A 205,017-nucleotide genomic window follows, 5' to 3' on the forward strand; every position below is an offset into this window, starting at 1 on the left:
AACTCAGACACAGACTCTCATATATTTGGCAACAGAACTCATGACATCGTGAATCAACAAGAAAAGCACGGTCTAGTCAATAAATAACCTGAGTAACTAAGCAATTTCACTCCTAGGCATGCACACAAATCTAGTTAGTAAATGTGACACAGAGTTTTATATGAATGTATTCATTGCAGCATTGTTTATAGTGCCCCAAAAATCTATCCCCAGGAGAATGAGTATGTGGGTGGTTGTAATGAGCTGATTCGTGCCCCTCAAAGTTCATGTGTTAACATCTTCACCTAGCACCCCAGAATGTGCCTGTATTTGGAGATAGTCCGTAAAGAAGTAATTAATTTAAAATGAGATCATGAGAGTGGCCCTAGTCCAGTGTGACTGGTGTCCTTATAAGAAAGGAAAGTTTGGACCAATAAAGGGACACCAGGCGTGTGCATAAGCAGAAAAAAAGAGGACACAGGGAGGGGACAGCCATCCACAAACCAAGGAGAGGAGCCTCGGAAGAAACTGACCCTGTCAACATCTTGACCTTGGACTCAGCCTCCAGAACTGTGAGAGAAAAAGTGTCTGTGGTCTGAGCTGCCCAGTCTGCAGTGCTTTGTTATGGAAGCCCCAGCAAGCTCATACAGTGGTATAAGTATTAAAACATGACTAGTAGTGATGAACACCAAATTCACGATGGTGGTTGCCCCTGTGAGAAGGGAAGCAGGATGTGAGAGGGAGGGGTACTCAGGAAGCTTGGACTATCTCTAACCATTTTACAAACTGAATAATTCACTTACAGTGTTGTGTTAGCTTCAGGTCCATATTTTATGTATAATATTAAACATGTTACTATATTAACATGTTTATTAATATTAACATGTTACTATATTAACATGTTTATAATATTAAACATGTTACTATATTAACATGTTTATCTTTCATATTCTTTTCCATTACGGTTAACACAATATATTGACTGTAGTTCCCTGTGGTATACAACAGGTCCGTGCTGTTTATCTATTTTACATATAGTAGTGTGTATCAGTTAATCCCAAACTTCTAGTTTATTCCCTCCCCCGAATCCCTTTCGGTAACCATAAGTTTATTTTCTATGTCCGTGAGCCTATTTCTGTTTTGTAAATAAGTGCATTTGTATCATTTTTAAGATTCTGCACTCAAGTTATATCATATGATGTGCATCTTTCTTTGTCTGATTTCCTTCACTTGGTATGACAATCCCTAGATCCATCTATGTTGCTGCAGATGGCACTTTTTCATTGTTTTTTATGGCTGAGCAATACTCCATTGTATATATATATCTTTATCCACTCATCTGTTGATGGACATCTAGGTTGTTCCCATGTCCTGACTATCGTAAATAGTGCTGCTATGAACATTGGGATGCATGTATCTGTTAGAATTAGAGTTTTCTCTGGATAAATGCCCAGAAGTGGAATTGCAGGATTATTTGGTAGTTCTATGTTTACCTTGTTGAGGAACCTCCATACTGTTCTCACCATAGTGGCTACACCAGTTTACATTCCCACCAACAGTGTTGAAGGATTCCTTTTTCTCCTATCTCCAGCACTTATTATTTGTAGACTTTTTAAAGATGGCCATTCTGATTGGTGTGAGGTGACTGCAATATTTTATTCTTTAAGCTGCATGGTGGGTGCCTGGATGTTGTTATAGCATTCTAATTTAATTTATTTAATTTAGTGTTATATTATTTTAATTTAAATCCACAAGAATAGCAAGTGTGACAGTTGGCTGAGTACTCCCTCATTTCAGAGCAGCCTAGCACACAAAGGACTCAGTGTGTGGCCCCAGGGGAGCCTCTTTTCTCTGACCTCAGTTTCTCTACCTGTAAAATTAGAAGAATGAATTCATACAGTGCTTTCCAAAGTGTGTTCCACAAGATCCTAATTCCATGAGGTTTTAAATATATATTCTATATCACATAAGGGTTACCTGGTCAAATAATTTTAGGAAGGGTTACCAAAGTGTCTACCTACTTCAGTATTCTTGCCTGGAGAATTCCTGGACAGAGAACCCTGGTGGGCTACAGTCCATGGGGTCACAAAGAATCGGACATGACTGAGTAACGTTTTTCAACCAAGTGTATAATCACATTATTTTATTGCAGAAATTTCAATGCTTTTTAATCATGAATAGCCAACATGTGCTATGCATACCACAAAGTACCACACTCTTTTCAAAGACTAATGATCAACTGCTTTTCTGTTCATTCACCCAAGAACTGATGTCCCCAATGGGTTCTGAAGGAACATCAGTCATTTTTTTCATGAGTTATTTTGTGTAAATAAACACATTTGAGAAGTTTAAATGATACAGTGACAGACCCATAGCTGTCTTGTGCATAACAGACCCTGTTGAGTATGGTCTGGGGCCTCCTTATGTACAGAAGAGACTTTCCTGAAAATATGTTTGCTATGATGAGTAGAAAAATATTTATTTTTAAAACACTAAGCTAAAAAATGAATCAAATGCAAACTAAACCATCTCAAATTAACTGTGAGTTTAACTGTACATTTAAAAAGAAGTCCATCAAGGTTTTCTTTTTAAATTTTTACTGTGTTACACACATATAAAAGGGCACAAGATAAATGTATGGGTTGGGCAATATCCATCACTCGGGTCAAGAAATGGGACGTGGCCAGAACCTTGATGGGTCCTTGCAGTAGAGCCATGCTGAGGGCTCTGCTATGGTTCTGGAATGTACAGACAGGGCAACGTTTTCATCTGGTTCTTCCTGTACTTCTAAGACCACAGGTACATCAAAGGCAGAAGTACCTTCCTTGAATTATGATGCTCCCTGTGACCTCTGCCTTCTTGGAAATGGCCTGTGAGCATCATCTGTTTGAACAGCATCCATGAGTCTTGTGTGACCATGGTGGAAGCCATGGTCCAGTCCAAAGCCCAGTGTCTCTTTCACAGGAACACTCAGAGGAAGTTTTAGCAGGAGCTTCATTCCGGGAAAACATTGGGTTCTTGCAAATCAATTTGTATGCATTCTTTTGTCAGAAAAAGAAAACTGTGTAACTCATAACATCCTCCCTTCATTTTAGCTGCCAGGAAATTTAGGCCCAAACTCCAGACCTCCTTATAGTAATCAGCTTTTTTATTATTGTCGTTTAGTTGCTAAGTCTTGTCCGACACCTTTTGACCCCATGGACTGTAGCCCGCCAGACTCCTCTCCCTGGGGGATTTCCCAGGCAAGCATACTGAAGTAGGTTGCCATTTCCTACTTCAAGGGATATTCTTGACCCAGGGATGGAACCCACATCACCTGCATTGGCAGGCAGATTGTTTCCCGCTGAGCCACCAGAGAAGCCCCCATCAGTGTTTAGGACTGCTGATTTTAGGATTGTTGGTGTCAGCGCCAGGAGACTGCTTAGAGAGCATGTGGTATCATGCATACAAATGGGGAGGTCAACGTCCCCACGATGTCACTGAGCTTCTCTCAGGTGACCAGTCCCCCTGCTCCCCTGATAGAGTTTATTCCTAAGTATGTCACTTTGCATCATTAATCCTGGGGAGCTCCTTTGAATCTGACTGGAAGTACAGAGCTTGGGGTTGTCAGAACTGAACCAAACGAGCACAAAGGTGGTCTTCCCCACCCAAAATATGGCTGAGCTTTAAAGCAATTTCAATTTCATGCCTCCCCTGACAATTTGACAATTTATTTTCTAATCCCTGCTTCCCAACTACTAGTCTTAGGAGCAAGGGTCAGGGCATAAATTTTTTTTTCAATCTAAAGCTCAATAAGAACAACAAGGATGATGTAGCGAGTTCTTCAAGAAGCTAAACTCATTCATTTCTTTCTCTTTTTTTATTTTTAAAATATATTTTATTTGGCTTCCCTGGTGGCTCAGTGGTAGAGAAGCCACCTGCCAATGCAGGAGGTACAGGTTCAATCCCTGGTCAGGGAAGATCCCACATGCTGTGGGGAGCTAAGCCCGTGTGCCATAACTATTGAGCCTGTGCTCTAGAGCCCGGGAGCCACAACTGAGCTGCAACAGAGTTTATGCTGCAACTACCGAAGCCCACACACCCTAGAGCCTGTGCTCTGCAACAAGAGAAGCGACTGCAATGAGAAGCCCCTGCTTGCTGCAACGAGAGAAAAGCCTGTGCAGCAACAAAGACCCAGCACAGCCAAAAAAAAATCAAAAATTTAAAAATGCCTTTTATTTTATGAAATGGTGGCTCTGGAAATTGTTTCCTTGCTCTTTTAGGGCAAAATGAAATGTTGTTAACCCCACATCAGTTCCCTCCTCCTCCATTTTTTAAAAATAATTTTTTGTGATGTGTAAAATTCACAAGTCTGTGAGCCCTTGTTCTAACAGCCCCTGACCAGCTGGACTGCCCACACATGTCTGGAGAGAAGCCAAGACCTCAAGGCCCGGTGTGAACGCCTCTTTCCCGTTTCACCACAAGGTCTTCCCACTAAACCCTTCATTGTTACTCTTGCTGCACTGGGTTACTGTCCACTCCTGTGACGCTCGTAGCCGTGGGACACCTCTTGGCCTTCAAGATGGAGTTCCTCCTGCCCAGAATATCCTTTTTCCCTCCACCTCCCAGGCCCAGCTTCACGAGATCCCTTGGCGCTGTTAAAAAAGCTATAAATGTTTGCAACCCGGTGGAGAGTGAGGTGACCCCACAGCCTCTGGGGAGCTTTCCTCCCATGGAACCTTTCCAGAAGCTCCTGCTGGATGTCCAGCCTCTTTGCCCCCAGCACACGGCATTTTGTGCTCACCTTGTGCACAGCTGTGTCAGGGTCACACATGTCCTGTGAAGATCTGTGTACTCGAGGGCAGGGACCCTGTCTTACTCTTCTGTATATTCCCTGTGGGCCAGGTCAGTCTCTCAGGCACAGTACACACCCATTGCATGTTTATGGGACAAAAGGCTGAGTGACTTGATGAGCCCAGCCCTGGAAGGAGGCACAGGGCAGGATGTGGATGGGTGACCTGCCTCTCTGGCCTTTCTGCCCAGGCTCAGCGAGGAGAGACAGTACAACAGGCACCTGTGGGTGAGAGGGAACCGGCAACAAAAGCAGGCAAGAACCACATCCTTCCCTGCCTGGGTAAGGAGCCTAATAAAAATGGATGATCATTTATAGAAGTCTGATCTGAGCCAAGCACCTTTGATATAGTATCTCATTTGTTCCCCATTTCAACCAATTAAAGTTAGAAATCTGGGACTCAGAAAGATAAAATAACTTGTCCAGGGTTGTGCTGTTAATGAGTGGCTTAATTAGGGGGAGTGGAGAAGGAAATGGCAAGCCATTCCAGTATTCTTACCTGGAAAATCCCATGGACTGAGAAGCCTAGTGGGCTACGGTCCATGGGGTCGCAAAGAGTTGGACACGACTGAGCAACTTCACTTTAATTAAGGGGAGGGGGCTATAGACTGAAGTTTGTGTCACCTCCCAGCCCCTCGCCCCCCGAAAAATGCATATGTTAAAAATCCAGCTCCCAGTGTGCTGGTACTTGGAGGTGTAGCCTTTGGGAGGTGATGACGTCATGAGGGTGGAACTCCCAGGAATGGGATTAGTGCCTAATTCAGAGACCCCAGACAGCTCTCTCACCCTTCTGCAATGTCAGGACACAGCAAGATGTTAGCTTTCTGGACTTTCTGGGTGGGGCAGTGAATAAGAATCTGCCCACCAATGCAGGGGACACAGGTTCCATCCTTGGTCCGGGAAGATCCCATGTGCCAGGAAGCAACTTAGCCTGCATGCCACGATGACAGAGCCCACATGCTGCAACTGCCAAAGCCCGAGTGCCTAGAGCCTATGCTCTGCAATAAGAGAAGCCACCACAGTGAGAAGCCCACTCACCACAGTGAAGGGTAGCCCCCAAGTGCCACAGCGAGAGAAAAGCCCTTGCAGCAACGAAGATGCAATGAATAATAAATCGTTGTTATTCAGTTGTTCAGTCGCTTCTGACTCTTTGCAACCCCATGGACCGCAGCATGCCAGGCCTCCCTGTCCCTCACCATGTCCCAGAGCTTGCTCAAACTCGTGTCCACTAAAAAAAGAAAAAGAAAAGGTAGTCTTCTTCTAAAAACCAGGAAGCAAATATGCCAGTGCTTTGATCTCAGACTCCTCAGCTTTCAGAACCATAACAAATAGATGTTTGTTGTTTAAATGTCTCAGCCTATGATATTTTTGTTATTGCAGCCCAGACACACTAAGACACAGAGACTCAATCTGACTGATGTTAAAAGCTGTTCTCATTCCCCCTTTTGCAGGGGAGGAGCTAGCCTGGGATGGTACAGCACCCACGCCTAGGAAACACAGGCCCCACCCGCCTTCTCCCTCCTCAGAACAGGACCACTTGGAGGAAGGGACTTTTTATCACAGCAGACAATGTCGCCGTGTGCTGCTGTAATAAACACAGTTATTTTGGACACCCCAAGTCTTAGAAAAGTAAAGGGAGGAAGAGAAGCTTAGTTAAGCCTGGGTTTATTTTTGTGAATAGGAGAGTGACAGCCGTAGAAATATTACAGAGAGTTCAGAGAGCCTCAGAAAGGGAAATACTTGTGCTTTATCACTCGACCCATAAACTCCAGCAGAGTGCTAATCTTTGATGGATTCTGTCTGCTTAAAAGGCAAACTAAAAGTGTTGTGGGGTGGGGAGCATGTCCACACGTGACACATGAAATGCACCACCGCTGAGCTGAAGCCCAAGCCTGCAGAAGCCCTTTTTGGGTGGCTTCATACATGGAGCGCGGTTAAAGGAGTCACCCACGTCTGTGGCCCAGCAGCAGAGGAGGGGGACGTACTGTTCTCCAGAAAAGTGGGTAGCCCGGATCTTCATAACCGCAAAGTGAGTTTGGCTTTCAGCAGACCCAGGTTCCTACCTTATGAAGCTTTCTCATCTCCTTAAATGTTCCTTTCTTAATAATTCAAAAAGTGAAAAAAGTCACTCAGTCGTGTCTGACTCTTTGCAACCCCATGGACTGTAGGCCTTCAGGCTCCCCTGTCCATAGAATTTTCCAGGCAAGAATACTGGAGTGGGTGGCCATTTCCTTCTCTAAGGGATCTTCCGGACCCAGGGATTGAACCTGTATCTCCTGCACTGCAGGCAGATTCATTGCCTGCTGAGCTATCAGGGAAGTCCCAAAGCATGGGCAATAATCATGCATATTAATATTACTAAGTAAATATTACTGAGCATCTACTGGGGAAGCCTGGGGTAGAAGTCAACCTCGCAGGTCAGAGGGCCCTTTGCTGCTCTCCTCTGACATTGGTTTCGGATGGGTCATGCTAGTCTACCCAGGAGCCCTCCTTTTCATCAAATACCAGGTGGAAAGGGCCCTGCTCCCCACCTCAGTTTCCCGGGTCACTCTTGGAATAGTCTCGCCCCTGTAGGTGCCCTGCAGACTAGCTGGTGGGCTGGCTTTGTCAAGTTAGAGTTCTGCTGCGGTTCACCGTCTAAGCGAGGCCACTCAGGACCTGCCCTGCCCTGCCCTCTTGTCTTTGTCTTTCCAGATAGCAGCTGGGAGGATTTTCCATTAAAAAAAAAATTATTTCGCAGTTCTAATAGGTCATTATGTTACATAAATTTAAGCCCTAATAGAACATTCTGTTACAAGAAGATAGAGGGATATTTCAGAGAACAAAAAGGGTCTCAAGAGCGACTGGAATCAGAAACAAGGAAGCTGTCGGAACTGTCCTTCAGGTGCAGGAGGTGACCGGGGGACAGTTCCATCATGTGCTCTGTGACAAGTATCTTATCATTTTTGCATTCGGCCTCACAGTTGCCTCAGGCCTGATGTTGTCGGGGCTCCCTTTCAAAGGCCCAGCAGAGGCTGGGCAGCATTTCTGAGTCAAGGTTCAAAACTTAGAATATTCTTCTGGCCCAGCTTGGGTCATTGGTCCGTCTCTAATCCAGTTAACTGAAGCTTGTGCGAGGCACGGTTATTCCGTGAGCTTGCTGTGGGGCAGGGTGAGTTCTCAGAGTAAAGGGGCTTTGTTGGCGAGGCTGCTGCTGCTGCTGCTAAGTCACTTCAGTCGTGTCCGACTCTGTGCGACCCCATATTCGGCAGCCCACCAGGCTCCCCGTCCCTGGGATTCTCCAGGCAACAACACTGGAGTGGGTTGCCATTTCCTTCTCCAATGAATGAAAGTGAAAAGTGAAAGTGAAGTCGCTCAGTCGTGTCCGACTCCTAGCGACCCCATGGACGCAGGTACCCCCAAAGGCTGTCCAAACAGCCTGTGACATTATACGGAAAGGATACGTTGCACCTAGTGCTCGGTTTTAAAATATGGAATGTAACACCCCCCTCTCTGAATTTTTGTGAGAACATGAGTCGCACACTCCAGGACTCGGTCAAGTCTAAGGGGCTGATGGAGGCTGGTGAAATCCCATTAGGGAAGTCGCCATGGCCAGCCTGGCGCTGACCCTCCCAGAACCAGCTGTGAGCATCTCAGTGACCCTGAGTGTGGGGGTGAGGAGTGGGGAGTCCCTCGCAGAAGAGCCCCTGTGAGCCCCTCACATGCTCCTGGCTGGGAGGCAGCACCCAGCCCCGCCAGAGTCAAAGGTGGGTGGTGCCAACCTCACCATGTCCACTCCCTTGGAGAGGCTCCAGGCCGTGCCCAGGTCGTCTCTGAAACACTAACCATCAAGCAGTCCCGCACGGAGATGCGCTCCATGCAGAAGCCCAGCCCAGCATAAATAGGCCTCTTTATTCCCCTGCCTTCACTCGAAGAAAAAAAGCCCAGCAGAACTGGGGAAGAAGGACATTCCAGAAATGCCACAGAGAGACCTCTGTGAGTGCTGTGCTGTGTCTGCGGCAGGAAGCACTTCATGGGAGAGGCCGGAGCTGCGGGAGGAGCCCTCTCCCCCAGTCTCCCAGGGGGACCCCAAGAGCAAGGGCAGGGGGCTCCAGGCCTGTCTGCCTCCCCCCAGGTCACGTTTCCTCTCCTGTGAGACAGTGGAGTTTTGCCATTGCGTGTTGTCCTGAGATTGTAGCGGAGGGGGATGGCTGGGATTATTTTTAAACAAACTCGTTCACAGAGTCCTTATCCAAGTATATCAAGAATAAAGTCCTGCAAAACTGAGTCTCGTTGGTGTAAAAACTAGTGATTCGAGATACAGAATAAACTGAATAAAGTTTGTCTTTATTTACTTGTAAAATTTTAATTATTTTCTTAACACCAAAATCATTTTGTATTGGGGTATAGCAGATTAACAATGTTGTGACAGTTTCAGGTGAAGGCTTGTCTTTATTTTTACGTAAAAGAAAGTGTGAATGGATAAAGTCTGCCTTGAACTCTAGACTTACTACTCAACCGGAAAGGAGAAATTTTTTGGTTCCACGGCTACTGAGGCCTGCCCTGGTGAAACCCAGTTGTAAAAAGGAGATCCCTCCAGGCAGGTCCACCCCTGGCTGGGCGGTTGTCAAGTCCTCCTGGCTGACTGGAAGCTCAAGGTCATGACCTCTTTCGGTTTGAGAAAGTAAAGGCGAAACCTCGGCAAATAAAAATTTTCCAGAATACGGACAAACTAAACACACACACACGGCCCTCAGACACTCTCGATCCTAATGAGCTGTATTTCTTCGGTTTGTTTCTCACCTAATAATTGGCGTGTTGATTTGTACCGACTGACATCATTTAGGTGTGAAGTTCAGGCTGGGAACAGCTGCTCCCGGGGCCACTGCTTTGCTTCCTTCCAATCACAGAAAACAGGGTCGGAAGTTCGGGTTTGTTGTTAAGAGGTCGCAGAGGCGGACACACGGTTGTGTGTGCCGGGGCTGCCTATTTCAGGAATGGGATTTCTGAGTCACAGACTGAATTAGACACAGGTGTTCTCAGCATTGCTGGGGGCCCTGTCCCTTCGGGCTCTGCTGTGTGTGGGTCTTAGAGAGGAAGAGAACTCGAGAGGGTCTGGACTGGGAGGGAAGCACACAGGCACTCTTTAAATGCTGCTGCTGCTAAGTCGCCCAGTCGTGTCTGACTCCCAGCGACCCCATGGACTACAGCCTACCAGGCTCCTCCATCCATGGGATTTTCCAGGCAAGAGTACTGGAGTGGGGTGCCATTGCCTTCTCCTACTCTTTAGATGAGGCCCCCACAAAGCGGCATCTTTGTAAGGAATTAGGTCATTCCTTGGCCAGGTCTGGTTTCACAGCTCAGTCCCAGAAGCTTCTACTCTCCAATATATAAGGTAGCTGACTTATTTCAATGTTGTTGCCAATACAATGTCCTAGTTCACAAATTGCAAGGTCATTATAGAAAAATATTTGCTTCTATTTATTATTTGGATGCGCTGGGTCTCAGTTGTGGTACTCAGAGCAGTACGGAGCATCTTTAGTTGCGGCATGTGGACATGTGGGATCTTAGTTCCCTGACCAGGGATTGAACCTGGGTCCCTGCATTGGAACCTTGGAGTCTCAGCCATTAGACCACCAGGGAAGTCCCTGTGTTCATTCTTGAATTACCCTTTGTGTTAGTTCTCTCTTCTATCCCCAGACCCTCAAGTTAAGCTTTTAGAGAGCAAGGATAAATTCATCTTTGAAATCCCCAAGCGGCAGGAAGGAGTATGGGTGGCCATCACCAAACCCTCATGGGTTAACCTCCCAGAGGCTGGGACTCCAGATGCCTCCCGACCCCTACCTGGACACACACGCCCGTGGAATGTACGAATACTTCCAAACACCCTTTTACACATCATGGTGTTGACCGGCAGGGTGAGAGACAGGAAGCCAGCAGTAGAAATCCGGAAATGCACAGCTTTCTTGAACTGAAGTATCAAATGTGTCAAGGAGAGGACAGACTGTAGACAGTAGAATTCCAGGAAAGGTGAAAGCCACAGAGACTCTGAATCTGATTCAGCAGGCAGATTCCCCTCAGCGCAAGGCCAGGGGGCGCTGCGGAGTTCTGGGTGCAAATATGGCTGAGGGTGTAGAAGGTTAAATGAGTCTTCTTCATTCATTAGGTACTGTGACGGCCTGCTATGTGCCCAGCACGGGGCTAGGTACTGCGAATGCAATGGAGAATGAGGCGCAGTCCAAAGGGCTTTTAAACACAGATGAGTTCATTACTAAAGTCTCTAGGGCTCTAGCAGTCAGTGCAAGGTACACATGCAGGTTAGGTCAAGGAGGGGACAGCCCAAGTGGGGTCGAAGCTGGAGGAAGACTGGCCAGAGGAGGAAGGACATTCCAAACATGGAGAACAGCATGCCAAAGGCTGCAAGACCCAGGGCTTGAACATGGGCCTAAAAGTTTACAAAAGTCCGCCGTTACAGGGGCTGGCACTGGGGCCCATCTGCCAGATCGAGCTGTGGGATCCCTGAAACAGTCTCCTGGGTGGGATGCTGGGCATTTTAGGGAGCAGCCTTCATGGGGTGACAGACACTCTGCACCCAGCCAGGAATGGAGGAGGTGAGTAAGAAATAACCTCATGGATGAGAGCAGGTAAACCTGGAGGAAAAGCTTCACCCACAACTGGTCTGAGGACAGACCAGGGACTCTGCCCCTGGTTCTGGAAGTTCAGGCTTATGAAGGAGGAAGGTGAGCCCGCAGTAGGCTTGATCCCTTGGCAGAGGGAGGCCCAGACACCATAGGGCGGCTGCGGATCAGATTCGGTTTCAAAGGTTAACTGCATTACTGCATGGCTGGCACTGCCTTCAGACCAGGAATGACTGGGATGCAGGAACAGCCTCCAGAGTGGGGGGAGATCCCCTCCTTCCTCTGGGACATCCCCCTGCCATCCTGAGCCTTCAAACACCACCGTCGAAGAGGCTGATGCCTCCGTGGGGCCGAGCGCAGGGCCTGGCAGCGGACAACACGCAATAGATGTTTGCACTTGAAAGTGAACAAAGGGCAGAGTACAAGGGCACACCCATCCACCCTGTTCTCTCCTGGAGCCTGCTCTGGGCAGAAACACAGGGGGCCACAGTGGAGGGAGAACCGGACCGGTGGTAGAAGACCCAGGCCCGGGCCACTAGTTATCTGCATGACCCTCAGCATGTCATTTTCCCTCCCAGAGTCTGCTTCGTCTGTGACATAGCATGGTTTGACGTCCCTGGTGGCTCAGACGATAAAGTGTCTGCCTACAAGGCGGGAGACCCAGGTTCAATCCCTGGGTCGGGAAGATCTCCTGGAGAAGGCAATGACAACCCACTCCGGTATTCTTGCCTGGAAAATCCCATGGACAGAGGAGCATGGTAAGCTACAGTTCATGGGGTCGCAAAGAGTCGGACACAACTGAGCAACTTCACTTTCACTTTAGCATGGTTTGGTATCTGCCTGCCTGGCTCAAGTCATATATGATGTCTAGCTGATACACGACAATGCATATGTACACTTTGTAACCGTAAAGAGAGGGTGGACTCTATTGAAGGATTTCCAAATATCCACTGTCTCCAGTTCAGGACTGTGGTCACTGTCATTAGTGGGTGAGAAAGAGCAGGCAGCATTCTTTCCAGGGAGAAGCAGTGCATGCCCTCCCTGCTGCCCGAGGAAGCTGACTCAAGGCACCGACGAACATCACAGGGAAGTCATGGCTGTGGATCCCTAAAAGGTCGTGCTCCCGGCTCTTCCCTACTTGTGCAGGTAACCAGAAACCACATCAAGCCCTAACATCAAGGGCGGGGCTCCCTGGGGTCAAAGTCAGAGAGAAACTCGGAACCCTGGAATGTGAGGACTAGGAGGGACTTTTGGCTCAGATTCAGTCAACATTTGTTCAGTGTCACGGATACACACTCGGCACCAGACCAGGTGACCTATAGGCATTAAATGGTCTCCATGACAACTTGGGATGACACATCCTTGTTATCTCCATTTCAGGAGTTCAGCTGAGCTACATGGCTGGTCCAAGTGCTTCTAGCTGCACCTTCTACCCATCTGGATCCTCTCATCACCTAGGTTTCTTCACAAATGTCAGCTCCTCTGAGATACCTTCCGTGTTTCTTCTCTCCCACAGCACCTGGATCTTATACATCATTATATACCTAATGACTTTGTAATCACATGTTTCTTTGTGTGTTGCTTTTTTTTTTTTTTAACATCTGCCTTTCCAGTTAGACTGTAAACACAGGAACCAGAACTTTACTTTGGACACCATGACTGTCATAGAGCTTCAGAGGCATTCATGAAAACACTTATTGAACAAACTGCCAGAATAAACACAGATATTAACAACTTACACACTGTTTTATTTTTAAAATTCTTTCCTTTGTCATTCTTCACCACTCTTCTTTCTAGATATGAGATGAGAAAAGATATTTTGGGTGGGACTCTTCAATAAGGCCGTAAAAGTTCCCATAATCTTTCTCATACTGAAACCATTGAGCATCCGGCTGCAAAGTAAGGCCAAGGTCTTCCAGCCAATCCCCGGATTCACAACTGTCTCTGCCCATCTCAAAAGGGCTTCCCTGGTGGCACAGGGGTAAAGGATCTGCCTGCCGATGCAGGAGACGCAGGTTCAATCCCTGGGTCAGGAAGATCCCCTGGAGAAAGAAATAGTAACCCACTCCAGTGTTCTTGCCTGGGAAATCCCATGGACAGAGGAGCCTCGAAGGCTACAGTCCCCGGGGTTGCAAAGAATTGGACACAGTTGAGTGACTAAACAACAAAAACAACAATATACCCTCTGAATTTACATATCAACATCTCATAATTTACATGGTCCCCAAAGCCTTGTGGGCACTCAAAGAATTCATCGTGACCGTGGAGTAAGCCAATTAAACTTGCTCCTTATCTATGTAGGATATGTAGATCGTGGCTGTTTCAGCGCTGGCAGAGAAGCTCAATTTGTCTAGACAAATGTCCAACTTGAACAGATTCGGCCAAAGCTCAGACCAGGCTGTCATTAATGTCTTAAATGTGCACTCAGGTTAACTGCACCGTATCCTGGCTGGAAATGCTGTCTTTCCTCTTCTCTTCCAACCCCAGTCCTGCGAATTACCAGAGACAACCACTAAAGCTCTGACACGAACTCTGGCACACTAGGAGGCTTAGTACCTGCTGCCTTCCTTCCTTTCTCCATTTGCCAAGGGAGGCCTTGGTCCTGGTCCTCTCCACCCAGCCTCCCTGTCCCCAGGTACATCCCATCCTCTGAATTCCCATGTCCCTAACTCCTCCCCCTGCAACTGGCTGGAAACTCACAAACTCTGAACTGAGTCATTTCTCCTCTGAGCATGTGGGTCTCTAAATGCAGAGAGTGAGCTTCTTACAAACAGGGATTCAGACTTGTTATCCTGGTCCCGAAAGAACACTGATTTCCGGACTGGCTTTGCAGGGACTAGGTAAGGGCAGGGCCTTAGAGGCTTTTGGAGAAAGGAATGGCAACCCACTCCAGTATTCTTGCCATGGACAGAGGAGCCTGGGGGGCTGCAGTCCATGGGGTCGCAAAGAGTCAGACACGACTGAGCAACTTTCAGTTCAGTTCAGTTAGGGCCTTTTAAAGACTGAGGCCAAATGGATGCAGAACAGGCTAGGGAAGCGTGTACATGTGAATCAGTTTTTCCTTCTTCCAGTTCTGAATCGGGTTTTGTGACCCAATCCTTCTAACTCCCAGGACCCCTTCCAAGGGGACAGCATGGGTCTGTTGGGGATCGGCAGGAAGTGGGGCTAGATGCATAGAACTTTACGACTAGAGTTGAGTCATGGTGAGAAAATATATACGTATAAACGAAAACTAAATTAGGATGCAATGAGAGTTGAAGCAGAGAGCAGAATTCTGTCCAAGGGTTTCCTTTCATGAAACCAAAAATGTTTTCAAAACTCAGAAAGTCAGAAGTCAGTCCCTCACTGAAATGTTAGACAAGATAGGATAAGAAGAGCAGAAACGATGACTGAGAGAGACTTGTGAGCCTGAAGCTCATTTTTATGGATGTGGACTTGGGATCTGGGAGGCTCAGCCCACTTTGATGGCTGGCAATCTGAGGATGCCCACACTAGCCGCCCAGTTTCCCTTGGCTCACTGGTGTCCAGACAAAAAAGGAACAAAGCCATGGACAAACAGAGGTACCTATTTCCTGTTTCATGAAAACTGTACGAGTGCCTTTTCTCTCCCAGAATCTCTCGCAGTCTGTGTCCAGGGCCCAGCCCCTGGCCCTCAGCCAACTTCCAAGATTCCATTTCAGTCTGGAGTTTGAAATTTGTCATGTGTTGACGTTTTTGGCCAAACGGCTTAGAAGCGCTCATGTCCGGAATCTACCAAGTCTGCATTTTGCACAACTGCCCTCTCTTCACAAGGTGCTGCCTCAATTTTCATAGAGAGTAGCTGAACATAGCAAGAAACTTCAAACTAGAAATTACCCGATTTTTCCCTGGGAGCTTCTGCGGGGAGACGGCACGGCCCGGGCTGCAGACACAGGAACTTATTCATTAATCTCACTCCAAGGCTACAAATTGGTTCCTTTTTCACAACAGGGAGCACATTTTAGTGAGCCCTCTTTTGTCTTTCAAATCAGATATACAAATAAGCTGATAGCAATTTTTAAAAATACAAAACAAGAATCTCGAATTATGAGAACTCCGTGGGCTTCTGAGTTCCTGCCTCACTGAGGAAATGGATTTGAAATGCCAGAGAGGAAACAAGGAGGTCAACTTTCATGTCTATTTTAGTTTTCCAGTGAAGTCCCATTTCCTTTTGACTTTGTATAAACAGAGAGAGGACAGTCGTTAGTTTGGTTATTGCAGATAACCCGTGTCTTTAAAGGGAATGTAATTTATCTAAATGGGGATCTAATAAATGACTCAACTTCTCCAAAATACAACTTCTCAGCTAATAATGAGAATAATAGCAGGTATCATTTTATTGAGCAGTAACTACATAACAGACACTTAGCATACATTAGAAATATTGTTGACTGGCTCTGCTATTGCTGTTTCACCCAGACTGAAAATCTACTGCAAAGAAATAAAATTGATTTTGCATCAAGGGTGTGTGTGTGCATGTGTGTGTGTGTGCTGCAGCTGAAACAAAATGAATATCAATAAACATGGGAGCAGATGAATAAAATGTTATTTCCAAATCATGAAAAAATTATGCAGCTATTAAAATGAGACCTTCACCAGATGCCTAGAGTAGATTTCCAGAACATATTGTTGAGTAAGAAAATGATGCATAAAATTGTGTGTAATATGGTCCCCTGGAGTAGGAAATGGCAAATAGTATTCTTGCCTGGGAAATCCCATGGACAGAGGAGCCTGGCAGGCTACAGTCCATGGAGTAGCAGAGTCGGACACGACTGAGAAACTAAACAATGATCTCTTTCTACAAATGACCAAAAATCTTTCACACAAGGACTTATATTCACTCAAGTGTACTTGAAAAGTGAAAGGGAAAGTTGCTAAGTTGTGTCCAACTCTTTGCGACCCCATGGACTGTAGCCCGCCAGGCTACAGAATTCTCCAGGCAAGAATACTAGAGTGGGTAGCCATTCCCTTCTCCAGGAGATCTTTCCAACCCGGCGATTGAACCCAGGTCTCCTGCATTACAAGTGGATTCTTTACTGTTTGAGCCACCAGGGAAGCCCAGTGTACATATCAATATGATTTTATCATTGTATAATCATGAAGAAAAACACAGAGGGCATCTTCCAGGTTGTCAACATAGTTGCGTGTGATGGGCCAATGCCTGGGTTTGAAGAGGAGCTGTGATTTGAGAAGTGCTGAGCCAAGTGGGAAGGACAAGTTAAAACAAAGGAAAAGGAAATAAAGGACTCCACTTTAAGAGAACCCCCCTTTATATTTAATATAATCATGTCTATGTATTTACATAAAATTATTCATGTCAGTTATAAGTAATGAAAATGTTAGAAAAATAGAAATATTAACAGTATTGAATTTTTCTGAACAATCTTCTGAAGTACTGGAGTAGGTAGCCATTCCTTTCTCCAGGGAATCTTCCCAACCCAGGGACTGAACCCAGGTCTTCCCCATTGGAGGCAGATTCTTTACCATCTGAGCCACCAGGGAAGCCCTCTGAAATACTATTTTTCTCATTGTATAGATGAGAAGATGATGATCTGATTTTCCAAATGTGATCTGATACCAAAGCGTAAAATCTTTTCCTGAAAACATGATGCACAGTTACTGTGGAAAAAAAAATTCAAATATGATCCTAAAGTAAAATGAAGATGGTTAACTCACTAAAAGCCAGAGACACTGCTGTTATAATTTAGGGAAATAGCTCTCCAGACATTTCTCTGTGCATATCTACCATTTTAACATATCTCCCCAAATACACCAACATCACTCTCTGTTGAGGTTATGGTGCCAAAGCCCTGAAGGAAATGGACGTTTCCATTGTCAGTCATTCTGGAAAGTGGACCATCCTGGGCAGGAAATAAGGCTGGTCTTGGGCTGAAGGCGGAGGCGACAGGCCCAGGACCTTCTCTGGGAGGCTTGAAGGAAGGGGTCCCTGTGGTGGGACCTACAGGTAGCCAGTCCCCAGCAACATGCATGGTGTTGGGTAGGATGTACCATGGTCTCCACCCTCCAGAAGAGTTGTACCTCCCCACTGCCCCACCCCCCCACAGTAGTGAAAGAAATTAGGAATGACATTTTGGATGGGAGGAGGATGGCGTCCCCACCCTGAGGTCAGGGAGGATGCTGTCCCTGGGCAGAGCAGGCAGCTGGCATTCGAGTCATTCCCAACATGGCCCCACCAGTCCTTGGTCACGCCTCCTGAGAAGTAATCTTCTGCTAACGTGCATAGAAGGGGCTGATCCGAAAGAGCTGGCACAATGGTCGCCTAGTGGCTGTGGGAGGCCTCTTCCGGAAGTGACATGGGCAGGAGAGTGCCCCCACTCCCTTTGCTCCTGGGGAGACACTGAGATGAAAGAGCAGACCACCACAGAGGCAGCGAGTAGGGTCCAGAAGACGTGCAGCTGGCTGCAGAAGGGACCCTGGTGCTTCCCCTGGCTGCCCAGATGGTCACTGATCTAGAAAGACATGGACCCCCTGTGTTGGCCACTGAGGCGAGACCACCCTGGTGGCCGTATGCAGAAGTCAGTCATTCCCCGAGAAGGGGAGCAGCCTCAAAGGACACAGTCAAGTTTATGCTCTTTGGCAGGTGGCAGCAAGGACATGCCTGAGAGGACTGATTCACTGACTAGGGACAGGTCTTGAGAGATATTTGGATCAGTTATACGTGGAATCTAAAAACGCTGAACTCATAGAAACAGAGAGTAGAATGGTGGTTACCAGGGGCTGGTGGTGGGATGACCAGGGGAGATGCTGGTCAAAGGATAGAAACTTGAAGTTAGAAGATGAGTAAGTTCTGAGGACCTGATGCACGTATGGTAATCATTGCTACGCACACTGTATTAGATACTTGAAAGCTACTAAAAGACCAGATCTTAAATGTTCTTATCACAAAAAGAAAGGACAGTTATATGAGGTGATGGAGGTGTCTACTAACTCTAGGGAGGTAATCATATTGCAATAACAAGTATATCAAATCAACACAGTGTACCTTAAATGTACACAGTATTATATACCAGTTTAAAAAAAGGAAATATATTGAGACATGAATCTCAAAGATAGAACCTTCCTTTTAATCTGGGTGGGTGCAGGCTCCTAGCCATTAAGATTTGAATTTTCAGGAAGGGTAACATCTCTGTATACCAAGCTGGTGAAGTGGGAAATGTCAATTGCACGGATATTGATATACACATCCAAAATACAAATCTTATCATGTCACTGCCCTACCTAAAATCCACCAATGAATTACTTCCCTTGGGACAAAGCCCAAACTGTGCAATGCAGACTCTGCTACAGGCTCACTGACGTCTCCTAGCTCCTTCCTTGGGTCTCCAGACCTTCATACATGCTTCTGCTTCAGTTTGAACCACTTCCCACTCCAGCCACCTAAATAGTTTCTATTCACCCTTAGAGATTCAGCTGAAAAATGTCACCTCCCCTGGGAAGCCCTCCTTCAGCCATCCTTCCTGTCAGATTAGATTCAGTCCTCCTGCTCGCGGGTCTTGTGATCAGAGCATTTATCACACTTTGTGGACATGTGCCACTCCAGTAGAGATTCTGTCCTGTTTGTTTTTGCCTCCCTTGGTTTCGTATACTAGTTTTGTTGTTCAGTCGCTAAGTCGTGTCTGACTCTTTGTGACCCCATGGATGGCAGCAGGCTATCTGGTGAATGTTTGAAGGATGAAGGTAAACAATTTTACACAAAAGGATCATGTTCTGTCATTGTCATTCATTCAGTGATGCTTACATTCAGTGATGCTGTAAGTCTGTCCTGAGCATGGCAGTCAAGCCTTTTATTGTACTTACTAACCCTCGTCAGCTTTATCCTATCTGCTTCCCATTCCCTGAATATTCTTCCCTCTACAGTGCTCAGCACACAGTAAGTACACAATCAGTGCTTATTAAACTGCCCAAGTGAGGTGGTTTGGGACCTTTTCACAGTCTTTCCTTTTTTAATGACATGTCTTTCTACAACCCCTGCCTGGCTACCCCTCATCTGTCCTCTGACATTCTCCTGACATACATCTCGGCTTGAAACTGTCTCCATTACTTCCAGAGTAAATCAGGCCTCATTCTGTGGTCCCCCACACCCTGATCCTGTCTCCTCATGGCTCTCAATGTGGACAACAAAGATGTGTTTATGAAACTGGTTCGCCAACTTGGCTTGGATCACTGATGGTGCTGACGCCGTGTCCTCGGCCAACTCCCCTCTCCAGCATCTCACACCATGTCTACCACATAAGTTGAGCAAGGATTTGTTGAAGGAATGAATGAATGAATGAAGAAAATGGATAGTTTTGCATTTAGAAAACTACCAGGTTAGACTGCACGATCGATTGGAACCCATCCCAATTTACTGCTACACACTTGCAGAGCCTGTCAGTTGTAATCAGAATCAGAGAAATCATCCCAGCCTGCTAGAGTTGGGTAGAATCCTTTTTTATGTACATGATGAAATTGAGGCCTGAAATGTGAAGGTCACACAGCAAATTACATAAGAAGGAAGGTGGCCAAGTTATGGAGATTGATACCCGTGCATTTCAAGGGATCTGATGTCACCTCTATTTTTTAGTGACAGGTAACGCACATTTTACTTCTTAATAAACGATTATTTTTTAAAACTGTATGGTGCTTTACGGCTTACCAAGTCCTGTTCAAAAAAAAAAAAAACAAAAAAAACCAAAAAAAACCTCTGAGCGAGGTATTTGTGGTTAAATAACTTGCCAAGATCATTCAGCTCTTCAGCAATGGGTCCAGGGCTTGCACTCAAATTTCCTGGCTCTACATCCAGTACACTTTCCAGGATACAATCAATCTGCCTCCAACATCACAATAAATGGTGGTTAAATATTGATTCTAGACTCACTCATGGGAAACACTAGCATTCCTAATCAATACCATCACTTCCTACTTCTAAGAATTTTCTGAAGGAGGCACAGAACAGACTTGTCAAATCTTTACATGAGAGAGCTGGTAAAATTTAAGGTAGGCTACCAGAAGAACCAGAATGTTGCATGTGTGTGTGTGTGTGTGTGTGTGTGCACATGCTTGTGAGTATATGTACAGGAGCACAGATGTGTCTCACAAGCATGTCAGTGACTCTGCATGTGGAATACTTGGTATTTAGGGCACTGAAAATTGTGAACATGAACAAAATAAGCAAATCCCCAATATATAAGTCTGCATAGAGTATTTCCTTAATAAATATTTGCCAATTAATTAATGTGCCTATGTTGATAAATTCTCATATAATTTTCCTGCATTTAGCCAGTATTTTTATAGAATGACTTTTTAAAATTTAAATGTGTTTTCCAAATAAGTAAGTCTGCTCATTTATGCTTTCATTCAATAAAGAATGAATGCCTACTAGGTGCCAGACACATGGTTCATCCACAACAAGGCAGTGAACAAGACAGACAAACCCTTACCCTCGTGGAGTTTACCTTCTTGTGGGATAGGAGAGAAGGCTCATAACAAAACAGTATTATTATATATAGCAAGTGACAGCTGGTATGAAGAAAACTATGCTAAGAAAAAGAATTAAGGCGTGCCGGGGTGAGTGGGCTGCAATTGAAACCAAGGTTCAGGAAAGTGACAATTGAACAAAGCCCCAAGCACAAGAGGAATAAACTGTGAGGATCTCTTGGGGGAAACTCTTAACTTTTTGAACAAATATTTATAATTTTACAAGGAATTTTTTCCCCCAAATAGCTTACACTTCACTGTCTTCTAAGAGAAGATAGAGCAGATCACCTGTGTATGGGTGTGCGCATGTGTGTGTGTGATAATTCAGCACTTCTGTGACTATCAGTTCCGGACGATCATGTAACAAAGTCCAGAGAGGCTGAGACCTGACATTCAGAGGACTCTTTGCCCCTCCACCCAGTGGCCCTAAGTCTGTTTCTCTTTCACACTGATTCTCTGTCACCCAGTCAGCTTTTGCATTCTGCTGACTCAGGCAGTCTCTCTACATCTCCACCCCCAGCCTTTCATCTGCTGTTTCTAAGCTGTTCGCTTGTGAGGGTTGGTTCCAGAAGAAAAAGGCTTGAGCAGAAGCCTAACATTTAATGCCGGCGCTTTATGACATCTGCTCTGCCTGTTCCCATGGGACCTGTTGTGCCGACTTCTTTTCTCTCAATTTCCTCTCTGACTGTCTCAGTGCCAGGGAATTAAACTCCTCATTTGAGAAATACTGCTCATTAAGGCCTCATTTTCTTTCTGTTTAGAGCTCAGAACAGTTTTCTTTCTGATTTCAACAGATTATCTTAATATGAGGGAAGATGTAGCCAAGACAGACTCAGATGGAGCCATGTCTGCGGGAAAGATTCCCAGGAAATGATCTCAAAGGCGGAGACCCAGAATCACGCAGGACAGGAGCTGTTTTCATTCCTGGTGGCTCAGTGGTAAAGAATCCACCTGCCAATGCAGGAGATGCAGGAGACAGGTTTGATTCCTGGATTGGGAAGACCCCCACTCCAGTACTCTTGCCTGGAAAATCCCGTGGACAGAGGAGCCTGGCAGGCTACAGTCCATGGGGTCACAAAGAGTTGGACACGACTGAGTGACTAAGCATACATTCAAGCCTCTTGTACACAACTGGCGATACTGGTTGAAAAATTAAGTACTGGCACAGAGGGGTGCTAATAGCTTCTTATACACAGCTATCAAGAAAAGTCCTTCCAGAGAAATTCATGAAAAGTCCTGTGAGTAATAAGTTACACAGAGTAATGAGTAATAAATTCTTAGTATGGACCTTGGGGAGTGTCTTTAAAAGAGGTGGCATTTGAATAAAGCTCTGAAAGATGAAAAGATTTTCAAGGTAAATAAAGGGAGAAGGTTTTCCAGATTGAGGGAACAGCATGACAAAGTCATGGGTGGGGGAGGGGGGTGCATAGTTTATGGACCAAAAAAAGAGAGGATAATTAGTCAAATTTATCTTTCCAGGAGCTTTTAAGCTGAAATCTATCCTTCAGAAAATTCCTGCTGAAGATGCTGGGTTTTTTTCCCCTGTTCTTTCTCCAAGTTGATACTTTTGCAACATTCATGCACACAAACATCATCAACTATAAATTAATAATTCACTGGCCCTGGACTTTAGAGTAGACAGAGGAGATGTGGGAAGTGGGGCTGAGAGTTACTGGGGACCAGACGGGGTCTTGAACAGGTCTCTCTCCTTGGGGACATCCTGGAGCCCTGGGACTCTGCATGAGGCAGTGAGACACACCAGGCTGCCTTCTCTAGACTCAGGTGATGCGGCCTGGGTTTCCAAGGAGTGCCTTGTAGGACGGAGGCCTCTTGGGGATACACAACTGCTGCTCAATAAGGAGGTACTACCAATGTCTTTGAGCTGGAGAATAACATCAACCATGGAGGTGCTCCCTGTGAGCCTCATCGTATGGGCAATGGCCAGGGGGCCACCCCAAGGAGCACCTACCAGACTTGATGAGCCCTGCTCCCAGCAGTGGCAGTGAGGCTGGCTCATGACCCATTCACAGAGGCCCAGTCTGACTGCAGGCTGGTGCTGACTCCTCTTGGTCTCCTGCCAAACCCACGCAGGGTTCAGAGTTGGGCAGCTGCCATAGCTTCACAGCTCCAGGGGTCCACACAGGGGTCAGAGGTCAGGTAACCAGAAACCAAAGTGGTACAAATACCCTTGTGCCCTCCCAGGAATGCTGTTCTCAACAGAGGGGAAAGAGAGCTGGGGGTTCAGGCCCTGCCTGGGCAGGAGAGAATTCAAGAACCCACCTTTGCATCTATATGACATGTGGGGAGACTGAGATCATAGAATGAAGAGCCATGCCCAAACTCCCATGGCTGGACACATTTTCAAATAACTCCATTTATTTTATGGTAGTTTTGGATTGTTATTCTTGTTAGTTTTCATAAGCTTTTCCAAGTGTTTTGAGTTCATGTCTAGGATCCCTCAAGGTAATATTCTTGCTCAAGGTCCAATACATTTTTTTTCCTGGATTTTGACACTTCTGCAATAATTTTAAAAAGTCACTGTCTTTTGATTATCTTGACTTCAACTTTCCTAACAGATTTTTAAATGAAAGTAGCAGCCATGGAATTAAAAGACACTTGCTCCTTAGAAGGAAAGCTATGACAAACCTAGACAGCACTTAATAAGAGACATCACTTTGCCAACAAAGGTCTGTATAGTCAAAGCTATGGTTTTTCCAGTAGCCATGTATGGATGTGAGAGTTGGACCATTAAGAAGTCTGAGCACCAAATAATTGATGTTTTCGAACTGTGGTGCTGGAGAAGACTCTTGAGAGTCCCTTGGACAGCAAGGAGATCAAACCAGTCAATCCTAAAGGAAATCAACCCTGAATATTCACTGGAAGGACTAATGCTTAAGTAGAAGCTCCAATACTTGGGCCACCTGATGTAAAGAGCCTACTCATTGGAAAAGACCCTGACACTGAGAAAGATTGAGGGCAAGAGGGGAAGCAGGTGACAGAGGTTGAGAGTATTGGATGGCATCACCCGACTCAATGGACATGAGTTTGAACAAACCCTGGGAGATAGTGAAGGACAAGGAAACCTGGTATGCTGTAGTCAATGGGGTTGCAAAGAGTCGGAACGACTTAGTGACTGAACAACAACAACAACAAGAAGGATAATAACAGGAATGAAAATTTTGCCAAGATTTGAACAGTGCCAGAAATATCCCTTACCAAATGGTTTCCTCATCTAACACATTTTTCCTCAAAGAAAGGAATCACAAAGGGGAGAAGATAGCTGCCATCCGGAGATGAAGACAAGGACGCTGATGGCAGTGGAGAGGCTTGAGAGGAGGAAACTAGGGTCCTAGTTCTCCTCTGGCTTCAGGGGCCTTGAGGAAGTCAGAATCCTTCCTTCTACAGTGTTAGTTCCTCAGCCTGATGTCCAAGGACCCTTATGACCCCAAGAGCAACTTCTGTTCCGGTCCTGTGTTTATTTTGGTCATCAGAATTGACCGACCTCTCTCCTCACAATCCCCTCTAATCTCTGCTCATTTTGCTATGTCCTTCTGCTGCTCTAGTTCTTACTGTATTGTTCAGGTCCCTGCATCTGCCCTGGCTGCTTCCTTAATTTCTTCAATTCAAATTGTTACATGTTTGTCTGGAATGCTTAGTATCCATAGGATGTTCAAGTTGGATGGCCCCTTAGAAGTTATGAACACAACTCTTTTGTTTTATAGGAGAGGAAATAGAGGCATAGCATGGGGAAATAATTTTCCTGTGATCACACAATTAGCAAATGGAAAAATTGATTCAGTTTTTCTGATTCTTGACTTATGTCCATTGTATGATAACACGAGAGTTAATACTATCTATTACATTCATTTGCCCTTTAATGAGAATTATAATCAATATTTTATAGCTAATACATTAGCATCTTGTCATTAATTCTTATAGGTATTCATCTATTCATTCAGCCATCCATCCATCCACCCAGCCATCCATCCATCCATCCATTCATTCAGTTTTTCAAGTAGCCAATATTTATTGGCCCATGTTCAAGCATGGTATTAGATACTGAAAGTGAAAGTGTTAGTCATTCAGTCCTATCCGACTCTTTGTGACCCCATGGACTATATAGCTCACCAGGCTCCTCTGCCATGGAATTCTCCAGGCAAGAATACTGGACTAGGTTTCCATTTCCTTCCCCAGGGGATCTTCCTGACCTAGGGATTGAACCCAGGTCTCCCACATTGCAGGCACTCTTTACCAACTGAGCCAACAGGGAAGTACTAAGTATTATTATTATTTTCATTTCAGAGGGGAAGACTCCGATGCTCTAAGAAGTTCCATGTCATGTTCTAATTTTCTGAACGAGTTGAGTCTCAACAGGAAACAGAATTGTTTCAAGTGGTTTCTAGGAAGGAACTCTCTCCAGAGGCGTAGATAGGATTAAAGGAAGGCAAGGCATACTGCGGCTCCCAGGTATCAGCAACACTGAGAAGCTAGGGCCCCAGGCCAGGGGAAGGACCCAGTGTTTCTGGATCCCAGTGAGAAGGGAATGTAGCGTTTGGGAGATGGGGCTGCAGGTGTCATGTGTGGAGCTGCTGCTAGAGGACATGTCAGTGAGAAGGGGAAGAAACCTTGTCCTTCATTCCAATCTCTTCCCAGTGATGCCTTTGGCCAAACCCAACCTGGAGACAGACAATGGGAGAGCCCGGGGGAGGTGGTCCTTAGAGGTCAGGCCCTGGAGCACAGAGCAGGGTGAACAAGCAGAGGCATCCAGCCTAATAACCATCTGGAAAGTGGGTGGCTGGAATGTCAGCTCTGCCTTCAGATGTCAGATCCTGTGCTTTCTTCTGTACCGTAGGCTTGCTTGCATTTATGCCCTTGTGTGTTCATTCATCAGTCAACCCTTTGTTCAGGTAACAAACACGCTGAGAACTTACTCCTTAATAAACCATATGTGTATGTCCCATTTCCCTCCAAATCACTTTCCGCCAATTTCCCCAGTCATAGTCCACAATGCACGGTAGGCATTCCACCCATTTTGTTGATGAATAAAGAGCTCCACTAAGGACCATTATGAACTGCACTAAAGGATGGTGCCCCAGAGTAAGCCTTAAGCCCACTCTTATTCTCTGAGGCATGGGGCGGGGATGTTGATGCACTCATCATATCATCTTGGAATGAGAAGGTGGATTGTATCTGAGGGCTAATGCTTCTGATGCTCTGAGAATTCGCACCCCTTCTGACAACACAAAGTTACAATACCCGTGTCTTACTGTCAGAGCATCTCCACTCTGCTGAGCTCCTCCCAGCTCTCAGCTCTGGCTGTGAAATCTCAGCACTGCTTCTTCGAGGGTTGTGGTGAAGCAGATGAAAGCAGAGCTTGCCCTGCCTTCAGACTTGTGGTTCACACCTCTCTGTTGGGGTGATCCGGTGATATATGTCAAGGTTTGAACAGCTTCCCCTTACAGGTCCTGCTGGGCTGCAGCGAACAGTGAACATGTGTCAACAGCCCAGCCCTGTTTAAACATTGTCAGTGAGAATGTCAACAAGAGATGGAAAGATTTGAAGACTGTGGTCATTGGCATTCGGCTTCTGGTGGTTGCCATAATATATATATATATATATATATTTTTTTTTTTTCTGGAAAAGTGCAAAAGAATCACAAAGGATGATCCTATCACTCACTTCTGTTTTTTTCAAACTCATCTACCTTTATGTACTTTAAGGTAAATTTAAAGCATTTAGATGCAATAATCAATCTTGGTTACTTCCTTGGGGGAGCCTAGTAAAACCTGGAGGTCATCCTTGATACCTCTCTTTCTCTCCTCGTCCACACCCAGAGTGCAAGCTGGGAATATCTCAGGATATAAGAGAACAGAGTTTGGATGTGTATCAGGATCACATTTGTAGAGTCCCCTCACATACACTGTTTTACACTGGACTCAACTCTGTGGAGTAGCTTTGACAGACGAGGAAGCAGAGTTCAGCAAGTTTGAGTGATTTGTCCAAGGTCACATAACCCATAGATGGTGGTGCTAAGCCCTGAGCTCAGGATTCATGAGTACAACTTCAGCTTCTCCCATGGGCTCTGCTGTTTCAGATAAGGGAGAAAAATTGGCCCCCTTTCCCACGGTGATCAGAACAAGGATCTATCTGACCAGGTGCTTTTAGGTTCACCTGCTTTCAAGAATTACTACCAAAAGTACTTAGAAAAATGGCCACAAAGAACCCTGCAAACACTGAAGGTGTGGACAGGTAGAAGAAAACTCTTGAAACCTGAGTGGGCTAAATTTCAGGGTTCTGCACAAGTAAGTGCTTCCTCTCTACCCACTGTGGGCCTGTGACCTTCCTGGTGTCACTTTCAATGAACCACAAGGCTGGCGGCTTAACTATGGGCCTGGCTGTCGTGAAATGCTTTTATTTGTTAAATAGAAAGAGACTTTTCTCCTTGACCCTCTTCTCCTCAGCCCAGTTTTTCCCAGCTCTAATTCCTTTTAGACTTCATCAGAATTATTTCTTTCTCATGAACCTTCTCTGATCCCCATCTGGACTAGGCTCTCCTGCCTGTTTTAATTCTCTTCACACTTTACAGTTTTTCTTTGTAGCACTTATCACATTTGCAATTACTTGTTCATTTCCATTGCCATTTGTATCCTATCCATCCCTTCCATTAGATCATAAACCTAATAAAGGCCCACAGGGATTATTTCTCTGCTGATTACTATTGTGTAACCAGCACATAAATGTCTTCATTGAATGAATAAATTAATCAATGAAAGAAATAATGCCTGACATCCAGTCAGTTCTGATGGGTGGGAAAGAATCAGTCTTTCAGGATGCTGAATGCTGTGGGAGCCTTATTTGTTCCCCATAGGAGAGAAACTGAAGTTCAGAGAGGTAAGTTAATTTGTCTGAGGTCACACAACTAGAAAGGGACAGAGCTTGGCCTGGGATGAGGTTTCTCCAACTCTACTGCAAGTCCCAACTATTCATTGCCTGTCTGAAGATGTAGCTTTGAGCTGTTTGCGCTTCCAGCCACACAGTTCTGACTCCTTGTGGGCCCATTTCCTCTGGGTTCACTTTACAAAGGCCCCAAATTCATTTGGAGGCCAAAGCAGCAAATGGAATATTTCAAGGGCAGCTTAGACATCAAAGTGCCACTCTAAAGGCCAGGAAGTTTAAAGTGGTTCCTTATTTCACAGTAAGACTGGTTTTTATGAAAACTGTTATCTCTGTATTCTAAAAACTGATCACTTTAACTATAGTTTTCTCCTTTGTATACTTTGTAAGTTTTTAATTACTCATGATCATAAACCACTTAATTACAAATGGTGGCCTGTGGATTATGAAACAGCTCCCAGACTGGCCTCCTTCCACTTTGCTTAATCATATTGTTGCTGAGTCCCAAGTCTCTCCCCCATGACACCCATAATTGGTGAGAAGACCCCTAATGCCCACCACAGAGGGCCACAGATCCAGGGGATGGCACCTTGTGCCAGCATCTTCAATGACAGCAAGTCCTGGAGGACAGTAGTGGTGTATGTGGCATTGCACAGCATGTGAGTACAGACTCCAGGCCTTCAGGGAAGCCAAGGAAAAAGAGACCTCTGCTCTCTTTCTCACCACTCACACCTCCGCTCTCTGTCATTACTTGCTTTCTCATTTATTGATCTCACACTTAATCACACAAGTTCCTGTTTTGTTTGGAGGACTGTCCTCTTTTTCCATTTACAAACCCTAATGAACCTTAAGGACCCACGTCACAAGCAACCTACATGTCTTGACCCCCTTGCTAGAAGAAATCTCTTGCTCCAAGATCCTCTGTATTCTCTTAGCATATTATCGGTGAATATTTTCGGTCACTAATCTTTCTTGAATTACAATTATTTGTGTGTATGTGTTTTTTTTTTTATGGATACATTCATTCAGTCATTCACCAGTTCTTTATTTCTTTGGCTGTACTGGGTCTTACCTGCAGCATGCAGGATCTTCCATCTTTGTTGCAGCACATAAGATCTTTAGCTGTGGCATGTGGGATCCAGTTCCCTGACCAGGGATTGAACCCAGGCCCTCTGCATTGGGAGCGTAGAGTCTTAGCCACTGAATCACCAGAGAAGTCCTTCAGTGACCGATTCTCAAATGCAAACTCTACATAGGAAGAATCCATACACAGTTCCTTTTTGTATCTGACAAAGAACCAGCACAAAACTCCAGTTACATTTAGGAGAAAACAGGACATAGGAAGCTGGACTGGGAGGAAAGGGAAAGGAAGCTGCCATCCAGGGTGGCAGTGATGGGACAAAAAAGAAAAACAAGACTGGGAGGTAGAGGATAGGGCAGGTGGAACAGCAAGAGCAAAACTCAGAAGTGGGGATGCAATGGTGCCTTCTGTGAACAACACATCCCATATGGTTTATAGTTTGCTGGATCAAAGTGTCTGGAGAATGAAATGGTAGGAGAGCAGTCTTCATATGGTGGATGGTAAATGATGGGAAATCACCAATATACTCTGGACACATAAAAGACCCATTTGCTGGGGTGGGTGGGGTGTTAAAAACACTGAAAAAGAAATAGACATATTGTTCTTTTCATGTATGTGAAATAAGCACTTTGCTAAATATTTTGTTAAAAGCCACAGGGGACCCAGAGCTCAGGAAGAGTCAAGCTCTTCATTCAAGGAACAGAAGGGCTTAGTGGAGGATGGTTGGAAGCTTGGTGGGTGGAGAAAGGAAGGAAAAATGACATTCCGCCTGGGTGGAAACTGCCTTAACCAAAGAGCGAAGAGAGGAGTCAGAATGTTCAACCTGAGAAGAAGAGAAACCATAGAAGAAAAGTCTGAAAGGGAACATTGTGGACAACTTGCAGAAAGACCCGGGTTCCAGACTGAGGATTTCATGCATAATCATGGAGGATCCAATGAAGGTTTGAGAAAGGAAATCACATAAAACATCCTAGAGATGCAGAGAATGGGGTGGCCAAATGTGACATCAAAATCTCCTGCCAAACTGGAATCCAAGCTGAGCTTTCCAGGATCTCAGATATTTCTTGAAACCACTCTTTTCAGACATATATATTTATGTCTATGTGACTTATGTCTATGTGACTCAAATATACCTTTGAGCTGTGACCAGCTTGTTCTCCTCTGAGAATTTTTCATAGTTTACTGGTGAATAACCTGTCCCGGACGCATCTAATATCTTTCATCTGGAGATCTTAAGGAGACTTAATGACAACCAAGCTTCATTATTTCTGTTTCGCTTATGAGGAGACTGACTCACAGAGGGGTACTGCAATTTTCTCATTCACACTGGGAGTTACGACCAGAACCAGGAATGAAACTTAGGATGAAACTCTGTTTTATAAACCATTAAACCCTGCATCCTTTATAGGAATGGAGTTTGCAAAAATAATGATACCTTTGTATCAAGAGTTCATCCCTTTATTTTGTTATTAAATCTTGGCTTATGTGAGGCGGAAGCATCTAGGTACAATGCCAGCTTGTGTACACTGTACCTGCTGTTGTTCTGACATGAAGCAGGACAGGAAAGGGATGTGTTTTGGTGATGCCTAGACCATTGAGAGCTCATTGTTTTCATTTATCTATTCATTTATAACTTCATTTATTCATTCCATTATCATATATCTGAGTTCCTATTACATCACCTGGAAAACGAGCGTAGTAATACAATCATTAGCGAAAGGCTGTTTTGAGAAGTAAGATAATTTCTACAAAGCACATTGCGTAGCACATAGTAAGCCCTTATACATAATGATAATTACTCTCATTAAACAAGTATTGCAAGTGCCACATGGAAAGACAAAAAAAAAAAAAAAAAACAACAACGTCCTTTTACAATCCTATTTATCTGTGGAGAGAGGAAGGTTGCATCTAAAGGGTGGCTTAATTCCTGGGGAAGAGGTGGCCTCAAATTAAAAACAGAGCAGATGGGTCTCAGATCGACCCAAGGAGACATGTTCACTCAGTCTGGAATGTGAAGTATCAGAAGAGCTAGGAAGTCATTGCTGGGTAGTGGAGGTTAAATTCTACTGTTAACCCAACCACTTAAGAGATGGGCTAGGAATGAAGAGACAGAGAGAGAAACACAGACAAAATACATATGAAAGAGAGGGGAGCAAGGCCTACAGATCAAGCTAGCTGTGGCAGCTTATTCAAATAGCCTTATACCATAAGGCTTATACCAAAGCCTTATTCACAAAGAGGTCAGCCCTAGAGTCTCTGTGTTTACCCTCCTATTATCCTTCCTTCTCCTTCTTCTAAGTCACTTCAGTTGTGTCCGACTTTGTGTGACCCCATAGATGGCAGCCCACCAGGCTCCCCCGTCCCTGGGATTCTCCAGGCAAGAACACTGGAGTGGGTTGCCATTTCCTTCTCCAATACATGAAAGTGGAAAGTGAAAGTGAAGTCGCTCAGTCGTGTCTGACTCCTAGAACCCCATGGACTGCAGCCTACCAGGCTCCTCCATCCACGGGATTTTCCAGGCAAGAGTACTGGAGTAGGGTGCCATTGCCTTCTCTGATTATCCTTCCTTAGTACTGCATTGAAGTTTTTGTCCTACCTGTGTTCAGGGCACATCCAAGAGAGTGTTAAAAAGGAAGCAGTCAAGGTGGGACAGAGTCACAGAGCAGCAAAAATCCCTCCGAGAAGAGCAAGCCCAAGGAGACCCTCTTTCTGTGGATCATTTGGAACGTGATGAGTTTGACATTATTAGGAAACTGCCATTTCCTTATAGTTATTGCAATTTCAGGCCTCTGTGTGCCCTAAAAGTTGGATTTAAAAATCTTTCCCAATCCAGACACAAAGCCCAGGAGCTGTAGAGGAAAATATTGGTAGATGTGACTTCATAAAAGGTAAACATTTAATGAGACAAAAGACACCAACATCAAAACTGAATAACAGGCAATAGACTGGAAGAAAATAATTGCAAACTGTAATTTTAACATATTTTAACATAATAACAGGAGGAATATCTATAAAGCATAAAAGCTCCTATAAATCAGTAAGAAAAAGACAAATCCAAAGGACAAAAGATACAAATAGGTAATTTCAGAAGAACTAGAAACACAAAATGCTCATCTTCAGCAGTAATTCTATGCCATCCATGTTCCTGCTCAGTCATGTCGGACTTTTTTTGACCCCGTGGACTGTAGCCCACCAGGCTCCTCTGTCCATGGGATTGTCCACGAAAGAATACTGAAGTAGATTGCCGTTTCCTTCTCCAGGGGATCTTCCCAACCCAGGGATCGAAACTGGGTCAGTAGTAATTCAGTTCAGTCAGTTCAGTTGCTCAGTCGTGTCCAACTCTTTGCAACCCCAAGGACTGCAGCATGCCAGGGTTCCCAGTCCATCACCAACTCCCAGAGCTTGCTCAAACTCATGTCCATTGAGTCAGTGATGCCATCCAACCATCTCATCCTCTGTCGCCCCCTTCTCCTCCTGCCCTCAATCTTTCCCAGCATCAGGGTCTTTTCAAATGAGTCAGCTCTTTGCATCAGGTGGCCAAAGTTGTGGAGTTTCAGCTTCAACATTAGTCCTTCCAATGAACACACAGGACTGATCTCCCTTAGGATGGATTAGTTGGATCTCCTCACAGTCCAAGGGACTCTGAAGAGTCTTCTCCAACACCACAATTCAAAGTATCAATTCTTCGGTGCTCAGCTTTTTTTATAGTCCAACTCTCACATCCATACATGACCACTGGAAAAACCATAGCCTTGACTAGACGGACCTTTGTTGACAAAGTAAAGTCTCTGCTTTTTAATATGCTGTCTAGGTTGGTCATAACTTTACTTCAAAGGAGTAAGCCTCTTTTAATTTCACGGCTGCAGTCACCATCTGCAGTGATTTTGGAGCCCAGAAAAATAAAGTCAGCCACTGTTTCCACTGTTTTCCCATCTATTTGTCATGAAGTGATGGGACCAGATGCCATGATCTTAGTTTTCTGAATGTTGAGCTTTAAGCCAACGTTTTCACTCTCCTCTTTCACTTTCATCAAGAGGCTCCTTAGTTCCTCTTCACTTTCTGCCGTAAGGGTGGTGTCATCTGCGTATCTGAGGTTATTGACATTTCTCCTGGCAATTTTGATTCCAGCTTGTGCTTCCTCCAGCTCAGTGTTTCTCATGATGTACTCTGCATATAAGTTAAATAAGTAGGGTGACAATATACAGCCTTGACGTACTCCTTTTCCTATTTGGAACCAGTCTGTTGTTCCATGTCCAGTTCTAACTGTTGCTTTCTGACCTGCATACAGATTTCTCAGGAGGCAGGTCAAGTGGTCTGGTATTCCCATCTCTTTCAGAATTTTCCACAGTTTATTGTGATCCACACAGTCAAAGGCTTTGGCATAGTTAACAAAGCAGAAATAGATGTTTTTCTGGAACTCTCTTGCTTTTTTGACAATCCAGTGGATGTTGGCACTATTTAAAGTATGCCTACCTCTTCATACAACAATTTCACTTTCAGGAATCTATGCTATTTAAATATGTCCACATCAAGGCAAAAATAGAAGGATGTTCACTGCAACAAAGTTTGTGACACTGAGAAAACACTAATAAAATCTCACATTTATTGGGGGCCAGCATTATTCTAAGTGTTTCATAGCAAACATAATGAGGAAACTGAGACACACATGGCTAGTGTGTGGTAGTGGCAGCGCCCAGGCAATCTGTTTCTAGAGTCTGTTCTTAATCATATGCCCTCTTGTTGTTGTTTAGTCACTAAGTCATGTCTGACTCTTTGTGACTGCATGGACTGCAGCACACCAGGCTTCCCTGTCCTTCACTGACTCCTGGAGTTTGCTCAAACTCACATCCATTGAGTTGGTGATGCTATACAACCATCTCATCTTCTGTCACCCCTCTCTCTTGTCCTCAATCTTTTCCAGCATCAGAGTCTTTTCCAATGAGTCGGCTCTTTGCATCAGGTGGCCGAAATGTTGGAGAGTGTTGGAACTTCAGCTTCAACATCAGTCCTTCCAATGAGTTTTCAGGGTAGATTTCCTCTAGGATTGACTAATTTGATCTTGCAGTCCAAGGGACTCTCAAGAGTCTTCTCCAGCACAATTTGAAAGCATCAATTCTTTGGCGATCAGCCTTCTTTACGGTTCAACTCTCACATCCATACATGACTCCAGGAAAAATCATAACTTTGAGGACATGGACTTTTGTCGGCAAAGTGACGTCTCTGCTTCTTAGGTTTGTCATAGTTTTCCTTCCAAGGAGCAGGTGTCTTTTAATTTCATGGCTGCAGTCACCATCCACAGTGATTCTGGAGCCTAAGAAATGAAAATCTTTCACTACTTTCACATTTTCCCCTTCTATTTGCCATGAAGTGATGGGACCTGATGCCATGATCTTAGTTTTTTGAATGTTGAGTTTTAAGTCAGCTTTTTCACTCTCCTCTTTCACCCTTATCAACAGACTCTTTAGTTCCTCTTCACTTTCTGCCATTAGAGTGGTATCATCTATATATCTGAGATGGTTGATTTTTCTCCTGGCAATCTTGATTCCAGCTTGTGATTCATCCAGCTTGGCATTTCTCATGATGTACTCTGCATAATAAGTTAAATAAGCTGGGTGACAATATACAGTCTTGATGTACTTCTTTTCCAATTTTGAACTAATATGTTGTTCCAGTCTGGTTTTAACTGTTGCTTCTTGACCTGCATATAGGTTTTTCAGGAGATAGGTAAGATGGTCTAGTATTCCCTTCTCTTTAAGAATTTTCCAGTTTGTTGTGATCTACAGAGTCAAAGGCTTTAGCGAAGTCAATGAAGCAGAAGTAGACGTCTTTCTGGAATTCCCTTGCTTATGCCTTCTCATCCACACTATGGAACACAGAATAGCAGTTAAACAGAACGGGGTCAATCTCCGTGACAGATCTGAAGATGTCTCTAGGACATATGACTAGAGGGAAAATATCAATGGCAAAACACTGTGATACAGTGTAACACTGTATACATGGGTAAGAGATACACATAGGCGTATACAAATACATATGTATGAGAATGGATTAAGGCCTGGAATGATAAGAGAATGTGTGTAGAGAGATTTGGGAGTGTCATTTCTCAAGGTATGTTCCATCTAGTTGTGGTTTGTGTGAACTTTTACAAGAACGTATTTGTGCTCTCTTGGTAAAATAATTATTGTACTGATCAAAAGAAATAAAAAAGGTTTAATTCATATCAAGAGATTAGTCTTTTCTTCCACATAGACAATGGTATCGGTAGTGGATAAAATTCTTCTACACCGTGGCTTTTTCTAGTCTATGTAAATGACCCTATGTAAAAGCTGCCCCTTCTCTATATCTTGTTGATCATTGTGTTTTTCTTTTTAAGTAAGGTTTTCATGCCTAGTATTTGGGATCATGGCTTTCTGTTAGTCCACCAAGCTTCATAAAAATATATGGCCAGTTATTGAAAAATTAATTTGAAAATTGAGAACCATATGGTGTTCCTTCTGCTTTGCCTGTTCTATTGTGATCAGGTAAAGGGATTGGTAATCAAGGATTATCTCATTATTTTGCTTCAGTGCAGAAGCAGGTGGAATCTCCAGCTCACTCTGACCTCTTGGTGTGGTCTGTGGAGGTATAAATGAGTCACTTAGCATACACAGTGAAAGGACTGACCTTTGACCAGAAGTCAGTGTTATTATCTGACAGGAAAAAGCTGTATTGGATCCTCCAGGATCTCTTCCTGCCTCATCCAGGTGAAGGTGGCTTTAACACAGAAGGAAAAGATGACGCTCCTGGAAACCAACTCACTGACTTAAAATGCTTTTACAAGGTTAGGCCTTTAGAATTAGGTTGCTCTTCTATGGGCTTCTGACATGCCAATGAGAGAGGTTCTTAAAATTCTTACTTCTTATCGGATATCAGAGTGCAGATTTTTGGAGTGGCCCCTGTATCTTAGTATAAGTTTTTCAATATTTGAAATTTAAGTGTTCTCTTAAGCATCTTTTAGGAAGGAAAAAAGATCCCATTTACTTAAAAACAACTGTATTCACATCCTCTTCATAAGGCTGCTCATTTTAGTTTTGAGTGGTGTGTACAAATTATTTTTTTGTCTTCGTTGTTTTATTTAACCTTATTTCCAATACATCTTTTCATGTACTTGCCAAAATTTGACGTGCTTGACTTGAATCCTGTATACCTGCCAGGATTCCTTCTGTTAATGTGACAGAGCTTGTTTGGATTATCCCCCAAGCGTTGGACAACTGGGTCCCTTCCCAGGTTTTGGTCATTATAGACATTCTGAACAGCCCTGCTGTAAACATCTTTATGCAAGTTCTCCCCCCACCCCCCTTGGGATCATTTCCTTAGAAATGGACTTCCTTAAATGGGTTTACTGGGTCAAAGGGGCTCAATGAACAGCTTTACAGCTCTTGGCACATATTTTTCAGATTGCGCCCTGGGTGGATCTGACCAATGGCGCAGGCCGGAGAAGGCAGGAATGTGGACAAGCGGCGGCCCCTCTGACCGCCCCTCTTCCGCCACCCCCCCCCCCCAAAAAAAAAGCCCAAGAGCTCGAGGTCTGCGGAGGGAAAGCAGTTTTTCTATGGCCCCTCTCGTTCTTTTCATGGTCGGGTGTTGAAGCCCAGCTGGGGAGAACGACAATTAAGGGAGGCGCAGCGAGGTATTGGGCAGTCCCGGGACGCCTGCCCTGGGGCGGGGGGGGAACAAGCAGCACTTCCAGGCCCTCCTGCCGCAGGACTCGCATTCCACCCGCCCGTTCCTCGTCCCGTTTTCGAGTCCTAGGCACGCCCTCCCAGCCCTTCCACTACCATCCCCGTGGCCCAGGCGGGCCCCTCGCGAGCGCGGAGCTCCGCACGCGAGGGCAGCCACGGAGCTGCCGCTATTATTCCGGCGCGGGTGATGCAAGGCAGCGCATAGCTGCGCGCTGAGTCAGCTGAGCCGGGCGGGGGCGGGGGGCGCCGAGCCGCCCATCTCCCCACCCCCCACCCCGGCCTCCGGGCCCCGCGCCGGGCGCAGCCGGGTGGCCTCGAGGCGCCGCGGGGGTGGGTGCGGTAGGCCTCCAAGTCCGTGCGGTCGGTCACCCGGGCAGGGGCCGGCGGGAGCTGAGGGAGCCGGCGGCGGTAGGGAGGGCCCGACCCCCGAGCTCCCAGGTGCACCCTCCCCTCCCCTCAGCTGCAGCTCGCGGGTCCAGCAAGGCGGTGACCGCGCGCCGCCCGACCGTTTACCCTGTGAGAATCAACAAGGGGAAGGGGACACAGAGAAGGAAGGAGGCTGAAAAAGGAGAAATGCGAAGCCAAGCAGACAGGAGGAAACGATAAAAAAAAAAAAAAACACGAGGAAACGGGCGTGAGGAGGCGGAGGCCGGCGGGCGGCGGCGGCGCGCGGCGGGCGGGGCCGGGAGCGCGCGGGGCGGGGCGAGCGCGGGGGCGCGCCGCCAGCCGCGGCCCGAGGGGCTTGTGGGTAGCGGCTGCGCGCGGCCGGAGACGGGCGCAGCGCGGGAGTGTGTGAGGGGCGCGGGCGTGTGGGGCGCGGGCGGCCGCCAGCGGTCATGGGAGCCGGCTGGCCGCGGCCGTAGTTGTCTGGAATCCGGGCTTCAGCTTCCCGGAGCCCCCAGAGGGCGGGACTGCCCCCGGGGGGCCCGGCGGTGGCGGCGCCACTTCCCCGCTCCCGCCCTCGGAGTCCTGAGGGAGCTCGCGGCGGAGGAGTGGACCGGGCGGCGCGAATCTGACTGAGGGGCGGGGACGCCGTCTGCTCCGCGCTGCTCCCGGGGCCGGGCGGGCCTCCAACAGCCCCAAGGCCCCGGGGCGCTGAGCTCGAGGCGCGCGGTGGGCCCGGGCGGAGTCCCGGCCGGAGCCGGTGGTTCGAGGGCGGCGGTAGGCCCCGAGGCCGGCCGGGCCGGAGCGCGGGGAGCCGAGTGCGGGCCTGGCGGCGGCATGAGCCGGCCCCCGCCGACGGGGAAGATGCCCGGCGCCCCCGAGGCCGTGTCGGGGGACGGCGCGGGCGCGAGCCGCCAGAGGAAGCTGGAAGCGCTGATCCGAGACCCTCGTTCGCCCATCAACGTGGAGAGCTTGCTGGTATGTGGCCGCGGGCTCAGGAGCCCTCCCTGATGACCGCTCGAACCGTAGATTGCCCCTACTGCCCACTCCTCTGTGCCCACCCAGCGGTGGGGGCGGGCGGCGAGGGGGAGGTCTCGCCCCACCCTGCCCAGCTTCCCGGCAGCCGGGCCCCGGGTCGGGGAGACCAGACAGTTCTGCGACCGAGTTCCGGGAGTAGAGAGACCCACCTTGGATTCTTTCCTTCTGCCTCCTGGAGCTGGTGTCACCCGTGGTTGCCCTGGTCTTGGGGCGCAGGGAGGAAGCACCCCTCTTTTTCTTCCCTCTTGCCCTTTGGGTCTGGGAGCGGGGGTCCGGTGGGGAGATCTGCAGTCCATCAGACCCCAGGCTAGCCCATCTGAAAGAGCGTCATGCTGCCTGGGGACGCGGGTCGGAGCAAGAGAGAAACCCGGTGGCTGTCCCTACGGGGTGTCCCTACCTGGGGTACATGACAAAGAGTTCAGTCTGAAATCTGGTAACACACAGCCTGAAGTTTCCATGTTTTCGGTTGTCTGTGAGCATTAATCGTTACAATTCAGTGCATTTCAATTTCTGTAAATTTAATTTCCGCGATTATTGCCCAGGAGCTATAGAATTCACTTGAATTGTAGTGTACTATCAGCCTCTGCTTTTCATTGTTTCTCTTTCCTGAGATGGCCTTGGAGATCCCAATTAATAGCCATGTAAAGTCTGATAGTTGGCTTTGTTTGAGAAAGGAACAAGATTGATCAGAAATGCACTGTAGAATGCTTATTTATTTCTTGCTTTTGTTAGGATAGACTGTTGTATTTTACAGACTCTGATTAGTATGCAATAGAGATGCATTTATGGGAATAGGTAGGGGGTGTAGGTTTTTACCCTGGGGAGGAGAAGAAAGTGAAAAAGATGTGCTGGATGTTAAATTAGCTCTGGACAACTAGAATTCGGGTAGGGGATCCTTGGATCCTTTAGGTATTTCCTTCCAGAATGCCTGTTCTACTCCCTGACAGAAATCTATTGACTGTATGATGAGAAAAACTGTCTCTTCCCTTTCCAGTGACTGACTGACTTTCCTTCAGAAGCTGTTGGTTATCCTTTGAGGTTTCTGGAATCATTTGCGGAGTGACTCAGTCCCGTTTGGCCAAAGTGCAGGAACTGACTAAAGAGTGTCTTTCTGTACAGTGCACCGAATGTAGTGATGTAGTGTGTCAGACGTGTTTGACATTTCCTTTTACTGATTTTCATGTCAGTGTGTTGTTCATATGTTTTCATGGGAGCATGACACTCGGATAGTGTTTCAAAGTCTTCGATTGGGGATAGGGTTGGTTGCATGAAGGGCATAGCTTTTCCTAGACCAGAGCAGAGACTCTGGGCTTCACTCCCAGCATTTTCACTTTGGTATTTTGCTAGCAAAACTCTGACCTAAGGCCAGAAAGTTCAGTTAAAAATAGTACAGCAAATCTCAAGTATTCATCAGGTTCATATTCAACCTCAGATAGAAATTTTTTGCACTTTCATCTCTTAGGCTTTACTGATGTTAATTATTAGGGTCATTATGAGCTTGAGCCTAAGCTATTTATGATCATACATTATTTAAGTGTTTTCTAAATTATTAAAATGAAGGCTGCTTTTTAAAAAATGAAGCATTATACATGCTCAGTAAACTGCCTGGTCCATTCATTTATTGAGTGCCTAGATCAGCCAAGACACTTTACACCTTTATTAAGGTAACATACTGCTAGTAGGACATCACATGCTGCTGACTGGACAGGTTTCATCTTTGCTGTTTTTAGCTGATTAACTGTTATGGTTCTGGGTTGCAGTAAATCTTATCAGGCCCCAAAGTGTCCTTTACTCTTTGAGGTTGCTGGTGTTTCTCCTGTAGAATGACAAGCTGAAGATTTTTTTTTTTTAAACCATGTTATTTACAGTGTTAGCTTTAAACCTGTATATTTAATTATATCAAATAGTAGAATGAATTGATTTTTAAAAATGTGGTAATGCAGGAGACATAGGTTTGAAGATTCCCTGAAGTAGGAAATGGCAACCTACTTCAGTATGCGTGCCTGGAAAATTCCATGGATGGAGGAACTTGGTGGACTACAGTCCATGGGTTGAAAAGAGTCGAACACAATTGAGTGCCTGATCGCGCACACAGCCTGTCCATAACATAATTTACTGTTTTAACCATTTTAAATGTACACTTCAGTGGCGTTACATTCACATTTTTGTGCAAATATCACCACTGTCCATCTCCAGGACTTTTTCTTCCTTCCAAACAGAAATTCCATGAGTTAATTTTTTAAAAGTGTTATAAAAACATATTTCCAAAAATGATGGTGAGGGTCACTTTAAAGATTTAAAACCTTACTGTTTAACCTTCATTGTCATAATTGATCATTGTTTTACTGTAAATGGCATTTCTTTTGATTTTATTATAGAAAATATTAATATTTTTTCTTTAACAGAGACAATTTAAAGTAATATGATAAAAACACAGCCACAAATCTTAGTTACTTATTTTGGAGCTTAGAAAGTACCATTTAAAATTATATACTGCCTAAGGTGACAAAACTAAGAGGTGAAGTATACCAGAAGTTACTATTATAATAGTTACTATTATAGGTACTGTAGGCTAGGCCTTGAGGTTAAAACTGTTTGTTGGAAAAAGTATTCTATGAGATAACATGTAAAAGTGCTTAGTTCAGTGCTTGGTACATAGTAGTGCTTATTAAATTTAGCTCACTTCTCTGTGCATTTAGCATATTTTTAGGTAAGTGCTTTTAATTTCCTTTGAAAAGGAAAATGGTTCTATTGGCAGCTGTTTCTTGCTATAAAATTTTGAATGAATGAATGAATAACATTATGTTTTGAATTTGCCATCAGAAAAGTGCTAGCAGTCACCAAGCATAGATATATCTGAATTTTAAGACGGTCAGTACAGAGACCAAAGTGTCTTTTCCTCTGCTGTGGCTCGTTTTAAAGAGGCTTTATGTGGATCCTTCAGATTAATCTGAAGAGCATATATCCCTTTTGTGGCTGCAGATTGTAAGTTGCTAGCTATTACTTAAAAACAGAGTTTTGAGATAAATTTGCTTCTGTAGTATCTGCGTGCCCCCCCCCCCCCCCACCGGAGGGAAGGATCTTCAGTAGTATGCTTTTTCGTTGTTTGAAACTTTTGCGTATATACCCATGTTTTGTTGTCAAGACTAAGCTTCCCATACTGCTTACCCAAATATTACGGTAAAAAGAATTGTCCTTTAGTGTTGTGCTAACACTAAAGAGATGTCTTTAGTGTCTTTAGAGAGATGTCTTTCTAACGGTTTGTGTGTTTGTGCTTTGATTTATTATTTTAAAGAGTAAATGATTATTGTAACCCCTGGGATTCAGGCTTGAGTAAAGTGTTCCATTAGGCTTGTGTTGATGGGAAAAGGTGATTAAAAACTTAGGATTTACAGTAACTTAGAATACAAAACACTTCATTTGATTCATTTTTATTAAACCTGTAAACTATGTGAAAATATTTTTTTATCACAGTGGTTTTTGCTAAAGCTTATTTGATGTAACATCTGTCCTGATCTGATGTTACAGTATTTTAGGCGGTTTATTTCTCTTGGTGTAAATAATAATAGCTTCCTCTGGAGAAACATTGGGGTTTCCCAGGTGGCTCAGTGGTAAAGAATCCGGCTGCCAATGCACGAGGCAGGGACTCAATCCTTGGGTCGGCAAGAGCCCCTGGAGGAGGAAATGGCAATGCACTCCAGTAATCTTGCCTGGTGAATCCCATGGACAGAGGAGCCTGGTGGGCTACAATCCATGAGATCACAAAGAGTCGGACACGACTGAGCTACTGAGCACTAGAGAAATAATAGCGTTTGATTTCAGGATGCTACCCCAGACTCCCCAGAGTTTTGGGGACTATACTGTACATAGTATACATAGTAATAAAGTATATAAAGTATATACTTTAGTATATACTTTATATTACATGGTATACATATATACTTTAGTATATAGAGTATATACTTTACATATATAGTATACATAGTAATAAAGTATATATACTTTATTACTATTTTAAAATCCAAATATTCTGAATTTGGAAACATCTTGCTCCAAGGTAAGGCCAGCACAGACTAAGTAAGAAAGTACTGACTTAACACACACCTTAAAAAGCTGTAAAGAAATAGTGGATAATTATCTTGAAGCCTAAGTTGTTGTCCGTTGTTTTGGTTGAGTCCTGATCAGATAGTTCTCTTTTGCAATTTCAAATTCTGAAGTATTCTAAGCATACTAAGAGAATATAGCATGCAGAATGGTGCTAAAGATTACTTTTGCCTTTTCTAGAACTTTGTATAAATGGAATCCATCGTGTGTATTCTTATATCTGGCTTCTTTAGTTCAGGATAGATTTTGAGATTCATCCATGTTATTTTGTGTATCAGCAGTTTGTTCCTTTTTTTATTGCTAACTAACATTCTATTGTATGTATAATGCACAATTTGTTAGGCATCTTCTGTTGATGGATGCCTGGGTTGTTTTCAGTTTTTGACTATTTTGTATAATATACTTCAGCTTTTAATAAAGCTTACTGTAAGCAATCTAGCAGTAAGTTTGTGAGAACACATTTTCATTTCTCTTGAGTTAAATACCTAGCAGTGGCATTACTAGGTCATAGGGTAAGTGTATCTTTAGGTTTTTCTTTTTTTTTTTTTAATATAACTAACTGTCAGATCTTTTCCTAAAGTGGTCATACCATTTTACATTCACACAGCGACCTGGGAGAGTTCCAGTTCCTTCCCAACACTGAAGCTTAAAGGTTAGCCATTCTGTGGGTGGGTAGTGGTATCTGATTGTGACTTTCGTTTGCATTTTTCTGATGACTAATGATGTACTTTTTTATGCACATAACTGGACATTTGTATATCTTCTGTGAAGCATTTGTTCAAATCTTTCATCCATTTGAAAAATTAATATTCTTTATTTTTGAGTTACACAAGCTGTTTATATATCTTATGTATCAGTTTTTTTGTCAAATATATGGCAAGGTGGTTAATCACATTTTTTTAAATTGTTATTGCTTTTTCTGCTTGAAAGACTATTGTCTATTCCCATGTTTCAAGAAATTTTCCTTTACTTTCTTTTAGAAGCTTTATTGTTTTACTTTTAGGTCTAGAATAATATGTTAAGCCAGTTTTAGTGTGCAATGTGAATGTTTTTCCTCATATTCCCCAAATCCAGTTACTTAGCTTATTCAGCAACATTTTTTCCACAGCTCTATTGAGATATTATTGATATGTAACATTGTATATGTATAAGATGTACACGTGATACACAATACTACCTAATGTTTACCACAGTAAAGTTAGCTAAAACATCCTTTACCTCACATAATTACTGTGTTGGTGTTGTCATCTTGAGAGTATTTAAGATTTACTCTCAGTAACTTTCAGGTCATCTGTACAGTTTTGTTACTGGACAGTATAGTCACCAGCAGCAGTTTGTAAAAAAATGTTTTTCTTTTCTCATTGGATTCCCTTGCTTGGCACCTTTGTTGAAAATCAGTTTACTGATAGGTGCTTTTTTTTTTTTTTTTATCAACTTAGTAACTACATCAAGTCGTTAGTCGTGGTTCTATTCTTTAACCCATGCTCTATTCAAAATTCTTTAATTTTTAATTTGTATCATTTTACTTGAAGGAAATGAGCAGACAGCAATGGTTGAGACAGGGAAGCATGGATTTTATTTTTTGAAGTGAAGTAAGATTTGTTATTTTTTAAATTATAAAAATAATATGTTCTTATTGTAGAAAATTTAGAGACTAAAGAAAGGTATAAATGCAAGTGACACTTCTACATAGTTTCCTCACATAGAGAGCACATTTTGGTATAAATACCTGTCCGAAAAAATTAAATGTAAAAGAAGTAAAATTACACTGTACCTATGCTTTGTCATTTTTTAAAATACTTAATGAATAATAAGAAGCTTTTATGTAATCACGTTTATTAGTCTTCTCACTGTAGAGTGTTTTCTGGCTTAGGACATTCTCCATTATCAAGATTATGATATAGACATGAATTTTCTTTTAGTACTCTAATGGTTTTATTTTTAATGTCACTTCATTTGGAATTCTGATAGAAAATATGAAGTAGGGGTACAAAAATTTTATCAGGAGGTTTGTCTAACTACTATTTGTCTAACTATTTGTGAACAAATAGTTCACAAAATATTAATTGGGAACCTCTGTTATATCTTTGTATTGTCATATAACTTTATTTGGAGAGTGGTGCTTGGGAGAAAAGAGAGAGTAATGATTATGAATTTGGTCTTCATTTGAGCTTGAGTTTCTTCATGGAAATTACATCTCTACAACCATATTTAAAATTCTATCCTGTGCTTACATTCCAAAAATATGAGCTGTTAGTGATAAGGGTTACTGATGAGAAGACTATGGAGACTCGGAGCAGCATATTATAATATAGCTTTTGGGGAAAAAACACAAAACATTTTCTGTTGGTAGCTTAGCTTATTTTATAGAGGTTGATATTTTAATTGATATGAAATTATGGTGGCATTTGGGACTCTACTAAAACTGTCACTTTTATCCTTGATTGGAGTCATTCTCCTTTCCTCTCATCTGTATCATTTGTACCTTTTTTTCCCCTGTGAAGTATGATTAAATTATAGAGATATATTTGTGAGTTCTGCATTTGAGTGTCCCAGATGACCCTCACTTATCTTTTTAGAAAGCATTTGGATCGTGATAGTTAGCAGTTCTGTGTGTGTGTGTGTGTGTGTGTGTGAGTGTGTGTGTGAGAGAGAGAGAGAGAGAGAGGCAGACAGACATAGACAAAAAAGGAAGTATTGAGATTCATTTTTGGTTCATTATTGGTAAACTTTTGGGGAGTGTTTCTGACTAAGTCCAAGAATGTTTATATGGTTTATTGTTTCATTCTGCTAAGGTATGGGTTGTTTAGGTCTGCCATCTAGAGTGCTCTGTAGGTGTTTTGTTTTGTTTTGTTTGGTTTGGTTTGGTTATAAACTGATCACTTAGTACTCAACATCTAATTTCCTTTATTCTCTAAAAGAGTTTCAGATTTTTTTTAAGTTATAAAGCAGTTGATAGAGATTTTCAAAAGATGATAGACTTGGAACTAAATTTTAACACTTCATTGTTGGGGTTATTTTTTAAGCCAGGGAAATGAGTAGCAGAACCAGCTAATACTTTAGATAGAAATGGAGCAGATCTTGTTTGCCATTACCTTAATTACTTGGATGTTTGTGATGAGGAATGACCAAGTATTGTCATATGTACTTCTTAGTTTTTGGCTTTATTTGATGGATAGAATACAAGCTGTTTTAGGATATGGGTCATTTTTTTTCTTCCTCTTGCTGTGTCTTGTAATATTTGTTGAATAACAAATAATGCTTATTTAAGTAATGGAAGTGATAACCTATAGAAATAGATCCCTGCTTGAAGAGATGTTAAAGTATTCCCCAAGTAAAAGTTTTGGTATTAATATATGTTCTTGTCACTTATTTCTTATCTATCTATAGGAAGGAAGATAAGTGAACACGTATATATGCAGAGGGGTTGTGTTTGGGTGGTAGAATTAGTTGAAAGTCAGGCAGGAGAAGTGAATTGTGATTTGAATATTTTCGGAATTGTGCTTAGGCAGTTTGTCTTGGAGAGTATTTAAGGTGATTTTATTCAGTGTTTTAAGTAAGATAAAAACAGCTTCTGAGGGCTGAACGGCCTTCATCATGCTCTCCTACTCTTTAACTTTTCTTCTGGTTAAACATATCCAGTTTCTTCTTATGTACCTAGGTGATGCCTGTGTTTGAAACAGCCTTTCATGAGTTAGGACAGATAAAATGCTAGCGATGTGTTCACAGGATGAAATTCCTTAAAGTGACATATTGGCTGTTATTAACAGTAAGGCCACATTTGGTAGCAGAATTAAAAACAAAGCCAAAGGGCATGAGAGATTTTGATCAGGATTTAAGAGTGTTATTACAAGTCACTTTGAATGACTATTTTGAAAAACTTTCAGATAGTATCAAGCATTCTGATTACTAGCCCCAGCCAACCACTGATTCTGTTGTGTTTCTATGAAGTTTTCTTTTCCAGAAATTCCATACAGACAGAGTTACACAGTATGGAGACTTTGTTCTGGATTCTTTCACCTGGTGGTGTTGAAAGTCACTCGGTCATGTCTGACTCTTTGAGACCCCATGGACTATACAGTCCATGGAATTCTCCAGGCCAGAATACTGGAGTGGGTAGCCTTTCCCTTCTCCAGGGGATCTTGCCAACCCAGGGATCAAACTCAGGTCTCCCGCATTGCAGCCGGAGTCTTTACCAGCTGAGCCACAAGGGAAGGCCTTCTTTCACCTAGCATAATGTTGTTGAGCTTCATTTATGTTGTAGCATTTATCAATATCTTGTTCTTTTAAATTGTTGAATAATATTCCATATACCACATTTTACTTAGGAATTCATCTTAATGTTTTTATTTCTCTTGACTAGATTTCAAGAAGTAGGATTGCTGGGTCATGTGGTAAGCTTATGCTTAACTTCTAAGGAGTGAACAAAATGTTTTCCGAATTGGCTGCACGATTTTACTTCCCACCAGCAATATATAAGGGTCCCAGTTTCTCTGCATCCTCAGAGAACACTTGGTGTGGAGTTTGTGTTTATAGCAGCTGTAGTGCGTTTTACTAATGACAAATGATGGCTGAACTGTATTTCATGTGCTTGCTAATTTTGCTTGTTCTTTTGGTATTTTACTAATGTATCGTGAGAATGGTATAGTAAATGAAATTTAACTTTGTTCACCATACATGAATTCTAGTGTTGAAAAATAGAATGCAGATAAATACAGATCAGAGCCCTTTGTAGGTGAAACTATCCTACTGTGTCTCCACCTGAAAGGCCTATTTAATACAAGGCTTGCAGGCGGTAAAGTGTCTGCCTACAATGTGAGAGACCCAGGTTTGATCCTTGTGTCGTCAAGATCCTCTGGAGAAGGAAATGGCAACTCACTCCAGTACTCCTGCCTGGAAAATCCCATGGATGGAGGAACCTGGTAGTCTACAATCCATGGGGTCGCAAAGAGTCAGACAGGACTGAGTGACTAAACTTTCACTTTCTTTTCTTTAAAACAACAAAAACAACAACAACAACGAAACCTTGTTATTATCCTTTTTCTTCCAAGTAATGAATGAGCCTTGTTGAACTGTGTAGGCCCTGTGATGGCCGTAGAGTCTCTCCTAGTTGGGTCATTTCTAAGCTAAAGCTGAAGTACTTCTGACATAACATATGGCTTTTAAATGGTTCTCCTTTCTGCTCTGTGCTCATCTTTTCTTTTTTGATTATTTTGAGCATCTTGAAGTAAGCTTATAAGCATATTTCTCTCTTGTTGGACCCAACGTTCATCTTTATACATTTCTGTTTTACATAAAGATTAGGAAACAATTCTTAGTATCAGTTTAGTAACTTGGTTCCTATGAGGGAAGGATAACTATTGATGTTTAAAACACTGTCTATTATGCTTACCTTTGTTTTTTACTTTGAGTACTCATCTGAATTTAACAACAGATACAAATGTTGCCTTTTCCTGTTTTTAAGTGGCATTGGGTATTCATTTTGGGGATTACATTATGTGCAGAGTTTTGGAACTTAATCAAAATAGTGTTCTTTTAGATATAATAGTAACTGCCTTATTTGTGCATTCTGTATCAGGATATGACCCTGCTGTTTTGCCTTGCTTTTCAGTATGATTCCTTTAGAAGTCATAAAAATATGCTTATTGAAATTAAAGTTTTCCTTTTAGCTTTAGTTTAGATGATTGTGGGGTTTTTTTTTTTTTTTTTTGGTATCAAGGATAACTGCACATAGGACTTTTCTGAGCAGTGAAGGGAAATTTTAGGAAATTATTCTTTTAATCTTTAAGATGCTTTAATATATTAAAGATGAATTAAAAAAATTTTGGTTTAGTTTATTTTTCTAAAAGAAAAGTGCATTAGCACGATTGTCATGAACTTTGAGGCCTGTAAAGTGTAGTGAAATGTGTTTTTGCATGTTGAAACCCTGTAAAAATATTTAAAGTATTGAATGTCTAAACAGTATGATTTTGAAAAATGCTTCACTTTTTGGGGATAACTTATTATAGAGTTACAGTGTGTGGCACTTTATTGTGTTACATAGTGGGTAAAGTGCAGGTTGAAATTGAATAGATAAAAATGGTGTGTTATGGTTGATTAGTTTGCCTTTGTTAAAAGAGTCAAGATTTAAAAATTTTTTTCTTTATGAGCCATTAGATTTCATCAAGTGATGGTAACAGGTTGTATAATATAACCATCATCTATGGGAATTAGTAAAGAATAGAGGGAAATATATCAAAATTATGATTTTCTTTCAGGGAAGTGAGATACCAAGTCAGAAATTGGAAAAAGATAATGCAAAATACAGTGTTTAACGTTAATGACAATATTCCATCTGTTCTAAATTTAGGAAAATTTGCTTGGAGTTAACAGAGTATTTGGAGTGCTTTTAAATATCTAAAGCACACATTTTGAATTTTTGTATTGGCTTTTCCATGATTTCCCAAAATATAATCACTGAAATTAGTATGCAAATGAAATAACAGATTTTTCTCTGAACTTTAAATGCGTGGTATGATCCTATATTAGTTGCATTCAGTGTGAAACAATTTTTTTGTTGTTGTTTTACATTCTCTCAAAATGATACTCTTAAGCTTTAATCCAATGCATTGAAAAAAATTCCTTACTGGATTAAAATAAAAATGAAAATATATACATATATCTGGCAATTTAAAAACTTAATTTAATACTAGCATAGTGTATTTAGTTAAGATTTTAATAATCTGTGTCTGTTAAAGCCAACAGCTAAGGCAGTGGTTTCCAAACCTTGTTACACATAGGACTCTACTAGAGAATTTTACAAATATTGATGTCCAGATTCCACCTCCACCCATTCTAATATAATTGGTATGTGATGTGACCTTCGGATCAGGAGATTTAAAAGTTCCACATCTGGTTTTTAAATACAGGAAAGTGAGCTGAGAGGTGCAATATTCAAAGATTGGCAGAGGGGCCACTGGGTCCAAAATGTATCTCAGAAAAGGAGAATTTTGTTTCTTCTTTTAGATCTGTGACTCAGAGAGGTTTCAGTGAAGCCAGAAAGTCAGAATTACTGATGAAAGTCAGAAGTACAGTGAAGGTGCTTGGTGGAAATGGTGTCAGATCTTCTGATGTAGATGACCTGTAGTGAGGCCCGGAATTTGCATTAAAACAAACATATCAGTTGATTCTAATGCAGGTAATCTGCTGGTCAAAGTTTGAGAAACATTGTAGTGTTGCTTTTTATAATGATTGGGAAAAAGCAAAAACCAATGGTTGAGATCTCTGGCACACAGAATTGTATATGTGGAAAATTCTGGCACATGGAGAGATGCCACGTTTTCTGAAATACGAGTCATTGCATTTTAAGTGTATTTTTTTTTTTAGGGCTCCATAGGAATCAGACCAATGTTTTTCTTTTTCTCATTTTAGAAGAAAATTTAATTTGCTGAGATTTTCTGAAAGGAGAATCAGATAAGATACACCAGATAGAAATGATAAAAAAAAAATAAAAAAAGATTGTGGTAAAATATACACAATACAAATTTCAACGTGGAAATGTTATCATTACATCTTACCCTTCAGTGGGAAATATAGTTTCCAGAGACTTATTGTCCTAGAAATACATAATTCTGATGTTTTACATTTAACAAATGATGATGGGAAAATAGGAACAGTCTTTTTATTCCTTGATTTAATTTAGGAAGAAAAATTTCACTAGAAATGTATGGTCCTTCAGAGAATGGCACCTGAAGCTGAATGGCATATGTCTGTGATTGTATCTATGTTGAAAAAATAGTAAAATCATTCAAAAACTTTGTTTACAAGGAAGCAAAAAAAATTGTAAAATATTCAAGCCTTTATGTTAAACTTTTGAAATTTTGCTTTCAAAGCAGCCTTCAAAGTTATTGGTTACATTAATAGTCATTAACATGTTACTATTTAGATTTTTAAAAATATACTTTATTTGCAATTATTTCTCTTCACTTCATTTAAAACTAGAGAAATCCACATGATTCACAGACAGTGGATAAGATGGCCATACTTTTCATTCACTTAAATATTTGTATATCAGATTTCCTGCTCTTACGCCATTTTAATTTTGGTGGTTAAGGGGTGTATACCTGTTTCAAATTAAAATTTGCATGTGTTAATCCTTGTGATAATAGTAAAGCTATTAGAGGTATAGCAGTTATGATTTTTGAAATCTTTTTTTCATATTTGAAATCCATGGCAACTCACTTTTGTAGATTTTATCTTGTGGCTAAAAAAACTGCATCATTGTGGCCAAAGGTACAATTAATTATTATTTATGAGTCTAGGGTGATACATAAGTATCTTTAAAGCCTTAAATTTTGTAACAGTTTATCTTTTAAGATGTATCCATTCTTTCCAAATGATTACTGAATAAAAAGATAACTATAAACCTGAAACAAATCTGGAATTGGGTGACTCTTCTTTCACTGCCTAAATATATCAGTACTTCTGCAGTTATCATTGGAAGTTTGTTACATATGATTTAGTAACCTTTCATTGGAAGTGTTTTTTGGATTTAGAAACATTTTACAACTAGTGATTAGAATCCCTATTCCATAACACCTCAGTATTGTATTGCTTCCTAGCATTTCTAAGTACTTGCTGCTGCTGCTGCTAAGTCGCTTCAGTTGTGTCCGATTCTGTGAGACCCCAGACGGCAGCCCACCAGGCTCTGCCATCCCTGGGACTCTGCAGGCAAGAACACTGGAGTGGGTTGCCATTTCCTTCTCCAATGCGTGAAAGTGAAAAGTGAAAGGGAAGTCGCTAAGTCGTGTCCAACTCTTAGCAACCCCATGGACTGCAGCCCACCAGACTTCTCCATCCATGGGATTTTCCAGGCAAGAGTACTGGAGTGGGGTGCCATTGCCTTCTCCGTCTAAGTACTTGACAAAATGCAATTTGAGACTTCATGATTCTTTATTCCATATTTACGCCAAAAAATTTCTAGGTTGTTATTTCTGACTGTAGCTTAAATGGAATGTATAATTCATGATTGCAAAATTTAAAATTAGCGGATGAATGTGTTTTGTTAATGTATTCAGGCTAGTGAAAAAATGTCACTAAAGCAAGGTATAAAATAATTAGAAACTGAACTAGAGGATTTTGCTGGTAGTTCTGAAAAACAACTTCTGCTGCAAGCATATATTTTGTATAAAAGAGGAAGCTGTAAAATTACAAATTTTGAAGACATTGCTGAAAACAGGTTTGTTTTCCACATTTAAGACATTTCCATAATAGGAAAACAACGGATGATACAAATAAAACCAAATTTAGAATAAATAAGAAACTAGTAAAAAATTAGCTAAAATTGGCTTATGAAATTTCCTTCAGAGGGAAGTAATAGGAGGGGGGAATTGTAGAGAGGGGATTTTAAATTTTAGGAGAAGGAAGTTTTGTCTTTCAGGATGATATGGAGAATGTAAGTCCCTGGTATAGTGTTTTACTTTACTTCTTGTTCTCACTTATAAACAAGATTTTTCAGTTTGGTTCAAGTTTAATTTGTGAAATAAAAATTTTAAAAATGTAAACAGTGACTTGCTTATTTCAAATTATTTTATGTAAGTAAAATTCCGCTAAAATAAAATGAAACCTGTTTAACCTGTATTCGTAATATGAAAATACAGATGAATTTTTTCCTTAAGAAATTTTTCTGGTCTAAGGTGGTAAAGATGGAAAAAAATGAAACGGCGTGATTATTTTCATGTGTATTTTTAGAAGAGAAGCAGAGTAGTGTAATGGAAAGAACACTGGATTTAGAGTCAGAAGACTGATGTTAATAAATTAGGTGTTTTGTTAATTATCTTTCTGTCCATGAGTGATAAAATTTGTGTCTCCATCCATCTGCCTCAAGGAGATGTGAAGATTAAATCCAGTGAGAAACTATATGTGCTAGTGTTGTGTAAACTGTACAGAACTTTAGCTTCTTTACAGGCAGTTGAAGAACTATGTGTAAAACTGCCTGTTTGTATATGTCTCTGTCTTCAAAAGGGTATGTATGTACATACAGAATCAGTCTCTTGATGTTAGTTAGCCAGCTTTTCCCACAAAGGTAACACATTAATTTACACATACTCAACTCTCTGAAGTATTAAGTCTATGAATGAAAAGCATTTTGATTTTTTAATTTACTGAAGATAATTAGTTTCCTTGGGTGAATATTTGCTTATATTCATTTTTTTGATTACTTTATTGCACTGCAATTGTCACTTTTCCTGACGTTTATTCTTTTTCAGTAGGTATGATATTGAACATCAAAACAGAGTCTGGTGTTCCTATGTAAAATTTCAGAAATCCTGACATAAGTATGTAAGGAAGAGTCATGACAGAATTTTTAAACCATTGCATTATTCACTTGCAAAAATGTTAATTATACTTTATATAAGGTATATAGGAGCATTTGGGTTGTACCAACAGTTCTTAACTATGGCTTGAATTTAGCAACTTTTGGCCTGCATTTCTTAACAGAAGTTAAGTTTAGGAACAGGTGTGAAGTTGCAGATTGCTGATGTTCTGCCGTGTTACCTCTGATACAGATTCTGGTCTTTAGGCATACCAGGGTAATTATTAATTTATCATGTAGAAAAATATACACCAGTAGTGTAAGAGGATATGCTCATTCTGTGTTGATGGCCACTGTAATCAGTAACTGATTTTCTTGGCTCATGTAATTTCAAAGCTGATTTTGGGATTTAGGATCTGGTAACAGAGCTGGGTCTTATTACATAAGTCCATTGTCAACCATTTAACAACCTCATGAAATTGGAATTTGTATTTCTACAGGCTAGCAAAACGGAATTGGTATCCAGGCAAAATTGAAATGAATATGGGGAGAGTTCTGTTGGTAGCCACTGTTACAGTGATAAATTATACATTTTCTCTGTTGTGGCATTTATGAATTAGAAAGTGGATTTTATCTTTTTAAATTTTTAAAAATTTCAGTGTTTTTCTTAGAAGTCTTCAGCATAGACTTTTTTATTTTGTGGTTGGTCTCTGTGCTCAGGTGCTTATCTGTCTGTCTCCATAATAGGCAGGCAAGGTCTTGAGGTTTATGGCTCACGGATGGTGGGCTTCAGGGGATAGAGGCTTATCTGCAGGGATGTGAAAAGGAAGAGAGTGAGCAGGACCAGACAGTCATCCTTTCAACAGTAACTGAATAAGTCATGTTCTTTTATACTCCTAGCTTTTTTTTCTACCTGGAATGAGTGCTCTCCTTCTCTGCTTGTGTCAGTTTACAAAAAAAACAAACTTAATTTTTTAACTTCAAAAGTAATACATGTCTGTGTAAAAAATTAAAAATGATAGAAGTAAATATAAGTTTTTTTCTTAGCCCTGTCTTTTTGACAACCACTTTATAACACATCAGTGTGTTACTTTCCCTTTTTCTGTGCATGTATCATCATATTGATATTTCATTTCCCCCCCTTACATTAAAAATATACAAATATTTACTATTTTTTAAAAACCAAAATGCAGCTATCCTGTGTCTGTTTTCTGTATTTGCTTTCTTTTCATTTGTTTTGGAGGTTGTCCAGTCAGGTAGTTCTTTTCAAAAGGTGTAGAGTATTCCATTATCTGCATTTGATATAATTTATTTTACTATTCCAATATTGATAGACATTTAGGTGGCTTTCTTCCATTATAAAAAATGCTGCAGTGGACATCATTGTAAATATTTTTGTGCATGTGTGTGAATATTTTTGTAGATTTCTAAAACTGGAATTGTTAAGTGTGTGCAGTTCAAAATTCCAAAATAATCTTTATTGCCTAGCAAATTGAATCCTTCCAATAGCGATGAGAATACACATACTCCCATGTCTTTGGTAGGCTGAGTATTGTCAGCCTTTTATGTTATTTGTCAATCTTGTAGGTGAAAAAAGCCATTATCACTCTTTTTAAAATATGTATTTCACTATTTGATTACTAATGAGAGAAAAGAATGAAAGTGTTAGTTGCTCTGTGGTGTCCAATTCTTTGTGACCCTGTGGACTGTAGCCCGCCAGGCTCCTCTGTCCATGGAATTCTCCAGAGAAGAATACTGGAGTGGGTAGCCATGTCCTCCTCCAGGGAATCTTCCCGCAATATCTGTTGTTAATCACTCCTGGGTTTTAATTCTCCTTTAAGATCTACCTTACATTTTTTTTCATCTTAAATTTATTTTTATTTCTCTCATTCCTTACTTGTGCTGTACTAAGTTGGCTTCAGTTGTGTCCGACTCTTTGCAACTCCATGACTAAAGCCTGTCAGGCTTCTCTGTCCATGGGATTTCCCAGGCAAGAATGCTGGAGTAGATTGCCATTTCCTCTTCCAGGGAAGCTTCCTGACTGTCTCCTGGGTTGGCAGGTGGATTCTTTACTGCTGAGCCACCTGGGAAGCCCTAGTTTTGATGGTAATGAGGGCATAAGTGCTTTAAAGATAATTTCATTTTTTCTTTTCATTTTTATTGACATGTGATCAACCTGCAGCACCGTATAAGTTTCAGGTGTGCCACATAATGTCTTGACTTACATACATTGCAAACAGATTACCAGAGTAAGTTTAGTTAACATTCATCACCTTATATAGTTATATAGTATTCATTTTTATGTCTTTCCTTAATATCTAGCACAGAGCCTATAGTACTTAGCATGTGTTTCGGAGGCTTTATCAAATGGTTAGTCTGACTCCCAACTGGTAGTTTATATATGAGGTTTGCTGCCTCCTCTTGCAGGGGAGAGAGAGGGTTGGTGCTTAACTTAATGGTAGTGGTTCTAGTTCAACCCCTTCATTTTACAAATGAGGAATCAAGTATAAAGGAGGGGTGCCTTATTTAGTAATGAGGTGTTTTTATTTCTTTATCACATTCTACTGGGTATTGTGAAACATAGCAAAGCTCCAAGCTGGGTCTTATCTGTAGTCAAGGACAAATGTTGATTTCTAAAATCTGAGATAGACTGTGTGCTTTTCTCAGTTAACAGGCCGAGTTAATGAGGCTTTTGCCTGATAGTCTTAGCCTGTAGCCTTAAGCCAATACAATTCATCCAGATTTCATTTGGCTCTTTTTAGAGAAGTCTTAAGTCTTCACATACTCTAGAAACAGACTTTACTATTAAAAATTGCAGTTGTTCCAGGCACTGGCAGACTCCTGAGAGGTTTGATGTCTTTTCTTCCAGAGCATTCTTGAAGCCTGTCCGCTTAGCTATCTTCTTGTGAAGTGACTCCACCAAATCTCATTTCATTGTTGCCTTTTAAAAACTTTCTTACTCTTCTTCTAATGTTAACATAATCATTTGCATCTTCAGATTCTTCCCTGTTACTTTTTAATTTGCTTAAATAACACTTGTGTTTCTCTGGAGGGAAATCCCTGTTTTCTGGAACTTGTACCTTCTTTGCCTCTCTACGTGACCTTCATGTAGGAAAGGGTAGGAGGGGTTTCCTTCGTTATGCTGCTGTGCCTATAAAACCCTTTCTGGTAAAATTCCTGTTGTTGAGTCTTACATATTTGGGGTAATGCGTCTTTTCTTGCTTGTTGAAGACTTCTGGCTTATATTCTTTTCATTTCTTGTAAGGTTGTGCCACCATTCCAGTGTTATGTGAGCAGAGCACCCAGGATCCTGGCTTCCCTGGCAGCTCAGATGGTAAAGAATCTTCCTGCAAAGCAGAATACCTGGGTCCAATCCCTGGGTTGGGAAGACCCCTTAAGAGAAGGAAATGGCAACCCACTCCAGTATTCTTGCCTGGAGATTTCCATAGACAGAGGAGTCTGGTGGGCCACAGTCCCATGGGGTCACAAAGCTGAGAGACTAACACTTTTGCTTTTCTTTCATGAAGCTATCCCACCATTACTGGAAATTAGCATCACCTTTGAGGTCATTAAACATCCTGCTCCAACCACTAATCCCTTACCCTTTTTACTCTTTGTTGCTTTTGTGATCTGCATTTCCTTGACACCCTTCTCTGTCAAATGCTTCCTATGTAAGCAAGCAGAAATCCATTGTCCATCACTTCAAAATGCTAGCTAGAATTTTCAGTTTCTTTGCTTTGTTCAATTACTATCATATGCATCTGGTAAAACCTAAATTTTGGGTCATTTTGTCTCTGTGGCTTACACAAAAGTTGCTTGTTGAGTACTCATGGAGAAAAATCATGGACTGCCCTGGTGAGTGTACTAGGGCTTCATAGTCTCTGCAGGAGTCCCTGCAGGAGTTGTCAGGTCTGCAGAGCAATTTGTTCATTCCCCATACAGGCTATTTTAAGCATTTTAATTTTCTTTCTTTAAACTTAAGAAACAAAGTATTCTCCACTGATGGTCTTCCTACTTGGTGAAAAAACAGAAGCCATCAAAAGGAGATCCCTTAAATTTCCTGTTACTTGACTCATTAGTTTATCTCTTCTGTATCATTTGTTCTTTCTTTTCCTTCTATTTCAGTGGATGAGATGTCCATCATTATGTCTCAGCTTGATTCTCCAGAGTGCTTTGAATCTCTTTCTCTCCTTCCTGCTGATTAACTCTATTTTGTCTTTGAATCTTTTTTTTTTTTCTTTCTCTTAATTCTGATTCTTTCTTATCTTGCTAAACTTCTACTGTCTCACCTCAGTTCAGTTCAGTTGCTCAGTCTCTCCGACTGTTTGTGACCCTATGGACTGCAGCACGCCAGGCTTCCCTGTCCATCACCAACTCTCGGAGCTTGCTCAAACTCATGCCCAACGAGTTGGTGATGCCATCCAACCATCTCATCCTCTGTCACATCCCCTTCTCCTGCCTTCAGTCTTTCCCAGCATTAGAGTCTTTTCCAATGTGCTTAACATTTCTTGAATACTGTCTTTTCTTGGCTTCTGTGACAGTTATTCAGAGTATCTCTTAACTCTTTCATCTCAAACTCCTTTGCTGTCTCTTCTCCCTCTCTCAATGAGAACCCTTTCCCTCTTTTAATGTATTCTTTTCTTTTTAAGCTTGTATCAGTTTTAGGACTTTCTTTATCATTTGTATGTTGATGACTTTCATTTTTCCACATGAAACTTGTCTCTGGGCTTCAGGCTCACACTTCCACTCAGTTACTAGGCAGCTCCACTTGGATACCATAGACTCTTCAAGATCAACATGTCTGCAGCTGTATTCTTCTCTCTTGCTCTCATATCTTCATTTTCCCTAATCAGGAATCAATGACTGTTTCCTCTCTCCTAGCTTCGATCAAGCCAGAAATTTGGGTGACTGCATCCTTAGTCTGACATCCAGTCAGTCACCAGATCCTGTCAGTGTTATCTCCTACAAAGCAATCATGTCTCTCTCATCCTTGCTACTTTCTTATTGGAAGTGGTCATGGTTTTTCTAGATTGTTATGGTATTTTCTCCCTTGGTGTTCTTTCCTCCCATGTTTCAAAGCCTTCTTTTTCTACTCTCCAGCCAACTATATATTATAAGATGAAAGTCTAATCATGTTATCCCAAATTAATTACTTGGGAAAAGTTCAAAATGCTCATTAGTTCTTATGATCTGATTTCTGCTGACTTCTTCAGCCTTCTTTTCACTTACTTCTCTTCCTCCTAGATTTTACTTCTCTTCCTCCTAGATCTACCATTTCATTTGAAATGGCTTCCTTCCTGTCTCCAGGTTTTTGTTTTTTTTTTAAATATGCAGATCCCTTTGCATAGGAAGGAAAGTTATGACCAACCTAGATAGCATATTCAAAAGCAGAGACATTACTTTGCCAGCAAAGGTCCATCTAGTCAAGGCTATGGTTTTTCCTGTGGTCATGTATGGACGTGAGAGTTGGACTGTGAAGAAGGCTGAGCGCCGAAGAATTGATGCTTTTGAACTGTGGTGTTGGAGAAGACTCTTGGGAGTCCTTTGGACTGCAAGGAGATCCAACCAGTCCATTCTGAAGGAGATCAGCCCCGGGCTTTCTTTGGAAGGAATGATGCTAAAGCTGAAACTCCAGTACTTTGTCCACCTCATGTGAAGAGTTGACTCATTGGAAAAGACTCTGATGCTGGGAGGGATTGGGGGCAGAAGGAGAAGAGGACAACAGAGGATGAGATGGCTGGATGGCATCACTGACTCGATGGACGTGAGTCTGAGTGAACTCCGGGAGTTGGTGATGGACAGGGAGGCCTGGTGTGCTGCGATTCATGGGGTCGCAAAGAGTCGGACACGACTGAGCAACTGAACTGAACTTGTGTAGGAAAAAATGCTGACTCTGGAAATATTACTGATATGCTGCATGTGGAAACACTTCTGCATTAATTTGGTTTGAACTCTGATTCTAAATGGAGAGGACAAGTTTGTATTTACAGCGATATTTTTCAGAAAGTGACCTAGTTGTGTTAATTATAATGTACAGTTGGTTTATAGAACTCAAAAGAGAATTTCCTTAGAGAAGTTTTCCTGGTGGAGGTTGCTAATGTGAACTCATACTACTTATGAGCATTTCTATCATGAGAAGTATATATAAAACACTGTTCATGGAAAGTGATAATATAAATGCTGACATAAATTTCCTTTAGACTATAGAAAATAGATAAGTGAGTTCTTGATGATAAAAACTTGAAACTTAGCATATTGAATAGAGGCTTTTAAAAATCATGTATCATTAAGATTATTGTCAGCAATAATAATGATAATGTTAATTATAATGAACAGTAATAACAGTAATAATAATATTAGCAAGACATATTTTTCCTGTGTGCCAAGCACTGTTCTGAAGTGCTTTTTTAATTTGTTAGCATTCTGTTTCATTTTTTCAGGAGCATCAAAATGACATGTTCTTTAAAAATGTTGTCTTCGCAACATAAACAGATGGAGAGATATTCCATGTTCCTGGGTAGAAAGAATCAATACTCTGAAAATGACTGTATGACCAAATGCAGCCTACAAATTCAGTGCAATCCCTATCAAATTACCAATGGCATTTTTCACAGAACTAGAACAAAAAATTTCACAATTCATATGAGCGCCGAAAAATTGATGCTTTTGAACTGTGGTATTGGAGAAGACTCTTGAGAGTCCCTTGGACTGCATGGAGATCCAACTAGTCCATTCTGAAGGAGATCAGCCCTGGGCTTTCTTTGGAAGGAATGATGCTAAAGCTGAAACTCCAGTACTTTGGCTACCTCATGCGAAGAGTTGACTCATTGGAAAAGACTGATGCTGGGAGGGATTGGGGGCAGGAGGAGAAGAGGACGACAGAGGATGAGATGGCTGGATGGCATCACTGACTGTATGGACGTGAGTCTGAGTGAACTCCAGGAGTTGGTGATGGACAGGGAGGCCTGGTGTGCTGCAATTCATGGGATCACAAAGAGTCGGACACAACTGAGCGACTGATCTGATCTGATGGAAACAGAAAAGACCCCAAACAGCCAAAACAGTCTTGAGAAAGAAGGATTGAGCTGGAAGAATCAACCTTCCTGACTTCAGATTATACTACAAAGCTGCAGTCATCAAGACAGTATGGTACTGGCACAAAAACAAATATAGACCAATGGAACAAGGTAGAAAGCCCAGAAATAAACCCATGCTCCTATGGGTACCTTATTTTTGGCAGAGGAGGCAAGAACATTCAATGGGGCAAAGACAGCCTCTTCAATAAATGGTGCTGGGGAAACTGGACAGCTACATGTAAAAGAATGAAATTGGAACACTTCCTAACACCATACACAAAGGTAAACTCAAAATGCATTAAAGACCTAAATGTAAGACCAGAAACTATAAAACTCTTAAAACATAGGCAGAACACTCGATGACGTAAAGCAAGATCCTCTAGGACCCACCTCCTAGAGTAATGGAAATAAAAAGCATAAGTAAACAAGTGGGACCTGATTAAACTTAAAAGCTTTTGCACAGCAAAGGAAACTATAAGCAGGGTGAAAAGACAACCCTCAGAATGGGAGAAAATAATAGGAAATGAAACGACTGACAAAGGATTAATTTCCAAAATGTACAAGCAGCTCACAGAAGTCAATACCAGAAAAACAAACAACCCAATCAAAAAGTGGGAAAAAGACCTAAACAGACATTTCTCCAAAGAAGACATACAGATGGCTGACAAACACATGAAAAGATTCTCAACATCTCTCATTATTAGAGAAATGCAAATCAAACTACAATGAGATATTACCTCACACTGGTCAGAATGGCTATCATCAAAAAGTCTACAAAGAATAAATGCTGGAGAGGGTGTAGAGAAAAAGACCTAGTCATACCTTTGTGTATGTGTGTGTAAAAATTTATAGGACCACCAAAACAAGTGGCCTTTTATGTAAACAACTAAAAATATTGATGATATGTATTTTAGAGGCATTGTTGCGTAACAGCCAACGTGTAGTGAAATATTTAATATTGTTTGGAATATAAACATGGAAGTGTTCCATTGTGTATATAATCTTAAATTTATAAGTATCATGCTTTGTTGTCAAAGCACATGAACTCTTTTAGCCAGGAGCTCTCCCCTGTATGTTTATTATGAATGTTTCTTTTGAAAACACTTCCTTCATAAATGTGATAGGCATTTAACAAAGGCAGTATAATATAGTATTTAGGGAGTCAGGCTCTGGAGTCCTATTTGGGTCTATTTCTTGTCTTTGCTGTATTGCCTTATGAGTTACTTTTAAACTTAGTTTCCTCTCAGTAAAATGGGAGATAATACTACTACTTCCTGTATAAAGTTGTAAGTTTAAATGAAGGAATCAAAAGCAAATAGTGAAAGACATGTCAGCCTTCAATGAATACCAGGTTTGTTTATTTATTATTGTGGTAAAAAAAAATGGATAGCATACAATCTTAGCATTTTGACCATTTCTAAATACACAGTTCAGTAGTGTTAAGCACATTCACATTGATTTGCAACCAAGATCCATAACTTTTTTCATCTTGCAAAACTGAAACTCCATAGTCTTTAAAAAACAATTCCCTATGTCTTCCCCTTAGCCTCTGGCAACCACCCTTCTACTTTCTGTCTCTATAAATTTGACTATTCTGGGTACCTGATATAAGTAGAATTGTATTTTTTGTGACTGGTTAATTGGACTGTGAAGAAGGCTGAGTGCCGAAGAATTCATGCTTTTGAACTGTGGTATTGGAGAAGACTCTTAAGAGTCCCTTGGACTGCAAGGAGATCCAACCAGTCCATTTTGAAGGAGATCAGCCCTGGGCTTTCTTTGGAAGGAATGATGCTAAAGCTGAAACTCCAGTACTTTGGCCACCTCATGCGAAGAGTTGACTCATTGGAAAAGACTGATGCTGGGAGGGATTGGGGGCAGGAGGAGAAGGGGATGACAGAGGATGAGATGGCCGGATGGCATCACTGACTGTATGGACGTGAGTCTGAGTGAACTCCGGGAGTTGGTGATGGACAGGGAGGCCTTGCGTGCTGCGATTCATGGGGTCACAAAGAGTCGGACACGACTGAGTGACTGAACTGAACTGAATTGCACTTAGCATTATACTCTCAAGGTTTGTTCATACTTTAGCATATGTTAGAATTTCCTTCCTTTTCAAGGCTGAATAATACTCCATTATGTATACACTGCCACCCCACTCCAGTACTCTTGCCTGGAGAATCCCATGGATGGAGGAGCCTGGTGGGCTGTAGTCCATGGGGTCGCTGGGAGTCAGACACGACTGAGCGACTTCCCTTTCACTTTTCACTGTCATTGATTGGAGAAGGAAATGGCAACCCACTCCAGTGTTCTTGCCTGGAGAATCCCAAGGACCGGGGAGCCTGGTGGGCTGCCGTCTCTGGGGTTACACAGAGTCGGACACGACTGAAGCGACTTAGTAGCAGCAGTAGCAGCGTGTATACACTGCATTTTGTTTATCCATTCATTTGTATTGATAGTTGGAAACTTGGGTTGCTTATACTTCTCAGTTATGGTGAATAATGCTACAATGAACAGTGGTGTATAGATACCTCTTGGAGACCCTGCTTTCAGTTCTTTTCAGTAAAACACAGAAGTAAAATTGCTGGATCATATAGTATGATGATTCTATTTTTGATTTTTTTTTGAGAAACCTTCATACTGTTTTCCATAGTGGCCATACCATTTTACATTGCCACCAACAGTGAACAAAGGGTTCCAGTGTCTCCACATCCTGCCAACATTTAATTGTTTTGTGGTTTTTTGATAGTAGCCATCCTGATGAATGTGAGAGTCTTCTCTGCTTTTTATTTTCTTCTGCTTGTAAGCTTAAATTGTTCTTTCTCTAGTTTTCCTAAGGAACCTGAAGTTACTGAATTTAGATCTTTTCTTGACCAAAATTTTCATTTACTGGTATAAATTTCTCTTTACCATTTTTACTGCCAAATGAAGTTTGATAAATTATATTTTAATTTTTATTAAGTGACATCTTAATTTTTGCTGTGTGTCGTATCCTAGGTTGATAGCTTTTTGTTTTGGTAACTTAGAAATGCTGCTCTGCTGTCTTCTGACTTGCACTGTTCTTCTGTTCATAATGTATTAGGGTTCCTCCTGAAAAGATAAAAGAGTTTCAATTAATCTCATTATGATATGTCTAGCGGTAGTTGTTTTTTTGGCTGCAGTGAGGGGCATGTGGGATTTAGCTGCTCGACCAGTGATTGAACTCTCCCTTCCTTCAGTGGAAACACAGATTCTTAACCGCTAGACCACCAGGAAAGTCCCTGTAGTTTTCTTTGTGTTTCTTGCTTTTGTCTTGATCCATTACAGTTTTTGGTTTTCATCAAATATAGAGAATTTCCAGCCTTTCAAGAATTTCTTCACATGTTTTTCCCCCCATCTCTTCTTTTTCCTTCTCTGATGTATAGTAAGTGTAACTTCATGTTGAGCCACAACTTATTGATAGTCTTTTCTTTTTTTTTTTAAATCTCTTTTCCCTTCTGAATCTCATTTTGGTTAATTTCTGTTGCTGTATCTTCAGGTTCCCTTGTCATTTATTCTGTAATTTCAAATCTCCTGTTAGTCCTATTCAATGTATTTTTCATCTCACTCGTGGTATTTTTTACCTCTGGATTTTTGATTTATGTCTTTTTAATATTTTACATGTGCCTGGCTCTAATCTCCTCAAACCAAGGTGGCTGCTAAACTCAGCTTTGGTTCTTTCTCCAGAATTGGGCAACCGGTAACTGTCTTTAGGTGGTAAACTATAACTCTTATTGTTATTGTTCAGTGTGTGAAGCTGTGTTCAACTCTTTACGATCCCATGAACTGTAGCATGCCAGGCTTCCCTGTCTCAAACTCGTGTCCATAGAGTTGGTGATACCATCCAACCATCTCATCTTTTGTCACCGCTTCTCTTCCTGCCCTCAATCTTTCCCAGCATCAGGGTCTTTTCCAGTGAATCGGCTCTTTGTATCAGGTGGCCGAAGTATTGGAGCTTCAGCTTCCGCATCAGTCCTTCCAGTGAATATTCAGGGTTGATCTCCTTGATGTTCAGGGGAGTCTCAAGAGTCTTCTCCAGCACCACAGTTTGAAAGCATCAATTCTTTGGCACTCAGCCTTCTTTATGGTCCACCTCTCACGGTCCACCTCTCACATCCATACATGACTACTGGAAAAATCATAGCTTTGACTGTATCCTGGACATTGTCAGCAAAGTGATGTCTCTACTTTTAATACGCTGTCCAGGTTTGTCATAGCTTTTCTTCTGAGGAGCACATGTCTCTAATATCATGGATGCAGTCACCGTCCACAGTGATTCTGGAGCCCAAGAAAATGATACCTGTCACTGTTTCCACTTTTTTCCTCATCTTTTGCATCCATCTTAGAGCTCACTTGATTTCTTCCCTCTCAGGGATCACTGTCCTTCATTTTTATCCAGTGTCTTGAAAATTGTTATTTCACTATTTTCCCTGGTTCTTTAGGTGAGTGGTAGGGTAGGTGGGTAAATCCAGTCCTTGTTACTCCATCTTGGCTAAAAGTGAAGGTTGTAGATATTTTAACTTAATCTGCTAAATGTTAGATAAAAATCCATTATCAGACTATGGTAAGACCTGTATGATATAAATTTTATGATATGTCATAGTTTATGTAAAGAGTTATCACAGTGCTTACACATGGCAGAACTGTTTCTGTTGTTTTCCTCATTATCTCATCAGAAGTTTAATGTTGCTGTTTTTCTTTAAATGTTAATTATTTAAGATGAGATTTAATCCAATTAATTATAACTGCACCATGAGGGAGTGCTATTGAAGGAACTTGGTGTGGTGGTAAAGAATATTAAAAAAGTAGATAAATTATGGCAGAGACTCTTATTGGCCCAAATATCTATTATATTCTGCTTCTGTATTGGGAAAAACCCCTGAGATTTACTTGGTTTGAACTGAATGGAATAAAGACTATATACGTGTACACATATCTACATACACATATGTATATTTTAACATGTATACATCCTAAAAATATGTATCTCAAAAAATATATATATTTAGCAGTTTTGGTTGTAGTGTGTGATTGGCTGCATAAGTTGAGGCTTACAGAATGTGAGCATAAGGGATTTGTGAGTTGTATTAAGGAAGAATCCTTACAGGGAGCTGCTTATGTATCCTTTTCTTGTCATTTGTTTTTAATGGCTCATGTTGGTGCTTGCTATCCCCCATCGTGATGTGGAAGCCGTGTATTGAGGGTGATGGTAACAAAGCAGAGAAACCTGGGTCCCTGATAATCGTTGACCCGTAACTGCTTTGAGGCAGAAAGGATGGCACTAAGGGGAGTTTTCTATCACTTGCAGCTGAGACCAATTCGAACTAATAAGATACTTAAAACTTCCCATCATTTCCTTAATATTGCCAAGGAAATAAATTTCCTTGCTTCTGAATTGCTTAGAAATGTGTAGGGAAGAGCAGTTTGATTGGTTTTTTAAAAATTAATAGTTACGCCTTGTTAGAGTTCCTTTTATGTGTGTGTCTTATGTTTTACAGACATCGTTTCTTTCATTTCCTTCATGTCTTTTTCACAACATTACTGCAGTGTTCATTACCTGTTTATCTATGCTGTTGAGGTTTAGAGAAGTTATATAAGTTGGTAGTAGTTTTAGAGTTCATATTTCATTTCAAGTCTGTCTGGCTTCAAAATCACACTTTTTTTCAGTGAGCTATGCTTTTTCTAGCACCTTTGTTTTAAATCTTTGTTTTTGAGGCAACTTCTGGCTGGTAAATTAATCTCTTAACTTTGGGGGTATCACTGTTGTTTGTTTATTAATGAAGAATTGGAAATGAAACTCTGCTGAATCTGTAAAGATGAAAACTATCTTAAATCCTTATTGTTGTTTCTATTCTTTGCAAAACCGTGGACTCTAGCCCGCCAGGCTCCTCTGTCCGTGGGATTTCCCAGGCAAGAATACTGGAGTGAGTTGCCATTTCCTTCTCCAGGGGATCTTCCTGACCCAAGGATCAAACTCACATCTCCTACATTGCGGGTGGATTCTTTACCACTGAGACAGTAGTGGTAAATTTAACCTTAAGGCTTGTATCATAGATGATGATTATTCTGAAGATCTCAACCTAGCCGTTGCCTAAATTGTTTGACTATTCTAGTGTTCTTTATCAATTAAAGATTTAGTTTTAGGCAGGGTTAGCCTTAAATTGCCTAAAACTAAATCTTTAACTGATAAAGAACATTGCGGAGAAGGCAATGGCACCCCACTCCAGTACTCTTGCCTGAAAAATCCCACGGACGGGGGAGCCTGGTGGGCTGCAGTCCATGGGGTCGCTGAGAGTCGGACGTGACTGAGCGACTTCACTTTCACTTTTCACTTTCATGCATTGGAGAAGGAAATGGCAACCCACTCCAGTGTTGTTGCCTGGAGAATCCCAGGGACGGGGGAGCCTGGTGGGCTGCCGTCTATGGGGTGGCACAGAGTCGGCCACGACTGAAGCAACTTAGCAGCAGCAGCAGCCTTAAATTGGGCTTCCCTTATGGCTCAGCCATAAGAATCCGCCTGTAATGCGAGAGACCAGCGTTCGATCCCTAGGTTGGGAAGATCCCCTGGAGGAGGGCATGGCAACCCACTCCAGTACTCTTACCTACAGAATTCCATGGACAGAGGAGCCTGGCAGGCTGTAATTCATGGGGTCACACAGAGTTGGGCACAACTGAAGCGACTAAGCCGCAGCAGCCTTAAATTAGTTAGATTGACTCTTCTAGTTTATTCTTAATCTCTTAGCTTGAGAAATTTTTATGCATTTTTGGTTTTCATTGTCTTGTTTTAGCCTAGTCTGTTCAGTGATGAAATGAAAGCAGTCATGGGACAAACATCATATCCTAGGAGTGTAAGAGTGCCAAGAATTACTTAAAATACATGATCATGTACAACATTTACTTCTTACATTTAACTTTTGGTATCTATTATGAAACATATTTTTAAAGCCTGAGTATTCTAGAGCTTGGTTTACTTGTTATCTCTTAAGTGAAATAAAGGTTGATTGTATACCTGAAAAAGAAATTCATTGGTGGAAGAGACAGATGCCAGAACTATTGAGAATAAGTGCTTGTTTGTATAACCTTTTCGTTTGTTGAGTCTTTCCTTTTTTGGAGTACAGGAAATTAAAAAGTATGGAAGAATTTGCCATTCCCAGCTGGTCACATGTTCACCATTCTGTAGAAGTTCTTAATGCTGCTTTTATTATTTTATGAATCTGGCATAATTTTTCTCTTTAGTAGTTGATGAAGTGTGGATATACATTTAATAAGGAAAATTGTTTAAGATTGATAATATTACATATGCAAATGTTGTGTATATTTCATTCCCTCTGCTTTCAGCAACCTCTGATATTGGATATGCATAAGTTGTTTTTTTTTTTTTTTTTTCTTTTTTTCCTTCTCTCTTCTTTTGTAATAAAGTACTTATCTACTTTTCCAGCTTTTCGAGTTTGAGTGCTAACAGATGAAAGTAATTGTATTTTTAAGAGCTCTGCCTTAGAATTGTGTCCAAATATGCCTCTGCCCAATAGAGTAGCCACTAGCCACATGTGACTAAGTTAATTAAATTAATTAAAATAAGTTCATTTCCTCAGTTGCATTAGCCCTATTTCAAGTGCTCAGTGGTCACATGTGGCTAGGGGATACGTATTGGACAGCAAAGAAGTAGAACCTCTGTTGAGCATCTGAAATGCTGATAATCAGATTGTCACCTGAACAAAGTACTTGTGTGATTCTTATTATTATTTTAGATATATGTCATTTAATAATGACATATATCTAAAATCCAAATCCTCTGCTAAAAATCCAAATAATTCATTTGGATTTTTAGCAGAGGTTGTTTAGAAAAGTCAGATCATTCGCCTCTACATATAAGCCTTCCTACATTTTGATGAAAGTTTTCTCACTATATTTTGAGGACATTTTCAGAAGTCATTATATAGCGTTGCCTAGTTCACAGATAGAACTTTATTCCTATGATGATTTTGAAGGTGGTTAAGTTTCTGGATTTTTGTGGATCTGATTTTAAAAAATATTTTTTCTCAGTTTTATGATAGTTTTATCTTCTTGTATAACTCCTAATGCTTGACTGACTGCTGGACATTGTGTATAAACATCTGCTTAGGTAATTAGGTAGTGTTATCTTTCTTCAGAGGGGATTTTGGTTTTTCCTGTTGGTCAGTTAGGACTGAGGCAGATCACTTTAATCTATTTAGTGATTGAACTGAGAAAGATTTTCAGTCTTTTGAGGGTTGCTTTATTTCTGCTTTTTTTTTTTCCTTATTTATTTCTAGGATATTTATTTCCTTATTTATTTCTAGGTTGGGCTTTTTATTCTTTGTGAGTTTAAAAGTTTAATTTCTATGCTTCTAGTCCCATGAGAGTGCTGGAAGCTCTCTTCAGCTTTTTAACTTTAGAGTTACAGCTTTGTAACTCAAATTGAGGCTCACCCCTCCTTGTGGCCTCCTCTTCTCTGCATTGTTAGTCTCAATGGTAGAACTGGCTTAAAATGTTAAGTCTGTAGTTGGTGGAGGTAGAAATATCCCTGTTACATTGTCTACAAATTACATGTTTCTTTAAAGAGTCTCCCTTCAGTGTACCATATATTGAAATTTTAGGGGTTTGATATGTTACAGTTATTCTTCAGAGCCAGTTGAGAAAGGAGTAAGTTATTACAGATAGGGATCTAAATTTATTGTTGGTTAACTCTAAGATACAGTTTCAGATATGGGACAAAATATATTTATTGTCCTGAGTGTATTTGGACTCTTCCAACAGATAGATCTCCTCATAGAGGTAGAATCCTCCTTTCTGTGTTTATGCCAAAAACAAGAGTAGATGAGATTTAGTGTGTATCAATTATGTGGATCAAGATTGTAGAAAACTTAAGTAATTTTGTTGTTGTTCAGTCACTAAGTCATATCTGACTGTTTGCGACCCCATGAACTGCAGCATGCCAGGCTTTCCTGTCCTCCACTGTCTCCCGGAGTTTGCTCAAGCTTATGTGCATTGAGTTGGTAACGCCATCTAACCATCTTATCCTCTGTTGTGCCCTCCTCCTGCCCTCAATCTTTCCCAGCATCAGGGTCTTTTCCAGTGAGTAGTGTAACTTAAAATAATTGTCAGTAGAACATGTGATCATTCTCTCTGTTATATACAACCTATAATTCTTGCTTCAGTAGAACTTATACCCAATTTGGCCATAAAGCATGGATTTATAGTAAGTTGGAAGGTTGAATGTGTTAAGATACAAAACATTGTTTTGTATTGTTAAGAATACAAAATGGAATATTTTACAGTAATCATGCTGGCAGTATGATGACCTTTATACAAAGCTGGTTATGTGCCTTTTGAATTGAGAATTTATCTAGGAATCAGTGACTTGCGTGAGCTCAGAACTCTCTCAGTGTTGCATATACTACAGTAATGTTGGCAGTTACCAAGTCTGAACCATATGACTGAGTACAGTAAGTACAGGACTCTTTATTAAAATGTGCTTGACTTTTGATTCCAAATCCAACTTTAACCTTAAAATTTTTTTATTATAAATAAGACTTTATGGTAATGGCCAAATTCATATTTAATATTTCCTGAAGGTTGCAGTCAGTGAAAACACAAGATAGCACAAATGTAGTAATGCTACATCCCTTAAAACTCCCCAGATTTTGTGATCAGATTACCATAATAGACATGACTGAGCATGCAAGCACACACACACACACACACACACACACACAGACAAAGTTAGAAGAAGTAAAACATACCAATACTTGTTACAGGAAAATATCCTTAAGCCATCTTAGTTTGACTTTTATTTTATTTAGTTCTGGCCATTCATAAAATACTTCAAAAAATATTGACACAGCTTTAATATTAAATGATTGTTTTCATACTTAGGAATGTTAAGCTACTTTTTTTGTGTTTACATTTTATTATTATTGTTTTTTGGCAGTTGGTAAGGAGAAGGATTGAAATAGGTTTCTGGGTAGAGAACCCTAATTTGTAATACTGTTTCTGTTGGAAATTAGAATTGGATTTATATGTTTGGATTTCATCCACTGTTTATAAGGTGAATGAGGGTCATGTGTATAGCTCAGTTAATGATTATCAAACCGTATTTATGAATTCATATTTATGTTACGTGCACATGTTGTTTTATATGTGCATACAGTTCTGTATGTGTTTCATTTTTAGAAGTATTGGCTTAGATTCAGATATGTTTAAGATAATATTGTCTGTCATTTTTTTGACAATTATTCAAGAAAGGAAGTGGCATAGGAGATAAAAGCATTTATAAAATGAGATGTTACTGATTTGACTACTTTGTATATAGAAACCATAAAATCATTTTGTAGATTTTTGGATTGTATTTTTTTCTTAAATACAAATGATTTAGTATGTTTTATAATACTGTAAACTAATTGAGATCATTGTGGTTAGCTTAATTATAGTCTTGATAAGTTTTCAGGGAAATGTGATAATAAAATATCAGAGACCTTTTCTTATATATGTCTCTTACTTCCCACCATTGACTTTCTTTGAATATGAGTTCACTGTCTCTCTTTCTCCCAAGAGAAAACTTGATTTCTCTATGTAGCTGTATTTTCCAGTCGTCTGATAGTTAATTCTTATTTGTCAGCATTTGGATTGTTTATACTGTACATTATGCATGCTATTAGCAGATAATTTCTTGCTGTATTAGCTCACTGCAGTATTACAGCTTTGCTTTCTGATGGAAATAGGTTTGTTCACTAAGCTCCTTAGAGCAGGGACATTATTTCATTCATTTATGCTGTAGACATACTTTTTGAAAGGATATCCCAGAACTATCAAAATTAACAGTGGAGTTCTTTTTGCCTGTTCCAGTATTCCTTTGCTAAGATTGTGAAAGTGAACTTATTTTGTAATTGTATCTTATTAAGTCTTTTGTGTTTCAAGGACTTTGTGTACATTCCGTCATTGACTAAATATTTATTTGCAACTGTTAATACTACATGTCAAGCCCTGGTTTAGGCCTGGAATGTAACAGTGAACAAAATAGATAACAAGTCCCTGCTATCAGTTTATGTGTAAGATAATTGTATGTAAGATACTGATTTATGTTAAGGGGAAAAAGGTAAAACAAGGAGGAAGATATCAATATATAGGGTGTTGATAATTTCAGCGGTGCCTTTTAAGACCTGATGGAAGTAGGAGAGCTGGGCATAGGCAAACGTGGATGTGAGCATTCCAGACATAAGGAAATAGCAGATCCAAAGACAGGAGTCAGGAACATGCCTTGATGTGATTTAAAATCAGCTTTTATTTGGAAACAATATCAAACTACTGCAAAGTTTAAAAACCAAAACAAAACTGTATACGCTTTGCTTAGAGACCTCATTCAAGTTTTGTTAATTCCTCAGATAATGTTCTTGAGAGACAGAGGATCTAATCCAGGCCTGTGTATTGGATCCAGCTCTCATGTCTCTCTAGTCTCCTCAGTTTGGAACAGTTCCTCAGTCTCTCTTGCTTTTCATTCTGTTCACATACTGAAGATTATAAGCTACTCATTTTGTAAACTTTCCTTCAATTTGGGTTGTCTAATGTTTCCTGATGACTTGACCCAGGATACGTATTTTGGCTGCAGTTTCACAGAAGTGATGTTGTTTTCTTGATGAATCCTTTTTCGTGGCATACAGGTAGTTTATCCCATTAGGTAGTGTTAACTTTGACCACTAGATTAATGATGATGTGTATCAAGTTTGTAGTCCGTGTAATTAATAAGTATTTTGCGGGGAGATACTTTGAAACCACATAAAATCATGTTTCATTCCCACTTTAGTCTACTAGTTTTAGCATCACTCATGTTTTTCACCTAAAATAATTTTTGCCATGATGGTTGCCAAAGGGTGATACTCTGATTCAAGTAGTCCTTCTAGAGACTACTAGAGATGGTGGTAGTATAGTAGTTAGCATAACTGTCTTCTACGTATTCCTCCTCCTTTTATTAGTTGGCATTTTACTGTAAGGAAGAGAATTAATTAATATCTGAACTTATACAGTGATATATCTATTAATTAATATCTATTTACACTTTTTTTTTTGGCCATGCTGTATGGCATTTGGGATCTTAGTTTCCCTACCAGAGAGCCCAAGCTCTCTGCAGTGGAAGCATGGAGTTCTACCTGTTGGATTGCCAGAGAATTCCCTTAACTTTTAAAAAAAGTTTTATCTTGAAGTAATTAGAAATTCACAGGAAGTTGCAAAAATAGTACAGAATGGTCCTGTGTACCCTTCACCTAATTTCCTCAAATGTTTATATCTTGGATAACTGTAGTACATTAACAAAATCAGGATATTTGCATCAATACAATGCATAGGTATAGATCTATGCAGTTTTATCACCTGTGCGTCTTCTTACTTTTGGCACAAGGTTCTATAGGCTCATCTAAAAATGTTCCTGCTCTAGTCCTGGGATCAGCTATTCCTCTGAGGAGCCCTAATTTTTTTTTTTTAGTGGAGAAGAGTGTTTCAGGACTCTGGGTGGTAGGTGGGCTCATGGCTTTTGAGATTGCTCATGGCTACTGCACTCAGACCTTTGCAGTGGGCAGGTCAAGCATCAACATATATATTTTCATATGTCTTTATATATTGAAAATCATGAATTTACACTGATGTCTCCAGTTCTCTAAACACCATGTTTTCATTCTAACTCTTCCCCCATCCCATATTTGCACCTCTTCTCCCAAAATTACAAGCTGGTTCCTATTACTATATAGTTATTAATTTGCTCTTTCTTTTGTATGTAGCCAGCTCACCACCTCCACAGAACTGTGATGTTGCTCAGGTGTACCTTCTTGTGAAGCCCCTGGAAGCTACTGAACTGCCTCCCTACTCTGTTTCCACTTCTTCCTTGTGTGGGGCCCCTGTTGTAATTTTAAAAACCTTCAGAAGGCCAGTGTGGCTGGAGTAGAATGAATAAGAATGGAAGTAATAGGAGGTGAGGCTTGAGAGTTAACCAATTAAGTGGGTGAAGTATGATTATAAAGAGCCTCATAGCTTATAGCAGGGAATCTGTGCTTTCCTCTCAATGAGATGGAAGTCCTTGGAGGTTCTAAGTGAGAGTGATGGGATAAGGGTGGGGAGGATGAGAGACAGTGGAAAATGATAGGATCTGGATTGAAGGTCCCTCTTGAGTCAAAAGATTGTTGAAGTATTAGAAAAAGCTGGTAGTCAAATAAGTGCTGCTGCTGCTAAGTTGCTTCAGTCATGAGTAGGATGTTTAAAATTGAAATTATGAGATGTTGCAGTTACTGATGATAATCAGGTTAAGGAGACCACAGGAATCAATAGGTGTTAGGATATCTAGTAGTATAATGACATCACCAAGAATTTTGACAGGATTAGAGAGTGTTAGAAAGTCTGACAGTCAGCAAGGAGCTAAAATCCTTAGAGACTGAGGGTTAGTGATAGTGGGCAGGGATGCTCACAAGAAGGGTGGTGGGTGGCTGATGATGTGGTTCAAAGCTCAGAGTTTGCAGAAAGAGGAAGAGTGATCTAAGATCGACTGCTCGGAGCAAAGAGGACACTTATCTTACCTGCAGGCTTCTACTATTTGGGAAGGTTGTTATGGTAGGTAGTGTCATCAAGGGAACAAATAAGGTTTCAACTAGAGTAGGAAGGTAAAAGAAATTGGTCATAAAAAGAAGTTCAATAATTGAATTGCATATCTATATGCATTCAGTAATTGAGTTGTGTAAATTATATAAATAATACTAACATACATACCTGCTTTCTTGCTTTAGTAAGTGTAACTTATGTAATATTAGGTATTTTGTATATTATGTATCACTAGTCCTCTTGTTTGATATCTGACTTAATGTTTGAGAACATATTCTATCTATGTAAAATTTTATGGTAGAAACATTAGAGGAATCAAATGAATTTGACACATTCTGTACTTAAAGAATTTACAGCTAATAGATGTGATAAGCAGTGTATAGAGAAATATTTTAAGTAAAAAGTCATGTGTTCATTGAAGAACATGTGATGTGTCAAAGTTCAGAAGATGGAAAATTTTTATCCTGGCATATCAAGGAAGAAGGTTTCATGGAAATAAGTACCATTTGAACTGGTCTTGAAGCAGAGATAAGATTTGGCAAATAGAGATGATCATGCAAAACATTTTCTTATGCTTAGCACTCAGTCATGGTACATGGTTGACAAGTTATTAGTAAGTTTTGAATGTTCTATGGTGAAAGACTGATATAAGCAAACCTATGAGGGTAGAAAGATCAGTGTGAAAATTTTGTTGGTCTAGGTGATGTTATCAAATAGAGATAATGTGAACCAAATATAAAATTTAAGTTTTACTGGTGGTGGTTTAGTCACTAAGTTATGTCTGATTCTTGCGACCCCATGGACTATAGCCTGTCAGGCTGCTCTGTCCATGAGATTCTCCAGGCAAGAATACTGGAGTGGGTTGCCATTTCCTTCTCCAGGGGATCTTCCCAACCCAGGAATAGAACCTGGGTCTCCTGCATTGCAGGCAGATTCTTTCCCAACTGAGCTTAAGGGAAGCCCAAATTTTACTGGTAGCCATATTTTAAAAATGGAAAGATTAAATTAATGTTAATAATATATTTATTCCAGTATAACCCAAATATAATTTTAGCATGTAATCAATATTAAAAATTATTAATGAAGATACTTTGCATTCTCTTTTTGGTACTAAGTCTTTGAAATCCAGTTTGTATTTTATATTTACAGCATATCTCAATTTAGGCTATCACATTTCAAGTGCTCAATAGCCATGCATAGCCAGTGACTTCTATATTGGACAGTACAAATCTAGAGCAAATAAGAATGAAAAGTAGTAGAATAATGGGAAATAAGATTGGAGAAGGTTAGTGGGCCCAGGTGACAAAGAATTTTCTATGCTAATTAAAGGTTTAGACTTTTTTTCTAAGCATTTGTAAGCTGTCGAATAATTTTAAGGAGGGTGTGAAAGGTACATACAGATTTAAATTTCAGAAAGATTGACTGCTCCATAGTAGATTGGAGAGGGGCAGGAGCAGTGGGTGATTAAAGGCAAGAAAACTAATTAGTAGGTAATAAATCAGAATCTGAGCAAAACACAGTGGGCAATGGAACGGAGAAGGGCGCACCTGTGAGACCTTAAAGCGTAGTATCAGCCATACAGAGGGAATGACCTCATGTGAGGGAGCACGAAAAGAATTTCTGAATCAGACTAACATAAAAGGGACTGCTTATTAGAAACAGAGTAGACAACTTTTGAGTGAGAAAATATGAATTGTTTTGGATATGTTAAAATGTTTACTTTAAGAATAATAAAAAAATCCTGATGTTTAAGGAATTTGTCTTCTCTAAATTTTAATCTTGTATTCCTTCAGTAGAATAGTTTTGAAATATTTTCAGGTATTCTTTTTTTATAATTTGTGTACATGTTTTAAGAGACTATGTACATAATAAAATACACATAAAACGAGTTCAAAAGTAAAAGCTAAATATATAAGCATATTTGTGAGATAATTTTATGACACTGCAAAAAGTTTTCTAAGTTAAAAGTATTTAATTGCATTAAAAATTTTGGCTTCATGTTGGTACAGTGAATTGATGATTGGGTTTGAAGTTCAATTTATTTTGCTACTGGGTTTTTAAGGACTATTGACAGGATATTTTAAATTTCACAAAGATATATGGATACAAATAGAAGAAGCACGACGCATTAGTGGCTGCAGTTATTAAGTCACAATACTCATTTTCCGGTTTTGCCTACCAGTTACACTACTCATTGATTGTTGGAATTTGGTTAGTAAATTTCTGTTTTCTCTGATAGGAGGCTAGTTGTTGAAAACAAATCGGAAATAATTTATTTTTATATTTAAACACATGGCTGAACATCTTTAACTGGGTCAGAAAATTATGTTTGCAAGTTTTAAAAACATGGATGTGAAAGTTGAAAAAAACAATTTTAATAGACCAAGCATCTTATTATTTGTAAAATTCACATATGGATGGAACCATTTCCAGACATATTCTTTTCAAAAACACTCCTTTCCATAGCAAGAATTTCTTCTAGAGAGAAAGTTTTTCTTCTTTTCTCACTTGCTCTCAAGAAAATAGATTTTAGGGGTTTTTTTATTTTTTTTTACCATATTTTCATACACTTCAGCCATTAAAAAATTCCAGGGTTTCCCAGTGGTGTCTGAATTAAAAAAAAATTTTTTTTTTGATGTGAAAGAAACGAACAAAAAGTTATTTTTTATTTTAGTAAAAAAGTTAATAAAAAACCAATTAAAACTAAAATACAGGAGACTTTCAAACATTTATCATTAAATTTAATGAAAATTGGTTAAGGGCTGGGTAGAACACAGGTAAATATTATGCAAATAATTATAGAGATTTTTTTTCATAGTCCTGTTGTTTAGGTTTTAAATTGGGGTGGCTTTGGCTTTGTTTTGTCATTAACATGAAATATGAATTCTTGAAAAGCTTGTGTCCTGCAGAAACCATGTACCATAACTAACTGGGCTTATGAGAATAATAGAGTAGGAACAGACTGTGTAGAACCTGTACACATTTTAATTAAAATGCTAACAAAAATATTTCAAATAGCAATAATTAACAGTCACAGATATTTGAGTATCTGCAACCTTAAACCCTGAGGCTTAAGCTTTTTTCTTTGAGATTTATGTCTTCTCAGCTTTTTCATCTGCACTTGCAAACTTACTAGATAGCTTAATGTCATGAGTGTAAGAGTTTTTGAAGCTGCTGTTTATTTGTACTTCAGTAAGGCATTTCTCGGAGAAGGCAGTGGCACCCCACTCCAGTACTTTTGCCTGGAAAATCCCAAGGATGGAAGAGCCTGGTAGGCTGCAGTCCATGGGGTTGCTAAGAGTCGGAAACGACTGAGCGACTTCACTTTCACTTTTCACTTTCATGCATTAGAGGAGGAAATGGCAGCCCACTCCAGTGTTCTTGCCTGGAGAATCCCAGGGATGGCGGAGCCTGGTGGGCTGCCGTCTATGGGGTTGCACAGTGTCGGACATGATTGAAATGACTTAGCAGTAGCAGCAGCAAGGCATTTCTACATGATTTTTGGCTTTTTTCTTAATGTCATCCTATATTGCTAAGGCTTTCGGTTTTAATTTGAGAAAGCTTGCCTATCATTTAAAAACGTTACCAACCTGGAAAAAATCACATATTTTACTTAATATTTGAATTATTTCCTTGTTTTCCACTTGCATATAGGATAATTTATGTTACAGAAATTCAGATGATAGCAGTACATATTTATAATGATTATGGATGTAGCACCATATTTCAAATAGCCTTTAGATAATTTTTAACTTTGTGGGTGGTGATATGATTAGCTTGCATTGTTTTTAGCCTCATAATTTGGGCAGTAAGAGCTTATATAAGAAGTAGGTGAGTTATTAAACTGCCTTTTTTTTCCCCCCAGTTTGTACAAATTGCATTTTGGTATTATCTTAAATCTGTAATTATATCCATTATAGTCACTTTAAAAAGTTGTATTGAGGTATAATTGATATACAATAAATTGTATATAATTAAATTGTACAAATTGACTTTGGCATATGTCTGCACTCCAAAGTGGAATGCTTTTTAATCTGCTTGGTAACCTTTCTACTAGTAAATTAAAAAAAAAAAAATCTGGGTACATGTAAGCTGTAGTATGTCACAATTCAATGAAAGCTAACAAGAGTGAGATGTTGCTGAAAACCCCCTTGTTAAACAAAAACATTTTAAGGTTAAATATGCAAAATTGTAATATTTTCTTCTTGCACTTCAGTGGATCATCTTATTCCCATTGAGTACCTTTACTCAACTTGGGCAATTTCTGAGGTCTATTGGATATTTGGTGGGTCCTTGCATATAGATTCTGGGTCTCAGGTAGAAGTAGATAGAGGTATTGGCCATAGAAAATGGTTTTCAGGATAAAGTTCAGATACGTGTTTGTTTCGTTAACTTCTCCCATTGAGTGTGGTGGTGTGGGTTAGTCACTAAGTCATGTCCGACTCTTGTAGTCTCATGGACTGTGGCCTGCCAGGCTCCTCTGTCTATAGGATTCTCCAGGCAAGAATACTGGAGTGGGTTTCCATTTCCTTCTCCAGGGGAATCTTCCTGACCCAGGAATCGAACTCCGGTCTCCTGCATTGCAGGCAGATTCTTTACCAACTGAGCTATGAGGGAAGCAAGCCCCCCACTGAGTGTAGGAGAAATTATGGCTATTTGTGAGTTCCAGCTAAGGATGATTTTATGTTCAGTATTTTTAAGTAATTTTCATTTTCTTTTTAAACCAGTAATATGAGTGTGTCTAAATTGATTGACAAGAGATTCTTATTCCTACTTGGCTGTTGTCCAGTCACTCAGTCATGTGTGACTCTATGACTCCATGGACAGCAGCACACCAGACTAACCCTGTCCTTCATTATCTCCTGGAGTTTGCTCAAACTCATGCCCATTGAATCGGTGATGCCATCCAACCGTCTCATCCTCTGTTGCCTCTTTCTCCTGCCCTCAATCTTTCCCAGCAATAGTGTCTTTACCAGTGAGTCAGCTCTTGGCATCAGGTGGACAAAGTATTGGAGCTTCAGCTTCCTCATCAGTCCTTCCAATGAATATTCAGGGTTGATTTCCTTTAGGATTGATCTCCTTGCTGTCCAGGGGACCCTCGAGTCTTCTCCAGCACCATAGTTTGGAAGCATCAGTTTTGGGGCGCTCTTTACGGTCTTTACGGTCTTTACTTCTTTACGGTCCAGCTCTCATATCTGTACATGACTACTGGAAAAACCACAGCTTGGACTATACAGACCTTTGTCAGTCAAGTGATGTCTCTGCTTTTTAATTATGCTATCTAGGTTTGTCATAGCCTTCCTTCTAAGGAGCAAGCATCTTTTAATTTCATGGCAGCAGTCACTGTCCACAGTGATTTTGGAGCCCAGGAAAATAAAGTCTCTCACTGTAATAAGAAAGATTGAATGTTGACTTGTACCTTTTTATTCAGAAAGATAATAGGATAAATCACTTTTCTCCCTTGCCTTCCTTTGTTGCTAACTTTCTGCATGCAGACAATTTAAGTCAGTACTGGAGCTGATTCCCATATTTTTAGCCAGAGATATTAGAAATATGGGAGATCTGGTAAGTGGGCAAGCTCTGAGGGCTTAGTTTAAGATTTATTTGAAAGCTGTGTCTGATCTTCCTCCTTATGCAGTTTCATATAAAAGTTAGGCAGTAAGATTTTTTTTTTTTTAATGTCTTTTAGGAGTTGGAGCTGGGGTTTTTCGCTCCAGTTACTGTTTTCCCGGTAATCAATCTTGGGGAAACATTTTGTCCGTTAGGTTCTTTTAGTTCTCAGTCTTTGGTCTTACTGCTCTCTGCACTGAAATCCAGTAGATCTTTGCAACTTTAGCTTCTACTCACTGCTTGGTATTTTTCTTTCTCATTCTTGAATATTTTGTGGTGATGGTGTTTTTTTTTCCCCTTTCAGTGGGGCTACAACTTTTAAATCTCTCCTGTCATTTCTGTGCATTTGAAAGTAGGGAAAGAGACAAATAGTGTTAATTTTCTTCATTGCTTTGAAGTTTTGGTTGTAGGCTTTTCCTTAATATGTTTTATTTTTTAAAGTTTCTGTATCTCAGTTTTAGTATCACTTTCTAAGAATCAGTGTTGAAATAAAAAAAAAATTACCTCCTAAGGTTTCTATGAAACTGCTTAATGAGGATGGTCATAGACATAGGGTTTTAATCAAGTCTGGAGCTAATCCAGCAACTTGATATCAATTTCGTATACTGAAAATACTGGTATCTTTTAATAATTCAGTATTTGTTTTCTTAAAAATAGTACTAAATTGAATAAGTTTCAAGCGTAGAAATTTATAAATAGAAGTATAAATGTAAATATATTTACCCCTGCATTATCTTCTGATGTAAATTATTAGCAAATTAACCTATTAGTATTATTCAAAAATAAATGCTACCAAAAAAAAAAAACCTTAATGTGCAAATGAAATAGTATTTGATCTTTAAAAAATGGTTTACAAAAACAAAATAGTATTACCATTGAGTTGAGCCACTGCTCAAGTGTTCCAACTGCTGAAAAAGCTCTGACTCTACACTAGTGGAAGATATTATGGGGAAATATTTATAAACTATATCTAGTTTTTTTTTTTTTTCCTATTTATTTATTCTTTATGGAACTCCATCTCTCTATGATGACTTTTGGGGAGGCTGTAAGGTAAGCAAGGATTCAGTCCTTTTACTGATTCAAGCTGTAATTTTGTTTCAAAGAAAGTTTTCTTTTGTCTTCATTATATGTACATGGAGACGGTATGAAGTGTACAAATGTTGTTTCTTGGGAAAGTCTGAACTAGAGGAGAATATTCTTGTTAATAGAAGCTTCTGCCTGTCAATTTAAATGTTTTCTCCTTTGTGGAGATTAATGGAGGTCCTACAGTAGAGGACCTTTCAAATGAATGTACCCTTTTTGATTTGAAATGTTAACACAGAGTATAAATCTGGATATATCTAAAAATATGTGATTCACATTTTGCATTTTAAACTTACTAAAATATCAAAATTATACCAACAAAGATATATTGATATTTTGGTACTTATAAATAGCCTCATATGCTAAAATGCTAGTATGAAAAGTAGTTCAGCTATCCTTGAGAGGGAATTTGTGGGTTGAGGATGGAGGAAGGGTGTCAAAATGTGAATGTAACAGTCCCAACTTGATTGGAAGTTGTATATTAATTTTTAATGTATTTTTTTCTTTCAGTTGAAGAGAATCACTATCGTTTCAGTGTATGTGCATTAATGATATTAGTGGGGTGTAGATAATGTTCATTGTGATTAAAAATATTTATAGCTTACTGTTAACACCTCTACACCATTCTCTATAGAATATTTTCACAAAGTGTTGACATGTTTCTTAACAGAAATTGAAAATATGAAATATTACTTGTAAATATAATATGTGCAGTTTTTCTAGAATTAGTAAAGTAAAAATTCAAGTTTCCTTTCTAAGTTTTGCATGTGATTGTCCCCACATTTTCTTTCTACTCAGATCCTTAAAATCTCTCTATACTGTTTCGTTTCCTGAAATCCTTTAGTTTCCTTCTTTACCTTTCCAAGCTTCCACTGGTGGTTGAGAAAAGGGAGATGAGTTAAGTATATTGAACTTCTAAAACTTAGGAAGTATTTTGCTACATCATTTTCTAATAGCAAGACCTTGGGAATGCCAAAGTGGCTTAATCTTTCTAAACTTTGTTTCCTTTTTAAATGAGAATATGTCTTTTTCTGCCTTCCTCAGAGTTACTCGGGGATGAAGCAATATATGCACTAGTGTTTTATAAATACTGTTTCCTTCATAAGCATATCCCCTCCATTGAGTAATTTGAGACTTGGTTTGTTTCTTATTAGTTTTTTTCACTCCCACCAAGTTACATATATGTACTTTTTCCTATTTTGCTTATAAATTTAATTCATTATTGTGAAAAGTCTAGAAAATACAGAAAACTTAAAGAAAAAAAATAGAAACCTGACCATGCCTCATCCTGTTTTCATGTTTTTAAGGGAAATTTAGTTTTGAACCTCACTTTCCTGAGGGTAAGGATAGTTAGTGTCTCACTTATTTTTAGATTTTCTGTTCTTTCCATGTACTAGGCATACAATGCTTGTTGAATGAATGGGAACTAAAACTTATTCTAGGTGTATTTCTTAAAGTCAAAAGCTTTGTAAAACTTTACTGGACATTCGAAGAGAGAAAAAACATCTGACTCACAAGAAATAATAGTGGATGCACATTTTAAAATGACCTTTTTCTATTGGCTAAAAGTACAGTGGAAAATATGATAGGATCAACCCTAATATTCTCTGGCAGAAGTTAGGAAACTATTTAAAGCTATTGGACTGGGCAATTTCATATCAAAGTGGATTGACATTTATTTAATAGTGAGAGTAGCACAGTAAAATTTAAAGGCTTTTTGTCTTGAATGCTTGAAAATTGTAATAACTTTTTTTCCCTCTGTTTATTTTTTGTTAAACAGGATGGCTTAAATTCTTTGGTCCTTGATTTGGATTTTCCTGCTTTGAGGAAAAACAAAAATATAGATAATTTCTTAAATAGATGTAAGTATGTGTAAACTTCATATGTGATCACATAACTCTACTTTTGATGAGAGATTTATATTTAATATCATTACAGTCCACAAACTTTTAAATTATTAAACAAATATTTTCAGTTTGCAATTTGATGTATTTAAATACTAATATTCTTTATTTTCAAAGCAAAATTGAAAAACCAATTAAAGTATGTGAAATAGATAAAGTTCAAAATTTTGTATAAATTAAGGCTATTTAAGGGAATACTAGACTACCTGACCTGCCTCCTGAGAAGCCTGTATACAGGTCAGGAAGCAACAGTTAGAACTGGACATGGAACAACAGACTGGTTCCAAATAGGAAAAGGAGTACATCAAGGCTGTATATTGTCACCCTGCTTATTTAACTTATATGCAGAGTACGTCATGAGAAATGCTGGGCTGGATGAAGCACAAGCTGGAATCAAGATTGCCCAGGAGAAATATCAATAACCTCAGATATGCAGATGACACCACTCTTATGGCAGAAAGTGAAGAACTAAAGAGTCTCTTGATGAAAGTGAAAGAGGAGAGCTCAACATTCAGAAAACTAAGATCATGGCATCTGCCATTTCATGGCAAATAGATGGGAAAACAATGGAAAGAGGGACAGACTTTTATTTTCTTGGGCTCCAAAATCTCTGCAGATGGTGACTGCAGCAATAAAATTAAAAAGATGCTTGCTCCTTGGAAGAAAAGCTACGACCAACCTAGATAGCATATTAAAAAGTAGAGACATTACTTTGCGAGAATGGTCCATCTAGTTCAAGCTATGATTTTTCCAGTTGTCATGTATGGATGTGAGAGTTGGGCTATAAAGAAAGCTGAGCACTGAAGAATTGATGCTTTTAAACTATGGTGTTGGAGAAGACCCTTGAGAGTCCCTTGGACTGTAAGGAGATCCAGCCAGTCAATCCCAAAGGAAATCAGTCCTGAATATTCATTGGAAGGACTGATGCTGAAGCTGTAGCTCCAATCCTTTGGCCACCTGATGCGAAGAACTGACTTACTGGAAAAGACACTGATGCTGGGAAAGATTGAAGGCAGGAGGAGAAGGGGATGACAGACGAGGAGATGGTTGATGGCATCACTGACTCAATGGTCATGAGTTTGAGCAAGCTCCAGGAGTTGGTGATGGACAGGGAAGCCTGGTGTGCTGTAATCCATGGGTTCGCAATCAGACATGACTGAGACTGAACTAAACTGAAGACTTAGCTTTACATTGCCCAGAAGACTTAATGAGCTTTATGTTTGTATAAATGTAGACCTTTCAGTCTCGTTAAAGAAGGATAATGTGATAACAATTATTGCCATAAATGTGGTAACTTTTAATAACTTTTAATATTTATCAGTATTGATGTTGCAGTGAAGTTGTGAATGAATTGAATTCTGAGAATTAGAAATTCTCAAAATAATTGTGTACACTTTATGTGAACACAGTAAGCTTTTTAATTTGGAATTATCAGAGTCTGGGCTATTTTCCTAATTAAAAACTTACCTATAGTTATCAAATCTACAGTATGTAATTAATGTTTTTCAAAGAAATACGCTACCAGAATTCATTATGAAGACCAACCTTGTATAACTTTATAGCAGCTTTCTGCCATGATTTAGAGTGTACTCCAGGGTTGATGACCCAAGCATCACAGTTTGGGTCATCACATGCTTGGGTCATCACAGTTTCAGCTGTCACCTAACTTGCTATACAACAGACTCAGAAACAGCATTGCTTAATTACTGCTTTTTTGGTAGTCTTATATGTGTTAAGCCATAGAGTTTTCATTCTTCAACGTAAAGTTTATGTGTCTTAGACTTTTAACAACAGCATTTAAAAACTGATAGATTTAGCTGAAAACTAAACCCAGTCTTTGAAATACAAATTTGTTTAACAGTACGGTAATTATTTTAAAATGTTGTTTATAAATATGGTGATTGATGTTATGGTGATCTTTTTATTGTAGATGAGAAAATTGTGAAAAAGATTAGAGGTTTACAGATGAAGGCAGAAGACTACGATGTTGTAAAAGTTATCGGAAGAGGTGCTTTTGGTGAAGTCCAGTTGGTAAGAATTTGTTTTGTTCTTTTTATTATTTGTTTTGATGACATGATTTTGTGAAACATTTGTCAGTGGCCCTAGAGTGAATCTTATTTTTGTGTCCAACCATGTCAGAAAATTAGCTTTATGAGTTTCATCATTTCATCTCTTAAGTGCATCAGTATCTTCATCCATGAAAGGAGATGCTGCTGCTGCTGCTGCTGCTAAGTCGCTTCAGTCGTGTCCGACTCTATGTGACCCCATGGACTGCAGCCCACCAGGCTTCTCCATCCATGGGATTCTCCAGGCGAGAACACTGGAGTGGGTCGCCATTTCCTTCTCCGTGAAAGGAGATAATTATACTCTAAATACCAGCTATTGTACAGCTCTAAAACACTGGGATTTAGAATAAGGCCAAGTTGGCTTCACACATGATCTGCTTAGCAGTTAATATTCTTTCAAAACTACTGTGTTTTTATTATGTTCAGGTTCATAATATCTCTGCCTAATTAACTGAATTTAATATGAAAAACCCAACAAAGGCATTTTAATATTTGAAAGAAAATGTAAAATTTGCCTTTGCAGGGCAAAATGATAGCACTTAGAAATACTTACAAATGTTTGCAGACATTTCAGACATTTTATTTATATTATTATATGAGGAACAGTAATGTAATATTTTCTTTTTTCATCACCTGAATATGGAACTTCTCTTTTTCTTATAGTTAAACTATAAGAGTCAAATTCTTTTTTTAACTTAACAGTGCTTTATTCTCCTTGATGGAGCACTGAGAAAAACTGTGTGCTAGCATAGGTTTCTCTAGGAATAAGTCATGACAGAGTAACCTGTGTCTTTTTCTTTTATTCCTTGTGTCTTTGAGAGGCTTATTGAATTTGTAGATCAAGATAGTGCAATAGATGTAGTATATATCTGTAAGATATTTGAAAAGTTTGACATACTTGTGAATATGTGGAGAAGTATCAATGAATAAGCATATGGATAGAGAGCTTTAAAACTAAAGTTAATAACTGTTGAAGGCATGAATGGTTCCTTGGACACAGATCCCCAAGGACAGTTTTTAGAATTCTTTCCTGTCCTATTAAACATTTTATTAATGACTTATATTGAGGCAGTAGTGACAGGTTGAATAACTTTGTAGATGAGTTAAAACTGGAGTATGAGAATGATTTTAGAAGATGAGCCAAACCCCAGAAATCATCAACTGGGGAGATAATTAGCCAAATAGAATAAATGAAACTTAACCAGAATAATTACCTGTACTTGGATATGAAGAATTCAAGGAATAGATTGCTAAACAGTATATTGAAGAATGATTATTCTTGAATGTAAACAAGGCAAAAACCATTGGTGATATGGGTACCCAAAATAGTAAAGTTTGGACTTCTTTAATAAATTTCTAAGATAATACAGATAGGTTTTCTCTAATTTGAGGTGATTGGGCCATACCTGAATATTTAATTCACTCTAGGTGGCCTGTTGCCTTGTTTTAAAAGACATGTTGATGGAGAGTATCAAGGAACAAATAATGCTCAGGGACTTGAAATAATGCCACCTAGGGTATTATTGAAGGAATCGAGATGTTGATTTGGAGTAGATTTTAGGAATGGGCTGCCTTGGAAAGTAAAGAGGTTTTGTTTTTGTTCTTAGTAGAAGTGCTGAAGCTTTAGCTAGCAGAATGCTCTAGTGGGTAGGGTGGAAGATTAAGTTACATGACAGTTCATATGAAAGTTTCTAGAAGAGAGGGAAATTATAAAGTAGTTGAATCTTAGCTCTACCATGGCCTAACTCAAAAGACCATGAGTACAGGCAGATTTCTCAATCACTCTGAATTCCAATCTGTAGAATGCTGATAGTAATACCTGTGTCATGGAGGTCATTATAGAAAAACTAAGTGAATTTAAAAAGTAAGCCTGGTTGTAGTAGTCTCTGAGTGTTAACCATTGTCATTATTTGCTATTTGATATAGAAGTCGTACCACATGTATTTGAAATAGGCACATTGTTTCTTCATGCTGTATGATTATGGAAGAGACCCTAGAATTTGACGTTGTATTTTTGGAGAGAAATATGACAGACCTTGACTTGTCATGTTTTTGTGACAGGGTGGTCATTGTTCTGTGTTAGATTAACGTGATCATTAAAATTTAATATGTTAAAGACGTCTTCTATTTTTGTTGTTAATTTCCAGCCTATATTTCATTTGGCCACAAAATATGCAGAAACAAAGTTAAATTTTTTAAAAAATGAAAATTATTTTAATATTCCATTAATCTGATGACCTGACCTGAGAGCTTGTACATGTTTGTTTTGGATTTAGTTCTTGGTTGTTACCTTAAGCAGGGACTCTTCAAAAGAAGGGTGAGAATAAAAAGGAAAAGTCCAGGTGCTTTCCCCATTGCCTTTTGAAGTTGATTTGTATGTTGTAATAAATTAGGCAGATGTGTAGGGATGTTCCATGTTTGGCATATTTTTATGATTATGTTTTTCAGTCATCTGAAGAAAGTTTTACAGTAGTGGGTGCAACTGTATCTTCCCTTGTGAAATGCTTTTTCTGGTCAAGTTAAAAATACATTATCACAGAGGATGTACCATTCAGTTTCTACAAAAATTCTCATTGTAAAAGTAACTCTGGTATGTTACAGCAGCTATTCCATAGTGTAAGAGCTAGAGTCAGGCTGCTTAAAGTTGAATTCTGACTCTTTCACTGACTAGCTGTGACGTCAGACAAATTACTTAATCTCTCTATGCCTTAAATTTCTAATCTGTTAATGAAGATAACAATAGCATCTATGCCACCTGGGATTACATGGAAGTAGTAAATGTGACAGTATAGATAAAGCATTTGGGACAGTTCCTGGATTATAGTAAATACTTAGTAAACATTAGCAGTTAATTATCAGATAAATAATGGCACATTTATCTGTATCTATCAATGAAATATTTAATCAGGATCTGTTATGTTCCAGGAGCTGTGCTAGCCTCTAAAGATGTAATAGAATAACCGCTCAATCATGTCCAACTACTTGCGACCCCATGGATTGGGTCCTCTGTCTATGGAATTTTCCAGGCAAGAATACTGGAGTGGGTAGCCATTCCCTTCTCCAGGGCATCTTCCTGACCCAGGGATCGAACCCATGTCTCTCACACTGCATGCAGATTCTTCATGGTCTGAGCCACCAGGGAAGCCCCCTTGCCATCTGAACCACCAGCGAAGCCCCAAAGATACAGTAAGATAGCCTCTTGCAAAGAGTTGGAAGCGACTGAAGTGACTTAGACGCGCGCACGCGCGCGCGCGCGCACACACACACACACACACACACACACAATCTTGCTGAGAGTGGTAGTTTTGTGCAAGAGATGAAGAATTTTACTTTAAACAGGTAAAATATTTTTAGATTATGATAAATGCTATGAAGGAAAAGATCTGTATGTTACGAAAGAGGGTAATGGCGGAATGTGCCTTATTCACATTGGGAGGTTGGGAATGCCCTTGCTGTGAGAAAGTGACAATTAAGTTAAAGGGGTTGGCCATGTGAAGAAGTGTGGATGGAATAGGAGTCAAAATACAGAGGGAGTACTTGTGAAAGTGGCATAAATCAGGAAAGTGACAAGTCATTTTACTTGTTTGGGTGTAGATTTCCTCATCAGAAGAGGCATTTTTTTGTGGGTTGAAAAGTTCTATAATCCCAGGAAGGCAGAATTTATCTTGTTGTCTTATGGTTTTTTTTCCCCTATCTACCTAGATGTACATTTAACTTCTGTTTTTATATCATGAAAGTTGGTAACAATAAATGATTTTATGTATAAAATCCTTATTGTTTTTGGATTCTATTCTTTTGGAATATTTTATTGCATCTAACTTTTATGGAACATAATATGATTCAGTATAGTATATTGATTAAGAGCATGGACTCTGGAGTGAGACTTCTCAACTACCCACCCTCTTTGTGACTCTGTATTCTCAGTTGTAAAAAGAAGATGATAATAGTTCATTATTTATAGAGTGCTATGAGTGTTAAATGTGCTAATATATGGAAAAGATCTAGAATAGTGTCTGACACATAGTAAATAGGTAATAGATTTGTAGGATAAAATTGGAGCCTTCCTGGAAAGCAGTTAAGTTCCTTTTAAAGACTCCTATATTCATTTCTTTTTAAAAGTTTGTTTATTTTTGGCTGTTCTGGGTCTTTGTTGCTCTGTGGCCTTTTCTCTAGTTGTGGTGAGCAGGAGCTACTTAGTAGGGGCAGTCCTCTGGCTTCTCATTTTGGTGGCTTCTTTTATTGTGGAGCATGGGCTCTAGGGCTTGATTCCCAGGCTCTAGAGAGCACAGGCTCAGTAGTTGGGGTGCACGGGCTTAGGTGCTCTGACATGTGAAATCTTTCCCGGATCAGGGATCGAACTTGTGTCCTCTGCATTGGCAGGCAGATTCTTTACCACTGAACCATCAGGGAAGCCCTACTCATTTCACATATTGGCTTAACAAAGCATGTTTTTATAATTAAGATAGTTTAATGTTCAATTTTAATAGATATTTTTGCAGAAAGTACTCTGGTACTGTGGAAAAAAGAGTCAAGGTCATCCACTTTTGTTTCAATTCTATGGTACATAGGATTCCTGTCATCAGAGCTTTCATTTATCTTTGAGTGGCACTAATAATAGGACTTTTATAAGATTTTTTTGTGAGTACTAAATTATATTATACATATGTGGTACTTATCATGGACCTGGCACATTGTAGATATCCAGTAAATATCAGCTGTTGTCATTATTGTGACTTCTCCATTAGGATGTATCACAGACATCTAAAATGTGAATTAGAATCCTTGATTCCTTGTCTAGCTTTGCTCTTCCTCACCAAATCTGTTCCTTCTCTTACTTTCCCATCTTAATAAATAAATGGCTTTAGCATCAACCCAGCTGGTGCTCATACCCCAAAATTGGGGTCATTATTGATTTCTCTTCCCCTTATTTCTTATATTTAATTTTTCGGTAAGTCCTGCTCATAATATTTCTCTATAGTCTCTCCACTTTTGGGGAATATTCACCTTTCTCCAAGATACTTTGTCAAGTATTAGGGCCTGCTTTGTTCCTGCTTTGTTTTTTACTTCTGCTAATAGTTTCACTGTTGTACTATTGATTTTGGATTGGGAATTGCTGATGGAGAAAATACCAAGACTATGCTTATTAAATCTTCTGCAAATTCATGCCACCTAAGCTCAGCTGACCCCTTGTGACTCTTTGGCAGACTGTTTTCCCCATATTTCATATCGTTGTATTTTCACATACCACTCTCTCCCCCAACTTGGGTATAATAGAATCAACTGTAGGGCTTTTCTAACATACATGTTTTGCTTCATTCTGTTTTCTTTATTTCCCCACTTCTCCATGATGAGATATATGAAAAATAGGGAGTATAGATCTGTCTAATATGAACTGATACTAAATTGATGCTTCTAAAATGTATTCATTGTACATATCTTGGTATTTTATAGCTCCCTTATCTACTGAATGAAGCAGGAAGTGTTCATCCTGGCTATTTAGGCTCTCTTTGAAGGCATCAATTAATCTTTTATACTCTTATTTTCCATTATGCTGTTCACTCTGTACACTCAAGGCTGATATGAGATGAGGATTTTTTTTTTTTTAAATCTCCTACTGACTTGCTTTTAATTTAAATGACTTTAAACTAAACTTTTAATGTGGAACCAACCAGAAAGAAAGAGCATATGGGAAATGATTCTCTAATACTTGACAGATTTTTTAGTCCTCTTTGGGAATAAAACAGTCTCCTCTCTAGTTAGAAGGTTATTTCTGATTTGTTAAAATTATCTCCCTCCTTCCATCTACAATGGAAACCTCAGTGGCACAGAATAACTATTCCAGATCTGTCAAATAGATGCATTGAGTCTTACTGTAAAAAAAATCTAAGTTTTACATTAGAAATAAATTTTAAAGCCTCAAATGGGAAATTTTGGTGAGAATGATTTTCAGAAGTTTTTGTCTATAAGTGTTCTAGGACCTCAAGGTCTATTTTAGGATTTTTCCAAGCATGTCTCTAGCTACACTTAAGAATGCTTCATCTACTTAAAGTTTTTTTAAAAAGTATATATTAGCTATGGAAAACATAAATATAAGAAAATAAAAATCTCTCAGAATTCCATCAGCCGAAATAAAACTGTTAACTGTTTTGACCCTTGTTATCTTATTTTTTAACTTTTTTTTTCTCTATTTATATAGTCATTGCACTTATCCACTTTTAAAATTAGAAACAAGGAATATAGTATTCTTTTCACTAACAAATAGAAATATTGGAAGAAAAGCGACATTTTTGTCCTTTAGGTAACCATAGATTAGTGACATAGGGGAGACATGTAAAGCTTCATAATAGAATGAACTGAGTTCCATTTGGCTATGGTGGAATTAGTTAACATTTTTGTGGACTATGTTCTGTGTGCTGAGTGTTTATATTCATTATCTTATTTTATCTTTGCAACAATTCTGTGAGATTCTTAAGTAGATGAATTCACCAAACTTTAGAGAGGTTAAGTGAGTTGGCCACATCGTTCATAAATAGCTGGGAGTTTTGCCCAGGTTTGTTGACATCTGTGTCCATGCTTTTAAGCAGTACTCTCTGTACAGTGCGATAATGAATCACCAGTGTATCTGACTGTTTATCCATCCATATGGAATAAAGGAGAAAGCTAGAGAACAAAGGGGAATGTACACAGTTGCTAAGGGAGATTATAATAGAATCATTCAAAAGGAGATATCCTCACAAGGAAGGTCAGTGGAAACCAGCTTTCCTAAAATAACAATGCTTTATTGTAGTACTTTGTAATACTAGTACCAATGTATTTTAAGGTATGAGGCAGACATTTGGCATGAATACAACTATAGCTGCTTAATGTTTGTCCTGTAGATCAAGTCAAAGTCTACAAGCCAGTGGTTTCTGTCTCATGTGCTGTGAGCCTGTAAAGTGTCCTAAAGTGTCCTTAGATGAAATTCAGGCCTCATTAACTAGTGTCTAACCAAGTTTTCTTTATTTACTAAAAGTTTTATAGATCTTATATAGCTATACTTTTGTTAAATTTGTTGAATTGGATAATTCCAACATTGTGCTAACCACTTGGAAGCCTCACGAATGACAGTTTGTATTCTGTTCTTAAAGGAACTTATGAAGCAGACATATACATGACTAATTATGATATTAGATTATTAGATATTAGATTATTGGAGTGGGTAGTATTTCCCTTCTCCAGGAGATCTTCCCAACCCAGGGATCGAACCCAGGTCTCTCTCATTGCAGGCAGATTCTTGACCAGCTGAGCCACAAAGGAAGCCCAACAATACTGGAGTGGGTAGCCTATCCCTTCTCCAGGTGATCTTCCCGACCCAGGAATCAAACCAGGGTCTCCTGCATTGCAGATGGATTCTTTCCCAACTGAACTATCACAGAAGCCTCATATAGCTATAATTTTGTTAAATTTGTTGAATTGGATAATTCAACATTGTGCTAACCACTTGGCAGCCTCACAAATGAAAGTCTGTATTCTGTTCTTAAAGGAACTTATGAAACAGACATATATACTACTAATTATGATATTAGATTATCATAAGCATTTTGGAAGCATAGAAAGGGAAACAGTTTTGCATAATCACCAAGAGTGAAGTCAACAAGTATTTTTCACATGTTCAGAAAATCATCTTATGCCTGTGTTCTTGTTTATTTGAATGAATGGCTCCTTCTTCTAGGTTTCTTTTTGTTTGTTTAATTAATTCATATATAAAAGATTAAGCATAAATAAATGTTTAACTATTTCCTAGTAGCTAACAAATATCTTTTAGTTTCTGTTCATTGTTGTTGTTCAGTCACTCAGTTGTGTCCAACTGTTTATGACCCAATGGATTGCAGCACTTCAGATTCCCTGTCCTTCACAATCTCTGCTCAAACTCATACCCATTGAGTCAATGATGCCATCCAACCATCTCATCCTCTGCCCTCTTCTCCTCCTGCCCTCAATCTTTCCCAGCATCAGGTCTTTTCCAGTGAGTCGGCTCTTTGCATCAGGTGGCCAAAGAATTGGAGCTTCAGCTTCCTTATCACTCCTTCCAGTGAATATTCACGGTTGATTTCCTTTAAGATTGACTGGTTTGATCTCCTTGCTGTCCAAGGCACTCTCAAGAGTCTTCTCCAGTACCACAGTTCAAAAGCATCAGTTCTTTGGTGCTCAGCCTTCATCATGGTTCAGTTCTCACATCCGTACATGACTACTGGAGAAACCACAGCTTGGACTAGATGGACCTTTGTTGGCAAGATGATGTCTCTGCTTTATAATATGCTGTCTAGGTTTGTCATAGCTTTTCTTCTAAGGGGCAAGCGTCTTTTAATTTCATGACTGGAGTCACTGTCTGTAGTGATTTTGGAACCCGAGAAAATAAAGTCTGTCCCTATTTCCATTTTTTCCCCATCTATTTGTCATGGAGTGATGGGACTGGATGCCATGATCTTAGTTTTCTGAATGTTGAGCTGTAAGCCAACTTTTTCACTCTCCTCTTTCATCTTCATCGAGAGGCTATTTAGTTCCTCTTTGCTTTCTGACATTAGGGTGGTGTCATCTGCATATCTGAGATTATTGATATTTTTCCCGGCCATCTTGATTCCAGCTTGTGCTTCATCCAGCCCAGCATTTCTCATGATGCACTCTGCATATAATTTAAATAAGCAGGGTGACTGTATATAACCTTGACATACTCCTTTCCCAATTTGGAACCAATCTATTGTTCCATGTCCTGTTGTTGTTGCTTCTTGACCTGCATTGAAGTTTCTCTGGATGCAGGTAAGGTGGTCTGGTATTCTCATCTCTAAGAATTTTCTAGTTTGTTGTGATCCACAAGTCAAAGGTTTTAGTGTAGTCAGTGAAGCAGATGTTTTTCTGGAATTATCTTGCTTTTTTTATGATCCAGTGGATGCTGGCAGTTTTTTTTGTTTTTTTTGTTTTTTTAATTTTTTTTTTTTTTTTATGGCCCTGAAAAGGGCCTTTGGTTGAAATCAAGCTCCTGAGAGCAAACTGGAAAGCTTAACCGCCAAAGCCGTAGAGAGTACGGCCCTGGCGCTTGAGAGCGTAGACCACGTCCATAGCGGTGACTGCCTTCCGCTTGGCATGCTCGGTGTAGGTGACCGCGTCCTGGATCACGTTCTCCAGAAACACTTTCAGGACCCCGCGGGTCTCTTCGTAGATGAGCCCAGAGATGCGCTTCACACCACCACGACGAGCCAGGCGGCGGATAGCAGGTTTAGTGATGCCCTGGATGTTGTCACGCAGAACCTTACGGTGGCGCTTAGCGCCGCCTTTCCCCAGACCTTTGCCGCCTTTGCCGTGTCCAGACATGGTTTCACGAAAAGTAAACCAACAGCAACTGGCAGTTTTATCTTTGGTTCCTCTTCCTTTTCTAAATCCAGCTTGTACATCTGGAAGTTCTTGGTTCATGTGCTGTTGAAGCCTGCTTAAAGGATTTTGAGCATTACCTTGGTAGCTTGTGAAATGAGCGTAATTGTGTAGTAGTCTGAACATTCTTTGGCATTCCTGTTCTTTATAGCATGATTCTTAAAACTCTTGTCATGGTCTGGACCAGGCATAAATAATATTAGGGTATAAATTAATTGGTTATTACTGTTATGTGATTGCTTTCTCTAATGAAGTTAAGCAACATTCAAAATCTAATTTGCTCTTAGAATAAGTGAACGTTTGAAGAATGTCATAAGTACAGAAGAGAGAGTACCTTAGCTGTCTCTTTTTAGTAACATAAACTAAAAAAAAGGAACTTTTATTAAAAGCTTTGCTGGCATGAGCATTTGCTTTGCTATAATTTGCTAAGTAAAAATCTTGTCTGTCTTCTGGGGAAGGGAATGGACTAGGATCGTTCATTCCCTAATCCCACACTCTCGCAGTCATGTTTTCGTATTGCTTTCCCGTGTATTTATTTCCATCATTCTGTAAAAGGCATAGCACCATACAAATAGAAGGAATTGTTATTTCAGGTTAATAGTTTGATATAGAAAACGGATATAATCTATGACCCTCATCATAATTTATTTGGCCCTTTGCATATAGGATTCTTTTCATGTAAACTTAAGTCAAAATACTTTAAGAGTGATATAACCCATTGATATAAAAACCTTTGTAATTATGATTGAGCAGTTTTTATCCTGGGCTGTATTTTCTTTCGATCCATATTGGTTTTATTTATTTGTTGTATGAAGTACTGAAAAGGGATGTTAAAATTTCCAGCTGAAATTAGGATTTGCCTGCTTCTTTCTTTAGTTCTGTCAATTTTTGCTTCATGAAGTTTTAAGCTCATTTATTAGATGCAAGCATATTTAGAATTTTTAATGTCTTCCTGATGAATTATACTTCTTTTTTTCTGAATTATCCTCTTTATCTCTTGACCTTGTTGTCTATTTTGTCTATTATTAATATTGTTCTACTTTCTTATCCTTGCTGTTTGCATGGTTTATCCTTTTCTTTTTCTTTTTAACATGTTTGATGTTATATTTAAAATATATAAGGCTATGTTTTGCTTTTTAATTAATTCTGGAAGCCAACTATGCTCACCAATGTACCCCCAATGCTGCTTTTTAATTAATTGATAATTTCTACCTATGAATTGTATGTTTAGCCCATTTATATTTGCACATACTTTATTTATTTTTTTTTTTTTGCACATACTTTAGACTTTAAAATTGTCTCATAGGCCCCTAAGTCTATATACATTTTCATTTATTCATTTTTCTCTTTATTCTTCAGATTGATTTGTGTTTAGGTTCACTGAATGTTCTTCTTTTTTAAAAAATTTACCTATTTTTAATTGGAAGACAGTTGCTTTACCATATTGTTGGTTCCTGCCATACATCAACATGAATCAGCCAAAGGCTATCCCTTCCCTCTTGAACCTCCCTCACATACTGAATATCCTTTTATCTCCAGTCTCTGTTAAGCCCACCCAAAGAATTTTCCATTTTAGTTATTGTTCAGTTATAGACTTTCCAATTGGTTCTTTTTTTTTTTTTAATAGTTTCCATTTTTCTATTGGTTTTTCCTTCTGTTCTTTCATTGAAACTATTTTTTCCTCTTTTCCTTTAGCATACTTTCTTTTAGGCTTTTGAGCAGATTTGAAAGAGATATTTAATGAGTTTGTTAGATAAATCCAGTGTCTTTTGGGGCTGTTTTCTGTTGACTGCTTTTTTCTTGATGATGAGTCATGTTTTTCTTTTTGCCTTTCAAGTAATTTTTAAATTATGTACTGGTCCTTTTGGATATATGATAGAGACTCGGGATTTTATTTTTCTTTGACAAGTGTTGGTTTTCATTTTAATAAGCTGTCCAGTTACTTGTTGATAACCTTTTAACTTTGGAGCCTTAGTTTTTTACGTTGTAAATGTAGATGTGTTTAAAGACCAAGTTGTTCCCAAGTCCTTTTAAGGACTGTAACTCCAAACTCTACTCCCTTTTTGATCTTTTAGGTTTGGTATTATAAAACTTTGTTAGTTGGTGCTAGACTAGGCCCTGCTTTAGAGCATCGTTCTTTCTCCTAAGATGTCTTGTCTGGATGCCCAGGAAATATCAGGGTTTCTTCGCTGTCTTTTTTTGGCTAGAAATTGAATGGCTCTGTAATACTGTTTAACATCTGGTGTCCCTGTTTTATCAGCTGCATAGCAGTTGCTCTCTGGTATACCATTGGTATTTCCTCTTTGAATAATCCCTACCTTTGTTGAGCTTACATTCTAATATGGGACTCAGACAATACAAGGAAGCAAAAATTGCAAGTTATGATGTCTTCTTAAAAGAAAACAAATTGAGTTCTCGGGTAGAGAACAATGAGGTTATTTCCACCACATCTGCAGCTACTTCCTTCACTGAGTCTTGAACTCCTCAAAGTCAGCAGTGAGGGTTGGAATTAACTTCTTCTGAACTCCTGATAGTGTTGATATTTTGACTTCTTCCCATGAATCACAAATGTTCTTCATGGCATCTAGAGTGGTGAATGCTTTCCAGGTTTTTAGTTGACTTTGCCTGGATCCATTAGTTAAATCACTATCTATGGCAGCTATAGCCTTACAAAATGTTTTTCTTAAATAGTAAAACTTGAAAGTTGAAATAACTCTTTGATCCATGGCTGCAGAATGGATGTTGTGTTATCAGGAATGAAAATAACATTAGTATCATCGTACATCTCCATCAGAGCTCTCAGGTGACCAGGTACATTGTTAATGAACAGTAATAATTTGAAAGGAATCTTTGAGCATAGATTTCACCAGTGGGCTTAAAATATTCAGTAAACCATGTTGTCAACAGATATGCTGACATCTAGATTTTGTTGTTCCATTTTTAGAGCACCATCAGTAGATTTGGCATAATTCTTACAGGCTCTGGAATTTTTGGAATGGTTATCTCAGCTAGATCCTTTGGATAACTTGCAGCAGCTCCTACATTAGCACTTGCTGTGTCACCCTGCTCTTTGATACTATGAGGAAAGTTCATGGGCAGCCAACTTCTGCTATCTTCCGACATCTCTTCTATAGCTTCCTTATCTCTCTCAGCCTTCACAGAACTCAAGACAGTTAGAGCCTTGCTCTGGATTAGGCTTTGGTTTATGGGAATGTTGCTGCTGGTTTGATCTTTTATTCAGACCACCAAAACTTTATCCATATCAACAATAAGGTTGTTTTGCTTTCTTATCATTTATGTGTTCACTGGAGTAGCACTTTTAATTTCCTTCAAGAACTTTTTCTTTGCATTTACAGCTTGGTTCACTGGTGCAGGAGGCCTAGCTTTCAACCTGCCCCAGCTTTCATCATGCCTATCTTACTGAGCCTAATCCTTTCTAGCTTTTGCTTGAAAATGAGAGATGCACAACCCTTCCCTTCATCTGAGCACCCACAGGCCATTGTAGTATTATTAATTGGCTTACTTTCAATATTGTTGTGTCTCAGAGAATAAGGAGGCCCAACGTGAGGGAAAGAGGGGAATAGTAGGTCAGTGGAACAGTCTGAGCACACACAGCATTTAAGTTTACTGTCTTATATGAGCATGGTTTGTGGCACCCCAGAACAACTGCTGATCCCAGATCACTGCAACAAATATAATACAGTGAGAAAGTCTGAAATATTGTGGGAATTACCAAAATATGACACAGAGACATGAACTGAGCAAATGCTATTGGAAAAATGGCACCAGCAGATTTGCTCAACACAGTGTTGCCACAAACCTTCAGTCTGTAAAAAAAAAATGATGTAATACATACAAAGTACAGTAAATCAAAGTGCAGTAAAACAAGGTATTCCTGCAAAAACTGTCAGACCAGAGTGGTATCAGTGGAGATAGTTAGAAATGGTTGGTTTCTGAGACTGAAGGTAGGACTGATGTGATTTGCTGATGAGCTTTATGAGCTGTATGAGAAAAAGAGGAGCCAGAGGTTTTTAGCCAGAGCAGTTAGGAGAATGAATATGCCATTTACTGAAATAGAAACTATGGGAGGAATAAATTGAGGGTTGAAGATGTGGAGTTCGGTTTTGGACATCCTATTAGGTAATTCAAATGTAAATGTTAGTAGTTAACTATTTATTATTGATTATCTAATAGATGTCAACTATTATAAACATTCATTAAATATTTATTGGTTCTGTGGTAGAGTTTGCTATGTTATATTCTAGGATTAAAATGATGGTCAAAAATAGACGTTGTCCTTGCCCTTATGGAATTAGCAGTCTAATGAAAAAGGTAAGAACTGATCAAATAACCATATTATTGGTGGTTCTCCCCCTTTTTTTTAAAAAAAAAAATAACCTTTTAAATAAGATACCTAAAAAGAAGTAAGGATGACTTAAGAAAATCACAAATAACCCTTGGTATCTAAATTTATTAGGTTCTTATGTTCAAATTGTGATGGATACATGTACATATTTTACAATTTTTTCATTTAACAATGTCTTATTCTTTAAATTGATTAGCTTAATATGAAGGAATGAAGCTTCATGAATTCGGTTTTATTTAGATGAAATGAGGTAGTTTTATAGTGAGTTTAGCATTTAAAGGTATAGTATATTTCATGAAAAAATTTAGGCTGTTGGGAATTTTCTCCTCTCATTAAAAATGTTATGTTTTTCCATTTTGTTAGCTAAGGGGCATTTTTTGTTGTTGTTGTTAATTAAATATTGAAGAATAGCATTATAGTATGATCTATTGTTCACCATTTTCTCATAAAATTAAAGTATTATTCTTGTGTTAAAAATCAACAGGTTCGTCATAAGGCATCACAGAAAGTTTATGCTATGAAGCTTCTTAGTAAGTTTGAAATGATAAAAAGATCAGATTCTGCTTTTTTCTGGGAGGAAAGAGATATTATGGCCTTTGCCAACAGTCCCTGGGTGGTTCAGGTAAGCAGATGAACTTTTTATATGTTTATTTTCCTTTTTTATAAGTGCTTATAAGTTAGAATTGATTTTGCATTTTGAAAGTCCTATATCTCATTCACATGACAGTGTAGTTATTTTTAATAAGATCTGATTCATTACACTTGTTTAATCTTCTAAAGCAATGTGTCATTTACACATGATAGATATGACGTAAACTGTATAGAAACAAGTATTACTTGCAACTTTGTCTTTTTAAATTCCTTTTTAAAGAATTGAGTTACCAGTATGCCATTGTCCCCCACTTACTCTTTCTCATGATTTGTATGATTATATGATAGGAACAATAATTAGTTTATCTTGAAAAGGAGAAAAAATTCAACATTAAAATTTTTGAAAATTCTCTTTCAGTCCTTGACTGTGAAGTAAGTTTATTTTGCCTTTTTTCAGTTATATTCCTCACTAGCTTTGGTTTTCTAAATTTTTTTGTGTGTGCTAATAGCTAATTCTGCAGACATTTTTGGTCAGATGTCATGAGTAAACTTAGATATATATCAGAGCATGTTCAGTATGCTTAAATGATCCACAAGTTTGATACCATGTTTGTGGAAGGCTATTTGGAGATAAAAAATTTGCTTCCTTGATGACCATGGATTTAAAAAACTCACTACCATTGCTTTTTTTGTGTGGTGTTGAGTTTCACCCTTTCTCCTCACTTTATTTTTTAAATCTAGCCAGTAGCTAGAAATTCCTGATATGTTTAGTTAATAGTAAATTTTTTGTAGCAAATCATGGTAATCTATTTGATTAAGAAGTGATGGTAGCAAAGTATTAATCCACTTTTAGTTTTAAATTGCTTTCATAGTAACAGATTAATTGCCAGTTCTAGTTTCATTTTGTAAATTTATATCTTTGATCTTTAATTCTGCAGAGTAGACCTATAAAAACTGTCTACTGAGATAGTTAATGAATTTGTGGAAGCATATCAATAGTGAAACATGGCACAGTTGAAAAAGTAATAGATTATAATCCTGGTTATCATTTGTTTATCTCTGGTAAAGCACATTTCATGTACCATCATATTTATATGTATGAAATGTGTGACTTTTGGGAAAACTTGTCAAAATAACTGACTTATTTCTATTTATTTAGTTAGTTTTCAGTAATTTCAGTGTATTTATGGAGTTATACAGTCAGTCATTCAGTTCAGTTCAGTCACTCAGTTGTGTCCGACTCTTTGCAACCCCATGAATTGCAGCACGCCAGGCCTCCCTGTCCATCACCAACTCCTGGAGTTCACCCAGACTGATGTCCATCAAGTTGGGGATGCCATCCAGCCATCTCATCCTCCGTCGTCCCCTTCTCTTCCTGCCCGCAATCCCTCCCAGCATCAGAGTCTTTTCTAATGAGTCAATTCTTCGCACAAGGTGGCCAAAGTATTGGAGTTTCAGCTTTAGCATCATTCCTTCCAAAGAACACCCAGGACTAATCTCCTTTAGAATGGATTGGTTGAATCTCCTTGCAGTCCAAGGGACTCTCAAGAGTCTTCTCCAACACCACAGTTCAAAAGCATCAATTCTTCGGCGCTCAGCCTTCTTCACAGTCCAACTCTCACATCCATACATGACCACAGGAAAAACCATAGCCTTGACTAGACGAACCTTTGTTGGCAAAGTAATGTCCTTGCTTTTGAAAATGCTGCCTAGGTTGGTCATAACTTTCCTTCCAAGGAGTAAGCGTCTTTTAATTTCATGGCTGCAAAAACCATCTGCAGTGATTTTGGAGCCCAGAAAAATAAAGTCTGACACTGTTTCTACTGTTTCCCCGTCTATTTCCCATGATGTGATGGGACCGGATGCCATGATCTTCGTTTTCTGAATGTTGAGCTTTAAGCCAACTTTTTCACTCTCCACTTTCACTTTCATCAAGAGGCTTTTGAGTTCCTCTTCACTTTCTGCCATAAGGGTGGTGTCATCTGCATATCTGAGGTTATTGATATTTCTCCCGGCAATCTGGATTCCAGCTTGTGTTTCTTCCAGCCCCGCGTTTCTCATGATGTACTCTGCATATAAGTTAAATAAACAGGGTGACAATATACAGCCTTGACGTACTCCTTTTCCTATTTGGAACCAGTCTGTTGTTCCATGTCCAGTTCTAACTGTTGCTTCCTGACCTGCATGCAGATTTCTCAAGAGGCACATCAGGTGGTCTGGTATTCCCATCTCTTTCAGAATTTTCCACAGTTTATTGTGTTCCACACAGTTAAAGGCTTTGGCATAGTTAATAAAGCAGAAGTAGATGTTTTTCTAGAACTCTCTTGCTTTTTCCACGATCTAGTGGATGTTGGCAATTTGCTCTCTGGTTCCTCTGCCTTTTCTAAAACCAGCTTGAACATCAGGAAGTTCACAGTTCACATATTGCTGAAGCCTGGCTTGGAGAATTTTGAGCATTACATTACTAGCGTGTGAGATGAGTGCAATTGTGCGGTAGTTTGAGCATTCTTTGGCATTGCCTTTCTTTGGGATTGGAATGAAAACTGACCTTTTCCAGTCCTGTGGCCACTGCTGAGTTTTCCAAATTTGCTGGCATATTGAGTGCAGCACTTTCACAGCATCATCTTTTAGGATTTGGAATAGCTCAACTGGAATTCTATCACCTCTACTAACTTTGTTCATAGTAGGGTTGAACATATTTCAACATATTTTCATGTTACAGCTTGTATGAGCACTTGATTCTTTTTATTGGGTGAATAATATTCTGTTATATAGATAACCACATTTTATTTATTTTTCAATTCATGGATACCTGGGTTGTTTCTGCCTTTTGGCTATTACGAATAAAATGAAAGTGGAAAGATGAAGTCGCTCAGTCGTGTCCAACTCTTTGCAACCCCATGGACAGTAACCTACCAGGGTCCTCAGTCTATGGAATTTTCCAGGCAAGAGTACTGGAGTGGGTTGCCATTTCCTTCTCCAATTATGAATAATGTTGTGCTCAATTTTCTTTGATATGAATTTTTGGCACATATGTTCCCACATTTCTGTTAGGGATCTATCTACCTTGCAGTGAAAATAATGGGTCATAAACAAACCTATAATCAATTTTAGTTGATTATTGCAAGCAGTATTCCAAATATTAGCCCCCCTTTTTTAGCCCCCCCTTTTTTTAATGGTTATTAAATGCTTAATTGTATGAAGGCTCCTATAATTTGTTCCTATACCCTTTTAACTTTTTTTATATGGATTATGGTACAATATAAATCTTTGACCTATCTGTATTTTTTAGAGCTATATTCTTAGTGTACTTTAAATTTAATAGATGAATATTGCACATTAAAAATAACATTTTTGCTGAGAGAACTTTTTCTTTTTTAATCCACCTCTATATCAAGTTTGCTGTGTTCTTTGGGTGCTTTCTAATGTCCTTTCTTTTATAGTAAACACTTACCTGCTTTCCTTTATAGTTTCATACATCCAAGTAAGTATATTCCTAAACACTTTACTTTTAGCTTCTTTTCTCTTGTGCCACTTGGTGAAGAAACCTGGTTTTTGCTGATTTCATCCTGTGGTATAGTTTTAACATACTCCTCTCATTTATGTTTTTGTTAGTTGGTGATTAAATATAAAGGCTTGATCAATGGGGAATGTGGCAGGACAGCTTCATGGGTAATGTTTTCTTCTTTCAGAAGGCTAATGTCTGACTATCTCTTACTCTTGTTATTTTACCAGATGTCTGTGCTGTGTTGAGATCGTTAATTTTGTAAAGATTGCAAAATGGTAATATTCCAACTGAGTTATTTCTTCTTGAGTAGAATACTTCTACAAAGAGAAATAATCCCCCACTTGGTTATCTAGTAGTTCAGGTCACAGGCCACATGCATCACTGAAATCTGATTTTTAGAACAGCTTCATCATCCCCAAATGATCACTTATACCTAAAGTCATTTCCCATTCTCCTCCAGCCCCAGGCAACCACAGGTATGCTTCCTATCTCTGTAGATTTGCCTTGCCTGGACATTTCAGGTAAATTGGATCTGGTCCGTGTCCCTTATAATACTGATTTTGAAGTTCGTAGCATGTCTTGTACTTCATTTCTTTTTAGTACTGAGTAGCATAGCACATTATATGTGGTTTAATCAAGAGTCTTTGTTCCTTGTTCTTAGCACAGAACTTCAAAAACTCTTCAATTTCCTGTGTGTTATGCTAATGAGGCAACTCCTGTTGGCATTTTGATAACTTTTGGATGAGATAGACATGAGTTTGAGTAAGCTCTGGGAGTTGGTGATGGACAGGGAAGCCTGGCATGCTGCAGTCCATGGGGTCGCAAAGAGTTGGACATGACTGAGCGACTGAACTGACTGAACTGGATGAGATGGGGGCTGATCATTAGAAAGAAATGAGCACATGATTAGAGGATTAGAACTCTCAGCCTTTCAAGCTAGGAGTACTAGAAGGAGGTTGGAAATTGAGTTTAATCACATGCCCAATGATATAATTAATTGTACCTATGTAATGAAATCCTAATAAAAGCTGCAGACATTGACACTCAATGGAGCTTCTTGGTTGGTAAAGACATTGATGTACTGGGATGGTGATTCACCCTGATTCCACAAGAAGAAGATGCAGAAGCTCTGTTGCCTCCCAGACCTCACCTTATGTGTATCCTTTACAGTAAAACTGGTCGAAAGTATGGTGCTTTCCTGAATTCTGTGAGTTAACCCAGTGAATTATTGAACCTGAGTCATGGAAACTCCAGAATTTGTAGTTAACCAGAATGCTGGTGGCTTGGGGACTCTCAAGGTACAGAAGTACAGCTGTTGTCTAAAGTGAGGGCGATCATGTGAAAGACTGGGCTCGTAACTTGTGGTGTCTGATGCTAACTCTAAGTACTTGGCATCAGAGTTGTATTGCAGAATACCCAGTTGAGGGGGAAGGAGTTATGTGGATACTCCGTTATCTTTGTTCATTTACCATTTGATGTGCATTTGAATTGCTTCCACTATAAACTTATAAATAGTGAATATGTTGTTGTGAACATTTGCATAAAAGTCTTTTGTGTATATACTTCATTTCTCTTGGATATATACCTAGGAATGGAGTATTGAGTTGTGTGCTAAATTTGTGTTTTACTTTTAAGGAAGTTGTCATACTATTCGGAGAAGGCACTGGCACCCCACTCCAGTGCTCTTGCCTGGAGAATCCCATGGATGGAGGAGCCTGGTGGGCTGCAGTCCATGGGGTCGCTAGGAGTCGGACACGACTGAGCGACTTCACTTTCACTTTTCACTTGCATGCATTGGAGAAGGAAATGGCAACCCACTCCCGTGTTGTTGCCTGGAGAATCCCACGGACGGGGAGCCTGGTGGGCTGCCGTCTATGGGATCACACAGAGTCGGACACGACTGAAGTGACTTAGCAGTAGCAGCAGCAGCCATACTATTACCCAAAGAGGCTGTGCCATTTTACATTCTTATCAGCATATATGAGGTTCCAGTTTCTCCATATTCTTGCCAACACTTGATATTCTTTCTTATTATTATTATTATAGTCATTCTGGTGTGTGTAAAGTGAGATCTCACTGTGGTTTTAACTTGACTAATGACTAATGATAGTGAGCGCCTTTTCATGTGCTTATTGACCACTCTTGTATCTTCTTTGGTGAAATGTCTGTTCAGATTTTTACCCTTTAAAAGATTATGTTGCTTATATTCCTGTTGAGTTGTAGGAGTCCTTTGCATAGTCTAGATACTTTATCATATATATCACTTGTTAGTATTTCTTTTCAGCCTGTGGTTTGTCTTTTCATCTTCTCATATGATTTTCTGAAGCCAGAATATATGTTAATTTTGATCAAATCTTATGCCAGTTTTTCATTTTGCCAATTTTTTTATATTAGAAGAAATTTTTGCCTAATCTAAGGTGATAAATATTTTTCCTTTATTCTTTCATAAGATTTTTATAGTTTCAGCTCATAACTTTAGTCCTGTGATCTATTTTGAGTTAATTTTTGACTATGATGTGAAGTAGGGGCCTAAAAATGTTCAAATTTTTGCCTGTGAATATCCAGTTATTCAGACACCATTCATTAGGAAGACTGTACTTTTCCAACTAAATTGCTCTGACACCTTTGTATGTATGTGTGTGTATATATACATATATATTATATATATATATATATTTGACCTATAAATATAAGGGCTATTTATAGACTGTCACTTGTGTTCCATTGATTTGTATATCTATCCTTATACCATACCAGTACTGTTTTGATACAATAGTTTTGTATTGAGGTTTGAAATTGTGATGCTTCGTTTTGTTATAAGATAGTTTTGGCTCTTCTGGGTTATTTGCATTTCCATGTAAATTTTTTTTATCAGTTTGTTGATTTCTAGGAAATAACTTGCTGGGATATAGAGTTTATATTGATTCTGTTGATCAATTTGAAGAGAATTGTCATCTTTATGATATGACTTTCTCTCCAGGAACATGAGTGTTTCTCCATTTATATCCATCTTTCCTTTTGCCATTTAGCGTTAATAGCATCACACACACACACACACACACACACACACACACACACACACACACACACACACTTATATACGGCTTTCCTTTTGCCATTTAAAGTTCATAGCATTACACACACGCACAGCTTTTCTTTTGCCATTTAGCATTACACACACATACCCCCCCTTCTCAATTTGGTAACTAGCATTATAATGTCTTTTTGTCCCTTTCGTCTCTGCATCTTCCATTTAAAAATTATTCTAAAAAAAAAAAAAATTATTCTAATCTTGACTTTTCTCAAAGTATTTAATTTTGTATCAGTAATTATATTTAATAAACTTTTCTCAATTATTTGTCCCCTTTTCTTATGTCTCACATAATTCTCTTACTTGGATTTATTCATTTTGTCAAACCATTTTCCTTGAGCAGTTCTTTCAGAAGTGGTTTGTTCTCAGATTTCTAAGAATAAACATGATGTAATACATATTTATTTTGCCATTTTATTGGGTTTTCTTTTTAGACTGCCATATTCTAGAATTGAAATTTGTTTCATTCACATTTTTAAAGCTATATCTCTGTTTTTTGTATTCTGTATTGGCTGAAATGTTTGTTAACAATATGATTTGGGTTTTGTACATAAGATACTTTTTGTCTTTGTAAACTTTTAGAATTTTTTTGTTGGGTTTCTGAGAGTTTAGCACTATCTGTTTCTCTTTGTTTCATTTGTAGTCCTTTCAATCTAGATTTTTAACTTTATTCATTTCTGGAAGGTTTTGTTTGCTGTTTATTTTTTCTTTTTCTTCTGGTCTATGTTCTCTCTTCCAGACTGCATTTAGCTAGATGTTGTAACCTTTCTGACTTTGCTCTGTTTTTCATCTCTGAATCCTTCAGTGACTTCAGAGAGAGAAAGTTACTTTGCTCAATTTTCTTGCTTTATAATTTGTTTTTCTCTTATCATTACTTGTATATTTAATGCCAAAGCTTCAGACTTTTTCTCATATCATCCTGTGGTTTACTTGATGTGACTTGTTTCTCTTTTGAGGCTATTGGTTTTCATATTTTTAGAGCTGTTCTTAATTTGTCCTATTTAAGCATTTCCTTGACTGTTAACTTTGTGTTTCTTGAATTGCTTTGCTTCTATTTCATGATACTGGTTTTTCTCAGTTGTTGATTCTTGTTGTTGTTCATTTGCCCAGACCTGTCCAACTCTTTGTGACCCCATGGACGGCAGCACGCCAGATCTCCCTGTCCTTCACGATCTCCTGGAGTTTGCCCAAGTTCATGTTCATTGTATCAGTGATGCCGTCCAGCCATCTCATCCTCTGACGCCCTCTTCTCCTTCTGCCCTCGGTCTTTCCCAGCATCAGGGACTTTTCTAATGAGATATTTGTTCACATCAGATGACCAAAATACTGGTGCTTCAGCATCAGTCCTTCCAGTGAATATTCAGGGTTGATCTCCCTTAAGATTGACTGGTTTGATCTCCTTGATGTCCAAAGGATGTTCGGGAGTCCTCTAGCACCACAGTTCAAAGGCATCAATTCTTTAGTGTTCTGCCTTCTTCACATTCCAGCTTCTCACAACCGTGCCTGACCACAGGAAGACCATAGCCTTGACTACATGGACCTTTTTCGGCAGTGTAATATCTCTGCTTTTCAAAGCACTGTCTAGGTTTGTCATCGCTTTCCTCCCAAGAAACAACCATCTTCTGATTTCATGGCTGCAGTCACCGTCCACAGTGATTTTAGAGCCCAAGAAGAGGAAGTCTGTCACTACTTCCGTCTTTTCCCTGTCTGTCTGTGTGCCATGATCTTAGTTTTTTGAATGTTGAGTTTTAAACCAGCTTTTTCACTCTGTTGTTTCACCCTCATTAAGAGACTCTTTAGTTCCTCTTTACTTTCTGCCATTAGAGTGGTATCATCCACATATCTGAGGTTGATGATGTTTCTCCTGCCTATCTTGATTCCATCTTGCAACTCATCCAGCCTGGCATTTCTCACGATGTGCTCAGCCTGTATGTTAAACAAACAGGGTGACAGCAGACAGCCCTGTCATACTCCTTTCTCAATCCTGAACCAATAAGTTGTTCTGGGTTCTAACTGTTGCTTCATGACCTGCATACAGGTTTCTCAGAAGGCAGGTAAGATGATCTGGTATTCCCATCTCTCTAAGAGCTTCCCACAGTTTGTCATGATCCATACAGTCAACGGCTTTAGTGTAGTTGATGGAAACAGATATTTTCCTGAAATTCCCTTGCTATCTCTATAATACAGCGAATGCTGGCAATTTGATTTCTAGTTCCTCTTCCTTTTCTAAACCCAGTTTGGACATCTGGAAGTTCTTGGTTCACGTAATACTGAAGCCTAGCATGCAAGATTTTAAACATGACCTTACTAGCATGGGAGATGAGTGCAATTGTCTGATATTTAGCACAGTCTTTGGTACTACCCTTCTTGGGAATTGGGATGAAGATTTTCCAGTCCTGTGACCACTGCTGGGTCTTCCAGGTTTGCTGACATAATGAATGAAAAGCCTTGGTAGCATCTTCCTTTAGGGATTTGAATAGTTCTGATGGAATTTCATCACATCCACTAGCTATATTATTAACAGCAATACATCCTAAGGCCCACTTGACTTCGCACTCCGTAATGTCTGGCTCTGGGTGACTAACCACACCATCATAGTAATCCAGTTCATTAATATCTTTTTTATTCTGTATATTCTTCTGTATATTCTTTCCATCTCGTCTTGATCTCTTCAGTGTCTACTAGGTCTCTACCACCTTTATCCTTTATTGTGCCCATCTTTGAGTGGAATGCTCGCTTGATGTTTCCAATTTTCCTGAAGAGATCTCTAGTCTTTCACCTTTTGCTGTTTTTGTCTTATTAAGCATTGTTCATTGAAGAAGACCTTCTTGTCTCTTCTAGCTATTTTTTGGAACTCTTTGTTTAATTGAATGTACCTTTCCCTGTCTCTCTTGCTTTTTGCTTCTCCTCATTCTTCTGCTATTTGTAAAACCTCCTAGATTCTTGTTTTTGTTCTTTTTTCTGTTTGTGGAAATCTTTTCTGTTTATGTTGTGTGCTTTCAGGAAGGGGTGGGACATATTGTTGGATGGAACGTACAGATAACCTTTCCTTCTGAATTTGTGGTTTCTTGTCTCTCCTGGGGGTCAGGACCTATCTTAGGTGCCTTGTTACTAGTTCTGGTGCTAATAATACTAGTCCTAATCTCACCTGATTTATTAGGAGACCCTGATAAGTATGCCCCAGCAAATTCCCTTAGCTTGGTGTCCTTTTTCTCAGGTCCCAGTGCCACTGCTTTAGTCTGAGTGCAGTTAGCACTGTCAGTTGCTATTGATTATGAACAAGATGATGGGGAAAGGAAGGGAGAAGGCCCTGTCCCATATGTGGCTACGAATTACTCTTCCCAGTGGTATGGGACTTACTCCCTCTTCTGGTATCTATTGAATCTGGTATCTTAGGTGTTTCTAAACTGCCTACTCAGCTCTCTGCTTTGTGAGTTATGTGCAGGAATTTATTTGCAGAAAGTTGGGCCATTTTATTATGGATTCTTTAGTCATCACCTTTTATATTCCTCTTTCTTATTCTGTTTCTCTTTTAAAATATGTCTATTTAAATAGATTCCTGTATTCTCCAAGAGGGAAAATGATACATTTATGCATATTTTGTTAGTTAAGCATGAAGAAGATATCCATGTAATAGTTTTATCTGATAACTCATTCTCCATTAAAGATATCCAAATCTAAAGTCAAAGATTTCATAAAGTTTAACTCTGTGTTGGTTTTACCGTAATTTGTCTTTTTCAATAGCAGTATTGATTTGGGGATTTTTTTTTTCTGTTAACAGTTCTAGGGTTTTTTTTGTTGTTTTTTTTTTTTAATATTTTTATTTATTTATTTGGCTGCACTGGGTCTTAGTTGTAGCATGTGGGATCTAGTTCCCTGACCAGAGATCGAACCCAGGCTCTCTTCATTGGGAGTGCAGAGTCTGAGCCACTGGACCACCAGGGAAGTCCCTCTTCTTTTTTTAAACTTTTTTTCCTTCTTGTTTTGTTTTCCAGCTCTTTTGTGCCTTTCAAGATGATAAGTATCTGTACATGGTAATGGAGTACATGCCTGGTGGAGACCTTGTAAACCTTATGAGTAACTATGATGTACCTGAAAAATGGGCCAAATTTTATACTGCTGAAGTTGTTCTTGCTTTGGATGCCATACACTCCATGGGTTTAATTCACAGAGATGTGAAGCCTGACAACATGCTCTTGGATAAACATGGGCATCTAAAATTAGCAGATTTTGGCACATGTATGAAGATGGATGAAGTAAGTAACAAGCGAGTTTTTTTTTTTTTTTTAAAATGCTAGTTTTTTAAGAGACAAAAAGAAAACAACATATCTAGACTTCATAATTAAAAAAATATAGAAATTTAGTTTTACTAATGACTCAAACAAGGTAATAAAATATCTAAATCAAAACATTTTCTTTACTAAATCATTCATCTAGTTGTAGAATACTTTGTAGATTTGGTGAATTCAAGAGAAATAAGAACTCAGATAAGTAATCATCTTCCTCATAGCATTTTGACAAACATTTTCTACCAGTCAGAACTAGTTCATGTTTATAATGATCTCTCTGTAAGTGTGCTATAATTCCTGGCAGCAATGCCTGATTGGGAGAGATCATGTTTTCTTTCTATGTATTCTTATTAATTATCTTGTCAAGACTTTTATTTTGAATTAAGCTGATTTTTCTTTTCTCTTTACTTCTCAGTTTATTTATGCCACCTATTTGATACTCACTTTTATTGATTGTCATCAGTGATCCATATTCTTCAAGTTCAGCTCTGATTTTTTTACCTCATGTGGAAAATTTTCTTTGAGAATGCTAACCTGACTGATCACTCTCTGTCATAATGTCCATAATATTACTCACTTAGAATTCATGCTGTACTTCACAGGCCACTTTTTTCCATCTAGGTTTGTATGCCCTGTCTACCCAGCTAAAATGTAACATCTCTTAGGTTCTCTGGTCTTCTTCATAGAGTATTACTGTGTTTGTGTTCTGCATACATTAATCAGTATTTAGTAGGTTGACCAAAGCTCCCTCTTGTGGTGTTTATCATAATGTAGAATAAAGTGATTACCAGTGAAAATTAATGAAAATGAAATAATTTTCTAATAGAATGCTAAACTTTTTAATGTCTGTTATACATAACAAATGATACTTATGTGTTGCACTTCCACGAGCGTGCTCTAATTTTCATTAAACCAAGAACCTTTGGGAGGGTGCCGAGAAATCACACCATGTGTTTTTAGGATGGATAAAGGTGGTTAAGGAAAGAAAGATGTTGAATATGCAGGTATGGAACAGGTCAGAATATGGTGTTTATGAAATTATTGTACAAGCATGTAAGTAAATATTAAATTCACCTGTTTAAATATCTTAAATTGTCTCTCTATAGGGCAAAATAAAAGATGGTATATATAATTTTGTTTACTATTTTAAATTCAGGTACATGTAGTTACTTATGTTCCTTGGCTCACAACTTATTGTATTAGTTATCCACAAAGACCTCATTTGGTTTTTTTTAAATTATGTTTATTATGTTTCCCCCCTTTCAGTTCTTTTTGTTTTATTCTCTTTCCCTAATACATAGCCATTGTAATGTCTTTACTATAAGCTCTTATAGACTGTTAGTAGAGTAAGAGGTAACAAAAATACACAGAAGAACTATACCAAAAAGATCTTAATGACTAGGATAACCACGATGGTGTGGTCACTCACCTAGAGCCAGGCATCCTGGGGTGTGAAGTCAGGCAGGCCTTAGGAAGTGCCACTACAAACAAAGCTAGTGGAGGTGATGGAATTCCAGCTGAGGTATTTAAAATCCTAAAAGATGTTGCTGTTAAAGTGCTGCACTCAGTATGTCAGCAAATTTGAAAGACTCAGGAGTAGCTGCAGGACTGAAAAAGGTCAGTTTTCATTCCAATCCCAAAGAAGGACAATGCCAAAGAATGTTCAAACTGCCAGAAAATTGCACTCATTTCAAATACTACCAAGGTTATGCTCAAAATCCTGCAAGCTAGCCTTTAGCAGTGTGTGAACCGAGAGCTTCCAGATGTGAAAGTTGCTCAGTTGTGTCTGATTCTTTGCGACCCCATGGAATGTAGCCCACCAGGCTCCTCTGTCCAGGGAATTCTCCAGGCAAGAATACTGAAGTGGGTTGCCATTCTCTTCTCCAGCGGATCTTCCCAACCCATGGATTGAACCAAAGTCTCCTGCATTGCAGGCAGATTCTTTACCATCTGAGCCACCAGGGAAGCCCTCTAGATACATAGGCTGGGTTTAGAAAAGGCAGACGAACCAGAGATCAAATTGCCAACATTCATTAGATCATAGAGAAAGCAAGGGAATTCCAGAAAAACATCTTCTGCTTTATCAACTATGCTAAATCCTCTGACCATTTTTTGTTTTCAGTAAATCTTTCGATTTATGACATTTTTTTGTCAATTATGAAACACTAGATGTATTCAGCAAACACACATTATCTGATACATATAAGACAAAGTATTTCTGAAGAAGCTTTTGAAAATGCATACTGTTTATGTTTCTCTCAAACTTGAAACCCTTTAGTAGATTTCTATCACTTACTAAATAAAGTTGGAACTCCTTACCTAGTTACCTGAAGCCTCCTCTTAAGGTGATATAATCCCTACCTAGTGTTTCACCTTCATTCTCTATCATTTGTTCTCTTGTACCTTGTGTTTCAGAGGTCTTAAATAGCTTCTTTTATACCCATGGTATTTCATGATTCCTGGCTTTTTTATAAGGTTGGTGCAAAAGCAATTGCCATTTTGTTTTGTTGAACTTTGCCAGTTGATACTCGAATACATAAATAAATGTGGTTGTGTTATACATCATTTTAATGCTCATTTCTTGCTTTATGTATTTTTGCTAATGACTTATTACTAGCTGTGTATTTTATATTTATTTTAAACTATGGAAATGAAGTTAGACTAAAAGCAAATTCAAGTGATTTTCTTATTTGAGTTTAAAATGGGTTGTAAAGCAGTGGAGACAACTCGTAACATCAACAACACATTTGGGCCAGGAGCTGCTAACAGACATACAGTGCAGTGATGGATATTTTGCAAAGGAGACAAGTGCCTTGAAGATGAGGAGCACAGTGGCCAGCCATTGGAAGTTGACAGTGACCAATTGAGAGCCATCATTGAAGCTGATCCAGTTTAACAACTACTACACAAGAAGTTGCCTAAGAACTTAATGTCAACTATTCTCCCATCGTTTGGCACTTGAAGCAAATTGGAAAGGTGAAAAGCTCGATAAATGTGTGCCTTGTAAGCTGACCACAAATCAGAAAAAATTGTCATTTTGAAGTGTCATCTCTTATTCTACACAACTGCAACGAACCATTTCTCAATCGGATTATGATGTGCAATGAAAAATGGATTTTGTACGACAATCAGCAATGACCACATCAGTCGTTGGACTGAGAAGAAGCTCCAGTGCACTTCCCAAGGCCAAACTTGCACCAAAAAAAAGGTTGTGCTCACTGTTTGGTGGTCTTCTGCCTGTCTGATCCACTAGAGCTTTCTGAATCCTGGTGAAACCATTGCATCTGAGAAGTATGCTCAGCAGACCAATGAGATACACTGAAAACTGCAATACCCACAGCCGGCACTGGTCAACAGAAAGGGCCCAGTTCTTCTCCACAACAGTGCCCAACTGCACGTCACACAACATGCTTCAAAAGTTGACAAATTGGACTGCGAAGTTTTGCCTCATCCACCGTATTCACCTGACCTCTGACAACTGACTACCACTTCTTCAAGCATCTCGAAACTTTTTGTAGGGAAAATGCTTCCACAACCAGCAGGAGGCAGGAAATGCTTTCCAAGAGATCACTGATTCACAAGGCATGCATTTTTACGCTGCAGGAATAAACAAACTTAATTCTCACTGGCAAAAATGTATTGATTATAATGCTTTCTATTTTGATTAATAAAGATATGTTTGAGCCTAGTTATGATGCTTTAAAATTCATGATCCAAAACTGCAGTTACATTTACACCAATCTAATACATGCTATTAAACTGTACTGTACTGTACTGTAATACACTGTACTTGGCAAGTTCCTACTCACACTTTGAAACTCAGTTCAAAGTTTGCTTATCTTGTGAAGTCTTTTTAAGTTGGCTCCTCTAGCTTTTTAACATGTATCCTCTGGGGAGCATTTTCTTTTCTTTTTCTTTCTTTGTACTATAAGTTATTGAACACTATTTTGTATTTTCTGTGTCCCAGCCCTGAAAACAAATACTTCTTGAAGAAGCTCTAATTCCTTTTATTCAAGAACGGTATTTAAAAATCAGTATTTGGGTGTTAGAAGTATTCATTGCTTTTGGAGTGTCATTACTTCTAGACCCTGTTAGTGGACATGTGTATATTGTATATCCTATACTAACTCATATGCACATACATGTTCATATTTAATTCTGTACTTACTAGTCTGTATATGAAGTATATTAAAAATTATGAGTTCATATGATACTTCTGATTCTAGTTTTACACTTCTGATTCTAGTTTTACAGCACAGGATTCATTCTAGTCTTCCTCCTTTCTTTTTTGTATTTACTTTTTTTGGATAGTGAGAAACCTGGCTCTCATTAAACCTGGCTCTCATTATATACACTACAACTGTTTTCCAAGGTAACCTAGGTCAGTTCTTTTCCTCTCTACCTTCTTTGGTGTGGTTATGTTATTAATTTATGAAACAGGTCCATTTCTTACTGTTTGTGTTCCATTTAGAATTGTCCCACATCCGGTTGATTTTAATTATTTTTTGGGTATGTGAAGCATTCCTCTGGTTTAAGAGTCAGAACTGTAACAAATTACATCCTTAGAGAAGGATCACCCCCTCCTTATCCCACCACCCCATTCCTGTACTGTACTTGTTTCTTTCTACCCTTTTCCCACTCACCCCCTGTAGGTAAACCAGTCTCTTAGTTTGTGGTTTGTTCTTCCTGTATTTCTTTAGAAGAGAATCAGATTTGTCATAAATGTAAAGTTTATGTGATTTGAGAACTTCCCCACGAGATAGTTTTTAAGTGCATGTGTGCTTAGTCGCTTCACACATGTCCAGCTCTTTGCAACACCGTGGACTGTAGCCCATCAGGCTCCTCTGTCCATGCGATTTCCCAGGCAAGAATACCGGAGTGGGTAGTCATTTCCTACTCCAATATCTTCCCGATCCAGGGATCTAACTTGCCTTTGTGTTGACAGGTGGGTTCTTTACCACTAGTGCCACCATCTTTCCCAAATGTTTATTAAAGAAAAACTTTTTTAACCATCAATATGCTTGCCAAAGATGGTGGTTAAAATATTAAATTTTTGAAAACAGGGTACCAGTAACATAGTTCACTGTGTAAAAATTATTTAGTCCTACCAGAGTGTTTCTTTTCTACAAATAAGCAGTTATTCAAACTGATCTCCATCTTTCCTTTTCCAGCTTCATCATGTGAAGTTTTACATTTAGCTAATTTGGACTTTACTGCATTTCTTGAACTTTATATAAAGTCATTCTTGTCCCTTTGTTTTTGCTTGTTTTTTTCTAAGCTGCCATGCCAACTCTCATTCCTTTGAAGCCTAACTTGTCGCCAGTTCTTTTCTTATCCTTTTCTCTTCTTCCTCTGAACCTTTGAATGCTAAACAATTTTTCTTTTAGTGGCACTTTTGTGTCTGACCAGTTTTTAGCTATTGAAGTGTCGAGATTCATTTTTTGGAAGTCTAACTAACATGGATACATGTGAAATGAAAAGATTTTATTTAGTAAGTCTTTATGAATTTTTCCTTCAGTAGAAGTCAAATATAAGGTAGTTAATGGTAAAAATTAATTTTATGTCCTGCTTTTTGTAGTCAGGCACTGTCGTCTTCATTTTTTATCCTAAATAGTAACCCATGCAGAGTATTGCCATCATAATTTGCTCACTTATTTCCAAATTTTTTATTTTATTTATATTCAACTCAAATGACCTCTCTTTGCTGTATACTTGGGAAAATAAAGTCATTGAGTTATTTTTGCTGATTTTTGAGGAATGAAAAGATTGCTTTTGAAGTTAATTTCCCATATATAATGTTTTATTGCATTTAAATAAAAACATTTATGTAAGTCATGTTTATAAAATACACTGAACTTCTTTTTTCCAAGGTGGTCATAGTACTTAGTAGTTTGCTAGTGTATATAGTTTATATAGGAATGTAGGTGAGACACTTTTTTAATTAGGTAGATAGAGAAAATGAAGGGCATTTAACTTAATCTGTGAAGTTTTTACATGTTTATACATAGCTGGAAGTAAACAGAACCACGCTACTATATACTGTTGTGATTTAATCTTGCAGCATATACAGACAGACAGACACACACACACATACATGCTATAAAATAAACACACACATAGGTGTTATCTACAGTGGTTCTTGTCAGAAAGACATCAGATAGGGATTATCTTATTACCCACGGAAACTAAACACAGAAAAGAGTGTTTTTATAATTTTGCCAAATACCTTGATGCCACAGCTCCACATTTCTAAACATGCAGCTTGGAGGTATAGCTTTCAAACAATTAAGATCTTTTGATTTAAACAGTTGGTCTATTTCTTCCATTTTTTTCTTGGTATAATAGGAACCATTTCTTTATCCAGCCTCCAAAGCTGGGGCCTTTGCAGTTTTAATCACTGCAGTTTCTTTGGAAATATTAAAGCTTCCTTTCATAATTCTTTTCTTTTCCCCAGGTCAGGTGCATTAAGACCACATTTTGTACTTCTCTTGTTAACTCCTTAATAATGTAAGAAAGAGAAGATGTTGATTTGCATGGAATTCCCATGAAGTTAACCACCTTTTCCTTCTTTCATTGATGAAGCCTCTAATATTTTAGAGCTGGAAAATTATCACTCATTTCCCATAATCCAGACATTTTTATGTATTTCATAATGCGTCTATCCTCTGTCCTCCCAAAACCATGTCAGCAGTGAAGGTCTGTTGGTAGCAATGGGTAGTCACTGTATTAATAAATGGATTAGTTTTGCTTATATGTGTGTGTGTTTACTCACATTTTATATACATCTTTTTTCCTTTCTCTGCACTTTACCTAGACAGGCATGGTGCATTGTGATACAGCAGTTGGAACACCCGATTATATATCACCTGAGGTCCTGAAATCACAAGGGGGTGATGGTTACTATGGGCGAGAATGTGATTGGTGGTCCGTGGGTGTTTTCCTTTTTGAAATGCTGGTGGGTAAGTAAACTGGGATTGTTTTTTAAAACCTATCTCACAACACTTAAGTTCTAAGTCAAGAATGTGAGACTATAAAAAAATTTAATTGCTTGTGTTCTAAGGAGAAAGTAGAATTTCTTTAAACCTTTGAATTGATAGCATCTAATGTGACAGATTGTTGATTAGAAAATTAAAATGAAACCTCATGCTGGTACAATAATTGAGTAGAATATGAAAGGAATTGAAAGTTTACTGCTAGGAAATATTCTTTCCATAGACCTTTTTGATTAAGAAAATACTAGAACAAGCAAATTTACAGCTGCAGTGGGCCTTCATTCTAAGATTTTCTTAATCAGTAGTATTTTGTTGTAAATAAGGAACTGAAAATAATTCAGTTTATGTAATTATATAATTAGTTTTTGTAAACTATGTTTCTTATATTTGCTACTTGTATATATATTTGGTTTGTAATTCCAGTCAAATATGGTTATTGACCATTTGACTATCAAGATAAATATATTCTATAATAGTGTTTCAATCTCAGAAAACTCAGAGACAAGTTAAATAATTTCTTTTACTTTGGCCACATCAAAATTTGAAATGCTCACGTATTTCAAAACTTTTCTTTACACCATAGATTTCATTTTTAAGATTTCTTCTTCCTGAGTACTAGAGTCACAAAAATGTCTTCTGGCCAAGGAAACCAGTGGCTTTAGGGTAAGGGGTGAAAGTGAAAGTGGCTCAGCCGTATTCAACTCTTTGAGACTCCATGGACTATACAGTCCATGGAATTCTCCAAGCCAGAATACTGGAATGGGTACCCTTTCCCTTCCCCAGGGGATCTTCCCAACTCAGGGATCAAACCCAGGTCTCCCACATTGCAGGCGGATTCTTTACCAGCTGAACCACAAGGGAAACCCAAGAATACTGGAGTGGGTAGCCTGTCCCTTCTCCAGCAGATCTTGGCGACCCAGGAATCAAACCAGTGTCTCCTGCATTGCAGGCGGATTCTTTACCAACTGAGCTATGAGGGCAGCCCAGGGGAGATGTAGCAAAATCTACTTTATGAGGCAAATGTGTTAAGGCAAATAACATCATAAGAATTTAGAGTGAATTAATGTTAGAACTTGGAGAATTTCTTTTCTGTGACTCTGAAAGAAATTGGTAGTGGAAATCTGTAAAATCTGTATAATGATTGAATGTGGCTATTGCTTAAAAAAAAAAATCTCAGTACAAAATTAGGTAACCCTTGGTCCTAGAACTTTTTGTAGTTAAAATGCCTTCTCTTAATGACCATATGTGTACGTGTAGTGTTGACCTTACTGTGCTAAGTCTCATGTCCTACTGTGACTTGCTTTGTTCTGGGCCTTTGTCATTGCAAATTGTTCTGGGTCTCTTTGTACACACTGTATCTGTCTGTTCTCCCCATGTCTAGGCCCTGTCTGATGGTTTATTAGGTGTGTCTTGTAGTATTTTGAAAGTGGAATATATTCCATCATTTGCCTAGACTCTCCCAGAGTTTTAAAAAATAATATACTTTGGAGGAAGTCACCTGGGTTATTTGAAGAGACCATTTATACACCTGCTACCGTTTTCAGCTCTGAGAGCTGAATGAGTTTGAATGGCACTGATTTGCAGTGTTCTGAGCATACTGTGTGCTCACTCATCAGGTTGGTTGGCACTAGACTTCACTTCAAAGAGTCTACTGCAGTTAAAAATCACACTAGAAAAATCTTGAATTCAAAACTCTCCTCTACTACCCTTGGAAAACAAAAACTATCTGAGGACTTCTTTTTGACTGATTTGGGGAAGTCTGGTTTGTACTAAGGTGATTTGAAGCACACTGGCAGGGCCTTTAACTCTTAGACTTTAAGTACTGGCCAAAATGATGCTGTGAACTTTTTTGAAAGTCTTTACACTTGTTTCAGTGCCTCTTTATCACAGTCATCAATTGGCAGGAACACTGTATTTGGAGACTGATTCTGCCATTTTCAGCTCTAGCTGTGTGTCCTCGTAGGCAAATCACATGTCATCTCTCCGGGCCTGGCTTCCTTGTATGTAAAATAATGAGGCTGATCTGACTCTTAGAGCTGCATTGTCCAGGCTGTTGTGATGAAAGTGGCTTATGTCTGCACTGTTTAGTATGGTGGGGACCTGCCATGTTGGGCTTTTGAAATACGGCTAATGTGACTAGGGAAATGAATTTTTTATTTTATTTCATTTTAATTAATTTAAAGTGCCACTTATGGTTGGTGACTACTGTATTGTATAACAAAAGGTTTGCTTTAGCTGAAGCATTAAAAGGCTCTAACTGATCTGATTGCACTTAGTAATCTTTTAAGTTATCCAGTACATTAATTTTTTTCTCATTATGTATTACCCAACACATGGTACAATTAGTATTGATTTTATTTTGATCTTAAAAATTATTGGCTTATTGATATGGTTAAAATTTAAATATATTCTTGGTGTGTTCATGTTTGTTTTGACTGAGATTCCTGTCCCATAGACATTTCCTTCTTACATGCATGTGATAAATCTAAACTTAACGTATTTAAATATTAGGTAAAAAATGTTTAATTTGCATTCTCTGTTACACTCTGTGTCTTCTTTCTTGGTACTTTAGGGGATACTCCATTTTATGCAGATTCACTTGTAGGAACATATAGCAAAATTATGGATCATAAAAACTCACTATGTTTCCCTGAAGATGCAGAAATTTCTAAACATGCGAAGAATCTCATCTGTGCCTTCTTAACAGATAGGTAATATACATTAAATTTCTTTATAGAGATTTCTTTGTAGAGAATCCTTTTAGCTTTGTAGAAGTGAAAGCTTACTGAGCTCTTATATATACACATATAAAATCAATCTTTTTATCCAACTCGCATTGAATTCTGGTTTAGCCTTTTCCTACTGCTTAGCCTGGAATTGGGTTACTATTGTCATTTTGTATGTGCATCCTGATGGTAATCCAACTCTGATCTTAACTCTCATATCTAAAAAGAAAACTTGGTAAAATAATGCATCTGAGAGAAAAGAAAACTTCTGTATTTTTCACATTTTATCCTTTAAAATGATTGAGCCATATTGCTCTTGACTGTACAACTTTTGAGAGAAGAACATTTTGTGCAGATAAATACTCAAAAGTTAATAATCTTAAAAACTGTGTTTGACTTTGCAGTGCCTCCTTCCCAGCCCCTTTTAATTTGCATTTGAATATGAGCAAGCCCATCCTGAAAATTCTATATTTCTTTTTTTTTTTTTCTCTATATTTCTTAAAATAGATGAACATTATTGTGAAAACCTGCCTTAAAAAAGAGAAGCCTGGAAAGCTCCTTGAAGTGTCTCCCTTGCCCTGTCTATTCTTTTCTGGTTTCCCAACTTTACGTTTGTGATATGAGTCATCCTGTCAAAGGGCCAGTGCGTACACGTGGGTGCTTTCACTTTGGACCAGACTGAACTCATTAGCTTTATGATTTTAGGGAAATTATTTTACTTTCTGGGGAAATAATTTTACTCATTCTAAATATGATGGGATCAGATTTAGGTGATAACTGAGGACATTTCTTGCTCTGTGATGCTATCTTCCTGAGCACGCCTTACTGTTTGTTTGCCAGTTGCTGTTACAAGCAGTACTATAGTGACCATTCTCATACATTTCTCTTTTAATACTTTTTGTGGGATAAACTCTTAAAGATGGATTTCTGGGCTATACATTCTAAAATTGACCTACTTGAGTTGCAAATTTGACCCCCAGAAATGTCACATGGGGTTTATTTCCATTATTAAGAATTGTTTCCCTCATTTTTGTCAAACTAAGTACTATGAATTGTTTATTTTTCCATACAAAGCAGAAAATTATATTTTTCCTCATTGTTTTAATCTTTTTCATTTATTTATCAATCATTTGTAAAATAAAGCTTTGTTAATTACATAATTAATGAACAATTCATGGTGATAAACTCAAAATAAATTTTATATAATGTTTGCTTTGAGGACCAGGTGGAGTTGATAGGAATGATTATAATTTGTGCTGAAAGATAAAATATAAAACAGGATATATAGCATGTGTTCATGAAAGACTAGCCTTAGTGATTTATGGTCAGTGGTAGTTGCAATCTAAAGAATGATTGTAGGTGGAGAAAAGATAGTTTGAGAAGAATTTAATGCCATTAGTGTGGCTAGGGGCACTTCCTTCTATAAACTTTACAGGTTTTCTTGTTTATGTTAAACATAGCTCCAGGGGCATAATTGCTTATTATTTCCACATAGTCTTCACTGAAGACTCAAAGTCAAAGAATGAAATTATTAGCAACATTTTTCTTGTATTCAGATTGACAGTTTTAATATAAATGCAATACATATTTATATTTAACTTACATTTAATATAGATGTAGATCTATCCAGAGTGAATATGGATAGCTTTAAGCACAATATATGAGTTCTTTTTAAGAAGAGGGGAGGATTTTTTTTAATCACATTTTTATTATAGAGGTTTTAAAAAAATTCTTCTGTGCCAGAAGTTAGATCTCCATTCATTTTATGCCCTAAAATTGGTCATATGATTTTGGCACATGCCGGTGACTTTTTTAATTGAAAGCCTCCTGTACTTTCATTTGATGCAAAGTGCAAGTAGAAACATAATTTCTTTTCCATGATATTCATTATTTAGAGAGATCACATGCTGTAAAATTAGATTGCTTATTTTTGAGGAGTATTTAAGCTGAAGCTTTTCAATTTTTTTAAACTCATTTCTGATCCTCATTGAGATGAGTATTTTTGAATTTTTATAATCTTACTCTTTATAATAGAATGTTTAACTGCATTATTTAGGGAGGTACGCCTTGGAAGAAACGGGGTAGAAGAAATCAAACAACATCCTTTCTTTAAGAATGATCAGTGGAATTGGGATAACATAAGAGAGAGTAAGTCAATAAATTTAAATATTTCCATTTCATCACATTTTAAATCTCATAAATTGAATCCTCTTCTGATTTAAAAAGCGTGTCTGATACTCTTAATAGTCATTTTTAAGTTGAGAGGTTGTATTTCAATTCATTTTGAATCTGTGTAACTAAATCTTAAATCAGTATCTTAGCAAACTAGTATGTCTTTATTTCCCATTGCTTTTATGATAAACATTATAGGTTTCTTAATTTGCCAAGCTAAGTTTTATGGATCTCAATAATTTTCAGAATTGGGGAAATATAATTCTTTAATTCATATGTTTGAATTAATAAATCAATAATTAGTTACTTATGGAGAGTACTCTGGTGAATACCAGGGTAAGCATAGTAGTTCATTTAAACTGCATGTATATTTACATTAATTCATTTTAAGAGTAAGAAATATTTCTACTTAAAGATGTAGTAGAAAATTTCTGAAAACTAAAGAGTGTATATGCAAGTTATTGCTGTTTGGAAGTTTAATACCTAGAATAATATCATACTGCCTTGCATAGATTAATTCATCTATGTTTAAAACCAATCTAATATAATGATAAAACACAGAATAAAACACAGAATTTCAGTTCTTCGAAATGATAAAATAGTAAATCCGTCATTGAAATTTTCTATAGTAAATCATGACAATATAGTATTGTTTGCTAATCAAATATCAATATATAATGTATTAATATTTATATAGTGTGCTAATATCAATATAACATTAATAATCTATAATAATTAATATAAAACATAACAGGGGTGGTTTCTGTCTTTTTAAATCATATATATTATTATTAAACAATGTTTCTTTTCTTTTAATAGCTGCAGCTCCTGTGGTACCTGAACTCAGCAGTGACATAGACAGCAGCAATTTTGATGACATTGAAGATGATAAAGGAGATGTAGAAACCTTCCCAATTCCCAAGGCTTTTGTGGGAAATCAGCTACCTTTTATAGGATTTACCTACTACAGAGAAAATTTGTATGTGATTTGTTACGTTTTTATTGTTTTCAACATCTAGCTGTAAAGAGTTGTCTTACTTCAGGACTCTGAATTATAGAAGATAAAGAGTTAATTTGTTTCAAATTGAGATTTTTTTCAAAGAATATTATATATAATATTCATTTAAAAATGAATGTAAGGCAGTGTTGTGTGTTTGAAGACCGAACACCTGCTTTTGAGGGAGTCTGTCAACTATTAAGGGACATAGGAGAATTATATAGTCATAATGAAGGGTAGAATGTGATATGAGCCTTAAGAAAGGTACCAAGAAGATCTGAGAATCATAATTCTTCTAATTTCAGAAGAAAAATAAAAGTCACATCTCTTTGGAGCTAGTCTAGGGGGAAGTCAGGTAAGACCTCAAGAAAGAGATAGCATTTTAACCAAGTCTAAAGATAAAAAAGGGTATTGAGTAGCTGAGATGTAGGGAGGTTAGGTGAATGTGGTGGGGAGGTGATTGTGGAAGCACAACTTTGAAATTTAAGCATACACTGGGAGCAGAGCAATATAGTCCAGTAGGTTTCAAACATGGTATATATCACTGTATTATAACCATTTGGAGAATTTATTGGAACTGTTATTTTCTTGCCTGTAATACCTTCATCTAGTGCAGAGCCTGGCATAAGATCATTCAATAAATATTGCTCAACTGGAGTGAGTATTGGGTATAAGCTTAGAAAATAGACTGGAGTTAGAGTGTGAGGGAAGCATAATGGAACAGATGATTGTTGTGTATTGTGCTAAGGGACTTTTTACTTTGACAGGAAGTAAAAAGCTGCTGAAAACTGTTAAGTAGTTAAATGAAGTGTTAAAGACATTTGAAAAGTTTTTGATACTTCCATGTTTGTAATGGTTGGGGCGATCAACTGTTATGGTTTGCCCAGGACCGAGAGGTTTCCAAGGATGTGCTATGGGACTGTCATGTTAAAATTAGGAAAATCAGTGCAAACCAAGATGAGTTGTTTATCCTGTTAAAGATAAGGTTCTGAAAACTGCTGCAATACTGACAAAAGTGAAGACATCAGTGCAGGAGAAATCCAGGCATGTTCATAAACAGCAAGGAACGACCCAGTTAAGAGAGAAACTGACAGTTAAGTAGAAGTGATGATTTATGTATTAAGACCAGGAGATCAGAGATGTTGTATTTGAAAAAGAGCAGAGATGTCTTCTTTCAGAATATTTCTAGAAAAGAAGAATAAAATAGGAACTCAAAATGAGGTGAAGAGGAGGAAAAATATGGTTCTGTTTAGTGACTCCAGTCTCAACTATGTTAAAGACTAGAACATTGGCTTAAGAGTGAGAAGCAAGAAATACCATTTTAAATTATTGAAAATGGTATAAATGTCAAGAGGGGGAAATAGTACTTAACTTAAAATATGTTGAAAGTGAAAAGAAGGAGAATTTAATTCTGAGGATAACTTGATATCAGAAAATGAGTTAAAATGGCATGCAAAAGAACTTCCTGCCTTTCCTTCTAGGCTACTAAGTGACTCTCCATCTTGTAAAGAAAATGACTCAATTCAATCAAGGAAGAATGAAGTATGTATAAATTTTTACTACTCTATTTTAATCACATGTTCAAATACTTTAGTAATATCCATGTATTTTAAAAGTTCACTTGATGTTACTTTTAGATGGCCTTCCTTGTTGCAATCCAGTTCAGTATAACACTGAAGTGATTCATTTATTTGCCGAGTATTATGGTATGAGATCCAGTGGCTAGTAAAAAGATGAGTTACATGACTTTAGGCTTAGTTTCATTACAAAAGTGATAGAATATGTTTATAAACAGCTGTATTTCCTACCAATTAGAAAATTTTATGATCTTAGCACTATATATGAGTATAGATAGTAAGCTATAAGAATACAGAAATAGCAGATGGATTTAAATTTTGAGTATTTAGCAATGAATTGATATAAAGGATAATTTTATCAAGATGTTACAGTATTTTATGACCTCCATACAAAGCTAAATCATGTAGACACATAAATGAGGATGCTAAATATTTTTCTCTTCAACTTATAAAAACTAAAAAAAAAACTAAAAAATTGAGTAATTTTGATACAATTTGTGTTTTAGGAATTTTACAAAGCATAGCAAGCATTTTAATTTTTTGTTGTTGTTTTGTTTTGTTTTAAATAGGAGAGTCAAGAGGTATGTTGATGTCAAATATGTTGAAAAACAGGAAAAATCTCATCACTCTAGCGATGTTTTGATATAACCATATTCCATCTAGTATTTGGAGTACTACACCTACCCAAGAGAGAAGTTCCCAACCTTTTTTTCTGCCAAGTATTCTTTTCGTTATTGCTCCTATGGATCTGTTGTTTAAAATATGTATTATGTACTTTTCTTGGTTTTGTTTATTAAGGATATGTAACTAGCAGCAAGAACTTTTGATTAACATGTGAAAACTAATCAGCATGTGATCGAGTTATACCAATGTAGTAGCAGCCAAAAGCTGCTGAACTTGACGAGTTCATTGGCCTATATTTCCTTACTAGGGAAATATACAGTTTTTCTTAAGATACATGTTTAAGAAATCATGGAGAACCTAATCACTAGAAAAAATAGTGGAAAAAACATTGTCCATGGAAATCTAATAGGTCTTTGAGGGCACTGCCACTTATTAGCTGTGCTATCTTGGCTCAGTTGTTCACCTTTTTTGGATTTCTGTTTCTTCATCGAATAAATGCACTACTACCCATCTTTTTATGGCTTTTGTTAGGATTAATGACACAGTAAATGTAAAGTGCATGCCATTGTACCTAAAATACAAAAGGAACTCAAAAAGTTAAATCCTTTAGAAAGGCAGTAATGCTCCCAAACTGGATTCTTTAGTACTTTCTATAATTGTAGTTTTTTTAAAGACTGGTAAATTTGGCCTATAAGAAGATTTAAAGAATGGCAAGATGACTTGTTGGAGAAGGAAATGGCAACCCACTCCAGTGTTCTTGCCTGGAGAATCCCAAGGATGGGGCAGCCTGGTGGGCTGCCGTCTATGGGGTCGCACAGAGTCAGACACGACTGAAGCAACTTAGCAGCAGCAAGATGACTTGTAATTAATTAGCCATCATTAATCCAAAAGAGTTGTTGATGATAAACTTTTCACAGTATTGTGCCTGGCACAGTATAGGAAATTATAAAGAGGTTTTGTGTGTGTGTGTGTGTGTGTGCACGCCTTTTTTCGAGGTAAAATTGATCAGTTCAGTCGCACAGTCGTGTCCGACTCTTTGCGACCCCATGAACTGCAGCACACCAGGCCTCCCTGTCCAATACCAACTCCCGGAGCTTGCTCAAACTCATGTCCATCAAGTTGGTGATGCAATCCAACCATCTCATCCTCTGTCATCCCCTTTTCCTCCTGCCTTCAATCTTCCCAACATCAGGCTCTTTTCCAGTGAGTCAACTCTTCGCATCAGGTGGCCAAAGGTTTGGAGCTACAGCTTCAGCATCAGTCCTTCCAATGAACACCCAGGACTATCTCCTTTAGGATTGACTGGTTGGATCTCCTTGCAGTCCAAGGGACTCTCAAGAGTCTTCTCCAACACTACAGTTCAAAAGCATCAATTCTTCGGCACTCGGCTTTCTTTATAGTCCAACTCTCACATCCATACATGACTACTGGAAAAACCATAGCTTTGACTAGATGGACCTTTGTTGGCAAAGTAATGTCTCTGCTTTTAATATGCTATCTAGGGTAGTCACAGCTTTTCTTCCAAGGAGCAAGCGTCTTTTAATTTCATGGCTGCAGTCACCATCTGCAGTGATTTTGGAGCCCAAGAAAATTAAGTCTGTCACTGTTTCCCCAATATTTGCCATGAAGTGATGGGACTGGATGCCATGATCTTAGTTTTTTGAATGTTGAGTTTAAGCCAGTTTTTTCACTCTTCTCTTTCACTTTCATCGAGAGGCTGTTTAGTTCCTTTTCACTTTCTGCCATTAGGGTGATATCATATGCATATCTGAGGTTAATGATATTTCTCCTGGAAATCTTGATTCCAGCTTGTGCTTCATCCAGCCCAGCATTTCACATGGTGTACTCTGTATATAAGTAAAATAAGCAGGGTGACAATATACAGCCTTGACATACTCCTTTCCCTATTTGGAACCAGTCCGTTGTTCCAAGTCCAGTTCTAACTGTTGCTTCTTGACCTGCATACAGATTTCTCAGGAGCAGGTCAGGTGGTCTGGTATTCCATCTCTTTAAGACTTTCCTACAAACAAACTGACTGTGTGATCCACACAGTCAAAGGCTTTGGCATAGTCAATAAAGCAGAAGTAGATATTTTCCTGGAACTCTCTTGCTTTTTCGATGATCCAGTGGATGTTGGCAATTTGATCTCTGGTTCCTCTGCCTTTTTTAAATCCAGCTTGAACATCTGGAAGTTCATGGTTCACGTACTGTTCAAGCCTGGCTTGGAGAATTTTGAGCATTACTTTGCTAGCGTGTGAGATGAGTGCAATTGTGTGGTAGTTTGAGCATTCTTTGGCACTGCCTTTCTTTGGGATTGGAATGAAAACTGATCCTTTCTAGTCCTGTGGCCACTGCTGAATTTCCCAAATTTGCTGGCGTATTGAGTGCAGCGCTTTCACAGCATCATCTTTTAGGATTTGAAATAGCCTAACTGGAATTCCATCATCTCCACTAGCTTTGTTTGTAGTGATGCTTCCTAAGGCCCACTTGACTTTGCATTCCAGGACGTCTGTCTGGCTCTAGGTGAGTGATCACACCGTCGTGGTTATCTGGGTCATGAAGATCTTTTTTGTACAGTTCTTCTGAGTATTCTTGCCACCTCTTCTTAATATCTTCTGCTTCTGTTAGGTCCATAATGTTTCTGTCCTTTATTGTGCCCATCTTTGCATGAAATGTTCCCTTGGAATCTCTAATTTTCTTGAAGAGATCTCTAGTCTTTCCCATTCTGTTGTTTTCCTATTTCTTTGCATTGATCACTTAGGAAGGCTTTCTTGTCTCTCCTTGCTATTCTTTGCAAATCTCCATTCAGATGGATATATCTTTCCTTTTCTGCTTTGCCTTTACCTTTTGATACTGATATGTAACATTTTGAAATTGATATGTAACAGTATATAAGTTTCAAGTATACAACATTATGATTTTACTTCTGTGCTCATTGCAAAGTGATCATTAAGAGTGTAATAATCAACCATCACCATACACTTGACCCCATTCACTCATTTCATATACCCCAGCCTCCTTTTCCTCTGGTAATGACCAGTCTGTTCTGTCTTAGGAGTTTGTTTTTGTTTTGTTTATTTTTTCCCTTTTTTTGGTTTGTTTCCATATGAGTGATACCATATGATTTTTGTCTTTCACTTTCTGACTTGCATTCTAGGTTCATCCCTCAAGGTTCATCCATGTTGCAAATAGCTAGATTTCACTTTTTTCCCTTTGTTTTTTAATGGCTGAGTGGTTCCTAGTCTGTATATATATATCACGTCTTATTCATCCATTTATCTTCCAGTGGATACTTAGGTTGTTTCTATATCTTAGGTGCATATATCTTTTTGAATTAGTGTTTTTATATTCTTCAGATAAAAACCCATAAGTGGAATAGCTGGATTATATGGTAATTCTGTCTACACTAGTTTTCATTCCCATCAGCAGTGCATGAAGGTTCCCTTTTCTCTACATGCTCTCCAGTGTTTGATATTTTTGTCTTTTTGATGATAGCCATTCTAACAGGTGTAAGGTGATACTTCATTGTGATTTTTATTCATTTCCCTAATAATTAATGATATTAAACATATTTTCTTAGATCTGTTGGCTATCTGCATGCTTTCTTTGGGAAAACTGAAAGAAATTTTATTCTTATTTCTAAGAAAAGTAATATATTTTTGAGCATATTCAGTCAAATATTCCAAATATTTGTTTCAGACGTAGACCTTTTATCTTTATCTTATTAGCACAAATGATAACAATATTTTCATATAAATAATCTACAGAAGAACAGTGGAGGATATCAATTTTTTTTAGTTTATTGATAATCAGTAACTTGCTATCATAGAAGAATTCTGCCAAGATTGGAGCTTCTCATTCTTATGTTTACATAGTGTGTTCATGTATACATATGTGCTGTGATATAAAGCAAGAGATGGAGGATTTTTTCTGTCAATAAAAATCACATTAAGAAGGTACACATGCTGTACCTATATTAAAGTTGAAAGAAAGGAGAAGAAAATTATCATTGTTTTCTTTAAGCCTCTCGCCTTTTAAATGTGATCACACTTTATCGTTTTTTATTTTCTGACAGATTCAGAAAAAACTGTACACATTAGAAGAACACCTTAGCACTGAGATTCAGGCCAAAGAGGAACTAGAACAGAAGTGCAAGTATGTTCTGTGAATAATTAAATGTTATATTTTAAAATGTAAATTTAAACATTTTACTAAAAAGAGCTACAAAGTAATTCTATGATTATTTTACAATTTATGGCAAATGTCTTTATTGTAAGAATTATTTTATGTACTGTTGCCTTTGAAATTCTTCAGGTCTGTTAATACTCGCTTAGAGAAAGTGGCAAAGGAGTTAGAAGAAGAGGTAAAGTTTCTCTATGCTTTTATTTACATTTTTGTTCGTAAAAAATTTTGATGCTTGACTTTATTATAGAGTTCACTCAATACCATATTAATACAAATCTTGTTATATAGTAAAATATATGTTGTAGCATTGATGAGGACTGAGATTATAGAGTAAACCATGATAATAGGCTTCATTTTGTTATGTTTTTGCAAATGAGTTAATTTAGTATGTGTAGATATTTCAAGGAAAAATAATTTCGGTCATATTAATGATATGGCTTAAAAATAGAAATTGACAGTTTTTTTTTATTATTCAGACCTGTAGTTTCTATTAAGTAAAGGTGGTTCAAGGGTGATGAAATGTTACAGAAATTTTGGCTTACAATAGTAAACAAAATACTTATGTTCTTGATTATTTAAGAATAATATGCTATTTTAAAAATATGGAAACCATTTGTAATTTTAACAAAATGGCTTTTCTTAGTTATTAGCTTTTTTAAAGGTCTCTTCTGTTTTATGTAACTGAAGTATTTTTTATTTTCATTTGATTTTTACACATACTTTCCTTTGATAATAACTTCAAGCATTATTTCAGATTACCTTAAGGAAAAATGTGGAATCAACATTAAGACAATTAGAAAGAGAAAAAGCACTTCTTCAGCACAAAAATGCAGAATATCAGCGGAAAGCTGATCATGAAGCAGACAAGAAGCGAAATTTGGAGAATGATGGTTTGTAGTATAGAATACTAAATACTTACTAAGAAAAAAAGTTTGTATGTGTGTGTTGTGTTGAAGCTTACTACTTAAATGCTTTTTATCATAGTTAACAGTTTAAAAGATCAGCTTGAAGATTTGAAAAAAAGAAATCAGAACTCTCAGATATCCACTGAGAAAGTGAATCAACTCCAGAGACAAGTAGGTTGATCCCAATTTATTTATAATAAGGATTTTGAATTTTATTTATGACTGTTAGCATTTGTTTTAATTGGTAATGTTACAAAAGGGAAATCATTAAAAATATATTTTTAGGGTTTTTCTTATTTTAAATAGTTTGCAATGGAGTAATAAATTGAAGTATTTTCATCATATATAGCTGTGTTGATTTGTTTGTTTTTTGTTTGGTTTTGAATGGAATAACAGCTGGATGAAACCAATGCTTTGCTGCGAACAGAATCTGATACTGCAGCCCGGTTAAGGAAAACACAGGCAGAAAGTTCAAAACAGATTCAGCAGCTGGAATCCAACAATAGAGATCTACAAGACAAAAATTGCCTGCTGGAGACTGCCAAGTTAAAACTTGAAAAGGAATTTATCAATCTTCAGTCAGTTCTAGAATCTGAAAGGAGGGACCGAACCCATGGATCAGAGATTATTAATGATTTACAAGGTATTAAAGTGGAGATTGCACTTAAGTTCAATTTGGAGATAACCTTAGATGGTGGATAATGTGCTGGAGTAGTAAGTGTATGGATATAGTACTCTGTTCTATAAAGTTAGGGTGTTAGAAATACACTGTTATAAAATTTTATGAATGAAGGATTTACTTTCAAATAGTATGAAGTATTTTAAGTAACAAGCCACTTCTGAAACAGTAGATTGGATTCCAGTTGAATTAACTCTGAAGCATTGTATCAACAATTATAAAATTTCTGCTCATAAATAACAGCTTTAAGGTATGAGGTGAATTCTGAATTTTTTACTCTAAATTTAATTTGTATTGTATATGAATTTATTGTTTTTTAAAATGTTGCCACTTTAGGTAGAATATCTGGCCTAGAAGAAGATGTAAAGAATGGTAAAATCTTATTAGCAAAAGTAGAGCTGGAGAAGAGACAACTACAGGAGAGATTTACTGATTTGGAAAAGGTAAAACATGTTAAGTTTTATATTTGTGTAAGAAGATAGATGTAGAGTTTCGAGTTGAAAAACTTATTCTAAAATACGGAAAATTAGTAACTGAGATATTTCCAGCACTCATGTACTTTCTTATATTGTTATGTGCATTGATGATATATACTTTAAGGCTTACCATAACACCATACAAGCAGCCCTTAGCATGTCAGTTGCTTATGAAGGGAGGACTCTCCTAGGATGTGTTCTGAGGATGCTTCTCCCTAGACATCCCAGGAAAACTCAGATTTTTATGTACATTATATCTTCAAAATGGTGTAAAATTATCATGACTTTTCATGTAGAAGTTTACCAAAAAGTGCTATGAGCGGGCATAATTTCTAGGCTCTGTGTAGATAATATTTTGTTTTCATTCATTTAAGGATTTAGTGTATTGTATGTGGTAAAAATATCAGGATGCAGTTCTTGCCCTTAACAACCTCACATCTAGTAGGTAATTTCTAAAGTAAAAGTAAAGTACACAGATAATTCTAATACAGTGTCGTGGACTGCAAGGAGATCCAACCAGTCCATTCTAAAGGAGATCAGTCCTGGGTGTTCATTGGAAGGACTGATGCTAAAGCTGAAACTCCAATACTTTGGCCACCTCATGCGAAGAGTTGACTCATTGGAAAAGACTCTGATTCTGGGAGGGATTGGGGCAGGAGGAGAAGGGGATGACAGAGGATGAGATGGCTGGATGGCATCACCGACTCGATGGACCTGAGTTTGAGTGAACTCCGGGAGTTGGTGATGGACAGGGAGTCCAGGCGTGCTGCGATTCATGGGGTTGCAGAGTCGGACACAACTGAGCGACTGAACTGAACTGACAAGTAGAATGATAGAGGTATGGGCAGGGTATCTTGGGTACACAGAATGAATCCCTAATCTGACAGGGCAGCATTGGCTGACAAAGTAAAGGTGCATTATGAGCTGGGGAGGACATCATGAGTGAAGGCACAGAGGATAGAAGATAAAAGGTCATAGTTTATTTAAGTATAAACTATTCAGTATTTCTAGAGTAAAGAGTAAAGGTCAAGAAATTTTAATCTTTTAAAGGATAGACAGTGAATATTTTAAATTTTGCAGGTGATATGGTCTCTACTTCAGTAAAGGGAACGGGCATGGCTATGATCTAATGAAATTTTACAAAAACAGACATCAGTCTAAAATTGACCATGCAAGATGTTGAATACTCTATTAAGAAACTTAGTTGCTCTAAGAAATGGACTAACCACTGAAGGGCTTTTAAGTTGGGTGATTTTATTAGTGATTCATTTAAGACATATTATTATGTACCATGTGAAAACTAGGTTTGAGGAAGATTAATAGGTAGGTAGATTAATCAGAGGCTTTTCAGATAAAGTAACTCAGAAAATGGAGACTTAACTAATTCAGTAGTTGAAAGGTTGGAAAATAGGAATGAATCTGAAATATTTGAAGGAGGAGTATTTGGGAACACTTAGTGATTGACTGATTAAATGTAGCATGTGAATAGTACTTAAGAATGAGTTTTCAGTTCCTAGTTTGTGACAAAAACCTATAGTGGTGCCTTTAATTAATAAAGAATAAAGGAGAAATAGAAGAGACAATGATAAATCCATTTTAGTCTTGAGGTGCTGGTGAGACAACCAAATTAGGATGTCTACAGAGAAGTAAGCTACGGTAGTAGCAGCTAGAAATATTTGATCATCATTGATATTGAAGTAGTGCAAACTATGCAAATGAAAGAACCCATCTGAAGGAGATTGCTTAGACCTGTGGTTTTCAAAGCAGAATAAACTACTCTGTTGATAGATTGTGTAGTTTGAAAAAAATTATTTTCATTATTGAAAAAAAAAGTCTGTATTTATGATATAAACTATAGGAAACAAAGAATTAGAAAATCTTTTGAGGATATATAGAAAATTAACTTCTGTTAATGGTTCTCAACTTAAAACATGTTTTCCATGTGGAAAATAAAGATGACTAGTAAAGGATCCTGAGTTTTATTCCCACCCCCCCGCCAGATCTAGCAAAGGAAAATGTTAAATATGTTTTAAAAGTTTGAGAGATAATACAGAAAGAGGAGAAGCATTATGGCTAAAGAATGCTACCTACAGAGAACACCCAATATTTAAGAGGTGGCTGGGAGAAAACTTCACACAGCAGAAAAGATGAGAGAAGGGTGGAGAGAGCCAAGTGAGGTCAAGTATATCAAGGAAATAGTTTCAAGGGCAACAGTGAGTTCAAATGAAAAATGACTTGATAATTGAGGTATCATTCATCACTTTATTGAGCTCAAGTAATCACAGTGAAGATCTCGAAACAGTAGTGGAGATAAGTACATTGGGAAGCAAACAGGTGGAACAGCACATACGGTACTTTTACAGAAAGTCTGAAGATTGGAGGGAACATGTTAAACATTGTTAGTAAGCCTGTAAAGAAATTTTTGAAATTGTGAGCCAGTCTGTTTTGTTGATGGCTGCTGTTTAAATCTTTAATAGGAAAAGAACAACATGGAAATAGATATGACATACCAACTAAAAGTTATACAGCAAAGTTTAGAACAAGAAGAAACTGAACATAAAGCTACAAAAGCACGGCTTGCAGATAAAAACAAGATTTATGAATCCATTGAAGAAGCTAAATCAGAAGCCATGAAAGGTACGCATTTTCATAAGAGGATTTTCAGCAATATTTTACAGACTTGATTCTGTATTCAATTCTGATTTTGGAAAATATTTAAAAAAACTATTAGGAAAGCTTAACATATATATATTTATGTGTGTGTGTGTGTGTATGTGTATATATATATATATATATACATTTTTTTTTTCCTTTAAGGCCATGACCATTTCTAGGATAGTGAGGCTCAAATGCAAAATTGCTCAACCACATTTTTAGATCAGAGAGAAATGAATATTTCAGTGGTATCAATAGTGGCAGGCATATAGAGTGTGTAGTTCTAGATATATCTGTTCAGATTTGGGGGATATCCTCTTTTTATAATTAGTTTGACATTTCATCAGCTCATGTTACAAAATTCTTTCCTAAAGTTTATATAAGTTGACTGAATATTTTGAAATCTGGCATGATGAAGATACTAGCTATATTTGGTCAGAGCCACACAAAGCTAACGAGTGTAGGGTAAGAGAACAAAGTTGACTTTTCCACAAACCAAGCCTGTTATCTTGGAATTGTCTTTTAGGTTATATCTTGTTTTCCAAACTGACTGTTTATATATGATGGATTTGAAGTTCCAAAAGAAATCAATAAAGTATTCTTGTCAAAGATTTGTAAAACTTTTAAACAGAAATTTCATTTCATATTAAACCATAAGATTTATTAATAACTTAGCAAAAAAATAGCCTTTTAATTAGTGAGTGTAGTTAAAATTGGAGGGTTTTTTTGGTCAAAAGCAGTTTAGTTTAAGACATTGATTTTAGATGATAAAAGATGAAATGAGTGCTATATTTAGAAATACCTAATAAGAAGAAAGTGGGACAAGACAAGAGTTGAATTTCTTTTGAGATTATAATTTAGGTGCTATAAATGCAAACATTTTTCACATTTGTAACACATGTGTAATCACCACCCAAGACAAGATAGAGAATCTATGTTTTCCTCATCTCAGTGAGTTCACTTATGCCTCTTTCTGTTCTCTAGACCCACATTCCAGTGATTAGTTTTTTAAATGAGTACATTTGTTTATAAGTTGTTCTCAGAACTGTTGAAAATGAACCAATTTAGCATAGTAACAACTGTCTTTTTTCAGATTTCTTTTTACAACTCTAACATAACAGATGACTTTCGTATTTTGCATGATTGCACACAACTTAAATTTTGTAGATGGTACTCAAATATGGTATAAAACCTTTGGTCTTTCTACTGCATGTCATTGCTTCCTTTGTGTAAGAGTATGGCTTACCAATGAATTACTAGCTCTGTGATCTTGTCTAGTTACTTAGCCTTTTATGCCTAGTTTCCTGTAAAGGGACAGTTCCTGTATTTGGTTGTGAAAAACAGGTGCATTGATACATGAAAAGTGCCTAGAAATGCTAGCTGTTTTTAGTAGTATATGAAAAATGTTTCATTTTTCCACACTTTTGAAGCTAGTTCATTAAAAACTGAAAATTCATAATGTTTAAATTTTACTTAATATAACTTTGCAGTAAGTGATAAAGGCAGAATTATTTTGCTTTCATTAAAATGAATATAATATTGCAGAGTGTGGTAGATTTTTACACCCTGCAAATATAACAGTTAATTTTTAAGCATGAAATTGTTGATATTTCAATTGTGTTAAGAGGAGTAATGAAAAAAACTGAAAATTAAGAAAATTTTTGAGGCAGCATCATTTATTGCAATTTTTATTAGCACTGTGTCATGTATTTGATATGCTTTTTTTGTTTGGTTCATGATTATGTCTATTTTTGTGGCAATAGAAATGGAGAAAAAGCTCTCGGAGGAAAGAACTTTAAAACAGAAAGTAGAGAACTTGTTGCTGGAGGCTGAGAAAAGATGCTCTATATTAGACTGTGACCTCAAACAGTCACAGCAGAAAATAAATGAACTCCTCAAACAGAAAGATGTGCTAAATGAGGATGTAAGTGTGCAGCTTACTGTATAATGAACTATTTAATTAATTAATAATAAACTAGGTTTATTTGTAGAGGTTCAATGATGGTTTTACAATTAAAATTTTTTTCTTATAAAATAATATTCTGTAATTTTTTAATTGTACCAGATTTGGGTGATATACTAAATGAATCATAATTACAGTTTCTTTGAAGACTATATTTTATTTAAAAAATATATTATTATGGAAAATCCAAAAAATACTGTGAAATGAACTAACTGTTTAAGGAGAAGAAATCTGTTTTATGTCATTATATTTACTGCCAGCTTCATTGATGAAAAAATCAAAATAATTTGCTTGCATACCAATAACACTATTTTTTAGGTTAGAAACTTGACATTAAAAATAGAACAGGAAACTCAGAAGCGCTGCCTTACACAAAATGACTTGAAGATGCAAACACAGCAAGTTAACACACTAAAAATGTCAGAAAAGCAGTTAAAGCAAGAGAATAATCATCTCCTAGAAATGAAAATGAGCTTGGAAAAACAGAATGCTGAACTTCGAAAGTAAGTTAATTGTTTGAGACAAAGACTTACTAATATGCAGAGCTATCTCCATGTAAATTATCTTAATTTTTACTTATCTGGGAATTTTCTTCTGACTCCTTTGTTTTCTTGAACACATTTTTCTCTTCTTTCTGTTTAAATGATGTGTTGAGTGCCACTATTGTCTTTCCAAAAGATTTTATTTGCATTCCCAACAATTTTTACTACTGCCACATTATGATATAATCGTATATTGTTTGTGCTGAAGAAGAAAAGGTCTGGGGTGTGCACTCCATGCTCTTAAGATTCCTCCTCAGGACTGTCTCGCAAACAAAAGTGTTTTTTGTTTGTTCCTTTAGTTTCTGGGACTTGGAAATGTTTGACCATTAAGCAAACACCATATAAATTTTTAAATCATTTTTTAGGATACACTCTTGTGCTATATCTCTGAGTCAGGAAGATCCCCTAGAGAAGGAAATGGCAACCCACTCCAGTATTCTTGCCTGGAGAATTCTATGGACAGAGGAGCCTGACGGGCTACAATCTGTGGGAGTCACAAAGAGTCAGACACAACTGAGCAACGCACTTTCTCTAGTGCTATATTTAATTTACTTAGAAAACATTGTTAAAATACTTTAAATTAAGGTATATAGTAAATATACTGTTAAAAATTGCCCCATTTAGTCATTAGTAGTATAATTAGTACTGATCAAAGATTCTAGGAAATACCACTTCCATTAAACATGAACCTGACGTAAAAAGGAAAGACAGAATAGGAAGGAGCTCTTGAAGGTTAAAAATTATTGCCAATGTAAATTTATTAGAAGAGTTTGAAGAAAAAAAAATTTTTTTAATTTCACAAAATATAGAACAAGAAGAAATGACATAGAATATATGAGAGAAAAGCTAAGACACACACCAACTGATTCTAAGAATTCTAGCGCCAGACAAGGAATTCCAGAGAATCTTAGGGAAGGAAGTTACTAAAGAAATAATAGAAAAGAATTTCTCATAGCTGGAAAAGAAGTCTTTATATTGAAAAGACCAGCAACTATACTTGAGAAAAGACTCACATTTAGACATGTTAGTATGAAATCTCAAAAACAAAAGAGAATGGAATTGTTGCAGTTCTTATCTCCAGCTGGGGAGGTTGTGGTTTGTGGTTGATGCAATAGGAAATGAATGGAGGCTTGATTATGTCACTTAGACCAGTGATATAACTGTATTAGGGGTTGGGGAGCGGTTAGGGGTGGTAAGAGCTAAATTCTCACATATGGCAGCAGGGAATTGGTAAATAATTAAAACGTATGTCCAGGAATAAGCTGAGATGTGGTGGGAACCACAAAAGAACAATAAAAGGAAATGAAACAAAGTGATTTCCTCTAGGGAAATAGGATTGTCACGTGGATGGTTATGGATAAGGAGACTGCGACATTTCATAATTTTTTTCTGTGCTAGTCTGTACTATCTAACTGTAACCATGTGCATATTATATAATTTCTGAAAAATAGCTTTTATTAAATACCTAATAAATGTGGGGTTTTAAAAGTTACATATAATGAACAGTAGCTCTTCAAAAAGATCATGATATTAATATTACACTGGAGTTTGCTGCATGTGAGCCTAGCTAGTAATGATTTCAAATTTTTAAAACTTGCTCTTTCATATGTTATTAGCATCTTTCATATCTTTGGCTCAGAGAAATAAGAATCATACTTTTTTAAATAATATACTGATTAATAATAAAATACAGAATTAACACAGTGAAGTGACATCTGGTGATAATTTCCTATTTATCCAGAAGTTGAAGGACCAGTGAGTAAACAAAGTGATCAGATTATATTAAATTAAAATAATGATGAAAGTTATCTAAGTAATATTAAATTGAAATTGAAGGTGGTGTGATTAAATCATTTAATCTCTCTTGAGTTTTTCTTGCTTTATACACTTTTGTTTATAAATTTATTTGGCCATACAGCCTGTGGGATCTTAGTTTCCTGACCAGGAATAGAACCCGTGCCCCCTGCAGTGGAGGTGTGGAGTCTTAATCACTGAACTGCCAGGGAAGTCCACCTATATACATTTTTAAAATATCCAACTGGTAGTAAAATATTTTCTCATTTTAAAATATTTAGATCTATATTAAAAGATAAAGAGAAAACAAATATAAGGTCTCCTTTATGAACAGTATGAAAAGGAAAAAGGATAGGACACTGAAAGATGAACTCCCCAGGTCGGTAGGTGCCCAGTATGCTATTGGAGATCAGTGGAGAAATAACTCCAGAAAGAATGAGGGATGGAGCCAAAGCAAAAACAACACCCACTTGTGAATGGGACTGGTGATGGAACAGGGTTCGATGCTGTAAAGAGCAATATTGCATAGGAACCTGGAATGTTAGGTCCATGAATCAAGGCAAATTGGAAGTGGTCAAACAGGAGATGGCAAGAGTGAACGTTGACATTCTGGGAATCAGCAAACTAAAATGGACTGGAATGGGTAAATTAAACTCAGATGACCATTATATCTACTTTTGTGGGCAGGAAGCCCTTACAAGAAATGGAATAGCCATCACAGTCAACAAAAGAGTCCAAAATGCAGTACTTGAATGCAATCTCAAAAATGACAGAATGATCTCTGTTCGTTTCCAAGACAAACCATTCAATATCATAGTAAGCCAAGTCTATGCCCCGACCAGTAATGCTGAAGAAGCTGAAGTTGAACAGTTCTATGAAGACCTACCTTCTAGAACTAACACCCAAAAAAGATGTCCTTTTCATTATAGGAGACTGGAATGCAAAAGTAGGAAGTCAAGAAACACCTGGAGTAATAAGCAAATTTGGCCTTGGAGTACAGAATGAAGCAGGGCAAAGGCTAATAGATTTTTCCAAGAGAACACACTGGTCATAGCAAACACCCTCTTCCAACAACACAAGAGAAGACTCTACACATGGACATCAACAGATGGTTGACACCAAAATCCAATTGATTCTGTTCTTTGCAGCCAAAGATGGAGAAGCTCTATACAGTCAGCAAAAATAAGACGGGGAGCTGACTGTGACTCAGATCATGAACTCCTTATTGCCAAATTCAAACTAAAATTGAAGAAAGTGGAGAAAACCACTAGACCATTCAGGTATGACCTAAATCAAATCCCTTATGACTGTACAGTGGAAGTGAGAAATAGATTTAAGGGACTAGATCTGATAGAGTGCCTGATGAACTATGGACAGAGGTTTGTGACATTGTACAGGAGACAGGAATCAAGACCATCCCCAAGAAAAGCAAAATGGCTGTCTGAGGAGGCCTTACAAAAAGCTGTGAAAAGAAGGGAAGCAAAAAGCAAAGGAGAAAAGGAAAGATACACCCATTTGAATGCAGAGTTCCAAAGAATAGCAAGAAGAGATAAGAAAGCCTTCCTCAGTGATCAATGCAAAGAAATAGAGGTAAAGAGTAGACTGGGAAAGACTAGAGATCTCTTCAAGAAAATTAGAGATACCAAGGGAACATTTCATGCACAGATGGGCTCAATAAAGGACAGAAATGGTAGGGACCTAACAGAAGCAGGAGAAACTAAGAAGAGGTGGCAAGAATACACAGAAGAACTATACAAAAAAGATCTTCACGACCCAGATAATCATGATGGTGTGATCACTAAACTAGAGCCAGACATCCTGGAATGTGAAGTCAAATGGGCCTCAGGAAGCATCATTATGAACAAAGCTAATGGAGGTGATGGAATTCTACTTGCTATGCTATGCTATGCTAAGTCGCTTCAGTCGTGTCCGACTCTGTGTGACCCCATAGACGGCAGCCCACCAGGCTCCGTCGTCCCTGGGGTTCTCCAGGCAAGAATACTGGAGTGGGTTGCCATTTCCTTCTCCAGTGCATGAAAAGAGAAAAGTGAAAGTGAAGTCGCTCAGTCGTGTCCGACTCTTAGCGACCCCATGGACTGCAGCCTACCAGGCTCCTCCGTCCATGGGATTTTCCAGGCAAGAGTACTAGGGTGGGGTGCCATTGCCTTCTCTAATTCCACTTGAATTCCACTTGAGCTACTTCAAATCCTGTAAGATGATGCTGTGAAAGTGCTGTACTCAATATGCCAGCAAATTTGGAAAACTCAGCAGTGGCCTCAGGACTGGAAAAGGTCAGTTTTCATTCCAATACCAAAGAAAGGCAATGCCAAAGAATGTTAAAACTACCACACAATTGCACTCATCTCACACGCTAGTAATGTAATGCTTAAAATTCTCCCAAGCCAGGCTTCAGCACTACGTGAACAGTGAACTTCCAGATGTTCAAGCTGGTTTTAGAAAAGGCAGAGGAACCAGAGATCAAATTGCCAACATCCATTGGATCATCGAAAAAGCAAGAGAGTTCCAGAAGAACATCTATCTCTGCTTTATTGAGCCTTTGACTGTGTGGATCACAATAAACTGTGGAGAATTCTGAAAGAGATGGGAATACCAGACCACCTGACCTGCCTCTTGAGAAACCTGTATGCAGGTCAGGAAGCAACAGTTAGAACTGGACATGGAACAATAGACTAGTTCCAAATAGGAAAAGGAGTACATCAAGGCTGTATATTGTCACCCTACTTATTTAACTTATATGCAGAGTACATCATGAGAAACACTGGGCTGGAGGAAACGCAAGCTGGAATCAAGATTGCAGGGAGAAATATCAATAACCTCAGGTATGCAGACACCACCCTTAATGGCAGAAAGTGAAGAAGAACTAAAGAGCCTCTTGATGAAAGTGAAAGAGGAGAGTGAAAAAGTTGGCTTAAAGCTCAACATTCAGAAAACTAAGATCATGGGATCCGGTCCCATCACTTCATGGCAAATAGATGGGGAAGGATTGGAAACAATGTCAGACTTTTTTTGGGGGGCTCCAAAATCACTGCAGATGGTGCTTGCAGCCATGAAATTAAAAGACACTTTTCCTTTGAAGGAAAGTTATGACCAACCTAGACAGCATAGGAAAAAGCAGAGACATTACTTTGGCAACAAAGGTCCATCTAGTCAAGGCTATGGTTTTTCCAGTGGTCATGTATGGATGTGAAAGTTGGACTGTGGAGAAAGCTGAGTGCTGAAGAATTGATGCTTTTGAACTGTGGTGTTGGAGAAGACTCTTGAGAGTCCCTTGGATTACAAGGAGATCCAACCAGTCCATCCTAAAGGGGATCAGTCCTGGATATTCATTGGAAGGACTGATGTTGAAGCTGAAACTCCAATACTTTGGCCATCTGATGCGAAGAGCTGACTCATTTGAAAAGACCCTGATGCTGGGAAAGATTGAGGGCAGGAGGAGAAGGAGACGACAGAGGATGAGATGGTTGGATGGCATCACCGACTCGAGTTGGGTGGACTCCGGGAGTTGGTGATGGACAGAGAGGCCTGGGATGCTTTGGTTCATGGGGTTGCAGAGTCGGACATGACTGAGCGACTGAACTGTACTGAACTTATGAATACAGACATGGTTAATCTGTCCAGAAGTAATATATCTTTATAGTCTTAATATATGTTTCCATACCTTTTTCTGTGCCTGTACCTGTACATGTGTACTATATTTATAGGGTTGAGTTTTGTAGAATATTTTTGTTTGTTTTTTTTTTGTTGTTTTTTAATTGTATATGTTGTTCTCCAACTTGTTTTCTTTCTTCTTAGCTTTGATTTGAAATAACTATAATATATATATATGATTTCATTTTTTTGACAAGCCTGTACTTTTATTTCAACCCAACATCTTAAGAGTGTTACTAGGTTTTTTATTTAACTTTTTTCTTTACTGAAGATTAAGATATATATAGAAAGTACACAAAGGATAAATGTAGAACTCTGAATTTTTACAGAGCGTTCAAATCTGTGCAGTTAACCATTTTGTTGTTGTTTGCTAAGTTGTGTCCAACTCTTTTGCAACCCATGGACTGTAGCCCACCCGGCTCCTCTGTCCATGGGATTTTCCGAGCAAGAATAACTGGAATGGGTTGCCATTTCCTTCTCTTAGGGGATCTTCCCAACCCAGGGACTGAACTCGTGTCTCCTGTATTACCGGTGGATTCTTTACCACTGAGCCACCAGAAATCTGTGCAGTTACTGTTTACATTTAGATATAAAAACCTGTACTCTTAACCTCCCTGCAGGGCCCCTCCCAGTTGTTTCTACACTCATTCTGAAATAATCGATTTTCAGGTACTCTTTAATTGTACTACTTTTTGGCATAAATGGCTGATCACAATGCATGTTTGCGAATATAATTCAGTGTTATTAGTTTAATAGAGTACTGTTTGGTCTCTGAATCCCTTATGCTCTTAAAAAAATTATTGCGGGCCCAAAGAGTTTTTGTTTATGTGAATTTTATCTAATGTTGTTTATTGTGTTCGAAATTGAAACTGAGAAAATTTAAAAACAGGAGCATACATGCATACGTTTCATTAGCTTTTGGAATAATAAAATCCTCATATGTCATGCAGCCTCATGAAAGTATATATACATGGAAAGAATTAATGCTTTAAAAGTAGCCATGATTCTCAGTATTATGAAAATAATTTTACCTCATGGATTTTCTTGAGAGGTCTTAGGTACTCCCAGAGGTTTCCTAGACCACATTTCAAGAGTTGCTGGCTTAATATGTGTCTAACCAATGTCCCCACAGAGAACGTCAAGATGCAGATGGACAGATGAAAGAGCTCCAGGATCAGCTTGAAGCAGAGCAGTATTTCTCAGTAAGTCCAGACATGTTACTTTGAAAAGTATTATATTTGTAGAATTATTAAAATTTTTTTTTTGCTGAAAAACCAGGAGACTGATTCTTTAAATTCTTATAGCAAATTCCAGAGAGAATTTTGGATGAATGTTTTGTACCACACATCTGTAAAAGGAATACTGGGGCAAGAGACTGTAGATAGTCTAACAGAAATCCATTATCATTTCAAAAAAAAGTAGTTCTAAGTACATACCCACACCATATGAAGTTCATTTTAAAAAGCATTGATTTTTGAGGAAGAATATATTTGTATAATGAAAGAAATAAGATTGTCATTGTAACATTTGCCCTTTTTTGAGTTTTAAAATATGAAATAATAACTGTCACCTCATTGATTTTTAAGCCAGCAAAATTTTCTTGAATAAATTGATAATATTTTTCTTTGCCTCTTCATCCTACCAATATGACATTTAGTGAGAAATTTCACTAGGATATCCAGTTGAAAAATCACACTTGTAAATTATTAGCTGAAGTTTTATTAGTTAATTGGGTTGATTACCAGAAAATAGAAAATCTCATTGAACTATCACTTTGCTCATGGGCTCAACATTACTCAGTTTTATGAGCCTATTATGTAGTAATCAGCTGAACTTTTTGTCTGGATAGCTTTTGAATATTTGTAACAATGATGATCCATGTTTCTATTCTGTTTTGCTATTTAGACCCTCTATAAAACACAGGTTAGGGAACTTAAGGAAGAATGTGAAGAAAAGACCAAACTTTGTAAAGAATTACAGCAGAAGAAGCAGGAATTACAGGATGAAAGGTAAGGATAAGATCCTTATCTCTGTTCATAGACATGTACCCTACTCCTAGAAAGTGCCTGTATATGTGTTAAGTCACTTAGTCATGCCCAACTCTTTGCAACCCATTGATTGTAGCCTGCCAGGCTTCTCTGGCCAAGGAATTGTCCAGGCAAGAATACTGGAGTGGGTTGCCATTCCCTTCTCCAGAGGATCTTCCCAATCCAAACCCAGGTCTCCTGCATTGGCAGGCTGATTCTTTACTATCTGAACCACCAGGGAACTCCAGGTAAAATTTGTTGATGAAGTTAATAAAAAGCCAAAGATATTAAGAAGAGGTGGCAAAAATACACAGAAGAACTATACGTAAAAGGTCTTCATGACCCAGATAAGCACTATGGTATGATCACTGAACTAGAGCCAGACATCCTGGAATACAAAATCAAGTGGGCCTTAGGAAGCATCACTATGAACAAAGCTAGGGGAGGTGATGGAATTCCAGCTGAGCTTTTTCAGATCCTAAAAGATGATGCTATTAAGTGCTGCACTCCATATGCCAGCAAATTTGGAAAACTCAGCAGTGGCCTCAGGACTAGAAAAGGTCAGTTTTCATTCCAATCCCAAAGAAAGGCAATGCCAAAGAACGTTCAAACTACCGCACAATTGCACTCATCTCACACACTAGCAAAGTAATGCTCAAAATTCTCCAAGCCGTGCTTCAACAGTACGTGAGCCGTGAACTTCTAGATGTTCAAGCTGGATTTAGAAAAGGCAGAGGAACCAGAGATCAAATTGCCAACATCTGCTGCATCATCAAAAAAGCTAGAGAGTTCCAGAAAAACATCTATTTCTGCTTTATTGACTGTGCCAAAGCCTTTGACTGTGTGGATTACACAGTCAGTTTGTTTGTGGAAAATTCTTAAAGAGATGTGTCGAGGTCCAGCCCCAGCTGATCCAGGGTATTCGAAGGGGAGACGGCGTCGGCGATTATTTATTTATTCATCAAAATTTATTCATCAAAGATATAAAGTATAATAGAATGAGGATAGCTCAGTAGGAAAATTCAGTGGAGAAAAGAAGCTGAGTAGCTTGGTTTACGTGGAAAATCAGTATAACCCGTGACACCAGGTTAGCTCTGACCACGGAGGCCACAGGCGCCCTCTAGAATAGCGGAAGGTGCCCCACCTTAGACACCTTCTCGAGTGGGTCTTAGAAGCCCAGGCAACTAAATGGTTGCAGAGGATATCCGCTCTCCAGATGGAGACTCAGCTGGAAATTGAGGAGAAAAATGACATGGGGAGACCAAGCGTTGGTAAGCAAGGCCCGTAACTTTATTTTCAACAGGGGCTTATATACCCTAAGTTACACATAGAGGATAATAGGGGATGCAAAGTCAGCAGTCTTTGATCCTTATCAAAAACCAGAGTTTCTTTCCTACAAATTTATCGTATACAAATGGTTTAGGTGATTTACATCATCTTCTGGCCAGAAGGCGTATTAACATTTTATGACTCTTGACAAAGACTTATCAACAAAGACTTATTTTCTCTAAGAGTAATTATTTTAAGGTTTTGCGCCATCTTCTGAAGAAAAAATTGCATTCCTATAGGGCGGATGTGTAATGGGTTTACAACAAAGGAAAGAATTTATTACCTTAAGGGTCTAAAGTTACTAACACCAAGGCCACTACTAATTTTTTCTACATACCAACTACGTTAATTAATACACATTCAAGGATACAATTCAGGGGATGTGAAAACTTGGCAACAAGCATTGGTTCATCAATGAAATCTTTTACTAGTTTTATTCTGACAGTTTCTAACTCTCTGAGAGGCTCTAAGCTATTTGAGTATCTTAAGCTTCCCGTGCCTCTCGAGGCTGGGAGACTGTAAACAATTGTATGCATAACTGTAGGAGTCCGGGTAAACTTGTCAGGCGAGTTAGAGAGCTCTCTGAGGGGTTTGGATTTAAACACTCCTAATTGCCCAGGAACTTATTAATTGGAGCTGTAAGTTAACTCTTTGTCAGAGAGAGCGAGATGGTGGTAGGGGACAGCCCCCAGTAAAGTCAGAGGTGAGAGCACAAAGCAATAAAGTAGGCAGACTGTTTTTTTGGGGGGGTAGATACTCGAGAATATCCAGGGGGACTCCTGAGGCTCGATCCCGCCTTTGCGTATGCCGAGCCTCCTTCCTCATGACCTTTGTCACGAGTGGAATGTCTCTCGCCGGCTCCCGGCAGAGATGGGAATACCAGACCACCTTACCTACCTCCTGAGAAACCCATATGAAGATTAAAAAGCAACAGTTAGAACCGGACAGGGAACAATAGAGTGGTTCCAAATCAGGAAAGGAGTATGTTAAGGCTGTATATTGTCACCCTGCTTATTTAACTTATATGCAAAGTACATCATGAGAAACGCTGGACTGGAGGAAGCACAAGCTGGAATCAAGATTGCCAGGAGAAATATCAATAACCTCAGATATGCAGATGACACCACCCTTATGGCAGAAAGTGAAGAAGAACTAAAGAGCCTGTTGATGAAAGTGAAAGAGGAGAGTGAAAAAGTTGGCTTAAAGCTCAACATTCAGAAAACTAAGATCATGGGATCCGGTCCCATCACTTCATGGCAAATAGATGGGGAAAAAATGGAAACAATGTCAGACTTTATTTTTTTGGGCTCCAAAATCACTGCAGATGGTGACTGCAACCATGAAATTTAAAAACACTTGCCCCTTGTAAGGAAAGTTATGCCCAACCTAGATAGCATGTTAAAAAGCAGAGACATTAGTTTGCCAACAGAGGTCCGTGTAGTCAAAGCTGTGGGTTTTCCAGTAGTCATGTATGGATGTGAGAGTTGGACTATATAGAAAGCTGAGGGCAGAAGTGAGGCTTTTGAACTGTGGTGTCGCAGGAGACTGTTGAGGGTCCCTGGGACTACAGGGAGATCCAAGCAGTCAATCCTCAAGGAAATCAGTCCTGAATATTCATTGGAAAGACGGATGCTGAAGCTGTAGCTCCAATACTTTGGCCACCTGGTGTGAAGAATTGACTCATTGGTAAAGACCCCGATACTAGGAAAGATTGAAGGCAGGAGGAGAGCAGGATGACAGAGGATGAGATGCCTGGATGGCATCACTGACTCGATGGACTTGAGTTGAGTAAACTCCAGGAGTTGGTGATGGACAGGGAGGCCTGGCATGCTACAGTCCATGGGTTCACAAAGAGTAGGATACAACTGAGTGACTGAACTGAACTGACTGATCTGATGAAGTTAATTAGAGAAAAACTTGAGCTTTGTAATAAAAAATTGAATGTTAAAATTTTATTTCTCTTAAATATAGGGACTCCTTGGCTGCTCAACTGGAGATTACCTTAACCAAAGCAGATTCTGAGCAACTGGCTCGTTCAATTGCTGAGGAACAGTATTCTGATTTGGAAAAAGAGAAGATCATGAAAGAGCTGGAGATCAAAGAGATGATGGCTCGACACAAACAGGAACTCACCGAAAAAGATGCTACTATTGCGTCTGTAAGTAAAGTCCTTGGTTCATTTTTGGCTATAATTGTTAAAAATCTTGCTTTAGAAATACTAGGAAAGTGACATAAATCTAAATGAAAAATTGTATGTTTTGGCTACAAGATATTTGAGCTAGTGAACCATCAGCTTCTCAGTGTTGTTTGGCAGAGAGGGGGCCCTCGAAAACACAACTTCCAGTGGCTTCACCTGTTGGTAAATTCAGAGTTAAGGACTAAAGTGAAAAGAAAACACCAAAAGTACAAAACAGTTTAAGTCTTTTTTTTTCTTGTTAAACCAATTGTAGTTTAAAAGAATTTGAAATTAATCATGAAGATTAGTTTAATCATGAAGATAGCCATATGTAGGTTGAAAATAATTGTAATAAAAATTTCATATAGAAGTAAAATATCAAGTAGTTGAGTTAGCCTTATCAATTGTCTAGATCTATGAAAAATGTTACAGTAATTTTAAAGCATGGCATCAGAACAGGGATATTTCATCCTGTTCAGTGAAAGTGAGTAGGGAGACCAGAAATAGACTGACACACAGGAGAACTTGGCATATGACGTCAGCGGCAACACACAAATCAGTGGGAGAGGATACAGGTTTATGGTTTTGAAATGACTATGTTTTTATGTGGAAAGGAATAAAATTAGATTCTTATTATCATTTACCGTATATAACAGTAAATTCTAGCTATCTTAAGAACCTAAATATGTAAAATAAAAATTTTTAAATATTTGAAACTTAAAATTTACTTGTAACAAAAAACAAATAAATGACAGGGGAAAATACTTGTATTTATTAAACAAGTGATTAGTATCTAGAATATAAGTGGAACTCCTACTATTCAGTAAGAAAAAGCTAAATAATCCAAAGGGAAAATTGGCCAAAAGAGAAAACCTAAAAATATGAGCAAATGTTTAACTTTACTATTATTTAGGAAAAGGCTAGCTAAAATAATTTTGTATCACCATTTCATAGCCTTCATGTTGGCAAAAACTCAGTGTCTGACTACTTTGAAATGTCTGAAGGATGTGTGGAAAACAATGTTTTTCTTACTAATATCCAGAGTATAAATTTAATAGAGCATACTGCTGCTGCTGCTGTTGCTAAATTTCTTCAATCGTGTCCGACTCTGTGCAACCCCATAGACGGCAACCCACCAGGCTCCCCCGTCCCTGGGATTCTCCAGGCAAGAACACTGGAGCGGGCTGCCATTTTCTTCTCCAGTGCATGAAAGTGAAAAGTGAAAGTGAAGTCGCTCAGTTGTGTCCGACTCTTTGCGACCCCATGGACTGCAGCCTAGCAGGCTACTCCGTCCATGGGATTTTCTAGGCAAGAGTACTGGAGTCGGGTACGATCGCCTTCTCTGAATATAGCATACTACAGTATAGGAAATAATACTGCAAGTTCCAGTAAATTTTAAATATTCATATAATCCAAAGAAAGTTCATAATAAGATAAATGTGCTAACGAAATTCAGACACACTATTCCTAGCAGCATAAATGTTTGTAATAGCAAAAATTCAAATATATTAATAGATGAGTGAATAGATAAATGCGGTAGACGATAGAACTACTACATCAGTTAAAGTTAATTATATATATCGACAATTTCATTCTTAATATAATGAGTGAAAGCAATTACAAAAAAATAAATACAGCATCATGCTATTTATGGACAGTTTAAAATCACATAAAAGTGCATTATATTGTTTCACATGTGTGTAGTAAAAGTATACAATCATGGATGGGAAGGATGAACACATAATTCACGATAAAATTTCCTTCAGGAAGGAAGAAGAATAGGCTTTGGCAAGAATACCAAAGAATGTCAACTTCTTTAGTAAAATTGTATTTTCTGTTTTAAAACAATGTTTTATAAGTTTTAAATTTTATTTATTCTGCATGCTGGAATGCAGAGCTTTGTTATAGCATTTGCTTTTTTTTTTACTTTACTAAATGTTACTTCCATTTTAAATACTACTAAAGATTTTTGAAAGGGGGCAAATTTTTGGCTTCCTGGGTACATATGAAGTGTGTTACGTTTCGTAAATTTTCATCAATTTTGAAGTTTGGTAAGGTAGGACAAAGGCAAGAACTGTAGAGATAGATGTATTTAGAAAAACAAGAGTTTTAGCAACATTCTAGGATATTTTCATTTTGAATTACTGCTTTATAATTTAAAATTTTATAAATTAAGATATAAATTTTTTTTCAATTTTCATTTCTTAGCTTGAAGAAACTAATAGGACACTAACTAGTGATGTTGCCAATCTTGCAAATGAGAAAGAAGAATTAAATAACAAACTGAAGGAAGCCCAAGAGCGTATGTATTAACAAAGAATAAAGTTTATTTTCAGTATGCCTAATGGTTACCAGTTGCTAAACTATTAATATAATTTTTACATTTTTCTGTTTTAGAACTATCAAGGTTGAAAGATGAAGAAATAAGTGCAGCAGCTATTAAAGCACAATTTGAGAAGCAGCTGTTAACAGAGAGGACACTCAAAACTCAAGTGTGTATATAATAAGCTCTAAATATGATTTTGAAATTTTTCTTAGTTTATCTTTCTTTCATTTTACTTCTAACATTACAGATTGGCTGTAGCAGTCATTGATGGTACCAGTATTTGTGAACAGTCAGAATTATCCAGTTTTTTACCACATTGAGATAAACTAGATTTGAGTAACATTGTTGTGTTCAGTGTTTATTAAGTTTCTCTTAATTTTTCCATATGGAATCATAATCCCTCCTAATTTTTTTACTGTAATCTGATAAATTTTTCTGCTTTTAAGAAATGGTAGAGAAAGGACCATTTCCTGACAGCCTAAAAAAGTGTCACTCTGAAAAGGCATCGTGATTCTTAACTACCCTTTTCTCAGCTCTCAGATTGTATATACAGCATGAGTCCTGGTGGGTCCAAGACACTCTGCTCTGTGGTTGGACATGTATTTTATCAGTGTGATGCCAGTGCAAAAGTCTCTTCTAGAATAAAAGAAGATCTGCCTCCCAAGTGGTAGAAAATGACATTAGAGTGAACCTATAAACATTTAAAATTGTAGTTCTCAGAAAACATGAGAGTGTTGGTTGGGAAAAGATGATGAATAATGATGAAAGTGTATTTTTTTTAGTATAAAGGTGTTTCTTTGTGGCCCTGTGTGTAGGGAAGATTTTGTAATGTACTATTGGTGAGTTACCAAGAAATCATCAACATAATTTACTTATTTACATTCTTATTTTTATGTTTTTAAGGCTGTGAATAAGTTGGCTGAGATCATGAATCGAAAGGAACCTGTTAAGCGTGGTAATGACACAGATGTGCGGAGAAAAGAAAAGGAGAATAGAAAGCTACATATGGAACTTAAATCTGAACGCGAAAAACTGACCCAGCAGATGATCAAGTATCAGAAAGAACTGAATGAAATGCAGGCTGTAAGAATACTTTTTGAAGACTTCTTTTTAAGAAGTAGAATTATTTTCATGTCTGCATATATTTTATAGGTTATGGAACATTTCTATTAATAATTATAGTAGTCTCCCCTTATGCAAGAGGACTATGTTCCAGGATCCCCAGTGAATGCCTGAAGCCACAGATACTACTGAACTCTATACCTACTGTATATTTTCCTGTATTGTAAGGAGTGGGTAGCATATACAGTGTGAATAAACTGGACAAAGGGATGATTAATATCCTGGGCAAGTAGAACCAAGCAATGTGAGAGTTCATCATACTTCTTAGAACAGCACATGATTCAAAACTTAGAGACTGCTTATTTCTGAAATTTTCCATTTAATATTTTCAGACTGCAGTTGACCTTGGATAATTGAAAACACAGAAAGTGAAACCTTGGATAAGGAGAGACTGCCATTTTACTGAACTAGGAAGCAAAATTATAAGATGTATGACATTCAGTTAGTTTAATGTAATTCAATTTCTTGTAGCAAATAGCTGAAGAGAGTCAGATTCGAATTGAACTACAGATGACACTGGACAGTAAGGACAGTGACATTGAGCAGCTGCGCTCCCAGCTCCAGGCCTTGCACATTGGTTTGGATAGTTCCAGTATAGGCAGTGGACCAGGGGATACTGAAGCTGATGACGGGTTTCCAGGTATAGATTCGTTCAGCCCTTACTTTTTCTTTTGTCTAAATATAAATCAGTTGATGGTTTTAAGTCCTGTAACTGACTTTGCTCTTGAGGAAAAATATTTGTTATTTCTTTAAGGGAACACCTACTCCTTAGAGTAGGGGTTCAGATGACAGTTTAAATTATTTTATTTATTGATTTCCCACAAAACTTTTTATTATAAAATGCAAGTGTAAATTTCGCATATTTAGTTATTTAAATTAACTGTATATTATTCATAGCTCTCCTTTTAAGCTTTCATTTTTATTTTTTCTTCTTTCTGCATTCTTACTTCCTTTTATGTTGGGTGTTTAGTTCATATCACTCAGTCACACACTATGGAATCCATGTCATTCACCTACCAACGTTCCTCCACTTCTCTCAATATTGCCACTAAGCCTTCCAGTTCTCATATGCTTCTTGACTCTGATTCTGACTCAGAAGAAGAATCTGTTCCTTACTTACCTATTTCATCGGAACCTAATGGTACAGGTGACATCCTGAAAATCTTTGATCTCTGGGGTTTTTTTCCCACTACCCATAATTTTAGTTCTTTTGAAAATTTTTGTAATAATAACTAATACTCACTAACTCTAACAAGTTGCTCCATTAACAAGTCTCAGTTAAAAAGAAACTGCTGCATGAACAAAGATTTTGTTTTTTAAGGAATTTCACATTGCATTGCTGATACAACTGATAGAATTTATTTTGTCAGCTTATAAGAAATGGAGTAGTGCTTTATATCGTTTAAGAACATATGGTTTCACTGTCTGTTTTTCCATTTTTAACCAAGAAGAAATTCTTTCTGAAGTTTCGTATCAAGAAAAAGCATGTGTAGACCGTTTTAGAGGTATATTTAGGTTTCCCTTGAGTGCTCACTTAGTCCACACTGTGAAAGTGATAAGTGTTAATCGCTCAGTTGCATCAGATGCTTTTTGACCCCATGTACTGTAGCCCTCCAGGCTCTGTTCATGGGATTCCCCAGGCAAGAATACTGGAGTGAATTGCCCTTCCCTTCTCCAAGGGATCTTCCCCACCGAGCGATCAAATCTCTCCTGCATTGCAGGGAGATTCTTTACCTTCTGAGCCACCAGGAAGACCAGCCAACATTGTATGTGGCCTTAAAAAAAGTATAAGACAATTTGACCTGATCCTTGTCCTGAAACTAATTATAGTTTAAATGAAGAAACCAGTTGGAAAACCCCAAAAATTGTTATGTTTAATACAAAGTTAGTGTAAGTACAAAAAATGTTTAAACACCACAGGGTATTAGTGCATAAACAGTTAGATGTAAAATCAAATTTAATCTATTAGTTGAATTCAAAGTAAATTTGCTATATTTATTTACATTGTCATCACATTTTCCAGGTATATATCAGTATAAATTATAAGTGATTATATTGAAGTTGTTTCAGATCTTAGCAATAAAATTACTTCAGTCTTACCCATCTTGTTAGAGATCATCTGATTAATCCCTTAAATTGTCGTAGGGCCATGTCCAGACATTCGAGTATATAGCTATTTTTAATGACATCATTTCTGTTCATGGGGTCTGGAAGGTTATTAATGTGAGAGAGAGAGGGAGCGAGTATAAGCACTGGATCAGAGATGTGTCCTGTGTGACTTTCTGTGGGATTGTTCTGAGAGTTGAAGAAAATTTATGTAAGGTGTCTAGCACAGTTCAGACACAAAGTAGGTGACAGCTACTTTTATTATTAGATAACCTCCAAAAAAGCTTACTTCATGTAATTATTTCACTAAAATAAACTGATCAGATACCATTAGAACAGATTCTAAGGATGCAGAGTTTTCTTGGCTGAACTAGAATTTTACTGATTTTACTATTTTAGAATTTAGGAATCTTTTGGCTTACTGCTACTTATTAGCTAGATTTGATCTATAATTTACACAGTTTTACTTCATTTTATTTAAAACCATTCTAACAGTCCATTTTCTCTAAAACCATTCTAACAGTCCATTTTCTCTGAATATTTAATTACTCACAGAAAATATTTTGTCTTCAAAGTTGTGTACTATATCTGTAGTTAGGCCTTCTTCCAAAGGAAAGATAGAGGATTCTGATACAGTTGTACCAATGAGAATAGACAGCTGGTTTTCATTTTTGCAACTTTTCTGCGGAACTTTGCAAATGCATGAATTTAATTAATGGGGCATTTGACATTATAAACTACAGGATATATATTTCCAATGTGATATAACCTGGATTTCGTTTTGCATTGTATAACTTGCTTATACTGATCCTACATTATTATTATATGTTAGATGATTATTATATGTTATATGTTAGATGATTATATGTATAAATTCTGAAGGGCATATTTGCTTGTGACTTATATTAAAATTTTTTAAGTTCCTCATTTTCTTAAGAGATTTGTTGTACTTATATTCATATGTTGTGCTTATAGAATCAAGACTAGAAGGATGGCTTTCATTGCCTGTGCGAAACAACACTAAGAAATTTGGATGGGTTAAAAAGGTAATTGATACTTTTGAATCAAAACTTGATTTTGAATCAATACCTTGAATACTTTTGAATCAGGGTCTTCTGTTTTACTTTTGGTTTAGCTGTAGCCATTTCACTTTTGTCATTGTAAGATATAGATAACCAGAACTTTTAGACACGTAAAACTTGTTTGTACTTTGTGATTTGGAATAATTAATTTTATATATCTTTGTTTTAAAAAAAGAAACTTTTCATCGTTAACATGTTGTTAATAATAAAACAGATTTTGGTGTTAGGAAAATAGAAGGCTGTATTGACTTTGGTGCCTTTGCTGTTTCCAGGAAGACAACTCTAGATATGACAGAAAGTCCCAGATATTTCTTTTCCTCTGTTACTATGATTATTGATATTATGTTCATATTCGAGAAGTGTCTTAGCTTTATGGCTGCTGTAACAAAATACCACAGACAGAGTAGCTTATGAACAACAGAGATTTATTTCTCATGGTTCTGGAGGCTGGAAGTCCAAGATAAGGAATCAGCCAGCATGATTGGGTTCTGGTAAAGGTCTTTTTCCAGGTTGCAGACTTCTTGCTCTATCCTCATGGTGTAAGCGGTGGGAATTTCTCTGGAATCCCCTTTATAAGGGCACTAATCCCCTTCATGAGGTCTCTAGTGTCATGGCCTAATCACCTTCCCAAGACCCCACTTCCTAATATCATTACATTAGGTAATGATGTAAATTCATTAACATATGACTTTGGGAGAATATAACCATTCAAACCATAGCAATAAAGTTGCTTACGCTTTTGGATCTTAGAGCTAAATCAGCCCAAAAATTAGTTGAATTTGTCCCCCGCCCCCGCCCCTGCATTTTGCTTACTTAAAATGTATACTAACAGATCTGTTCTTATTTTAAGGAAGACTTTTTTAAAGGATACATTGATAGCTTTTTAGGTATTTAACATATATTTTATATGATTTTTATTGCTAATGTAGAATTTATTTTCAAAGAAAAGTAAGATATATATTAACTTAATCATTGTTTAATTACTTTCCTCCTTTTTAACAGTATGTGATTGTAAGCAGTAAGAAGATCCTTTTCTATGACAGTGAACAAGATAAAGAACAATCTAATCCTTACATGGTTTTAGATATAGAGTAAGTATTTTTATTAGAATATTTGTTATTGTTGTTCAGTCACTAAGTCGTGTCTGACTTTTTGCGACCCCCATGGACTGCAGCGCGCTAGGCTTCCCTGTCCTTTACCATCTCCCGGAGTTGGCTTACGCTCATGTCCGTTGAGTCGGTGATGCCATCCAACCATGAGAATATTTTGTAACTTTATCTTTTAAAGTTTAAGAAAGTAGTGTGACCTTTTGTCAAGTTAGTGTAATTTATTAGTCATATAGTACATGTATATACTCATATAGTAAATGCTACTATATTGTTGTTAGATTTTCTTATATTTGTTTCATACAGATGAAAGTTTGGCATATAAAGTTGGCTAAAATGTCTCTATTTCATGAGTTTTCAATATGTTGTTTTCTGAAACTAATTAGAAAATTTCTGACTTACTGAAAATTTCTCAAAATCTCAAGGAGTGATTGAATTTATAGAGCTCTAACATTCTAATAAGAGTCAGAGTTGTTCAGTTGCTCAGTCGTGTCCAACTCTGCAACCCCATGAGCTTCAGCATACCAGGCTTCCCTGTCCTTTGCCATTTCCCAGAGTCAGAGTAGTCAGTTTTAATTTCTGACATGAGTATAAGAAAACTGATATAATCTGATCCTTTGGTAATACTTTACTCTTTTATTAAAAATCTTTTATAGCAAGTTATTTCATGTCCGACCAGTTACACAGACAGATGTATATAGAGCAGATGCTAAAGAAATTCCAAGGATATTCCAGGTAAATGGTTTTATTTTGTGATTTATTTTGTTTTGTTCTTTTCACCTTTATACATTTTCAGCATGACATGACATAACGAATTTCTTTATTCTTGGGGCTTTTTCAGATTATCTTTCTTCACTTTTTGTCCCATTTAAAGGTGGTTTGTTCATTTGTGACTTTCATGCTTATCCTGTTGGATACATCTTAAATTCTTCTCTCCATCTTACTTGTTGAAGTCTGTAGTCTGTAGTGTATTTATATCCTGTTTCTAGCCTTTATCCTTTTGTTCAAGGTTATGACTTTGTTTTAAATTTTTATTTTTAATTGGAGGATAATTATTTATAGTATTGTGATGATTTCTGCCATAATCAACATTAATCAGCCATAGGTATACATACGTCCCCTCCCTCTTGAACCTCGCTCCCCATCCCACCCCTCTCAGTCGTCACAGAGTACCGGCTTTGGGATCCCTGTGGGTTACAGCATTTTTTGAGCATGAATGTTCTATTTTGGTTTTATGCTCAGTGCTCTAGAAAGTTAAAAAAGTTGCTTGTGAAGTTAAATTATGCACCCAAGAACCCTTTTACTTCCAATTTAAGGTGAAGCCAAATTCTTCCCTTTATTTCTTCCATTTTTAAATAGTCACACCAACCATGAATCCCTTCTGGTAAAAGCTGTAGTGCTTGGTGTACTGTAGGGAAGCTGGCAGCTTATTTTCTGGGTACTTAGCAAGTTTGTTTGGAATATCTTATACATCCTTTCCTCTTTTCCTTTTTTCCTCAATTCTCCAAATACAAATCTTTTCAATTAAAACTGTATTTGCAGTTATCACTGAGTGGTCTGTTTTTGAGAATTATAGAGCCACAGTTCATCTCTTCAGGTGATTGTTTTGAAAATTCCCTCCCAAGAAAAGCTTTCTAACACTAGTCAAGTGAAGATTTATCTTTGGCTAGCCTATTGTGAAAAATGTGCTGAAACATAGGAAGATAACATGGAGAAAATAAGGAGGCGTCACTTGAACAGGATTGATTCTTTCGAGATGTGAACCACAGTGACTGGCTAGTGACTTTACTCATCTGAGCTCTTAATTACAACCTACCACCACTTGAACAACTAATGCATTTTTGTCTCATTGAATAGTTTAGACTAATTTTATTTATACTATAAGGATTATTACTACATTAAAATAGCTAACGTTTGAAGATACTCATTTTTCTTTATGGTGTTTGTAGATTCTGTATGCCAACGAAGGAGAAAGTAAGAAGGAACAAGAATTTCCAGTGGAGCCAGTGGGAGAAAAATCAAATTATATTTGCCACAAGGGACATGAATTTATTCCTACTCTGTATCATTTCCCAACCAACTGTGAGGCATGTATGAAGCCATTGTGGCACATGTTTAAACCCCCTCCTGCTTTAGAGTGCCGTCGCTGTCATATTAAATGTCATAAAGATCACATGGACAAAAAGGAGGAAATTATAGCGCCTTGCAAAGGTAAATAATAAATCACTTGCTCAATTAATATTACTTATGTTCAGATCATTTGAAACATTAAATTTTCTCATATATTTCTTTATAGTGTATTATGATATTTCATCGGCAAAGAATCTATTGTTATTGGCAAATTCTACAGAAGAGCAGCAAAAGTGGGTTAGTCGGTTAGTGAAAAAAATACCTAAAAAGCCTCCAGCTCCAGACCCTTTTGCACGGTCATCTCCTAGAACGTCAATGAAAATACAACAAAACCAGTCTATTCGACGGCCAAGTCGACAACTTGCTCCAAACAAACCAAGGTAATAAATTAAAATGTGGCAAAAATTAAAGCGTTAAAAAAATATTTTACTATTTGTGCTCAAATTACAAACTTTACTAATTACAGTTTTTCTTTGCTTGGTATTTTCACGATGTGTGGAATACCAAAAGTTTGAAACTATTTCATTGCTATTCAAACTGTTTCAAAACTATTTCATTCATTGGTTCAGCTGGATATAATAAATTTACTTACTAAATCACAAACATATATTACATTCAACCAAAAATACATAAAAGGCTCAATTTTGTCATGTGTATGTATATAGTCATAATATTTTATGATTTTATAAACACACTGACTTAATCTGTTGCTTTACCAGACAAGATGCACACCTAGACCTTTAAGTGTCGTGTATACACATTCTGTTTTTATTATTGCAAACCTCTTTAACCTCCTTTATATTAGATGACTTAGGGGGTAGGACTGAAATCTTAACTCTTAATTCAAGTATTCAGATAAAATAAGTAATATAGATCAGCTTTTAAAATGCAAATAGGAACTAATGAATATAGTGGGCATTTCTTGTAGTTGGGGTGAAGTTGGGAATATGGAGTAAGGTTAGAGATGATTATTGCACAAAAGCATTTTGATGGAGCCATTTTCATTAGCTACATTATAGTAATTTCACTACATTATAGTAATTTTTGACACAAAATCATTTCTTGATTGCTAGCTAATACAGTATTTATAAATAAATACTGCTCTTCATTGAAATGAACATGACGATTTGGTTAGCTGAAGGATAAAGTACACACTTAAATCATGTATCTGATTCCAGTTTCCTTTTAAACACAGAACCTTCTATATTTGAATAGTGATGTGCATTGGCTGTAATATCAGAAATATTTTCATTCTAGCCAAACGTCATACATGAAACTTTTCTTGAAGCTAAAATCTTGAACTTTTCTTGAATTATTTCTTGAAGGAAATAATTTAGAATGGAAAAGGTAGATTGGTGTTTCATTTCAGTGAAAAGGTTGAATTTTTGTGTGAGGTATCAGTCAGTCAGTTCAGTCACTCAGTCATGTCCATCTCTTTGCGACCCCATGAACCACAGCACACCAGCCCTCTCTGTCCATCACAAACTCCCAGAGTTTACCCAAACTAATGTCCATTGAGTCAGTGATGCCATCTAACCATTTCATCCTCTGTCGTCCCCTTCTCCTCCTGCCCCCAATCCCTCCCAGCATCAGAGTCTTTTCAAATGAGTCAGCTCTTTGCATCAGATGGCCAAAATATTGGAGTTTCACCTTCAACATCAGTCCTTCCAGTGAAAACCCAGGACTGATTTCCTTTAGGAGGGACTGTTTGGATCTCCTGGCAGTCCAAGGGACTCTCAAGAGTCTTCTCCAGCACCACAGTTCAAAAGCATCAATTCTTCTGCGCTCAGCTTTTCTTATAGTCCAACTCTCACATCCATACCTGACCACTAGAAAAACCATAGCCTTGACTAGATGGACCTTTGTTGCCAAAGTAATGTCTCTGCTTTTTCCTGTGCTGTCTAGGTTGGTCATAACTTTCCTTACAAGGAGTAAGCGTCTTTTAATTTTATGGCTGCAATCACCATCTGCAGTGATTTTGGAGCCCTCACAAATAAAGTCTGACACTGTTTCCCCATCTATTTGCCATGAAGTAATGGGACCGGATGCCATGATCTTCCTTTTCTGAATGTTGAGCTTTAAGCCAACTTTTCACTCTCTTTCACTTTCATCAAGAGGCTCTTTAATTGTTCTTCACTTTCTGCCATAAGGGTAGTGTCATCTACATATCTGAAGTTATTGATATTTCTCCCGGCAGTCTTGATTCCAGCTTGTGCTTCCTCCAGCCCAGTATTTCTCATGATGTACTCTGCATATAAGTTAAATAAGCAGGGTGACAATATACAGCCTTGACGTACTCCTTTTCCTATTTGGAACCAGTCTGTTGTTCCATGTCCGTTCTAACTTTTGCTTCCTGACCTGCATACAGGTTTCTCAAGAGGCAGGTCAGGTGGTCTGGTATTCCCATCTCTTTCAGAATTTTCCACAATTTACTGTGATCCACACAGTCAAAGGCTTTGGCACAGTCAATAAAGCAGAAATAGATGTTTTTCTGGAACTCTCTAGCTTTTTTGATGATGCAGCGGATGTTGGCAATTTGATCTCTGGTTCCTCTGCTTTTTCTAAATCCAGCTTGAACATCTAGAAGTTCACGGCTCACGTACTGTTGAAGCACGGCTTGGAGAATTTTGAGCATTACTTTGCTAGTGTGTGAGATGAGTGCAATTGTGCGGTAGTTTGAGCATTCTTTGGCATTGCCTTTCTTTGAGATTGGAATGAAAACTGACCTTTTCTAGTCCTGAGGCCACTGCTGAGTTTTCCAAATTTGCTGGCATATTGAGTGCAGCACTTTCACAGCATCATCTTTTAGGATTTGAAATAGCTCAGCTGGAATTCCATCACCTCCACTAGCTTTGTTTGTAGTGATACTTCCTAAGGCCCACTTGACTTCACATTCCAGGATGTCTGGCTCTAGTTGAGTGATCACACCATCATGATTATCTGGGTCTTGAAGAACTTTTTTGCATAGTTCTTCTGTGTATTCTTGCCACCTCTTCTTAATATCTTTTGCTTCTATTAGGTCCCTACCATTTCTGTCCTTTATTGAGCCCATCTTTGCATGAAATGTTCCCTTGGTATCTCTAATTTTCTTGAAGAGATCTCTAGTCTTTCCTATTCTGTTGTTTTCCTGTATTTCTTTGTTTTGATCCCTGAGGAAGGCTTTCTTATCTCTCCTTGCTGTTCTTTGGAACTCTGCATTCAAATGGGTATATCTTTCCTTTTCTCCTTTGGTTTTCGCTTCTGTTCTTTTCACAGCTGTTTATATGTGAGAAAAGAGATATGGTATGGTAAAGCTAAATATTGTAGAATTAGTGATTATATGATAGTAATTGACCTGAATAAACTCAGAGAATTCAGAGACACTGAAGATCATTCCATGTACCTAGTGTAAAACATCTAAAAATTAAATTTCTATTATTAATATTGTAGAACCATTAATGCATAAATACCAAGCTGTTTTAATATCTTACAATATATAGTGCTTTATGCTTCCAACATGCTTCCATATCCTATTCTCTCTTTTAACTTCCTATGTATTCTATCATTTGATCTTCAAAATACTTGTGGAGTAGAATAGGTGCTTTTTTTTTTTTCCAGACTCTAGGAAGGCAGATAATTTGGTTAGATTCAGGACTATAAGAACTCAAGTTTTTTTAGTATATTTTATTCTTTTGTGCTATTTTAGAAGTTAATGATTTCACTACATATGATAACACAGTTTATGAAGCAGTTTTCAGACTGAGTGAAACATGTTTCAGTTACATAAATTTTCATGTTCACCGACTGATAATTTTCTTGCCTCCCCCACTTCATCATTACAGTTCATTTGAAAGCACATTTACTTTAATTTTTGTTACTTTTTTTTAGTTCTGGCCCTGCCCTTCGAATCATTCTTCATTGATTTTTTAAAAATACATTTTGCATAGCAACAGTAAGTAATAGGGATTTCTATTTTCACAACTATGCATGTAAATAAAACTAATACCAAAACTGGCTGTAAAATATATAGGGATTTTTTTTGACATTTTAAAATCTAATATGCTCTTTGAAATTCTAAATGAAAAGATGGGCAAATTTATAATGTTGCATTTTATTATGCCTCTGCAACATTATTTCCATTGCTTTTAACACCTTTGCCTCCATTCCTTCATTAATTCATAAAATTGTATCTGTGTCTGTCCTTATGTGAATAACCCTGCATTTTGCATTCCATTTTGGGTGTTACATTTTAGGAGTGGCATACACAAATTGGAGGGTATACAGAAGGGAATCACTGAGGGAGTAGTGGGCCATTTGATGGTGTTACACATGTAGCAAGTGGATGAACTGTAAGTCTTCTGAGGAGGTGATCTGAAAGGATGGGAGATCGTAAATAACAGTAAAGACTTAAAGGATTTTTCCTTGGAAGAACCAAGCAGAGAGGCACATTCTAAATTAGCAGGGAAAGCTATCAAGCAATCAGATATGCAAAATTGAAAGAATGGGCTTGCTCTAGCATGGCGAGTGCCCTGTCACCACAGGTGTGCGCCTGGTTTAGATGACTGGCTGGCAGAACTGGGAGGGAACAGTGCTCTTCCGTCTGTCCTGTGTATGCAGTGTGATGTCGAGTAGCATGGCTCGAGAGGGGAGTCAAGCCTTGGACCAGATGATCTTTAATACCTGCTAATTTATAACGTATTCTTATAGACAAATGGGTAGAGCTTTAAAGCACTATCCAAGAAAATGTAGGAACAGAATATCTGGTTTGTATTAACAGTGATTTAATATGTAGCTCTTCATTTGTGCTCATTTAATATTAGCAGTCTAGCTTTCAGTTCACTTCAGTCGCTCAGCCATGTCTGACTCTTTGCGACCCATGAACTGCAGCACGCCAGGCCTCCCTGTCCATCACCAACTCCTGGAGTCTAGCTTTAGTTGAACCAGTTAATTCACATGGTATCTTTCTTAAAACAAATGTTTGGCTTCATTAGACATCATCACATATGTACATTCCTAAACACACTAAAACATAGCACCCATAAATATTCATCTAGTCTTTTTTTTTTTTTTAAGTTTACCTTTGTTAACAACTGCATCATTGCATTTTTTTCCTTTGGCTTCTGTCATGTTCTTGTTCTGAGTCTCCTTTTACATCTCTTTGCAGCGCTTCCCTTTTTCTGTAGTTCTGAAGTGCTTGAAGTAATGTGTGTTAGCTACTATTATTATTTATAATAACATTTCTGAGAGCATATTATATTATGCCAGGCTCTCTTCTGAGAACTTTAACTGTACTAACTTATTCATCCTCATAACCACCCTGGGATTTAGTGGTTCTGTTTTACAGATGAGGAGACTAAGACACCAAAATGTTGTGTGCCCAGTGTCACACAGCTCACGAGCACCAGGGCCATGAGTTTAGATCCAGATAAGCTAGTTCCAGATCCTGTGTGTTCAGCTGTTTCACACTTCTCTGCCTCATGGTGATTCAAGGAGACTTGAATTAATTGGCAGTCTATAAAACATAATGTGTAGAATGCTATTCTAGAAGAAAGTTATTTTTCTTTAATTTGAATTAAAATACTATGCTAGAAAAGTAAGAAATGGGTGACTAAAATGCTCACTTTTGATGAAGACAGTTTGGAGAGATCCTCATTTGTTCCAGTGCAAGACACAAAATGTTGGTCCCTGCTGAGGGCTTTTCTCTTCAATTTTCTATAAAGATTTTTTTTTAAGCCATGCAGAAAAATATAAAGCAGAAATACAACAAATACTTGTTTTAGAAAATAAAGCATTACCAGTACAGTTAAAGCTTAAGGGTAGGGGAAGCTAATATTTTATCATTATTTCATCTTTATTCTTTTCCAGTTTTAAATATTAGAACATTATTAGACTAGTTGGAAAAGATAATAAAGTTATATACAACTTGATGTATCAAAATTAAATTCATAAATGAAATAGAAGAAAATAAGGGAATATGTATCTGATGTTGGATTCAAAAGGAACTTCCTAAGAATAAAAGCAAAGAAAGTAAAAGATTGACTAACCAAAAATTAATGACTTGTAGATTTTAAAAATGCCACACATTTTACAACACACATGAGAAAGATGGGTTAGTGTGTTTATGCATGGAGTTCTTATATAAGTCAAAAGGAGATTGACTTTTCCCAATGTAAAAATTAGGAACATATAGGTATTACCATAAGTATGAAGAAGTTATCAACCTGATTATTAAGCCAAGAAATTAAAACTATATTGTAAAACTGTTCTCACCTGCCAAAATGATAAAGATTAAGAAACTTGGTAAGATGTAAAGAAATGGACCCACTTATATGCTGCCAGTAGAACTCAAAACTCAGTGCACCTCCTCTGCAGCAGTCTTTGGCGATAAGTTTCATAGGCCTGAAGTGTATAGCCATTGATCAGTTAACATGTTGTTTATTATGGAGGTATGAACAAGAGTTTTGGGAGAACAAAGGAAATCGTGGAGAATTCTGCCATTAAACCATCAAGAAAAGTCTCAGAAAGATGGAGGACTAGTAATTTGCCAGGCAAAGAAGTAAGAGAAAAGAAAGTTTTAGGCAAAATATTATATGCAGAGGCACTGGTTGTCAGGGTTATATGTGTGTTTGCACCGTTGTATGGGGTTACGGTGGGGAGAGGGTCAGAATAGGAAGGGGAAGAAGGTAACACTGGAGAGAAAGCTCTGGGCCAGATTGAAAAGGACTGAGTTCATCACTATGCTAGAGGAGTCTTGATTTTGTTCTAATAGGAGGCTTTCAACAAGAGATTATTAGTATGTTTTGACTTAATGAGATCCCGAACTAAAATACTGACAGTAAAAATGGAGAGAAGAAATCAAGTTAAAGACAGATTTTTTTTAAGTTGATATGACAAGAATAAGATGACTGACTGGGAGCGATTGAGGCAGAGGTTTTAAGGGAAGTCTCATCATGCGTTCCCTGGGCCTCCCTGGTGGCTCAGCTGGAAAGAATCTGCCTGCAATGCTGGAGACCTGGGTTCGATCCCTGGGTTGGGAATATACCCTGGAGAAGGGAAAGGCTACCCACTCTAGTATTCTGACCTGGAGAATTCCATGGACTGTGTAGTCCATGGGTCGCAAACAGTCAAACACGAGTGAGCAACTTTTGCTTTCACTCATCATGCATTACACTGATAGCCTAGTGATGAGACTTTTAAAATCTGAAGATTGTGACCTGGGCACACACTTCACACATTCTTCAGAGGTTTTGGAAGGATATGAGATGCATATTTTTCATAAAAGTATGCTAAAACAGGGACTTGGATACATAGGAAGAACTGATCTCAGTCTCCCAAGTAGTAGAGTTGAAACCATAGCTATACATGTAAGGCTAAACAAATGAGTATGTACTTGGCTGTGCTATGTTTTAAGGGAATAAATAATTATATCTGAGTTTGTGTACTTATATTTTGTATTTAGTGCATATTGAAGTAGAGTAATTTTAGTTGATTTGTTTACTTTTAAATTAGGGTAATAATCATCCATCAACCTACCCTGTCAGTGATTCTCAAAGTCAACCAGCTGTATCAGAATTCATCTCAAAATTCATCTTAAAAATGCAATACTTCCCACCCACCTTACCCCCAATTTAATTATAACAGAATCTCTTGAGATGAAGCCTGGAAATGTACATTATACATAGCATTGGGTAAATCATATACACTAAAGTTTAAGAACCAATTGCATAGTAACCATAGATGAGTTTTGGGGACCAGGTGAGTTCCTTGGCACAAATGTATTCATGGGTGTCACAGTTAACTTATGTTTTTAAAAATAAAAATGATTGCAATATTACGTGATTGCATTGAATTGGAAAGGAAAGATACCCCAGTTCTAAGTCTTAATTTATTTGGCCAAGATAAGTTGCTAATGCTTCTTATCTACCTTTGATTTTTCCCTTATCTGTAGTTTTATGGAAGGCTTAACCTTTGGTGACCCATTGAACAAGTAGGGTCCTGCAGGAATTGAGAAAGCTACATTCTTAGAATTAATCGTCTTTCATACTAGGGTTTATGGTACAACTCTGGGAAAATGTGAGCTGACAATCCGGGCACTTCTGTGAAGGGAACATTGACACATGTTGAGCTTTCATAATTCTTAAATGGGGCATCAGGGTGGCTACATTTTTATGTCGGCCCAGTGGAAAGAAGATTGTGTCTTACTCCTGAATATTATCTGTGTCCTCTGTTCTGTGATGGTTTGGAAGGTATACCTGGTCAACATGATTATGTGTATTTGCATATAAAGAGAAAGACTTCTCTGAGTGCTTCCATCTCAATTTTAATCATGTTGTTATCAGTGAAGGGAGAGTTAAAATGTTTACAGCGTAACGTGTGATTTTTCGATCATAGGATATTAAGTTGTTGTTTCTAAAGAGTGTTAGAGTATAAACTTGCAAACCTCCTATTGCAGATTGCTTGATTTGGCATTTAAAGACTGGGATTGGTCATTTGATGATGTTGATGGTGGTGATGAGGATGACGATGTTTTTGATTTCTGAAGAAGTTAAATGGGGTAAATCAAAAAATGAGAAATGAGTTGTTTTAGTTTTTCCAAGTAGTGCATGTGGTTTGCACTTTGGGTTTTCATTCTTTTTTTACCAGTTTGAAATTTTATTGAGTTGTTTTGGATAGTATATATTTGAAAAATAGTCTTCAGACAAGTTTCTAACTGAAATTTCTATGTTAAGTATGAAAGCAAAATGCTATGTTCAGATTCCTTATTGGCTATATATTTTCAATACAGTTGGAATTATAATTTTTTATCTTAGGAATGAAACATGTAGAAATAACAAATGGAGCTAATTCTGATACTTTCTGTTCATTCCAAATAAGTCATATGCAGACAAGTAAAATTTACAGTGTTTTCAAGTTCTTACAGCTGTATTAGTTTGTGAACATAGCATGGGATTCCTTCTCCCTCCATCCCTCTCTTCTTGCCCTCTCTTTCCCTTTTTCTAACTTGCAAGAATTGAAACCATAAAAACTTTGATAAATGCTGTGAACTGGCTGTTTCTGATTTTGCTTTTTTTGTGTGATGTGAAATGTTTACTTTTTGAAAATTTAATGTTACTTTTGCTGAAGAATGCTAATGGTATGCTGTGAAAGCATCTTATGCTTTTAGAAAATGTCATTTGGTTAATAGAGGCTAACAGAAATTTGAATGAAAACTGAACCTCATGAGTTAAACCTTTTATATAGAATGAATGTAAAAGAAATAATGTCTATCTTAACCTAAGTAACATGTTGCAAAGTACATACTTAAATCACAAATTATTTGGATCTGTTTATAACCAGGATTTACAGAGTATTTTTTACATATATTTACTACAACAGTGTGTTTGTTCCCACTTCATAGATTTTTTAAATGTGGCATAGGGTGAAACAGCCAAGTAGAGCCTGCTCCTTCGGTCCACTCTTCTTTCACCCACACGAGGAAGCTAACAGTTAAACCTCAAATCAGACAGGTTCACTTGAGTTATTCATTGACATACCATCTCACCTTAATAGCCAGTTAACCATATTAAAACTTGTGTGTCATGTTTGTGGGCAATATGAAAAAATACAAGGAAGAATATAATTGCATGTACCTTGAAATAAGAAAAGTAAGAGTAAATATGCTATATGCATGATTTAGATGTTAAAAGTATAGTAGCTGGAAGACTGTAGAGTTTGATGTAAATGGAATGCCTTTTCAAAGAACTGATCACAATCTCTTAAATTATTTCACTGTATCAACTGACTTTATTTTCCTTTTCTTTCCAGCTAACTGCCTTCTGTGAATGCAGTCATTATTCAAGGTGATCATATTCTTCTAGTTGAAACAAGACTGAAATATGATGGCCCAAAATTTATTAAAAAGTTATATTTTCCTGAGAGACTAATACACATATATATTCCCTCTATTCCTGCAATATAAATTCTAAATCTTGAATAGGTTTTCTGGGCTCCTTTGGAGCAACAAGTTGAACCAACAGTGATTGGTTAATAGAATAAGAATATCATGTGCAACTCTTCCAGACTTGTTCCATAAAGCTCTCCTAGCATCATCACTCACACTACATTGCATAAAGGATTTAGAAGAGTTACAGAAATCATCTTTTCAGCTTCAACAGAGAGATTTCACCAGCACATTTGCCAGAAGAATCTGGGAATGGATTCCACTACAGTGATAGAGACTGCGTCTTTAAGAAGTGACCATTGTAGTGTGTGTGTGAACACACACACACACATACACACACACACACACACACACACATAGTACTGTAATACTGCAAGAGGGTTTTTTAACTTCCCACTTTATTTTTTTATAAACATTAATCAGATAGCATTACTTACTGCAGTTGTAACTATGCACTTGTATAAAGCCATAATGGTGGAGTTTATATCACTCATTGTGTGTACCTGCTGGAAGCTGCATGTTCATGTTTAAGCAGTTATTGTAACAAGAAGTTTGAAGTTAATTATATCAGTTTCTTAATGCTTTGTAATAGGCAATTTTACCCATTTTGAATGCCTTAATTTAATTTTTTTCAAGATATCCACCCTTTCCTGTATTTAAAACAAACAAAAAAAGTATTTGCCAGCTCTTAGGATGCAAATTTGCTTTGCAGAAGAAAATTAGTGCACTATTTTTACACATAGTAGTTATCATTGTCGGCCTATTTTGATTGTATAACAGAATTTTGTTTAAGTATTGGTGATAGAAACAGTAATGGGTAGGATTGGAACTAATATATCTTTTATGTATATCTATTTCTCATCTGACCTCTTTTACAGACCTCAGTATTAGTGTGTGACTATGAAACATTTTCTTTGCTTTAATTTGCTGGTTACCCTAGGTGTGTTTTTATTTCTGATAAAGCATTTGTGACTTTTTATATTTTCACATTCAAGATTCAAAAAATTGTCTCAAATACAAAGAAAACTAAGACATACTGTAGATATATTTTAAGTATTTAAGTGTGATCCCGTAAACACATGACTGTGTATGGCAGCATTTCATTATTGTGGCTGGGAAGCAGTGGCCTCAAAGGCACTTAATTTTTATTTTTTTAAATGCTATTCAAGTTACATACAGTTTATGCAGGACTATTCCTGCTTTATTTCTCATTATCCCAGAAAAGTATATGTTTTATACTGCTACAGTGTACATCAGTGGTGAGAATCAAGTAAGGAAAAATTCTGTGGTCTTCTGTCATCCTCTCTGTGGATATTCATGTGCACAGAGTTTGGCATGATACTGACATACATCATCCAATATTTCTATGAAGGAAGTAGACATTTTTCATTGATTCCTTCTGGGGTCAGTGTTGAGGTGTTTAAAGAGTTAGATCCCCAATTATAGATACTATTGTGGAAATTGAAGAGTGGCCTTTGGCTGCTGATGTACTGAAACTGAATCTTGTTCTTACATTGTCCAGGCTGCACTCTTCCATGCTGTCTGTGCTAAAACTAGATATGCATGCCATTTCCCTTGCAGGTATGTTCTGGTTCGGGGGCACAGCTCTTTTTTTTTTTAAGTAAGATTAAAAAGTGAAAAATATATAAAATTTATATAGAATAAATATTTCCATTCATTAGACTTGTTAAAAGGAGACTGAATTAATATTTTATATAGAGATTTTGTTACACTATGGGAGGTTCTATCATATTATTCTGAATTGGAGAGTATATATATATATTTTTAATAAACTTTATTAAGGTGAAATAATTTGAAGTTTACACATGAGTAATTGAAATATTTGAGTAAAAATGGCAAAAGTTTAAATTTTGAATGCTGTATATATATTAGAGAATATGGAGAATCATGGTGTGATGCAACTATAAAAGGAAAATTAATGTGAAGTTTTTTTGGGGGGCAAAGAGATCCTAAGGGGCAAAAAAAAATCTCTCCATGAAGATTCTTTACATTATATGGTTTGACATAAGGATTTATAAGGTCATTTGTCCAGCCAGTGGAAATGTGCTTAATAAAAAATTCTGACCTTGGGTAAGAATTTGCTTTATACCCTGTTGCTGGTTTCATGTACATACATGAGTGCATGCCCCCATCCAAATGTTTTCTTCCCAACACTCATTAAATATGACATTGACTTGGTCTAACAACCTGCTTTTGTGCCAGTTTCTTTTTCTTGAGGCTCCAAAACCTCCAAGATAAAGTTAAGACCAAAAGTTGCTTGTTTCCTCACACCTGATTTCTCCTAGAGCCACAAATACCTCCTTTTGAGAACTAAGAAGTAGTGAATACTGGGATTTTCTTAGTTGGGTTGTTTTTTGTTTTTGTTTTTTTTACTTTTGTGGGAATACTGAGGCAAAGCAGAAGGAAAACTGGTGCCAGGGTTACTGCTGAGGATGACTGTCTAGTGCATGTTGAAAAGTATTAATTTAAAAAAATGCTACCTAGAAGCAAACTTAAAAAAAAAAAAACCTAAGTTTAAAATGCTCTGGAGCTAACTAAAGGATAAGTATACCAATAAATCTAAAATAAAGGCGAGTTATTTTTAAGATTAACCTGTGCTAGAGTTACACCGTTCTGGCTGTGAAGGCTCTCCTTTATCCCAGTTTATCTGTAGATGCTCAAGAAAAAATACTCTAGGTTGCCAAACCACAATTTGAGAAGTTATGCTGCTGCTGTTAATCTATTACAGGATTTGGGTGGTAAAATAGAGAAGCTGGACACTATATTACCTTATGGAAACATGCTTTAAATAACATGTTTTAAAAACCCAGTGAGAGCAAGTCACTTCTGAGTTTCTTGATCTCTGTTGACACTGCTCCTGACTCACCTCTCCTCCCCTGGAATAAGACATCAGTTTCCCTGTATTGTGAAGATACCATAGTTGGTTTGTAAAGCACTTTGAAGAATAAGCACTGTGTGACAGTGCTAGATATTATGTTTGGGGGGTTCTCTCCTTGATTCCCTTCCCCATAATAATGAGTTTTGTTTGGGGTTGTAATAAGTTATGAATTGCATGGTTTAGATAATCATAAATATTTGATCAGCTGTCCCCTTGAACAAAAATCGTGGCGCTTCCCCCCACCCCCCGTTTTTTTTAAATTCTGTTGCATCTTTGTAGTATTGTAATTGTATTTTATGCCTGCTTTTTATATTAAAAATTAAATAAAAGAAATTAAGACATAAGCATTTTCCTACTCTTCCTGTGAAATACTCTTGCAACCTTCTAAAATTAACCCCCCAAAATTACCTTCCCTTAAAAGAGGGGTATAGCAAAGAAATCTTAATTGAGGTTACACACTTGGGGATGTTCAGCCCCTATCGCTTAATCCATGGAGAAATACAAAATCAAATTTCAACTAGGAGTTTGTATCTAACATCAGTATTTTAAGGAACATGCAAAATTGAGAATCTCATTTGAGTGTCAAGGATAAGGAAAAGAAGCAGTCTATTTTGGTAGAATAGTGTGCTGACAAGTAGTTTTCTAGAAAGAACTTTTTGGTAATCAGTGGGGTCTTTTCTAGGATACCTTGCTGGCTATCTGATCTGGGACAGATTATTCAGTATGGGCTTCAGTATTTTCATCTGTAAAATGGAGACTGTTTACCTACAGGATTCTTGTGGGATTAATGATGTGTACAGAATATTTGGGGTGGCTCTAATGCATGTTCCTTTCCCTTCCAAAGGGGAAAAATTGAGAACCCTCCACCTACGATACTATATTTTCTCTAAGGAGTTGCTTTAAGCATTGATAAAGTATAGAAGGGGAAAAATTGAGAACTCTCCACCTATGATACTATGTTTTCTCTAAGGAGTTGCTTTAAGCATTGATAAAGTATATCTAAATAAAATATTTGTTGGACTAAAAAAATCACACAGTTTATACTACTTGGCAGATGATAACTGCATATGAGAAAAGATTTACTTGGACTTTTTAAAAAATGTTAACTATAATTTTTAAAACTATAGAATGAATGACTTGTTTTTTTATTTTTAGATGCCGTGTTTCTCTTCCTGTTGGTCCCAAGCAGTAGTTCTAAAAGGATTAGTCTATATTTTTAAAACTGCACCTTACCTAACTTAAAGCTAATCACATTAAAACAATTCTGTTTTAAGACTCAGAAGAGTTCAAAATAAGTTTATTTTACACAGGAAACATTTTCTAATAAACATCATTTACTTACTGCATATAATAGAATAATGCTACTCAATTATTAGGTGAATGTTTTTAAATGTTAGGTCTTATAAGCTTTTATAGGAAAATACAGTGGATAATCTTAACAGCATGTTTAGAGTATGATACCATAATGAGAATTAAATCCATGAGAGCTTGGCAGAACCCAGCAATACCCTTTGCTGCATATATTTTCAGTAGGCAAACTCTGGTTGAGGTTGGCTGTATTTTGTACCAAATTCCAGTAACAGTTAATTGTGCAGGTGGAATCCTTTTAAAAATGGCAGCACTGTGCTTGAATCTCGAAGTATATTGGGATTGCCTCTTCATAAGTAGAGATTGCTGGTATCTTTTGTTACGAAATGCTTAAAGGTACAGTATGAAGTTAGAGAACTACTTTGGTATATGCGTTCAAACCAGTTACATTTTTGCTTGCCTTGATATCTTTGCCAAGGAGGTATTTTATGATAATATGATACAATAAGGCCATCCTATTACATCTGTATTACAACATTCATCCCAGGAAGTGGACCCTGGTAAGTTATTAAAATTTCCAAAATCCCACTGCATTCATGTGCATTTGTGTTTTGGAGAGGATGTATTTCTTAAAATATTTTAAAAGTTGAGAAGTAGATGTAATTAGTTCCCAGAATAAGGGTCAAAGCTACCTCCTCAGAATGGGCTTTCTGGAAGACTTCCATCCATCACCAGCTTTCTCAGAATTGCAGATGTCTTAAGTCCTACCTTAACCTAATAAAGTAGGTGCAGAGGATTTTTAAAAATCAGCATTTTTTAAAAAGTGTTTAATTGGGCTTTTTCAAGTCTAAAGTATCTTTGGCACGGTTGACTAAACTTATGATTTAGCAGTGAGCTTTTTTTTCCTTTGGTTCTGTTATTCAGAATCCACTTTGTGTATGGGAATAATCCATCATTCAGACTTTATATTGGTCTTCCGGTAGTGAAGTATTGTAGCAGTTACCCATATGTTTAAGGCCAGCATGATCACGAAACGTGTAAGAACTGAAATCAGTCAAAAAAGAAAAGTGTGTATTAAAAAATACTGTTTTCACATAAAATCACCACCTTCTCTAAGTAGAAGCCTAAATAGGCTTAAGGTCGCCTACCCACCACCCAAAAGGAAACAGAACTATGGATCATGTCAATGTTAGTGCAGCTGTGGCTCCAAATATTTCTGGGGGAGAAATGGTCTTATCATTACTACCTCTGGCCACTTGGCCTGACTTCATGAATAATTTCATCTTAAATGCTTAATTTGGAGGAATCTGACTCTGGTTGGTAAATGCTACAACTTTTTAAAAACCTGTTATCATTTTTTAAGTCTTAAGGGTGGTGGTATCTTAGAAAATTCCATGTTAATTAAGCAAAAAGTGGTACACTGCAATCAGTTAAGATAATTCTGAAAAATGTCAAGGTATGTTTTAAAGTAACCATGACAATGTGGCTTTTTGTTAAAAAGGAAAAAATAATCTCAATGACTTGATGAACACTCCTGATGAATAAGGTTTATGAGACTTAATGTGTCTTTGGGGTTGTAAAACACTTTTAAGATAGATGAACTGTTTTTAAGAGATTATTCTCAGATATACTGGTCACTTTCATGAACAGCTGTCACCTTAGATATAAAACCAATCACAATTAGAAGATTCTTGACCTTTTAAAATCAATTTTTAATATGAAATTTGTTTTGTTATTCAATTATGGTTTGACTCTCCTTTGCAAGCAGAGAATTCACATCCTGTAGGGAAGCCTCAGGTTTCTCCCTTCCCCACTTGACTCAGGTATACACTCTGGCCAGACACTTTTCAACCCTTCTCTCAGAGCTAATGTAAAGTACTTGAGCCAAAGATAAAACCCTGGGATGGGACTAGCAAATGCATCCTGCTGCTTTGTGGCACTATGTCTCAGATAAAATGAACTTATTTAAAAGGTCTACACACCAAGGACACATTTCTAGTCTTCATAGAATAAATCACCCTACCTGTTTTAATAATTTTTCCAAACATTTATATGCTTGAAAACTCAGCCTAAGGAATGAACGACATTCTCTTTAACCCAAGTTTGTTTTCTCCTCCATCATGGTAACCCTTTAAAAATAACAGAACAAGGAATGGAGTAAAATGATTGTGTCACTCCCGATCCTGCTGCCTGTGGGCAGTTCTCTGAGGCTCCCTGCCATTGCCTTCCCTCTCATTAGACTCAACCTGGGGCTCTCCCGCCAGCCCTGCTGGTGTTGCTCCATCCTCCTTGCTCACAACCTCCATATGTGCTGCTCCTTGTTAACAGTCTCTTCGCTCCTCATCCCTCTCCCCTTCAAATTCATCTTCCCAGCTCCTTCCAACTATGTCAGGCTTCCTTGTTAGGTGCTCATCCTGTCCTCATTCGAAACACTTTACAATATTTTTCAAACATTGTGTGATGACCTCACTCTTCATTTCCACTGCTAGAGTGGAAGCTTTATGAAGATAGGAATCGACTATCTTGTGCAAGTTCTATCTTGGATATGGCAAGAGGGTGCTTAGCACTATACATGGAGACTGATGAGGGCCTGCAGTATACTGCAGCTAGCTTCCAGTGGGGCTAAACTGGCTCCGTTAAACCCCAAGATAATTTACAAGTGAAGGAGGCAGATGGCATAAAGTTCAAAGAGGACGTGGGCAGAAAAATATTGTGCTTACTTGTAAGATCATTGGTGGTCATTAAAGTTGTCATTATTCTTGCTGTAAAAGAAAGATTTCAGCAATAAATATCAACTTCTCAGACATTTCAGTACTTAGCAAATATCTTTCCATTTTAAATACAGGAATACACGCTAACTGTTCTTGAAAGATCTGAGTAGAAGAGAACCCTGGATGGAGAAGCTAGTAGTTTAAGATTTTAGAAGAAACATGAAAAAGTATAATTCAAATATCAACAATTAGTAAATCTAGTGAATGTAATAGCTCTGGATATTTTAAAAATGTTCCTACCTAGAGTATATATTCATTTTAGGTAGTTCCTGCAAGAATCCAAATGAACAGTGGAAATTCTAAAGTTGAGACCAAACACACTATGGCTCCAGGAAAACTCCACTGCTGCAAATTATGTTCATTCACAAAAGTCAATGTACGATTCTCATCTCTTCAATTTATTACATCATAAACATTCATATGTTTAAAACAAGTTAGTGGATTTAATATAATCAACTTGATACTTTGCAAACATCAGGAGGACTGTTAATAATAGGTCATATTTTTGGAGAAAAGTGTCCTTTTACATTTTTTTAGCAACTGAAATACAGATCTTGCAAAAAATGGAGAGTGGTGTGCACGAAATCAGTCCTATAAATAAGGATACACTAGAGATTCAAGAGTTAACATGCAAAGGATTTAAGCTCAAGGGATTATGACCCTTGGACATCAAGTTAGCACACCCCTCTAGGCAGACACCCCACACACACACACCAACAGGGGACACCCCATCAATTAGAGTTGTGTTCTTACCTGCACAAGTATAAGAAGCGAGGGTCCATGTCAGAGCGCTCACGGCTCCTGAGTCCCTGCTCTTCCACAGGTACTGGAGCTGTGCAAACTTACTGGCTGCACTGATGAAAGTGCATAAATTCTGTTTGAAGATAAAACAGGAGGAAGGACTCCCTTAGTTTCAAATGCAGAAGAGCACCAGATACTGAAAGCCCCTTTGAGGGGAGAAGGGGGGTTATGCTTTTCGGGATTCCCCAATCAGGGATTGAACCTGGACCACCAGAGTCCTAGCCACTGGACCACCAGGGAGTTCCCTGAAAGCACTTTTGAAATCAAGCTTTCATGTCAAGTAATAACCAACTTGCACAAGGACAAAAGCCAAGTTTCATGATAAAGAATGGAGGCAGCAGCAGCATTCTTAGGTCTAACCCACCAACCCCTTCAGGTGAGTAACCAATGTGCAGCAGCAGGTAGGATGTAACCGAGGGTAAAAATCTGCAACGGCCACAAAGGCTTATCTGTCCCCACCTGCCAATAATAAGTTGATGTATAGATAGTACAGTAGAGAGTGGGGGCACCATACTGCTTTGCACTGAGATTTATAAACTCAAAGCAGCAAGCTGGGGCGCATCAGCTCTGAGTTTCCGGCTGTTCTGATGAGCCACGTGGTGAGACTCCAGCCCTGTGCTCCATGACCTCTGCTCCCCAATGAGGTTAAGAGTACAGCACCCTCCACCCTGAGCCAGGCCCAGGCTGCCATGGTAATGTCACAAGGCTGAGAGCCAAGTCCACTTTCCAACAAGATGCTGGAGGTAGAATGGGTCGAAATCCAGGAGTTCGGGTGTGGCCAGCAGTGACCACCAATTAGTTCTGCTCCTTTTCCCATGAGGTAGAAAAGTTCATGTCAACCACCATTTGATCTTTGGTCAAATGCTTCCTGACCTGCTATCAGAATCCTATTCTTATAGCAAGGAATTTCTGGCCCTTAACCAAGGAAGGAAAAAGAATACAGCACTTACCTTTTTCCAAGGAAGAAAAAAAAGTGTTTAGGGGGCAAAGTTAGAAAAATAATGAGTATGTCATCCATATATAATTACTAACCTGATAATATGGCACTAGTGGCAAAGAACCCACCTGCCAATGCAGGAAATGTAAGAGACGTGGGTTCCATCCCTGGGTTGGCAGGAGGAAATGGCAACCCACTCCGGTATTCTTGCTTGGAGAATCCCCATGGACAGAGAAGCCTGACGGGCTACAGTCCATTGGGTCACAAAGAGTCAGACACAACTGAAGTGACCTAGCACCCAACCTGAAACTCCACTTCATGCTCAGTTCTTCACTCGACTACTAACTCCACAATCTGGTTCTCGAGGGCTACCCCCACCAAATGAAGTAAAAATATTGTGCCATACATTTAAGTGAGAATAATGTATTTTTAATATTCAGATAGCACTGGGCTTTCATCCCAGCATGCTTTGGTACAGCTGCAAAGCACAGGGGTGCTTTCGACACAGCGGGTTGAACACTGGATCTATAAAACTGTTTGCAGGGCAGGTGTCACAAGGAAAAGAGGGAAGACAGACTGCTGTGAACACACGTTCTTCTCTGGGGCAGTTTACTCACCATGGCCAGATCTAGGATCCACTGCTGCAGAGTGAGGATGAACCAAGCAGACACACAGCTTACCACATGCTAAGGGACATTGCAACGGCTTGTTGGCTGGCAGCTCCACCACCCGCCCGTGGAAACAAAGCAAGAACACAGAGGTTACACGTCTAAGCCAAGTGTGGACTGGGAACAACTCTGCTAGAACTTGTCAGTTTGGAAAAGACAAAAGTGGTCCAGGTGAACACTTGCTAAGGAGTTCAAAAGCACAGAAGCAGAATTCTGGGAGAAAATTACAAAGAACCCTGTGTTCTTGGACCCATCCTAGGGCTGGGAACGTTCCAGATGATCTCAACTGCCCATTTTATTCTTGACCATGTAGACTTCTCCAACATAATGTCAACAGTTAACGCACCTTTGATGTAAGATGTAACACAGTATATTTTTATTATTTTAAAACATGAAATTGTGGGATCAGAAGCCTCCAGGGTCTAGCCATATCAGTCTGATTAAAAGCCAAAATAATCACAGCAGTCTAGAAAGTGAAAGTCGCTCCGTCATGTCTGACTCTTTGTGACCCCATGGACAGTCCATGGAATTCTCCAGGCCAGAATACTGGAGTGAGTAGCCTTTTCCTTCTCCAGCTGAGCCACCAGGGAAGCCCAAGAATACTGGAGTAGGTAGCCATTCCCTTCTCCAGCGGATCTTCCCGACCGAGGAATCAAACTGGGATCTCTTGCATTGCAGGCGGATTCTTTACCAACTGAACTATCAGGGAAGGATCCTCATTTGCTATCATCTCTTCCAGAATCATTCCATTCCAGACACAACAGTATTGCTATTCCTTGAATATTTTCAAGCATACTTCATCTGAGCCCTCATATACTTAACTGTTTATCCTCTTCTTAGGAAACTTTTTCACCTGATATCTTTATGGCTTGTTGGCTCACTTCCTTCAAATGTTTACTCGTATATTACCTTTTCAATAAGTAGCTCCTTGTCCACCCTATGTAAAACTGAGATACCTCCTGTCTATTACCTGTCAGTGCTTTATTTTTCTCTGTAACTCATACCATGCAACATTCAATATCTTTAGCTTATTAAATATGGTTTTCTTTCCCACATAACTTTTGTGAGCACAAAAAGACTGTGCGTAGAACAAGACTGGCTCATAATGCATGTTCAAGGATCGACTAAAAAACTAGTTAAACACTTAGGATGCCTGATACAGGAGACGTCTTCTGCAAAATTGTTGTCACGTGAAACTGTTTACTGGTTTCCTCTTTCCTGCTAACTCCAGTGTAGAAATGACACAGTTGGGTAGAGCAATGCTAGGAGACAGGAGAAATGATACCTGAGTGCCATCAAGCTCAGTGATGCTGCAGGAAGACAGCCCGGCTAGAGAAGCAGAAACAAACACAGAAGTTGGTGGCCAGGCCAGGGCGAGGACGTCCAGGAGCCTCTGCCGTGACCACAGGCAAGTCATTTTGCTTCTCTCAGCCTTGGTTTGCTTATCTGCAAAATGGGACTTAATATTCCTTTACCCCATTCATCTCCTCACTGCTTTGTGGCATACTGTAGGGACTCAAGAGGCTGCCAGGATTACAATTAATAACATTATTTAAATGAAGAGCTTTGAAACAATCTCTGTGCTCAGGTCAGTGGAACGAAATACAAGTCGATACCAGAAAAGGCAACCTGAATCTAGGAGGAGGAATTTTGTTTTTCAAACACTCTCTAATTTGAATTTTAAACTACTGTTGCCCAATTCTGTACCACTGCACCTCATTCCACTCATTCCAGACACACATTTTATAAAACTTAAGCAGCCATAGCAGCAACTGAGATCCTAGAGATGACTTATTTGTAGAGTAGCCAGACAGCAAATTAAAATACAAGACATCCAGTTAAACTGGAATCCCAGATCAACAACAAGTGATTTTTTAGCATAAGCATGTCCTGCATAGTATATGGGACCTACTATTACTTATAAAAAAAATGCACTATTAACATGGCCACCCTGCTTACTTGCGCTCTGTAAGTCACAACTGGAAGAAGGAGGTTATAAACATATTGCTGATACCTAGAGTTGCCATCGGAGAAGGCAATGGCACCCCACTCCAGTACTTTTGCCTGGAAAATTCCATGGACGGAGGAGCCTGGTAGGCTGTAGTCCAAGGGGTCACTAGAGTCGGACACGACTGAGCAACTTCACTTTCACTTTTCACTTTCATGCATTGGAGAAGGAAATGGCAACCCACTCCAGTGTTCTTGCCTGGAGAATCCCAGGGATGGGGGAGCCTGGTGGGCAGCCATCTATGGGGTTGCACAGAGTCAGACACGACTGACGCGACTTAGCAGCAACAGCAGCAGAGTTGCCATCAGCACCCACATTTTCTAATCTACAGCTCACCATTTGCACAGAGCTGCTGCATTTTATTTAAAAAGTAAATCCCACCATGCTTTTCATCTTTAAAGTACTTTTTCTAAAGCTTTTTTTAATCAGCTAGAGCTGACCTTGAAGCATTGAGGGGCAGTAGAGTCATGCGCTCCCTCTTTTTTTGCAAAGGAAAACTTAGTCTGGGGGCTTACAACTCGATCCAACAGCGGAAGGTCAGGACTCAGTCCGCACCCAGCTCCCTTCTGCAGACAGGCTTTTAGTACAACAGCCACATGACCCTGCCACCTGCTCAGCTCGCCTTGTACTCCTGGTAGTGTCATTCTGGAAACAACCCTAAAAGGTAGGCATTTTGCTGCCTCTTCATAGACAGAACAGCTGCAGCCCGGAGGGCTGGGCTTTATGGTCAGGGCCCAAGGCCATCCAGGCTGCAGGCATGCTGGGGATTCCCACCACTCCACGCCCACCTCCTCACATGCTCTACGCAGACGAGGCTTGGCCATCCCGCCCCCCTTTCCTCCACCCTGAAGCTCAGATCATGTCACTGATGTGGCAGTACTGACTGCCACTCAAAAAGGCTCTCAGCCTCTTAAGGAGAGTGAGGTTCAACAAGAGAATAACGGGAGTTTTGACAAGCAGAATGAAGATGGAAGGCAGGCCCACGTGCACAGAAAATGCTGAGTGACATGAGAGGGGACAGGTCTGTGTGACAACCGGAGTCCGGGGAGACCTGAACCAGCTGTCAGGAGCCCAGACCCACCCACTAATAAGCAGTAAGAAGCCAAGCTGACCAGGTGTGTTAGTGGCATCGTGGTACAGACCAGACATGCCTGTCAAATGGGTACGTTTCGGGGGAAGGAAGAAATGTCTCCTCTTCCCTAAAGAAGACACGTGGACAATGTGGCTGTTAGCAGAGGTGTTCCTGCGGCCCAGCCTTGAGGTCCTAAGTCTACATTCCACCCGGTGGGTCAAGGCACTGTGGGGTACCCTGGTCTCAGAGGGGAGACCCCAGGCACAGACATCTCAGGCATCCCTGGGCTGAGGAGATACACTCGCCCACAAGGAATCTTACCTTGGAGATTGCTTTTTCTTAATTTAACCAAAAGAATAAATATCTGGTAAAGGATCCTGCTTTAATAGGGCTTCCATGGTAAAGAATACACCTGCCATGTGGGAGACCTGGGTTCCATCCCTGGGTTGGGAAGATCCCTTGGAGAAGGGCATGGCAACCCACTCTAGCATTCTTGCCTGGAGAATCCCATGGACAGAGGAGCCTGGCGGGCTCCAGTCCATGGGGTCGCAAAGAGTCAGACATGACTGAACAATGAAGCACAGCACAGCACAGAACCCAGCGTAATAACATCCTACTAGCAAAATGGGTGGATGTGAGAGTTGGACTATAAAGAAAGCTGAACGCTGAAGAATTGATGCTTTTGAACTGTGGTGTTGGAGAAGACTCTTGAGAGTCCCTTGGACTGCAAGGAGATCCAACCAGTCCATTCTGAAGGAGATCAGTCCTGAATATTCATCGGAAGGATAATGCTGAAGCTCCAATCCTTTGGCCACCTGATGCGAAGAGCTGACTCATTTGAAAAGACCCTGATGCTGGGAAAGATTGAGGGCAGGAGGAGAAGGGGACAACAGAGGATGAGCTGGTTGGATGGCATCACTGACTAAATGGACATGAGTTTGAGCAAACTCTGGGAGTTGGTGATGGACAGGGAGGCCTGGTGTGCTACAGTCCATAGAGTTGCAAAGAGTCGGACACCACTGAGCTACTTTACCATCTGAGCTACGAGGGAAGCCCTTGTTCTGTACCTCCTGCTGAACTGATTAGCAAAACTAAACACACCCTGCCACCCCACCCGGTCCCAGCTCCAGTCCCAGCTCCAATTCTCAGATGCTGAAAGGATACATGATGATGTATGGCACTGCCCGTCTCACATCCCCATTGAAATGGAAGACACACAGCAGGAGGATGAGATCTGGAAAGGAAAGGCTTTGAGTGGGGGCGGGGAGGTGCTGAGGGCCGAGGCTAGGCAGGGGGCGGCGGTGTCAGTTACCTTGTGCGATGAGGATGGGGAACTCCAGGTATGTCAGCAGCGGGTACTCATAGTAACACTGGTACCGGAGGAAGACCAGGAACCTGGGGAGAGGGAGGACACTCCTGAGGTCAGACTCACCCGACCCCCACAGCAGGCAGGCCTGGCCCCCACCCAGGAGCCTAGGTTTGTGCACAGAACCCGAGAACTGGAGCTGGGCATCAGCAAATGGTAAGGAGGGAGGTACAGAACAAGGGCTTCCCTCGTAGCTCAGATGGTAAAGAATCTGCCTGCAGTGCAGGAGATCCGGGTTCGATCCCTGGGTCAGGAAGATCCCCTGGAGGAGGAAATGGCAACCTACTCCAGTATCCTCGCCTGGAGAATCCCATGGACAGAGGAGCCTGGCAGGCTACACAGTCCATGGGGTGGTGAAAGTTGGACACAACTGAGCAACTAAACCACAAACCACCACAGAACAAGGAGGATGAAATATCAACCAGATCATCTCCTCGACTTCTGGAGCTGGGCACCGGGGTCTGCCAAGCCGCTTCGGATGGTCAGTTAGAAACAGATCTGACCAGGAGGAGGAAGAGACCGGGCTTCTGGACCCAGGCCTGCCTGTCTCTAAGGCTGGGCACTTCAGAGGCCCCAGGCAGCTGCCTCAGAAGGATGCACTCAAGAAGCTCAGGAGGCCAGGAAGGACCTCTGAGGGGGGCTGAGAGCCATCCTGGGTGGGCGTCCCGGGCACTGGGCATATGAGGGCCCAGCAGCGGGCTGGGGAGCCTGTGTTTTGAAAAGGAGGAACATCCTGCGATGATTCCAGTGGCCTCCAGAGTACTGTGGGGGGTTAGGGGGGTAGGGGGCAAGACAGGGGGACTCTTCAGTTCCTTTAAGAAAATTCTAGCCCTGGAGAGGCTGCAGCGTGGAGGGGTGGGGGATAAAGACCCCAGGGTCCCTCCTCTCAGAAGAGGTCTGAGCTTCCTGCCTTCCCAGCTCACACCCTGGCCAGTCCAGCCCCTTTGGAATCTAAATGCCTCTGTCGTCATCCCGTCATCCCCTCGGGTGTGTCTCCCGCCCCCCCAGGCCCTGTGTCCCCCTCAGGGTGAGCCAGAGCCTCCACAGACCACGTGGACTTAATGGTTCACATCTCCTAAGCCAGGAAGGGGTGTGACCACAGCCCCACGCCCTCACCTGGGGCCAACCTGTGACACTGGCCAGCACTTAGCCCTCTGGCTACCTGCTGAGCCACCTTCCTGAGACCACCTGGACTCATCCCTCCAGCATCACCTGCTGAGGGTGGAGCCCCAAGGGGAGCGCAGACTCTGAGACTTGGGTACTGGGCTCACAATCCCCGGCAGTTACTAACCTCTGGGGCCTCAGCTTCCCTACCTGTAAAATGGGGACAAGAGCACACCTACCTCATTCCCTGTATCTGCAGATGCTTTAAACCTAAGACCATGTCTTTAGCATCTTTCTCTGGCCTCACTGCCTCCAATCCAGCTGCCGAGCTTCTGTTTACAAGGGTCCCTGCCTGGAGGGCCTCCTTCTCCAGGTGGCTACCTTTTCTGGTCCCTGAGAGGATGCCCAGAGGTTCCCCTGCCCTGGAGCAGACCAGGGCATCCCCTGTCCTGAATGATGAACTTCTCAGTTCGGTTCAGTTGCTCAGTCCTGTCCAACTCTTCGCGACCCCATGGACTGCAGCACTCCAGGCCTCCCTGTCCATCACCAACTCCAGAGCCTACTCAAACTCAACGTCCATCACTTTGGTGATGCCATCCAACCATCTCATCCTCTGTCATCCCCTTCTCCTCCCGCCTTCAATCAAAGGGCATGGCAATCCACTCCAGTATTCTTGCCTAGAGAATTCCACCGACAGAGGAACCTGGAGGGCTATAGTCCATGAGCTCACAAAGAGTCAGGCACGACTGAACTTCTCAGCAATTATCTATTCTCCCCCAGAGAAATGGGGAGCACTGAGGCAGGGAGCACTTCCCCAGGGGGCCCCCCAAACCGATGGAGGTCACACACCCTAGGGTTGGCCCCTCTGATGGGGGTGTCCCTGGAGGGACCCCACAGGTCCCAGGGTGGCCCCTCGTGCCTTATGCTCTGGAGGTCTCCCCTTTCTCCCACCCTCTCCCCTACCTTCCTTTTGGCGGGAGAAACTGGGTCCCACCAAGCGGGCTGCCCCGACCCAGAAGTGCTTGCCCAGGACCCACCCTCAGAGTTGCCCGGTGGTAACGAGTCCGCAGGCTGGCGCGGGGCAGGTGGGGGGTCTGGGCCTCACGGGGAGAGGAGCTAGACTGCTGGGTTCGGGTCTTTCCCACCAAGTTTACAACTCTGCTTTTCGCTGTTCAGGTCTTTATGACTATTACTTTGCTTATTCAGAATATTATTACTTTTTCTGTAAACTGAGGTATAACTGATATACATTATATTAGTTTCAGGTGTACAACATAATTCAGTATTTGTATATATTGTGAAACGATCACTGCAACAAGTCTGGCTATCATCCATCACGTTCAGATCTTTAAACACTGAGCCAGGGCACCGACTCCTGACTTTTAAGGATAAACCAGCTCTTGCAACAGTCTTCAAGTGCCGACTGGAGCGCCAGCTGAAGTCCAACTCCAACTGAAATTCCCCTCTACCTCCAAAAAGCTCTACCTTCTCTGACACCTGTGCACCCCCTCCCCCCGAAGGGTGTAACTTTTAAAAGCCAGAGGGTCCAACCCCTCATTTTATAAGTGAGGAAACCAAGACCTGAGATAGGGGAGGGTGGGTTTAGAGAAAATGCACACGCGAGTCTCGAGGGGCCAGTGGCCTTGCTCAAAGCGGGATGACTGGTTTTGTCATTAACAGGTGGAGTGACGATTTCTCTGAGTGTCGGTTTCCTTATCTATGTAATGGGCGTGCGCCCACTTTCGTTCCGGCGCAAGGCTGGGGGAGCAGCAAGTACGGAGAGGAAGTGAGCAGTCCGGGCAGGCGCTACTCCCCGCGGCCGGGGCTTTTGGGCTCGGTTCCCCGCGCACCTGCTTTAGCAGAGCCGGGGAGCTCCCGGGCTTACTCACCCCGCCAGCTCCAGCAGCAGGCTCGGGAGGCTGATGCCCCGCGAGCTGCGCGACCCCAGCACAGCCGAGATCTGCGGCAGCTTCAGCGCCGCGCACACGACCAGCGTGCTCCAGTTGCACAACCACAGCAGCGTCTCCATGGCGCCCGCTGGGCTGGGACTCGGGGGTTCCGCCGGTCGGGCCGCCTGGCGAGGGGAGCCGCTCAGCTCTCGGCCGCCGGGTCCACCGGTCCTTCCGCCTTTCCTGGCCCCCACCCTCGGGGCCGCCCCGTCGAGGTCCGCCCCTCCGCCTCCCCGCCCCTGATCTCCGCCCTCGGCCCCGCCCAGGGGCTTCCTCTCCCTGAGTTCATTCCGGCCCCGGCTGGTCCCGCCTCCTCCCCCGGTTCGCCCCCACCCTGGATCCGCTCCGCCGGAGGTGGGGAGGGGGGCTCGCCTCCTGGGTCCTTACTGTCGGGGTGCACTCCTCCGCCCTGCCCCTGGTCCGCGCCATGCATCGCCCCGCCGGCCGCTCCCCTGGTCCTGTCCCTCCGCCCCCGGGCCCGCCTCGTGTCCTTTGCGTGCTGTTCCCGCTGCTGATTCACTTTCCCGCGATGTGAAAAACAGACTCGAGCAGTTCTGAGCCTCCGGGCGACGCCCCAGAAGGGGCCGCTTTCCCACGGGTCGGGGGTGCGGGGGACAGAGCTTGAACCCCGGAGGGCGAACGGGCACCTCTCGCGGGCGGGAAGGACCATTTTGTTAAGAGTTTATTACTTCTGAAACGTGTGTTTTGTTTTGTTTTTCTCACTAAAAATTTCAGAGATAGACTTTTAAAACAGCCCAGCTTATATCTGTGCGGCCTCCGCAATTTAGACACGGAGAAAGGACCCAGGTCCGGCCAGCCTTTCCTCCTGCTGAGAGCGGAGGGCGCCCCCATCCCTCAAGTGCTCTTTCCTGGGGGCTTGGTCCTCTACCCTGAAGACTACTCCGCCAGAGCCTTGCACTTCAGCGCTTGAGTGAGATTTTTTTTTTTTTCCTTAAGGAGGTAAAAATAGATTTCTATTGACAAAAGAAGGAACTTAGACTGAGGGATCGGGGCGGGGGGTGTGTGCATTTTCCAAGTTTTCGAAATGGTATAGGTACTGAGTCAAGAGTAAAAAAACAGAAGAAAAAAAAAAAGTCGCATAAATGCACTGCCAGAAACCACGGTAAAGAAAAGAACGTTGCCTGGGGCTCCAGTTCTATAAGGATCAAGTCGGTCAGCCCCTGCGCTCGACCACCTCCCGTGTGTCCTGAGGGGAATTCAAGAGGGAGGAGACCAGGAAGCTGTCTGTGCCCGGGTTTACTGGCTAGCTAGGTAAGATACGTATCTAAAGAAAAATGAAAAGCCCTGAAAATCATCCCCTGGAGAAGGAAATGGCAACCCATTCTAGTATTGTTGCCTGGAAAATTCCTAGGGCGGTGGAGCCCGGCGGGCTACAATCCATGGGGTCAAAGAGTCAAAGGGAACTGAGCTACTAAGGGAGCACACGTATGGGGGGATTGCTATGCTAGACTACTTCTGCATAGGTTTGACACAGTCTGTATTAAAAGCAAGTATAGAAACGGAAGGAAGAACGGTCATGAGGTCCTGTGACGCTCATTTTAAGGTGAGGATTCTGAGCTCCAGAAAGGTGAGGGAACCTAAGTCCCCGACTAGATTTAGTCCTGGTGTTATTGATCTGGGCTCTTGAACACTTTGCTCAACAGAAATCGATAAGAGGGCGGAGGAGACATTCACGCAAGGCTTTCCTGGGTCTTGGGTTGAGCCTGAGTGGTGGCTTAGGTGGTCTGTCCACCCCACTGGTATTGCTGTGGACAGGAATCAGGCATGGTACCCTGCTTTTGCTCGCAGCACCTCAGAAGTGACAGTTGAGTTTTGGCCTTGTTGTATCTAATTACTCATACTTTGCCCCAGCTGCCCAAGTATGCAATTATTTTTAGTCCCTTATCGTTTCTTTGTATTTTGTTGCTGGAGGAGACATTTGTCCTGGTAGAACTATTGAGGTAAAGAGTCCCAGGTCCCAGCCTGTCTCACTAGGACTAGATGTGCTTATTGCTCTTGAGATGTCATTGTCTCTGCCCTCTCAGGAGTGTGTGTGTGTGTGTGTGTGTGTGTGTGTGTGTGTGTGTGTGTTGTATTTGTCTGCTTGAGCAGCATTAACAAACTACCACACACTGGGGGGGGGGGGGCGGTTAAACAACAAGAAATTATTTTTTCACACTTCTAGAGGCTGGAAGTCCAAGGTACCAGCAGGATTGGTTTCTGAGGATGCCTCTCTCCTTGGCTTGTAGACAACTGCCTTCTCTTTCCTCTGTATGCACATCCCTGGTGTCTCTTCTTATAAGGACACCAGTCCTATTGGCTTCAGGCTCCACCCTTAGGAACTCACTTAACCTGGATTACCTCTTTAAAGGTCTTATCTCCAAGTTTTATGACAGTTTGGGTTGGGGCTTCGACACGTGAGTTTTGAGAGAACACAATTCAGTCCATGATAGAAACATGTAGATGTTCATACACGCTCTGTATATACCCACATACATTTTATTGATATGTATATGTTACATGTATATGTTACCAAGTCCAAGCTTACTCTGCTCACCGTGGGATAGGCCAATCAATCCGAGATCAAGTGTTGGGACGAGGAAGGGACTTTATTCGGGAGCCAGGTGACCAAGAAGATGGCAGGCTGAAGTGAAAGTCATGTTTGACTCTTTGTGACCCCGTGGACTATACAGTCCATGGAATTCTCCAGGCCAGAACACTGGAGTGGATAGCTGTTCCCTTCTCCAGGGGATCTTCCCAACCCAGGGATCGAACCCAGGTCTCCTGCATTGCAGGCGGATTCTTTACGAGCTGAGCCACAGGAAAGCCCAAGAATACTGGAGTGGGTAGTCTATCCCTTCTCCAGGGGATCTGGTAGCAAATTCAAATGAGTCCCGTGAGCCACCAAGACAAGGTCCTGGGAGATGACGAACTTTGGAATTTTGTAACTTCTGGAACTTTGGAGGGTCCAGAAGTTCTCTGCCAAGAAGAGTGTGTCAATGAGGGCTCTACTGCAGACCACAGAATCTGTAGTAGTGGTAGCAGTGTTAGTCATCCAGTTGTGTCCGACTCTTTGAGACCCCGTGGACTGGAGCCCCCCAGACTCCTCCGTCCATGGGATTCTCCAAGCAAGAATACAGAGTGGAGAGCCATTTCCCCCTCCAGGGGACAGAATCTGCCTCCTTCAGTTCAGTCGCTCAGTCATGTCCAACTCTTCGCGACCCCATGGACTGCAGCATGCCAGGCCTCTCTGTCCATCACCAACTCCCAGAGTTTACTCAAACTCATCTCTATTGAGTCAATGGTACCATCCAACCATCTCATCCTCTGTCATCCCCTTCTCCTCCCACCTTCAATGGGAGGGTGAGCAGGTATGAGGAGGCCCTCAGGAACAGCTTCCAGAATGTCATGGCCCTGGGAGGGGAGTGGCCGCGGCCACCTCCACTGCTGTCCTGGTGGAGACCTTGTCACTCCTGGTGACCAGGAGGGCCGCCCAGTCAGGGCGCTGGGGACTGACCCCCACAGAAGCCGGCCCAGCTGACCCTGAAGGACCCGCCACTGCATCTCTGAGCTTCCAGAAGGGTCCTGGGCTTTGCCTTCTGCTCTCCACTGCCCTTGAGAAGCCTGACGGCCAGGGTGTCACATCCAGCCCCCTTCCTGCCTCTCTTGGCTCTCATGGTCAGGGTCTTAGCCTGCGACACAGTGACCACTGGGCAGTGCCACCAGGACCTCGAGGGCCTTGGACAAAAGACAGTTTCTGTTTGTTATTCCCTAGTGGGTGCTGGGGAGCAGTGGGAATCACGGAGGGCAAATCTAGTGGAAGCTGTTTGTTGTCTGATGTGTTTAGGTATCAAAGCTGGAGGTTGAGGGCTGAGGTCCCCGATGTCTCAGGGGGACTTCCATCTGAAGTCCTGGCCAGGTCGGTCCTGGCTTCTCGTCTCCTTCCTGTGAGCTCTCGGGGCTCTGGTGCTCCGACCAGACTGCAGCGCTCCCAGGGCTGAGGAAGTGGCCGGAAAGCAGACAGAGGCAGCTGGAGAGGGCCGGGGACACGGGGCGTGGGCAAGAGAGGGTGAAGGGCTGGCCCTGGGGACTAAGCACAGGAAGTGTGGCGGAGACAGCGAGGAGTAGCCCGCCATCACCTCACGATGCTGTCGTTAATCATCTCAGGGCCAAGAGCGCTCCCTGCTCTCCATAACCTCTCTCTCTCTGTTCTTCTGAAATCCTCTGCTGCTCTGAACACCCGGAACCGGCTGTACTTGGCCACGGACCTGCAGTTCTTCAGTTCTGGGCTGTCTCCTGTGAGCAGCTGAGCGCAGTGGAGGAAAGAGGGCATAAGGGTGCCTGGTCACGGGCCAGGGAGGAGAAGCTGGCTCTGGAGGAGAGAGAGGCGGTGGGGAGGGGCACGCGTGCTCACCCTGGATCCGGGATGCAGTCTCAGTTATGTTGAGGTATACTTTCAGATTTCACTTGCAAAGAGAATCTAGACAGTTGACTAAGTGTCCCCCATGGTTTCAATAAACCAGCTCATGCTCAGATCCCATGCTTTTGTGCGAGCAGTTCCTGCTTTGGCACGTGCCACGGGGATAGCCCTGGCCTCCACCCTGGATAGACTGTTAGTCAGTGGACAGTTACGTCATGTGGGAAGAGTAAAATAGGGAAGCAAAGAAATTCCTTTTAAAAAATCTTATTGAATGGAGGACAGCGTGGAGATTCCCTAAAAAACTGGAAATAGAACTGCCATATGACCCAGCAGTCCCACTGCTGAGCATACACACCTAGGAAACCAGAATTGAAAGAGACACGTGTACCCCAATGTTCATCGCAGCACTGTTTTTAATAGCCAGGACATGGAAGCAACCTAGATGTCCATTGGCAGATGAACGGATGAGAACGCTGTGGTACATATACACAATGGAATGTTACTCAGCCATTAAAAAGAATACATTTGAATGAGTTCTAATGAGGTGGATGAAACTGGAGCCTATTATACAGAGTGAAGTAAGTCAGAAAGAAAAGCACCAATACAGTATATTAACGCATATATATGGAATTTAGACAGATGGTAACGATGACCCTATATGTGAGACAGCAAAAGAGACACAGATATAAAGAACAGACTTTTGGACTCTGTGGGAAAAGGCGAGGGTGGGATGATTTGAGAGACTAGCACTGAAACATGTATATTATCATATGTGAAATAGATCGACAGTCCAAGTTCAATGCATGAAACGGCACTGACAGCCGGTGCACTGGGACAACCAGAGGGATCGGATGGGGAGAGGTGGGAGGGGGGTTCAGGATGGGGGACACATGGACACCCATGGCTGATTCGTGTCAGTGTATGGCAAAAACCCACCACAATATTGTAAAGTAATTAGCCTCCAATTAAAATTAATTAATTAAAAAATCTTATTGAAGTATCGTTGACTTACAATATTGTATTAGTTTCAGGGACCAGATGCCACGATCTTAGTTTTCTGAATGTTGAGCTTTAAGCCAACTTTTTCACTCTCCTCTTTCACTTTCATCAAGAGGCTTTTTAGTTCCTCTTCACTCGATGGGGAAACAGTGGAAACAGTGTCAGACTTTTATTTTGGGGGCTCCAAAATCACTGCAGATGGTGATTGCAGCCATGAAATTAAAAGACGCTTACTCCTTGGAAGGAAAGTTATGACCAACCTAGATAGCATATTCAAAGGCAGAGACATTATTTTGCCAACAAAGGTCCGTCTAGTCAAGGCTATGGTTTTTCCAGTGGTCATGTATGGATGTGAGAGTTGGACTGTGAAGAAAGCTGAGCACCGAAGAATTGATGCTTTTGTACTGTGGTGTTGGAGAAGACTCTTGAGAGTCCCCTGGACTGCAAGGAGATCCAACCAGTCCATCCTAAAGGAGATCAGTCCTAGGTATTCTTTGGAAGGTCTGATGCTAAAGCTGAAACTGCAATACTTTGGCCACCTTCTGTGAAGAGTTGACTCAGTGGAAAAGACTCTGATGCTGGGAGGGATTGAGGGCAGGAGGAGAAGGGGATGACAGAGGATGAGATGGTTGAATGGCATCACCGACTCGATGGACATGAGTTTGGATGAACTCCGGGAGTTGATGATGGACAGGGAGGCCTGGTGTGCTGCGATTCATGGGGTCGCAAAGAGTCGGACACGACTGAGCAACTGACCTGATCTGATATGATTAGTTTCAGGGGTATATCGAAGTGATTCATATACAAATATATTTTGATTCTTTTCCATTAAAAATTATAAATTACTGAGTATAGTTCCCTGTGTTATACAGTAATTCTTTACTGTTTATCTATTTCACATGCAATACTGTCTTTTTCTTAATCCCATACTCTTAATATATCCCTCCCTCCCATCCTTCCCCTCTGGGAACCATAGTTTTCTCCCCTATGTCTGTGAGTCTGTTTTTGTTTTGTAAATAAGTTCATTTATACTCTTTTTAAGATTCCACACATTAGTAATATCATCAAATATGTGTCCTTGTCTGTCTGACTTGCTTCATGTAGTGTGATCGTCTCCAGGTTCATCCATGTTGCTGCAGTTGGCATCGTTTCATTCTTCCTTATGGCTGAGGAATATCCCATTATATATATATCTCTCTCACATCTCCTTTATCCACCCATCTGTCAATGGACATTTAGGTTGCTTCCCTGTCTTTGCTGTTGTAAACAGTGCTGCCTTGAACATGTACATGTATCTTTTCAAATTAGAGTTTTCATCTTTTCCAGATGTATGCCCAGAAGTAGGATATATTTTAGTTTTTTAAGGAAAGTCCATAATGTTCTCCATAGTGGCTGTACAAATTTACATTCCCACCAGCAATGTAAAAGGGTTCCATTTTCTCCACACCTTCTCTAGCATTTATTATTTGTGAAGTTTTTGATGATGGTCATTTGATCGGTGTGAAATGACTGTAGTTTTGATTTACATTTCTCCGATACTGTAATTAGCAATGTTGAGCACCTTTTCATGTCCTTTTTTGACCACCTGTGTGTCTTCTTTGAAGAAATGTCTGTTTAGGCCTTTGGCCCATGTATTTTGATTGAGTGGTTTGGTTTTTTTTTTTTTTTGATGCTGAGTTGTATGAGCTATTTGCATGTTTTGGAAGTAGAGCCTTGTCAGTCGCATCATTTGCAAACATTTTCTCCCAATCAGTACGTTGTCTTTTTGTTTTGTTATGATTTCCTTCACTGTTCAAAAGCTTATAAAGTTTGATTAGGTCCCATTTGTTTATTTTGAAGTGAAGAGCTTTCCTGCGAGCATCAAAGGCTGATGATCCACAGCAGCAGTGACAGCGATAGATGTGTCTGGAATCTGCCGAGTGCCTGCTGTGTGCCCCGGTGCCTGACTTTCATTAAGTCGTTCCACTTATCCCTGGAAGCAAGGAGGCTGTTCCCATTTTGGGGTGGTCTTGGCTGGGAGTTCCTGCCCTGGCACGTGGCCCAGGCTCCTTCTTTTCCCTCCATCTTAGACTCTGTCATTTTGCCCCAGGACCAGCCGTAGGAGAGCTGCTCCAACCTGGGGCCTAGCCCATCCCTGCTGTTCTGTGAGTGCTGGCTGCCCCAGGGACGTCTCTGAAACCTGGGATGTGCGAGACAGGACTTGGGTGTTTTGTCAGCCTCCACTGTCCTCCCAGCCTGGCCTTTACAGGCTGTATGATCTTGGGCCAGCCCTTGGTTTTCCTTGGTCTCAATTTCTTCATTTTAAAATGGGGATCACCATACCCGAGGGCTTCCCAGTAGCTCAGTAGTAAAGAACCTACCTGCCAATGCAGGAGACACAGGACACAAGTGTTCAATCCCTGGGTCGGGAAGATCCTTTGGAGAAGGAAACAGCAACCCACTCCAGTATTCTTGCCTGGAGAATCTCATAGATCGAGGAGCCTAGTGAGTTACAGTCCATGGGGTTGCGAAAGAATTGGACACAACTTAGCAACTGAACCAGTATCAACAGTAACAACCATACCTGCCTCGTAAGGTTAACGAGAGGGACACAGTTGGCGCTCAAAATATGGTAGTTCCCTACCATGTGCAAACTAGGAAAATGTTTTGGGGATTTGTGGACGCTGGCTTTGCTCCTGGAGCTGTGGAGGAGGGCGGCCCTGGGTGGAGTCAGGTGTGGATCCTAAAGGCCACACACGTCCCAGCTGGGACATCCCATGAGCATGATGGCTGATCTTAGGGGCTTCTCTGTGTCCTCAGGAGGGTGTGGGGGGTGTTCTTCCATGCACACCCACTGGGATATCTCTGCAGCCCATAATAGTGTTCCCATCTGGAAGAAGTCTGCTCTTTCCTGTCCGCACAGTTACCCAGCCTGTCACATGAACCTGACCCCACTCCCCAGGCCACAGCTGAGTGGAGCCAGGCAGCTCCCTGACTGAAGCTGGCTGGAAATACCTTCCAGGGAACATTGGCATCAAGCACTGAGTGACTCCGTTTTCAGTCCATCTCATCAGTAGGCGAATCATCAGCTCAGGGGCCATTCCTCTCATACGTGCATTTAGAAGGTCCCCAAGCCTGTAGAAAGCTTGCAAGAATAGTTCAGTGAACACTCACATGCTCTTAAGTTTATCAGTTGTTACCACTTTCATCCACCTTTGCTTTATCCATCACTCGCCTACAGACCACCCACATTTTTATTGTTGTTAAACCATTTACAAGTTAGTTACAGACATGATGCTTCATAACTTTGTCAACAAAGGTCCATCTAGTCAAAGCTATGGTTTTTCCAGTTGTCATGTATGGATGTGAGAGTTGGACTATAAAGAAAGCTGAGTGCCAAAGAATTGATGCTTTGAACTGTGGTGTTGGAGAAGACCCTTGAGAGTCCCTTGGACTGCAAGGAGATCCAACTAGTCCATCCTAAAGGAAATCAACCCTGAATGTTCATTGGAAGGACTGATGCTGAAGCTTAAACTCCAATACTTTGGCCACCTGATGTGAAGAACTGACCCATTTGAAAAGACCCTGTTGCTGGGAAAGATTGAAGGCAGGACGAGAAGGGGATGACAGAGGATGAGATGGTTGGATAGCATCAACGACTCAATGGACATGAGTTTGAGTAAACTCCAGGAGTTGGTGATGGACAGGGAGGCCTGGTGTGTTGTAGTACATGGTGTCACAAAGAATGGGTCACAACTGAGTGACTGAATTGAACCCATGATGCTTTACCCCTAAATAACATATATCTTGTAAGAACAAGGATTTCATCTACATATCCAGGTATAATTATCACCTTGTGCAAATTTAAGCTGATATCTAATCTTTAGTCCATATTATCTGATATTTAGTCCATTATCTAATACTTAGTCTCAAGACGTCCTTTAGAACTGCTTTTGTTTGACTCGGGATCTGGTCACCCTGATCTGGGCCATGTCCTCAGACTTCCTTTGTCTTTTATGACCTTGAAGTCTTGAAGGGAGCCTGGTGATTCTCCAGTTCCCCTCAGGTTATATGAGGCAGGCGGGAGTGCTCCCTGGGTGAGCCTCCACCCCCATGGGTCCCGTGATGTCAGCTCCATGTGGACCTGTGAGCAAGAAACGGGCTGGTGTGTCCCCCCTGCACTGCTGTACCAACTCCGTAAAGGTCCCCTGGAAACTGGGAGATTCAGGGCTCACAGAAGGCTCAGAGCTCAGAGGAGCCCTGAGCTGGGGATGTCCTAGGAATATGGCCCCCCGCCTCCCCCGCCCAACTGAGCCCTGCAGAGGAGGACGCTGTGTGGTGTAGGACTGGGCCAGGGTGAAAAAAGTCCTTGGCTTAATTTCCAACTTGGGAGAAGATGGCAATAATACTTACAAAGGAGATGGTTTGGGTAGTGGGCCAGCACAGACTCTGTGCCCAATACACCTCACTTCTGTCGGTGACTGTGCTCCAGGGAAGTGGTGAGGTAGGGTGAGCCCGAGCCCCCGCCCCCTGCCCAGGGCAGACAGAGATGCTCCCCTAGGGTCCCGCCAGTCTTCAGGGGCTCAACCACCTGCATCTTATTTAACTTTGATTACTCTCATTTCCTGGGAGTTCTCAGAATGCCTCTTTCTTTGACATACTCTCTCTAATGGAAATAGCTTTTTTGTTTTTGTTTTCTGGGCATAAACGTAAAATGGAGCTTGCTTATAGTGAAAATGCAGATCGAGTCTTTAAGGAGCCACCAACAGCTGTCTTTGACCAGCCCAGTCCCAGTTGGGTACACTTGGCTGTCCTGTGATGCTACCTTGATGTGACCTTGACCCTGACTGTACTGACCTCTGACTTTTGTCCAGGCGCTTTACCTCACATTGGACAGGGAACCCGGTTTTGTCTCAGATTCTGAAAAAGATGGCTGCAGCCTCCAAGTGCAGAGGGCTGTGTCCTGTTGTGGGTGACCTTGTCTCATTCCAGAATCAGGCCTGGTTTGTTCCATTACACTCTGCAGGGGTCAAGGGTTGGCAGTGAAGTGGGTGTCCTGAGTAACCCCTGATAACACCGAAGACCTATTCTTGGTGGTGATGGAGGATCCTGCAGGTTGGGAAACAGTCCCCCTTTTCCAAGGACCCAAAGACTGTCCTTGAGCAGAAGAGGTCTAAATTTTGCTAAATACTGGGGACTCAAGTTTTGGAGGATTACGGAGGTCCAGACTTGTACAGTGAATGAGTGTAGTCTCAGGCCAATAGTCAGTCTCTGGAAGTAGGCAGCTGTGTGCTGTTGGGCAAGTGACTTAACCTCTCTGTGCTTCAGTTTTCTCCACCTTAGGGCATAATGATACTGAAGTTTGCTGAGAGGAGTAAAGGACTCCAAACACGTAAATGACAGTGACATTTAAGGTTAGCTGTGAAACTGAAAAAAGCCCATGAAAGTGTCAGAAAAAGTGGCCATTCTCTCCCCTGGTCCATTTTCCTCTCTCTTCAGGAGGCGGTGCCTGGGCTCCTGCAAAAGACACAGCAGAAAGCCCAGAGAGCTGGGCTTTGTCTCCAGAGTTTTGGGATTTTAGCCTCTCGTGAATATAACCTCCCTGCCTGCTAACTTTTGGGGGTTGTTATGAGAAGCAAAGTCTGCCCTGGTGGCTCCTGCAGTGCAGAAGACCTGGGTTCCATCCCTGGGTTGGGAAGATCCTCTGGAGGAGGGCATGGCAACCCACTCCAGTATTCTTGCCTGGAGAATCCTGTGGCCAGAGGAGCCTGGTGGTCTATAGTCCATAGGGTTGCACAGAGTCAGGACTGAAGCAACTTAGCACACACACAAGAGGAAGAAACGAAGGAATAAATTTAAATGCTTCCCACTGGAAATGTGGATGATGGCTCTTTCTGTTTGTTTACTTCTGCTCCACACACACACACACACACACACACACGCGTCCCTCACAAGCCCCTCCCACCTATGTACCCCCTCTCGCCTCCTCCAAGGCCTCTCTCCTCCTCAGCTGTGGAGACAAGACCACCAGCTGTTTTGCTCCTGGTCCCTGGGCCGCGGCTTTGTCTCAAGGCTACATCTGCACCGCGAGGGAAAATCCAGCCCAAGCTACATGACCGAGAGGAAGAGCAGGACTAACCCATTGGCTTGTTTGCTTAAAATATACCTTTATTATTTTATATTTTTGGCTGCATTATGTGGCATGTGGGATCTTAGTTCCCCAAACAGGGATCAAACTCATGTCCCAGGGGATGGAAGCTTAGCGTCTTAACCACTGGGCCACCAGGGAAGTCCCTAAACCATTGTTTTTTAACCAAAAAGAGGAAAGAAGCCCTAACTGCAATTTTTGCCTGGACATGAGTGGCCCAGACCGTCCTTCATAAAGTGGACACGGGCCACTGACACTGCTCTTGGGAGGCACAGGAGATCAGCACTCAGGGAGTGGCCCTTCCTTCCAGACCCTGGGCCAGCCCTGGCCACGTGAGCATCGCCTGGACCCCAGGCAATCCTGCCCCCCTTTCCGGCCCGAGCCCAGGCCAGGTGCCTCCCTGTCTGCCCCGCAGCACAGAGGATGGATCCTGGTCACGGGCTCCCTGGGGTGGCCGGCACCGTTTCAACTGGGATCCACTGTAGGCAGGCTCCCCTCACTCCAGCTTCACCCTGGCCGCCCTGCCCATGACATGGGTAACGAAAGAGATGGAGACGCCGACTGGAGAGCCGACCCTCGCGGCAGCTTCTGTCTGAGGACCCACGTCTTCCCGGGTGACAGTATTAGGACGGTGCTCGCCCTCCCTATAGAGGGGCATCTGTGGCAAATACACCCTCCCGCTGTGTTGCAGGCACTGCTGTAAACAATCACACAGGGTAATTCATTGAACCCTCCCAACAATCTGACAAAATCAACCATTTTATCCCTATATGTGGTAGCAGAAAACTGGCTCCCCAAAGATGTCCATGTCCTACACCCTGGGACCCTGCATGAAAAAGGGATTTTGTAGGTGTGATTAAATTAAGGACTGTGAGCTGGAGAGATTATCCCAGTCGTCCAGGGTGGGTAAGTGTAGTCACAGGGTCCTTAAAAGATAGGGGAGGAAGGTAGAGAGAGAGAGAGATTTGAAGATACCAGGAGATAAAACCAGTCAATCCTAAAGGAACTCAACCCTGGATATTCACTGGAAGGACCGATGCTGAAGCTGAAGCTCCAAAACTTTGGCCACGTTGGTTCGAAGAGCCAACTCATTGGAAAAGATCCTGATGCTGGGAAAGATTGAGGGCAGGAAGAGAAGGGGGTGACAGAGGATGAATGAGATGGTTGGCTGGCATCACTGACTCAAAGGACATGACTTTGAGCAAACTCCGGAAGGTGATAAAGGACAGGGAAGCCTGGTGTGCCGCAATCTATGGGGTCACAAACAGTTGGACATGACGAGCAACCAAAAAACAACAACATTTCTGCCCTTGAGGGTGAAGGAGCCAAGGGCCAAGGAGTTTGAACAGCTTCCGGAAGCTGGAAGAGGTCAGGCATCAGATTCCTCCAGCCTCCAGAAAGGAATGTGGCCCTACCAACGCCTTCAGTTTAGTTAGTCCAGCAAGAGCTGCTTTGGATTTCTATCTTCAGGATTGCAAGATAACATGCATGTGTGGTTTTGAGACCCTCAGTTTGTGGTCACCTGTTACAGCAGCAATGGAAACACCACATCACAGGTGGGGAAATGGCCTGAAGGCTCCAGTGACCTGCCCAAGGCTGCAGGTGTGGTCAGCGCTCCTGACCATGTACATGGCCCCCTCTCGTGGGCCGTGACCCCTAGGAAAGCCCCACCATCGCTGGTTACATGGCCTTGGGCAAGCCCTCGAATCCTGTCCTTCTCAGGTGTGACGATGAGCCAGGAGCCCTCTTGACCTCGTGTGGGGCTCAGAGATACTAAACCCCAGCTTGTGTGGGATGCTGTCTGAGGCTCTGGCGATGGCTCCCAAGCAGTGTCCGCCCGGCCCTCCTCTTAGATGGGCTGCAGCTCCTCTTCCAGCTTCTTCTTCCGGGCTCCTTCCACGAAGAAGAAGTCAAGGCCGATGAGGGTTTTCCCCAGAGGCGTGTCCACCCGGCTGCCCACGGCCCGGTTCGTGGAATTGGGGACAGTGTCAGAGAAGCGAGGCACATGGTCTGGCAGCTTCACGGGCTCCTTCTTGTTGCCCTGAGGACAGGGGGACAGTGAGGGTCGTCTGCTGGGGGAAGACAACTGGAGAGGACTGAGCAAGGAGGAGAAGGGGGAGGGGCAGGTGACCTCTGCAGGAAGCATCCTCTGGGGGCCTGACCCCAGACCCTGCTCTGGATCAAAACTCAACTCTCCAGCCCAGACAGACGCCCTCTTCATCCTTCTCACCCCTAGGGCTGCCTACCCAGCGGCTTCCCTTCCCAGACCTCTTCACTGGGTTGCTTGACCTGCAATGGCCGAGGGAGGTACCACATTTAACTCTTTCTCCATTGTCCTGGCTGAAGAAGCTGCCCTATTCGTGGTGGGAGTACCATGGGTTGGTTTTATTTCTTTGGTCAATTTTTACTTTAACACACACATTACATTTATATTTAAAGTCACTCAGTCGTGTCTCTTTGCAATCCCATGGACTATACAGTCCATGGACTTCTCCAGGCTAGAATACTGGAGGGGGTAAGCCTTTCCCTTCTCCAGGGGATCTTTCCAACCCAGGGATAGAACCCAGGTCTCCTGCATTGCAAGCGGATTCTTTACCACCTGAGCCACAAGGGAAGCCCAAGAATACCAGAGTGGGTAGCCTATCCCTTCCCTAGCGGATCTTCCCGACCAAGGAATTGAACCGGGGTCTCCTGCATTGCCAGTGGATTCTTTACCAACTGAGCTACCAGGGAAGCCAAAAATCTGACGCTTCCTGCCGCTTAAGAGAGAGAGAAAAAATGTCTGACTTTGCAGCCTGTTTCCTCCATTTGGAGACCCCTAGCCCTCCTGCCTGTTACCTTCTCATTCCCCCCTTTTCTTTTAGGAGAATTATGTTGCCTCACCAATTTAGGGACGACGCACCTTATCAGCTTGGAAGCAGTTACGGAATGAAAACGAAGCCCCTTTCCCTGGGCAACACACACACAAGTACCCAAGTCCCAGCTCAACCCAGCCCCCCAACTCCCCCTGCCCCCCAACAGGAAACAACCCCATCTGCCTCAGACGCCTACATTTAACCCTCAGTCACTGTCTCCACCTCCAAGGGGACCTGATCTCGACCTCTTAACACCAGGAGCTGGCTTGCCTGGTTCTGAACTTTACCGTAAAGGGATCCTGTCTCTGCCCTCCGGCCCCTTTCTCTCACTACGTGATGTGAGATTCCCCCGTGTTCCCGTGTGTGGCTGTGGCTCCTTCGTTCTCCATGTTACACAGTATTCCGCAGTGTGGTTGTATGAATACTCCACAGGTCACTTATCTATTCTGCTATGGGGGCATTTGGGCTTGTTTCCAGTTTGAGGGGTCTTAGGAGGGGTGCTCCTGAACATGCTACCTGGTGCCTTCTGTAAACTGATGGATGTGTTGAGTAAACGTCTGGATTATGACTAATCTGATAAGCCTTCCCTGTCCTTGTTTATGGTTAACTTTGTGCTGCTCTGTGTCAAATCGAAGTGACAGGACCAGTTTTTAAGAAACAGGATCCCAGCTCTCACCTGGGAAAGTCTGTGTGGAGGTGGCCCCACGGTGTGGGGTTTCTGGGCAGGGCACAGGTCTCAGGGGTCAGGTTGCTGATACACAGCCCTGGGCAGGAAGAGACTCTGCAGCCCGGGAGCCCGAATCAGGGGCTCCAGGTTGGAATTCAGATCCTGTGAGCTAAATCTTCCATCTAAGGACCAAAAGCAGCCCCACAAGTCTAGTCTTACAGTTGTCAAACCATCCCTAAAACCCACAGGGGCCGCTGTGTCAGTGTGGCCACCACCTTGGTTGGCTGGTTACACTGTTCAGTTTCCAGTTTGGTTCTCTGACCATGCTTCTATCAGCCAGATCATTCTTCATTTGCTCATTGCTCTAACATGAACTGAGCACGAAATAGTTATTGGGTGCTGGGGGGTAAAGAATAGCTGGGGGTGTGTGTTCAGCAATGAAGCCATCTTTGTCCTTTCTCTGAGGGAGCCCATGGCCAGGTAAGATTGCTCATTGCACGATGTACCCAAGGAATGGGTGAGATGTGCTGGGGAGTGAAGAATATGGTGATCTGGCCATGCTTGCCAGGAAGGGGCCTCTTGGGTGGGGCCTTGAAGGATGAATAGGAGGCCATTAGTCTAATGAAGTGGGAAGGGCATAAAAGAGTGTGGAGTGAGCAAGGAAGGGGAGGAGGCAGGGCTGGATCGTGGCAAGTGTTGTAAACCAAAACCGTCTTGGAAAATGCAGATTTATGGAAGGATTTTAAACCAGGGAGAGAGAGAGAGTTTTGCAGTTTAGAAAAGTCACTCTGGTAGCCACATGGAGGATGGATTCGAGCTGGTGATATTAGATGCAGGGAATTTGTTTACAAATGTGTTCACTTAGACTCATCCTCTCTGTGGGGCCAACCTCACCTCACTCTATCTTGCTGACACCGTCGGACCGAGAGAAACATGTCAGCAGCTGGTACCGACCAGTTCCAGTGAGTTCATCTCACTGCAGTCAAGGAACACTGGGGAAAATCCATTTCTAAATGCTCTAAGAAGTATTTTCTTTCCCATCAAATCCAGGGTTTCTGGAAACAAGGTTGCATTTTATTCATCTCTGTACATTCCAGCATCTAGCACCCAGCAGGTCCTCAGTAAACATGAGGTGCATGAATAAACACTCCAAGTGCAAGCATTTCAGATGGGAGCATGGTTTGTCTTACCATGGGGTCATAGTCTTTCAGGAAACTCCAGTTCTGAGCCCTGGAAAGGAAAACATGATGACAGTGTGATCCTCCGACGTTTTCACCATCATTTTAACAGGGTCACTCAGATGGTAAAGAATCTGCCTGCAACACAGGAGGCCCGGGTTCAATCCCTGGGTCAAGAAGATCCCCTGGAGGAGGAAATGGCAACCCACTCCAGGATTCTTGCCTGGAGAATCCCACGGACGGAGGGGCCTGACGGGCTACAGTCCATGGGGTCTCAGAGTCGGACATGACTACATGACTAACACTTTCACTCCATTTCAAGGGAATAAGTTGCTGCCACAAATGCGTGTATTACATCATGGAGGAACTACAATCATTAAGTGGAACAAACTCCAAGGATCAACATTTCAACAGAGAGGAAAGTCTGATTGCAGAGGGTGTGGCAGGTGGATCAGGAAACCGGAAGCCATCTCATCCCCTGCCTCCGCCAGGGTGGGGTCGGGTGTGGCGGGGGACAGGTGGGGGTGGGGGTTGGTCTGCTGGGTTTTTGTGAAGAAAAGCCAGCTTTCATTTCCACAAAGCTTGGTAACCTTCCAGGGCATCCGGCAGAGGAAGGTGGGTGGTGGTGTGGGGAAGTGATACTGAGAAGAACGGCGTTATCTGTGCTGGCAGTTTCATTTTTAATCTATTTTTAAAAAGTCAAATAATTCTCCAAGACTTAAAAGAAAAAAAGGTTTCTCTGCCCCAATCCACATAGACCACAAACACCATGACCTAGAGTCACAGCACCAGGGGTACCCTGTCTTTGTAAATGTCCCCTGTACCCTAACACACACACACTCCATCTCTCCAACTCCAATCCATCCGTGAGCAATTCTAATTCTACCACCAAAATCTCGCTTGAATTCTCCCACCGGTCCCCAGCTCAGGCCACCATGGACTCGCCCGGCTGTCGCCAGTTTCTTAAATGTCACTTGGCCCTGTCCCCGCTGCCCCTCCCCCACCACTTCAATGTGTTCCAGACACAGCAGCCAGACTGGTCACTTAGACTGTAAACTAGCTCCAGTCAGCCTCTTGCTTAAGACCCTCCAGGGTGTCCCATGACATTCGAAAAAAAGTTATTGGGACTTGGGTTACTGCCCGGCTGCCTCCTCCTACTCCCCACCCTGAGGCTGTTATCCCCTTCCTGACCACCCCAGCCACACGCATGGTCTTTATGTTGTTGCTTTTTTTAATACACCAAACTCTTCCATGGCCCTTCTCATACTCGGGTCCCAGCCTGAGTGCCACCTCCCCAGCCAGGCCTCCATGAGCCCCTACAAAAGCAAGACGCCATTCTGCTCCATTGGTTCCCTCCTGACACCAGCTGCATGTTGCTCTTGCCTGTGTCTCTGTTGCTTTTTGGCTGCCTTGTCCTGAGAGTGAGGACTCCATGGGGACGGGCCTGGGCCTGTCTTGTCCCCTGTGGTGGCCTGGCATGGCGGTGGCTCTTCTGGGACTTCTGGACTGAATGATGCCTGAAGGGACGCCCTTTGCCGGGTCAGAGGGCCAGCGCCCCTCCCCAGGCTGCTGCCACGGCTTCCTGACCTCCCCAGCTCCCACCCTCGCAGTTCATCCTTTGAGCTCCAGCTGGAAGGATTATTGCAAAGGGATGCCAGGCTTCCAGGATGGACACGGAGGGGTCTCACCTTCTGCCTACGTGGCCCTACTCTGTGGGCCCATGCTGGGCTCCCTCACCTCCCCCGGTCCAGGCTCTCGTTCCTTGGCCCAAGCACTTTTCTATCAGTGCCCTTAACCTGGCTTACTCCCTCTCACCCCCAGGTCTCCCTTTCTCCAGAAGCTTCCTAGACCCTGAGCTAGGCTGGGGGGCCCTGGGGCGGGGACAGGGCAGGACACTCACCAGCGCTGCTGGCTCCTCCTCTCGACCTCCAGCAGCTCCCTCCACAGCTGGTCCCGCTGCACACCATCAGACCCCAGGGCTGACCGCTTGGCCTTCGGGGCCTGGGGGCCACCCGTGGGACCCCTGCCCACCACAGGGCCTCCTGGGGCAGTGGACGGGACTGAGGCTGGAGGCCTGGTTGAAGGCAGTCGGTACTCAGCTGATGTAGTTCTCTGGAGCCCAGGAGTGGGGCGGCTTCCCATGGGTGCAAGTGTGTAAGAGTGTGTGTGTGAGAGAGAGAGAGAGACTCCTGCCTGAGCTCAGAGAGCTTTCCCGCATTCACACCAGGAGAGCTGTGCAGGGGTTCTGCTCTATGGCCCCCCGGATCCTGAGCTCAGAGTGGCCAATGGGGACCAGGCCCTCCAGGCTGCAGAGAGCGTTGGAGCCCAGTCGTGTCTGAGCTTCTGTCTGTGTTGACTGTTGCCCTGGGAATGGGCAGCTTCCTAGTGTGCTAAGGAGGGGGAGGGCCCTGTGTGTGTGTGTGTGTGTGTGTGTGAGACATCTGACCCCAGGCTTGGGTGGAGAGACTTCCTGGTCTGAGTCAAGCCAGCTTAGCTGCCCTCAGTCCTGCCCCCCTGCCCCGCTGGCTGGAGATTTCAGTAGAGCCTGGAGGAGAGGGGCAGTAAGAAGAGAGGTGAGTGGGAATCTGCCCCAGGTGGGTGCCATGGGGCTCACAGGAGAAGGTGGATGGGTGGTGCTTTGTGAATGAGAGTGTGGTGCTTTGCATACATGCCAGGCAAGGGAAGATCCGTGATGCTGCACAATTAACACCTGCTCTTCTGCAGAGAACTGGAGGGTTTGCAAAGTGTTGCCCTCGATCTTGCTTGACTCCCCCAGTCATGCAAAGCAGGCATCTCCAAGCCCACTCTACAGGTGAGGAAATGGAGGCCCTTGCCAGCACGATAAGTGGCTGCTCAGGGCCACTCAGGTATCAGTTGTAGCCGGGCCTTGAGTTCAGATCCTCGAAAGGAAACAGTGAGAGCCCCCAGGGTGGGCTTCTGAACCTTTGGCCCTGTTTCTGCTCTGACCCACTCAGCCCAGTTCCCTTGTGGCCCCAGGGCCCTCCTGCTCTGCTCAGCTGGCATCCTCAGATATCTTCCCCTTTGGTTTGTGTCCCCGGCCCATTGCACTTTCTGGGCTCTGGACTCCTTCTTACCCCTGTGAGTGTTGGCAAAGTCATGGGTCTGTGGGATGACCCGCTGGGCATGGTGCTCCTGCCTCTGCAAGGCTGGGAAGCAGACACACTGGTGGATGGCTACACACATACACGAACACACACGCACACACACGCAAAGTCCTGCTGTGTGGATGGTGCACAAGGGACCCCAGGGTGTTGGCACAGGTGTAGCCAACACACCAGCTGTTTGCCCACCCTGGGTGCATCTTTTGGATTCTGTTTTCATGAAGGAGGCCCCAAGGACTTGGGTCTTATGCGTGCAAAGCATTTCCAGATCGAAAAATTGGGGCAAATGCAAAAGCTTGCCAGGTGGCTCAGTGGGTAAAGAACCTGCCTGCTAGTGCAGGAGTTGAAGAGACTCAGGTTCTATCCTTGGCTTGGGAAGACCCCTGGAGGAGGAAATGGCAACCCACTCCAGTATTCTTGCCTGGAGAATCCCATGAACGGAGGAGCCCGGTGGGCTACGGTCCCTGGGGTTGCAAAGACTTGGACACACGACTGAGCTACTGACTGACTGAGTGCAAAAGCTTGGACACAGGAGAGAACAGCGGTATTTGAGCTCTGTCATTGGGGCTGCAGGGAGGGGCCCAAGCCACGGGCTGTCTGGAGCTGTGTGGGGAGCTTGTGCACAAGGGAGCGTTCCTGCCCTTGAGCCACAGGGCAGAGAAGACCAGGGAGGGGCGCGCAGGTGAGGGGATGTGGCTGTGGTCCAGGTAAGAGTAGGTGGTGAAGCCCCCGCTGGCCTTGGCTGAGGGCTGGATGGAGGTGATGGGGTGAGAGCTGCCAGACTGCCGAGAGCTGCCGGCACTTGTCTAAGGAAGGGGCTGAGCGAGTGTGACCTGCTGGGACATCTGTCTAAAAGCAGGGGCTGCGGGGCTGGGCCTCTGTCTCTCCAGAGCCAGGATGAGAATGGCTGGGCATCGGTAACTGGGAAGCCTCAGGGCTCAGAAGCAGGCTTCCCTGGTTGTCGCTCTCTCTTAGGTGTTTGTGGCCACAAGCAGAGCCAGGACAGGTCCCTGCAGTGCCTGAGAAGGGGCGGCTCTGACCTCCTTCAGCCTCTGGAAGGGGTCTCATCAGTGTGTTCACAGAGCCCAGTGCCTGCTGCTGCAACACCACTCACAAGGCCGACTGCAGCCAGTGGCACAGAGTAGCCTGGAACACCCATGCGCTCTGCTCAGATACCCTGGCCCAGGTTTCCCGGTCACCTGCTCCAGAGATAATAATTGCCAGGGCAATCCTGGATGGCCGAGCATCCAATGTATGTAGAAGCTGAATGTTTCCATGTGGATTGGTTTTTAAAAATTAAAATGTATTTAGAAACTATTTTCTAAATCAGTCCTAAAGGAAATCAATCCTGAATATTCATTGGAAGGACTGATGCTGAAGCTGAAACTCCAATACTTTGGGCACCTGATGCGGAGAGCTGACTCATTAGAAAAGACCCTGATGCTGGGAAAGATTAAAGGTGGGAGAAGGGGACGACAGAGGATGAGATGGTTGGATGGCATCACTGTCTCAATGGACATGAGTTTGAGTAAACTCCAGGAGTTGGTAATGGACAGGGAAGTCTGGCATGCTGCGGTCCATGGAGTCACAAAATGTCAGACATGACTGAGTGACTGAACTGACTGACTGACTGAGAAACTATTTCAGACTGATAGATGGTAGAGAGATGTGTATATATGTGACAAGCATACACAATAGGGTTTTTCTTATAAAATCTAGGGGATGGTTAGATGGGTATTCACTGTACCATTCTTTTGACTTTTCTGTGTCAAATGGACATTTCCAATATAAAATACTGGTGGGAAAAAAAGACTGCACCTGCCAGTCTAGCTTGAACACATTTCTTTCCACAATCACTGATCTGGAAAAAGTGTCCAGATTCACTCTGGGTAGGTCTCACTAACCCCACCCCCATCCCTCCAACCCCAGGGAATCAGGAGGTTGCCCTTTACACACCTCACATCCCATAATATAACTTTCTGTATAACTTTCTAATAAAGGGGGGAAATCCATGGATTTGGGAGGTTGCTGGAGTTGTGTTTCTCTTCCTGAAATCCAGAGTTCCAGACACCAGCAAAGGCCAGCCTTATGAGCAGGCCTTTTGAGGACAGTGGTCTCAGGGCACCTGTGTTAACCCTTCTCTGCTTGTGTCACGTGGCTGACTGATAGCTGACTACCCCGCTTTCCCCAGGAACATCCTTGATGTGCAATGCGTGTGTGTGTGTGTGTGCGTGTGAGTGTGTGGGCACATGCTCAGTTGTGTCAGACTCTTTGCGACCCCGTGGACTATGGCCCGCCAGGCTCTTCTGTCCATGGGATTCTCCAGGCAAGAATCCTGGAGTGGGTTGCCATTTCCTCCTCCAGGGGATCTTCCCGACTCAGGTTTCAAACATGCGTCTCTTGCATCTCCTCCATTGGCAGGCAGGTTCTTTATCAGCTGAGCTGCTAT

The 205,017-nt window shown here is 40.0% G+C and overlaps 4 protein-coding genes across 7 annotated transcripts; 1 reads left to right on the plus strand and 3 right to left on the minus strand.

Annotated features, from left to right (window-relative positions):
• Window positions 1–37,372: 37,372 nt before the first annotated feature.
• Window positions 37,373–168,524, plus strand: ROCK2 (Rho associated coiled-coil containing protein kinase 2). Of its 4 annotated transcripts, XM_061433304.1 has the most exons (35): window positions 37,373–37,980; window positions 81,599–81,680; window positions 83,653–83,753; window positions 98,044–98,181; window positions 108,745–109,005; window positions 115,853–115,997; window positions 118,603–118,741; window positions 120,813–120,904; window positions 121,748–121,907; window positions 123,407–123,467; window positions 124,072–124,083; window positions 128,202–128,281; window positions 128,441–128,489; window positions 129,066–129,201; window positions 129,296–129,387; window positions 129,613–129,859; window positions 130,232–130,338; window positions 132,849–133,008; window positions 134,790–134,950; window positions 135,308–135,492; window positions 142,127–142,196; window positions 142,900–143,003; window positions 146,322–146,508; window positions 148,735–148,828; window positions 148,924–149,018; window positions 149,756–149,935; window positions 150,446–150,614; window positions 150,945–151,121; window positions 153,056–153,126; window positions 154,165–154,253; window positions 154,925–155,003; window positions 156,218–156,479; window positions 156,565–156,778; window positions 164,830–164,931; window positions 166,182–168,524. In XM_061433304.1, the coding sequence occupies exons 1-34, from the start codon at window positions 37,840–37,842 to the stop codon at window positions 164,915–164,917; spliced, it is 4,428 nt and encodes a 1,475-aa protein (XP_061289288.1). In that variant the 5' UTR covers window positions 37,373–37,839; the 3' UTR covers window positions 164,918–164,931; window positions 166,182–168,524. The 4 variants fall into 4 exon arrangements, with proteins under 4 accessions (XP_061289288.1, XP_061289289.1, XP_061289290.1 ...); XM_061433305.1 differs by lacking the exon at window positions 124,072–124,083; XM_061433306.1 differs by lacking the exon at window positions 124,072–124,083 and having other exon boundaries at window positions 150,945–151,115.
• LOC133257437 (histone H4-like) lies at window positions 92,754–93,250 on the minus strand. The gene has a single exon (XM_061433310.1). The coding sequence runs from the start codon at window positions 93,233–93,235 to the stop codon at window positions 92,825–92,827; it is 411 nt and encodes a 136-aa protein (XP_061289294.1). The 5' UTR covers window positions 93,236–93,250; the 3' UTR covers window positions 92,754–92,824.
• Window positions 168,525–170,496: 1,972 nt separating the features above from the next.
• On the minus strand, window positions 170,497–183,407 carry SLC66A3 (solute carrier family 66 member 3). Its single transcript, XM_061433311.1, has 7 exons — window positions 183,141–183,407; window positions 180,094–180,176; window positions 179,946–180,015; window positions 175,651–175,708; window positions 174,049–174,169; window positions 173,245–173,286; window positions 170,497–171,568 (listed from the first exon to the last, which is right to left on the minus strand). The coding sequence occupies exons 1-7, from the start codon at window positions 183,278–183,280 to the stop codon at window positions 171,477–171,479; spliced, it is 606 nt and encodes a 201-aa protein (XP_061289295.1). The 5' UTR covers window positions 183,281–183,407; the 3' UTR covers window positions 170,497–171,476.
• Window positions 183,408–194,745: 11,338 nt separating this feature from the next.
• C11H2orf50 (chromosome 11 C2orf50 homolog) lies at window positions 194,746–201,812 on the minus strand. The gene is made up of 3 exons (XM_061433312.1): window positions 201,347–201,812; window positions 199,459–199,498; window positions 194,746–196,787 (listed from the first exon to the last, which is right to left on the minus strand). The coding sequence occupies exons 1-3, from the start codon at window positions 201,586–201,588 to the stop codon at window positions 196,596–196,598; spliced, it is 474 nt and encodes a 157-aa protein (XP_061289296.1). The 5' UTR covers window positions 201,589–201,812; the 3' UTR covers window positions 194,746–196,595.
• Between the last annotated feature and the right edge of the window lie 3,205 nt (window positions 201,813–205,017).

The sequence above is a fragment of the Bos javanicus genome, chromosome 11, assembly GCF_032452875.1.
Source record: "Bos javanicus breed banteng chromosome 11, ARS-OSU_banteng_1.0, whole genome shotgun sequence".
Taxonomy (NCBI): Eukaryota; Metazoa; Chordata; class Mammalia; order Artiodactyla; family Bovidae; genus Bos; species Bos javanicus.

Excerpts from the sequence above, each read along its gene's own strand:
- C11H2orf50 (XM_061433312.1), bottom strand. The coding sequence starts at position 201,588 with ATGGGAAGCCGCCCCACTCCTGGGCTCCAGAGAACTACATCAGCTGAG. Across the intron at positions 199,499-201,346 it reads AGGAGGAGCCAGCAGCGCTG|GGCTCAGAACTGGAGTTTCC; the intron begins GTGAGTGTCCTG and ends TTTCCTTTCCAG. Across the intron at positions 196,788-199,458 it reads TGAAAGACTATGACCCCATG|GGCAACAAGAAGGAGCCCGT; the intron begins GTAAGACAAACC and ends CCCTGTCCTCAG.
- LOC133257437 (XM_061433310.1), bottom strand. The coding sequence starts at position 93,235 with ATGAACCAAGAACTTCCAGATGTACAAGCTGGATTTAGAAAAGGAAGA.
- ROCK2 (XM_061433304.1), top strand. The coding sequence starts at position 37,840 with ATGAGCCGGCCCCCGCCGACGGGGAAGATGCCCGGCGCCCCCGAGGCC. Across the intron at positions 128,490-129,065 it reads CAAAGGAGTTAGAAGAAGAG|ATTACCTTAAGGAAAAATGT; the intron begins GTAAAGTTTCTC and ends GCATTATTTCAG. Across the intron at positions 154,254-154,924 it reads TACATGGTTTTAGATATAGA|CAAGTTATTTCATGTCCGAC; the intron begins GTAAGTATTTTT and ends AATCTTTTATAG.
- SLC66A3 (XM_061433311.1), bottom strand. The coding sequence starts at position 183,280 with ATGGAGACGCTGCTGTGGTTGTGCAACTGGAGCACGCTGGTCGTGTGC. Across the intron at positions 180,016-180,093 it reads CCCCATCCTCATCGCACAAG|ATCTCATCCTCCTGCTGTGT; the intron begins GTAACTGACACC and ends TTTCCTTTCCAG. Across the intron at positions 173,287-174,048 it reads CGCTTCTTATACTTGTGCAG|CAAGAATAATGACAACTTTA; the intron begins GTAAGAACACAA and ends TTTCTTTTACAG.